The 243,336-nt window shown below is 42.4% G+C and overlaps 2 protein-coding genes across 6 annotated transcripts; both read left to right on the top strand.

Annotated features, from left to right (window-relative positions):
* Positions 1-942: 942 nt before the first annotated feature.
* Gpd1l (glycerol-3-phosphate dehydrogenase 1 like) lies at positions 943-86,493 on the top strand. Of its 4 annotated transcripts, none has more exons than XM_077796250.1 (8): positions 943-1,161; positions 19,099-19,276; positions 29,046-29,186; positions 30,973-31,111; positions 37,608-37,720; positions 47,470-47,703; positions 47,945-48,051; positions 85,933-86,101. In XM_077796250.1, exons 1-8 carry the CDS (start codon positions 1,115-1,117, stop codon positions 86,024-86,026), a joined length of 1,053 nt encoding a protein of 350 aa, XP_077652376.1. In that variant the 5' UTR covers positions 943-1,114; the 3' UTR covers positions 86,027-86,101. The 4 variants fall into 4 exon arrangements, with proteins under 4 accessions (XP_077652376.1, XP_077652375.1, XP_077652378.1 ...); XM_077796249.1 differs by lacking the exon at positions 85,933-86,101 and adding an exon at positions 50,047-52,608; XM_077796251.1 differs by lacking the exons at positions 943-1,161; positions 85,933-86,101 and adding exons at positions 17,256-17,341; positions 50,047-52,608.
* Positions 86,494-125,020: 38,527 nt separating this feature from the next.
* Cmtm8 (CKLF like MARVEL transmembrane domain containing 8) lies at positions 125,021-225,346 on the top strand. 2 transcript variants are annotated; one of them, XM_026406334.2, is made up of 4 exons: positions 125,021-125,263; positions 212,326-212,499; positions 222,892-223,008; positions 224,614-225,346. In XM_026406334.2, the coding sequence occupies exons 1-4, from the start codon at positions 125,117-125,119 to the stop codon at positions 224,695-224,697; spliced, it is 522 nt and encodes a 173-aa protein (XP_026262119.1). In that variant the 5' UTR covers positions 125,021-125,116; the 3' UTR covers positions 224,698-225,346. The 2 variants fall into 2 exon arrangements, with proteins under 2 accessions (XP_026262119.1, XP_077651780.1); XM_077795654.1 differs by having other exon boundaries at positions 212,326-212,481.
* The last annotated feature ends 17,990 nt before the right edge of the window (positions 225,347-243,336 follow it).

The raw sequence follows: 243,336 nt of genomic DNA on the forward strand, positions 1-243,336 counted from the left end.
CCAGCAACTCAGAGGCTGAGGATGATCCCAAGTGCACAGCCAGCCTCAGCAATTTAGGCCCTGTCTCAAACTAAAACATAAAAGGGTGTGTGTGTGTGTGTGTGTGTGTGTGTATGTATGTGTGTGTGTTTGTGGTTTCGTGGTTAAGCATCCCTGGGTTTAATCCAGACTACCTACCCCCTGCCCCAATTTTTTTTTTGAAAGCCCACATCCCATCTCATCAGTCTGGGGTGGTGCCTAGGTGTGGGGATTTGTTGAAGCTCTTGGATTTATTGCAGCAAAGTTCAAGAACCTCTGGTTTAAACTACTTGGTCCTCCTCTGACAGTGTTTAGCATTCTCCATATTGGTGTAATTGTAATCTTTGGTCAGATTGAATAACATTCTATTTGTCAGGGAGGAGAGAAGTGTGGTTTCACCTACAAACAAGGACCAGTCAGGTCCTGGTAAAGCAACGAGGGGGTCAAGTCCTGCGTCTAAAGTGGGTGAGGGCACTCCCCCACCCCCACCCGGCCAGCCAAGGGCCTAGCCCCCCCCCCCATAATCCAAGTTCGCTGAGAAGTTCAGGGGGGTCTAACTGTGCATTGTGTATACAAGTGAGGCAAAGGTGAGCACTTGGAGCTCTGGTCCACGTGGGTTAACCTTAGAGTCAACCTAACAGTCTCTCTGGAGTCCAAATCGCAGAGTGGCAGCTGTTCCCGAGTACGCAGAAAGGAGCGTGCAGGGGATGCGGGGCAGCCTCCAGAGTTGGGCATGCAAGTCTCTGCGCCCAGACCCAGGTCTGCACGTGGCGCGGTGGGGGCGGCGGTTCTGGGGCACGCAGTGGTCGGTGGTGTGGACTACAAGTCCCGACATGCCTCGGGCAGGGGTGCGATTGCACAGGAGCGGGGCTGGGAGGCCAGGGCCAGGCGTGCGCAGTGGTTGTTGGGAGTGGCGGGGCGGGTCTTCCCCGGCTGTCATCTGTGGCCCCCGGCGCTCGGGCAGGGGTGGCCGTGTCTATTGGCGGAGAGGCAGGCAGGGCGGGTCGCCACGAGCTGCTGCGGGCGAGGCTGAGCGGGTGGAGGCCGGCAGCCGGCCGGGGAGGCACTGTCTGGGCTGCTGCATACCGGTCTGGCCATGGCAGCGGCACCTCTGAAAGTGTGCATCGTGGGCTCGGGGAACTGGTGAGCGGAGGCGGGCTGGCGGCGCGGGCTCCGCCTCCAGGAAGCCCCTTTCCCTGGCGGTCTAGAGCTGCGCTCCCCGCAGCAGCGTGGGCACCGGGCACCTCGCGCAGGGAGGCGGGGTGGGCGACCTCGGGGCCAGGCTGGGCACTGAGCGCCAGGGGAGGCCGCACCGAGGTCCTAGCCTGGGAATCTCTGGGCCCTCGTGCCCGCGGGGGCAACGCAGACCGAGGGCACCGCGCGCCCATGGGCACCTGTCCGCTCCTAGGTGTCCGCGCGGCGAGCGCACAGAAACCACCTGCTCACCACGCCCTGATGTTTTGCGCAATATTCTGAGGTCGTTCTCAATTCTCCCTACCGATCGCCTGGGTCGAGGAATTGAAGGAGGCCCAAGAATTAGTGTAGTTTTGATGTTGGGCAAACCGCAGCACAGAGGGTTTGCCATTCGGGTTTCAGGCAGGGCAAGCTCTGCCCATTAAGGTATGGTTCTTATCTCCGCTTCTGATAACGTCCAGTATCTTAGTAACGTGGCATCAGGAAGAAGATCCAAGTTCCAACGGGCCTTGTTTCCCGGGGACCTTGAGAGTTCTTCTATGGGGAGATGTTTGCAAAGCTTTGCATTTCCAGGGCTTGATTTGACTTTAACCTTTATAAAGCACTATGTGCAAGGCGCTCTTGCACTTACTTTACACGTGTCAGTCCTTGGTAGCAGCCTTTATCGAACTCACACGGTGTGATTCTTTGGTGTGTTTGGGTGAATGCAGAGGAGCATGGGGAGGAAAGGAGGCAGAATATAGCCTTGGCATTTTCAAGCTCTTTATCTTTGCTTCACTTCTCTTCCCACTTCTGAGGGAGTGGTAACAGAATCATTTGGAGTCACTGTGCCCTTTCCCTTTCAGTGCGTTTGTTTACCTGTGTTTCTGTGGCCTGACTCACATCCCGGTTCAGCCTTCTAGAAGTGCTGCAGGCATGGGCACATGGTATTTGGTCTCTGACTTACTTTTTTAAGACAGACAAAAATACTTCTCTGAAGAAACCTGAACCTGGTTTTCCACTTTTCCATCCCATCAAAGGATGAACTTTCTCTGAACCCCTATTGCTGATCTCTGTCCATGCACTGAAATGATTTAATTATTGGTCTCTACTCCTTCCTCCCCCACTTGAGATTGAACTCAGGGGTGTTCTCCCACAGAGCTACATCCCCGTTCCTATTTAATTATTTAGAGGCAGAATCTTGCTAAGTTGGGAGGCTGGCCTCAAACTTGAACGTGTGATCTTCCTACCTCAGCTTCCTGAGTAGCTAGGATTATAGGCCAGTGCCACCCAGCTTCCCTGCCCAGCTCAAGGCTGACATCTACCTTAGTGCCCTCCAAAATGCTAAGTAAATGCTAAATCAATGTCTGAAAACTATTTATTTATTTATTTAATTTTTGGTGCTGGGGATCAAGCCCAGGTCCTTGTGCATGCAAGGCAAGCACTCTACCAACTAAACTATATATCCCCAGCCCTGAAAACTACTTTTTAATTTTTATTTTTGGTGCTGGAGATAAGCCCAGGGCCTATCCTATGCTAAGCACATATTGTACCTTTGAGTTATACCCCATCCCCCAAAGTAATTTTAAACCTCCTATTGTATTTGATTAGGAGCTCATTTACTTTTTTTTGTGTATGTGTGTGTATAGTGCTGGGGATCAAACCCACAGCTTCACACATAGTAGGCAAGCACTCTGATACCCCAGATCTTTATTTTTTATATTTGTTTTTTAGTTGTAGTTGGACACAACACCTTTAATTCACTTGTTTATTTTTGTATGTGGTGCTAAGGATTGAACCCAGGGTCTCAATCCTGAACCCAAGTGCGAGGTGAGTGCTCTACCCGCTGAGCCACAACCCCAGCCCCCCACCCCAGACCCTTTTTTTTTTTTTTTTTTGAGCCAGGTCGTTGTTAAGTGGCTGAGGCTGGCCTTGAACTTGTGATCTTCCTGCCTCAGCCTCTTTACAGGAATTACAGGTTTTTTATAAACTAAAACGTACAGTGAAACATCTCCCATCCACTTTTGTCCCCCCAGGAAGCTTCTGAAGGAAAATCAGTGTTGATCTCTTCTGACCTTTCGGGAGGAATTCTGTCAGGCATAAGTGAATGTTTATATGTGTTCTTTTTCTCCCTTTATTCTACAAATCAAGAGTACTGGGCACTTTTTTTTTTCAACCAACAACAGAAAGTCGTGCACGTTTCATAAAGTCAGTACCTATCCAGTGCAGAGCTTCATTCGGAGGTTTCAGCTTGACTTTGCCAATTTGGGTCTCAAGGTCACTTCAATAAGATGTCAGCTGCCGTGTTGGACATGCCACTGGAAAAGCACCCATTTAGCACATGTTCTTTTAAAATTAGTTTCCTCTCCTATAAAATTCCACGGATGACAGCCCTCTTTCCTAATTTAGAAGGTGCAGGTAAAAGTGGCACAGCTTTGCCATGCTGCATTTGAGCCTGAGTGATAGTAGTGAAGCAAACCTCCTTACCCTCCACTGAGATTTGGCTGCAAGCCCCTGGCTTCCTCATTCTGATGTACTTGACTGTTTTCTTGGCCCACTCCAGCCTGGGGAAATGGACTAGAACTTGGCCAGTGACTCTGAAGCAGAGCCATTGAGGAAGAAGCCCATAGTTTGGGCTGGGTGCCTGGCTTCATTAATCACAGGATCAGACGGGAACAGATGTTGGCATCTCTGCCATTGCCTTGGTTGGGTACAGAGCCACTCTAGTCCTAGAGAGAGGATCACAGCCTCCCCAGAGAAATTCAGGGACTTAGGAGCTGAGCTCAAGCCATAGAGCCCCCAAAGGGTACATGGAGTGTTCAGTTCTGGTTCAGTAGATATTGGAGTGTTTTTCCCAAGTAGTTACTGTATTCTTTACAGCAATACACTAGACAGAGTCCCTGCCAGTAGGAAACTTACCTTCAGGGCTTGGAAGATAAGATCAAGAGAAATAAAATGTGGAATGGAGATTTGTCACAAGGTTAAAAGTTACATTTTAAATAGTATTTCTTAAAGAGTGCATTTTCTGAAGACCACTTGCTCCTGAATTACCACTGAAATTAGATTTGCTGAATCATATTCCCTGAGGGTAGGAAGGATTTTTTTCCCTAAGGGACTTTAGCCTTTCATTAATAAAATATATCTCCAGATCTGGTCCCTGTCTCAGGAACCTAAATGTTCCTTGAGCTATATTTACCCTGGGGACTTTGAAGTAGATCCCTCTGCTTATATAAATAAAGGTGTTGTTACTTATAAGCTCATAGTTGAAAGGCAGCTGTAACTCACATGGAGACTCCCTCAGGTCACCCGTCATCTGTGGCAGGGAATCCAGCTGGCTTGCCAAGGCCCTTCAAGGAGGAAGGAACTGGGTGGGAAGGTGGGAAGGTAAAGCCAGTTGTGTAAGATGGCCTAGTCCTGTCCTTTGGTCAGCCTTTTCCTCCAGATAATTCAGGGACAGAAGGCTGGTGTATCTGGCTGAGCCCTTTGGTCCCACTCATTGTGAGGGACAGGGAAGGGTCACTTAACCTGCCTGACTTTCCATGGCCCTGTCACTTGTAACTTGGCAAAAACAAAAGCTTGGCAGATTCTTCCAAAGATGTTACAGTTTCTTTCTCAGCCCCTGTGAAGATCACCCAGATACAGTGCAAACCATGGTTCTAGAATTGAAACCTGAGTTATATTTACTGCCAAACCTCTGTAATGGGAGCATATGTCCAAAGACATATCCCCAGCCTCTTTTGTAAGGCAGGGTCGTGCAGTAGGGTGAGGGGCCCAGATTTCCACCCTAATCCCCTGTTTGGCAGCTTCAAGGCCTTGGCAATTGGCTTCTATGAATGATTGCTTATACTATTGGTACCTGCTGTCTAGGATTATGTTTAGAATTGTTGCTAAAAGCAAAGAAGATCAGGGAGGAGATTAGGAAGAAGGAGGTTAGGGAAAAGAAGCTCAGGGAGGAGAAGGTTGGGAAAAGGAAAAAGAAACATGAAGTTTCAAAGCCACAAGAGATAGAGCCAAGGCGTCAAGTGAAACCTTGTTACAGGATTACATGAGATGATCCAGGGAGAGTAAATGGTGGCTAGAGCTCATTCAGTATCCGCTGCTATTACCGTTATTAGTTTCATCATTCTTGACCGGAGCCATCCCAACATTAAGTCACAAGATGGACCAGATTGGAATCTGGCCAAGTAGTATAGGCCGAGGCTGGGAGAGGGGACAAGAAGAGTGACTGCTATACAGATGGAGGAGTTTCCCCAGGAGTGACCTTGTTTTCACATTAGCCCACAGCCTGACATCTTCCTCAGGCTGAAGGGTCAGGGTGAGTGCTGGCCCTCTTTGCACTGATGCCAGAAGCAGGACTTAACTCTGCTAGAACCTACAAAGTGCACCACCTGAGCTTATCATTCACCTCTGCCACCCCTTTGCCTGTGCTACTCCATTTCTGCCATGATGCATGCTACCCAGAGATCTAAGAAACAGTCTGAGCAACTAATTTAGCTCCTCTGTGGTCAGAAGTAATTGCTTCCTTCCCTGTCAACAGGCCACACTGACACTCTTCTGCTTTGGGAGCTGAAGGGAGTTTGATGACAGGGTAGGTTAGAGCTGTGAGGATATTTAGGGTCCCCTCCTGGTCTGGGGCAAGAACATTCATACACATATAGCATAATTTAAAAAAGCAATTGATGAAGCCAGGCTGTGGTGGCAACTGTATAGCTGTAATCTCAGCAATTCAGGAGGCCAAACCTGGAGGATCACAAGTTTGAGGCTAGACTCAGCAACTTGGCAAGACCCTGTCTCAAAATGAAAAACAGGGGATATATATAGCTCAGTGGTAAAGCAGCCCTGGGTTCAAACTCTAATACAAAAACAAACAAAAGAAGTGGCACTTAATGAAGGAGTTTCTATCACCTCCCCAACCTACTCTAACATAAAAATCACAAGGACTACTCTAGAAGTAGGAGTGCTGTGTTTTCTTAACCCCCACATGTTTCTTCATTCTTCTCTTCCATTTCCTCCTCTCCCTTAACAGGAATCCTAATAATTTTTCTGTTTATCAGGAATGTAGATTACTTCATTTTAAACCTGGTAGATTAAAAACAGGTTAGAAAAAACTTGCTCAAGGTCAACACTTAATAAGGTCAAGTTCAAATGCAAGGTCCTTCTTGCTCCAGAAACTCTGTTTCTATAAATTCCCGACATTTTCAGTGAGAGACATACTTAAACCTGAGGACAGATCTCCTTGTCATAAAAATGTTGAGCATCTACCTTTCTAATGTAAGTCTAATCTAACGAATATTCCATTTATGAGAAGTAAAACTGAATGAAGCCTTAAAATGGGTCAGATTCCCTCCAGAGCAGGTACCCATTCTTCTGTAGATCCCAAAAGATGATCATAGTTTACTTTTTTTTTTTTGGGTGTGTGTGTGTGTGTGTGTGTGTGTGAGTGAGTGATTGTGGTACTGGCCATTGAACCCAGGGGTACTCTACTGAGCTACATCCCAGCCCTATTTATTTTTATTTTGAGACAGGGTCTCACTAGTTTGTCCAAACTGTCCTTGAATTTACAATCAATCCTTCTTCCCCAGCCTCTTGAGTCACTGGGATTATAGGTGTGCCCCACCACCTGGGTTACTATTTATTTTAAAGGCAGTTGACTACCTCTTCCTCCTCCTCCTTCTCCTACTTCTTCCCCTCCTCTACCCCCTTCTCCTTCTTCTTTTCCTTCCTCCTCTTTCTTCCTCCTTCTTTCTTTCTTTCTCTCTGTACTGGGGATTGACCCCCACAGAGCACTTAATCACTGCACCGAATCTCCAGTCCTTTTTAATTTTTTTTTATTTTGAGACGGTCCAGGTTGCTAATGCTGGCTTTGAGATTGGGAACTCCTGCTCTCGCCTCTTGAGATTCTGGGATTACAGGCACGCAACACTACACGTGGCTGGTTTTTTGTTGTTGTTGTTGTTTGTTTGTTTGTTTAAATTTTGAATGCGGTTTATTGAGTGCTATTGTTTATTAACAATAAGATAATCATGAGTGAAACAGACATCAAAATGATATTTAGAAAGGTGAATGAACCACACACAGAATAAAAAGTCTTTTCCAAGTTATTCCAGAGGACGTGATATTTTTTCCAATAGGACATTTTATCCCGAGTCTATGAATAGAGAGGGGCATAACTGTTGGAAAAAAAAAATTTTATTTTTTTTGGTACCTGAGATCGAACCCAGGAGTGCTTTACCACTGAGCCACATCCTCAGCCCTTTTTATTTTTTATTTTGAGACAGGGTGTCACTAAGTTGCTTTGGGGTCTCACTAAATTGCTGAGGCTAGTCTCGAACTTGCAATTCTCCTCCTCTAGCCTCTGAAACTGCTGGGATTACAGGCATGTGCCACCGTTCTTGGTTTAGAACAATCTTAACCTTTGAGTTAACCTCCAACTTTTACCTGTTTATCTCAGCAGCACCTGAGTGAGCCTCTTTTCTAAGACATATGCCTTTGGGTAGAAAAGTCATGTGTCCAATAAATAAATCATCTCTATGGGGGGTCCAGTGCTGTCCCCAAGTCTCTTGAAGTTGCAAGGGGGCAGAGGTTTCTGTGGTTAGTGCTGTCCAGGCCACCCTTTGCTCCCACAGAGTTGTACTGGTAGCATTTTGCTGTCATTCAACTTTGGCTTGATTCTTTTCACAACTGGGAGCAGGGAACTGAATGAATTCTCGATTGCTGTCTACCATTCCAAAAGCTAGTGGCTTCCCACAGCAACCACTAATTAGCTCGTAATTTGGGTGGTCAACAATTCTGACTCACTAACCAGGGAAGGATCTAATCTAGGTTGGGCTCACTCATAATGGTCAGGGTCACAAACGGGTTAGCTGGAACCATTAGTCCTAGATGACCTCCATCATGTGTCTGGCAGTGGACAGGTTTCAGCCAGAATGACAGGAGCCACCGAGCCACCTGCCTCATCCTTCAGCAGGTTAATTCTGATTTCTCCAGGTGATCACTGGCTTTCACCAAGAGCAAGAATACTTTTTAAGCTTTTGCCACAATTAGGCCAGGTGCTTTCCCGGTCTTCATTTAGGAGATTCATGGTACCACGAACTGACATACAATTTACACCATGACCCAGAACACTTCACATATTACAGGAAACATGTTTCATAATAACAGAGGTTCCTGGGGTGATGGACTATGATATTTTCATTTTTTTCCCTGTGTTTCTTTCATTTTTAGAACCTGCATAACCCAGTTTGAGAAATACTGTGTTAGGTAGAAAAATAGTTTCTTTCCCATCATCACAGCCAGAGTACCTCCACAGATGCATGGGTATGTCCCCCAGAAAACCATGTTCTCCACATTTGATTGTTTCTGCCTGGTTTTCCCAGTGCTGAGAAGAGGAAGTGGTTTGCATGGGTTACAAGCAAAAAAGAACCAAAGGCCCCTAGAATTTGTTTCTCCATCCCTGGAAAGCTCTGACCTAACGGCTTGATCAGTGGCTATCTGTACAGAAATATCCCCAGACGAAATGAGTCATTCACTTAGCCACCCCCAGCGTGATGGGAAAATATCCTCAAGCATCTAGAGCCTTTTGTCTAAGATTATTTGAACCTTTGTACTTGGGTTTCTTTAGTAGATTTGCCCATTGGTAGGAAGTATCTTGCATAGACCAGTCTCCTTGGTTCTTACCCTTGTAGGTTGTTGACAAATACTAATATAAATTTTAGAAATTATTATGGATAAGTTTGCATTATCATGTAGGCAGGTAACCATGCATTTATATTCTACCTGGAACAATGATTCACATTTGTACTTGTCTAATTTTTTTTTTTTTTTTTTGATATCAGGGATTGAGCCCAGGGGTGCTTTACCACTGAGCTACATCTCAGCCCTTTTTACTTTTTATTTTGAGACAGCTAAGTTGCTCAGGCTGCCCTTGAAGTTGCTATCTTCCTGCCTCAGCCTCCTGATTGTTGGGGACTTCAGGTGTGCATCACCACACCTGGCTTACTACTTATTTTTTTTAAGGCATCTGATCTTATTTTTTTTTTTTTTAGACAAATTCTCATTAAGTTGTTGAGGGTCTTGCTACGTTGCTGAGACTGATGGAGAGCTTAGGATCCTCCTTTATTATGGGGAATAAAGACTGGGGACTTTATTCCCCAGTCGATAGATCTACAGGCATGCTCTTACATCCAACTTAAATAATAAATCTTATAGTAACCTGCTCATAATGAACTGCTGTGAGTTGGGGTAACTTGATGGTGTTCTTCAGAGCCAAGACTAGCAATGGTAGCGCTTGAGATTTCAGGACTTCCAATCTCTGTATTTCATCTCAAGTGCTGGCTGTAGTTGGTGGGTGGTGGCCCCATACACTTCAGCATGGAGAAGAATTCTCAGAGAGCAAGCTTAGAGGTGGGCTTGGGGTGGGGATGGGCTGCATCTATGCTAAATTAGCTTGGACAAATTTACTACTACCAAAATTTTTACTACTAACATTTAATAACACTTGGATTAAATTACTTTTACCAAAGTAGAACCCATCTGGAGACTCTAACACAACTAGTTCAAACTTAGCTTTGGCCCACAGTGGTGCAAGTGTCAGACTCAGTGATCAGGACTGTTGAGCCCTTTCCATTGGCCAGGAGTTCCAACCTCATTGTGTATTATCTAAGTTAATGCTCACAATAGTGAGTATTGTTACCATCCTTGTTTAGATGAGGATTCTGATGTATGCAGAGGTCATGTCCAGGACTTACAGCTACAAAGTTGTGGAGTAGTTGAAACTTCTCTGCCCTTCTGCGCCTACTTGAAATGTGACTATGGGGACTAAATTTAAATGTTTAATTATGAAAATTAATATTCAAATTAAAGTTTCAATAATCCATGTAGCTAATACATTGGACCACAGAGCTCCACACACTGCTTTTCTCTTTGATTTTACATTTAACTATCCTGAAGATCTTTTCATATCTGTACACAGAGAACATCTCATTCTTTTTTTTTTTTAATCTGTGCTGGGGATTGAACCCAGAGCTTCCTGTATGCTAGGAAAGTGTTCTATCCTATGTCTACAGCCCTTTTAAAAAATTTTTAATTTTGAGAGAGGGTTTTGCCAAGTTGCCCAGTTTGACCTTGAACTTTAGATCTTCCTGCTTCAGCATCCTGAGGAGCTGGGATTACAGGTGTGTACCACTGTGCCTGGCTCTCATTCTTTTTTTATAGTTGCATTATATTCCCAGGTATGGCTACTCCTTTGTTTAACCATTCTCCTGATTTGGACATTTGGGTATTGTTTTTAACAGTTGTGCAGTGAATCACCTTATACTCTTATATCTGTAAAGATAGCGGGAAGAACCAGAACTATTAGAAACACATGAAAAATGATTTAATGTGGTAATATCTTATTTAATTTTTTGCTTTATAATAAGCAAGTATTAGGAAGATAGAGGGAGGCATCCTAGCTGCAGAGGGATTAGAAATATATGCAGAAAAGAGGTTGATTTGCTCTGGATTACCCAGCACATGTAGAATAGGGCTCAGGTTTAAAATTAATTTAATCCTTAAATTAAATTCCTTGCTCTTCTGTTTTGCATCACTGAAACTCCAGTGTGTGCCTTGGAAACAGTTTCTAGTGATTCTCTGAGGGCAGGGGCATGCAGTCTGTCATCTGGTTATTGTGTCAACAGGGAGCAGGTGCCAGGTGGCTGTTAGAATTTACACTGTGTGGTTCTTTTCCATGATCAATAGATGGGCCTGCAGACTGTGCTTACCCACAAACCTTGGGCAAAGCTGTAGAATCTACTTGTCTAGAGCCCTGGAGACAAGGTGATTCTCTGCCATCCATGCTTAAGAGTGGGACCCTAGAGCCAGTTCATGAGACCATGACTTAGAGTTTCCCCACGGTGCTGTGGGTTGTTCTTGGTGGTGGTGGTGGTGGGAGGAGTCTCAGGCTACTTGTGCCTGTGGTTCTAATATGAATTCACCTGACAATTGCAATGTCTCGGGTGACCATTTTCTCCATGGTATGTGGAGTTGATAGCACGGCTGAACAGGTCATGGTAGGTGTTTTAGAACAAGCTGATCGAGGTATGGCCCATCCCAAAGTGTTCTGAAGGAAACATGGAAATAAATATTTGCTAAAGTGAGATTTAGAAGGTATCTGGATTTCAATGCCTCCTCTAGCTTGCATTTTTTGTTTGTTTGTTTGTTTTTTTGGATTGGCTAACAGACCTTGGGACCTGCTGAAACTCATCTGCTTTGGATTGGGGCGGGGTGGGGGTGGGGTTCTGTTAAAACATCCAAAAGACAAGAATGACTTATAATTACCAGGTTAGCAAACTTCAATGATAGCCGTCTATATTGGAAAAGTAAATAAAAGTGAGAAGATAACATTGGCTTGTATTAGGTACAAGCAGAAAGGTGATATCACGAACAGGAAGGTGATATGCTCCCTCCGCACTTTTCCAACTTTAATATGCATGTGGGTCTCTTGAAGATGGGTCTGTGGTACAGATTCTGAAGTGGCAGATCTTATTTTTTTTTCTTATTTAATTTTTTGCTTTGTAATAAGCAAGTATTAGGAAGGTATTATGGATAAATTATTATGGATAATATGGATAATATGGAGTGATGGACTCTGTCTGATATTTTAAATTGGACCCAGGGAGATTGAACCCAGAAGTACTTAACCACTGAGCCACATCCCTAGCTGGTTTTATTTTTTTTTATTTTGAGACAGGGTCTCACTAAGTGGTTAAGGCTGGCCTCAAACTTTCGATCCTCCTGTCTCAGCCTCTGGATTTAAAGCCATGTAACACCATGTCCAACCAAAGAGGCAGATCTTGAGTGACATTTCTAACAATCTCCTAGGGGTGCTTTTGCTGCTGGTCCATGAACTACACTTTGAGTAGAGCCTCACTACAGACCAGGTTCTATGCTAGTTCTTGTGTGTTTTCTTGAAGTCCCTTTAATGTGAGTTTTTAAATTGTGGTATACACAATATAAAGTTTCCCATCTTAACTGTGCTTTGAGTGTAGTTCAGTGTGTTCACACTGTTACACAACCCACCTGTAGAACTCTCCTCATCTTGCAGAACTAAAACTGGATATTCATTAAACAACAGTTCCTCCTGCCACTCTCCCTCCAGCACTGGGCAACTGCCCTGAAACTTTGTCCTTGTGATTTGACCATTCTAGTACTCAAACAAGCAGTCCTGTAAGTAGAATCCTTAAATTAAATTCCTTGCTCTTCTGTGCCTGGCTTATCTCACTTAGCATAATGTATTCACGGCTCATATATATTTAGCATGTGTCACAATTTCCTTTTTAAGATTGAATAATGTGCCATTTATACACCCTATATGCCACATTTTGTCTGTCCATTTATCAGTTGATGGACACTTACTTGGATTGCTTCTACCTTTTGGCTGTTGTGAATAATTCTGCCATGAACATGGTATCAAATATCTGAGTATCTGCTTTCAGTTCTCTTGAGTCTATTCCCAGAAGTAGGAGGACTGGGTAATGTGGTGATTCTATTTTTAATTCTTTTTTTTTAATGTACTGGGGATTGAACCCAGGGGTGCTTAAGAATTGAGCCACATCCCCAACCCTCCCCCCCCGCTTTTTTTTTTGTATTTTATTTAGAGACAGGGTCTCTCTGAATTGCTTAGGACCTTGTTAAGTTGCTGAGGCTGACTTTGAGCTTGGTATCCTCCTGCCTCAGCCTCCTGATCAGCTGGGATTACAGGAATGTGCCACTGCGTCCAGCCCTATTTTTAATCTTTTGAGGATTTATCATGCGGTTGCCTACGGCAGCACTGCACAGTTTTATCAGCAGTGAAGTGCATGAGGATTCTGATTTTTCCACATCCTCATCCAAACTTGTTTTTTTTTTTTCTATTTTTGATAGTAGCCAGTCTAATGAGTAGGAGGTGATGTATTTATTAATTGCAAATGATCACATGGCTTGTCCAATTTTGCCTCTTACTTTTTTTGCTAAATGTATCTTTCTATGGGAAGCACTTTCCTCTGCAGTTTATGAATTTTGGTAGATAGAAGGCCTTCTTTTTTGTCTCCCTGCTTTTCTGTCAGTGAAGTTGTTCATTGATCTTTTTTTCTCTGTGGTTTCTTCTTTTGATTCCAAGCTTAGAAAGCTTCCCTATCTGGAGATCAAATAAACATTCCCCAAGCGAACCTATTTTAAATATTTCATTTTTTTTTACATTTGCATCAGAGACTCTGGCATTTGATTGTACTTTAAAAGCCCTTTAACTTTAAAGAATTACACAAAATGTTAACAGTGGTTCTGCCTTGGTGGTAAGGTTATTCATATTTATTTTTTCTTCTTTCATGCATTGCTCATAGGAGTGAAAGAGTAGATGTTACTTAAACCAAAATTGACCACCCTCTTGCCCAGGGAACCATCCCTCAGATCAACTCTGGGAGAGACAAAGGCAGGGAATGTGTGAGCCCTTACTGATTCAGCTCTCTGGTCCTTTATTTCCTGTTAAGTAAAAGGAGAGTCCTTTCTGGCCTCAAAAGATTCTGCACCCCCGAAAGTGCATGGGCCACCAAATTCTTTCTTGTGTTTTGTACTGGGGATTGAATTAGGGGTGCTCTATCACTGAGTTACATCCACAGCCCTTTTTATTATTATTATTATTTTTAGTTGAGAGTCTCCCTAAGCTGCCTAGTGCTTTGCTAAGTTGCCGAGGTTGGTCTCAACTTGCAATCTTCCTGTCTCAGCCTCCAGAGTCCCGGGGATCTCCATGCCCCGCCAGGCCACTGAAATTCTATTTTGTCTGGATTAAGTGGCCATTCTTTGGCTAATGAGTGGATTCTCAGCCTGATTGAAATATACCCCCCCCTTTTCTTTAACATTTTTTAAGTTGTTGATGGACACTATACCTTTATTTAGTATTTTTTTATATGATGCTGGGGATGCAACCCAGTGCTTCATGCATGCTAGGCAAGCACTCTACTACTGAGCCACAACCCCAGCCCCTGAAATATACCTTTTTAGGAGTGGGAGGGAAGAATAAGGACAGAGTGAATGGCCAAGGGGTCAGCTAGGGCTTTGTCAAGCTGGAGATTAGGGCCTGGTGTCCTTGTAGTTGGGACCCAGGGTGGAAGAGGGAAGCAATGGAGACCCACTTTGGGGTGTGAATCTCTTCTTCCGTGAACCACCTGTGTGGTCTCCTTGCTTCCTTTTCTTCAGGGCAGGGGGGGTAATAACAGTACCTGCCTCAGCAGGGGTGAGGTGTGAAACAGAGAATGTGGATAGATGGGTAAAGTGGAGGGGTACTCATCACTATGCTAACAGAACAGCTGGGTGAAGTGTTTGGAATAGTGCATGATCCCTAGTGGATGCCTGGTCAGTGCTGGGTCTGCCCACCCTGTCCCTTTCTCACTCTTACCAGCTCCTTGCCCTTTCCTTCACCTCCCTCTCCCTCCTCTTGCAATCCCACCTGCTCTTCCCCTCTCTGTTTCCTTCCTCCTGCCTGTCCTTCCCTGTCCCCCTCTGCTTCTGACTCCTCCTCCCTCTCCTAGGGTCCTTAACCTTCCTTCTGATGGTTCCTCCTTCTATTCGTTCCTTTCTGTCCCTCCTCCCTTCCCCTCCACCCTGGAGGAGTTGGCTCTAGGTGAAAGTAACTGCTGTTGTTTGTCGCAGCAGAAGATAAGCCCTAGCCTTCTCCTGCTGCGACCTTTGCTCTGGCCTCCCCAAGTGAGGCCCACCTTCAGAGTTCAGCCCTAGCTGCGCTCTCTCCCAGCTTCCTCTGAATGGCCTGACAAGTGTCACCATGTCACCCGCTTATTGGCCACATTGGTCACTGTGCTGGAATATCATCAATCTCCATTTATCAGTCTCCAAGCTCCCTGAGGGCGGAGACTTGTCTGCTTTTCTTCCCTTGAATTCCTGCCCCTTCAGGGTATCCAGACTGCATCAATAAATGACTCTACATCAGGGCAAATATGAATTAGGAAGTGTGGACTTTGGAAACAGAGTCCAGAGTCTGTAGGGAGACAGCATGACTTTGGGTAACTTATTATTGCTCTCTGAGCCTCAGTTTCTTCATCTGTAAAATAGGCAAGATGTTCATTTCCCTTGTGGATTGTGATAAAGAAGAACTATTTTTTTTTTTAAATTTGCAACACTAGGGATTGAACCCAGGGATCCTCTGCCACTGAGCTATATCTACAGCCATTTTTTTTTTTTTTTTAATTATGGAGACAGGGTCTCACTAAATTTTTCCAAGCTGGCCTTGATCTTGTGATCCTTCTGCCTCAGACTTCTGAATTGCTGGGATGACAGGCATGCACTATCATGCCCAGCTGACATAAGATCTTATATCAAATACACACTTTTGCAAGATGCTTTTAAGCTTCATTTGCATAGCATTATAGAAGTTATGAATTAGGGTATACGTTGGGGTTTGAGGTAACTCATGCTGTCATACGTAATGTGGTTTCATGGCTCTGTGTAAAGACCCAGGACTGGCCATCAGCAGACTTGATTCTCTTTTTTTAAATATTTTTATTAGTTATTAATGGACCTTTGTCTGTATACGGTGTTGAGAATTGAACCCTGTGCCTCACACATACTAGGCAAGTGTTCTACCACTGAGCCACAACCCCAGCCCCAGACTTGAGTCTCTTGTAGTTCTGCTACTCCCTGGCTACCAATCTTTGCTCCAGAGGCCTTCCTACAAGGCTTTTCCACCCTTTCCCCAGGTAAGGCCCATCTGGGGGCAACACCTGCTTATGTGATATGAGGCAAGATCAGGGTAAGTGGGTTCAGTTGGAATAAACTTCCATAACGTTATTTGCTTAATATATACTTTCTTGCAAGTTTACTTTAAAAGAATACTTTAGGGCACTGTAGTAAATACTGCAAGTAGAAGGTAACAGCAAGCAAAAAACCCTGGTAGCATGAAAACAAACGTGTTACTAGTATCGTGCCAGATAGTACCACCTGCCAAGGCTCAGTTCCAGACCTCTTCAGGCTTTGTGAAGAAAGGAGGTTGGGAAGAGGTGGGTTCATGCCAGAGAGGTGGTAGCACATCTCTAGCACTCAGATTGAGACAGGCTGTGCACTCCCAGGAGGACCGTGAGCCTTGATACAGGCAAGTGAGTGAGTGTCATCTGGGTAGCATTCAGCCTGTGGGGCTATGATTCCCATTTCTCACTTTGGAAAACACTGGATTCAATCAAAGACCTGGAGGGGGACCGTCCCCGCTCTCCCTGTCATTTGGTGCTTTGAATGAGCTGGGCCAGGTGTATAATTGGCTGCTCACACCCATGACCCAGGGATGGATCCATCATGCCTGACTGCAGAACCCCAGCCATGGCTATTTGCAGAGAGAGAGAGAGAGAGAGAGAGAGAGAGAGAGAGAGAGAGAGAGAGAGAGAGAAAGAGAAGAAGAAGGAGGAGGAGGAGGGGGGGGAAGGAGGGGGGGAGGGGGAACGCCTGAAACTCTATTTATTGGGGGGAAAATACTCAAGAAAGTTCCACCCAAATGAGGCCAGAGATTGGGCTTCAGGGGGTGTAGTCCAGTCCCATTGGGTGACACCCACTCCCAGAGCTCTAATTCCTTGCTGAGCTTGCTTTTGCACCATGGAAGCCAGTTCCACATCTCCATCAGTCAAGGCTCAGGGTACGTGCTCAGCTCCTGCTCATGGCGGGCCCCCCCACACAATTCACTCACAAGCCACCTTTGTGGACTGAGCTTTGATTTTTTTTTTTTTTTTTAAATGTGGTCCTGGCCGTTGAACCCAGAGCCTTACATACTGTAGGCAAGTTCTGTACCACTGAGCTCCAGCCCCAGTAAAATACTTTTAGAAGAGTGTATATTACATAGAAATAGACTCAGTTTCCTCCCAAACACTCCCATGGCTCTATCTGACCCATAAGGAAAGTGACACCTTTCCTTCCCATCGGTCAGAAGAGGTAACCCGCGCAGCGCACCAGGTTCCCACAGTCCCACGTGTTCTCTTTGACCTTATGGAAGTTCCTTGACGCCAGGGAACACTATGCACTGAGCTGTTGTCTCCCTGAATAGTAAGCAGCAGTTTCCAAGATTAGCATGGAGGCTACAGGGCTGGTGGAGAGATTCCTGGCTCCTTTCTGCAAAGTGTCAGGAGGAGAATTGAATTAACAGGTATTTATCTAATGAGCCATCCTGCCGGCATAGAATAAGGTACCGCTGCCTAGCCTTGACATTTACAGCCATCCTTTTGAGAAGGAGGAGGGCATCGGAGTTCTAAATCATTGTGCAGGACAGCACCTCTCAGCCCTGGCTGTACGTTGAGTCACCAGGGAGCTTGAGAAACCACATCCTGGAGGTGCCAGTTTCACTGCTCTGGGGTGTGGCCTGGGACCCAGGATTTTTAAGTCTCCTGGGTAATTCTAGTGGGTAGCCAAAGTCGAGGCCCTGTGGTTTAGTTCATGTATGCTGTCTCAGGAAAGGGAAAATAATTATAATCTGTGTTAGAATTACTAGAATTTTTGTGTTTCTTAAAGCACAGAGATCAAAATGCTGGGATGCCAGGGGGTGGTGGCACATACCTGGAATTTCCATGGCTTGGAAGGCTGAGGCAGGCGGGTCTCAAGTTCAAGGACAGCCTGGGCAACTTACTAGACTCTGTGTCAAACAAAAAATACAAAGAGCTGAAGATGTGGCCCAGTTGCACAGTGCCCCCTGGATCCAACAATCCCCAGACCCCCATGTCCAACCCCCCACATTCTCTCTCTCTCTCTCTCTCTCTCTCTCTCTCTCTCTCTCTCCTAAGATGAATGAGGGCTGAGTTAGAATAATAGACTTATGGGGGGTAGTAAGGATAAACGTCTCCAGTATATTCTTCCACATCAGCTAAGCTTGCCAACCCCCCCATTATTATCACTCCTAATTCCAGAATAATTGTTAGAAAAAATAATAAATGCCCTAACACTTAAATTTGCCAGTTGCTCTTTACAACCTTCTTCCATTTACTCTTCACACTGGGAAGGCTGCCCAAGAAACAATCCCTTTCTTAAGCTACAGGTGGAAGTTGATCGGTTCAGGTGGAAGTTGATCGGTTCAGGTGGAAGTTGATCGGTTCAGCTGGAAGTTGATCGGTTCAGCTGGAATCAGGCGCCCATCCACCCGGTCATAGGATTCTACCAGCTGTGGGGCACAGGTGCCTGCCTGCCTGGCCCCCTCTGCCTGCAGCCACAGCTGTCTTAAGAACTGGTGTTGACTAGATAGGTTCCTTCACTTCCCTATGTCCTGTGCAGAGGCTGTCCATCATTAGAGCTGAAGAGAGATGCAGAAAGAAAGGAGCTTGGGTGCTGAAGGCTGCCTGGATGCCTGGGGAGGGGTGGGGGGGTGAGAGGCGAGGTGGAGGGGTCATACTACTTGGGAATCAGGGCCCTGCATTCTTACTTTGATCCTTTTCTGGAATCCACTCAGGTTCTTGTCATGCCATTATGGTTCTACCTTGGGCCTGTTGCAGTTCGTGAGAACACAGTTTATTTCACAGTGGCCACATTTTAATCTCTTTGATGAGTTTGAAATATAGCCTTGTTTTCCTTGGAGGCTCCTCCACAAACCCTGCAGTGTCAAGTTCATACTTATAGGTGTATTTCTCTTCCGCTTGTGACACTGATCCAAGATAGTTTGGTTCTTACTGGTTTCAAGGGGTGGTACTTTTTGACCTTGTACCAGATTCTGGGGCTCTCCTGATGATCCCCATGGTGATCTTTCCAGGTGAGAATAGCTAAGTTCCAAGTGGCTTGTGGCCAATACACATCCGGTCTTGCACAAACAAGCTCAGGGCTTGAGTCAGAATCAAAACACAGGTCTTCTGAATTTTGATTGAGTGCTTTGTGTCTTCTGTCCAATGAATTTATTTTATTTCTCCACCGTTTCTTTTGTAGGGGTTCAGCTGTTGCAAAAATAATTGGTAATAATGTCAAGAAACTACAGAAGTTTGCCTCCACAGTCAAGATGTGGGTCTTTGAAGAAACGGTGAATGGGAGAAAACTGACAGACATCATAAATAATGACCATGAAAATGTCAAATATCTCCCTGGACACAAGCTGCCAGAAAATGTGGTAAGACCTTGGGGTGAAAAGTACATTTGGTTGATTCTGCAGGTTCTGTCTGACTGAGTAGCACTCCGGACCTAGACGTGGGAAAGCTACTTTCCATTTTCCCGTTGTGTTCTACTACCAGTGACTTGGTTAATATTGGTTTTCTTGACTCTGAAAATGGGTTTTGTATTAGTTTTCTCTGGCTGCCATAACAAAGTGCCACAGACTAAAATTAATGAATTAACTAATTAATTTTAAATTTTGGGGTACACTCAGCTACTGAGAGACATCCCCAGCCCTATTTTGTATTTTGTTTAGAGACAGGGTCTCACTGAGTTGCTTAGTGATTCACTGTTGCTGAGGCTGGATTCAAACTCGGGATCCTCTGGTCTTAACCTCCTGAGCCTCTGGGATTACAGGTGTGCACCACCACAACCTGCTAATTTCTATTTTTTTTTATTTTGGTACTAGGGATTGAACCCAGGTGCATTTAACTATTGAGCCACATCCCCAGCCCTTTTAAAATATTTTATTTAGAGACAGGTTCTCACTAAATTGCTTAGGGCCTCATAATTTGCTGAGACTGGCTTTAAACTTGTAATCCTCTTGCCTCAGCCTCCTGAGCCACTGGGATTACAGGCAGGCACCACCACACCTGGCTGAAATTTATTTTCTTACAATACCTGCATTTTGAAAATTGAGATCACAGTGTGGGCAGGGTTGGTTTTTTCCTAGGTGTCTCCTTGTAGATGGCTGTCTTCTGACTCTCCATGTCATGACTGCCTCTTCCTATGAGGACAGCAGTCCTATTAGACTATGGCTTAGTCCATTACCTCCTTAAGGACACTGTTTCCAGGCACATTCTGAGGTACCAGGTGGGGGTTGGGACGTCAACATATGAGTTTGCAGGGTTCCATAGTATAGTCCATAATAAACTTCTTCCTTGGTGTTCAAAGTACGGTCACATCAGAGCTGGAGTCACAGCCTTGCCTGTGGCTGTTGGTGTCTCCTATAGCTCTTGATGACCCTCCCTAAGTGCATGTGATTTTGCTCAGCTTGCCGGGGCATCTAATTAAAACCAGGGTCGAGGCCCAAATTACAGATGAAGATAGAAGCAAATGAGAAAGTGTAAGGTTGGTAGTTTAAAATTCAAGCTTATTAGGTCTGGAAGAGAAAAGTACAGGTTATTTCCTGTCCTCGTTCCGTTGGTTTGCAGAGGAAGCAAAAAATGAACATGGGGAGTGGAAAGGAGGGTGCCCACCCTGCTGCCTGCTGGAGGGAGTTTATGAACTTCTGTGGTCAGATTCACCCCTCAGCAGCTTCCTGAAAACCGGACAGCTGTGGCTGCCTGATTCCTATGACTTACCTGAGAGGCCATCTCCTAGGTTAACGAAGTCCGCTTTGCTGTGTCTTCACAGTCCTTCATGAACATGTCCAGTGCATGCAGAGCAGGGTTGGTTGTGGGCCCAGAAAGGGGAAAAGGATGACATTGCTCTCCTCAAGGAATTGAGCAGGGAGACCAATTTGTAAACTAATAAATGTCGGGGAGTTGGAGGTGCCCAGGCCTAGCTTACTGAAGATTTTTATTTGGCTTTTAACTATATAGTGTTGGTTGGTGTCAAGCGCTGTGCTGAGCATAGACTGTCTTGTTCATCTTCTTAAGGGCCCTCTTTGGTGGGTGCTGTTACTTTATTCCTGTTGTGCTGATGATTACGGTTGTGGAGGCGAAGAAACCAAGACTTGGGCAGATGAACTTGCCCAAGGTTGTGAGCCAGGGCCACTTTGGATCTGCTTCCCAGAGGACTCACTGCTGAGCCTGCTGATCTTCTAGGCAATGACAACTCTCTCCTCTGTCACTGAACTAGGGTGAACCAGCATTTCCTTGCAAGTACAGGGAGGAAGGATCCCCCCAGGACTGTGAACATGCCTAGTTGCAGAATCCCAGGGTCACAGGGAATGCACAGTCCTTTACTCCCCAAAAGGCTTGTTTTTAACCTTTTTGTTCTTGCAAATTGAAGGATGAATGAGACGTGCGTTTCCATCAACACAGGGTTGCTATTTATGATGTCTGCCAGTTAATGAGCTGGCTTGAGATTGTGAGTCTTTTTAGTTTGGAGCCCCAGGATGCTGCCCACCTCACCCTTCCCCAGGCCCACTTTCATAATGTGACCCTGTCCCCCATAGGAATCTTCTCTAACAGTGACTTCACCATGGCATTGCCTGCTCCCTGGAAGCTGGGCCGGTCTGAGTGTGTGATTTCCCTTTAGACCTGAATGGAGAGCATACTTCCTGTAGTGACAGCAAGACACAAATTGTTGATCTATTTTATAGCTCTCCATCCACAGCCTGTGTTTAGAGCTCATCCAAGTATGGGGCTCTTCTGCCATCATGCTCCAGCTTCAGCGGCTTCAGTGTGACACCAGGATTTATGATTACAGTGTCCTTTATGAAATATAGTAGTCATTGCCTCTCATCTTTGTCTTCTAAGCTTTGCCAGCTTTTTTTTTTTTTAACTGCTCTGCTGAGATGCAATCCACAGGCCATACAATTCAGTGGTTTCTAGTATATTCACATTGTTGAGCAACCATTGACATAGTCAATTTTTTAAACATTTTCATCACACTGAAAAGAGACCTGTACCTTTTAGTAGTCACCGCCAATGGACTCCTATGGCTCCCCAGCCCTGAGTAACTGCTAAACTACTTTCTATCACTAGAGATTTTTTTTTCGGGGGGCAATGCTGGGAATTGAACCCAGGCCTCACATATGCTAAGCCAGCGCTCTACCACTGAGCTACATCCCCAGCCTCATTTGCTTAGTTCTTCACATTTCCTATCAATGACATCATGCAATAGGTGGCCTTCTGTGACTGGCTTCTTTCACTTAGCCTGTTTTCAAGGTTCACCTGTTCTGTGGCATGTTGTCAGTCAGTACTTGATTCCTTTTTTTTAGGTGTGAATACTATCCTTTGGTATGTGTCTTAGTTCCATTTTGGATTGTTATAACAGAATACTACAGACAAGATAATTTGTAAAGGAAAGAAGTTTTTTAGCTCTTGGTTCTGGGAAGTCCAAGAGCAGCATCTGGTGAGGGTCTTCATGTTATGCCTTCATAACATGTCAGAAGGCAAAAGGACCAGTGAGTATGTGCAAGAGTCAAAACACGCGGGCAGACTCACTGTACAGCCACCCTCTTTTGCAGGAACTAACCCACTCCCATGGTAACAATATTAATCTGTTTATGAGGGCTCTGTCCCCGCGGCCCCGGTACCTCTCACTAGGCCCCACTCCCAACACCAGTACATTGGGAGTCTAGCTTCCAACACATGCATTCTGGAGTACAAGCACTCAAACCATGACAGTACCATATTTTGTTTATCTATTCATTAGTTGACAGACCTTTGGGTAGTTTCCAGTTATTGGCTATTATGAATAATGCTGTTGTGAACCTTTATGTATAATATTTTGTGGAAACATATGTTTTCAGTTATTTTGAGCATATACCTAGGAGTTTTGAGGTCATATAGCTGTTTTACATTTAGCTTTTTTTTTTTTTTTTTTTAGTCTAAGATATTAAACTCAGGGCCTCTCAACCGGTGAGCCACATCCCAGCCCTATTTTTGTATTTTATTTAGATAGGGTCTCGCTGAATTGCTAAAAGTGCCTTGCCATTGCTAAGGCTGGCTTTGAACTTGCGATCCTCCTGCCTCAGTCTCCTGAGCAATTAGGATTACAGGTGTGAGCTACTGTGCCTGGCTGCCTTTAATTTTCTAAGAAACTGCCAGACGGTTTTACCAAGTAGCACCACCATATTTTATATGACCTCAGTGATATACAAGAGTTCTTGTTTCTGTACATCCTCGCCAGCATGTGTTATTATCTGGCCTTTTAATCCTAGCTATCCTGGTGGGTGTAACATGGTTTCTCATTAATAGTTTTGGTTTTCACTTACCTGACGGCTGACAGTATTGAGCATCTTTCCATGTGCTATTGACTGTTGGTGTACCTTTAGAGTAGTGTAGATTCAGATCCTTTGCCTCTGTATAAAATTGGATTGTCTTTTTTTGTTGTTTTTTTTTTTAAACCAGGAATGGAACCCAGGGGTGCCTAACCGCTTAGATATATCTCCATCCCTTTTTAGTTTTTATTTTGTGATAAGGTCTTGCTAAGTTGCTGAGGCTGGCTTTGAACTTGCAATCCTCCCGCCTCAGCCTCCTAAACTGCTAGGATTACAGGCATACACCAGCATGCCTGGCTTAAAATGCATTGGCTTCTTATTATTGAGTTGTATGTCATCTTCATATATTCTAGGTACAAAGTCCCTTTTTAGATATGATTCACAGTACTTTTTCTCTTCTGTGAGCTGTCTTGTCACTTGCTTGATGGTATCCTTTGAAGCATGAAAGTTTTTAATTTTGAAGACCAACTGACACTTTTTTTCTGTCCTGTTCACACTTTCTTGCAAAGGTTCACATTCACTGATGTTTCCTTAGCACCTAGAATAGTCCTGGCATTATTTGTCATCTGACTAAATGCCAGGCATAGTGGAAATGGTGAAGAAGTACAAACCAGCATGAAGAGTTTTGTTTTGATGTTTTAGGTGGTATCTCATGGGAAATTATTATTCTAAGACCTTTTTTTATTTTTATTTTTTAAAAATTTTTTAGTCATATGTGGACACAATATCTTTATTTTGTTTGTAGGTGGTGCTGAGGATGGAACTCAGTGCCTCACATGTGCGAGGCGTGCTCTGCCACTGAGCCACAAACCTAGCCCAAGACCCCCCTTTTTTTTTAAATGACCATTTATTTATGGGTCATGGGGTTGGCATAATATCTGTTAATTTTAACTGGAAAGCTTCTGAGAATTGGAGTATTAGTTCAGTGGAAAGGCATGGTGTTAACTGTTTTCCTCCCTGGGTTTTAACTTTTTTATTTTATTTTCACTAGAGTCGAAGTCCTTAGTAGTGTTATTCAAATTTTAGTGTTCGTCAGAATCACCTGGATAGCTTAACAGGGTTTCCTGAGCCCATTCCTAGAGTTTCTGGTCCACTGGGTGTCAGACCCATGAATTTGCAAATCCGAGTTCCAGATGGTCTAGGGGTCGTATGTTGAGAACCAGAGGTATACTTAACAAGTTGGCACTCTTGGTGTGGTACTACGGAATCCAGGTGGCTTATATCTGTTTTTCCAGAACCAGCCTCACTTACCAACAGTGGCATGTTTTTATAAAAACCATCAGATGAAGTTGCCTGTGCCCAAGGATCAATTTTCTGCATGTAGAGCTGAGGACATGAATTTTACCTGAGGTCTAGCTGAAAGTGAGGTTAGGAGAACAGAAGGAAATGACAGTATTTTGAACCTCCGCCATGCCCCAGGCACTACTCTGCTATGTTTGACTCACAATACTGTGTTTAATCTGAATACCTGTTTCCCAGAGGATGTGGGTGAGTTTGTTCTTGTGTCCAGTCAGCAAACTGGTGACAGATCCGGGCCACCTAATCCACAGCAGTCAGACTATCTTAACTGTGTCCCACTTTTGTTAGTTTTCAAAACTGTGCCTGCAGGTAGATTCATACAGACTTGAGCTCGAAATAATTTTAATGGTTCTAAGAGATCAGATAACAATGATGACAGTGTTGGTATCTCTTCTTTGGATTATCATTATTATCATTATGATCATACTGATATGAGAAGGTTCATGGATTTGGGGGGAAAATGTTCATTTGAATGATAGCAGAAATCTCATAATACTATATTTAAAAATATGTAAGGCTGTCACTTCACTTCTACATTTTCAGATATTTCTTTCTTTCTTTGGTTCGGGAGGACGACTGGGGATTGCGCTCAGGGGCACTTAACCACTGAGCCACATCTCAGCCCTTTTTTGTATTTTATTTAGAGACAGCCTCAATAAATTACTTAGCACCTCACCATTACGGAGGCTGGGGCTTTGAACTTGCGATCCTCCTGTCTCAGCCTCTGGAGCCGCTGGGATTATAGGCGTGTGCCATGGCACCCAACCATTGTCAGATATTTCCATAGGTTCAGAAAGCCCTGGACAGAAATGTACCAAAATATTGATGGTGATTATTTCTAGTTTCTGGGATTGCAAATAGTTCTTATTTTTCTATATATACTCCCCTGCGCCCCCCAAATTTGATCCAGTGTATCTGTTTATAGTTATAAATGAATGGAGAGGCTTTTAATCTCAGCTTTTTTTAAAGTCCACAAAATAGCATCAAGGGAGGGTCAGAAGGTTCATCTGCTAGGATAAGAAGCGGGTATGGCTCTGGTAGCTGCACATAACATGTTGACAATGCGTAGGAGCTTATTGAGCACACAATGCACAGTGTAACTCCTCCAGAGGATATAAAAGAAATGTCAGATTTGTCCGCAAAGACTTTGTTTTCCATTATTATTATTTTTTTAAACTAGAGATTGAACCAAGGGGCATTTTATTACACCCAGCCCTTTCTTTTTTTTTTTTTTTTTTCTTTTTTAATACCCAGGATTGAACTCAGGGTTGCTTTACCACTGAGCTACATTCCCCCAGCCCTTTTTATTTTTTATTTTGAGACAGGGTCTTACAAAGTTGCTTAGGACCTGGCTTAGTTGCTGAGGCTGCCCTTGAACTCATGATCCTCCTGCATCAGCCTCCCAAGTAGCTGGGATTATAGGTGTGTACCACTGTGCCCAGTTTGTTTTCAGTGATTTTTGTTCATACTTTTTTTGTTGTTTTTTTTTTTTAAATATCTTTCTAGTTGTAGATGAGCACACAATATCTTTCTTTATTTTTATGTGGTGCTGAGGATCAAACCCAGTGCCTCATACATGCAAGGCAAGCGCTCTACCACTGAGCCCCAGCCTCAGCCCCATAGTTGTGTTTTTATTAACTTGTATGGAGAGCACTGGACTCCTGAAAATCCGGGCGTTAAACAACCAGCTCTGATGCCTTTGTTCTGATGTATTTGTCCTGCTTGCCACTGACAGGCAAGCTCTGTGGTTCTGGGTTGTCTCTCCTAATATATTTCAGGGTTTTTAACAATGGACCTCCTTAGAAAAATTTTTGGCAGGAGGCTCACAAACTCAGTCAGCTTTTCTGAAGCAGCAGCTTGAGGATGTTCAGAGCAGGAGGCAGGAGGCAGGCCTAGTAAAAGATTTTATTCTGAAAGATGAGATTCAAACTACTTTGTTAGCTGAAGAGCGCTGGTTGTGAGGCTGTGAGGAGAACAATAGTGTTGTGTGAGTGCGCGGGCAGCCCACCCAAACGCAGCTTGTGTTGCGTTGCTTATGGCTTCTGTAGGTTCAACCCCAAGTGTCCCACCAAGGGGAACAGAAGGACATCTTCACATGCTGCTGAGCCCCAGTTGTATTGTCCTGAAGGTTCTTCCTCCTGCAGATTCATATTTGATTTATTTAAGAGGGAAATAAAAGAGGAGGAAATCCTGATCGATGGCAGCTTCCTTGAGAAAAATTTTGAATAAGGGGTATGGGAACAGGCTGACTTCTTAAAAGTTGCAGATTTATAGGAGGCAAGCACGTTTTTCTGATCAATGATATCTCTCTCTCTCTCTCTCTCTCTCTCTCTCTCTCTTTTTCTTTCTTTCTTTTTTTTTTTTTTTTGTAGTATGAGGGATTGAACCCAGAGGCACTCTACTACTGAGCCACCTCTCCAGCTCTTTTAAAATTTTTTTTATTTTGAGACAGGGTCTCACTAAGATGCTGAGGCTGACCTCGAACTTGCAATCCCCACTGCCTTAGCCTCCCAAGCTGCTGGGGTTGCAGGTGTGCACCACCATGCCCAGCCTAACAGATCCCTTTTGTTTGTTCAGGTCTTTGTAGTTTTAAAACACTGTCATTTATATAACCTATTTTGAAGTAGCTGGCAGTAGGTGGCAAAGGGAATTCCTATTCCTATTTTACATAGGTCAGTGGAGCTAAGTCATTGCCAGAGGTTACACAGCTGGTCGATTGTAGGCATGTGACTCAGAACTTCCAACCCACCTCCTTTCTCTTTGATGGGGGCTTTCCCATTTTGTCATGTTGAAAATATCCCTAATAGGAGGAAAGGGAGGATTGTGTGTGTGTTAGAGGAGGATAGGAAGTTAAAGAGACAGTAGGTCCAGAGAAGTAGGAATGTTTAATTAAAATTCAGACCATCAGGTGGTTCCATATGAGAAGCAAGAGTAGGGAGCATAAACCTCCACCTAACCAAGGGGACATGAGGAATCAGACTCATGGCAGAGGCTGTGGAGGGGTACAGACAAGGGCATGAGCTTTGCCTTTGAGGGCTTTGTGGTAGGAGCAGAAACTCCAGGTACAAGGGAACTGATAAAAGCAGATGGATTGCTGCTGTAGGGACAGGAAGAGAGGTGACCCTTTTCCTGCTCACCGTGGAGAGTCATGGCTGACACCTTTTTAACATTAGACAGGCTAACAAGAGAAAAGTGTAACAAATTTATTCTGTATCATTTATATGACACAGACCTTTCAGATTGAAGACCAGAAGTGCCATGGTAAACTATGCATTTTCAATCTTAAGTTCAGTAAAGCATGGACAGTCACGTCCATATGATAGGAGCTGGGTACCAGGGTGCACACGTGTAATCCTAGCTACTCAGGAGGCTGAGGCAGGAGGATCACAAATTTAAGGCCAGCTTGGTCAACTTAGCAAAACCCTGCCTCAAAATAAAAGTGGTTGAGTGCCCCTGGGTTTGTTCTCCAGTCCTGGGTGGTGGGGAAGATTGGGCCAAAAAAGGGGGGTGCAGTCTAATAATGGGAGAGCATGAGATCCAGCCAGACCTACTGTCATAAGGTAAGTCAAAGAATTTCTTCCTGTCCAGCAAGGAGCGGGGAGCTAGAGTAGTATTTTTAAGGTCTTATGAATGACTTTGGGGAAAAGTCATGGTTTCTTTGACTGGCTTTGGGGAAGAGGTGGTTGTTGTTCTGTTTTGTTTTTAAGAGAGAGGGTCTCACCATATTGCCCAGGCTGACTCTGAACTCCTGGGCTCCAGAGATCCTCCTCTAGCCTCAGTCTCCTGGGGTACCTGTCCACTCTAGGTAATCTGGGTGAAAAGAAATTCTAGTTTTCTTGGCTTTCCTGGGGATGGGTGGTGAGATGAAGGGTGAGATACAAGAGGAAAGGAAAAGATCAGGGAAAAACTTTGCTTTTGAGGCTGCTTCTAAGACCTTCACTTGGTGGGGATCATTTTCTGAACCCCAGCATTGGTAATCAATCCTGGTCACTTGTGGCTGCCCAGCCTAAATTACCAGTCTGGACAACGTCTTTGAAGAAGAAAGGCCTTCCCTGCCTTGAGCAAGCCAGGAAAGCTTAAAGTGCTAAGCCTTGGGCTGTGGGCAGTTGATCCTTTATGTTGCTGTTCAAACCAGCTTAAGCTAAGACAGAATGTTTCACATTTAATGTTTCATATTAAAATGTAAGCAGCAGCTAGGCAAGTCCCTGTAATCCCAGTGACTCGGGAGGCTGAGGCACGAGGATCACAAGTTCAAAGCCAGCCTGGGAAACTTTGCAAGACCTTGTCTCAAAAAATAAAAAGAGGGCTGCGGGTGTATCTTGGTGGTACAGCATCCATAAGTACAATCCCTAATACCAAAAAAAAAATAAAATAAAATAAAATAAAATATGACGAGCAGCTTTTAAAAGGAAATTTAGGGGCACTTTTCCTAGAAAGAAAGGCAATGTCTCAGTCCTCCATATCTGCTAAAGGAATGGGGAAGGAAATCTTCCTGGGTAGGCAGAGGAGTAACTGTTCCTCCTCATGGCTGCAGGTCGCCGTCTCCAATCTCAGCGAGGCCGTGCAGGATGCAGACCTGCTGGTGTTTGTCATCCCCCACCAGTTCATTCACAAGATCTGCGATGAGATCACTGGCAGAGTACCCAAGAAAGCACTGGGGATCACCCTCATCAAGGTAACTGGTGAGCACACCGGGCAGGAAACTCGCAGCTGGACATTGGTTCCCGGGAGGTCCCTTTCCCTCTTTGATGTGCTTGAGATGTGGAGCTGGAGGAAGGGTGGTGGCAGTTTTTAGTGTTTTTGTTTGCATTTTAAAAGATGCCTAGGGCTGGGGATGTGGTTCAACCGGTAGTGCGCTCGCCTGGCATGCATGCGGCCCGGGTTCGATCCTCAGCACCACATACAAACAAAGGTGTTGTGTCTGCCGAGAACTAAAAAAATAAATATTAAAAATACATGTTAAAAGATGCCTAAAAAGGTGATTTTAAAAAATAAAGCAAACGTCCGAAGCCTAGTTTAGGCCAACTTCAAGTGCAAGGCTGCTTTTCTATGGTAGCAGGTGAGCAGCGGAGTGACATGAGGATGGCTGCCCTGATAAGCCCTGCTGTCAACCTGTAGCCCACTCTGGGGCTCAGCCTGCATCTTGGAGTCACCACTTTGCATTAGCTGAGAAATTGAATTGAATGGGAAATACCATTCCTGGGTATATGTCCTAAAGAAGGTGGTTTTTTTTTTTTTTTTTTTTTTAACCAGAAGTTCTCAAACCACCCTCAGAGCTTCATTATTTAATGGTGGAAAGAAAACCTTGTATTTTTATTCACTTTAACCTCTAACTGAAATGGACATTTAGAAACACAGCCAGTGTTTCAATAACAATATGTTCGCAGGACCTATGATCCTGTTGTCCGTTGAAGGGACTTTCATATCACATCACTTTACAATAGTTTCAAATCTCTCTAGATGCCATTTATGCTTGTTGCTTCTTGAAAATTATAATAATAATTATGAGACCTGTCATGACATCTTTTTCTAGGTACGTTTATAAAACAGTGCATATATTACTTGATCTCAAATTTGGAGTTTCACAAAAAATTTTGATAACTATCTTAATATGATTGGCTTCCTAGGTAATCTTATATATTTTGTTTTTATGCATGGGAAATTTTAAAGATGAGCTTGTAAATTTCACCACACCACTAGAGGTGGAGTCCAGGACATTAAAAAAGTCATGAACTCCCTAAAGCGACTGTACCAGAATGTTCATAGGTGAATGTTTATGAAAGTAAACTGGAATAGCCCACATGTCAATCAGCAATAGAGTGGATAAATGAATTGTGAACTATTCATTTTGGAATACTATGTAGCAGTGAACAGAAGTGAACCAGAACCTTCATGTAGCCACCTGGGTAAATCTCTAAAATAAGAATGTAGCACAAAACAGCATATCCCAGGTGAACCGTGCAATTCCATTTATATAGACTTTTGAAAGGAGGCATAAGGGCTTAAAATTGCTTAGGGCAGTTATGTGTGACAAAGTGATGAGGAAAAGCAAGGGCAATGCCTACTACATTCAGGGTAGTGGTTCAGTCTAGGGGAGGGGAGGGTGAAGGCAGAGACACAGGGGACTTCTGGGATTTTTGGTCACGTTCTATTCTATTCTTTGTTTTTTTTTTTTTTTTTTTTTTTTTTTTTTTTTTTTTTTTTTTTTTTTTTTTGTGGTGCTTGGAGTTGATCATGTTCTATTTCTTAACCTGAGTGGTGGAGACAGGTTTGTGTTACTTCCTTCAGCTTACTATTCTTTAAGCAGTACGTATGCAGTCGGTACATTTTCCCTTGTAATTAAGAGAGATTTTTCAAGTCGTGCATACCATTGGTAATCTAAATCTAGATGACTTATAAAGCAGTGACTCAAGCCTCTTTGATTTGGTGGTTCCCCTACTAACTTCTTGACATCCTCGTAGGGCATAGACGAGGGCCCCGAGGGACTGAAACTCATTTCTGACATCATCCGGGAGAAGATGGGCATTGACATCAGTGTGCTGATGGGCGCCAACATTGCCAGCGAGGTGGCTGCGGAGAAGTTCTGTGAGACCACCATTGGTAAGGGCTGCCCGAGGTAGGGCCCCGGGAGCCAGGCATTTGGTGCTTGAGCATGTCCATTTCCACTTCTGGTGTTTTCTATAGTGGACTCTTCTCTGCCCCTCTTATCCCTATGCTGGACATTCAGTGGAGGGGGTTTTATGGCAGGAAGACATTCTGTAGAACTGAAGTCTTTCAACAACTTCCAGAATGTATGTCAGGCCATGTGACCCCAAAGTTTAGATGCAGAAATGCAAGATTATTGGTACCAAGAAGCAGATGGCTACCATCATGGTGGAGATCTCTTGGGCCTTTGAAACCCAGTTGTTTCTTTGCCCCACAAATGCTAGTATCTGGGTCCTCGCTGATTCCAATAAGAATAACAACAGTAATAAACTGGGAATGGTCCTCATTTCCAGGTGAATAAGCCAAGTCTCAGAGAATAAGTTAACCTGCCCCAAGGTCACACGCTAGTATAGAACCCAGGCACAAATTTGGGTCTCCTATATCCTGAAATAGTGAGCTTTTTCTATTCTGACACATTAGGAAGTGGAGACATTATTATTCACACTCTGGTGTGAAAGTTCTCATTTCCTTTAGAGAGGGCTTTTGGGGATCTCACGTGCCTGTGGGCCATATTAAAGGATTCATTGTTGGAACAGTAATATTATTGTATTTTTAGAAGCTTTGCTTATAAAGGTTCAAGTTTTACCTGCCACCGCAGAACTTGCGTCTACCCTTGTCAGATGCACTAGTAATGGGATTCATGAGAAGAGGAAGCCTGTGAGAGAGAGGCTGGGCTCTCTTGAATGAGATGGGGCATTGGGAAAGTGTAGCTTTAGATTCTCACATGTGTTCATAGGTAAGGCAATTAGAGTTTCGTGGCATTTCCCCTTTTATTTTTTGGTGGGGATGGTGGGAGTACTAGGGATTGAACTCAGGGGCACTCGGCCACTGAGCCACATCCCCAGCCCTATTTTGTATTTTATTTAGAGACAGGGTCTCACTGAGTTGCTTAGCACCTTGATTTTGCTGAGGCTGGCTTTGAACTCGCGATCCTCCTGCTTCAGCCTCCCGAGCTGCTTGTATTATAGGCGTGCACCACCGCCCCTGACGCCTTTATTTTTTAAAATATAGGTACTTCGCTGTATCATTAGGGAAAATAGAGGTAACCGAAAGAAAACCATTCTTTATTTTGTTTAACTTTCATTTGGTATATGAAAATTATACCTCTATTTTTTTCGACTCATGCAAACTATTAGTTTATCGTTAAGTCATAGACTGTTTTATAATTGCTTTATTCACTTAATATACAGTTTTTAAAGCCTGTTAATATACATCTTCATAGCCACATCATATTTCATCAACAATTTCATATTTGGATATTTAAAAGTTTTTTGAGCAACATTTTTTGAAGAGCAGAGGTAACTGAACAGATGAAGAAGTTCAGGGAAATTGAAACTTTCCCTCCGAAGGTTTGCTAATCTAGTCTGCTGAAACATACTGGCAATAAATTAACATAAGAAAAAAGGATGTGGATGCATTGAACAGCACATACAAAATATAAAACTCAAAAGAAGGGCCAGATGGTTGAGGCTTAAATACCCTCTTTGTAGGGGAGGAGGGTGGTGTTCCAATTTTAGAGGGGGAGTAGGTGATTTTTAGGGGAGAGACTGAGCCCAGAGAACCAAGAGAGGCCTGGGATAAAGTTCCCCTGGGCTATGGGTGTAGAGTTTGATTTTCTGTCTCCTCCTCTGTGATATAAGCTTAATCTTCCGTGGTTAATGGCATTTCAGTAAGGAGCTTTGAAAGCAACTGTGTTCCTCTTTGGCAGATCCTGTCTTTGGATTGATGAGGGAATTTAGGGAAGCCCTTCCCTGTGTCATGGATCCCCAGGTCTCTTAACTTTTAAGTCCAAAATGGCGTAGTTTGGGGGTATCATTTTCTAAACCCCAACAGAAGAAGCCAAGAATGGCCTATTTACCTGTGTAGGTATATAGACACAGGTTTTTTAAAAAAAGAAAAATTCAAACAGTATGAGAAAATGGAACATAAGAACTAAGATTTTAATTTCCCATCAAACACCCTCTTCCCAAAGGGAATTACTTAGCAGTTTCTAAATATCCTTCCAGAAAATAATTTATTTATACATGTACACTAGTCCCTACTAGTATAATTCACTGTCCATATACTTAACTAGTATATGTAGGTGTGGTTTATTCTTTCGTAGTTAATTCTATTATCCATCTGCAAATTTAATGTAGCCTGTGAAATGATGTAATTACTTTTTTCCCCCCAAAAAAGAAAACTGGCTGTTCCAACTCAATCCTATTTGCCAATAAACCTTTCCTAGTTGGTTGGAAATGACTGATTATTCGATTTTCCTATAAGCCTGGGAATTCATTTACAGTCCCTGATTTAAACCTTGTATCCACCTGCATATTTTGGCAGGATGTTCACCTTCCCCAGCTCCCCCTGTCAGCTGGAGGAAAGTTTCTGGCTGGGTGGATGAGGCCTTTTGGTTTGTCAAGACAGACAAATGCTCAGAAGTCACATCTCTTTGCCTTTGTTTTTTATTTGCCTAAGGCTTCTGTCTTCTCTGCGGGTTAGACTGTGCCTGACACTAGTTACCAACCAGTCTGAGCTCAGCTAAGCAAAACGTTGGAAGTGAGGTAGAACAGGAAGGTGATATTTTAAAAATTGCTTTATATCACCTAGATTTTAAAATGAGGAAATATCAGACAAGCCCAAAGTAATCGATAAGTTACAAAACAACCAGCCCACACTGTTCAAAATGTCAGTGTGGAGACTGTGGCTGTAGCTCAGTAGCTAGAGCGCTCGCCTAGCACATGTGAGGCACTGGGTTCTATCCTCAGCACCACAGAAAAAAAATAAATAAAGGTATAAAAATAATGTCAATATTGCAGGTAAATGGATGGAGAATATCATGCTAAGCAAAGTAAGCCAATCCCCAAAACCAAAGGCTGAATGCTGTTTCTGATAAGTGGATGCTGATCTATAATGGGGGGTGGGGTGGGGGTGGGAAAAATGGAGGAATTTTGGGCAAAAGGGAGGGATGGTGGGACATGGGAGCAGAAAAGATGGTGATGAGATGGACATCGTTACTTGAGGTCCATGTATGGCTGTACATGTGGTGCGATGCTACACCATGTACAACCAGAGAAATGAAAAGTTTAGTACAGTTTTGTACAATGAATTAAAATGCATTCTGCTGTCATATATACCTAATTAAAATTAATTAATTAATTTTAAAAATGTCAATGTCATCAAAGACAATGAAGAGCTAATGGAGTGTCCCAGATTAAGACACTAGAGAGCCATGACAACCACCTGCTGCAGTGCAGGATCCTGAGTGGGACCCTGGGCTGGGAGGGATGGTTGCTGTAAAAAATAGCACTGGTGGGGCTGGGGTTGTGGCTCAGCGGTAGAGCGTTCACCTAGTATGTGTGAGGTCCTGGGTTTGATCCTCAGCACCACATAAAAATAAATAAGATAAAGGTATTGTGTCCAACTACAACTAAAAAATAAACATTTAAATTAAAGAAATAAAAGACAGCACTGCGTGCGGTGGCACACACCTGTAATCCCAGCAGCCCAGGAGGCTAAGGCAGGAGGATCATCCATTCAAAGCCAGCCCCAGCAATTAAGTGAGGCCCTAAGCTACTCAGCGAGACCCTGCCTCAAAATAAAATATAAAAACGGGGGGATGTGGCTCAGTGGTTAAGTACCTCTAGGTTCAACTCCTGGTACCAAAAGAAAAAAAGAAAAAGCACTGAGTGGTTGGTGAGACTTGAATATGGATTAGCTAGTATCATATCAACAGTGACTTCCACGTATCTGATAATTGCACTGTGATTCTCCAGATGTCCTTTCTTGATGACCTTTGGGACCAGCTAATTTTTAAATATGGTAGATTCAGAAATCTTGACCCACTGTGTCTTCGGTTAGGAAGAAGACAAATGGCACAATTTTGAGTGTCTTTTAGATGTTCTGTCATGGTGAGTGATGGTGCCCCCTTGTGGTAAGAGTTCCCTTTGCTCTTGGGGGTTTACCTTTAAAATTTAAGACTTGTCATTCCACAAAGGTTTTTCAAAGCCTATTATGTATCAGGCCCAGGAATATATCCAGGAAATATCCAGGAAACAGGAACTTCCCAGCAAACAAACCTGAAATTGTAGGCAGAAATGAGGGTTTGGAGGGAGTTTTATTAAATCAGTGGATGATCTCTACAACTTGGTGTGACCGAGGATTTTCCTGTCTTTTGGTTTATGTTCAATTTTGGGGCAGCCCCTCACATGGCTCTTGGGTACTGCCTGTACTGTGTAGGTGGCCTGGGTCCCTGCTTGCCACATGTGACTGGTAATAATAATAAAGTTAGTGCTCCTTTATTCATAATTAAAATAATAAATTTTAAAGTGTACAATTGAGAAAATGTGAGGGTGCCGTAAGTCAAGCCCATCTCTGATAGATACCTTTACCCATAGCCACAGAGGAGCCCACAGCCCCTGCCCATGTGCATGGCAAACAGAGAGAGCTCACTTCTTTCTGCCCATTCCTCAGGTTGCTCTCAGCCGCAACTCAGGCTTCCAGCTGCAGAGAGCAGGATGAAAGTGACTTGAGAAGGGCTCATTTGTGGTGCTCATGAGCATCCCTCCCATTGAGCAGAGGTGTATGGTGAGGTGGTGGAGAGGCATGGTACGGAGGTAATATGCTATGGTGCCAGGGTTGGTTTACCAACCACATAATGAAATAGTGTTGCACAGAATCATCTAGAAGGCCTGGTGGACTGTCCAAAAAGAGGAAGAGGACAGCTTGCTCAAACTGGCACAGTGACAATAAATATATGAAAAAGGCAAAATTGGCTGAATGATCGATAACTGTAATGCCTGTAGAATAGGAAATGGATTTCCATCTATTAGATGTCGGCATTTTAAATGTTTTATTATGGAACATTAAAAAAAAAGATAGGAAGAACAATACCTTGTCTCCTACTAGCTGGGTGACCATGGCAAGTTGGTAAACCCCTTTGGGCCTTTGTTTCCCTGTCTGTCAATGTAGAAGAGCATAATCATAACCATGCAAAGTCAGCTGACTCCATAATCATCTTATGTGATCTTTGAGTGTTGTTACAACCACGGCAGTTTTCATTTGTGATTCTTCGCCACCATCCTGAGAGTGCCGTAGCATTTTTACTCACGAGGAAACTGAAGCTAGAAGAGGCTAGATCAAAGGTTTGCAAACTTGTTTTCCTGTTGGAATGATTTAGGGAGCCTCAAAAATTATGGATGCCTGCTCCACTCCAGAGATTGTGATTTAATTGGTCTAAGATGTGGCCTGGGTGCTGGAGTTATTAAAGATCCCCAGGTGACTATAATGTGCAAGCAAGCTTGGGAACTGCTGGGCTCCTGGCTCGAGGCAGGCAGAGCCCAAGTCCTCAGCATGCTTTCTGCCAACTGTGTGGAGTCTTTGACTTGGGAACTGGAACTTGATTGGCAAGTCTTTTGATCCTGATTTCAGAGCCCAGGGGAGGGTGGATTTAGTGAGTCCCACCTGCACCCCACCAGCCAGAACAGGTTTCACATGAAGCTTTAGGTGTAAGATTTTAGTTTTGTTTTGCTTTTTTACTCATAGGTCTCCAAAACAAGTAAATAAAGATAAGTATTTGAAAACCACTGAACTTTCTGCACAGTCCAGGAACTATCCCAAAAGAAGAGAGTATAGCAGGAACAAAAACAAGTACTCTTTGACTGCATTCCCATCTTCCAAAATTTAGGGGAAGCATTTGTGTGTGTGTGTGTGCGAACATACGCATGCGCCCTCATTTGATACTAAGAATTGAACCCAGGGGTGCTTTACCACTGAGCTACATCCCCAGCCCTTTTTGTTGTGAGATAAGATTTCTCTAAATTGCTGAGATTGTCCTCCAAATTTCGATCCTCCTGCCTCAGTCTCCCAAATCTCTGGCATGCGCCATCATACCCAGCAGGGAAAGCAGTTTTTAAAACCCATAAATGTTTCAAACCCAATTTTTTTCGGGGGGGGGGAGGACTGGGGGACAGTACTGGGGACTGAGCTCAGGGGCACTCAACCACTGAGCCACATTCCCAGCCCTATTTTGAATTTTATTTGGAGATGAGGTTTTACTGAGTTGCTTAGCACCTCACTTTTTCGCTGAGGCTGGCTTTGAACTCATGATCCTCCTGCCTCAGCTTCCCGATCCACTGGGATTACAGACATGCGCCACTGTGCCCAGATACATACCCAATTTTGAGAAAAACTCTATTCACATTCAATAAATTAAAGTTGTATGTCAAATTGTAAATGATGCTGGGGAATTACGGAATGTCTATTTTCTATTTCTGCTCCTATGCATTTTCTAAATTGTTTTGTGATCAACATGTTGCTTTTATATTAACAGGGTTTTAACCACTATCAGGTGTGAAGATGAAGATTAGAGATTGTTCCTAATTTATTTTTTTCCCCAACTTTTCAATAGGCAGCAAAATCATGGAGAATGGCCTTCTCTTCAAAGAACTTCTGCAAACCCCCAATTTCCGAATAACTGTGGTTGATGATGCAGACACAGTTGAACTTTGTGGTGCTCTTAAGGTAAAGTCAACCTTGTCATTCACCTCAAGGAGAGGAGTTATTTGCCCAGGTTTGCATTATGGAATCTCACCCTGAAGAATGGGCTCTGTGTTTGTGCATTCTTCGGTGAAGAATGGTGAATTGAGAGCCTTGTTTATTACTTCCTGTTTTGCTGTTCCTGTTCCTCACTTATTCAGGGTTTGCTTTTACTTGTGTATATGGGGAATTGGGATGCTTTGTTGTTTGGGGTTGGTCGCATTCCCCTTTGGCTTTCCTGGGGTCTCACCCAGGAGCAGGTGATTCCATTCATTCCTCTGTTTTGCCTGTTACCTTAAGCACGAAACGGAACTTGCTCCCCCTGAATTCTGGGCTCTATTGGTTTGGTGGTTTGGCTGGTTGTTCTTTTCCAAGGGGAAAAAAAAAATAGTCTGCTATTGAGGAGAAGTTTTTTTTTTCTGAGAATAGTTTTATCATTGCCCTAGAGAGAGAAAAGATCCCGGTTAAAGAAACAACCTCAATTGGCCAGTGTCTAGGGAGTGTCAGAGACAAAAATTACAACAAATTCCGTGATAGACCCATGGGGTTATGTTTGAGTCATGCATTGGGGCAGCCAACAATATTCTACAAAATAGCAAGTGCCCACTGTTCCACTGTGGGCTTTTGTAAGGTGGATACAGAACAATAGGAAAAAAGCTAGGTTGAGCAACATCAGGTTACTTTAGGTTTCTTTTTGTTAAGTTTTAAAACAGAGATGGCTTCCTCGTATTTTCAGGGGGAGAAAAATGGGTCTGTTTTGGGATCTCTCTCCTTCAAGTTTCAGTTTGATGTGGCATTTAACACATCCCCAGCCCTTTCTGTTGTGAAACAGGATTTCCATTTTAGTTTGGCCTGGTCTGTGGGGCCTAGTGCAGGAGTTCAGTCCACAACAATTTTTAAGTAAAAAGAGGTAAAGGAAAAAATGTCCATACCTGGGCTCCAGACTAGCCCACTACTGCCTTTGAAACCTAGGTCATGATCTCTCTCTGTCCTGACCTTAGGAAACAGCCAGGAGGCAGCTAACACTTCAGGTTATACCAAAAGAAAAAGGAAAAAAAAAAAAAAGAGAGAGTTCTCAGTATGAACCCTATTTGGTTCACTTTTTTTTTTCTTTTTCTTGCAGTACTGGTAATTGAACCCAGAGGTCACTCTTCCACCGAGCTACATCACCAATCCTTCCAGGATTTTTTTCTTTCTTTTTTATTTTTTGGACACATGGGTCTCCCCAGGTTGCTGAGGCTGGCCTCAAACTTGCCATTCTCCTGCCTCAGCCTCCCTGGTTGCTGGGATTAGAGGTGTGCACTACCATGCCCAGCTTGCTTCCAAGTCGTCTCTTTCTTTCTAGAATGAATATTGTGTGTGTCTGCATCGTCATGATATCCAATGAGCATTTAAAAAATTAAAACCAATTACAGACTTGGGCTCCCAGGCAGCACACTTACACATTTCTAAATGCGTCCATATTTCTAAACAAATGTGTGGGTATTCTTCCCATTATGTGCAGGCCCTGTTAGGCATTTAAGATGCTGGCTTCAGATGCTTTGTTTATTTTTGTTGCTTGGGATTTTTATGTGTTTTTAATAGTCCCCCATTAAGCTAATGGCCACTTGACAGCAGCAGGGGGCATCATGAATGCCTAATTACTCAGCACTGGCCAGAGTTCCAGAGCTATTTTTGAGTGACTGGATGTTTTTGGTGGTCAATGGAGAAGCTGTGAAATCCTAATCAGTACAAAGAGTGCTGGATGAAAAGATTCTAGATTGAGGGTTCTGGAAAAGCTTCTGCTAATGGGAGGCCTTGCTGGCCTTGTGTGTGAACTTAGAATGACTTTTCATTTTTCCTGGCAGGAAGCCTGTAAGTGGATTTGTTCTTGTTACCATGACAGAAGGTGATTGATGGGGTGGAGGCAGGCAGAGCTTGAGGGCCACTTACTGGTGTTCCCCCTCCGCTACTCTTTGAAAGGAGACTAGCTACCCTCATTCCTATGGTCCTGCATTAAAGTTGGCATTTTTTTTTAAATGAAAAATAGATCCTCTGGCAGTTATTGCCTCTAACCATTGTGTCATACAGATAAGGAGATCAAGATCCAAGGAGTGAATGACTGGAGGGTGGCAAATATTGGCACAGTTGGAGTCAACATAGGTTTCGAGAACCGTAGTCCTGTGTTCTCTGGTTACTATGTACAACTTGACTTTTCTGATTCGTATCTAAGGACTGTAAATAAAATGAAGCCCTCCTCCATCAGAACATGCCAAAGCAAAATGATGACCATGTGTTGCTCTTATTGTGCAAATAGGAGTTCTCTTGGGTTTTCCTGATGATGAAAGTAGTCATATTCATTATGTCTCGTACAACAGATAGGTAGAGAGAAGAAAGTTGAAATCCCCCTGCTTCAGTCTTCTGAGTAGCTGGAATTACATATGTGTACCATTGGACCCGGCAGTACCTAATCATTTTTGTACACAAAACCATGAGGTCATTTAACTTACTGAAAAATAAAAATAGAAACATTAAAAGCACTCCCTATGTGGATAAAATGAAAAGAAAGTTCAAAGGGGTTGTGCATAATCATTTTATACCAGTGCATCTTACTACCTTCAGAACATTTTTCACCTCTGAGCTATGTTAATCTTTTTAATCAGAAAAGAACATATTCTTTTTTTAAAATTTTTTTAGTTATACAATATCTTTATTTTGTTTATTTATTTTTATGTGGTGCTGAGGATCGAACCCAGAGTCTCACACATGAGAGGCAAGTGCTCTACCGCTGAGCCACAACCCCAGCCCCAGAACATATTCTTTTTTTGTTTTAATTAACTTTATATAAATGACATTTGTTTTGACAGTAAATATTATCAAAAGACAAAATGACAACAAATTTAGTAATAGGTCTAATTGGCTTTCTTTTGTGATTCATGAATATGGGCAGCCTCCATTCGACAAAATACCATGAGAGATTCCAGAGGCAGGACAGTGCGTTTTATAGGTCAAAAAAAAAACCAGATCAACAGAGAGAAACCTGATTGGTTAACATCAGGTGACTTCAGGTTTCTTGTTTTTAAGAGTCAAAGCAGAGGCCAGGTATGATGGCACATGCCTGTAATCCCAACGGCTTGGGAGGCTGAGGCAGGAGGATCACAGGTTCAAAGCCAGCCTTAGCAACTTAATGAGACCCTGTCTTAACTTAAGCAACTTAGTGAGACCCTGTCTCAAAATTTAAAAAAATTAAAAAATGTAAAAAGGGCTGGGGATGTGGTTCAATGGTTAAATGCCTCTGGGTTCAATCCCTGGTTACCACCCCCCCCCCAAAAAAAAAAAGTTAAAGCCGAGAAGTCTCCTGTTTTCAGGGGGGATACTTTTTTGTTTCAGTTTGATGAAGTGGCATTTAGCATGAGTGACTCTGTTTTGGTTTGCTCTGGTCTTTGGGGACCTAGTGCAGGAGATCAGTCCAAAACCATGGCCTCTCCTGACTATTTTTTATGGTAGATTTGTACACAACAGAGCATTTCCATTCACCCCAGACAATACCATGTGTAGTCCCCACTGCCACACTTCCTGCCAGGCACCACTAATCTGCTTTTATACACTATAGTTTTACATTTTCTAGAATTTTTATAAATGGAGTCATACAGCATTTATTCTTCTATGTCTTACTTCTTTTCGTGGGGTGTAAATTATAAGAAGTACTAATACAGAGAAGTACAAAACTCAAAGTGTGTAGCCGCTTTATCAGGACGCAGATGAAACTTATAAAAGAGACGCAAAATAATAGTGGCTGAGCAAGGTAGAAGGTTTTCTTTCTTTCTTAATATAAACATCTAGAATTCACATGACCAGCTCTCGCCATAGAATCGTAAGGGACCCAGGCTCTTTCAGCCTCCCTGGCGTATGGCCTTTGTCTTCATATTCTAAAAGGGTGACTCTGTTACTCTGGAAGAAGAGAATAGATTGGGATAAACCAGCCAACTGTGCCACGGATTCGTGGGTTCCTCCTTGTGGCTCTTCTGTGGTTCTGACTGTGGGGCATGGAGGTTGCTCCAGGGCACTGGCCATGACGCACCGTCCTCGACCTTGTGCCTGGTCTCCAGTCAGGGCCCGTCTAGACCCAGCCAGGCCTTTGTGTGAATGAGCAAAATCTGCACAGTTCAACAGCGTGGCTGCTAGCCCTATGTGGAGATTTAGGTTTATATTCAAATTAAGTAATAATTCTTTCCACAGAAAGCAATTTATTTGTTGCTTTTAGAACAAATAAAGATGCTGTCGTAGCTTTTCTTTTTTATTTTTTTGGTGAAGAAAGTGCTTTTGGCAAGGCATATGGATGCATACCTATATTCCCAGCTACTGAGGAAACTGAGGCTGGAGACCAACCTGGGGAACTTAGCAAGACCCTGTTGCAAAATAAAATTTTAACAGGTGATTAAGATGCACTTGCCTAGTGGTAAATAGTGGTGGAGTGTTTACCAAGCAAGGCCCTGGGTTTGATCCCTAGCCCTGCGAAAAAAAAAAAAAAAGAGTTTTAGAACTTTTCTAACATTATTTTGTCAGCTGAGGAAGTAAGCATTCGGTATAGAAAACTACCCAGAGGCGAGTTCCTGGGCTGGATGGCAGGGGTCACAGCTGTGTGGTCAGTGGTCCCTCTGGCCCGGGTACTGCCTTGCAGCAGGGCTTTTGCTGGTGGCTGACATGCTGTCAGGTGTGCCTTCCTTGCCTTGGAGTTCCCTGTCTAGCACCTACTCTGGACTCCTTTTCACCACCCGCTGCCTGGCAATCCTGTACGGGACCTTCTCATTAGTGACCCTGAACTCCTGGCCTCCATCTCCATTCAGCTCCTCGGGCAGAAAGGGTGAAGGCCCAGAAACAGGCAGCGGTAGAACCTTCTGCTTTGGCGCTGTGTGTGTGTGGGGGGGGTCCAGCACCATGTTACAGGTGAAGCCATTCTGCTTGACCTGGGTTGTCATCAGCTACAACTCCTCTGAATTCTCAGGGTACAGTGGCAAGACAGCTTGAACGAGCTCCAGGTGCAGGTGCTTGGCAGGGATTTGAACTTCCTGTCCACATTACAGAGCTGTTCACGGCAGAGTGTGCATACGAGCACCACAGGACCTGTTCTGAGGCGATGCCATGGCCCATGTCTCCCAAACATAGGTCTCGTCCACATCAGTCCGTGCCCCACCGAGCATGGAAGGCCTGATGTTGATAGCCAACCCCATAACATTCCTTCTCTGGGAGATGATCTCTACTCAGCCCAGGAGCTGCAGCTAATGACGTGCCCTGGAACTTCTCCAACCGCCTTAGCCTGGGCACAAGTCCTCTGTGAGTTGCGACTGTATCTCTGGCCTTCCTTCTGTGGGGGTGCACTGCACTCAGAACTCCAACAGCGGCTCACCATCCTCATTCCTCCACTTAAAAGTTTTCAAACTTAAAAATTCAGTTTGTGTCACAGTAGCCACATGGCAAAGGCTCAGTGGCCCCGAGTGGCTAGTGGTGACTGTATTGGGTAGAGCAGATATAAAACGTGATGTCATTGCTGAAACTTCTCTTGGACACTGCTTCTCTAGGTAAGGCAGCTTCATCTCAGGATGCTTGCCTTGGACCTGGCTAAGCATGGGGCTGACCTTGGCCTTCCTTGACACCTTGGCCTGGCTGCCTTACACAGGGCCCAACCTGCAAGCAGCTTGCGTTTAGTAAGCACACACTCTGCTGGTGGGGTCCTCTGAGGTCAAGTGCTTCAGGAGCTAGCCTCAGGAAGAATCAGATGGATTGTTGGACTTACAGAAAATAGTGGATACTGATCCGGCTTTCTGTGGGGTGATTCTTCCTAGGTGGGAGAGTGTCTGCAAAGCTGCAGGCATCTGACTAGCTCTCTGGTTTTCCATTCTTTTTGTGGGATGATGGCCATTGGAAGAGGGCCCAGGGCCTGTCCAACCTACCCCAATTCAGAATTGCAAAAACTGCACTTCAAGGTGAATGATTGCCCGAGTTCTGCCATAACCCAGGAAATGGGAGATGGGCTTAAGCACGTCTGTCTTCTGAAAGTCCTGGTATTTTTAGCTGCAGATAGTTTAAAGCAGATTTAAATGCACAGTGGGTAATGATAACTTTCACAGCTGAGCGATCTCAGAGGACATCTGCTCTCATGCTATTCAAACACACGCTCTCACTGGTTCAGTGTGTTTATTTTTCTTGTGATAAGTGGTGGAGGGAGAGGGCAAAGATTTCAAGAGGCCCCATAAAGCAATTAAAGTGGGTGGGAGCCCAGGTCCCCTGCTTCCCTTGATGGGAAGGTTAGTTATCTAGTAGAATCTTCTAGATGGTCCAGACCCATGTGCCCTGTGGTGAAGGGGTCACAGAGGGGCTGCAGGCCCCCAGGTCCCCTCATCTGCTTGTTCTCCTAGTGTGGTTAGACTGGTTGGGCTCAGCGTCTGCTCATACAGTGCTGCTTGGAAAGAGCTCTCCCAGTGATGGAGACTCCTGCCAAGTCTTTTCGGTTGAGTGGGCCAGCTCTTCCTGTTAGAAAGTTCTTACCTGAACTCCTAGGTGGCCTCTCTGTTCCTTTCACTCACTGGCCCCTGGGCAAGGCATCTCCTGTGTCTCCTCCTGATAGCTGCTTGCCATGGGCCTCAGTTGCTTCAGCTCTCAGTGAGCATGATAATAGGACCTGTCTTGCAGGACTGTTAGATTTAGAGGGGTTAATAATGTGGGAAGCTCTAACAAGTCAGTAAGGTTAGCAATTGCCATTCTTTCTGTTTTTCCTGGTAAGTCTTTTCTCCTGAGCTGTCCTGAGCAGGGTGCGGGGGCAACTCCCCCTAGACACGGAAGTGCAGAGGGGGAGGAAGGTCTCTCTGACCCTGGAAGGAGGGAGTGTCCCACGCTGTGGAAGCAATGAGGCAGAGGGGACAGAGTGGACCAGGTCCCTGGAGCGTGCTCTGACTCCTTCTCTTGCCAGGGAGGTATTCTTGGCAAGCTAGGGAGCCTCTCTGAGCCTGGGTTGTGCCAGACAGGAAATGGGAGGGTAGGTACACACTTCACAGTCATCAGGGAAGTTAAGATGAGACTGCAGGCAAAGGGCTCAGTGCAGCTCGCTGTAGGCACTCCATAAATAATTCCCCTGCCCTCCTGTCTGCAGGAGCCCTGGGTTAGATGAAGTCTCTCCTACCTTCCATTCAGCCCATCAATGTTTCCTAGGGTGGGTTTGTCAGGTATCCGGGACAGAATGGGTTCCAGTGATTGGGATGTGGTGCAGGAAGCATCTAAGAATAGTTTCTGTGGTCTAACCACTAGGCTAACTACCCCTATCCTAAGCCTCAGCCCATTGCCTTGATAACTTTAATAAAGCCATTGGGCCTGTCTATCCACACTGGCCTTGGAGCTTCTGCTGTGAGTGCCCCTGCCTGTCCTGGTGTCACCTCATTGCTCCAGTGTTCTCCCACTGCCTGCAGCCCCGGGGTAGGCTACAAGTGCTTCAGTTCTCCCCATTTTTCACCTCATCACTCAGAATCGATGGGTCACGTGTTTTAAGAAAATGTTATTTTTACCAGGCCCAGTTGCACACACCTGTAATCCCAGTACTTTCAGAGGCTGAGGCAAAAGCATTGCAAGTTCAAGGCCAGCCTCAGCAACTTAGCGAGGTCCAAAGGAACTTTTAGCAAGACCCTATCCCAAAATAAAAAGGGCCAGAGATGTAGTTCAAGGATAAAGCACTCCCCTGGCTTCAATCCCCAAATTTTAAAAAAAGAAGTATTATCTTTTAATAAAATATAAGTTCTTTGAAGGAAAAAAAAGCACACTTTTTTATTTATTTCCCTTTAGTTAGCAACTTGCTTCGTAGTTTTTGTTTCCGGTTGATTTGTTTTGTCTGCAGTACTGGGTGATCCTACTGAGCCACATCCCCAACCCTTTTCATTTTGAGATAGGGTCTCTCGATAATTTGCTGCGGCTGACCTCAAACTTACAGTTCTCTTGCTTTAGCCTTCTGAGTAGCAGTGATTGCAGACCGCACCACTGAACACCCAGCTTGCCTTATATTTTAAGATCTCTAAATAATCATGAGGAATTACTGAGAAACACGAGTGCAGTTAGATAGAGTCAAAAATGCTTGTCTTTTCCTGGCAAGGAAAAAGGAAGTAGGAAAGTGGACGGGGCCGGGAGCCAGGGAGCGAGACTTTGCACATGCGGTATTTTTCCTGTGTTGTCAAGGGTTGGCAAACATTTTCCATAAGGGCCAGATAGAAGATGTCTAAGCGTTGTGGACCTTGGACTCTGGGGCTCTGTCGTGACTTCGCCTGTGCTCTGGCAGCACAAACAGTGTGTGGATGAGGGGGGTGACTGTGTTGCCTGGGGATCAGTGTTTGCAAACACTAGCAGTTAGGGCTGGGGTTGTAGCTCTATGGCAGAGTGTTTGCCTTGCATATGTGAGGCATTGGGTTGGATCCTGAGCACCACATAAAAATAAAATAAAGGTATTATGTCCATCTACAACTAAAAAAAAAAAAAATTGAAAAACTTAAAACAAAAACAAAACACTAGCAGTTAGCTCTTAGGTTGCCAACCCCCAAACCAGATTATCAACTTTGGAAGAGAAGGGCTCGTGTCTGATTTGTCCTGTGTCTGTCAGGCATGCAGAGAGCGAATGTTACATGAGTCTTTGTTTAGAGATTATTAAATGAAACAAAACACCGAAACTCCAGCTGCACTTATGTGGACCTAGTCGATTTCCATGCCATACCAAGAGAATTCCTGTGTGTAGCTACCAAAGGGTGCGTACCACAGTGTGTGTCCCTAGTGGCAACACTTGTAATGGCCCCAAGCTGCAACTTACTCCAGTGCCCACTGACAGAAGAAAGAATAAATTACAGTACTCTCAAATAATGGAATGTGATGCAACAATTAAAATAAGTATGCTATGTGTAAAAATATGAATGAATTTCACAACCGTGGTGTGGAATTGAGACAATGAATCCAGATGTACAAGACTGGATTCTATATGATTCCATTCATAAAATAGTTTTAAACTTATTTATTTTTTTATTGGTACCAAGGGGGGCTTAACCACTGAGCCACATCCCAGCCCTTTTTTAAACATTTTGAGACCGAGTCTGGATAAGTTGCTTAGGGCCTTGCTAAGTTGCTAAGGCTGGCTCTGAACTTGGGCTCCTCCTGCCTCAGCCTCCCCAGCCACTGGGGTTACAGGTGTTCACTACTATACCCAGCTCATAGAATAGTTAAAGACAGGTAATAGGAGTCAATGCTTGCTGTGAGAAGTAAGAGTGGAGGAGAGCTGGAAGAGGGCTCTCTCTATGGCTCAGGTTGCACTAATTCTGGATCAGGGTCTGGCTAGATGGTATGTTTAGTTTGTGAAAATCCATCAAATTATACACGTAGGATTTGTACACTTTTCTGTGTGTGATAATTGGACAAAGCATTCAGTTTTAATAAAAAGAACTCAAAAGGCCAAGTAGTTTGTCAAACAGACTTTAAGCACAGACTGCTCTCAACCATTCTGATTTCTGCCTGATGGATACTACTGCACTGCGCTTCGTCCCCACCTGTGGGCTCCTTGTCCTGTAAGTGGGATATAGAAGCTGCTGTTTCCTCCTTCACCCTCCCTCACCCTTTGTGCAGGAGAAGCAGGGCTGAGCATTTTGAGGTGGATCCAGTGTCTCCACTGTCCCCCTCTGCAGCCTCATCTGCAGGGATGCTCTAACAGCAGCCTGGCTTTGTTGTGTCCTTTGCAGAACATTGTGGCCGTGGGAGCTGGGTTCTGCGATGGCCTCCTCTGTGGAGACAACACCAAAGCCGCCGTCATCCGCCTCGGCCTCATGGAAATGATCGCTTTTGCCAGGATCTTCTGCAAGGGCCAAGTGTCCACAGCCACCTTCCTGGAGAGCTGCGGGGTGGCCGACCTGATAACCACCTGCTACGGAGGGCGGAACCGCAGGGTGGCAGAGGCATTCGCCAGAACCGGGAAGGTAGCCCCTCGATGCCCTCCCACTCCCACTGGTTCTCCGAACCACCCTGCAGAAAGCAGTGTCAGTACCTGCTGCATTCTGTGTGCCCTGGCTGCTGTCACTTGACACCTGTGGCCAAGAGAGTCTCTCTGGGCTTACAGCAGGGGATGATAACTCTCCTCCCCACTCTCCTCTTGAAATCAATTCTCTCTAGTCTTTGCCATAGTTTTTTTTTTTTTTTTTTTAATCCTTTGCTTTTAAGACCATTGAAGAATTGGAGAAGGAGATGCTGAATGGGCAGAAGCTCCAAGGACCTCAGACTTCTGCTGAAGTATACCGCATCCTCAAACAGAAGGGACTCATGGATAAGTAAGTCTCCCATGGTCTGTGACACTAGCTCTCATGACAGCCAGCCCCTGGCAGATGAGCCCATTTGACAAGTGAACCCAGGACTGTACTGGATTAGTTCCGTCCTTTGTGTGGGGGCAGGAAACACCCACCTGCCCCCAAAATGAGTGTTCGCACAAAACCAACTCAACTTCCACGAGACCTCAATTCTATAAGGCATAGGACAGAAGAGGAAGGTTTAGATTCTGGTTTGTCCTGCAGGGTGATCAGAAAGAACTGCCTGCCGTAAGTTTTAAATTTTTCAACAATGATTACTTGTTTTAAAAAATAAAAAGATAGTTGGTTGTAGTGGTGCATGCCTGTAATCCCAGCAGCTCAGGAATTGAACTCACAATCCTCCTGAGGCCGGAGGATTGTGAGTTCAAAGCCAGCCTCAGCAACTTAGGGAGGCCCTAAGCAACTCAGTAAGACCCTGTCTCTAACTAAAATATAAAAAAGGGCTGGAGATGGCTCAGTGGTTAAGCCATTTGTACTGGCTTCAATCCCCAGTACAAAAGAAAAAAAAAACTATATATATAGATACAGATCAATATAATTATGGGATATAGATAGACAAAGATAGATACAGTCATATGAATAAAATATCAAAGAATTCAGAAAAAAGGGAAGGACAAGTTGTCCCAGCATTGTGCCATCAGAAAGGACCCATGTGAAAGTGCATGCACAGCCTTGCAGTGTCCTTGTCTTGTGACTGGTTGCCTGCTTCCCTCCTCCCCTCCCCTTCCAGCCAGACCTGTGTTAAGGTTGGGCTAGGGTCAGCTGATTGACCACCTGACTGAGGGAGGAAGTCCTGTAGCACATAAGCTGCCCAGCCTCCCCAGGACCACTGCCTGGCCCCACTGGCCATACAGCCCTTTATCTCGCTGAGTTACTGTGCTTCCCTGTAATTATGACACCAACTACACCACTTTATTCATCAGGTAACTCACCTGATTCTTACAATAGGCCTATGTCTCCAGCTCCATTTTACAGATGAGCAAACTGAGTCAGGGTTAGTGAAACTTTCCCAGAGTCCATAGGCTATAGAGTCAGATTTGACAAAGTTTACCTGACTCCAAAAAATAGCGTAGGCTTACATACCTTCCAAAACCTACAGTCATGACTCTCATAAGGACCTGTGATGCCCCAGTACCGTTTGCTCTTCTTAAATTAAATATTGCCATTATAGGATTCTAGCCAGGTAATTTTCAGGATGGCCTTTAAAACTCTATTGATTCTGTTAAGCTCACTTGAAGCTGAGAGTGTGTGTGTGCGCGGGCGCGCACGCATGCGCATGCACACCCTGAGATGATGTTAACTTTTCTTAAGTAAATAGAACCAGTTTTTCCACAGGATTATTAGGTTGCTCCTTTATGCCCTCATCCATTTCACACTTTCACTTATATGTGTTCACATCTTGGAGGAAACAGCAAAATAAATCAAGCTTCCAGCATGAGATCGGGGCTTGGCTAATTGTGGGTCCTCACTTGGCTTCTTGCAGGAGTGTTCCAGGCCTGATTTATTTATGGTGATGTGTGGGCAGCCTCATTGTCATCTTGGGATGATCCATTGGGGAGAAGGGAGAACAATATCTCCTTGCAAAGTTTATTCTCCAATCTTTTCAAACAGTGACAGGAACTTGGACTCACTCCAGATGTGGGCCAAGATCCTGAGCTACAACTCTTTTCTGTAAATGACCACCAGTTACCCCAGGAGGATAACCACGTGAGTTGCTTATCAACATACAACCCAGCTTGTTAGGCAGAGAAAAGTCTCATGGTCCTGAGATCTTGTAGCTGCAGTGCAGGGGCTCTGCATTCTTGAGACCAAAGAATAAAGCAATGTGGAAAGTGAGGACTGTGTTTTCCAGAATGGCATATCCATCTGCAGGCTAGTAAGCAGGACAGAAGAACCAATTTGTTCTAGGAGGTAAACCAGACAGCCTAAGCTTGCCTTTCCACATTTCCTCTTACTCAGGTTTCCATTGTTTACTGCCGTGTATCAGATCTGCTACGAAGGCCGACCTGTCTCAGAGATGCTGTCCTGTCTCCAGAGCCATCCAGAGCACATCTAACAGGAATCACATAAGGGGCTGGGGAAAGTCCTGCCTCTCCCATCAGTCTTTTGGATTCTTGTGGAAACCAACACTTGGCAACAAGAGATTTGCCCGATCATGCTCCCAACACAGACATGTATGAATTGTTACAGGTTCGTTTTTGAATGACGAGGGGCAGTTCGTTGGCTCAACTGTACAGGGCAACAACTAAACACACATGTGGGCATGTGTGTTCATTTCTCATTGTGTGGGTGTTTCTACTAATCAATATTATACATCCTTTTTAAAGATCACATTTGAAATTTCCCCACTGTGGTACTCTATAAGATTGGGACTATCTCAGCTAAATTTTTTAGATGTACTTCCTATGTATTTGAGTGGATGAATTATTTTTTTTTCTCCTTCTTTTGATGATAAATTTAACCAGCATTAAAATGGTTGGTAGGATGAGGAAGGGAATGTGTTCAAAGATCACCGTATTTAACATTTAAACACTATCTCAAACCAGCATAATTAACTTACTTTGATTGTGGGTTGGTGGTTTTTTTTTTTTTTTTCACAATTAGATAATCCACTTATATACTTCCCCTCTTGCTGCAGTTTTCTGAATTTTTAGCCTTCTTTCTCTTTTGTTGGCTGCCAGAATGTGCTTTTGTAAAGATTTCAGCAGTGGGAGAAGACAGAAAATTCACCGGGATTTTCCTGCCGTGACTGACGTTCTTCTGATTAACAGACACTACCTACTCTGTGCTAGGTGGTGCTTTTATGCAAACATTTCTTAAGTCCCCCAGATCCTCTGAGAGGGTGCTGCTATTATTCCTCTTGTAAGATGCAGTTGCTATACCTGGTCATCTGGGTGTGTGGGAACAGATCCAGGAATGGAGTGCGGCACTCTCTACCTGCCATCATGTGGGACCTTTTAAGATACTACTAGGCTTTTCTGGCCTCCAGCTACTTGGTGGTGGCAAGTGTCCCATGCAACCTTTCCTGGGGTCACAGGAGGACATCCTGACACTGAGATGTGTAGGGGTCAGGGTCTTGATGATTGCCACACCAGGTGTGGTCCACGGTCGGGTAGTATCTGCTTCGCTCTTTGGAATCCAGTTTCCCAGGCCCTGCCCTGGACCCCTGCGTGCTGTCTCTGCTTCAGTACACCTCTGTGTGTTTCTGATGCTCACTCTAATTTGAGAACCACTACTTTCAAAAACTTACTTCATCCTGGCCTGTCACACATTGTGTTCCACAGGAAGCAAGCATCCTGGACTCCAGGGGTTGTTCCAGGAGTACAGGAGACCTGGGGGGAGCTGCATAGGTCCATCCCTCTTGAAGGTGTAGCATGTATGTTAGTGTCAGGGGAAGCTGTTTGCTTATCCCGGTGAGTCCCAAACACGTTAGGCTTAGGGAGATGCTTTAGCAAAGGAAACTAGGCAAAGTTTCCAGGGAACACTGTTATAGGCTGAGGTGACTTTAGGACAGCTCGAGTGGATCCTTTGCTCTCTGCAAGCCATGAGCATGAACAGCTAGCTACCTGTGGAATTGTGAGTTCTGAACTTTTGCAGTTCAGGTCAGCCATGAATCTTTTATGGAGCTTTAAGGTGACGCTGTCGAGTACAACCAAGTCTACTTGTCAGCCTCGCTGAAACGCACATCATGTGGGATAAGTGCTTTTAATTTTAGAATTAGAATGGAATGACTGTACCCCTCAAAATGAGATTGGTTTCAGAATACCATTCCACAGTTACCTTATATAGCATTCCATAAGTATTAAAAGAACCTATGAATGTCATTTATATATTCATGAATTTTTAGTTACTTTGTGAGATTTTTTTTTTGCCCCACCCAACCCTAGTTTGAGGGGTTATTTTTCCCTTCTTTCTTTTGTTCTTCTATAACTGAAATGATTGTAGAATTGATTTCTGTGGGAATTCTAAAAAGCTATCTAAAACACTTCTGGGGCCTTTTTCAGCCTCATACACAGAAGTACATGGAAGCGCACACAATGCTACAGGTTTCAGCAGTTTTAATGCCGCTGTTAAATCAATTTTGGGGTCTCCTGATAAATCTTTTTTAAAGTTTGTACATAGGTAACAAAGAGTTACTTTTTAAGATATAAAAAGGGCTGTAAGCTAATTGTGGTGTCTACTAAGTAGGATCATGTGCTGGGAAGATTTGGGATTTTGTGTTTTCCCATCTGCATTCGGCCTCCTCTGGGTTTTGAACCTGAATATTTTTTTTCTTTCCAAATCCCCTCTTACTGGAGCTGGGCATTGTGGCACATGCCTGTCATCCCTGCGGCTTGGGAGGCTGAGGCAAGAGAGTCATGAGTTCAAAGCCAGCCTCAGCACTTAGCAAGGCCCTGAGCAACTTAGCAAGACCCTGTCTCTAAATAAAATGTATAAAAAGGGCTGGGGATGTGGCTCAGTGGTTAATGCCTCTGGATATACTCCCTGGTACCAAAAAAAAAAAAAATCCCTTCTTACCGCTCTGAATTCTGCTGACCATACCTCGAACATACTTATGATAATCTACACATTATGGGAAAAGGTAAATTTTATATAAGTTTATGCTCTGCTACTTATAGATATTTATTACTCTACGAGTCATCTATTTTTATAACCACCTGTGGTCCGTCCTTTATTTTAATTCACACTTCTTACCAATGATGGTGATAGGGAGGGAGGCACCGAGATGAGGAAAGTTCATTTGTACTATTTCAGCCAGTCTGTGAATGTAAAAACTACCCTGTGGCCTTGCTGTGGTCCACCCTGCCTGGTGTGGAACAGATGCCTGTCTTGATGCCCACCCTCGGGATGGAGTGGAGCTCCCTCTCTGCTCCTTTCCTCTCGCCCTTACCTGTGGGGTTGGCCTGCGGAGGGTGTTCTGGGGAGGTGCTGGTGTGCAAAGGGAACTTGAGTATTCCCACTGGTTCTGATCTGCTGCCCATTTACTTACACGTGGACTGTATTTGTTTACAGACGGTAGGTGGATGTATGATTTAAAGCTTGGTTTAATAAACATTTAACCCCTCCAAACTTGTGTTATGGGTTCTGTTATTCTTTTTTGTCATCAGAGTTCATAGATTTATGTAGGTCAGCTTTTTGCTAAAATCAGAATTTTGCTGCATTATCATTATTCAGAGGCTTCATCTCTGATCTCAGTTTTCATTGCTTGCTGATTTTTGTTTGTTTGTTTGTTTGTTTGAGGCAGGTTGAGGCAGGTTGCCTACACTTGCCTCAAACTTGTGGGCTCGAGTGATTCTCTTGCCTCAATCTCCCAGGTAGCTGGGTTTACAGGTGTAAACTTGCTGATGGTTTTACATACTTACAATTCTGGGCAAGAGACCTTTTAGTTCTGGTTACACAGTGAATGGATGAACTTGAAATTCCATCCTCTCCACCCCAAATACCTAGAAAAACTTGCAAGATGTAACAAGTATCTTCTTTTTGGGGGGGTGGGGGGGGGCGGGGAGGTACTGAAGATTGAACTCATGGGCACTCAACCACTGAGCCACATCCCCAGCCCTATTTTTGTATTTTATTTAGAGACAGGATCTCACTGAGTAGCTTGGTGTCTCACTGTTGCTAAGGCTGCCTTTGAACGCACCATCCTCCTGCCTCGGCCTCCTGAGCAACTGAGATTGCAAGCATGCCCCACCGCACCTGGCCAATCTCACAAAAATGTGAGGGAAGTTCAGGAGCCTGAAGCAAACAAGGGCTAATAGAGTCCTGAGGCTTGAGTTGCAGATCTTCTGCTGGCAATGGAATCCTCCAAAGGCCATGCTGCCAGTGAATGGACTAAGAAACACAAACTCTAGACACAAACAAGCTGAGCTTCAGGAGGAGAAAAATGTTTCTGCTGAAAAATTTTAATCAGGAATACAGCACAACAGTCATGATTGGGGTTTGAATTTTTAAAACTAGGAAACCATAAGCAAAAAATTGCATAGAAATTAGAACTTGAGTCGTAATCCCAGTAGGTACCTGGCAAAAGCAAGCGCAGACCACTGCAGGAATCCACTCCCCATCCAGGCTGCCTGGGTTTCCCATAAATAAAGTCCCCAATAAATTATAAAATAATGACACAGTAATTCTTTGTGAGTGAAAGTCAGTCTATGTTCTAAAACAAAAGACTTAGACTCCTAGGGTTTCAGATAATTTAATAACATGATAGATGCTTTGGAAGGTATTTTTTAAACTAAAGACATAAAGATTTAAAAATATTAATGAAGAAATCAATATTATTAAAATGTCCCTGCTACTGAAAATGATCTGCAGATTCAATGTAATCCCTATTAAAATACCAATGACATTATTGACAAAACTAGAAAAACAGTCCTAAGATTCATATAGAGCCAGATACCATGGTGTGCATCTGTAGTCTCAATGACAGAATGAAGAGACAACCTATAGAAAAGTATTTTCAAACTATACAAAGGATTGCTATCCAGAAGATGTGAGAAACTCAGAAAACTTGATAGCAAAGAAACATAGCCCAATTGAAAAATGGGCAGTACATATAAATAGACCTTTCTTCAATGGAAACATACAGGTTTTTCCATACAGGTATGAAAAACGGTACAACATCACTAATCACAGGAAACATGCAAATCAAACCATGAGATATCACCTCACTCCAGTAAGAATGGCTGTTATCAAAAAGATAACAAGTGCTGGGGAGGAGGTAGAGAAAATGGAAGCCTTCCATGGTGTTGGGAATGTGAATTAGCTCAGCTATTATGGAAAACAATATGGAGGTTTCTAAAAAATGTAAAATGAATCTACTATAGAGCAATCATCATATAGTTAACTTTTGTGTTTTGTGATCAACCCACCCAACAAGCACAACTTAAAGGTGGAAAAGTTTATCATGGTTTCAGAAGTCTTAGCCTGTAGATGGCCAACTCCATTGTTTTGGGCTCAAAGTGAGGCAGGACATCAGTGAGGAAGGGTTGAGTGTCAGAAAGCCACTTAGCTCTTGATGGAGTTAAGAAGCCAGTGTGGCCACAGTTGCCACCCCGTCAGTCCATTCAGACTAGGATGCACTGATTAGGTGACAGTTTCTCACAATCCAATTCCTTTCCCTCTGCATACTCCTGCATTAATGAGTGTTTTGGGGACACTTCACATCCAAACTATGATACCATTCCCAAACCCAGTATATGGAAGAGATACCTTCTGCATTCTCGTGGTTTTTTGTTTGTTTGTGGTGCTGGGGATTTAACCCAGGGCCTTGTGCATGCTAGGCAAGCACACTGAGCTATATCCCCAGCTCTGCACTCTCGTGTTGATTGCAGCCAAGAAATGGAAACAACCTAAGTGTCCATCATCTGGTAGATGGATAAAGAAAATGCACCACACAGTGAAGTACTACTTGGCTGCAAAACAGAATGAAATCCTGTAATTTTTAATAACACAGGTACAACTGGAGGTCATTATGTTAAAGTGAAATAAATACCATATGACCTCATTTGTATGTAGAATCTAAAAAATTGGATCTTATAAAAAACAGACTAGAATGGTAACTAGTAGATGATGGGGACAGTGGGGGCAGTTGGAGAGAGGTGAATTTGCAGGTACTAAATTATAGGGGAAAGAAGTTCCTGTGTCATATCACACAGCAGGCTGGCTGAAGATTATAATGTACTGTATGTTTTTTGAAAGCCTGAAGAAAGGGTTTTGAATGTTTTCACCATAAATGATCAATGTTTGAGGAGATAGCTATTTCTACTCTTAATTGAACATTACACGGTGTATACATCACATGATACCTCATTAATATGTATAGTTTTTTCTTGTTGGTTAAAATGAGATTTTAAAATAAGAGTTTTAATATAAATGCATACATACATACAGCAAAATACTGTGGAGGGGGAAACCTAATCAGACAGATTTGGAAAAGAACCAACTAGAACATGTAGGAATTAAATAATCAGTTGGATTTAAAAAAAATCGCTGGGAAAATAAATTAAAAACATGGGTCTGATGGAGGTAGAGATGGAATTAGCAAACTGACATATGGATGTGAAGGTGTTAATAAAGTAGCAAAGAAAATATTTGAATTTAAGAGGTAAGTAGAGGATTGGATAATAAGGATCAGCAAACATCTTATAGTAGTTACAGAAAAGAGAAAAGGGAGAGGCAGTTAAAAAAAAAAGGGGGAACAACAACAACAACCAAACAGGCCTGGCATACAGTGGTGTGCACCTGTAAACCCAGCAGCACAGGAGGCTAAGGCAGGAGAATCATAAGTTCAAAGCCAGTCTCAGCAACTTAGTGAGGCCCTCAGTAACTCAGTGAGACTCTGTCTCAAAATTAAAAATAAAAAGAGCTGAGGATGTGGCTCAGTGATTAAAGATTGGTTCAATCTCTAGTATCAACATAAATAAATTTTTAAAAACCAGGCTAAAATTGTCCAGAATTAACTGTATACATTTAGTTTTAAATTATTTTCCCTGATATATTTCTGCTAATTTTACCACCCAATCTTTTTTTTTTTTTTTAGTTGTAGATGGACACAATACCTTTATTTTATTTATTTATTTTTATGGGGTACTGAGGATCGAACCCAGTGCCTCATACATGCTAGGTAAGTGCTCTACCACTGAGCTACAACCCCAGCCTGAGCTACCACCCAATCTTTATAGCTTTGTGATTGCATATCAACCAAATTGATGGTGGACTTTTCATTTGGGGGAAATAAATCCTATGAGGAATCTATAAGTATTACATCCTATTAATCCGAAGTTGTGATTGATTGGACCATGATGGAACAGAGTCAGAGGTGAATGTGTTACCTGTGGTGGGGTTAGGGGGCAGCAGGTGTGGTGCTCAAGCTCTTGGTTAACCTTCAATACCCATGCCATTAAACCTAGTTAGCTAACTCTTCTTTGGAGCTCACTTTGCTTTTAAGTGGGAGTCTCTGTGCACCCTGGCTGGTGGCATCACTGTGAAGGTCGGTGAAGAGCAGGAGATCTTAAAATATCTAAGGAGAAAAATCATCATCTGTTAGAGTCTGTAAACAAGTCAGGATGGCGCCTGGCAAATGTTAGAGTCTGTAAACAAGTCTGGATGGCACCTGGCATATTGCCAGAGGGAGTGGTTTGTGAAGTAATGCCAGCAAGCCATTAAGTGTGGAGATTCCTTATTGGTTGACTGCTGTATCTAATTTATGTTAATTAAGATAAGCTGTGTGGAATGTATAAATACCTCTGTTGTCCTACAATAAATGGTTCCCACTCCTGCTGTATCAACGTACACAAGTAGTTCGTCACCCCCCCTGTTATTTTGCCGCAGCCGGACTGTGGCAATCATCAAGGTGGTGTGTTCACTAAATTATTTTACTTTTTGTTGTGACCTATTAAACTGCATTTCCCAGCTTCCCCAGCAGCACTCAGTGATACCATGGTGGCACCGTGTGATTGAGTTCTAGCCACAGGCATAGGAAGGAAAAAACTCCCACTTCCAGATGTGATGTTCTGCTTCATTCCTTATGTTCTCTTTTCCTGGATACTTGTTGGATGGATATCAACTTCCAGGATGATCTAGAAACCATACGTTGAAAATGCTATAATCTCTTTCAGCCAAGTTTTCTAGAAGATAGTGTAGAGAAAAACCCCTCATTTTTGGTCCATAATGGACCATGATAGATACAAAAAAGGAATCTTCATTCTATTATATCGCTGAGACTTAGGGGTTGTTTGTTATAGCAGCTAATATAACTTACCCTAATGTATTGCTAAAAAGATGTTTCAAGAATCAAGAAAAGAAATGGACTTTGCAGAAATAGCAAGAGATTTGGGAGAATTTTATCCCTTGGTTACCATAACGTGTCTGCTTTGCAACCTTTGTTTGGACATGGGACTGTGTCGGAAAATGAGTGAGCCTGTGGGTGTGTCTCTCCTCTCTAGGATCAGCTAAATCCAACTGGCTCAATTTGTGTGGTTGTATCCTTCCTCTGTCATGTACACAGGTCCAGGATTTATAAGACTTGCTTACTTAACACTAGAGAAGCACCCCCACCCACCCTGCCACACATGATGATGCTTAGAAACATCACTAGATCTTAGAGAAGACCACCCACTGGCTGCCATACTGGAAAATCATGACTGGCTAAAAATAAAAAAGGAGTGGCTCTTCAGCTCGCCCTCAAAAATTAAGGAATTTACCTTCTCTGAATTTTACACATTGTGAGTGAAACAGAGACACTGGAAAAGTACTTTGTCATTGAACTTAATGTACCCTGTAATTTGTCAAATTGGTGTTATTTGACTTGTTGCAAATGGAAATGCTTTTATGCTATGATAGGAATGTTATTTGCAGTTCTTTTCTGTTATTGTACATATTTATTTTTTAAATAACTTTTGAATAGGAAACACAGTCACTTAATTAAAAAATAAAGACCCTTTTCCAAATAGCCATTATTCGTTTCTAACTTGCTCTTCTACAATCCTGTTTTACAGATACAAGCAAATCCACTTTTTATCCCCTCTCCATTTCTTGATACAAAATAGAGCTTATCACATGCCTTATTTCACATCTTGCTTTTTCTCACTCGACAATCTTTCATATTAATTGCTTGTTTTTAACAACTGTGTATTTATTTTAGCTTTTTATTATGAAATAGTTCTGAATTCATAGTTTCAAAGGCAGTACAGAGAGGTTCCCTGTACCCTTCACCTAAAATCCTATGAGGTTTTTCCTAAGACATCAACATCTGGTTTTCTAAAGTGTTAGCTAACTCTTCTTTGGAGCTCACTTTCAAAATAACAGTGGCAAAAAACTTCTCACACAATTCTAAATACTTTGCATATGTGGACTTATTGATCCTCAAAATATACTATCTATATGCAGATAGGGAAACTAAGGCACAAAGATGTTAAATAACTTGTTCAAATGACAGAGATAGATAGTAACTAATAAAGCCAGGATTTGAACCCAGGCAGTTTGGCTTAATAGTCTATAGTCTTGCCAGGTGCGGTGGTGCACACCTGTAATCCCAGCAGCATGGGAGGCTGAGGCAGGAGGATCTTGAGTTCAAAGCCAGCTTCAGCAATAGTGAGGTGCTAAACAACTCTGTGAGACTCTTAATAAAATACAAAATAGGGCTAGGGATATGGCTTAGTGGTCTAGTGTCCCTGAATTCAATTCCTGGTACCAGCCCCCCCCCAAAAAAAAAGAGTCTATAGTCTTAACTCTGAAGTGACATTGACTCCTTTTGAATAGTGGGTGGTTACTATTGGAAGGGTGGGAGATATAGTCACTCTAAAGAATTCTTTTAGCAAATTTTCATGAATGTGCATGAAAATTCATGCATACATTAAGACACTGCTGTTCTAAAACTTTTTATTTCATCGCATTAATATTAAAGAACTTTCTAAGCAACATTTATGGATCTCTCACATTTTAAGTACATGCACATTTTATGACTTTTCCTTAATTTATTGCAGATATTTGGTTTTTTTTATAAGAATTGCTGCAGCAAACATTTTTGCACACATATCTCTGCTCACTTACATGAGTAAACATACAGTATAAGATCCTAGAAGTGAGATTGCTGGCTCACAGGTATGTATGGTTTATATTTTATTAGGCACTCCCAAATTTCTCTTCAAAAATTTGGCTGTAATTTATGCTTCTGACCTCATTATTTTGAGTTACCTCTACAACCTTATTAAGGATTCCTTGTTAATAATAATCAGAGACCTAAATTGAACCAATACAGAGATGTGCAGTTTTGTATTTATCAAGAATTATAAGTCTACACTGTCAATATCATTGTAAAAGAATAAAATTTTGTTATACAAAACTAGATTTTGTTACAACAGTTTTTTTCCTAATAGTAGGTAGTGCAGAAAATTTGTGTAGTCATGGAATGGATTGCATAAGGGAGCTATTTGCAAAGAATGTTGAAACAAGGAAGATTTTTTAAGAACCCACAAATTCAGTGTTTCAGCAAAACCCCAGGAGACCCCTGTGAAATCCAACTAATTGGAGTAAGATGCTTTTCCAGGGGTGTTCTATGTTCCAATGAACTATGACCCTCATGCCCACTAGAGGGCACTCTCCGTGAATGACATTTCCCTTGATAGCTTGGCTGCTTGTGAAAAAATAGCATCATTATTCCTGCAAAAACTTTTTAGAACTTTGTTCCTTGGTCAAGTTTTTAGGGTCACACATTTCCAAAGCTGAGTTTGTGCTGGGAAGTCAACCAGTGTCAGGGCTTCATTTTGACCTTTTTTTTTGGGGGGGGGGCACTAGGGATTGAATTCAGGGGCACTTGAACACTGAGCCACATCCCCAGCACTATTTTGTATTTTATTTAGAGACAGGGTCTCACTGAGGTGCTTGGTGACTCACTGTTGCTGAGACTGGCTTTGAATCGGTGATCCTCCTGCCTCAGCCTCCCAAGCTGCTAGAATTACAGGCATGTGCCACGATGCCCGGCCACTTTGACTTTTTTTTAAAATATATTTTAGTTGTCAATGGATCTTTTATTTATTTGTTTGTTTGTTTGTTTATATGCCATCCTGACGATCGAACTCAAGAGTCTCAACATGCCAGGTAAGCATGCTACCACTGAACCTCAACCCCAGCCCTCCACTTTGACATTTTAACTCAAAGATTTCGATATTCAGCAGTGTTCCTTCCATTTCTGGCCTCAATCCTCTGAGATGTTAGGCTGAACTTTGTGGCTTCTGGATCTCTTTTCTTTCCTTTAATGTTGGAGACCCACTTATGAACAAGTTTGTTCAGTTTATCTTTGCATCTCTGTCATTCTGATGCTGATATTCTGAAGAAAGCCCAAACACATGTTTCTTGCTTTTGGCTCTTGGGGAAATATTTCTAAAGGATGGTAGAGCTTCCGTGCTTGAAAGAAGAGTGATAGGCATGGAGAGAAAGCACCTCGAAGATTACATCTGTAATCCCAGCAGCTCAGGAAGCTGAGGCAGGAAGATCACAAGTTCAAGACCGATCTCAGCAATTTAGGGAGACCCTGTTTCAAAATAAAGAATAAACAGGGCTGGGGATGTAGCTCAGTGGTAAAGTGCCCCCTGGCTTCCATCCCCAGTGCCATCCCTGGTTTCAGGACTTTGGAATCAGGCGGGAGATTCAAATTCTGGACCTGCATGACCTTGGGCAAGTGACTTAATCTCTCTAGGCCCCCCCCCCCAGTTTTCTTCTCTATAAATAGTATCATCAGGTTTCTTGAGAAGTCAGAAAATATGTAATTTTTTTTTTCACAATTCCCTAATTTCGTGATGGAAAGTGATACCGACGGGTTCTGCTCCCTCACACGTGGAAGTTTGAACATTGGAGAAGCATGCCGAGGCAAGCATATAAAGCAGGGTTTATTTAAAAGGGTAACATAGACTTCTCCTGGGAGGGAGAAGGGGGCCATAGTTGGTATCCTAGTATTCTAAGAAGCCAGGTGTTCTGCCCTTTTTATATGTTTTAGGCTTCTTTTGTTCTCCTGCCTTTCCCCCCTTATCCTTCTCCTTCCTGCATATCAGGACTAGGACTAGGCCCAGGACTAGGCCCAGGAACACTGGGTGGGATGGCCCAAAGGTGGAAACCAGTGGGCTGAAGGAGGAGGGGCAAGATGGTGCAGCCCAGAACACCTTAATTAACAACTTTCTAGCTCCCTGTAAGGAGGGGCAATTCCTGGGACAGGTTACCTTTGCAACAGTTTGGAGCAGGGACAGATTCTTGAAAAGGGTGGAGGAAGGACTCTGAAGGAATTAACATTTCAATCCCTCAAGGAACAGTCTCGTCTTTCCAGGAATTTACTCAGAATTGGCCTAACTCGACCGACCTGACTCGATTTACCTGTCTATACTGACTGCCTGTCTAATTCTGGCTTCAAAAGGACCGGAGGAAAAAAAGGACAAGTCTTTATTTGGTTTGAATGGTCTGGGGCCTTCTGTAGGGAGATGTCCAGGAAGCCAGGGAACATTCTGGACTATAGATCAAAAGGGGAGGCAATCTCAGTAGCTCACAGCTGTCATCCCAGCTACTCAGGAGGCTGAGGCAGGACAGGCCTTAAGCCCAGAAGTTGGAGGCCAGCCTGGGCAACGTAGCAAGACTCTATCGAAAAAAGCCCAGGGAGAAAGTGGGTGTCCAGGCCCGGAGACAGATACACAGGATGAAGTGTCCAGGTGAGGCCCACTCAGACATTCACAGTTTATTTCTTTGGGAGAATTTATAAATCTTGCACCCCATTCCCCAGGTTTTATTCATTGAGAGTCCTGCTTTTATTTGACCCCATCACCACAAATGTGAAAGCCCCTGGGAGTCTATTAGTTGTTGCAATACCCAGAGTGACCTCTTGAGGGAAGCACTGTGCAAGGGTTATTCAATCAACACCATTGGTTCAACAGAGCTCACTGAGCGGATGTTACATGCTAAGTGAATATGTGACTTGGGCATTTACCTCTGGTCAGTGAGGGGGAGGTGGAAAGAGGTGAGGGTTAGAGCTATATTTCTAGATTTATTAACTTTCCTGTGCCAGGCATTTTCCCCATATCTTATGTTACTCCAAGTCAGGTGGCAGTTGTCCCATTTTATAAAGGTAGAGAGGCATGACCACCACCAGTCTTTCTTCAAGCCACCTCTGCTTCTCAGAATGTCCTTTTCTCTACTGGCCACTGTGTCCTACTTCTCCTCCAGCATATGGGTCAATTCCCTCAAGTTGCAAATCTTACTAATCTTACTTGTAAATGTCCTGACCTTCCAACTGGACTGGATCTCCAGGAGCCAGGAGTCCTGCTGATGCCTCCTTGTGTCCCCAGGATCCAGTCCAGAGATGACACTAGGGGTGCTCCATTCCAGTTGGTTACTGTCTGGAAAGAGGCACAGGGACAGGCCTTAAATCCAGGCCTTTGGCCATTCAACTTCACAGAGTCTATTTCCAGCCCCACAAATCTAGACTCGCCCTGCGCCTTGCTCTGATAATGCAGCTGAGTGGTATGCAGCCAGACATGATGGTATGCCAGGTCCAATCGATACAAACCATGTATTTATCAACTGGACTCCTTCCTGTTCCCTTACTCTCTTTAGTCTCTTCTTTTTCTAGGAAACAATTTTTTTGAATCATTTTAAAAAGTTAATTGCATGTAGCTCAAATTCATTTATTTTGATCTGCAGCCTAACTTTCCATTATATGAACATATCCCAACACAGTTATCCATTTCCATGTTGATGGCACTTAGGTTACTAATACAGGGGGGGGAAGGAAAAATAATTGTTATGGTTTAGATGTGGTGTCCCCCAAAAGCTCACATATGAGACAATGCAAGAAGGTCTGGAGGAGAATGACTGGGGTATAGCCTTAACATAATCAGTGAATTGACCCCTGATGGGATTAACTGAGTGGTGACTGGTGTGGCTGGAGGAAGTGGTTCATTGGGGGCGTGGCTATGGCGTATACATTTGTACCTGGTGAGTGAGTCTCTCTCTGTGCTTTCTGATCACCATGTGAGCGGCTTCCCTCTGCCACACATTCCTCCATGATATTCAGCCTCAACTTGAGTCCTGAGGAATGGAGCCAGCTATCCATGGATTGAGACCTGTGAAACCATGAGCCCCCAAATAAACTTTTACTCCCCTAAAATTGTCCTGGTCAGATCTTTTAGTCACAGCAGTGAAAAAGTTGACTAAAACAATAATCGTGTGCATGAGTGAGACTTTCTCAAAGTCTGTAATAGCCAATCCTGGGGAGCAAGCACACAACTTCAAATTTACGAAGATACTGCTCTACTGCTTTCCAAAGATATTGGACCAACCTGCTCTCCACCAGAAGCCTATGAGCATTCTCATTTCTCCACGTTGGACGTCACCTAGCTTTGGCATACTCATTTTTTTTGCAACCTTTTGCCAATCTGGTGGTTTAGAAACAATGTTTGTTGATACCTCAGTGTTTATTTCCCTGACTGCCAAGGAGTCTCTCTCCTTTTTATGGGCTCTTCTGGTCACCTCTTGGGAATCAACTGTGCATATCTGCTATTTTTCTGCTGGATTAATTTTTTTTTGTCAGTTTGCTCCTAAAAGGTTTCATATCATCTTTATATTATATATTACATACATGTATGGAAATATAGTATATATAATACATGAAAATATTATGCATTTTAATATATTTGCTTGCATATAGGACCTTCCAGTAATTATTTAAACTGGTTTATGAAGATATTGTTCACATAACATATAATTCAGTGATTTTTTTTTGAAAAAAATACAATTTTAGAACATTTTCACAACCTCATAAATCCCTATCCCCTATCCCTAAGCAGCCAGCCACTGATTCACCTTCTGCTCTGCAAATGGGCCTATTGTTGACACTTTATATGAATGGGATCATACAGTATGTGGTCTTTTGTGACTGGTACCTTTCATTTAGCATAATTTTGAGGTTTATAAATCATGTTCTAGTACATATCAGGACTTCATTCTTTTATGACTGAATAATATTCCACGACACTCCATTTTTCTTACTCATTCATCAGCTAAAGTAGTGTTCAAAGAAAAATGTAGTTGAAATTGGAATTATTTTTTGGTACTAGGGATTGGACCCAGGGGTGCTTAACCACTGAGCCACATCCCCGACACCCCCTTCTTCTTCTTTTTTTTTTTTTTTTTTTGAGACAAAGTCTCACTAAGTTGCTCAGGGCCTCCCTAAATTGTTGAGGCTGGCGTCAAACTTACAATCCTTCTACCATGATTCCTGAGCTGTGGGGATTACAGCCTATGCCATGGCACCCAGTGGAAATTGTTATATTTGTTTATTTATTTAGGATGATTTTAAATTTGTTTTAATTAGTTATACATGACAATAGATGCAGTTTGATACATCATATATAATGGAGTATAACTTCTCATTCTTCTGGCTGTACATGGTGTAGAATTACACCCTGTGTAGTTATATATGCACATAGGGTAATAATGTCTGATTCTGATTCATTCTCCTATCCTCCCTACCTCCATACCTCGTTCCTTCCCTTCACTCCCCTCTACCTAATCTAAAGTAACTTTGTTCTTCCCTAGCCACACCCCTATTGTGAATTAGCATCTACATATCAGAGAAAACATTTGACTTTTGTTTTTGGGAGATTGGCTTATTTCACTTAGCATAATATTCTCCAGCTCCATTAATTTACCAGCAAATGCCATAATTTCATTCTTCTTTAAGGCTGAGTAATATTTCACTATATATATTTTACAGTTTCTTTATCCATCCATCTATTGAAGGACACTTAGGTTGGTTCCATAGTTTAGCCATTGTGGATTGAGCTTCTATAAACATTGATGTGGCTGTGTCACTGTAATCTGCTGATTTAAGTCTTTGGGGTACAAACTGAGAAGTGGGAAGGCAGGGTCAAATGTGGTTCCACTTCAAGTTTTCTGAGGAAGGAAATTGTTATTAATAGCATTGAATGTCTGCTCATCTGTCTGACTGTCCTACTCCCACACATCATCAGGAAAAGTCTTTCTACCCAAATATGAAAGGCTTTGAACTGTAGGCTGCTGGTGAGGCTTCTCCATTCTAGTTCCCAAATTCAAGAGACAGAGACCCTCAATATCTTGATGGAGCCCGTGGGTCAAGAGCATCAGTATCACCAGCAAGTGGTTAGACGTTCTGCAGTCCCTGCCCAAACCCATTGGGATCAGGCCTTCCAGGAGAACAGTTTGGAAGGCCCTGCTCTGTCATGCCGTTTCTCACTCTGACCCACCCATATTGAGGTGGCCTGGAAGTCTTTATAAACAATGCCAATGATCTGTTTGCAGAGATTCTGGTTTCCCTGGTCTATAGGAACAGCTCTCAGGCCCAGTGTGTTTTCGGGGCTCCCAGGTAACGCCATTGAACAACCAGACCTGAGAACCCGAATCGCAAATATCTTTTTGGACCCATCTCAACTTATTTTTGTAAACCACTTTTAATTTAGGAACATTTAGTCTACATGTGTTGAGCTACCAGATTTGCAATGTGTTTAGCTAAACTGACTTAATGACATTCTGGTAAAGGTCCCTTTTCTTAGGAATTGGGGTATGACAGTGGCCAGTTTCACCTTCTTTCCCTGAGCTCCCTCTGAGTGGGTGCTCAGAGCTCTGTTGACAAAGATCCTGTGGTTCCAAGAAAACACAGCTGAAGCCCTGGGAAGGGTGGCTTGCCACGGATGTGCCAGGGTTTTGTTTGGTTTTTGTTTTTTTGGGTTCATTTTTAGTTTCCTGTTTACAAATTTGCTCCACAAGGAAAGACTACTACCTTAAGCAGTGTTTACCCCAAACAACTTCTTCCTTGCTCCCGTCAGCCGATTAAATACAATAAGAACAAACATCTTGGGTACACACCAGCGCCTGTCTCTTTTTAAATAAACCCAATCCTGATCTTATCTTTGCTAAGGAAGCTGTGGCTGCAACAAGCAAGTCTATTTCTGCTCCCTTCTCATCTCTCAGAGGATTTCCTTCCCTGTATTGGCTTCCTAATGCATGATCCTGTCCCCTGTCAGGTTTTGTCATGGTGATAACTGCAGGACCATCTCATGGAAGGGACTGAGCAGATTGACATCTGCTTCTCATATCCAAAAGAGGTTCTGCCATTTTCCGTGTGTGTGTGGGGGGGGGGGGTTCGAGGAGGGTCTATGTCCCCTTGTCATTTATAGTCCTGCCCTCCATCTAACCTAGATGGCATAGTGGCAATGCCCTACCATCATGGTTGAGGCCACTTTTTCGAGTTCAAGGAAACAGGCAAAGAGGACGTGCGTGTTCCAGGTGTCCTGCGTTATCTGACTCAGACACCAGAAGGTGCGAGACCTTCTGCATTTTCTGACTCCCACGTTTTCAGCCACCTCAGAGCTTATGTCGCCCTGACTTGTGGAAGGGAGTGGCCACATAAGAATCAAAGGCCCCCAGGTTCCTGAAATCCACACCAGGCAGGGCGCTTACAGGTGTCGAATAGCCTCTTGGGTTCTCTCCAGGTGCAGCTGAATTACTGAACTGCTGAATGGATCTATTTCTATCAGACTGGGCCAGGGAACCCTGCTACTTCTCCCAGGTGTGCAGCACTTGCCTGATTCCAAATCTGGGACATTTCCTTCTCACTTAAAGCAGATTCCTTGGAGGGTTTTAACCCCATAGAGTTCTCAAGCCTGGGAAATTCAAGATAGGAGACTCAGGTTGGGAGGGTTGAGACCTCCTTTGACCCAGCAGTCCAAAGCTCTTTCTAGGGTGGCAGGTCTGGGACCAACAGAAGCCAGCAGGGCTTGCTCAGTATCTTGGGCCTGCCATAGTCAATTACTTTTGTTTTTGATCTTTGCTGAAGCCCTTGGCTTAATTGGCTGGTCGGCTGCCTCTCTGATCACATTACAGATCTGCACCTGTGCAGTCCTGGTGTCCTTTGTAAATAACAGCCTGTTCTTTCAGCTAGTACTTGCCTGCTTCCTTACCCTGCCTTTTAATTTTTTTTTTAAACTGGTTCCCTTCTTTTAAATTAGAACTCCAATAAATAATTCAGTGACCTGGCCGTTGCCGCTCAGGGAGCGCTCTGATGGTGTTGATTGGCGATCTCCACCCAAGGCATTTGGGCTGTTTGCAACAAGATTTGTGTTGCAAATCTCTAGAATAACCGATCCCAACTTCTAAGACGTCTCTGATGTCCCCTGCAAACGGCAGCCCGCCTGTTCCCGCAGATGCTCCGTCGACAGGGATTTGATGTGAACAGCGTTTCTTTCAACTTAAGTACTTGTATCTGCAGAAGAGTGCGTGTTCTTGTCGATTCAGAGAGCTTCTCCAACAGCAGGCATGTGTGTGTGTGTGTGTGTGTGTGTGTGTGTGTGTGAGAGAGAGAGAGAGAGAGAGAGAGAGAGAGAGAGAGAGAGAGAGAGTAAAAGGGAGAGAGAGAGAGGGCAGGGTGGAGACAGGGCCCTGTGGATGGTTTATATTTGATCATCCTAGGTTTGTAGGTCTGTGCCCTGCCTCCTCCCTACTGGGCCATCTCTCTTGGACACGCTCTTCTTACTGGTTCCCTTTGATTTTCTTCATTCTTAAGCACGACATCCAGTCTCACTGGCCTTAACACAATATTATATATAATTCCAAATTAATTGAACTTAATCAGTTTTAATGTTCTCTGGTATTAAATGTCAGCAGAATAGAATGATCTTTTTTTTTTTTCTCTCCTAAAAAAAAAAAAAAGAGGGGATTGGGGTCGTGGCTCAGTGGTAGAGCAATTGCCTATCACGTGTGAGGCACTGGGTTTGATCCTCAGGACATAAAAATAAAATAAAAGGTACTCTGTCCATCTATAACTAAAAAAAAAAAAAATTCAAAAAGGGTGATAATTAAAATGCTTTCTTTTTCCTATTTTTTTAAGCACCACATATATGTTTTTGATTTTTGCAGTACGAGGAATTGAATCTCATGCATGCTAGGCATGTGCTTTACCACTGAGTCATAGCCCCAGCACTTTAAAAAAATTGTTTTTATTCTGAGACAAGTTCTCACTAAGCTGCCCAGGTTGGCCTCGAAATTGCAATCCTCTAGCCTTAGCCTCCCGAGTAGCTGGGATTATATATGTGCACCACAGTACCTGGCCACATATATGGATTTGATGTCAAAATTTCCATTACCCCATATGATCCCACTTTGTTTAGTTTCCATTAAAACAAAGGCATTTTCCCATAGTGTTAAATACCCTTAGAAAATATATTTAACTATATGTAAGTTGATGGCATTTTTAGTGTTTTGATTTTGAGAAATATGACCTAATTATATCTATTAGTGGAATTACTAATACTAGCATTATAGAATTTAAAGGGTTTATTTATTTATTTGTTTATTTATTTATTTAGTGGCTCTAGGGATTGAACCCAGGGGCACTTGATTACTGAGCTATATTCCCTGTCCTTTTTATTTACTTTTTTTTTTTTTTGAGGCAAGGGCTCACTAAGTTGCTAAGGCTGGTCTTGAACTTGTATCCTCCTACCTCAGTCTCCTGAGTAACTAGGTGTATACCATCTAGCAGGTGTGCACAGGTGAGTACCGCCATGCCTGGCTAAAGGGCATATTTAAAAAGCTCTCAACAAATATGAGAAAATTGTCTATGAGTCATATAAAAGCACCCAGTTTACTGCTCATCTGTCTGACACTTTAACAGTGTCTTGGAAAAATAAAAACTTTGCCCATTTAATAGGTGAAAATGATATCTTGGTATTTTAATTTGTGTTTAATTATCAGTTAATAGAGGGTTCAGAGATAAGAGGGTTTAGAAAAGGAAGATGTTTACTTGCAAGACATAAGAGGCTCTCAGAAGGAATTGCTCACCCAATAAAAAAACACAACAGGCGGGGCACACCTGTAATCCCAGCTACTCAGAAAGCTGATGAAGGAGGATCACAAGTTCAAGGCTACCTGGGCAATTTAGTGAGACCCTGTCTCAAAATGAAATTTGAGAAAGAACCTGAGGGTCTAGCTCAATGGCAGAGCATGAGTGAGTTCTATTCCCAGTACCGTGAAAATAAACACAGCAGGTCATTAAAGTCAAATATGGCAAAATTACTGAGGTACTGAATTTAAAGTTGATGTGTTCATGACAGAAAACCATTAATTTTCTTACAGGGTTATCATTTCTACAACGGTCGTGGCTTCAGAGAGCAGCCTTGCAAAAGTCTGGGATAAAGTTGCTAGCATTAAGCACTCAGCAACTTACAGGAAATGCTCAGAAGTTCATCAATTTAGGGGTAGAATTTGTGTTCAAAGCATCTGCTTTCCTCTACCCCTAGGACCTAAAGGAGGCAAGGCTCAGTTTTGCTTGCACACGATATTCCATGAGTAGAAAGAATGGTATATTTCTTCTTATATGACTCTATGTCATATAAGACCTGATTGATTTTATTGGAGTTTATGATTGAACTCAGGGGCACTCGACCATTGAGCCATATCTCCAGCTCTATTTTGTATTTTATTTAGAGATGGGGTCTCACTGAGTTGCTTGGCATCTCGCTTTTGCTGAGGCTGGCTTTGAACTCTCGATCCTCCTGACTCAGCCTCCCGAGCAGCTGGGATTACAGGCATGCACCACCGCGCCCGGCTCCTTTGCCTTTTGATTTGGTTTATGGTATTCTTATCACAGCTACTTCTTTTACTTTTTTAGCCAAATCTACTGAATATTCTACCCATGATTTCTGATTCAGTATCATGCTTAGAAGTCTTTTTAATGTTTTTTTTATAGGCAGCTCACAGAATGGGAGAAAATATTTGCAAATCATATAACTGATAAAGGATTAATATCTGGAATATATGATCATTGATTCTTAGATGATCACTCTCTACAACTCCGTGGCAACAACCTTTAAACAACTTGGTTTTTAAAATGGGCAGTGGATTTGAATAGATATTTCTTGAAAGATATACAAAGGGCTAACACACAAGAGAACATGCTTAATTAATATTACTAATCATTAATAATGCAAATCAAATCTACTATGAGATCCCACATCACACCCATAAAGTAAAAAGTTTCTCTCTCTCTCTTTTTCTCTCTCAAAACCCAGATAACAACAAGTATTGATGAGGATAGGAAGAAATTAGAACTATTGGACATTGCTGGTGAGATGTGCAAGGTACAGCCCCTATAGAACACAGTACCACGTTCCTCAAAAAATTAAAAATGGAATTACCATGTGATCTAATAATTCCACTTCTAGGCATATACACAAAGGAATAAAAAGCAAGCTCTTGCACAGATATTTGTACATCTATATTCGTTGGGCATTATTTGTAATATCCAAAGACAGAAGCAGCCCCAGGTTTCACCAAGAGATGAATAAACAAAATGTGGTATGAATAGACAATGGAATATTATTTAACTTTCAAAAGGAAGGAAAATCTTTGAAAAAGAAATTAAACTTGAAGAGACATAAAACTCAAAGACATTCTGTTAAATAAAATGAGCCAGACTAAAAAAGGATAAATGCTGTATGATTTGGCTTACAATAAGGTACCTAGAGTAGCCAAATTCATTGAGACAGAAAGCTGGAGGGTGGCTGCCAAGGCTGAGAGGAAGGGGAAGAATGGGAAGTTTCAGGAAATTTGCAAGATAAAAAGCTCTGGAGGTAGTTGGTGGTGCTGTTTGCATGACTATGTGAATGAACCTCAATGCCACTGAGCCGTGCATCTCAAAGTGGGTTATGATGGTAAATTTTACATCATGTTTATCTTCCCACATTAAAAAAAAATCACTTGTATTTTCTAATAATACTTTATAATTGTAATATGTGACTTTCAGAACTATAGTGACTGAACATCATCATCCATTTCTAGTCACAGTGAATTCACCCACTTGTGGTGGGAGGTTAGTGGTTGGGGGCCTGGTGACAACCAAACCAAGGGTGAGTTAGAAATGGGGACAGGTTGCCTTAGGCTACCTGTCCTGGTTACTACAGTTGTGGAACAAATTGCCCTAAAACTTAGTCACTTCAACAATAGCCATTTTACTGCATCTGGCAGATTCTGTGGACTGGGAATTCACAGGCTTGGGTTGGGCAGCTCCTCAGTCTCTTATGATGTTGACCTGGGTGGCTCAGTGAAGTGTGGCTAGTCTGGACATCCAAGATGTTTTCACTCACCTCTGCTGACGTGTTTGGATGGTTGGACTTGGCTGGACCTGTTGACTGGAGAACATCACGTGACCTAATCAGAGCGTGGTCTTAGGTGGACAGATTTCCTTCATGGTACTCAGGTCTCCCTGAGTGAGCATCCCAAGGGTACCACATAGAAGCTACCTGGCTTTTCTGACCTAGGCTTGGAAGTCACATTGTGTTGCCTCCTCTGCCTGTTGTTGATGACAACATGGGCTCAGCCGAGATTCAATGGGAGAGGAGAGGAATATTGTATGCCACCTCAAGTCTCATTGTGGAGAGTATGTGGGATAGGATATTGCTGTAGCCATCTTTGGAAAACACATTCTACTCTACCGTTGCAAAGAGGGAGGGACAGAGAGAGAAAGAGAGGATTTATTATTCAAGTGCAAAAGACTAGCCTGGCAGGATGGCACATGTCTGTAATCCCAGTGGCTCAGGAGACTGAGGCAGGAGGGTCTCGAGTTCAAAGCCAGCCTCAGCAAAAGCAAGGCGCTAAGCAACTCAGTGAGACCCTGTCTCTAAATGAAATACAAAATAGGGCTGGGATGTGGCTCAGTGGTCGAGTGCCCCCGAGTTCAATCCCTGATATCCAAAAAGACAAAAAAAAGCAAAAGTCTAGAATTAGGAAAGCCCTGGAAGGGAAGCATGGACCAGGGACTCTGCCTCTGACCTCCCTACACGTCTGCCTTCCTGCAGGCTCAGTTTCCCTGGGTCTTCCTATCTTTCCCCTGTCCTCCATTCCTTCCCACCACCTGGTCTACTAGGGCCTCTCCAGCCTGTCTGCAGCTTTCCAGAGAGTGTGAGTTCAAACTCCTGGGAGACTGGCTCAGCTCAGATTTCTCAGCAACCTTTGGTCCAATCAGCGGAAGGAGTAGACGGGTTCTCACACCTGGCTACACAGTTGGATCCCCTGGGCAGCTTTCTAGAAAGTATTCAAGGCCTGGGTCCACCTCCTGTGCTCTTTGGTTCGAGGTTTGAGACAGAGCAGGGGGGGTTGCTTTAGATGAGTGGTGTCCACATTTCTCCCATGTCCAGGGTCCTTTGCTGTCACTATGAGGCCCTGGAAGTGGCCAGGAGGTATGGGCAGCAAGCTTGCCAAGGGACTATCAGTCACCAGATAGGGAAGGAAAAACAGGCTTTTCTTGTTTTGGAGCTTGTGTGTGGCTGTGGTTGTCTTTTCCACAAATCTCAAAGAATGTGTAAGCAGCGAGAAGAGACCTCCAAGACAATCGAACTTACCTTATTCACTGATAGATGTGGACTAGGGTGATCAATTTGTTTGGTTTGCCTGGAACTGTCCCAGCTATAGCATTGAAAGTCCCCCACCCAACCGCTTCCCGGGGACGTCCCCCAGTCCCAGGTAATCCCAGGAGGTTTGGAAACTCCATACCCATCCACACTTATTCCCCATTCTTCCTGCCCCCATCTGCCGGCAGTGTTCATCTACTTCCTGTCTCTGTGAATTTGCATATTCTGGACATATAAATGGAATCCCGCAATATGTGTCCCTTTGTATCTGGCTTATTTCAGGCAGAATCATATTGGTTTTTATTGTTGTTTGTTTGTTTGGCTTTTATTTTTATTTTTTTTTTCCTAGCGTCATGTTTAAGGTTCTTTATGTCCTAGCATGTATAAGTCCTTTATTTCCTTTTATTTCCTGAATGGTATTTCATTGTCTGTCTATCCCATATTTCATCAGTGGATGGACGTTTGAGTTGTTTCCATTTTTTGGCAATTATGCAAAATGCTGCTAGGAACATCTGTGTAGGTTTTGTGTGAACATATGTTTTCAATTCTCTTGGCTATAAGGAGAAAAATAATAAGAGTGGAATTGCCGGGTCCTATGGTGACTCTATGTTTAACATTCGAGGGACAGCCAGGCTTTTCCAAAGCGGCCACATCATTTTACATTTCTGCCAGTATCAGTGAAGGTTCCTATCCTCCACATCCTTGCCCAAACCATCTGTCTTTCCTCTTTGATCCATCCTGTTGGGTGTGAGGTAGTACCTCCTTGTGGTTTCAGTTTTCATTTTCCCTGATGACTGATTATATTGAGCATCTTTTCATGTGCTTATTGGCCTTTTGAATATTTTTTGAGGAATTGTGTATTCGGTTACTTTGCTCTTTTTTTTTTTTAATTGAGCCATCTTTTTACCCTGAGTTTTTGTTTGTTTTTTTGTTTTATTTTTTTGTCATACCAGGGATTGAACCCAGGGGTGCTTAACCACTGAGCCACATCCCTAACCCTTTTTATTTTCCATTTTGAGATAGAGTCTCCCTAAATTGTCTAGGGCCTTGATAAATTGCTGAGGCTGGCTTTGAACTTGTGATCCTCCTGCCTCAGCCTCCTGAGCTGCTGGGATTACAGATGTGTAATGCCTGGCTACCATAGTATTTTCAATACTATAGCTTTATAATAATTTTTGAAAAAAAAGTAAGTCCTCCCACTTAGCTCTTCCTTTTCAAGATTGTGTGGTTATTCTGGGTCTCCTGGATTTTCATATGACTTTCTTTTATTATTTCTTATTACTGTTGGGCTTTATTTTACATTTTTAAATTAATCTTTTTAAATATATATTTTTTAGTTGTAGATGAACACAATACCTTTATTCTATTCATTTATTTTTATGTGGTGCTGAGGATGGAATCCAGTGACTTACTTATGCTAGACAAGCACTCCACCACTGAGCCACAACCCCAGCTCCTTAAATTAAATTTTAAAAATTAACATATTAATAATTATGAATTTTAATTGACCAATTAAATAATATATATTTATAATCAAAATATGGAATGAACAAGGCTAATTAACCTATCCATTTGATTTGGGGGGAGGGGTACTGGGGATTGAACTCAGGGGCACTCAACCACTGAGCCCCATCCCCAGCCCTATTTGTGTATTTTATTTAGAGACAGGGTCTCACTAAGTTGCTTAGTGCCTTGCTTTCGCTGAGACTGGCTTTGAACTTTCTATCCTCCTGCTCCAGCCTCCCAAGCCGATGGGATTACAGGTGTGTGCCACCATGCCTTGCTGTCCATTTGATTTTTAAGATCAGCTCATGCATTTCTATGGAAAAAAAAAATGTTCCTTCTTCTATTTTTTTGAAGTTTGTGAAGAATTGGTATTCATTCTTTTTCAAATACATAATACTAGGATTTTTATAAGGACTTCATTGAATCTGTAGACCAATTTGGGAAATATTGCCATCTTAACAACATTAAGTCTTCCAATTCATGAACATGGGATGTCTTTTCATCTTCTCAGATCATCATCAATTTTTTTTAATCGTGTTTTATAATTTGAGTATACCATTCTTATACTTATTAAATGTATTTCTTATTATTTTATTCTTTTTGATACTTGTATTTCTTATTATTTTATTCTTTTTGAAATGTATTTCTTATTATTTTATTCTTTTTGATACTTGTATTTTAAAAATTGATTTCATTTTCAGATTTTTCATTGCAAATCTGTAAAAATACAATTGATTTTTTGTGTATTGATTTTATATCCTGAAACTTTGCTGAACTTGTTTATTTGTCTTAATAATGTTTAGTGGATACTTTATGATTTTACATACAAACTTACATTACCTGCAAATAGATGACACATAATGTACTTCTTTTGTTCCAATTTGAATGTCTTTTCTTTTATTTTCTTGCCTCATTAGCTTGTTAGCTAGTTAAATATTGAATAGAAATAGTGAGAGCTGACATTCTTATCATTGCTCCTGATTTAGGAAACACATTCAACACATTCTGTCTTTCATGGTAAAATACAATGCTAGTCATGGGATATTTTTGTAGATGCTCTTTATCAGGTTTAGGAGTTCCCTTCTAGTGTTAATTAGTTAAGTGTATATATATATATATATTTATATTTATATTGTGGGATGAGCCTTTATTTTTATTTACTCTCAAAACACCTGCTTGGTATGTGCATAGTTTCAAAGTATTTCCCCCGAAGAATGTTATAATTACAAAGTCATGTTATAGAGGAGGAATCCGACAGACTCTTAAACCCAGTGACCAAGGTTAGGATTATCAGTAATAATACACAAATGGACAACATTGTACCAAACAGCACTTTTTTGTGAAAAATACATAAACTGAAGCTGATCAAAAAGACCAAGGAACTATTCTAGATTAAAGAAGATTAAAGAAAAACAACAGTTAAATGCAACAGGTGCATAGTTTGTTTTCTGCTGCTATAACATAACACTACAGACCACATAAAGAGCAGAGACTATGTCTTACAGTTCTGGAGGCTGGGAAGTCCCATACCAAGTTTCCTGCTTCCGGTGAGGTCCTTCCTGATGCATTATAACAGGGTGAAGGACATCACACAGCAAGACAGAATAAGTGTGCCAGCTTGGATCTCTCTTCCTCTTCTTATAAAGCCATCAGGAACTATGTGCCCCCTCCATTACCTCCCAAAGACCCCCACCTCCAAATACTATCCACATATGAACTGGGGATAAAGTTTTCATTACAGGAACTTGGGGGGACACATTCAAACCATCGCAGAATGCTAAGGGATTTGATCCTGGATGGAAAAGAAAGTACATTAGCTGGTCATGTGGTAAACTCTGATTAAAGTCTTTGGCTTAGAAACTGTACGGTTATCAATGTGGAATGTTTGGGGGTTTAGGAAATACATAAAGAAGTATTTGGAGGTTTTAAAAGACGCCACAGCCAGGCACGGTGGCGCACACCTGTAATCCCAGCAACTCTGGAGGCTGAGGCGGGAAGACCATGAGTTCAAAGCCAGCCTCAGAATTTAGGGAGGCCTTAAGCAGCTTAGCAAGACCCTGTCTCAAAATAAAACAAAAACAGGGCCGGATGTGGCTCAGTGGTTAAGTCCCCCTGGGTTCAATCTCCAGGACCAAAAAATAAATAAAAAGTGCCACAGTCTGAATGATAATGATGTGGTCTCCTGTTCTAGAACCCAGAGAGAACCCAGCTCTCCCCACTCCCAGCCTGTGGACTTTCACCATCAACTAGCCCAGGCAGCCACTCAGTGACTCCACCATGGGGGGAGTGTTCAGATAAACGAGGGGCTGCTTGCCTTGGGACGCACAGGCCTTCTTGGGCACAGTGCCACCCTGTCTGCCGTGACACCTAGGAGCTGCCTCTGTTCCCTTGGCACCTTCATTACCTCCTGCTTGAGGCTCAGCTTTTCCCAACAGTCAGAAGTAAGATTCTCTAACAGAAGACAAAACCAAACAGGAAAGAGGTCAGTCTTCTTGTGGTCATTTCAGTTCCCCTGCTGTGGAGGCTGAGGCACCTCAGAGCCAATTCTCTGGTCATGTCCTATATTTGTCTCTACCTGCAGCTTCTCACCTGCATTGTGGCTCTCTAAAAAATAAGTTAATCCTCTAGGGCCAGAGCAAGGTATGCGGACATCTCTGGCAGGCAAATAATTTGGTATCCTCAAAATGATATTCTTTAAATATTTGCTTAGGGAGCAGGAGGAAATGATTTTCTTCTCATAAGCGAGCAGAATTTGCCTCACCAAATGTCCTCTGCTGGCGATTTCAGAGTGGGTGGACTAAAATTCCTCAGAATCTGAAGTTCTCATTCTCTCTTCAGTTTTCTTCTGAGAGTTTTTGGAACCCAGCAGATATTTTTAATATTGTAAAGGTAAAATTTCTAAGCTGATTCTAAGCTGCAAAAGTCTGAGTTAAAGTGTAAAAGACCGGGCATTGTAAAGTTTCTAAATGGCAAGGCCTGGGCTAAAAAGTAAAGACTAGGTATTGTTAAAATTCTTCTGCTACCCCCGGAACCTGTAATCCCTGTAGCTGTTAGGACAATACCTGAACTGCCCAGTAAATATTTCTCCTGGTTCCCTGGTTGTTTAATAGCTAAGGGCTCCAAGTAGCTCGGCACGTAAGCATCCAGGTCCCAAAACCAATCAGTTTAAATGTGTACCCCGCTTAGGAGTGACCAATCACCCCTGCCCAGACTGTTCCCGCCAATGAATGTACTAATCCTGTCTCAGAGTTGTTGTTCAATTTTCCCGCGCCTCATGATGATTTGTTCTGATATATGCAAAGCCCCCCCGCCCTCTCCAAAAAGTGTACTTAAGCTCTGCTTGACCTCTGCTCTGGGCTCTGGGCTGCTCTCCCTTCTTGAGTGAGCACGGAGCCCCAGCACGCTGGAATGGATCCCCAATAAATCCCCCTCTGCAATTGCATGAAGCCAGTCTCTTGTGTGGTCTCTCCCTCCGATGCTCCGCCGGACCCTTTACAATATTAGTTACAGAATTAAGGCCCTGCTATTATATATTCAGCTTGTGACTCGATATCCTCTGCCTGAACCATACCTTCTTCTTTATTTTATTGGATTCTCCCGCCTCCATCTCTTTTCTGCATTCCCATTCTACATGTCTCCCCACAGTCATGGCCATAAGGTGTAGTATTTCCTTGCTATTGTAACAGTGGTCCCTTCACCTTCTGAATGTAGCCCTCATTGCTCTAAGGTTTGTTTATTTATTTATTTTGGTACCAGGGGTTGAACTCAGGGGCACTCGACCACTGAGCCACATCCCCAGCCCTATTTTGTATTTGATTTAGAGACAGGGTCTCACTGAGTTGCTTAGCGCCTGGCTGTTGCTGAGGCTGGCTTTGAACTCGTGATCCTCTTGCCTCAGCCTCCTGATACCCTGGAATTACAGGCATGTGCCACTAAGGTTTCTTTCTTTCTTTTTTTTTTTTTAATGTTTTTTCTCTCTTCTTCCCTTTTCCCTCCCTAACAAGATTAGGGAGACAGAGTTATCTTTTCTTTCCCTAGTTAACTGCCCTTGAACATACCCACTGTAGGAAGGAAATGTCTGCTGAGGATCTGGGAAGTGAATGTCTCCCAAATCAACAAGTGAATCCTGACAGCCATCTGGGTGCCCTGGAACCCCTTTCTGGAATGTAACCCTTGAAAAATTTCTTTAACCTGCACCTGTTCCTCCTGATTGGGAGAGTCAAAGCCTTTGGGACAGGAGTCCCCTGTGTTTCTCCTTTGCTAGCACAACAATAAACCTTTTTCCTTTTTCTTAAAACCCTGTCTTTGTTATTAAATTGGCATCGATTGGCATTGGGGACAGGGACGGAGCTTTGGGTTCCACTATGAACCTATCTTTGAAAACTGTGGAGACTTGTTCAATGTATGGATACATTTAAAATGCATATAAATGGGGTCCAGCATGGCAGCACATGTCCACTCAGGAGGCTGAGGCTGGAGAGTCAGATTTGAAGCCAGCTTGAGCCACTTAGTCAAACCCATTCAAAATTAAAAAAAAAAAAAATTTAAAAAGGCTAGGGATGTAGCACTGTGGTAGAATGCTTGCCTAGCATGTTTTAATCCCTGAGTTCAATCCCTGGCAACACACACACACACACACACACACACACACACACACACACAGCATATAAATGGTAATTCACTTTAGCTCCATCAGAATCACCTGGAGAAAACAGATTCTTGGAGCCCACCAGAAGGGAGAGATCCAACAAGTCTTTATGGGGCCTGAGCTCCTACATTTGTAGCAGGTCCTCTAGGATGCTGGGGACCGGAGGAAGCTGCTGGTCACTGAAGCATACTGAGTAGCACTATTCTAGATCTCCCTCTATTTTTTTAAAATCTTTTTATTAAAAAATCTATTTATTTATTCTTCTGTGGTGCTGAGGATTGAACCCAGGGCCTCACACGTGCGAGGCAGATGCTCTCACTGAGCTGCAGCCCCAGCCCCTCCCTCTATTTTTAAAGTTTCATCATTTGACATCACGTTTTCAAGATCTGTCCATATGTTATGTGTGCCCTCAGTTCATTGCTTTTGGCTGGCCCAAGAATTCCATGGTTTGCTTCTCTTTAACAGTTTGCTTTCTGCTCTCTGAGGGATGGACACCTAGGTTGCTTCCAAGCCCTCCATCACAGGATGCTGCAATGAACGTTCTTCTCCTTATTCTTGGGATCCATACCCAGGAGTAGTAAATGCTGAGCTATCAAGAACATACTTGCACATCTAATTTTTAAAAAGTATTTCCAGAACTATTTTCTTTCCAAGTTGAAAAGGGGTCCATTAACTTGTTATGAGAATTAAGGGCTTTAAAATCAGACAATAGAATAAATAAATCTGTCAGACCCTATAAACAAGATGACAAGTAATATTTGGTTTAAGAATTTTACCTGACCAATACTGCAAAATACTGGGCAGTGGGACTGTGAGGAGTAACACACTCATGCCACACACACACACACACACACACACACACAGAGGTGCACACACCACAGGCCCGGGGCACAGCCTGGATCAGCATAAGCAGGAACCATTTTATTTCCCTGTCTTACTTCATGGAATGCTACCCCCACTCATAAATCAGAGGCCCCTTTGTTCTGGCTGGGAGTTCTGCTCTGTGAACTACCTGGAACCGGAAGCTCCACTGTTGGGAGGAGACTCCCAACTCCCCTCAGGCTCAACCAGAAGCTTTGTGCCTGTGACCCGACAGCCCATTGTCTGCGATTATCTGATCTCACTCACTAGGATTTGCTTTCCTGTTGTTACCTGATTCTCTCAACAATGAACATAAAAATAGAATATTCTCCACTAGCCCAGGCTGTAAAATTACCAACAAAGTATTTAGCAGCTGTCTTTGTGGACCTTGGACAATTTTTCAAGGTCATCTTTTTGACATAACTGAAGGTAAACTGGACATTGCATTTAGATGGCTGAACTTCCCTTTCTAAAAGGGTGAGGCAAGGATTAGCGGGGTACAGATGACCCTAAAGTAAGAGAAATGGCAAATTTAAGAAAAAGTTGGTATAATCACAGCCTTCAATTATAATCAATATTAAATGATTTCAACAGATTAGAATGCCAAGATGTAACCAACAGAACAAAAGGAAATGACCACTGCTTTTGAGTACAAAATAAATAAACCTGCATGGGTACAGAATGACAGGTGCCTGGCCTTGTCCCAGTTTGTGTGAAAGACGGCTTATTGTGGAAACCAAAGAAGATAACAGCTTTAGGCTACACAAGTGGGATAAAAGAGTGGAGGTCATGAGAAATAAAACAACCCCCACCCCCACCCTGCCACTCTGCACACACCTAGCTCATTTGGGGTATGTAAGTTCAGTGAGCAGGAATTGGGCCAGCTCGCCCTCTCCTAGGTTCTGGATGAGTGCCTGGTCCAAGGCAGGTGCTCAGTGCATAGTTGTTAAAGGGATGAAGAAATACAACATTCAACACAGGCACTCCACTTTCAGAGGGAACATTGAAAATGAAGATCCATCTTTTTAAAACATTGATATATAAAAATTATTCATGTTTATGGGGTACCCCATAATGTTTTTGTTTATTTTTTAATATTGTTTTAGTTATCAATGGACCTTTATTTATTTATATACAGTGCTGAGAATCGAACCCAGTGCCTCACACATGCTAGGCAAGCACTCTACCACTGAGCTATGACCCCCGCCCCCCCATAATGTTTTTATACACCTATATACATTGTATGATGTCCAAATCAGGTTAATCATATTTATCTCTTCAAATATACATTTATCTTTTTTTGTGAAATATTCAAAATCCTTACTTCCAGCTTTTTTTTATTCTTTTTTTTTTTTTTTTGGTGACAGAGTTTTGTTAAGTTGCTTAGGGCCTCACTCATTCAAGGCCAACTGAGGTTGGCCTTGAATTTGTGATCCTCCTGCCTCAGTCTCCTGAGCTGCTGGAATGAGAGGTTTATAGCACCATACCCAGCTATTCTAGCCTTTGTGTGTGTGTGTGTGTGTGTGTGTGTGTGTGTGTGGTGCTGGGGATTGAACCTAGGACCTTGTACCTATGAGGCAAGCACTCTACCAACTGAGCTATGGCCCCAGCCCAGCTTTTTGGAAATATACAGTACATTATTTTTTTTAATATTTATTTTTTTAGTTGTAAATGGACATAATATCTTTATTTCAGTTTTATGTGGTGCTGAGGATTGAACCCAGGGCCTCCCATGTGGTAGGCAAGCTCTCTACCACTGAGCTAGAACCCCAGCCCGACATTATTGTTTTTTATAGACACTCTATTGGGAGCCAGAACACCAGACATTATGTCTTCCATGGAACTCTAGCTATACCTATGGACCAAACTTTCCAGCCCCTTCCCACTCGGGAAACCACCATTCCACTCTCTACTTAAAATGCAAATCCATCTTGAGGAGGACCCTCAGCATGGTATGGGATCTGAGTCTGGAGATGCAACAGGGAGCCTGGGCTGAATGGGTGGGATGGACTTGATAGTAATCTTAAAATATCCAGAGGGCTGTGGGGGCAAAGGAGTAGAATTGTAGATCTTAGTCTGGAGCCCAGAAATAAACTCATGAGTGAGAGACAGGCAGGTTCAGGTCTAATGTAATCCCCTTCTCACCGGGATACCTGTCCAGCCAACAAGATGAACAGTCTTGCACAACCATATATTCTCTTTCACTGAAGGGTTCCAGCAGCACTTGATGGGTCACTGATTCTACTTAGTGAAGAATTTTATGTTCCCTAAAATTGTGTGTCTTGGGTTTCCTTAAATACAGGAAAACATTAAGAAGAAAACAAAACAAAAATGGCCCACCATCCATCACCTAGGAAAACACCCAAGATTAAAAATGTCAAAGCATTAACAGTTCTGAAAACTTATTTTAAATTCTGCTTTGTTGAAGCTGGAATTGGGAAATTGAAGGCTGTGATTTTTTCAGCTGGATTCAGTTCATGGAAAGGCTTGAATATCTGGCCCTCCCACCCCCCCAGCTAGATTTTATTCAGGTGGTCTCAAGTGGCTTCTTACTTTTTCGAGCCGAGGCTGGCATTCAAAATGGGATGCGTTCAACCAAAGAGTTGTTCTGAGAAACACATGTGAGTTGCTTATGGTCATCAGCAACCGGAAAGCTTGCAACTTCCCACCTTCCCACAGCAGAAACTCCAAAGAGAAATGGATCCCATTTATTGTTAAAGCGGCTGGCTTTGCCTCTTGCAACATAAATCTCCACCACTTCCACCTAAACCTCTAGCTCTATTGCCAGAATTGGGTCTGTAAAGCAATACAAGTTCTCCCTTGGGATGGCAGCAGGGAGCTCAATTTATCAGGGCCCTGGGCACGTTCCTTGTCATCCCACGGAGGAGGGGAAGCACCGTTGCTAGGCGTGATTCCTCCAGGACAGCAGGCCTCAAGGTCAGGGCTTCTTGCCCGTGGTGGACAGCTCTTGGTCTGTCAGTTCGGGACAGCCTCCTTCTGGCTGTACCTCTGGCTCCCATCCTGCCTCTCATTTCTGTGCAGCGCCGCCTTCTTTCACATCTCACCCCCTGGGCACCCACAGCCAAGCTGCCTTGTCTCTGAGGTTCAGGAGCACTTTCTTGCAATAATGAGAGCCTTGGAAAATTCCCTTTGGCCTCATACCAGTGGGACTGTGTCACTTGTCATCAGTTAACACTGGTGGTCCTGATAAAGGAAGATAACAAGGTTGCTTGACACTTTCAGGTCCTGGTACACTACCTGGGATGCTAACTTAAGAGCTACTGAATTTCCAGATGAATAAAATTGTTCTGGTCTTACCTTCATAAAAATCTGTAATAAGGGTTGGGGTTGTGTCTCAGTGGTAAAGCCTTTGCCTCACAGGCACTGGGTTCAATTCTCAGCACCCCATACAAATAAATGAATAAAATAAAGATCCATCAACAATTAAAAAAATATTTAAAGATATCTGTAATAAGAGTACCAGTGTTGATTTTGTCATATAATGTCATTCTAAAAATTCAGCTATCATCTAATTTTATTATCATCTCATATTTTTTAAAAATGATGTTTAAGGCTGGGGCTGCAGCTCAGCAGTAGAGCACTTGCCTAGCACGCATGAGGCCCAGGGTCCCATCCCCAGCACCATGGGTGCCCCCCCGGGTGCCCCCCCGCCCCCTACTACCACATACATGTACACACAAAATATTTTTTAAAAATATGTTTTAGATGTTGATGAACCTTTATTTTATTCATTTATTTATATGTGGTACTGAGAATCGAACCCAGTGCCTCACACATGCTAGGCAAGCACTCTACCACTGAGCCACAACCCCAGCCCCACACAAAATATTTAAACATTCAAAATGTAGGAAAGAAACAAAGTGAAGGAGAATACTTTGAACTGAATACATTTTTCCTGATGCAGTGGTGCAGGCCTATAATCCTAGCAACTTGAGAGGTTGAGGCAGGAGGACCTCAAGTCCAAGTTTGAGGTCAGCCTTGGCAACTTAGTGAGTCTCTGTCTCAAAATGAAAAAAAAAAAAAAAAAAAAGGGACTGGGGATGGATGTGGCTCAGTGGTAGAGCACCTCTAGGTTCAATCCCCAGTGTCACAAAAAAACAGTAGATTTTGTGTCATACATAATTTGTAATATTGACTTTTCCCCCTTTTCACTTTGGAAAAGTGAAAACTTTATCATGGATGAGTATTGGCCCCTGATACCTTGATATTGAGAAGTTTTTTCGGAGAAAGAGTAGGGGTGCAAAGTCTACCTTCAAAGAACTGTTTAAAGACTCCTGGGACAGTGGATACAGAGGGGGCTGGCTTGGCCTGGCTGGCCCTTCCCAGCAGCCCAGAACTGTCCTCCTATGGAGACACCTAGATGTTCATTGATGGCCTCATCTCAGGAAGCAGTATCAAAAAACGGGAGCTCTGGGGACTAGAGAGCAGAAGGGACCCGGGTTTAAATCTCCGTGTCAATCACATTCTTTACTGAGCTTGTGCCATTTACTTGTCAGTTTCTTGGACTATTAGAAATGCCTTCAGTTGAATTTCCCAGAGGCAGACCCTGAGACTGGGATTCACGTGAAAGTTGACCCATCAGGAAATATTCACAGGAGAAAGTCGGGGGAGGGGGGGAGTGGGCACTAGATAGGGGACAGAGAAGGGGGAAAAGGCCAAGCTAAAGTGCAAATCAAACACACCTCACAGAGGGTCATTTCGACTCCGTTCCATGGGCAGCTGAGGGGGCAGGAGGGGAGTTGGCTAAGGACTACTGGGGGAGGGTGGTGTGGACACTGCCAGGTGTTTACAACTAGGCTCCTGGCAGCTCAAGAGCCATTCTAAGGACAAAGAAACCAAAGTGACGCAGGCTGGCTAGGGAGCCTGTGCAGGGAAGAGATCAAGGAACCTGTGGGGCTACAGAATTCTACAGCACCAACTGGGGGCCCATAACAGTCCCACTGCTCATGTTGTGCTTGGCTCTGGGTAATTTAAAGGGAAGGCAGGGGAAGAAGTCAAGGGGGAGAGGAGGAAGAAGGAGACCTCCTATGGAGGGCTAATGCCCCAGTGGGCAGTCACTCTGGAAGGGAAGAAAACTTCGCTTTTTTCTTTGCTTTTCTTTTTAAATAAATATTTTTAGTTGTAGATGGACACTTTACTTTTATTTTATTTATTTATTTTTATGTGGTGCTGGGGATCGAACCCAGTGCCTCATGCATGCTAGGCAAGCGCTCCACCACTGAGCCCCAACCCCAGTCCTCAGATTTACTTCTATACAGTTTGTGACCAAAACATAAATCTGAGGGTAAGCAACCTGGGCTGAGTCAAGCATTCTCTCCAGGGTTGAACAGAATACTTTTTTTCCCTGCACTCTGGAGAAAGGATATTCCAAATATGCCCATCTCTTGGCTTCTTTTGGTGGGTCTGCATCACACAGAGAAGAAAGTGCTCACAGAGAACCAGGACACTGGCATCACTTGAGCAGAGCCACGCATGCCTGGCCAGGTACCGCGGCCATTAATTCAGAACCCACCGAGGAGTGATGGGGGATTAAGAAAAACACAAACATTTAGAGAGAAAAGCAGAATCAGGTGGGAAACGGAACTCTGATCGAGAACAGTGGCCCAGAGCTGGCTCCATGTGTTTATTATATAGATTTTATCATCAAAAGGTTGTTGGTGAGAAAGTTTCTGCAAAGCAGGCAGGCTTGAAGGTCACAGTGCTGACGGGACACTATGGTTTTCTTGCTATGCTCAGAATCCTCTATCCCTAGGAGTCAGTGTCTGCATTTCAAGGTCAGAACTGATAACTCTGAGCGTTTGCCCTGAGCAACCAAGCTGCCCAAATCGCCATAGCAACTGGGAAATGCTAACCCTGTACTTTTTTTTTTTTTTTTTTTTTTTTTTTGCACAGGGGAATCCCAGCACAAGCGTACCACAACTACGAGGCCATCAGACACCTCGTTCCACAGCACTGCTTCCCACAGCCAGACCAGTGGACAATCTGACATTTGTGAAACGAAGTATAGGAGGAGACCTTGAAACAGCTGGGAGTCACAAGGAGGGGTTTCCCATGGGGTGTTTTACCAGGACTGTTACCAGAACAAACCCTGCCAAACTTTGTCACTTCAGACCACAATTTTATTATGCTCTTGGATTGTACGCATCTGGAATTTGGAAAGGATGTAGTGTGGATGGTTGGCCTCTGCCAACCACAATGTGAGGGAATTCAACTTGATGGCTGGGACTCCATGGCTGGGACCTGGAATCAACTGAAAACTCTCCTACTCACATGGATGGTGATTGATTCTGGCAATTGACTGTATCTACAGCTGGGCTTTTCACCAAAAACCCTCCCTGTATGTGACTACTTGGGCTTCCTGACAACATGGTGGCTAAGTTCCAAGAACAAGAGTCCTAAGAGACCCAGGCAGAAACTGCATTGTCTTTTATTATAATATTTGTATTCATGCATTATAATGGTACATCACAGTGGGATCCACTGTGACTGTTCATACATTCACATAACATAATTTTCCCTTTTCTTTTCCTCTTCCCTCCCCCTTGTCTCCTTCCTCTACTCTCTTGATCTCTCTTCTATTTATTTATTTTTAAATTGGTGCAATATAATTACACATAAAAACGGAATTCATTGTGATATATTCAGACACTCACATAGCACAGTTTGGTCAATTTCATTCCCCAGTGTACTTTCCTGTTTCTTCCCCTGCTCCCTCCCTTTAATCCTTTACCTCTACTCTGTAGTTCTCCCTTCTATTTTCATAAAATTCCTTTCTTTAATTCCTCTATCCCCCCCCCCTAGTTTCTGCATATGAGAGAAAACATCCAGCCCTTGACTTTCTGAGCGTGGCTTATTTCACATAGCATGATGTTCTTCAGTTCCATCCATTTACCAACAAATGACCTATTGCATTCTTCTCTATGTGGTATATAAACCACATTTTTATCCATTTGTCTGTTGGCAGACACCTAGGCTGGTTCCATAACCTGGCTATTATGAATTGTGCTTCTACCAACAATGACGTTCCTGTTCACTACATTATGAGGAACTTAGATCTTTTGGATAGATACCAAGGGGTAGGACAGCTGGGTCATATGGTGGTTCCATTCCTAATCTTTTGAGAAGTCTCCATATTGCTTTCCTGAGTGGTTGAACCAATTTGCAACATCCTCTGAGTGCTCCTTTCTCCCTCATCCTCACCAGCATTTATTACACTGTCTTTTGTAAGCTGACCTTGGAAGTCTTGCAGTGTCATTTCCATACAGAGACAAGTTCACCCAAATTCAAGAGAAGGGAAAATGGATTCAAACTCTCAATGGGAGGAGTTTTAAAATCGCATTGTAAGAGGATATTCTTGTGGGGGATATTTGGGGCATTTTGAGGAAAAAAAAAAGAAAGAAAAAAAGATCTGCTATAGGTGTCCTGTAGCTAACCAGACTCTACAGGAAAAGTGGCTCAAGTTCAAATAATTTGAGGGAAATTCACCATACATCAGCATGTTAACGGCTTTTTAGGGTCCAACAGCAGATAAATCATATGCTTAGCACATTCCCAGCTTCTTTTCTGCTTCACACGAGTATGCAGAACTCACTAGCAGAGATCTGCCTGGACCAAGTCAGCCCTTTCATGAAGCCCTTGACCTGAGTTTGGGCAAGAGAGAGACCAAATTCTGTCCTTCTCCTTCTGACCCCAATAATACCTAATGAACTGGAAAGAGAAGTGTTCTTTAAAAAACACACTGTTCTGATGATCAATTTATTGCTTCTTTAAAGCACCTCTCTTTGAAGTTGAGCATGATGTTAGTTAAGCTTTCCCTGTAGAGGACACTGGAGGGACAGACACTGCATAAAGAAGAGACTGTCATTTCCAGAGTGAACTGGGGGTCAATTCCCTGGGACTCAGGGCCTCCATCAGGGCCTACCCCAGCCGTGGGCCCAAGCACAGGCCCTCTGCAACACTGCAGCTGAGACTGGCTCTAACCTTTCCATGCCCTCACGGCACAGAAACCAAAGCCTGCGGCATCCCACTTGCTGGCTCCCAGGCTGTGCTCCAAGGGTAGATTACACTTTCCTACAGCTGCAGGACAGCAGGCTTTGGTCTGGCAGGACCCGCAACTTCTCTGCTACTTAGAGGGCTGAACTACACCAAGCCCAAGATTGGAAGCACTTCCAAGTGTGTCCTCCTTTGGGTACTCTCCCTCAGTCCTAGGGTACAGTATTAGTCAGTTACTTCACCCCTGTGACTAAAAGACCTGACCGGCACAATCACAGAGGAAGAAAAGTTTATTTGAGGGTAGAAGTTTCAGAGGTCTTAGTCTGTAAAAGGCCGGCTCCATTCCTCAGAGCTCCAGGTGAGGCAGAATATCATGGTGGAAGAGTCTGGCAGAGAAAAGCAGCTCACATGATGATCAGAAAGGGGGTGAGAGAGAGAGAGAGAGAGAGAGAGAGAGAGAGAGAGAGAGAGAGAGAGAGAGAGAGAGACTGATTCCATTGCCATATACAAGTATATACCCCAAAGTCATGCCCCCAATGCCCCACCTTCTCCAGCCACACCTCACCTGCCTTCAGTTACCACACAATCCTATCAGGTGATTAATTAACTGCCTGGGTTAAGGCTCTTGTAATCATTCTCATAATCATTTCTGCACCTTCTTGCATTGTCTCACCTGTGACCTTTTGGAGAACACCTCACATCTAAACCACAACAGGGGACTGGGGTTGTGGCTCAACAGGAGAGTACTCACCTAGCATGTGCAAGGCCCTGGGTTCGATCCTCAGCACCACGTAAAAATAAATAAAAATAAAGGTATTTTGTCCAAATACAACTAAAAAATAAACCACAACAGATATCATATTGAGTTTCCTTATTTCTTACTGTTACTTTTGTATCATGGTTCATACTTCTTTGAACCTATCGGGTGATTCTTTCTCCTAGTTGGACCTAAACTGCAACAAACATGATATTGCAGTTCACTGGTACAAAATGGAAAGATCAAGAAAGAATAGTCTGGATGCTCAGTTCTGATTATTATTAATGATAATAAAAGCAATAAGTTTTAAATAATATGAGGCTCTCCTGCCAGCAATATGGGTTAAGAGTGTTTAATAGCAAATTTTTATGTTTAAAGCAATCTGTTGTAACCTGGTTCATACTTTAATTCATGGGTCTGAAAATGGTTGAATCAGATCTCATTAGAAACAGAATGTATCAGCACTGGAATGTGGTTCAGTGGTAAAGCACGGGCTTACCATGCACAAAGCCCTGGGTTCAATCCCCAATAACCTCCCCACCCTAAGTTAAGAATCTGTGTATTTTTATTAAACTTTCTATGTGTGAAAAATAAATAAATGAATATGTTAATTAGATCACTGAAATATCAAGGAAACCACTGGCCTTGGTAGAGAGTGTATCAGGGCCCAGATGATGTCACCATAGAAGACTTTTTTTTTTCTTTAAAAAAATTTTTTTTTAATATTTTATTTTTTATTTCTCGGCGGACACAACATCTTTGTTTGTATGTGGTGCCAGGCGAGCGCGCTACCGCTTGAGCCACATCCCCAGCCCTGGAAGACTTTCTTTCTATGCTGAGACATTCTCAACTGCACTAATTGTCCTCTATGCAGCAGCAGCAAGCTCTCTCCATGTATGGCAGCGAAATATGCTTCCTGTCCTACTAGTTCTGATTGGGTTAAGTTCCTTTTGCTGAACCAATCAGGTGGCCCAGCTGGTAACTGAAACCCATCGAGGTCCAGCCCTGAAAACTGGATGTGACATCAGTCCCATCTAAACCACAGCTGAGAATGATGGATGGTTTCCCAAAGAAAATTCAGAGCAATGCTCTGAAGAGGGAAGAGATGCTCAGCAGCATTTTTTTTTTTTTTTTAATGGTAAGTGTCATCTATTGCCGCAGTCTGGCTGGACACAAAATCACGAGCCACTCAAGCAGGAACAAACTTTATTTTTGAAACTGCCGCAATGCCCCATACGCTTCCTGGCAGATTGCCGACCGACCCATGCGGTGTTCTCCCGGACCCCCACAGGAAGTCCCTCCTCCGGAATTCCCTCCTACCGCACTTCCCCAACCAATGGGAACTCTTCAGGAGTCCCGTAGCAGGCCCAGGTGGACAGCAGGAGTCCAATATCCATATGAATGCAGATCTTAACATAATCATATCATCTCAATGGCTTGCTGGCATCACCTTTCAACCAAAAATGCCATGCATCCTATTACTTGGCTGTGGCTCTTAGCAATCTATTAAAAAGAAAAAAAAGCCAGGCACAGTGGTGCACAGGAGGCTGAGGCAGGAGGATTACAAGTTAAAAGCCAGCCTCAGCAACTTAGTGAGACCCTGTCTCAACATGAAAAAAAAAAATAATAATAACAATAAAGGACTAGGGATGTGGCTCAGTAAGAACCCTGGGTTTAATCCTCAGTACAATAAAATAAAATAAAATGAAATAAAATAAGATTCTAAGTGTGAGAAGAACACAAAACAGAAGGATCATGCCCATTAAAAGGAAGAATTTCTAGTTTCAGCTTAACTTCTAGTAATTTGAAGAATTTCTGGCTTCAGCTTAACTTTCTAGTAGTTTAATTCCACCTTAAGGAAGAAAAAAAACTGGTACAGTAATATGAAATGTGGGGAAAAGATTTCAGAATGCCAGTTCTGACAATCCTAGGAATCCAACATATTAGCATTCTTAAATATTTTTGAGGGCTGGGATGTAGCTCAGTGGTAGAGTGCTTGCCTAGCATGCATGAAGTCCTGGGTTCAATTTCTAGCACTGCAAAAAATAAATGCATTTGAAAACTTAAATTATTCATAAGGTCACCCCTACCCTGTTTGATACTTTTGTGTAAAAAAGGCAATCTTGATCCAACTCACTTTACTGCCAACAAATGATTATATTTATCTAGATCTGAAATGCTAACAATATCATAAAAAAGAGCTTGATGGTAACTCCTTTGTGCAGTGCACAACTGGTACCACTGCATGTAAAATGCCAGTGCATTCAAATGGTTCAAAATGCAAAGGAGCATGAATAGTATCTCTTCTTCCTGTCCCTGGTTGCCCTGAGCAGAGGCAATGTACACAGGGAATTTGAGCCTCCTAAGATGTTTTCTTGTTCAGTTTTACCTTTTGAGTTTGGAGAATATAGAAAGAAGGAAAGGGATTTGGAGATAGTTTCACATTAGATAAACTTTTTGTTGTTGTTATTCCAGGGATTGAACTCAGGGGCGTTTATCCACTGAGCCACATCCCCAGCCCTTTTTATATTTTATTTAGAGACAGGGTCTTGCTGAGTTGCTTAGGGCCTTGCTAAGTTGTTGAGGCTGGCTTTGAACTCCCAATCCTCCTGCCTCAGCTTCCAAGCCCCTGGGATTACAGGTGTGCACCACTGCACCTGGCCCCAGAGAAACTTTCTTTCCAGCTGGGGGCAAGCCACAACTCATTCTTCTAATTGCATATTGGAGGGCACACTGATAATGTGCTTCTGACAGTCACTCTTGGGTCCAACTTCTTTTGTCTACTTAAATAACTTCTAATCAGGGCTGGGGTTGTGTCTCAGAGGAAAAGCGCTCACCTAGCATTGGGTTCGATCCTCAGCACCACATAAAAACTAAATAAAGGTATTGTGTCCACCTACAACTAAAGAATAAATGTTTAAAAAAAAAGAAATTTATAATCATGGATTACCACAGTGATTGCTAATACATACTGATGAAAGATGGGACATCTTTCCAGACTGCAGTGTGAACACCATCCTCCTTGGTTCTGCACATTTCCCTGCAGAAATTACCACCTGCCTTTAGAATATTCAGACATTCTAATGACTACTTTGACCACCGCAGGTTTGCTGGTTTCCAGGCTTAAATTTCACTTGAGCGCCAATCTCGCTCCTTTCCGCACTGTTAAACAATCAGCTTCCTAAAGAGCCCATGTAACCATGTCTTTTTCATGCAAAATGTGCTTCAAAAGTTTTCCTACCCTTTTAAGGATAAAATCCATACTTAACATAGTATGTAAGTGCCCTCATCAAAGTATGATTTTCAAAATCTAAAAATAAGACTTTCATAGAAGTAGAGAACAAAATGTTAAAACTTATTGAATTCATTAATTAGTGAGGGAATCAATAAGAAAATAAAGCTGATTCAAGGAATGCTTTAGGAATGGAGGTCTGAGGTTTCTATAGTACTTTTTTGTTTTTTCTTTTTTTGAGATGGGTTCTTCCTGTGTTGCCCAGGCTGGTCTTGAACTGCTGGGTTCAAGTGATCCTCCAGCCTCAGTATCCAGAGTGCTTGCCTAGCATGCATGATGCAGATGTCTTCCACTGCACTTGGCTTTCTATGGTACTTTAAAACAATTTTTTTTTATTTGTTCTTTTTAGTTACACATGACAGTAGAGTGTATTTTGACATATTATGCATACACAGAGTATAACCTTCCATTCTTGTGGTGGAACAGGATGTGGAGCTACACTGGTCATGTATTCACACAGGAATTTAGGAAAGTAATCTCCAATTCATTCTACTTTCTTTCTATGAGACTTTTTTGAGAAACAAAATTAAGTTTACTAGATGGGATACAAAGCTGGTTACCTAGCAATGAAACTATAACCTTCAGAATTATCTTTTCCACCAGGCAGAAATTATCTTCACCGTTATCTTCACCGTTGCTAGACATGATCTACTAATTTACATGGAATTTCAAGAAGTCTGGGTCCTTCACAGGAAATAGTGGACTCCTAGAGAATCAACCTGGGGTGTGCCTGTTACCTGGTGCTTCACTGTGACTTGGATAGCCTATGCAGCCATCCTCTTGGTCCTATTTCTAATTTCTCTATGATTCCCACCTCCCCCCCCCAACTTTCTGCATCATCTGACTCTCACATACTTTGCAGGCTCATTTTCTGACACTCGGACTCTAGGAAAACAAATGGGGGGGAGGTGCATACCTAGTACATGAGGCTCTCATCAGGACCTCTTCCTGCTGTGCTCCTTCTTGCTGAGCATCCTCCTCTCTCTGCCCCATTCCAGCCCCTTCTCCCCTCACTTAACTTCATTAATATTTGCTTGATTCCTAAAGGGAGTCAGACTCAGCCCAATGATCACCTGATCTGAGACTTCACCTAATCTGATTATCCTACTCCCTCCACCTGATCCCTGATTCCCATCTGGTTGGGGTTGGAGCCTCTCCCTCTGCACCTCACATGCCTCTATGTACCTTTGCTTTAACAATGGGGACAGTTACAGAGCTGGCATTGTGTCTTGGATACTGTGCTAAATGGTGTATTTAGATGATTTCATGGAATCCTGCCAACAACCCCATGACCTGGGTGCTACTAATAATCCAATTGCTGGTGGGGAGATTGAGGCACAGAGAGACTGAGGAGCTGAGTCAAGGTCACACAGCTCATGAATGGTTACATGATTCTAAACTCAGGCAGTCCAAAGCCAGAGTCGTGGACTCACTTATCACCCTGCACTGAGAACAGTGGTCACTTGTTTCTATCCTGGCCAGACTGTGGGATCCTGAGGGAAAAGTTCACATCCCTCCCTAGGTTCCCAGGGCTCTGTATTGCTTGGGGGTTGTTAACTCTTTGTCAACTAAAAGCAAAGGCTATTATTGGTCTAGGTCAACTTGCAATCTTCCTAGGTAGAGAGCAGCTATGCTCCTGAGGTACCATCACCAAGGGGGAGACTATTAGGATGAAGGCTGTCTGCATGGACCACGATGTTCTTTCTCATGCACAATGTCTGTTGTCCAAGTTCTTTTCTGAAAAACTCAATGGAATTAAATGGTGCCCTGGTCACCTGAAAATTCAATTATTTTACAATTGGGTCACAATGCTCTGTGAAGTGTATGGTAAGACAGTACAGTATATAATTTCATTACAATCTAGGGTCAAACATTTGCTTTTGCAAATACTTCTTGGCCGGGTGTGGTGGCGCACACCTGTAATCCCAGTGGCTGGGGAGACTGAGGCAGGAGAATTCTGAGTTCAAAGCCAGCCTCAGCAACGGCAAGGTGCTAAGCAACTCAGTGAGACCCTGTCTCTAAATAAATACAAAATAGGGATGGGGATGTGGCTCAGTGGTTGAGTGCCCCGGAGTTCAATCCTCAGTACCAAAGGAAAAAAAAAAAAAAGAAAAGAAAAGAAAAGAAAGAGAAAATACTTCTTAAATTATACTACATGGGCAATTCCGTTTTTATAAACTACAAAAACAGTTAAAACTAACCTATGTTGACCAAGATCGGGATAGTGGTGACCAGGACAGGAGTGACTACAAGGGACATGAAGGTGCTTCCAGGAGCTGAAAAAGTTTTAGTTCCTGACTTGGGTGCTGCCACACAGATGTGACCATTCTTCACAGTGTAGACTGTGAATTGTGCACATTTTCTGTACGTACATTGTACTTCTATTTTTAAGTTAATTATACAAGATATGGATGGAGGGTCAGTATATGTGTTCTTTTCGTACAATTTTCTAAAAAATACTGCTAAGTGTTGCAAGAAAGTGGTACCTGGAGTTACCAACTTAAATGCTTTCAGGGCTGAGTGGCAGACAGAAGGCAAGTGAGGGGTAGACCCAGCAAGGTGGGCAAACACCTGTCTGCCCTGGGTGGCCACAAGTCAGCTGGCTCTACATGGAGATTCAAACTGTCATCCTGTGGAACACGGGCACACTTGGCCAGCCCTTTGGAAGAAGAGCGCCACACCTTTATATGGAATCTCCAAATTGTTATATATCAGCAATCCATTTTTTACAATATATATATATATATATATATATATATATATATATATTGTAGATGAACACAATACCTTTGCTTTGTTTATTTTTGTGGTTCTTGGAATTGAACACAGTGCCTCTCGAATTATAGGCAAGCTGTCTACCACTGAGCATAACCCCAGCCCAGCAATCCATTTTTAAAAAGCATTCAAACACTGTCGCAACCAAATGAAGAACATCTGTGAACCAAATCCTGCCTGTTGACTGTGAATTTATGACCATGACAGTAAACTGAGATCAAGTAGTACATGGAGTTTGACTTTTGCTCTGTTTTGCAGTAAACATTGTCTAACTTCTGGAACAGGACTAATGGCTAAATGCCATTACACAATCTCTCACAGTGAAGCCATTAGCCAGGGACAGTGACCCTCCCCTTATGTATGTGAGGCCCTGTCTCCCTGATAATGTTCTCACTATGAACAGCAGTGGGGTAGTAGGCGCTGTTTCTACTACTCCCAGGTCACTTTGAGAGCTGGCCCTTACTTAGCTGCTGTTGACTTGACTTAAAAAGTCACAGCTTCCTACCTGCTCCAGAGAACTGCCCCTGAGCCACTTTGTGCACAGATACCTTTGGGCTGTGTGAGCCAAATTAAATGATAGAGGAGTATACCAGCCCAGCCCCTCACCTCCAGGTGGGAAAGTCCCTCTCCAGGGTGCCCCCTCCTCCTGGAGATCAGACTGAGGCTGGATTTAGGCAGAACTTCCATCTTCATCTAACTCCAGTGCTTGGTCCTAGCCTCTGTCCTTTAGCCCCCTAACAGGTGTTCCCTGAGATCATAGCACTCAGGAAATAAATCACCTGCTCAACAAATCGCTTTGCACAGTCATCCCCATCTCAGACCCTGCTTTTGGGGAACACAACTGAGACAAGAGGTCTAGGAGGAGGAGTTGTTTGGAAGAACCAGGTCTCAGGCTGAGCCCTCAGGGGCTGGATGACCTGAAAGCAGATACCTAATCTGTTTGAGACCCAGTTTCTTTCTTTTTCAATATTTTTTTTAGTTGTAGATGCAAGGAAGTGGTACCTTTATTTTATTTTATTTTTAATGGTGCTGGGGATTGAACCCAGTGCCTCAAGCATGCTAGGCAAGGGCTCTACTCCTGAGCCACAAGCCCAGCCGCCCCCGGCCCATTTTCTTTATGGGTTTAGCCATTGGTTCAACCCACATATACTGAGCTCTTCACGTGACCTACCCACAGGATGGTTAAGAAGATGCACTGAATTCAAATGTGGAAGCCCAGTGCAGACTGTGGGGCTCTAGAATGTAACGGATAGTTTAAAGTCACACTCCCACGTCCCCATGGTGGCACCCGATGCCACAACTCCGAGGTTCATGCTCTCTTCTCTTCCACTGTAGCTCCTGGAGGTGAGAAAAGGACTGTTCATTCTTCCACCATAAGAACCATTGTATTTCTCCAAATCTAAAAATCTCATCAACCTTAACATACATTATTATTTGGTGTAGAATTAAGAAGAAAAAACATCCTGTCAACTAAACTGAGACAATGATTCCTTACTACTTGGAAATTTTATACTAATCAAAAAGGCTCTTTTAGACTCATTTTTTTCCCATTTAATTTTGAAAACTTTCAAAATACACACACACACACACACACACACACACAAAAGGAAACAATTTTACACCCATATCCACAACCTTGTTTTCAAAGTATTTTTGTATATGGTGAGAGGTAAGGCAGAAGATTTATTCTTTTTCCTTAAGGGTACCTATTGTTCTAGTTCCATTTGTTGAAAGATTTTCATTTATATATTGAATTACTCTGGGTTATTTTGTAAACTTGTTTAGATGTATTTTATCATGTATTCCTCTTGCATACAAAATAAAATATATTGGTTAATACATATGTAATGTATATATTTTATACATATCATATTGTTCTCTAATACCTTAAGGGTATCTCATTTTCAGGATCTCAAAAGAGAGTGCTCCATTATTGTCTCAAGATTTTTTTTCCAATGCTTTCAAATTCATTTTGTGAGTTTTAACATTAGTGATTTCTAGATCTTACCATAAGGGTCAATGGAAGGTTTTCAGACAATAACAAAAAAACTCACCTTCCTTCTCCAAATGCTTCTTAAATGATCTGTTGATAGCTATGGTTTGAATATGTCTTTCCAAAAGCATGTACTAGAAACATAATCCCCAATGTACTAGGGATGGGAGGTGGGGCCTAATTCGAGGTATTTAAGTTATGAGTACTGAACCCTCAAGGAAGGATTAATGCTAATTATAAAAGGGCTTGAGGTTGAGAGTTCAATTTGCTGTACTCACTTGCTCATGCATGCCCCCCCTTTGCCCTTCTTTGATGGGGTGACAGTCAGAAGGCCCTTACTAGATGCCAGTCCCTCAATCTTAGACTTCCCAGTCTCCAGATTGTGAACCAATATATTTTTATTCATTATAAATGACCCTGTCTCAGGTATTCTGTTATAGCAGCACAGAGTAGACTGTTATTGACCCAAACATTAAGTGGTAGCAGATAACCAGTTTTACAACCAGGAATTATAATTAAATTCACTAATGTGTACAGGGTAATAACTGTGATCTAGACAATAGTGGTTTTGAGACACCATTAGCTATCTCTCTATTTCTTGATGTCAAAAACATGAGGGGAAAAGAATCCTGCATTGTACACCCAGAGCCCACGACAGTACATACTACCAGGTGGTCTAGAGTAAATATTTCTTAAATAAATAGAACTATTGTCTATCTTAAAGATTTTTTAGACTTGCTACTTTCCCCTGGTAATTCTGGCTTATAAAAATACTATTGTATGTTTGTGGTCCCTGAACCACATGCTTAATTATTATAAAACCGCATTTTGGTAAAACCTACATTACCATATTTTTCATTTTCTTTGTTTTGCTAAATGCAACCTCAAGAGGAAAGAAAATGATGTGCCAAATGAAGACATTTCCTACATAAATTAAAACACAGAGCTTTTGAGGAACTCATGTTAAATATGGCCTCAAAGGCAGGCTTACATGTTACGTTAAAATATTGGCAACGTAAGTTTTTATGATTGTTATAGATGCTGCTGATTGCGGTTGGAAGTTTTTAAATAGTACTTTAAAGAAAAGTTTATTTTCAATCTCATTTCCACTAAGTATAAACACGTTTTGTCTACCAATGCAATTTGCTAAATTCAGCATATTTACAGAGATGACACAGAATGTAAACTGACATATAGTTCATCAAAGCATATTAAATGCTGGGGTTGGGGTAGTAGCTCAGAGGTGGAGGCTCTGCTGGCATGCACAAGGCACTGGGTTAGATCCTCAGCACCACATAAAGTAAAATAAAGACTCTGTGTTCACCTATAACTAAAAAATAAATATTAAAAAAATTTAAAGATTTTTTTGACTTGCTACTTTGAATTCTCAGCCTCAAGCCCTTAAAATAAAAAGCATATTAAATGTTATGCATTGGGCTGGGGATGTGGCTCAAGCGGTAGCGTGCTTGCCTGGCATGCGTGCAGCCCAGGTTTGATCCTCAACACCACATACAAAAACAAAAGATGTTGTGTCCGCCGAAAACTAAAAAATAAATATTAAAAAAAAATTTCTCTCTCTTTCTCTCCTCTGTCTCTCTCTCTCTCTCTTTAAAAAAAAAAAGTTATGCATTGACATCTATTCAGGCCTGTGACTGGATGTCAGGTTACTTACAACAATAAAAGCCGTTCTTAGGTCTTTTTAGATAGTTTGTAGGATAATTTTATTTGGATATAAAAGAATTCATATTCCGGTCATATTCATAGCAGGATTTTCACCAAATGACATGGTTTTTCAAAAAGAAACAATTTCATCAGTGTTTGGACAGTTTACTGCAGTTATGTCTGATGTAACTACTGGGGGAAGCTGGGTTTGGGGTCTCTGGGGTCCTTCTGTACTATTTTGATAACTTCCTTTGAGGACTATAATTGTTTCAATTTTTTTTTCTTTTTTGGTACTGGGGATTAAACCCAGGGGCTCTTAGCCACTGAAGCACATCTGTAGCCCTTTAAAAAAAATTATTTTATTTAGAGACAGGGTCTTACTGAGTTGCTTAGGTTCTTGCTAAATTGCTGAGGCTGGCTTTGAACTAGCAATCCTCCTGCCTCAGCCTCCCGAGCTGCTGGGATTACATGCATGTGCCACCACACCCAACAATAAATTTTTTTTTAAATGATCTTTTGGATCATTGGATTTTAGAATTATGACTAGAAAGTGATTTATATACCATGGATGAGCCAAGGGGAAGTAGACCTGTGGGAAAAAATACCTTTGCCTTGTGTTGTGAGAGCCTGTATGAGTGTGCACAAAACACATTGATTTAAAAGTTTACAGATTTCTTTTTGAAAATCCTCTTAAATATAAAAAGAAAATGATAGTAACTTCTAGAAAGTAGAATAGGAGAAAAAATTTTTACTTACTTTTTGGGGAGTGGGTGCTGGGGATTGAACCCAGGATTGCTTAACTACTGAGCCACATTCCCAACCCTTTTTATTTTTTATTTGGTGACAGGGTTTTGTTAAGTGTCTTAGGGCCTTACTAAATTGCTGAGGCTGGCCTCAAAGTTGAGATCTTCCTGTCTCAGCCTCCCAAGTCTCTGGGATGACAGGCGTGCAACCCCACACCCAACACTTTCTTCCTTTTTTATTTATTTTTTATTTTTGGACACAATACCTTTAGTTTATTTATTGATTTTTATGTGGTGCTGAGGATCAAACCCAGGGCCTCGTACCTGCTGGGTGAGTGCTCTACTGCTGAGCCACAACCCCAGCTCCCCAACACTTACATTTAAAAAAAAAAAATTGATAGAATGTTAAATTTTGAGAGGGAAAACTGTTCACAGTAACATTTCCTTAAAAAGTTACAGACTCATATTACCTAGTGAAATGTTCCTGAATGTCAGTTGTTATCAGAGGGAAATCTTATTCCATTTTCAGTGGGTTCGAGATTTATATTTTGGGAATCATTTTAGCTTGGGAAAAGTTCATAAATCAAAACTATTATTTCTACTCCTCTGCTAAATATAAGTGAACTGCATGGTATCGACACTGAGTCTTACCGTGCATTTCCCCAAGGGGGCTAGACTTTTTCCATACAAGATTAGATAGTGATTATAATTCCATGAAGAATCACTTTTACATTTCCAAGATCAAATACATCATTCTACAGCCACAGGCAAGTCACACACTATAAATCATTTTATCTTACTAGCACATGAAAGTACTATAAATATTGAAAGATTTTAATACTTTTTTTTTTCATTTTGAGAGAGATTGCATTTTCCAAACTTTGGTTATGCAGTAGAGAATCCCATTCAGTAAAAAGATTCTGGCATGATTTCTGATGTTGGGTCATACTCATCTCCTTCTCCATTTTTCTCTGCTTGGATTCTTCTTATAACTATATCACTCAACCAGAGTTGAGTGTCAGCAAGAAGGGTTTCAAGTTAAGGCACTCCTTATTCCCCATACTAATAGTGGTCAATTGCTGATGAGCTAATAGGCTCCAGAACAATTCAGTAACTAGAATGAGATCATTAAGATAAGGCTTAATCAATATATCTCAATGGGAAGTATCAGTCCTCTTGTGATTGGCTGGTAATCCTTTTTTTTTTTTTAAGAGAGAGAGAGAGAATTTTTTAATATTTATTTATTTATTTATTTTTAGTTCTTGGCAGACACAACATCTTTGTTTGTATGTGGTACTGAGGATCGAACCCCGGCCACACGCATGCCAGGTGAGCGCACTACCACTTGAGCCACATCCCCAGTCCCTGGCTGGTAATCCTTTTGGAAACTTTTCCTGAGTGTCTACTATGTTTCATATTTTGGTCTAAGCATTGAGAAAAAAAAGAAAAAAAGATAAGATAAAAACAAAAAAAGATAGAAAGATAAGATAAAAAGAAAAAAGATAAAAAGAAAAAAATACAGGGCTCCGCCTCTCAAGGAAGCCACAATCCCCATAGGGAGACACCTAGCCCCCAGCTGACCTGCACTAAAATAAGGGCAACCAGGTAATTTATTCCCAAGGTAGAAGAGTCTTGAGAGTCACAATGGACATTATTAATATGATGCCTAGACCAGACATGTCATCTCAGACTGCCTAGCTCTAATGAAAGTTTAGATGATGTGCTATGGGAACAAAAAAGGGAGAAGCTGTCTGGGAAAAGTAAAACAACTAAAATGAAAATTAGCAATCATTTCAGATCCCTGTACTTTGAAAAAAAAATGATGTGCAAGCCTGGTGTGGTGGTACCCAGTGGCTCAGGAGGCTGAGGCAGGAGGATTGGAAATTCAAAGCCAACCTCAGCAAAAGTGAGGTGCTAAACAACTCAGGGATACCCTGTCTCTATATAGAATACAAAATAGCGCTGGGGATGGGTCTCAGTGATCAAGTGCCCGTGAGTTCAATCTCCGGCCAACCCCCCCCCCCAAAAAAAAAAAATCATGTGCAATTAAGTTATTTTACTTGTGAAGATTCTTTATTCAAGTGACCCTTGTATAAAAGTCACTTTTAAAAGTATGGTTGTCCATTGTACTTTTTGAAAGTCACATGGGTGCTTAGGTACACGGAGAAGGTTAAAGATAATTTTGTTCCTGGAACAAGTATGTCACAGATATATTCATTTAATATCAAAAGTTAATAAGTCAGTTCTAATGGTGTACTTATTTGAAGGCTCCCATCCAAAGCTCTTTTTTTTTTCACCCATTGTTATTCCCAGGACTGCTAAATACTTTAATCTTAGCCACAGAAGATAATTATATATGCTTGTCCGGCTTAAGGAGTAAATTAATTTTGCATGTAATTCTCCCCAAAGATCTATATGACAAACAATTCTATTCTACATTTTTTTTCCATAATAGCAATAAATAGCACAAGATATATATGAAACCATGCCTTGCTGTGGTTTAAATGTCAAGCGACTTTAAACTTACTTGCTTAGATATTTCTAGTACAAAAAGCCACAGTTTTTCTGAAGGCGCTTACTTAGAAGCCTATAAACCTAAATTTTCCACATGCATCTTTAATGGCTGTGCCCGTCAACAAATTTGTTTGTTTTCCCAAGTCAGCTGCTCAGGGTCAGGTGGGCACACACCTTCTGTGTACAGAGTCATTCAGAGGGAGCAAAGTCTTGTTTGCTATCCAAACAGGCTACTCTATCGGGGCAGGTTAGAAATGACAATGTGTAGCAGATTCCCAAACAGTAGGTGCATTGTGAAAAAACACAAAGACCACACAATATGTGATATTTTGACAAATACGAGCTGGCATCAGCCTGGGTGCAGGATCCAGAATGCCAGAAAGGGGATTCAGGTTCTAACTTTGAATACCCACCCATCCAGGTCATTCCTGTCCCTGTGAATTGATTCATTCCATGGTCTCTAAGAATCCTGTCCCTCGGTATGACCTCATTGAGATCAGCTGATACAAGCAATTTTCAAAGGAGATTCCAGGCTTGACGAGATAGCACAAGGACATCACATGACAAAGGGGACAGAGGGAGGTGACAAAAGAGGAAATTCTATAATCCCTATGTGGACACACAGGGCTTTGCCCTGGACTGTGAGTCCTCAGAGTTGGTCTTCTCTGGGACACTTTAAAGTATAAAGACTCAAGGTAATAAGACCTCAGAGGTCACCTACAACATCACTTCCCAACAAATAATGATTAGTACACCCAAATAATACTTATAATGCAACTAACTAATTTAAGAAGGTCGACCCAGGTTTTGTGAAGTCAGGCACTTTTGCAGTTTTCAGGGCCCTCTTTAAGAAAGAGAATTCCCGAGCTGGGGTTGTAGCTCAGTGGTGGAGCACTTGCCTAGTATGTGTGAGGCACTGGGTTCAATCCTCAGCACCACATATAAATAAGTAAAATAAAGGTATTGTGTCTATCTACAGCTAAAAAAAAGAAAAAGAAAAAAGAAAGAGAATTCATGATTATGAATAAGTTAAAAGAAAAGAAAAGTGAAGATATAGAAAAGGTCCCTGATGGGGCCTTTGAAAGGACCTTGTAATTGAGGAGCTTCTGGCTTCGGCACATTGGCTTCATAGTGAGTTCCCCTCTGACCACACATTTAATAAATACTTGCTGCACAGATGAATGCAGAGTGAAAACAAAAACCCAGCATTCCTAGGTCCCAGGAACCATGCTGAGTACTTTACAGGTATAAACTCACTTGGTGCTCCCCAGGACACTGTGAAATCCAAAGTGCTAACAAGTTGGTGACAACTGGTGCCTGTTTCCAAAGCTTTCTGATAGGGCTTAATATAATTCTGACAATAGCACAAGCAGGCAGGTAGGTATACTTATGAAAGTCCTTGGTTTCCAGGTGAGGAATTCAGAGCACAGAGAAGTTAAGTGTTTCAGTTGCTGATGGTCACACAGCTCCGATTCAAAGCCAGGCAGGCAGGCTGGCTTCAAAACCTGTGCTCTGGTCATACTGTTTGTGGCCTCCCTGAGAAGTCTCGGAGAGATCCAGTGGCCAGCAGGATTTAGAAGAGGTCAACTTTTGTTCTTGCCTGAAGTCAGCCCAAACTTCTCTGGCATGAGCTTATGGTATACAGTTCTTGAGTACCCCAGATATTGACCACTTAGCCAGCCGGAGGGACAAGGGCTTCTCAGCCCACTCTTTTGAGAACCCAGATATAGTTGAAACGTCAGAAAAAGGAAGAACTGAGTTGAATTACTCTGAAAACCTCTTAGAAAAAAGGGGGAAGGGTGGGGCATCAGGTGTTTTTCCATTTAGAAGATGGTGGTTTTCAGGGTGTGAAGGGAGTTATCCTCATGGCTGCCTCTCCTCATTGTCCCCTCTCACCCCTGATGAGCCTATTCAAAGTCCAGCCTAATGAGAGAAGATTTCTCCCAATGAAGCTGCTTAACATAAACATAATTTAAAGGAAATTCAAGTAGATTTTGGTCGACCCCATTACCACCACCACCACCAAAAACAAAACAAAGCAAAATAAATCTTGCTCTTGTGATCACTGGGCTTAGCTAGCAAAGTCTATCAAAGTGTCTACACATGGCCTCTGCCATCATTTGGAATATTAACTGTCCCCCAGAGGCCCATGTATTAAAGTCTTGGTCCTTGGCTTGGGACTTATTGGAAAGTGGTGGAAACATTTAGGAAGTGGGGTCTAGTAGAAGGTTTGAAGCCATGTCCCCAAAGCGGATTGTGGGATATCAGTCTCTTTCTCTCTTTGCTTCCCAGCTACTATGAGGTAAGCAGCTGTGCTCCATCAGATGCCATCCACCCAGATGTTCTGTCTTGCCACAGGCCCCAACGCGATAGAGCCAAGCAAATACAGACTGAAACTGCTGAAATTACAAGGCAATATAGACTTTTCCTCCTTATAATTTAATTATCTCAGGCATTTTGTTATAGTAACAGAAAGCTGACGAGCAGAACCTCTTCATGTGGCTTGGGCTTCCTCAAACATGAGGGTCTCACAGTGAGACTTCTTACATGACAGTCCAGGGCTTCAAGAGCAAGCAAGCATTACAATCAATAAGGTAAAAGCTGCTTCCCCTTTTAGGATCTAGCTTCAGAAGTTTCATTTCCACCCACATTCAAGGGTGCAATATACACAAGAAAACATTGACTTTGCATCTGGATGATAGGAGTATCAAAGAATTTGCAGCCCTGTTAAAAACCACTGCTAGAGTGGAAAACAAATTTTTCCCTAATGAATGCCTCAGTTTAGCCACTAGTTCATTGGGATGACCTAAAAAATATAATCTAGACCCTGAGATTTGTATCACCCTTTAAATTTTACGAATTGATTGTGTCATATGTGAAGATTAGATGGGTATTTCTGTCCTTATTTTATAACAAAGGAAACTAAAGCATGTTAGGGACTTAAGCAACTTGCCCAAAGCTACATAGACATCTTATTCTCATCTCCTGAGCCCAAGTCAAGGGCTCTCTTCAGTAAATACTGGCTTTGCCTACAGCAAATAGCCTCGGCGGGGTTGCAGAGGTGCCAAATTACTTTTCAAAACCATCTTTCCTAACAATCAACGTTTAATTCCTTTGGGTTGGAAGGCATTTGGTCCTGTGCTTGAGTGATGGTAGATTGTTGCAGGATCCTTATGCAAATGCAGATGGCATAGAAGTCCTCCCTCCAGAAGGCCTGATTTTAAGGCACAGCCCTCCTGAGCAGCAGAAGGGGGTTCAAAGGCCATGGAAGAAAAGTTCAAAAGAGAGGAAAGACCACCACTGAAAGACTTACTATGAAGCTGTGGCTATGCCGGCTATTTTATACCCTTTATTTCACTTAATGCTTATAGAGATACCACACATTATCTCTCACATGCTCTTCTGCAATTTGACATTGTCACTCCTCCCTCAGGAGTTGGGAGTCTAATTCTTTTACTCTTGAATCTGACCCAGTTTTGTGACTCACTTACAACCAAAAGAATGTGAAAAAAAAAATGAAGCCATGTGATTTCTCAGACCAGGACAGGAAAGACTATTCTGCTTCTACTTGGTTCTCTTGGCACGTTGGCTCTGGGATAAGCCAGTGATCGTGTAAGAAGTCCAGTTTCCCCTAAGACTGCCATGCTGGATGGGCCACACACAGGTCCCCCACTCAGGAGTTCCAGCTGAGCTAGGTTTCCAGCTGTCTCTACCAAGTGGCCAGACCTGAGTGGCGCCATCTTGGACCCTCCAGACTAGTCCATCTGCCAGCTGAGCAAACTCACCCGACACTGGGAGGATCAGTCAACCACCCAACCAAGTTCTGCTCAAATTCCTGACCCACAGAATCTGTGAGATAAAATAAAATGGTGACTGTTTAAGCCATTACCTGCCGAGTAGTCTGTTAAGCAGCAGTAGTATTGGAACACACATGTCTTTATTTTCTATAATCCTTATGAGAACCATAGTTATTTTTGGATTAGGAAACCAGGAAACAAGAAGTTAAATAGCTTGGCTGGCACCACCCAGCTGGTAACTGATGTGATAACCCAGGTCCTTCTGGGCAATCTGCTCTTTTTACTGCTGCATACTGCTTCTGGAGGGTGAGAGGAAACCTGGATAAAGTGCACAGAGTGCCCAGAAGCACGGCCTCCCTCATGCTTTTTGTCTGAGCCAGGCTGATTCCAAGATATTTAATTGTAAAACCAAATACCTCTTGCAGGGTTCTAGGGCTCGACTCCAGGTGCCTTCAGCCTCAGGAAGGCCTTGGAGAAAGCTGTTTGTTTGTTTGTTCATTCACTCTACCTCCCTGGGTTTCATAAAGGACAGGAAGCAGCTGGGGAGAGAGCCTGGGGGTTGCAATGTCACTTTAAGACAGTGGTTCAAGTCCCCTTTACTACCCTCCCACAGGCTGACTTCCCATGTCAGTTAATGGCAATTCCATCCTTCCTGATGTTCAGAACAAAAGCCTGAAGTCTTTGTCAGCTTTCTTTCAAACCCCGCCTCTAATCCATCAGCAAGTCCTGTTGGCTCTATCTTGAAAATCTGCCCAGAATCTAAGCACTTCTCACCTTCTCCACTGCAACCGCCAGATTCCAGCCGCCATCTTTGTTCATCCGGATTATTGCACCTCATTGTGCTCTGGGCTTCCTGCCCCACACTCCAATCTATTCTGTGACTCAAATACAATCCATGTCTGAATGGTTCCCTCCCCTGCTTAAAATGTTCCAGTATGGGCTGTAGTTGTGGCTCAGTGGCAGAGCACTTGCCTAGCATGTGTGAGGCATTGGGTTTGATTCTCAGCACCATATAAAAATAAATGAGTAAAATAAAGGTCCATTAATATCTAAAAAAAAAATTAAAAAACAAAATGTTCCAATAGCTTCCTCTCCTCATTCAGAAGCAATTCCAAGGCCCTCACTGTGGTCTAGAAGACCCTACGGGCTCTGGTCTCAAGACTTGTCTGAGGGCACCCCTCAGAGCTCTCCCACTTGTTCACTCCCCTCCAGCCATAAAAATGCCTTTTCTGACCCTGGGATGCTTCTCCTCAGGGCCTTTGCTCTTGCTTTCCTCTGCTTTGAAGACTTTCCCAGGTCTCCCCACAGGTGCAAACTCTATCACGCCTTTCAGGTCTTGGTGTAGAAGCTGCCATTTCTGAGTCCTTCCCTAGTCATCCTAGATAACAGCACACGTCTCCTCTACCCCTTCATCCTTGTTCAGATCTATCTTTCTTCAAACACTTATCCACATTTGTGATCTATTCTCTACCTCTCCTTCAGTCTAGCGGGATTTGGTCTTTTTTTCCCCTGCTCTATCCCCATATCTACCCCAGTAGTTAGTGTGTAGTAGATACGATATAATAGTTATCAAATGTTGTGGAATAAATTAAGTCACATGCTAAGAGCCACAGCCAAGTAATATGACGCATGGCACTTTTGGTTGTAAGGTGACGCCAGCTAGCCATTGAGATGATATGATTATGTTAAGATTTGCATTCATATGGATATTGGATTCCTGCTGTTCACCCCAGCCTGCTATGGGACTCCTGGAGAGTTCCCATTGGTTGGGGAAGTACAGTAGGAGGGAATTCCAGGGGAGGAACTTCCTCTGGTGGGCCGGGAGAACGCCACATGGGTTGATCGGGATTATTCCCGGGGGTGTATGGGGCATTGGCGGCATTTTAATATAATAAAGTTTGTTCCTGCTTGAGTGGCTAGTGATTTTGTGTCTAGCAGACTGCGGCAATTGGTGGCCTGTGCAGGGGACGCCTGAAGCTTGGAGGTGAGTAAGATTGCCCGCCCCTGAGGGAAGGCGACAGAATGGGTGACCATTTAAAAAAACAATGTGTTCTTGTTTTGATTTATTTTGTTTTTGTTTCAAGCTGCCTATCCCTAGAATTTTCTCAGGCAAACTGGGAAAAATGGTTAACTCAAGGTTTGAAGTTGTTCGGCCCTGAGAAAGAGAAAATTGATACAACTATTCTTTGTTCCGTTTTTGTTTCATTCTGTTTTGGTTTTGTTTTATGCTATCTTATTGGGTTGCATTACCTTTATAGTAGATTAGAAACTAGTAAAAAACAAACCAAAAGACTGTTAAGTAAATTGTTAGAGGTCCAGACTATGGTAGAAAACATGTTAGGTCAAGCAAAAGAGAAGGTCTCTCAAGCTAGTCAGACAGAAGAAAATTTGAAGAAAGAAAGCTTAGAGGAAAAACAACCATCAGGCGGGGAATTACAACAGGAGGCTGCTACTAACTCCGTTCTATCACCAGAGGGCGTAATTCAACCAACAGTTCCATCTACAGCTGAGCGGCCCTCAACTCCCGTAGTTGATGGACGGAATCCTGAGGCAGGACCCCAAAGATTAGCATGCCCTGTACTTGAGCAGGCAGGAGGGCAACGAATTCACCGTGCTTTAGATTTCAAAACAGTGAAGCAATTAAAGGAGGCTGTAACAACCTATGGTCCTCAAGCCCCCTTCACGGTAAGCATGGTCGAATCCATTACCAACTTAGACATGACGCCAGCAGATTGGGCTAACATGTGTCTATCTGTGCTAAATGGAGGACAATATTTGTTATGGAAGGTTGCCAATGAGGAATTTTGCATGGAGACAGCTAGGTGAAATGCAGCAGCCGGTTACCCTCAAAGAAATTTAGATATGTTATTAGGAAAAGGACCTTATGAGGGTCAACGGCAACAAATTGAATATGATCCTGGCGTATACACACAAATTGCTGTAGATGCGGTTAGGGCATAGAAAACTTTACAGGGGCATGGAGATTTACAAGGACAATTATCTAAGATAATACAAGGAACTAATGAACCTTACACTGAATTTGTAGATAGGCCTATTCAAACAGCTTCTAGAATATTTGGAGATACAGAACAGGCAATGCCATTTATAAAACAACTGGCTTATGACCAAGCAAATCGTTGCTGCAAAGAGGTCATTAGACCATGGAGACATGAAGATTTAAACACATAAATTATGTAGAGACATTAATGAATAAGGGCAAGTCTTAGCAGCAGTACAACAGGCTTTAGATGCCAGGCCAAAAACATGCTATAATTGTGATCAAACAGGACATCTTAAAAGGAGTTGCCCCATAGGAGGAGGGTTTAACAAAGCTAGGTATCAAAGGTTTAGAATACCCGGTATTTGCCCACGATGCCATAGAGGGAGACATTGGGCTAATGAATGCCATTCTCAAACCACCATAGAGGGTATTCCGTTATCAAAAAATGGACAAGGACCAAGTGTTTACCCACGATATCGTGGAGAAAGGCATCAGACTCCATTGCCAAAAAACGGACTGGGGCCCAATGCTCTGGGGCCCAAAACCACAAATATATGGGGCAATGGAGGAACCCAGCAGCACCATCAAGGTAGTGCCCATGACACATTATCCATTAAATCCCTCATCAAACTAGAGGGACTGCAGGGTTGGACATTTGCGCCTCTGCCAGAGCAGTACTAACTCCAAGATGGGAGTTCAAATCATTCCCACAGGAGTAAAAGGACCTCTTCCCCAAGGAATAGTAGGCTTATTATTGGGACACAGTTCTTCTACACTAAAAGGACTTATGATAAGTCCTGGGGTAATTGATCCCGATTATGAGGGTGAAATAAAAATTATAACTAGTTCTCCAAGAGGTATATCAGTAATTTCGCCAGGAGATAGAATAGCACAGTTATTAATAATACCCAGCCTGTATGATAAATTTTCCGGTTATACTGTAGAAAGAGGTTCCAGGGGATTAGGCTCCACAGGTGTAGATTGGGCTATGCTGTCTTTAAATTTAGATTCTCGCCCCGTGCTAAAACTAAATATTCATGGACATGACTTTAATGGGCTACTGGATACAGGTGCAGACCTTAGCATCATATCTCGTCCAGAATGGCCAAAACATTGGCCATTACAACAAGCCACTCAAATGATTCGTGGCCTAGGAGTGGCAACTAATCCCGATAGAAGTGCAATGGTATTAGATTGGAAGGATCCTGAAGGATGTGAAGGAACTATACAGCCCTATGTATTGGATCATCTTCCTATATTTTATGGGGACGAGATGTCCTAGATCAATTAGGTTTGACATTAACAAATAACATCAATCCTAACGTGCCCACTACTAGGGCTAGACAAGGCTTTAGGAAAGAAAAAGGATTAAGAGAACAAGAACAAGGTATGACAGCACCAATTCAAATAGATCAAGGAATAAATAGACATGGATTGGGTTTTCAGAAAGGGCCACTGAGACAATCAAAATTACTTGGAAATCAGAAAGACCAGTGTGGGTTCCTCAGTGGCCCCTGACTAAAGAAAAGATACAAGTAGTCCATGACCTGGTCAAACAACAATTAGCGGAGGGACATATACAACCTTCTGTATCTCCCCATAATACTCCCATTTTTGTCATTAAAAAGAAATCTGGTAAATGGAGATTATCGCATGATTTAAGAGCCATTAATAATGAGATGGTTATTATGGGACCTGCTCAATCAGGGATTCTCCAATTGTCTGTTTTACCAAAAACTTGGTATGTTTTAGCTATAGATATTAAAGATTGTTTTTTTTTTCAATTCCAATTCATCCTGAGGATAGTCCACGTTTTGCATTTACTATCCCTGCACTAAATCATGAAGGTCCTGATCAGAGATATGAATGGAAAGTACTCCCTCAAGGGATGGCTAATAGTCCAACTATGTGTCAAATTTATGTTAACAAAGCAATCCAGCCACTTAGAAATCAAAATCCTGAACTACAAATATTTCACTATATGGATGATGTGTTATTGGCACATAAAGATAAAAACACATTGCTAGAATGTTATGCCACACTTACAAATTTATTAAAAAATTATAATCTAGAGATAGGAATAGATAAAGTACAATTAAATCTTCCAATTAATTATTTAGGAGTTCTATTATCCTCAACCATGGTCCATCCACCAAAAATTCAAATACTAAATTAAGTCACAGACCCCCTTGAAAAATCTAATGACAGCAAAGACCTTCTGCTTAGATAAATGTCTGGACATGCACAGTTTCGCAGTTAATTTCTGGGGGTTCCCAGGTCTCCGTATCCATGCAGACTAAAGTTATCCCAGTTATCCTATAATCCCAGCAACTCAGGAGGCCAAAACAGGAGAATTGCAAGTTTGAGGTCAACTTGGGTAACTTAATGAGACTCAATCTCAAAATTTTAAAATAAAAAGGACTGAGGATAGAGTTTAGTGTAGAGCATCCTGGGTTCATTGTCCAGCACCCCTCTCACCACACACACACACACACACACACATACACACACAAACACACACATACACACACACAATGAAACGGTGCTTTCAATCAATAATTTAAAAACCATAAAATCTTAGACTTGGATGTCTATTTAGACTTCATTTAGACTAGAGTCACTAGTTAGATCATTCACACATCTATTCAACCAACATTTATGAAGTGCCAGTTGTGTGTCAGACTCTGAGTTAATCTCTAGAGGAGAAGAGGTCTCAGGTACTCCTCAGTTCAGATAAAAGACCACAAAGCAAGTGCCTAACACTAATAAGATACATTCAAAACCAGAGGGTCAGACGTGGTCCAATTAAGGCCTAACTAAGGGACGCCATGACTGACTGTGCTAGGTGGTTCAAGGAAGAACTCACAGAGAAGAACAGGTTTGAATTAGGCTTTGAAGCATGAGTTCAAATTTGTTCAGGGAGAAAAGGTGGTCAGGCAAAAGACCAACAAACACCACAGCATCCACAAAGAGAAAGCTATGCATTTAGTTTTAAAATTCTTCTTTAGCTGGGCATAGTGGCACCTGCCTGTAATCCCAACAACTGGAGGCTGAGGCAGGAGGATGGCAACTCTGAGGTCAGCCTCAGTACTTTAATGAGGCCCTATCTCAAAATAAAAGATAGAAAGGGCTGGGATCGTAGCTCAGTGGTCAAGTTACTGGGTTAAATCCTCAGTACAAAACAAACTTCAACATTGAGACAGATTTCCTTTTGTACCCATCAGGATGGCAAAAGGAGGTGAGAATAACCCTGACCAACTTGAACCAATGTGACTCCAGCTGTGGAGCTAGGGGTGGGCTCAGACTCATTCTCCCAGCACAGCCCTCCATGGTCTGATAGATGCTGGAGGAGCATCCTCCAAGTTCATCCATCGTGACCTCATCCTCGACTTCAGGACATGGTTCAGGAAGATCAGCGGAACCGTGGTACAGTGTCCTCTTTCCAGGAGGCTGCTCATTTGAGTCAGCTCTGGGAAGACGACCAAGATCCTGGTTCTCGTCTTCTATCTCTGACTGTCATAGTTCTCAGTCACTGATTGCTGGAGGTCCCCCTCCCTCCTACAGTTGTAAGTACTTCCGTCTTGAGTTTCAGCATCTGCTATAAACTCATTTTAGGAAACGTGCTTCTTTCCAAAGAAAAAATGAGTGAATAGGGGAGGTTGAGAGGTGACATGGAAAAGCCAGGACTGGGCTGATGGTGAACATTCAGGGGAGAGCGCGGACCCTCTCCTACCAAGCTAATTTTGAAGGTAATAAAGCCAAGGAGCCTCATCCCCCAGCAAAGTCTCCCTGGCCATAAAAGGATGATTGTTCCTCAGTAGCTTTCAATTATTTCCCTCTGATGCTATCTGGTGAAAGAAAACAGGAGCCTACCGGATGGGATGGGCTCTTGCAGGGCCTTTCAGCTTCGAAGGTCACCGCAGGGGCCAAGCATAAATTGAGTTGCCCAAAAGGCTAAGACCTTAAGCAAAATCGAAAACTTCCCCCGGTGGAGACATCTGATCAATAACAAATGGACATGAAGGTGAGCATCGGAAAACCTAATATTTATTTTTCCTTCCCCTGCCTTCAGAAAGTAGTTTGGAAGAGAGAGAGAGAGAGAAGCGCAGGCTGACACCTAGGGGTGTGACTCCGAAGAGAGAGGTCAGGGGGAGAAATAACCATGGCGTCTCCGGATCAATTCTTGTGGGGATGCGAGTGGAATCTTTAGAGCTGTATTTTAGCCTGGAGCTATTTACATTCCTTAAGCCTAAATTAAATTGCCTCGTAGTAGGATTGCCTCCATGGAATTCACTATCCTAATAGAAATGGGATTTTTCAATACTGACTCTCCTAGGTGCCCGCCTCACTCCCTGTCAACGTAGATGGTTAGGAGAGGAAGGCACAGAATGGGGCACGTGGGAAGGGAAGACCCTTAAGGCCACAGTTCTCAAATATTGCTGCCTAGTACAGTCAGCGAGGGAGCGCTTAAAAGATCCCATACACAGACTCTACTTAAGACCAATTAAATCAGTCCCTGGAGGTGGGACCTGGCTTCACTATTTTAAAAGACTTCCCAGGTGACTCCAAAGTGAAACCAAGGGACTGGGGATATAGCTCAGTTGGTAGAGTGCTTGCTTTGTGTACATGAGGCCCTGGGTTCAATCCCCAGGACCCCGCCCCCCCCCCATACACACACGCGCACACATAAAAAGTGCAACCCCAAAAGTGCAACAAACACAAAAAGTGCAACAAAGATTGAGACAAGGGTCTTATAAAAGCAGCGCTTCTCAAATTCTGATCTGCAAAGGAAATACCTGGGAATCTTGTTATAATGCAGAGTCTAGTTCCCCTGATCTGGGGTGGAGCCAGAGGGGCTGTATCTCTAACAAGCTCCCAGGTGAGGCTGATGGCACTGGTCTGTGGATCCCTCTTCATTCAGGGTTTTCTTTAAAATCAGAAAGGAGAGGAGACACTGACCAATCACAGAGCAGAGCAAATAGCTTTTCAGGACATGCAGTCCCTGTTTAGACTCTTCAGAAAGGGTCTCCTTTGCTGTTAAAATATACTGTAAACATCTTACCATGGCCTACAAATCGTCACCTGAGCAACTTTGTATAACACACCAAAAAGTCATGGTTGTGGGACGGTGCTAGGACCTGAGTAGTTCTTGATATTCTCCAGGTAATACTCATACCCAGTCAGGGTTGAGGACCCCAGACCTAAGTCACCTGGCTCCTGCCATTTCTGTGGGAAGGGGCTCTCCCAAGTCCACGGGTTACTGTGAACCGCCCACTGATGATTGGGTGAGGGACAAGGTGGGCTTCAGCTATAACACTCCACCCCATCTCTGAGATGTGAGGTTTGAAGTGCAGATTCCAGCTCCATCTGGCTGTCCTTGTCAACTCAGGAAATCTGTAGTGGGGAACTGAGGATTATTATTTTCTCCTCAACAGACCAAATGCAGAGAAAGTTGGTCTCTTGAAAGAAACCAGCAAAACCAAGCAGTACTTAGCAGTCAGGGGTCTCCGGGTCTCCCACCCACCTGGGGGCTGTGTATGACAGTGAGTGAGAACCCAGGTTACCACAGCCTGTGTTTCTAGAAGACAGCTTCCAGGCTGGGGTCTTCATGCAACTGTCCCTGCAACCTGGAAGGGCTAACGTGACCAACGACCTTAAATCTCAAGTCATTGAGGAAAAACCTCTCAAAATTCAGTTAAGCCTAGCTCTTCTGTGTCATCAGCCACAGACACCTTCTCCTTGAAAATTCGTGAAAAATGAGAAGATACTGTGCAAGTATCAAGAAGAAAAGTGTCCAAACTGGTTCTATTTGTAGAGGAATGATCCGCCTTGGATTTCTGCAGCTGTGACTTCTAAATCTGGGCCCTCTGTCGACTTTGGGTGTATAATTGCTTGTCTTGCCTGTTCTCTCCCATATAAAATGGAACAAAGTACCAATCTGATCAGATCGCTCTGAAGAGTAACTAATAAAAGGGTTATATGAATCATGATACAGATGTTGTAGAAATGCCTTTTGTGAATGAGTCACTTTCTGTAAGAGGTGTTGCCATAAGATAGTAAAAAAGAGGCCTTTGAAACAGATGTGTTGAAATCCTAGCCTATCCACCTAGCTAGATCTTAGACAAATTAACTTAACCATTCTGAGCCTCAGATTCTTTATTGCCAGTTCTGGCTAATGATACATACTTGCAGAATTTTTGTAAGAGCTGAATGAGGTCATGTGTGAAGACTCTGGGTATATAGTAGGTACTCCAAGGTGTATTTCCCTTCCCTTCATAACCTCAGTCTTAGTATGTGGTAGATTAGTTGCGATATATTCTTTTTCACAGTATAAACAAAGATTACCCCTCCTCCCCAAACAACAATAACAAAAGTCACATAAGTGTGTGTGTGTTTTTTTTTTTTTTTAAATGTCTTTCTCATACAACAATCTGAGCATAAGGAATCCGGGCTGATGAGATATTTCTGGCAATAGGCATCCAGAATCTTTCTGTCTCATTGTCCTGCCATTTAGAATACGTGGCTTCCATCTCATATTTTGACATGGTAATTTTCAGGTTGTAGAAAGGAGAGAAGGGACGATGGGAACAATCTCCCTAACTGTGAGGATGTGGCCTGTGAGTTCTCGAATCACTGAGCTGAGTGTGATGTAAGCTCAGAAGCCACACTTTGGGGGCTGAAGTCCCAGCTCTGCCACTTACTACTTGGCCAAGTACTTAATGTACTTACCACTTGGCCAAGTCACTTAATGTCTTTGTGCCTCTGGTTCCTAGTACCTATAAAGTTATTGTGAAAATTAAACAGGCTAAGACATTTAAAGCACTTAAGATAGTTACCTGGCACATATATGAGAGAGTAAGCTATTATTATTTTTTATTTGTTTAACCACATGGCTACACCTAAATGTGAGGGGGTGGGGTCAAGAGAAATGTCTTTAACCAGGTGGCATTGTGTTCAGCTAGAACTTTAGGATTTATATGTGTGTGGGGCGGAGAGGGGACCGGTGATTGAACCCAGGAGGGCTTTACCATTGAGCTACATCCCCAGTCCTTTCTATTTGTTTTGAGGCAGGGTCTTGCCAAGTTGCCCAGGCTAGCCTCGAACTTGTGATCTTCTTGCCTCGGCCTCCCCAGTCGCTGGGATTACAGATGTGTACCACCACACCCAGTTTAGAATTCTATTCTTGTAGGAGGGGAGGGGGGACATTAAGAGGCAACTGGAGTCTCTGCTGGGTCTTAAAAACCTACGTGCATTCCTCCTTGTGTGATGGGGTGAATGTGAACCATTCCTAAAGATGGGAAAGAAGGAAAAATACTCCTAGGTGAAGCTCTGTCTCAATTGTCCTTAGGGACTGTTCAGAGGCCCCACAATTCTCTGCTTTTGTGAAAAGTAGCATTTCTTTTCACCCTATTCCCTCCCCAGGTCTCGTTGATTGTTTGCCATCTGCCTGGTGCTATGGACACAGGCGAGGTGTCCACGATGAGCTCTTCTCTCTGGCCGGGTTGTCATTCTATTTGTGATATGTTCAAGGCCCTCATAGGCAAGATGCCAGGATTCCCCACTTGAAAAGCATAGAACCCATTAAGGGGGTTCCCTTGCTCCTTTCCCATCAGCCCCCACACTCGGAGTGTGCCAGGAGCTCTAACTGGCTTTTCTGGTTGCAGATGCACCAGGTCAAGGAAGGGGAGGATCTCAAGTGCAGTTTGTCATCCAGTAATTAGCCTGTTGCTAATATTACTGCAGCTTGTGTAACTGAGTTCTTGCTAGACTGGCCCAGGGCTTCAACCCAGCTCCCAAAGCAAGCACAGGCTGGGGCCCAAGGAAAAACTGCTTTCCAGTGAATTGCATTTGTACCGGAGGTAAAAATAAATAAATAAACAAATAAAGGAGAGGGTAGTGATTCTTGGCCTTATAAACAAATAGGCGAGAGAATTTCTAAAACAACCTTATCATACACTTTACCTTTAATTTGCCAGCAACTCTTCAAGAATGTATAACTAGGGGCTGGGGTTGTAGCTCAGTGGTAGAGCCTTGCCTAGCATGAGTGAGGCACTGGGTTCGATCCTCAGCACCGCATAAATATAAGTAAATAAAATAAAGGTATTGTGCCATCTTAAAAAAAAAAAAAAGAATGTATTACTACATCTTTTTGTACCGAGTTGGTGTTTTATTGGTGTTTCTTGGTGATGACTCCTTTGGATAAAGACACTAACAACCTTTAAATTCCTCTACTCCATCTTCCCCCAAATTATTAATTGACCATAAACAAACATTTAAATATTTGTTGGCTCCTGGGGCTCAAAAAACCCTCCAATTATTTCTTTCTAAAGCAAAGTACTTAGTAAGCAGATATAACCACTCTGTGAATTGCTTGCTTAATTGTTCCTTTTGGAGAATACCTTCAGGTGAGTATGTTATGGGTATAATTATTCTGCTTTTTCATCTCTGCTGCCCAATTTTTTCAGTAAGTTTCTGATTGTATTTTGGAATTATCTCCGCACTTCTTTGGGTGTAGTCAGCTTTGGAAGGACAGGTATTTGCTCATCCAGCACCTTGGGCAGAAGAATTCACACGTGGGCGCCTAATGAATGCTAATTAACAAAGATGTTTTTTAAAAAAAAGAAACAAAGATGTTAGCATCAGAAATTTCAAATTCACCCCTGTGTTAAGTTCTTATAAAAGAACCCAGAGGGGCTGGGGTTGTGGCTCAGCGGTAGAGTGCTGGCCTAACATGGGTGAGGCCCTGGGTTCGATCCTCAGCACCACATAAAAATAAATTAATAAAAAAAATAGATATTGTGTCCAAATACAACAAAAAATGAAAAAATATTTAGAAAAAAAGAACCCAGAATTCTTGTCATTGCTACAAATAAAGCCTGTAGGTTTGGGCCCCTGGAAGCTCAATGAAATATCATTGACAAGCACCAGGTATTTTTATCAGCCATGTCTTCTGACTGGATAGATTGATTTCTCCATGTCTTGTAGAACTTCTAGGGTGCCTCCTCTAAACTCAGCTGATATTGTCTCTGAAATCTGTGTCCATCTCCCTAGGGACTCATCTTCAGATGTGGTTCATTCATGAGTCTCAGACTGCTTGTGATTCATGCCATCGGTTTCCTCATTTGAATGTGATAAATGAACCCCTGGAAGATGTGGTTCAGGAAAATTTGTCCTTCCTTCAACCCAACTCCGTATTTTTCTACTTTTCAATCTGGCTTGTGGGTCAAGTTGGCTACCCTATAGGAGAAAATTAACTGGTTATCCTCCCTTTTCTTATTGGTCTTTGTTTTTGTGGATGCCAATTTCTTTTTCTACCTATTTGTCAAAGTAATTGCTGAAAAAAAAATGTAGGGAGTCTGCAGAACAAATGAGATTCAAGTGTGTCACCCCTCTAAGAAGACTGTAATATAATTGCACCCCTTTCCCTATCTCAACCAGAGTGAGAGAGCATGGTAAGACCTCAAGCTGCCTGAAGTCTCCTCAATGGGATTGCTCCATGTCTTCTCCTTGGCCAAGCACAGTGTAGTGAATGTGTGTGGGAAAACAGAGAAGGGGCAGTGAAGGCCCATTATATTCTAAACCAGAAGGCAAGAAGCATTGAAACTCCCTTCAGCAGCATTTCTTAGAAAACACTCTGGCCTGCAGCTTCTGGTTAGAGGGGTTGTGTCCTCCTCCAGGGATTTCCTCCTCTATCCCCTTGTTCTTTGCTTAGCTAACTTTGAATGACCCTTGAGAACAGTGTAAATGTCTGTTCCCCGAAGACACTGTTCACGAGGCCCTATCTTGCCACCCTCCTCCTGTGCTTGAGCCCCAGTCCACCTCTGTCTCCCACCTCTTGATGAAATACTCACCAGGGAAGAGACAGTGTCTTCCTGAGCCGTGTATTCCAGTAGTGAATGGAACAGCTTGGTAAATAAATGCCAAGCCCCTGAATGCAGCTAAGAACTCTGAGGAGTCTCTCTTCCTTACTGAGATCAAGAACTCTTAAGATTGTTTTTTCCTGTGCTGGAAATTGAACCAGGGCCTCATGCATGCACTCTCACTGAGCCACACTCCCAGCCCTAAAAGGTTTTTTAAAATTTGTTTTTAATTGACATATAACAATTGCACATATCAATGGGTTATAGCGTGACATTTCAATACATGAATACAATGTGTAATAACTAGATGGGGTGATTGGCTTAGCTATCACTCTAGACTTTATTTCTTTGTACTGAGAACATTCAAAATCCTCTCTACTAGCTATTTTGAAATATTCAATTACTTGCTTTCAGCTGTTCTATTGAACATTAGATGTTTGTTCTCCTATCCAACTGCACCCCTATACCATTTAACCATCTTCTCTCCACCTGCCCCCAAACCCTTTGTAGGTTCTGCTAACCACTCTTCTGTTCCTCACTTCTATGGGATCAACGTTTTAGCTTCCACATACATGTAAGTCTTTCTGTGCCTGACTTATTTCACTTAACATAATATCCTCTAGTTCTAAACATGTTGCTACAAGTAACAGAATTTTATTCTTTTTTGTGGTGATTAATTTGTGTGTGTGTGTGTGTGTGTGTGTGTGTGTGTGATATGTTTTTTATCCATTCATCAGTTGAGGGACACTTAGGTTGTTTCCATTTCTTGGCTGTTATGAACATGAGAGTGAAGTTGTTTCTTTGACATACTGACTTCATTTCCTTTGGAAATAAACCAGGTAGTAGGATTATTAGATCATAGGACAGATCTAATTCTAGTATTTTGAGGAACATCCATATTGTTTTCCATAATAACTGTACAAATTTACATAATAACTGTACTAATTACAGTCAGTGGGAGTCCCCTTTATCTGAACCCTCACCAGCTTTATAAATTATTATTATTATTTTATTTGTTTGTTTATTTGGTATTGGGGATTGAACTCAGAGCCACACCCCCAGCTCTATTTTGTATTTTATTTAGAGACAGGTTTTCACTGAGTTGCTTAGCGCCTCACTTTTGCTGAGGTTGGTTTTGAACTCATGATCCTCCTATCTCAGCCTCCTGAGCCACTGGGATTACAGGTGTGCACCACTGTGCCCTGCTATTTTTTTTTTTTTTGATAACAACCATGGGGTGAGATGGTATTTCATTGTGGGTTTGATTTGCATTATCCTGATGATCATGAATCGTGAACATTTTTCCTTATACTTGTTAGTCCTGTGTATATTTTCTTTTGAGAAATGAAATGTTTGTTTAGGTCATGTGCCCATTTTTAAATCAGATTAGGTGGAGTCTCTTTTTGATGCCATGTTTGAATTCCTTATATGTTCAGGATGTTAATTCCTCATTGAATGAACAGTTTGCAAATATTTTCTACTATTCTTCAATCTGTGTTCTTTTCTATGTGGAATCGTTTTAGTCTGATGTAATCCCATTTGTCAGTTTTTGCTTTTGTGACCTATGTTTTTGGGGTCAAATTCAAAACTTTTGCCCAGACCAATGTCCTCAAGCATTTCCCCTGTTTTTTTGTTTTGTTTTGTTTTTCCCCAGTAGTTTCAGGTCTTGCATTTAAGTCTTTGATCTATTCTGAATTGAATTTTATATATGGCAAGACATAGATGTCTAAATTGATTTTTTTCAAATCAGTGATTAATAAAATTATTCAAAGAGTTAAGACACAAGACAGGCACAAAACAGGTCAACAATAAATTAGGTTATTATTATTATTACATCTTCTGAGAATCCCTACTTCTAATCTAATTCTTAGCATCCCTCCATATTTTCCCAATCTTAACCCTCTTCTGCATTTAGCACATCCCATTTTACTACCACTCTCTTCCGTATTTCTTCCCCCGATTCTGCTCTTCGGTTGTCCTGTGTATGTAAACTCTGTGTCCTCTGAGGTCTCTGGAGACCCTCACAGGGGAAGCCAGGGGTCTGAGGGAGCCAGGCAGGAAAAAGAGGGACTTTACTCTGTATCTTAATCAGGGGGTGCCACATTTTATTTGACCCACTTATAGTTTTTAAAATAACAAATTAGTTGCCAGGATTTAAAAATCAGGATTTCTGGCAATACCAGATCCCAACTCCTATATGGTAATAAACAAGATGAGGGGCTAGGGTTGTAGTTCAGTGGTAGAGCACTTGACTAGCACTTGTGAGGAACTGGGTTTGATCCTCAGTACCACATAAAAATAAATAAATAAAATAAAGATATTGTGTCCATCTACAATTAAAAATATTTTTTTAAAAAAAGATGAAATCAAGCAGAAACCAAGATAGTCCTTGTAGAGTATCTGTGCTCCAGTCTACCACAGAACCCACCACTCTCTATTACTTCCCCAACTGAGTTTATTGAGAGTTAATTGCATAATATTCCCAGACTCTCCAGATGTTACTCTCCTATGGAAAGAGAAAAGAGAAATATTTCCTCTCCCTGTCTCAAACCAACGTGGAAAAATGACAGAGAAACCCAGGAGGTCATACATTTCATGAAAAAAAAGGGAGTGAATGTTTTCTTTTCTGTAGAAAGTTAGGAAATCACCACGAAGTTAACATGTAAGCATGGAAGTGTCTGGTTCAGAAGAATACAGTACAAAAGGTCCCTCAGAAACCAATCTGAGTCTGGTCCTTCATTATCTTATTTGTCGAACTTTGTGATCTTTAAGATTTAAGATCTCTGGTCAAAGTGATAGAACCTCTTGAAACCTAAACGAACCCCAAACCCAAAAGTTCATTGCCCAGTGGGTTTGGGTCCCATCTCTGCCTGATTTCAAACTGAGGCACCCTGGACTAACTGGTGGCTTTTGTGATTGGAGAAGGAAGAACACTCTTACTTCTTAGACAATGTCCTTGTTTCCCACGGGACAAACACGAATAGTTGTGGGGTGGACAATTCAATGTGCTTGGAGATGTGAACTATAATTGTGATTGGAAGTATACTTTTTTAAAAAAAATAAAGGCACGATTTTATTGAGGTCGACTACATAGAATGTAATTGCTCACATGCAGTTTAAGGCAGTTTTGAACAAGAACAGCAAGAAAAACAAAATCAGGCAAAAACATTAAACATGACTTAGATTGGAGAGCTGGACGTGGTGGCACATGCAGTAATCCCAGTGACTTGGGAGGCTGAGACAGGAGATACTCAAGTTCAAAGCCACCCTCAGCAATGGCAAGGCACTAAGCAACTCAGTGAGACCCTGTCTCTAAATAAAATACAAAATAGGGCTGGGGATGTGGCTCAGTGGTCAAGTGCCCCTGAGCTCAATCCCTGGTACCAAAAGAAAAGAAATGGTGAGTAGACATACATAAAACTAATGACTTCTAAACAAAGAAGAAAAGAAAAAAAACTAGTGGACATTTAGAGTAAATCACAGAAAAGGTGGCATTTGAAATGGGCAGGGAAGGATGCTGATTTTGAACTGTGTGTGAAAGTAGGAGGCTCTCTCGGCAGAAAAAAACTGATTATGGACATAAAGTGTCAATATGTACTTGGGTTTAGAATGGGAAGCTTTCTTCAGTAATTGAGAAAAAGGATTGGGAGAGATAGATTGAATTACCTCATAGGAGCCCTTACACTATATACTTAGCCTGGGGTTTCAGGACAGCAGTAATACTTCATTTTGTTTATTTATTTAATATGGTGCTGGGGATCAAACCCAGTGCCTCACTCATGCTAGACAAGCTCTCTATCACTGAGCCCCAGCCCCAGCCCTCAGGACAGTAATCCTTGTAGGAAGGTAAAGAGTGGACTGAAAGTTATTGGGGTTCCCCAATCAGGTGGGTTCTAGGTGGAAGATGAGCACCTAAATTTAAGCAGCACTTGAAAAGTAGCAGGCCACTTCTAAGCAACCATGCAAGATCACTTGTCTGCCATTCTGTAACCTCAAAAGCTGAAAACCAAAAAGTGTTTGTTTGTTAAGTTTTCAGAAGATAGAGTTGGTAGAAAAACCTGAACTGATGTGAAGCTATTTATCATTTTTGTTCTCTCTCTTGGTGCATTAAAAGATGAGCACACTCCCAGAGGTAGTATCTATTGTCCCTCTCTTTGAAACTGGGCTAGCCTTGTCTTTGGTTTTGGCCAATAGAATATGGCAGAAATGATTCTGTGTAGTTTGAAGATCTGGACCTTAAGAAATCTGCAGCTTCTGCTTTTGCATTTATAGAAAGTTCCCTTTAATAGCCAGCTCTGCAGAAGTCCCATATTCACAGAGAGAAAGGTTAGTCAGAAGGACTCTGAAGTACCTGAATGGGAGTGAAGCCTTTTTGGACTTTCTAGTCCTGCCTAGCCATGAGCTGAAAGCAGCTGAGTAAATGCCTCCAGTCAATACCAGATAGAGCTAAAGAACCTGCCAGCCAAGCTCAGCCCAAATTCCTGGCCACAGATTCCTGAGCAAATAAAGCACTTATTTTACACTACTCATGTTTGGGAACACTTGTTACATTGCAATAAACAACCCAAATAGACTATCATTGATACATTTTCATTGCAGAAAATTAGTGTATTTGATTAGAGTGCTGCTCCAGACCTCACTGTGGGTGCATGTATGCATTTTATCCTTCTAAGTTAAAGAAAAATCTGAATTCTGAAATCCATCTGGCCCCCAGGGTTTTTGGAAGGGATTATCCTTTGCATTATGGAAACAATTGTCTATACTTCCTTTTGTGTTACACATTCACTAAGTGTCAAGCCATGTTGCCGGTCATTTCATGTATCTCTGATTTTCCCCCAAATGCATTAGCAGTTTCTCTAAGCTAGTAGCTCTCAAGCTTCACTTTGCATTAGTGTCTTTTGAAGGACTTATTCCCACACAGCTTCCTGGATCTATACTCAAAGGCTCTGATTCAGTGGGTCTGAGGTGAAGCCTGAGAACCTGTGTTTCTGGCAAGTTTCCAGGGTCGCTGAAGCTGTAGGTCCAGGGACCAGACGTTGAGACCTACTGCTCTAGGAAGAGCCCTATATTTAATAGTTTTATTGTGTTTACCCCCTAGCCCAAGGTGCTTATCCAGTGTACATGGATGGGATGGCTCCAAATGTTCATCTGTACCATGCTTCTGAAGCCCTTTACTCTCTGAGATCCATCTGGCTAGGCCCCAGACTTAAAAGAAACTAATTTCTTGTTTTACTAGTTTGTCTTTTGTGCTTCCTTCACTGTTGATTAAACATTGTGGATAAAATGTCTTTCTGATCTCTTTTTAACTTGTCTTGGACCAGATCAACGGGTTGAATTCACTGAATTCAAAGCTCTTATTTGTGACCAAAGATTATTTCCTTTCCCTTTGGTTGGTTTCAGAAGTTTTGCAATCCGTTCACAAAACAAGAGGGGCCACAGACAAGACATCTTTTAGGCCGGAGTCCGTCCATCTAAGCCTGTCGATTTTACCCATGGCACAACTGAGGCCCAGAAAAGTGAAGCTATTTGCTTTTTGACCTACCGCCAACAAATACAAGTACCGTGCCTGAGTCAGGTCTAATCTGACCTGCACAAGCCGCCACACCGAGGCGTCCTCATCCCCTCCCCCATCCCCCAGGACAGTGCAGCCGATTTGTCACAGTAAACTTCATTTTGCACAAACCACACCTTTCAGACTTTTTTGGAAACATTTTCCCCCAAGGGTGATGGGTCGGTCACATTGATGCATCTTGAACCAGGAACCCCAAACATCTCCCCCCTCCCATCTCCGGCCCAGGAGACCGATCCCTGCCGGAGAGCGCCTGGAAGCGTCTTGCTCTCAAAGGCCAGCGATTAAGTTGGTTCCTCAAATTGTTCCCGACAGGAGGGGCAGGAAATAACACCGCGCTCCAGTGGCGGCCGCAGCGGGAGGGGGGAAAGGGACTCCCGGGCAGTCCTGGCGGCCTCGCATTGATCTCAGGTCTAAGGTCCGACCCGGGTCATAACTCCAGCCACTCTTCCCCCAGTTCCAGTCACCACCCACCCCCTGCCTCGGTCATTCTTCAAAGGGTTGAGTCCCTGAAGGCCTGGGTTTCCCTGAGGGGCCCCGGATGCCCCCGGGTCCTGGCCAGGTGGAAGGAAACAGGTCGGCGGCCGCGGCCACCCGAGGAAGGCGGAGCCTGGCAGGCAGGAGCCTAGAGGGCAGGCGACAGGGACCCCGGCCCTCGCCTCCGCGCGGCTCCCGGGAATGCCGGCCCAGATGCACTGAAAGCGACTCTCTCGGTCGCTAGGTGTCCCGCAACAGGTGAAGAGGGCGCGCGCCCGCGACGCCTCGGCGGGGCGGTCCCTCTCCAGCCCGCCTCCCGCCCGCCCCTCTCCACGCCCCCTCCCCTCCTCCGGGCCTCCGCCGCCTTCCTCGGCCGCCGGGCGGCCTCCCCTCGCTCGATCTCCTCCTCTTGGACCCCCGCACCGCCCCGGAGCCCGCGCGCGGAGCTGCGGAGGGTGCCGCGCACTCGCGGGACACGCGCGGCTCCTGGACTGGCCCCGGAGGGCGCCTCCGGAGCGCCCAGCTCCCAACTCCAGCCGCGCTCCCCTCCCGCTCGCCGGTGTCCCCGGGGCACTGGGCCGCGCGTCAACCCCCGGACGCGCTGGGGGTCCCCGGGGACCGGCCAGCCCGATCCGGGCGCGACGATGGAGGAGCCGCAGCGTACTCGCTCGCATACGGTCACCACCACCACCAGCTCCTTCGCCGAGAACTTCTCCACCACCAGCAGCAGCTTCGCCTACGATCGAGAGTTCCTCCGCACTGTGCCCGGGCTTCTCATCGTGGCCGAGATCGTGAGTGCCAGCGGGCCGGGGGCGGGGGAGGCGGACGGACCCGGCGCGTTGGCACCCGCTGTGCTTCTCCAGTGGAACCTGCTCAGATCCTCGGGCAGGCTTTGGGGAACTCTTTTTTTTTTTAACTCAGCCTCGATTCTTCTCAAAGTGCAAAACTCAGAAGGAGATCCTTTCAGTCTTTTGGGGAGAGAGGGTGGTGACTCTCACGATGTCTGGAGGGGGGAAGAAATCTAGTTTGCTGGGCACTCTCAGTGGACATGATCTGTGCTGGGAGCAGGATGCCTGGTGGGTATTCAAGTTTGTGTTGCATGTCAGGGACGCTTGGTGCCTCCTTCACCTGATTTCCACGTGGATAGCCTCCTTCCTTAAAGTAAACCTTTCCTAAGATTGGGAGGGGGGGTAGTAAGGAGGGGGGCTTTTCCTTTTTCTAAAGATCTCCCTGGTAGTGAAAATTAAGTGAATGGAGTTGGGGGGTGGATAATCACTGAGTAAAATCTGAGCGTATCAACCTCTTTGAGAATTAAAGGGCCTCCTGTCTGGTGCTGTGCACATCCTGGTGCGGGCTCAGAAGGTCCTGCCAACAGGTGACAGGGCATGGATTTGCTCCCCTCCATTGTTAGACATGGAGACTGAGGACAGAAGTCCCAGCCAATCCTTCATGGCTGAGAAAGGACTGGAGCCCTGTTAACTGTTAGCCGTGGTCACCATTTACTGAGTCTTCCCCCTGTGCCAGGGTTATCAAATCCCTTAGATGCCTTAGAGATCTCACGACGTCCACACAACAACCCTCAAGGTAAAGGTGGCTTTAATTAAACCCATTTTACATGTGAAGAAACTAAGCCCTAAAAGAGGAAGTCAACTATGCCTGTCGAGGGTGGAGCTGGAATGCAGACTCCGGGAGCCTTTTTCCTGGTCTCTGTTCTTAACCGCTAAGGGGCATTCCTTCCATTTGTCTGGCCTGTACTCCTTCTGCTATCTCAGAGACTTGTTTAAACACTGTGGAATTCAGAACTGAACCTGTGTGAAAGCTAGAAAGTAGACATATACAGTCCTGGACAGTCCCTTTGAGAAACCTTCCCTGAAACCTGTGTACATCAAAGAGCTTGCTTGCTCCTCCAGCAGCTCAAACCCCATCCTAGAGTTAGGGAATCCATCTCCCAAGTGTTCCAGTGCACAGAAAGTTTGAGTGATGTTGGCTTAGCCCTCCCAACTAATTTCCTCGCTGGTACTAAAGACTCGGGAGACCTAATAAAAAGCTGAAAATATTGGAATCACCTTACAGGGCCTGACTTTACAAAGTTCAACAAATATTTGCAGTGAGAGTGAAGGAGCTGGCAGTCTCCCTGCTTGAGCAGGGCAAACAGAAATCAACACCATGGAGTTGGGGCTTCTACTCTAGGTGGGTTTCCACCAGGCATGAAATAAAATGCCTCTCATTTTCTGACAACATGCGCGATATGCTCTCTGTGCCACACTTTTTCAGACAATATGAAAGTGAAGGAAGAAATGTAAATGCTCACAATCCCATCACTAGAAGTAATCATTGTTGACATGTTGGCATGTATCCTTTTAGATTTCAGTGAGCTTTTTTTTTTTTTTTTTTTTTGGTGCTGGGGATTGAACTCAGGGGCACTCAACCACTGAGCCACATCCCAGCCCTATTTTGTATTTTATTTAGAGACAGGGTCTCACTGAGTTGCTTAGCACCTTGCCGTTGCTGAGGCTGGCTTTGAACTCGAGATCCTCCTGTCTCAGACTCCTGAGCCACTGGGATTACAGGTGTGTGCCACCATGCCTGGCATTTCAGGGAGCTTTTTGAAAAAGGTGGAAAAACCATGTCACCCTTATTACTGCTATAGGCAAGTTATTTATTTGTTTATCTATATATCTATTTATTTATTGGTACCGGGGATCAAACCCAGGGGCACTTAACCAGTGAGTCACATCCCCAGCCCTTTTTTTATATTTTATTTAGAGACAGGGTCTAATTGAGTTGCTTAGAGCCTCACTAAGTTGCTGAGGCTGGCTTTGAATTCAAGATCCTCCTGCCTCAGCCTCCCAAACCGTGCCCGTGCTCCACTGCACCTGGTTGAGTTTTTATTTTTGACAGAGATAATTATGGACATGTTTCAGAATCAAACAGTAGTACTACAGGCAGAAATCTTTTCCTAGCTCTCCATTCCTAGAGACACCCATATTCAAGACTCTCAGTGCTCTGAGTAATGTGTCTCTAAGCTTAATATTTTTTTCCCCAGCTTGCCTGCATTGTCCCACCACCTTTCTGCTCTGAAAGTTGAAGCCTCCACTGTCTCAGACCACCTCCAATTACATAATACCCTTCCTGTCTCCCAGGACGGTCATCAGGTGATTTGGTTTGGACCAACAGCCACTACTGACTCATGATACCATGAACACTTCAGAGCTGAGCCACAGAGTAACCTTGAGCACTTTTCCTCCCCAATTTCTTGCTTTCTTTGGTGTTAGTAATGCCCTTTTCACATTTCTTATTTCCCCACATATTTAGTCACCGGTTTAATTGGAGTCGTCCAAATCTCTGGCTAGAAAGAGCCCACTGTATTCTATCAGGGTTATCCTCCTGACCTGCCTGACTCCCGGGCCTCTGACCTGCTCTCACTGGTCTGGTGACTGCACCCTCACCCTGAAGTTCTGTGCTGTCTGTCTCGGGTTGGAGGCTGTACCTCTTCTGGTCAGTGTCCTCCTCTGACTTGCTTTACCCTCAGCGGGGGTGAGCAGCTTATAGTTACCTAAGAAATGATGCAAGTGGAAATTGAGATTTTCATCTTTCAGAATTCTACTGTTACACATAATTTGACTAGGCAAAGACTGTTTAGACTGGAAATAGGTGATTTTCAGAATTTTAAAAGTATTTTGTAGTCCTTTAGCTGTTCTGATTTAAAAAAAAAAAAAAACAAAAAAACATTTATTCCAATTCACCTCTGCTCACCACATTGGAAACCTATAGAATATTCCTTCTCCTCAGAGATCTGAGTATCAGTGATGTGTTTTCTTCCCTTATACTGGGGACTTAGTGTGTTCTCCCAAATAAGGAAAACTCATGTAAGTTTAAGGAGATTTAAAAAAATTTTTTTTTCTTTCCGCTTTTCAGTTCTTTTCAAAACTCTTTTTATACTTTTTTTTCTATCATGTGGTTTTTACAGTTTTTCTTACTGATTGTAACCTGCTATTTGTACCTATGATGCCATGAACATTTTTCAGATCTCTGATTTCTTGCATTCTTAGTTTTCTCTTTCTTTTCTTTTCTTTTTAATATTTATTCTTAAGTTTTAGGTGGACACAATATCTTTATTTTACATTTATGTAAATCTGGGTGCTGAGGATCGAACCCAGTGCCTCGTTCGTGCATGCTGGGCGAGCACTCTACCGCTGAGCCCCAGCCCCAGCCTGCATCCTTAGTTTTCTATCATAAGGAAGTACCATATTTGATTCCCTTGGTCCTCTTAAGACAAATACATTTCTAAATTTGACTAATGTAAGCAATGCTGCAGCTGCTGTCCTTCTTTGTCTATCTTTCTGGGCTTGCACAATGGTTTTCTTGAGGAAAAGTTCCTTAAAACAGAATCGTTGGGTCAAAAGGTATGCAAATTTAAGGATTCTGTGACATATTTTGCAATTCTACTGGTCAAAATTGTCATCAGCAGTGTGCACTTTTTTAAAAAAAATTACTTTTTTTTTATTAAACTAACTCTTAACATGCAGAATGCTGAAGAGCCCCTGAAATGATATACTATATTTTGATTCTAAGATTTTTAAAATTCATGATTTGACATCTGGATCAGGATGTAGCTTAAAATTGATGATTTCTTGGATATTACGAAATATGGTACCACTGATTCTTTATCTGGAGGGGTATATGTGTTTTTTTAACTATCACTGTCCCCTTTCTGAGATTATGCTAAACCCGACCCCAGAAAAATGCTACTTTTCCAGTCCTGTAAAAATATTGAGATAAAGAATTACTGAGACCCTGACTTCTGCTTGGACCTGAGGAAATGAAATAATAGAACAAAACACAATGTTTCCCCAAATCACTTATCAAAATTGCTTGCGGGGCTGGGGTTGTAGCTTTAGTGGTCAAGGACTTGCATAGCATGTGTGAGGCACTGGGTTCAATCCTCAGCTCCACATAAAAACATATACATAAAATAAAGGTATTGTATCCATCTATAACTAAAAAAAAAAAAATATTTAAAAAAATTGCTTGCCCTGGCCTTCTTGCGGGGGTGAGTGGCAGTAGCTATGCCTACCAAGACACTTAAGGCTATGCCAGTGTAACACCGTGTTGAAACCAAATCATGGCAGTTTCCTTCCTTTTAAAGTTTTATAACAAGCTAGAAGCAATCCAGTACTTGACCTGTGAATTGTAGGATGCTGTGATCTCATACCTATTACAAGTACTTGAAGAATAAAAGTGATTTGTAAGAAGCTGAGTTAATTGCACCCTTCCTGTATTGGTGACTTTAAAATGAATTATAGCATCCACATAATAATGTTAGGTCACCTTTTATTTACTTACTGTCATGAGCAAACTTGGCTGGGGAAGGACAAATAGGGTTAACCGAGAACTGTAATTGAAATTGCTATCTTGTTGTTCCTTTTTTAAAAAAGTAGTGAATGTGGCTTCCGTTTCACAAAAGCAATACCCAGGCTTTGTAGGAAAATTGGGAAAATGCAGGTAAGAAAAAAAAAATCAAAAAATGAATTCTTGCCCCCACAGTGGTTTCTCAAGGGCACAGTCTAGAAGTGGGTAGGGTCCTGAAGTTGTTTTGGTTATTGTAACACCTGGGGTTTATACTGGTGTTAGTGTCCTGGGGAATAGAACTATTAATGTCCTGAAATGTATGCAACAGTCTCCAACAACACAGAATCCCTTCATCAAATGCCAGTAGCCTTTGGTTCGCTGTTCACCGTTGAGGAACCGAGTGAACCATTGTTTACCCTTTGGAGTAAAGTGTTCCAAAATTTCTTAAGTAAGTTTGTATTATTAACCAATACGTTTTGGGAGAAAAAAATTATTCTTATTGTTTCTTGTCATGACCATCTGTGCTGCTATCTTTCATTTGTCCCCCAGATCCATTCTCCACCTGTTCTCTACCTGGGAGGCTGACCTGCTGGACTCTCAAGGACTCCCCACCCTCTGACATGCCTCTTGCTTCATTCACTGGTGTCCCCAGCAGGAGGTTCTGGGGGGAAAAGAAAGCAAATTCTGGGTACCCATTCCCTAGGAGTCCTCCTTGCTGGGTCTCAGCAGGTTGGCTGTGTCCCTCCCTGGAAGGTGGGCTATCTGGCTGCTGTTTTCTCTGGCACTGATCACTGTCCACTCCCCCTCTGCTTACTGTTTCCAGAGACTGTGCTATCACTTGTGGTTTTCCTGCATCCTGCTTTACAGATAGCACCTTTATTAAACTCTGCTCGGATTACCTAATGTGAGTGTGCCTGGTTTCCTGCTGAGACCTGACCTATTGCATTTCTTATCAATGATTAATTTCGACATTCTTAATGGCCACGTAGTATTCCAGAAATATCTAGGCTCCAACTATTCAATGTGTGTTTATTTCCTTTTCCTAATAGCCGTGTAATAAATATCCATTAAGCCAAATCTTCCTGGATGTCTGATATTTTCTCAGGATCAATTCTTAGAATTGATAAAATGCGTCAATGAATCTTTTTTTTTTTTTAAGTTTTTTAGCTGTAGTTGGACACAGTACCTTTATTTTACTTATTTTATGTGATGCTGAGGATCGAACCCAGTGCCTTGCATGTGCTAGGCAAGCACTCTGCTGCTGAGCCACAACCCCAACCATCAATGAATCTTCTTTAAAGCCAAGTTTATTGGATATGCAGTAAAATTTACCCTTTTTGGTGTAAAGTTTTATGAGTTTGGGTGTGTGTGTTTTTTAAAAAAACAGCTTCATTGAGATATGATTCATATATAAAGCTGACTTTTTTTAAGGTCTACAGTTTAAGGAATTTTAGGTTATTCATAAGAGTGTACAGCTATCACCACTATTCAGTTTTAGAACTTTGCCTGAAAAAAAAAATCCTCTCTTAGCAGTCCCCCCCATTCCTCCCTTTCCTCAGCCTTTACTAATCATTAACCTGCTTTCTCTGGACATTTCATGTAAATGGAATTCTACACTAGGTGGCCCTTTCTGTCTGGCTTCTGTCACTTCATGTTTTTAAGAACCATCCATCCATATATAGAATCCATAAGCACATTATTCCTTATGTTGTCAAATAGTATTCCATTGTATTTATATATTTATTTATTTTTTCATTCATCAGTTGATGGACATTCGGGATTCCATATTTTGACCAGCGCGAATAATGCTGGTATGAATTTTCACGTATAAGTTTTTGTGTGGACATTCATTCTTGGTTCTCTTGGGCATTTAGCTGGAAATGGAATTACTGGGTTACATGGTGACTCTGTTGAACATTTTGAGGTACTGCTAGACTGTTTCCAAAGTGGAAATCAGCAACAGAATGTTCTGGATTCTCTGTATCCTCACCAAGACTTACATTCTGTATTTGATTCATGTCATCCTAGGGGCTATGCAGGGGTGTCTCATTGTGGTTTTGGTTTACATTTCCACGAGACTAATGATGCTGAGCAATCTTCACGTGTCTATGGAATATTACTGTGTATACTTTAGAGAAATGTCTATTCACATCCTTTGCCAGGTTTGGGGCTCGGATTGTGGCTCAATGGTATAGCACTTGCCTGTCACATGTGAGGCACTGGGTTCGATTCTCAGCACCACATAAAAATAAGTAAATAAAATAAAGGTACTGTGTCCATCTATAAGTAAAAAAATAAATATATATATAATATATGCATATACATATTTATAATATATTAATATATAAATATATATGTATATATTTTTTAACAAACCCTTTGCTGGTTTAAAAATATGATTAATTTGGCTTTTAGGTTAGAGTTGTATGAGTTCTATACATATTCTGGTACAAATTCCTTTTCAGCTATATGATTAGAAAATATTTTTCTCCCATTCTGTGGGTTGTCTTTTCAATGAAGTTCTTGATAGTGTCCTTTAAAGTGCAAAAGTCCTTAATTTTGATAAAGTTCAATTTATGTGTTTCTTATTTTGTTTGGGTTTTTGATATCATATCTAAGGAGACTTTGCTTAATCCACAGTCATGAAGATTTACTCCTGCATTTTCTTCTAAAAGTTTTATAGTTTTAGGTCTTACATTTATGTTCATTTTGAACTTGTTTTATGATCTATGGTTCATTTTGGACTCTCTTTTGTGTATGGTGTGAGGTAGAGTTTAACTTCAGTCTTTTACATGCAGATATCTAATTTTCCCAGCACCATTTATTTTTTTACCATTGAATTTTCTTGGCATCCTTATTGAAAATAAAATGACCATAAATATAAGGATTTATTTTTGAATTTTCAGTATATTTTAGTGGTCTATATGTATATCCTTATTCCAGTACCACACTGTATTGATGACTGTGGCTTTGTACTAAGTTTGAAATCAGAAATCGAAATCCTTCAACTTTGTTCTTCTTGTTAAGATCGTTTTAACTATTGTGGGTCCCATGCATTTCTACATGAATTAGGACCAACTTTTAAAAACTGTAAAAACATAAAAAGGCAACTTACAATTTCATTGTGGCTTAAGTTGAATCTATAGACCAATGTGGCAAAAATTGCCATTTTCACAAAATGATCTCCCAATTCATGAACATGGGATGTCTTTCCTATTATTTAGGTCTTCTCTAATATCTTTCAATAGTATTTTGTGTTTTTAGCACACGTGTCTTGCACTTCTCTTATTAAATTTATTCCTGAGTATTTTATTATTTTTGATGCTATTGCAAATGGAATTATTCTCTTAATTTCTTTTCCAGATTGTTTAGTACTAGATTATTGAAATCCAGTTGAGTTCTACATCCTTGATATTGTATTCTACAAATTTTCTGACATTTGTTAGTTGTAATATATTTTTTTGTATGTGTGGTTTGTCATATGTTTTTATTGCTTCTGATATTTCAACCAAATTGTACAAAAATGTTGTGTCAGTTTGCATTTCCTCTAGTGGTATTTCATGAGTAACAGGATTTGTTTCTGCAGACCCACACTTTCTTTTGATATTTGCCAATTAGAGATGAGAGAGATTCAAAATAATAAAAACTCATTTGGCATGGGAACCTGCCAATCAGAGAGAACACCAGCCATAAACAATATTCAGGGGAGCGTGGACATGTGAAAAAGAACACATTGTTTTTGTTTGCATTTCTGTGATTATTGAAGTTGTAGATATTAAATATGCTTATTAGCTATTTCTTTCTATTTTGGGTAACTGCTTGATTTTTCTTCTACCTGCTTAATAAGGGGAGGGGGGATATTTCTTTCTTTAAAAAACATTTTTAAAGATATAAAAGAGAAAGAATCCCTTAATGAAAATTACTACCTGGGAGGGAAATAATATTGAATTAGATGTATGTTTGAGTGGGAATTTTTGCTTGCTTGCTTGCTTTTTCTTTTCTTTTGTACCTGGGATTCAACCAGAGGTGCTTAACCACTGAGCAACGTCCCCAGCCCTTTTTATATTTTATTTTGAGATAGAGTCTCACTAAGTTGCTTAGGGCCTTGCTGGGTTGCTGAGGCTGGCTTTGAACTTGAGATCCTCTTGCCTCCACCTCCCAAGCAACTGCTGTTACAGGCATGAGCCATCATGCCTGGCTGGGATGCTTGCTTTCTAACTCTTTATTTTTATTTATGATTTAATTTAATTTTTTTTGGGGTGTCTCTGAGGAATGAATCCAGGATCCTATGCATGCAAGGCAAGCACTCTACCAGCTGAGCTATATCCCCAGCCCCTATGATTTAATTTTTTAAGAATGAAGATAAATTTTTTTTTTAAAGTGGAAGATAAATTTTTGCATACATGTAATTGAAGAAACTTAAAAGTACGTTATGAAAATAAGTTTCAGGTCACTTAAATAGTCTCTTTCACTCCCTCCCTCATTTATCTGAAGTATCTTAATATTTTTCCACATTATTTTCTTGTATATATTTCCTGTATGTTATGGTTATTAATTTTCTCATCTGTCACCTGCTAGTAATGTCATCATGCCATGTTTCATCAAAGAAAGTTTTTAATTTGTTTGAAGTCTTAACTTTCTTTAGCCTTCTGAGCTTTAACTTGCTTAAACAGGGCTCCCCCATGATTATACAAATATTTGAAGAAATTATAGGAGACAAAAATTTTATGTTAAGAATACTTACATACTTAAATTGTCAGACATTCTCTTTGTGTAATATAACAATTTTACATTTCTTCCCAACTGGATATCCAGGGGTCTCGCTATGAATCAATTATATTCCCCTATGTGCATAAATATTTCTTGACTCTCTTGTTTTATTTTTGAGTCAATTCCAGACCTCTTTAATTATAGTTGTATTGTGCATTTTAATACCCACTAGGGTAAGTCATACAAGTTTATTTCTTTTTCTGATCTTGTACATTACACTAACACATGTGGCTTTTAGAGTCAGCATTCCTTAAGTTTCATTACAACTTGGATTGTAGACCCATTACATTTATAATTTAATTTTAAAAGTTATCTTCCTGGTATTTTACCATCTAAGAGTAGTGTCTCCATTTATACAGGTCATCTTATTTTCTTAAAATTCTTTATTGTTTATATTTTTCCAGTAAGTAAAAGTTTTTATTTTCCAGGTAAGTCTTGTGCATGCCTTCCTTGATTTAATTATTTTTCATTGTTGATGAATAATATTTATAAAAAATGAATTTGGTTTATAAAATTTTGATTACTTGTGATATATAAAAGCTATAGACTATTATTTTTTGTAGTGCTGGGGGTGGAACTCAGGGCCTCATGCATACGAGGCAAGTGCTCTGCCACCAAGCTATATCCCCAGCCCTTTTATTTTGAGACAGGGTCTTGCTAAGTTGCCCAGGCCACCCTTGAATTTTTGATCCTTTTGCCTCCACCTCCTGAGTAGCTGGGATTGCAGGTGTGCAACCATAGAAACTGGATGAAAGCTATTTGTTTTTTAATTTTGATCTTGTGTGTAGCCATCTTATTTGAATTATTCTCATCATTTTTATTATTTTTTATTTCATAAATAAAAGTAATATCTGTAAATACGGTTGTTTTTCACTTTCTTTTTATACTTTTACTTTTTCATTATTGTGTGAGTTAAGACTTTTAGGATAATGTTGGATAATTGGGATAATAAGGGTATCCTTGGTTGGCTCATAATTTTAATTGGATGTTTCCACTGTGTTATGGTTTAGATCTCAGTATATCCCAAAGGCTCGTGTGTTAAAGGTTGGTCCCCAAAGCAGCAATGTTCAGAGGTAAGGATTTTTAGAAATGATTGGATTAGGAGAACTCTTATTTCATCAATGGATTAATCCATTGAGGGATTCATAGCTTAGTGGAGATGGTAGATACGGTAGGATTTGGAATCAAGTTGAAGCGAGTCTTCCCCTAGGGATTCTCTCTTGTCCCCAGGCCCTCTCTCTCTGCCTTCTAGCCACCAGGCAATGAGCAGTTTTGCCCCACCACATGCTGCTGCCATAATGTTCTGTCTCATCTTGAGTACAGAACCATGAAGCCAGCCAACCATGGACTAAACCTCTGAAAACATGAGTCAAAATAAGTCTTTCTCCCTCTACATTGTTTTCTCAAGAATTTTGTGTCAGCAACAAAAAACTGATTAACACACCCTGTTTTAAAAATGATAGTACAGTTATAGCTTCAGGGTCTGATAGGTCTTCTTCCTTGATTTAAGGAAGGGAAGTTCAATTGTGTACTCATTTTAATCAGGAATGTGATCTGGGACTGTGAATGGAAATGGAAAGAGGAGTTTGGATTTGGATGGGGGTAGCTTTTTATTGAGGTGATTGTATGGGGTATTGTTTTCTTTGGTTTGCCAATGTAGTGAGTTATATTAGGAAACCTAATGTTGAAACATTTTTGCTCTCTTGGGATAATCAATATTTAGTTATTCATTATACACCACATACCATTTCAGTCAATGACAAACTGCATATACAATGGTGATCCCATAGTTTATATTGTCTAGTGACATTTTGGTCATCTTGATTTGTGTAAGTGTACATCATAATGTTTGCACAATAACAAAATCACATAATGAAGTATTTCTCATAATGTATCCCCACTGTTAAAATAGCACATGACTGTAATGTATTCTTTTAATAGACTATTGGATTTAAAATGTCTTTTTTTTTTTTACTCTTGGATTTGAATTTTTAATATAATATCTGGGGATATTGTATCTTTTAGTTTCCTTTGCTGTGTTCTGCTTTATGTGATTTTAAAACACTTTATCAGCTCTATTCATAGTAGAGTTGGGAGGGGGAACATGGGAAGATTAGATGAACTCTAGATAGGGCAAAAGGGTGGGAGGGGAAGGGAGGAGTCATAGGGGTAAAAAAAATGGTGGAATGCAATGGATATCATTACCCTGAGTACGTGTATGAAGACACAGTTGGTGTGAATATACTTTATATACAACCAGAGATATGAAAAATTGTGTTTAATATATATATATATGTAATGTAAATTGTAATGCATTCTGCTGTCATATATATAACAAACTAGAATAAAAATAAATTTAAAAAATCACCTTATCAGCTCTTTTGGAGCACTTATCTATGTTTTCTTCCTGTTGTTTTTTTTTCAATTGAGATGAGATTTACATAACAAGTCAATCAGTTTAAAATGAACAATCAAATGATATTTAGTCTATTTCCAGTGTTGTGAAGTTGCCACTTCTAATTCCAAAATATTTTACCTCCTCCAAAAGGAGATACTTTATTTTGTTGTTGTTGCTTTTTAAACCTTCTTTGTCATCTTGTTATTTGTACATCTTCTATGTCATACGTTCATATAGCTAGATTTTACTTCTATACCCAGTCTGGGAACTTGTCTTTCAGTTTGAAAACTTGACACATTTATAATTATTGTATTTTGGGGTTTTTTTTGGGGGGAGGGGTACCAGGGATTGAACTCAGGGATGCTCGACCACTGAGCCACATCCCCAGCCCTGTTTTGTATTTTATTAGAGACAGGGTCTCACAGAGTTGCTTAGTGCCTTGCTGAATTGCTGAGGCTGGCTTTGAACTTGCGATCCTCCTGCCTCTGCCTCCAGAGCCGCTGGGATTACAGGTGTGCACCACCACGCCCAGCTTATTTATTGTAATGGGTTATTTGGAATTCTGAGTTTTCCTTATTTTCTCCTCTAACAATTGAAAGTTATTTGTTTGTTTGGAGTTACTCTGTAATTTTTGTCTACATTTAAATTTATATTTTTTAACTACTTAGAGAATTAGTCAAGATGTATTGCTATATTACTACATTCAAAAGAACACTGTCACTCCCTTGTCCATTTCTAGTCATGTATCTTGTGTTATCCAATTTTTTTCCCCTGGACTATTTTTTTTTTTAAGTTGGAAAACCCTTGCTTGTCATTAGTTTGACACCAAATGCCCCCCAGGAATCCCTTATTGCTCCAGACTATGGTTGCTCTTTCTAGCTTTCAACACTACTAGGTATTTTAAATTTCTTCAAAATCATTTTAGTGAGATTTGGGGAGAATAAAGAAGTCAACATACAGATGTAGTTAGCTATAGAGAAGTTCTATTGTTTGGTTACATACAGGTAGTTTTAATGTGTATAAAGAATATTGACCTTTCATTTGTATGAATATGTTTCCATCTTGTCACCCTTAATTTTGTTTTTAGTAATTGTATCCATAAACCAAAGTTTATCTTCAGATCTATCAGCCTCATTTTCCCCTAACATTTGGTATGTCATGCTTACTAGCAAAGCTAAGTATAGTAGATGAAATGAATCATACATTCATATTTATGTCTATTTTTCTTGTGGTACTTAGAAATATTTGCTGTGGCTTAAATGTGTCCTCTGAAGTTCACTTGTTGAAAACTTTATCCCCAGTGCAATAGTGTTAAGAAGTGGGACCTTTAAGAGATGAGTAGGTCATGGAGACTCTTGTCTTCAAAAAGGTTATTGAGGGGCTGGGGTTGTGGCTCAAGTGGTGGCGCGCTCACCTGGCATGTGTGAGGCACTGGGTTCGATTCTCAGCACCACATTTAAAAAAAAAAAATAAAATAAAGATATTGTGTCCATCCAAAAAACTAATATAATTAAATAAATAAATAAATGTATGTTATTGAGGGAGTAGATTCATGATAAAAAAAAATGAGTTTGGCCCCCTTGCCTTCTTTTACTCAGGAGAGTGAACTCTTGCCTTTAACCTTCATCCATGAGATGACTCCAAAAGAAGGCCCTTGCCAGCCAGGCATGGTGGCGGCATACACTATAATCCCGGTAGCTCAGAAGGCTGAGGCAGGAGGATCAAAGTTCAAGATCAGCCTCAACAACTAAGTGAGGCCCTTAAGCAACTTCTCGAGATTGTCTCAAAATAAAAAATAAAATAAGGCTGGAAATATGGCTTAGTGATTGAGCAACCCTGGGTTCAACCCCTGGTACCCAAACAAACAAACCAAAAAAGAAGGCCCTTGCCAGAGATGGGTCCCTCAGCCTTGGACTTCCCAGCCTCCAGAACTGCAAAAACCAAATCTCTGTTCTTTGTAAATTGTCCAGTCTCAAGTATTATGGTGTAGTTGGCATAAAATGGACTAAGGTAATATTTAACCTTAGTACTGAGATTTATTTTAGCAGAAGTTGTAAAGTTGGGTTCTAACTTTGTTTTCAAATATCTACTCAGTTATCAAAACATTTTATGTGGGTAAATCCATTCTTCATTTACTGATCTAGATTGCTTCCTCCTTTTCCCCCCATTTACTTACTTTTTATATCTGCTTGGGTTAAATCCTATACTGTGTTTTGGTGTCTTACTATATCTGCAGCTTTAGAAATCATCTGAACATCTCATAGGGTAATCTACCCCCCACCCAGCTGCGATTTTTTTCAAAGTTTCTTCCTAATTTTCACATGTTTATTCTTCAAGTTGACTGTTAGGATTTTTTAAAGCCATTCACAGCTGTGTCCCCTGTCCGTTGTCAAATTATATTGGATTTTTATAAAATACTTGCGCTACTCTAGTTGCTAGGAGGTAAACTCCTCATCTGTTTCCTGCCCCTTATTACTTTATTTCGGGTTGTTTTTCAAGGTCTTTCCCAGTCTAAAATGCTATGAGTTTTAAAGTGAAAATTCACAATAATATCTTGTTTATTCAGTCATCAAAAATGTGGAATTTTTATCAGATGCCAGAGTCTATGTCTTTTGACACTTAGACCATAGAGATAAATTTCATCTATTTTTACTTAAACAAATGATCAATGATAAGATGTAGGACATGAAAATATATATATATGTTTAGGGAGATGTTGAATCATAGTAAGGAAAAAAAAAAAAACAAAACTCAGGTTTTAAAATTTGAGCTGAAATTCAAGAGGCACTTATTCCTTCCAGGCCTTGGATCCTTTATTCACCTTACAGAGTTAAGTCTAAAATGCAGTTTGCTTCTAATTTTCACTAAGATTTATGACTATTTCCAGGAATGTGGCAATACTTTTTCTTAGATGAACATTTACCACTTAAAGGATTTTTTTTAAAGGATGGGGCCAAAGGAAGAACAAAACCCAGCCAAGGAAACAGACCCTGTAACTCCACTAATATAACTCCTTGTATTGCATCTAGGAAAATTGACTCCCATATGTTATTTCTAAAGGGCTGGAGCTGCCCCACTCCATTGGTTTTGCTGGTTACAGTGCACACGAACTCTCTTTTTTTTTTTTTTTTTAAAGAGAGAGTGAGAGAGGAGAGAGAGAGAGAGAGAATTTTTTAATATTTATTTTTTAGTTCTCGGCGGACACAACATCTTTGTTGGTATGTGGTGCTGAGGATCGAACCCGGGCCGCACGCATGCCAGGCGAGCGCGCTACCGCTTGAGCCACATCCCCAGCCCCACTTAAAGGATTTTCACATTCATCACCTTGCTTGATAAGAAACCAGCCCCTGTGTTCTAGGGAATTCCTCCTTTATTTCATTTTGTTTCTAGTTGAGCCATGATTTGAGGAAACAAATCATACATGAATGAGTTCATCATGCCCTTGAGGACTGCCAGACGGGAAAATCCCATCTGATTGCTTGTCCCAGCCAGGAGATCCTTAGTAACCAGCCCAGTAGCATCTTTCTTCCATGGGAAAGTAGGATATCCATTGTCTTGGTTCAGGGTTCAGTTGCAGATGACAGAATCCATTCTAGCCAGCCATAGTAGCAAGGGATTTGCTGAGTATCATTGGATAGCTTCCAGATTTTCAGTAGGGTTGAAGGAGCAGGCTCTAGGCTGAATTTCCAGGAATAACATCTAGAATCATCCATGGACCCAGCCTGACACAAACAGGAAGGCAAGGAAGCAGTATTGACTCTCACAGACTGCCAGGTCCTGGTCCTCCACCATCTCCATTGTCACTCATGGTACCATAGGGTACAAGCTCTTTGAATCACCCTCAACACCATGAAGCCAGCAATGGGATACCACCACAGAAAAACAAAAACTCCTCCCTAGGTTGTGTCTGCCAGTGGAAACAGAGGTGCAGCCAAAGCGTGTCCTCTGGCTGTGATGTTGTTTGACCTTCTTACTCTTGGATGGGTGTATCTGTGAAGCTACATAATCATGTGTGGGACCTGAGCGACAGTCTGGCTTTCCAGCCTTGGGTGGGCAGTGAGGGAGTCAGGAACAATTCAAGGGAATAGAGGAGACGGGATCCACAGGTAGCTTCTATTATATCTGCTTTCACAGTAGTCTGCCTGGTCACTGTGTTGAAAACCACTTGTGATTTGCTACATTACTAAAACATTGTAAGGATTGTAAGGACTTAACTGTTTTTTCATTGGAGACATGCATTTGATTTCTAGCTGTGTGCTCTTCTATAACTGACCTAATATTTCCTGAACTCCCATCTATGATAATGAGAAAGGTTTTACACGTTAGCAGCAAATCAAGTGAGCTAAAGCACATGAGAACCCTGTCCTAGAGGTAAATATTAGCTTATTCCTTGGATAAAGGTATATTGATTCTGTTACTTCTTCCCTCGGTGCATAGGTCAATCCTACTTGGACAGGCATTTGGGGTGACCAGACATATCTCAGCTTCTAGAGCATTCTCACCTAGCAGTGAGCATGAGCATAGAATTGAGCCTCTCTGATATATACCCAGCTTAAGATCATACCTTTAAAAAGGCTTGAAGCTTAAGAACCACAAAGATCTGCTTATTTTAATTAAAAATTTTTTTTGTTGTCAATGGATGTTTATTTTATTTGTTTGTTTATATATGGTAGCCCAGTTCCTCACATGTGCAAGGCAAGTGCTGTACCACTGAGCCACAACCCCAGCCCCAATTTTAACTTTTAACATGATGAGTTCATTCAGACTTTGTAAAAGACAAGTCGAATGATCTAGCCATAATAATGAACAATACAGCTTCACAGGTACAATAGAAAGATCTCATCAACTAACACACCTTTTTAAGCCATGGGGTGGTCCATTTCCTGGAGGTCTGAGTGTAATGACCTGTGTTGGAAAACATGCAAAACTCTGAGCTGCTTCTTCCTTATCTCACCTTGCCCTTTCCTTCGAGTATCCAAAAATCTAATTATAAGAGGTGCCACTTTCTGGGGGCAGAAAGAACTCAGAGGAGAAAGACATCTTTATTGTTTATTTATAATCTGCCTTGTTTCTAGGAAGGGCTTGAAGCAGGACAACAATCTTTAAATTGAGGCTTTAAAGGTTGCAACAAGAAATCCATAACAATCAAGCATCAAAGATTTTTTTTTTTTTTTTTAGAGAAAAAAAAACCTGGTCAGAAACACTAAGCCCCAAGCAGGCTCAATGAAGGGGCATCTTTGACAAGATACATGAGAGATGGCTAACAGTTTTGCTGTCTGCTGTGCATAGCAGTCAAGATCAGGAATGTATTGAGGACTCATCATCTAATCTCCCTTGAACTGTAGGTTTACTTTAGGGAGAAAAAAGTCTGTGTGCTTTGGAGCACTGACCTTCTGATTCATAGGACCAGAATTTCCTTAGAGATAGAGATGTTTGAGGAAGTCTGTAATTACTGAATTGAATATTCTACTAGCTTATACAGTGGAAATTATATCTAAATTTCCTTTAGCTGTGATGTGAATCCTGAGTGGTTTTCCTTTTCATTCACATTTGAAATCATGAGCTAGTGTTTGTACTGTCGTGGGAAGCTAATGTTGGATTTTTTTTTTTTTTTTTTTACTTGCATGTGATTAAGTTGATTTTGTGAAAGGTAGAAGACCAGCGCTCAGTTAACTAGGATCCAGGTTAATGCTGCCTTAGCTGCCATCCTAGGAACCAGAGCTTGGATGGGAGTTGACACTTAAAGTTTCCTGTCTCCCGAGGTACTGGAAAAATCAGGCCACTGTGGTTCAGTTGCTGATGTGTGTAAGTGGGAAATGGGACTGTGTCTTCTGCAGACTTCCATGCTCCCAGAACAAAGGTTCCTTCTTTTTTAACTGCAACTTTTTGTGTGTAACATATTCATGAAGTACTGAAATCCACATGGAATTTAAAGAAAAATAAAACAACCATATGCCAATTTGGTCCATGCTACTATAACAGAATACCTGAGACTTGACAGGTAATTGAAGTTTGTGTCTCACTGTTCTAAACACTGGGCAGTTCAAGACCAAGATGGCAGCAGGTTTGTTGTCTGCTAAGAGTCCAGTCATTGGTTCCAGTGGAGCCCTGAGTGCTGCATCCTCTAGAGACCTGTATCCTCACATAGCAGAAGGTGGAAGGTCCAAAAGGAACAAAGTCCTTTTGTCCAGCCTTGTTATAAAAGCCTTAATCACCCTAAACATCACCCAGAAGGCCCCACCTCCCAATGTGGTTGCACTAGAGATTGAGTTCCCTACACATGCATTTTGGGGATTTATTCAGACCAGAGCATCAACCACTGAGCTTAAGAAATAGAGTGCTGGGGCTGGGGCCATAGCTCAGCAGTAGAGCGCTTGCCTAGCACATGTGAGGCCCTGGGTTCGATCCCCAGCACCACATATAAATGAATAAATAGAATAAAGGTATTAAAAAATCCTTCCTTAAAAAAAAAGAATAGAGTATGATCATATCTTGGAGGCTCTTTGGAGGCCCTGTCCTTCTTCCCCAGGGTAACCACTGCCCTATTTTTTTTTGTTTGTTTGTTTGTTTGTTTTGTACTGGGGATTGAATTCAGGGGCACTCAACCACTGAGCCACACCCCCAGCCCTATTTTGTATTCTATTTAGAGACAGGGTCTCACTGAGTTGCTTAGCGCCTCCTGTTGCTGAGGCTGGCTTTGAACTTGTGATCTTCCTGCTTCAGCCTCCTGAGCTGCTGGAATTATAGGCATGCGCCACTATGCCCAGCGTGGGTTTGGTTTTATTGAAGCATGTATATTCTATTTTCTATAAAGTTCCAAATGTTCTGGGTATTATGAAGCCTTGGCTCATTTTGAACTTCACAGAACAGAAAACTTCATGAATATTTTCCCCTATGAGCTGCTGCTTTTTTTTTTTTTTTAATCACTGAAAGCATTTTCCTACATTAATACATGTAGATGTTGTTCACTCTTTTAAAAGTTATATCATATTCCATCTTATGAATGTACCATATTTTGTCCCTTCTATGTTGATGACCTCCTGGATTTGCCATCTTTTGGACTGATTAGTTTGTCCATTTGTATGTCTATGTCTCTTTTTTTTCTATTTATTTGAAATTTACTGTTTTTTTTTTAAGTTGTAGATGGACACAATATCTTGATTTTATTTTTTATTTTCATGTGGTGCTGAGAGTCCAACCCAGTGCCTCACACATGCTAGGTAAGCAGTTCTACCACTGAGCCACAACTCCAGCCCCTAAAGTTACTCTGTTCTTTCAGTGGCTTCTCTAGCTGTCTTAACATAGATTCTTAGTCAATTTAGGTTGAATTAATCTTTTTACCCTGCTCCCAAATAAAAGAAAGACCTCAGAGCTCTAACTCAGATGTCATCCCTCATAATTTGTAGTACTTTCTAGTTATTTAGTTGTATCCACTTTCCACCTACAAGTTAGGCATCCTAATTATTTTGTACAGTCAACACTTTAGCTAAGACCCACAACCCACATCGTTGCTTGTTATCTTGGCTTATTGTTCCTTCTTACATCTCTCAGCCCTCCCATCTGTTTTTGTTTTTGTTTTTTTTTCTGGAAATCTTTTTCTTATTTTCTCAAGAGATAATTATAAGGGTTGTAGAATTCTAAGTCGAAAGCTATTTTTGTGTCAGTGCATTGAAGGTATCATTCTTCTGTCTGATTGGTTTCTATGGTTGCTGTCAAAGTTGGCAAATTGTAAATTGCCATTTCTTTCTAATTTAGCTGCTTTTTGCTTTTAAATTTTTCTTTGTCTTTGTATACAGCAACCCCATTATGATATGTCTAGCCGAGGATTTCTTTTTATTTACCTTTGGGTTTGATTGGGATGATGCATCCTTCTATTGGAAAAATCGCAGCCATTATCTCTTGACATGTTATATTGTCTTTCCTTTTTTACTTCAACTTATTTTTTCTAACTTCAACTCCTTTTGAAACTCTTAATTTTTTTTTTTTAAAGAACAAAATGAGTATATGTCTATTGGACTACCTGATACAGAAGATAGTGTAGTATGGTTGGATAGTATAAATGACAAATAATACAAATATACTTTATCTGAAGTAAACAAAGAAAGCTTACATTGCTTTCCCTTGGAGACAAACTCTTGCTTGACTGTATTACTGAGCAAAGATCAAGCTGAAGCTGAAACACCCTTCTTGTTTGACATGTATTTGGAGACAGGTAGGAAGACACTAGTTGGTTTTTTTTTTTAAAAAAAAACTAGCCTTCCCTTAAGGCCTTGTCACAGAAGTGTAAACAATGCAAATGAATCCACCATTACCAGTTTTGGTGTCATATCTATGTCACCTGTGTATTTCTTAGATCACACACATACCTGCCAATGTATCTCGGAAGGGTTGCTATATATCACAGTTACACTTGATTTCTTGGCAGGTAGGAGGACTGGGGAAGAGTAATTTGGAACAATTTTACCTCCTATTTAGAAGACAACACTAGTAATTTCCTTAAATAACAGGTTGTAATAGAAACATACTGCCTGGAAGTTATCTTTTCACTTTGGTTCATCTTAAGTTTTTGCTATTTACAAGGGAAGTTGTTTGATTCATTTGCTTGCAGTACAACCCTGCCACAAAGTATTAAAGCACAAGATACCTATTATTCCTTCAGCATCTGCGTCTTTCAAGTTTTATACTCTACTACATCCACAGTATGTCAGCAGTTCTTAGATAGTTGAGAAAAATAATAAATGGATGAAACTCCTACTAAAAATGCCGATGTCTATAACTACAATGGTACTAAAGGGGAAGGAGAAAATGAGGAATGAAAAAAAGCAAACATGTACCAGGTGCAGGGAATGTGGTTCAAGTCTTTGGGTTTAAAAATGTGAAACTCTTAATTTTGTATCAGATGCCTCAGACTTCATCTTCCTTGTCTTTTCAACTGATAATTTCAACTCTGGGTTCCTGGGCTACATTAATATTATTGCTGTGTGTTCTATTTTAGCAAGTGTTTTCTTAGCTGTTTAATTCATCTGTTGAATTTTTAGTTACGTTTCTAGAAATTTCTTAACCTTTTCAGATCTACTGTGTTTTTCATAGCCCACATAGACTCAGACCCAACTCAAATGAGAGACTGAGTGTGGTTATAAATTGAAAGGGACCCATCCCCATCCCCGCCACCCACCCACATACATACCCTTTATTCATCGCCAAGACTGAGATAGCGAGCTTTCCTGCTGATTCCTCTGGACAGTGAGTTAATTTCCCTCATATGGAAGATACCATCTTTAAGATACCATCTTTACGTAAGTGGTTCTCCTTGAACCCTTGGCTTTGTCTTCCCCCATTTAGCACCTAGATGGAAGCTTGGCAAGGGATTTGAGTAGCTGTTTCCCTGAAGAAGAAATAAATGGACAATAAGCACATGAAAAGATGCTCAATATTTATAGATTTTAGGGAAATGCAAATTAAAACCACTGTGAGGGGCTGGGGATGTGGCTCAAGCGGTAGCGCGCTCGCCTGGCATGCGTGCGACCCAGGTTCGATCCTCAGCACCACATACCAACAAAGATGTTGTGTCTGCCGAGAACTAAAGAAAAATAAATATTAAAAATTCTCTCTCTCTCTCTCACTCTCTCTCCTCTCTCACTCTCTCTTTAAAAAAAAAAAAAACCACTGTGAGATGCCACTTCGTACCCACTAGGATGGCTATAATTAAAAAGTCAGACAATAACAAGCCTTGTGGAGGAATTGGAGCCCTTTATCTTGCTGTGGGATTGTAAAATGGTGCAGCCACTTTGGAAAAGCAATGTTCCTCAAAAGGAAAAACAGCTACCATATGACCCAGCAATTCTATTCTGGGTATGTGTCCAAGAGAATTTAATAAAACATGTGTTGGCACACACATACACACACTATATGTGGATGTTTACAGCAGCAGTATTCACGATAATCAACAGGAAGAAACAAGTCAAACATCCATTAATTGATAAATGGATAAGCAAAGTGTTTGGTAGCCATTCCATGGAATATTGCTTGGCCATAAAAAGAAATAGAGTACTGATACATGCTGTAGTACAGATGATCCCTGAAAACATTATGCTAAGTGAAAAAAGTCTAATACAGAAGGCCACATATTATAGAATTCCATTGTGTGAAATGTACAAGTAGACAAACCATAGAAAATAGAATTGTGATTGCTAGAATCTGGGAAGAGGAAGGAATGGAGAATGACTGCTAGTGGGAATATGGTTTCTTATGGAGGTGATAAAAATGTTCTGAAATTAGATAGCTATGATGGTTACACAATTCTATTAATATAAAATCATTAAGTTATACCCTTTGAAAAGGTTAATTTTATGGTATAGGAAGCATATCTCATAAAAGCTATTTAAGACAAAAAGATGCTCAAGGGTCTCCCAGGTTCATCAAAGTCTCCTGTGCAAACTTGCTTTGGCATTTCAACATGCTTCTTCCAAGGACAAGAACCATCTCTTTTGCAACCACAGCCTAACTACCAAGTTCATCAAATTTATCCTTGATCCTAAGAGAGTCCACACCTGTATCTTATCAATTATCCCAATAATGTCCATTTATTTTTTACTTTGAGACATGGTCTCACTAAGTGGCTGAGGCTGGCCTTGAACCCACAACTTCCTGCTTCCTGAGTCATTGGGATTACAGGCATGTACCACTGCACCTGCCTCCATTATATTCTTTTCCTCGGTTCAAGGTGAACTCCAGAATCATATGTTGTATGTAGGCAGTTGTCTTGCCTCTTTAATCTGGAATAGTTCCTGGAGTAGACAACGGTCTTTGTCTATTTCATGACCTTGTCTGTTTTGAAGAACCTTGTGGAATGCTCTGCAAATTGGGCTTGTGTGGTGTTTCTTCAGGGTCAGATCCAGGCTGTTCGTCCTTGGCAGGAACCCCACGGCAGCATGTTGTCACCAGTGCACCCCAGCAGAAGGCACGGGTTGCCAGTGTGTCTCGCGATTACTGAACCTAACTAGAATCCCTTTTTCAGAACCTAAATATGGCACTTTTTTGGAGCAAAAGTGAAGTAATTTGACTGAAACAGATCTAGCTTCAAATTTTGGCCTCGCTGTTGTTAGCTCTATGCTCAACATTTAACGTTTTAAACCCATTCTGTAAAATATGTCTCAATATCTACTTCTTGTGATTGTAGAAAGAATTAAGTATGAATTCTTTTTTTTTTTAAGTGTGAATTCTTGTGAACTGTTTATCACGGTGCCTGGCACATGGTAAGAACTCATAACTCTTGTTTTGGGAGAGGTGATATTACCCAAGTGGCTTGGGGACCTCCTGTCCCTCAGGAGTATTGGTAAAATGACTCAGAATCTCAGTATCTATGTAGACAGAGCCTGAAGGCCTCCCACATACTTCAGTCTTTGCTTGGCCTTCTTTGCCCTCTCCATTATCTCCTTACCCTTTGATATTGCCCATCTCTAGTGCCAAATGAAGCCCACTCACCCCGGGTGGTGGATTGGTTTTGCGAATTGACCAGTAATGGAGGGAGGGACCCTGGCAGAATGCATACTGGCCTCCTACTTCTTTCTCCCCTCTTATTTTATCACCTTTCCTTCCTGTATTATTCATCCTCCTCACCTCCAAATCCCTCTCCCTGTACAATGCAAGGAAACTCTCCAGCTCCTACCAGCTGACTTGTGTATCTTAGCCAAGTGATGGCGTCACTGAGCAAAGTTCATCACCAATTCAGGCCCCAGCTCCCTAGAGGGTAGAAGGTGTTATATTTTAGGAACTTCTTTTTCAATAACTTGGCTGTTTTTGCTCTGTTCTTTGTGCTACTTGTGCGACAGCAGTGCCGTGATATTTCTCCTATCTGTATTGGCTTGAGAAGACACCTGTGGTTTGAACCTGTGTGGGCCATGCCTCAATGGAGGCACTGCCCAACTGGCCATTAGATTGGCTTCCCATGGCTGCCCACAGACCTCAGCAGAGGTGAACCCTGAAGAAGAAAAATGGGCTCAGCTGAAGCTGTCACATAGATCTTTGTTTTTTAGGGGCGAGCATTACCTTGCATTCTGCTGATGTCACTTAGGTTGTCTTAACCCATCTATCTGGTCAAGGTTTCGTGCATAATGAGCCTTGGATGTTGCATCTCACGCATCTTCCTTTACACCACCTCCCACTGCTTCTCCAAGGAGCCGTTTGTCTGGGTGGACTTGTTTGGTGAGGCTCCCAGAACTTCCACATGAAACTGAGCACTATCTTTTTCACTTGCTGTTTCTTGCACAAACGGGTGGTATTTCCATGGTGCAGTTTTCCAGCCCTGACTCTGGAGAAATTCTTTAATCTTGAAAAGATGTGGGGAAGGGAGAAGAATAATCACTGTTCACCCTGGCCGAGGCCACTCATGCCAGGGAGGCCCCAAGCAGGGGTGGGGACAGGGACTATGGGTAGATCGGCTGCATGGTCATTGCTCTGTTGACTTGAGGGACTTGCTCATTCCATTCTCCCAGGAGAATGTGACCGCCCTGAGAACTGCATTTGAGGGTGACAAGAGTTGATGAGAACCATCTTGTGTTGCCCAAACTCTGGGTCAGTGTTATCATCCTAAACTATGTTATTCTAATAAAAAGACTGAGAGAAGTCTGTGAAACAGAAGTGACACTGTCCCCCCAAACCAGTGCAGGCCTGTAAAGTGTTGCAAAATCAAAATTAGTTGGCAATATGTAAAAGTCAGAAGAAAATCCAGATTTCTACATTCTCTTGGAAAATTGGACAAAATGTTCAGTACTGAGCCCACAATCCCTCATGACAATAATTCTTTGGAACCAAAAAGTGGCTGCCCTCCCTGCATGTAAGAGTTGGGCAAGACGTGTGTTTGAGTGTTGTAACAAAGACCAGATAAGTGTACCTCAAACAAGGGAGAAACCCGTTTTGCTCTCATTTGGCAGTCAAAGCGCCTGTTGCTCAAGGGTGGATGTGATGGCTCATGTGTCAGAGGCAGGTAGGTCGGTCTTGTCTGTTCCACTGGGTCCCTTCTTCTAGTCCTGGATGCTTTCTTTCCCATTGTCCCGTGCGGTCCAGCCCACAGTAGGAAAGGGAAGTGGAGTGATCCCTTCAGGACCCAGCCTGCAAGAGGCAGGGACCCTCTCCTGTCACATCCTACTGGTCAGAACTCACTGGCCTGGCCCCATTTGGCTGCAGATGATGCCGGGGAAATGTGGTCTTCATCTGTGTGGCTTGCTGAGTAGCGAAAACCCACTCCTCACTGAAGTGAGAAGACAAGTGTGGATGGGATGGAGACCCACGTTCTGTGCAGGGATGGGCCATGTGCTCACCTATTTGCAGCAGTCCTCAACTCTCGCTCTCTGGTCTTCCTGTACTGATGCCAAAAGCCACTGCCTCATTTCTCACGCAATTTACTTATTTATGGTCCCTGCAAGGTCCCTAGGTATTTGAAGTTGCCTTCTCCTCATTGTCCATACAATCACAGGGCACCTCTGTGCTTTTATACTTGCTGCTGATTATGTTTAGAATCACCTGCCCTCCCTTCCAGACCTAGCAGACTCCCTCTCAGGCTAACTCGGTCTTCTGCTTCCTTTTCCTAATTAGGTTCTCTCTCCTTTGTCCTATCCTAATGCGGAAACTACTAGTTTGATTTTAGTTTACTTCCCTTTACATACTCCATGCCTTGCACAGTGCTTGGTACATAATAGACTAGTGATCGATCGGTGCTCCTTACTGAGCACTTATCCAAAGAGAGACACTTACTAGAACCCTTATAAACTTTTTTTTTTTTTTTTTGGTACCAGGGATTGAACTCGGGGGCACTCGACCACTGAGCCACATCCCCAGCTCTATTTTATATTTTATTGAGAGATAGGATCTCACTGAGTTGCTTAGCGCCTCGCTTTTGCTGAGGCTGACTCTGAACTCACAATCCTCCTACCTCAGCCTCCTGAGCTGCTGGGATTACAGGCTTGTGCCACTGTGCCCGGCATAGACATTATTCTTAATACACCACAGTGAAATAGGGTATTGGTCATGGTCTTTACAGTTGTAGATGATGAAACTTTGGCCAAATTAGCTTAAACAGCAATAAAAAGGAAGCTGAAGTATCTAACAAGTTGAGGCTGAGTCTGGATTCCGTATGACTGGAACCAGGAGCTCAAATCACAGCAGCCTCAGGCTCTCTCCATCTCTTGATGATACTTTCTTCCATGTAGACTTCATTTTCAGGGATGCTTTTGCTATGTAATGACAAAAATCAAGCATAGTCTGTATTATTTGTATAGTTACTAATTCCAGATGAAAAAGCATGTTTCTCCAGAGTGGTAACCAAGCACTGGAGATCTCTGATTGTCCTGGTTTAGATCACATGGCCATTCTTATTTATTTTTTTAGTTGTAGTTGGACAATTGTGTCCAAATAAATAAAATACCTTTGTTTTATTTATTTATATGTGGTGCTGAGGATGGAACCCAGTGCCTCGAATATGCTAGGTGAGCGCTCTACCACTGAGCCACAACCCCAGCCCCTCTCTTATTTTACCATTGTCTCCCCATTTCTACCCAGTCTGTTGTCAACACAGCAGCCAGAGAGATCCTGGAAAATGTGACATATTATGCAACTTCTCTTCTCACTGGAGGAAGAGCCAAAGTCTGTTCAATCTACAAGCCCCTGGGGATCCTCTGGTACCTCTCCGACCTCATGTCCTCCTTCCCTCCTGGGTCACCACTCTGGCCTCCTTGCTTCTTCTGTAACATGAGGGTGATTAGCAAAGCACTGTTTAGAAAGCTATTTTCAGGGATCAGGGGGCGATAATGTCTTACAGCAATAGTTTGGAGTTGGCTGTAACTGGGGGAATGGCTATTTGCATTTCTTCTTTTTGGGCAGAGCCACGGTCTCTTCAGCTCTGGCTCTGTGGCTTCTCCTGGTCTCTGGTTCCCCAGGGAACATCATCAGATGCTGGAATGCTGTGCCCTCTGACCAAGGCGGCATCTTGTAGACAAGGCTGCTCCCACAGTGGGCAAGTGTGAAATGACCAGCACTTCCTGGGCCAGTAGCTTTCTTCCCCATGAGGGAGCTGCAGTCTGCAGGACAGGACAGGGGACATGGGATGCTTGGCATTTCAGGCTGGCAGTTGAGCTTTGGGACTGTCCCCCCACAGTAGGATTTACACCTTCTCTGGCTCCCGGGAAGGGAGGCTCAACCTGCTTCACTTATGCACGCACGCAGGCACGTGCATACACACACACACACACACACACACACACACACACACACACACCCCAGTTTGGGTTATGGTCAGAAAATAATCCTTAGGTTGAAGGACCTTTGGTATTTTTTTAAAAAACTCCATTTGTAAATATTTATAGATCACTTTTTCCAAAAAGAATTTGAAGTAGTTTTATAAATATACACAACCCCCCCCCACACACACACACCTATAGACTTAGTCAAATAAAAATGAGAGAAAAGGGAAAGAAAAGAAACCTGGCCTGAGAGAACAGGAAGAAGCAGGCGAGGCCTAAGGGTTAGATCAGGGCCTGTGAAGGAGAACCATGTGCAGGAGGAGGCCAGGTAGGTGCTTGCTGCCTCACCTGGGCCCCACTACTTAGGGGTTGTTTTTATTATCATTCATAATTTTTCCCTTTAGTCATCATGTTGTGTTTTTTATTGAAAATGCCAAGTAACTGATTATATGGTCTCCTTTTTTCTTTTTTTTAAGTGGACATAGGGCTTTTTGTAGGCATCTTAGAAGATTTTTATCTATCTGTACTACTCGCCTGGGATCACGGCTCACCGAAGGCGTGAGCTGTGTCTATTCATCTTTATATTCCAGCATCTGGAAGTAAAAATAAATTAGTGGTATCACAGTTCTTCATACCGGAATGGAAGAAGCCTGCCAATTGTTTGAGAGAAAGGTTTTTATTTTTGTTTTTTCCTGGCTCTATTTTGGGAGTTCTCACATGTGGGCTGTTAGATCAGGAATGTTGAGTGGTGTCCTGCGCCTTGTTCTCGAGAAAACTGGAGAGAATTACAGGCATAGGATTGACAGGGCCTCTACTTAGGAAGGGAGAGTGAAGGCATCTCAGAGGCCCCAGCTGATGTGATCTAGGTAGATCTAGGTACGTGCCTGTTGGTCATCTGATGTGGTCCAGGAGCAAATGCAGATTCTGGAAGGAGAATAGAGGACAGTACCTGAATATATTGTTTTCAGGGCAGCAATGAGCATATACTGGAGATGGTTTGGTTTAAGGTTCTATAACATGGTAGCATGATACAAAGACCTTGCTTAGAATGGTACGTAAAGATACACCACACACAAAAGTAATAAGTACCTGCAAAGTAATAAGTACCTGCAAATATGAGTAAAATTCATTGCAAGCTCTGTGGACTACTTAAGTACATTGTGCCCATATCAGTTTCCTTGTTTTGATAAGTGCTATAGTTACATAAGATGCTTCTTTTGGAGGAGCTGGGTGATGGGTATAAAAATCTGTGCACTATTTTTGCAACTTCTGTAAGTAATTAATTCAAAATAAGGAGGTTTTTCTTTTATTATTTTTTATTTTCTTCCCTTCCTTCCTTTCTTCCTTCCTTCCTTCCTTCCTTCAAGCAGAGCATTGACAACAGAGCTGGATTCAACTCTGTGCTACCCGGCTGAGTGGTGACTTTTTCTTTTAGCGCTTATGATTGGTAACCACATGGTTTCATGCATTGCTCAATAACAGGAGTAGGATCTAAGAAATGTGTCATTAGGCAATTTTGTCATTGCATGATCCTCTTGGAGTGTACTCACACAAACCTAGGTGGTACAACCTCCATACCTGGGCTGTATGGTGTGTATGTAGGATACAGCCTAATACAGCTAGTGCCATGAGGAAAGGCATGAGACTAAGCCAAGCATGAGAGAAAAATGGTGCAACCAAGAGATGTGGTGACCTCAAGATGTGTGAGGCTGCTGCCAGCATAACAGCTTACTGTCTTCCCAGAGTCTTTTTTTTTTTTATTAACAGAAGGAGTACACTGTGAAATAAACATGCAAAGCATAGCACACTAAATGCATATGTCAGTAACATAGTCATTTGTTGTCATCGTCAAGTATTAGGTACTGTGCATCATTTTGTGTGCTATCCTTTTACATAACTGGCAGCAGACTGGGTTTGCTTATAAACCAGCTCCACTTCAAACACCTGAGTAATGCCTGCACTGAGCCGGCCTGAAAGCTACTATGATGTCACTAGCTGAAAGGAATCTCTTGGCTGCATTAGGATATTATCAAACCATCCTTGAATATGCAATTCTTTGGCTGAAATGTAACATGGCTTGTGACTCTTTGCTCTTTGCCTTTCTCACCCATGGATGCTAAATCTCCAGCTCCTACCATAGTACCTGACATTCCCTCCCTGCCCCTTTTTTTCTGGTACTGGGGATTGACCCCAGGGGTCCTGTACCACTGAGCCACAACTCCTGCCCTCCAAATTTTAAATATTTAAAGTTAAAAACAAACACTTTAAAAAAAAATTGGAATTTCATACAATATTCTTTTTTCCCCAAATATTTAAGTACATAAAAACCAATTTTAGCTGGTGATCTGTACGAAAGAAGGAGGTAGGCTGGTGGTAGCCGAGGCCCACATTGGTTCTCTGCAGTAGGCAGTAGTGTTTTTGGCAAGCTCATTCTCTGTTCCACTGGCCATTGCACACACAGCAGCTATGGAAATTAGGGGACAACAGTGGCCCCTTATCCACAGTTTCACTTTGTGCAGTTTCTGTTACCCAGTACAGTATAATAAGATATTTTGAGAAAGACCACATTCACGTAACTTCTATTCCAGTATATTTTCTTAATTGTTCAATTTTATCATTAGTTATTGGGCCTAATTTATAACTTGAACTCTATAGGTACATATAGAAAAAACAGATACTCAGGATTTGGTGCTGTTCATGCTTTCAGGTATCTGCTGGGGATCTTGGAACACATCCCTTGTGGATTAAAGAGGACCACTGGTGACAATGTCAGTGCTCCCCACAAAGCAGATCTGGGACCTGGGTTTCTCTTTGGGCTGAGAAGAAGGATGTTCCTGAGGCATAAGTAAACCCAGCCTGGACTTTCCTCAGGAAGTTTTGCAGGGTTGGCCCATTTCCCATATGAAATGTGAAAAAAATACTCTCGGTTCCAGGCATCTTGCTATGGTTTCTACTGAACTTGTCTGGTGGGGAGGACAAATCTGTGCTTACACCCAGCCTTACAGCCCCTCCCACCCTGAGCTTGGGCAGGTCTTGCAGGCCTGGGGAAGCTTGGATTCCTCCACTTTAAAGTTGGGATGGTGATGCACAGTGAATCACATTTGAGGCTATTTACTGCTTTTGTCTGGGGCTAGCTAATATGTATTCAATTCCCTTTTCTGCCTAAAGTCATTATACTGATCGAACCCCATGGAACATGGCTTTGAGGACTGAAATGGAACAGTATTTTAATGCACCTGGCACTTAACTGCCATGTTTATTGGGCTCCTTCTAAAGGGTTTAAATTTAGATGAGCTGAGATTGAAAGATTGTCTCCATCCTTTTAGATACAGATAACAGCCTCTCAGTTCTCTGAAATTGAAGTTTTCCTTTTTTTAAAAAATCTTTGTCAGAATTAGCATGACACAAAGTCATTAATTTTTTAAAAATGTTTTATTTGTTTTGTTTCTAGACAGATTGGGACCAGTGTGATAATTGTCCTAACTCTTAAAATATTGAAACATTTTAGCTGTTAGTGCTATTAAACTTTTTTTTTTTTTGCTATTAAACTATTTCTAGGTGAGTTATTTTTTTTAGTGCTCAAATACATTTTAGTATGGATTGATTTAGTAAAGTCTACCAACAAAGTTTTATGTTATATATGAAAAAATGATGGAGAGGTGTCAATTCAAAGTAAGGTTAAGTTGAAACATTAGAGTTAGAGAAATAAAGTTTTAGTAGAAAATACAAATGTCTTTTGAGATTTATTAGGTTAACAGATTTGAAATAAACATTTTAAAAAGTTATATTTTGAACAAAAATGCACATTATTTTATATATTTTCCCAACCCTATAGAGATGGCCAAATCAGAAAAGACAGTAAAAGTGACTTTGGTTTTGAGTGTCCAAGGCATAAGATTTTCTAGATGCTGTTGGTAAGATTATGGTGGAAACCACCAACGAATCTGCAGAAACATCCATATGACAACCAACAGTCACAAAGCCGTTCTCTGCACTTAAAGTTTAGCAAGACTTCAAGCATTTGTGGCTTAAGAAAATTACTTATGAAATTTTAATTCATTTTATATTTATATTTACTATGTAATTTATTTTATATTTACTATTTACTTAATATTTTATTATCAATCATAAAACTGAAGTTCTGGAAATTAAGTTACTGGCCAGATATTATAGAGCCAAACCTGGAATCAAAAACCAGGGAACTAACCGCATAACCCAGGGTCTTTTGACAGCACCACTTTGTTTCTCTATACCCAGAACTCTGCAAACACAGGGTTTTACATGACAGGTCCTTGTCCCTGAGCTTACAACATAGTTGAGGAACTGGCTTTCATACCTAACTAGGTGAAAATATAGCTAACATTTCTAAGGCTAGTTAGTTACTGTCTCACTTGCATTTGTTACAGCTGTAAACCAGCTCAGGCACAAGCCATTAGTTGATTTTCCAGGAGAAGAAACCAAGACTCAAAGAAATACTGACTTTCCTAAGATTATACCAGTACATGATAAAGCCCAACGTCCTAATCTTTTTATTTTTATTTCATATTTTGAGTACCAGGGATTGAACTCAGGGGCACTCAACCACTGAGCCACATTCCCAGACCCCTTTTTTTTTTTTTTTTTTGTATTTTACTTAGAGTCAGTGTCTCACTGAATTGCTTAGTGCCTCTCTTTTTCTGAGACTGGGTTTGAACTCACAATCCTCCTGCCTCAGCACCCCCAGCCATTGGGGTTACAGGCGTGTGCCACCATGCCCGGCTCAGGTTCCTGATTTTTGACCTTTAAGGTTGCTTTTACACCAGTGGTCACAAAATCAACTACATGTAGTGGCCAGGCAGGCAGCTTAATGAGCAAAGTAGCTGGTTAAAAAAAAACAGAGAGCAGAAGGTTTTTAGTGAACCCCAGATTTCAAATTCCAACTGATTGTGGCCATGGAGAAAGGAAGGGCCCAATGGTATCAAATGAATAGGAACTCGGAAACTTCAAAGAGCCATGGTATCAGAGAAAGATTCCTAGAGGAGGTAAAGTCTGAAAAGGGCTTTTAAGAGAGATAATTTTTTTTAATATTTATTTTTCAGTTTTTGGTGGACACAACATCTTTATTTTTTATTTTTATGTGGTGCTGAGGATCGAACCCAGTGCCCCACGCATGCCAGGCGAGTTCGTTACCACTTGAGCCACAACCCCAGCCCTGAAAAGGGCTTTTAAGGATAAATAGTACAAAGGAAGGAGCCTGGTTGGGAGTTGTGTTATGACACAGAATGTGTAGTAAACACCAAGCACAACACTCAAAATATTATCTGAAATTATAATACCAACAGTGATATCAATGTGCCGTTAATGATATATAAAGAAAACAGGAAAGCCAGTCTGACTGAAATGAATTCATAGAAAACATAGGCCCAGCTACCAAAACCTCCAGGAAACATTATACTTAGTGATGGAACTTCAGAGGCATTTCCTTCTAAATATAGAAGAACATAAGAAATTAGGATCATAAGGATATTTACTGTCACCATTTATATTTATCATAGTACCGGAGGCCCTCACCAGTGTAGTAAGGAATGTAGGAATTAGAAAGAAAAAAATCAAACTGTCATTATGTGTAGTCAATATCATCTGCAAAGAACATCAAATGATTAAAATTATAGTGTACAGCAAGATTGCTCAATATAAGATTGTAATATGAAAGACAGTTTCATTTCTATACACAAGCAATAAAACCACTTGAAAATATAATTTTTAAAGCTTAAAATACATATGACCTTTAGGGAGCAAGACTATGACACTTCATTGAAATGTAAAGATCTAAATGGATAGAAGGCTATATATACCATGTTCATGAATGGAAAACATCAATATGGTGAAGATTTCAATCCTCTCCTCAAACAACACATTCAATATAATTATAGTCCAAATAACAACAGTTTTGTAATGGTATATATGATGTGTGTGGACTAGGCTGCCTCTAAAATGCATTATTATGTGTAACAGATAATCTGAAGCCAAATTTGGAGGACTTTGGTACCAGAATATGGCATTTTGACCTCCAGTGTGCTGATGTTCTTCACACTGAAGTCAGTGTTTGTGTTTTGAGGGATTTAGAAAAAAAATTTTATATTATTTTAATGATATAAGCAAATTCTGGAATTCTAAATTTGCCTAAAACCTGCTAGGTAATTTTAGGATGGACACTTGGTGTCTATATTTGCAGTCACCTTGGCGCTGAAATGTAGTAATTGGTCCCGGACCTTTGGCAAAGAAACAAAGCAGGTTGATTATGTAAGTATTTGTTTAGACCAAGTGTAGGCCAAATAATGTCACAGCTCAAAAAGGGATCATAGCAGCTGGAGTAGAATAGGTGGGGAATTATATAGGTTATGGTATTGTCACATAGGGTATGTTAGATGACACAAACTTGGTAAACCCAAAAGAAATTGCCCTGCTGTGGTTTTATGTTATTGTGCTATATTTGAGTGGCAAATAGTGGTCTGATTTGATAAAAATAATTAAGGCTGTTGGTTTGAATTCCATTGGACTTGTGATTTTGGGTTCTATTTAATTTGCAGATTTAATCTGACTTTCTCAAAGCAGAACTAAAAGGTGCACATTTGGTTTTATGTTCATACTGACATTACATGAGTTGGTCATCACTGAAGATTGCTTTAGGAATTATTCTCACTTCACAGAGGATCATACACTCTTCAAGTTTGAGAAATTCTACAATGGCCGTCAGAATTTGAGTGGGGATGGGAAATGATATAGATTTTATTTATAAAGTTTTCACGACTGGCAATTTGCAGGACAAATGAGGTGAGCGGCAAAGGTGAGTTTGTATGGAGAAGAATATGTATTGAAGGTCGACTGTTGCTGAGTCTTTAGACACTTAATCCGTTTGAAACAGCCTCAGGAGTAACTGTGGCTCAGAAAAGTAAAGTGACCTAACGAAATTTACATAGCTGGAAAGAGTAGCAGATAGGATGTCAGTTCAGACTGCGTGCTACCAGGGTATGCTGATGCAGGGACAAGTGGCAGCCAGACTGGGATGGCTGCAGTTGCCTCCAGAGAAAGGAGCTAATTCAGCTGGGTGTGGTGGCACACACCTGTAATCCCAGCGGCTCAGGAGGCTGAGGCAAGAGGATCATGAGTTCAAAGCCAGCCTCAGCAAAAGTGAGGCACTAAGCAACTCAGTGAAATAAATAAAACACAGAATAGGGCTGGGGATGTGGCTCAGTGGTTAAGTGCCCCTGGGTTCAATCCCCAGTACCAAAAGGAAAAAAAAAGAAAAGAAACGAAACTCTAGGAACTAAGTATAAGGAAGCCTGGTTTGGGCCCAGGCCTTAGAGTACCCAGGGCACTGGTTTAATTCTCCATGCCCCCAACAGAGACTGGGTATCTCAGGTTTTCTGGTGGAAAAGGACAATTCAAGATACAAGAGTTCCAGATTAGTTCCTTTCTTTTTTGGGGGGAGAGGTGGTGCAAGGGGCACCGAGGATTGAACTTAGAGACAGGGTGTCACTGAGTTGCTTAGTGCCTTACTGTTGCTGGGGCTGGCCTCGAACTAGAGATTCTCCTGCCTCCGTCTTCTAAGCCATTGCACCTGGCTCCTAGAGTTTATTATTAGAGGGGGAGGTCTTTGCTTCCGCTTCCACCTAGAGCTAGTAGGGACTAGTCTCATGGCCAGTCTTACGGTAATTTCTTATTACTTACTGTAATAGGATCTTCGGCTGTAAACATTTTCTTGGAACTTGAGAAATAAGTTAGGTGAGACGATATTTACTTAAACTCCTCCAACAGACTTACAGTTGTCATCGCCTTCTATGCAGACCTACCCTGTGGTTTGAGTTTAGTAAGCTGATCAGGAAACACCGGATGTTTCCCGCTAATCAAGGTACTCGTTGAAGGAAGTGTTAGAAGAGTCTGAGCATCCGTGAGCTAGACTTTGAGTGGCGGAAATGCCTGCGTCCCACACTGAACCCACATCCCCTTGCATGTGACCCCCTCCTCGGGCAGGGCAGCTTGAAATGGGGGATTTCAGAGACCTCGAGCCCCTCTTGTATAGATATGTCACAGATGAGGAGACGGAGCCGAAACAGAATCCTAAGTTTCTGACAGAGTTGAATCCAAGACCCAGGCTCCCAAGTTCTTATTGAGATGCTGTCCTGTTTCCCGTATGTTGCAATCGTGTGTTTTTCTTTTCCTAATTAAACCCAATTTTCAAATAGGCATAGTCAAGGTATATGTCCACATGACCCAGATGTCAAAAGTATGACAGAAATCTTGCTATTCCCCCCACCATTGCCATTTACCCTGCCTCTTCCACATGACAACCAAAGGTTTCATGTTGATCCTTCCTTTATTTCTTTAGGTTCAGGGTTCCTCAACCTCAGCACTATTGACATTTTTGGCCTGGATGATCTCTGTTGTGGGGAGCTGTCCTGTGCAATCTATATACACAGCTCTTTTTCCTGACGAGTCATCTGTCTATTAATCATTGTTCTATGTTCTGATAGATACATAATCTAGGTTGTATATTATATATGTACATAATATATATAATATATATCTAGGTTGTATATTAATAATATATGGGTCTATCATATATATTTCACACATATGTCCCGATGCATAACATAGGTCCTATAGATGTATGTTACTTTTACGTGTGTAGAGATCCTAGATCTCCTAGATCTCTGGGTCAGTGCGTGGAGTTTGTCCTTGCTTTGGTAGCTTTGTGGCATTCCGTGGTTGGGAGGCACCGTAGCAGACTGAGCAGTTTGCTGCGGGTGGCGGGCCCCGGGTTCCAGCCCACTGTTATCAGACTGTGCTGAGTAAGTGAGCCTATGTACATGTCATTCTTCCTTTTGCCCATGAACCTGTGGGGTAGCTCCTGAGAACTTGGGTTGCTGGATCATTTGGTGGCTGCTCTCAGATTCCTCCTCCATGAGCGCCATGCCCTTTGGCACATCCCTTTCAGCAATGATCTGAGAGGCCTGTTTCCCCATGGCCTCAACAATGGGGTCATGACACCTTTGGGTCCTTGCCATTCCTGTAGGTGAGAAATGCTTCCGTGTTTTCTACCAGATCAGCGTGGGGCTTATTCGGAATGGCCTTACCCATCCTGAGAAGGAGCTGAGTGACCTCAGCCTGCCTTCCCCTGAGGACCCGTGTCCCCGCTGGGTCGGTCTCCAGACCTTTGTTTTACTCCTGCTGCCCTCCACCAGGAGTGCTCTGCCACCTGCCTCTCAGATGTTACGCTTCTCTCTGAGGCTTCCTAATGCCATCTCCTGGGTTCATCCTCTGAGGAACTTCCCGGTTGGTGCTTTACACCCAACCCTGCCATCATGGCTTTTTTTAAAAAATATATTTTTAGGTTATACATGGACACAATATCTTTATTTTGTTTATTTATTTTTATGGGGTGCTGAGGATCGAACCCAGCACCTCACAGGTGCGAGGCAAGCGCTCTGCCACTGAGTCACAGCCCCAGCCCTGCCATCAGGTCTTGCTCCTCCTCATTCCCTTTAGCCAACTAAAACTGCTCTGTGCTGTTGCCAGTCATATCTTGTCTTGTTGCCCAGTCAGGTGGGCATCTGGGGCTGGACAGGTATGGTTTTGCATCCCAGCTCTTCTACTTGCCATCTGCAGATCCTTGGTCAAATTTCTTAACCTGTTGGAGGCTTGCTTTTCTCACCTATAAATGAAATGGGAATAGTATACTTCTCTCCTAAGAACCTAGAAAAGCAAAAAACAAGAGAACCCATATAGGGTATGTAGCAGCAGATAGGCATTTAATAAATAACCCCAGGAGGACAGAGGCATCCATCCACTATGTTTTGCACCTGCCTTCCATATATGTCTTTGCAAAGTAAATAAACTCATTGGGTCTGATCTTTAAGAAACCAAATTGTCCCTATAAATGGGCGGTGATTTATTCCATAAGTATTTCAGCACCTGTTTTGTTCTAGGCTTTGGAACAAAACACGTGGGAGCAATGAGGATTTAGCAGTGAAGAGAGACAGATCCCTGCCTTTGGGGAACTTGCATTCCATTGGGGTGAGACACAATGAGCAGAAGTCAATGATACAGTAGTAGGTATAGATCTGCCTATTTTATATAATCTCTGAAATCCTCTAGCACCATTGGATTTTCCATCTTTCCCCCCTATGACAAAGTACCTAAGATGTAAGTTCAAAAGAGGAAACTTTTATTTTGCCTCATGGTTTCACAGGTTTCAGTCCACAGTTGCTGGACCCCATCGCTTTGGGTCTCTGGGGAGGTAGAACATCATGGCAGTGGGACCATTGAAGAGACCGCCATGTCATGGTGGCCATGAAGTAAAGAGAGAGGAAGGGACCAGGGTTTCAATATCCCCTTCAAGGACTTGCCCCCAATAACCTAATTTCCTTTCACTAGGTCCCACCTCCTAAAAGATCCACTACCTCCAACCTCCCATCATTGTGGGAAGAAGCCTTTCACACATGAACATCTGGGGACACTTAAGATCCAAACTGTAGCAAACATATTTTGTTAATTGTTTCAAGAATTATTATTTTTTATTTATTGCATTCATGCCTTAGGGGATGGTACACAATGACTGTTCTTCCTCAAACTTCCTTGGAGCCTCATACAATGGAGGAGACCCAAACCCAAATCTATTAGTATCTCACCTCTGCTTAAACCTCTGAGCCACTCCTCATGGCTCCTCAGGGTATGGCCCAGACTCTTGCCGGATCTGTGAGGCCCTGTGTGGCCTGGGGTCTGTTTTCCTCTCCAGCCTCCCTTGTTGTCTGGCTGCCTACCCACACTCAGGCTCCATTGGACTCCGGGTTCTGGAACACTCTTTGTTCTTTGATCTCTGCTTTTTTTGCAACGCTCTTCCATTTGCCTGGAATAGTTTCTGAGCCTTTCTCGTCTGGTCATTATCTCTTCATCCTTTTGGTCTCTCTTGGATGTCACTTCCTTCAGAAAGCCATCCTTGATCTCCTAATCCTCTAGTCTGGGCCATGCACCCTTCTTCTGTGCTTCAGTAACAAACAGACTTCTTCATTGTCAGACTTCTACATTATATTGTGATTGTCAGTTTTTTTTAAATCATTTTTTAGTTGTAGATGGACACAATATTTTTTTAATAATTTTTATGTGGTGCTGAGGATTGAACTCAGTACCTCACACATGCGAGGCAAGCGCTTTACCGCTGAACTATAGCCCCAGCCTGTAATTGCCAGCTTTTACTTGTCTGAGTTTCTCTGTTAAAACCCCCTGGAAGCAGGCACATCTCTCTCATCTGGTGGCCTATCTGCAATGAGTGCCTGACACAATGAGTGAAGGATTGAGCATGGATGGTCAAGATTGTAGAACGGGCCATGAATACATATTCTGAGGCTGTGGTTTGAAAAGTGTTCCCCATAGATCCATGAGGTTACTCCTCAGCTTGGCGCTATTAGGGAGTGGTCAAGCCGTTAGGAGGTGGGACCCACCGGGAGGTCATTGGAGGTGTGCCTTTAAGGGGATTGTGAGGCCCCATTTCCTTCCTCTTCCTCTCCCTCTTTTTGCTCCTGGCCACTTGAGCCACTTTGTTCTGCCACATGCTTCTGTCATGATCTGTATCATCACAGATCCAAATAAGGGGGCCAATCAATCATGGAATGAAACTTCCAAAATTGTGAGCCAAAATTAAATTTCTGTCTTTGCAAGTTGATTACCTCGAGTTTTTGTTACAGTCATGGAAAGCCAATATGTCTGACTTGACTCTATTCCTGTCCATCCCTGAACGGTTCCTAAAACATTTGAACCTGTTTTCCTTTGTAGGAATCTGATGTCCCTTTTCCACTCCCTTGATCTGTCTCTGCTTCTGGTCCATCCCCCTGAAAAGATCACTTATCATTCTGGGCACTGAGGCTGTGGGATCATTGATGATGTATTTATACAGGAATGGCACCCCTTGGGTTGGTGTAATATGCCCATGTTGCTTTAGATATTCCAGATGTGAAGTTCCATGGGTGGGGCCCGCCAGCCTTTCTCACCCAGGTTTTTCTTGATCAGAGCAGTGCTGAATTCAACTACAAAAGGAAAAGGGAGGGTGTATATTGAGGATGGTGGTGGTGGTGGTGGTGGTGGTGGAGGTGGTGGTGGTGGTGGTGCTTGGCCTAGCCAGTAGAGGGCAGTAGAGCCATCTTCCTTAATGTTCACATTGCAATCATTTTAATAAGCCACCATGAGAATACCTTTTGCACTCACCACCCCTCCACTGCGTGTTTGCCCTCAAAATAATGGAAAGCTTTTCTGGATGGTTTGTGGTCTCACCACTCAACAGGGATAATAAACCCCCCCCTCCTCGTCTGTGTTCCTATAGAAAGATGATTTTAGAAAAGTTGCCCTCTGAATTTGAAGGAAAAAATAAATCACTCCATTTCCTCACCTTGGAAGTAGACAGTGTGTACCTACATTTTTCAAGAAGCCATTCTTCTCTTCTGTGGACCCACATTTGTGACCTCATGGAGAAAATGGTTGACTGGCCCAGAGAATGAGTGGCTGGTGTCAGCACTGATTGCTGCTGGGGTGGACACTCCCGGCCACTCTGTGCGTCTGAGATCCCAGTGGTGTCCTAGGATCTTGCACAAACAGGGCTGGTGGAAGATAACATTTTCTCCCATTGTTCATTCACCACCCTTATCTGGAGGAACATTTAATTACAGCTTGCGGCAGTTAAGGGAAAATAAAGTTCTTAAACTCAGGGGGATTTGGCAGGTTAAAATAAAGGCTTGCGTGTGGGAAAATTAAGGCCTCTGTGTGGGAAGGACTTGGAGAAATGGTTCGGGTACTAATTTAAGGACTCACAAAGTGTTTGTGAGGGAAACTAGGGTAAGAATAACATTTAAAAAATCAAAGATGATGAGAAACTCAAGGGCCAAGGTAAAGGGGTTGGTTTGTGTTATCCACTTAGGGTTTCATGGTCCTTAGCAGCATTCACTACTCACAGAATTCCAACTAAAATGCCACAGTCTCCTAAGACTTCATGTAAATATTTGAGGATCGAAAACACATAGGACTCGGCTTTTTTTTTTTTTTTCTTTCCAAAATTGTTCACTCTTAAAAAAAAAATATCAGAATGTGACTCTTGGTCCCTGTTAAGGGAGAGACTCTACCTAGATATTTTCCTTCCATTCTGCTTCTGTTTATTAAACAGTCCCAACTTCATGTTTCATTTTTTTGTCCTGTGATACAGCCCCTTATTGCTACTTTTAATCCTTCTTGGGGTCCTGAGCCCATCTGATGTTCCAGGGAAGAAGCTGGTAATGTTTTCTTTTCTTTTCTTTCTTTCTTTATTTTTTTTGCTTTTTTTCTGTAGAGTGTCAGAAAGTACTTTAGGCTTTGCAGGGCAAAATATTTATCATCTGTAGCTACTTAACTACCATTGTAGCACGAAAGCAGCCAGAGGTAATACATAAAAATTAATGCCTGCAGCTGTGTTCCAGTAAAACTTTCTTTAGGGACACTGAAATTTGGATTTCCTATCATTTTCATGTTGTATTTCATATTATAAAATATGAGTTTTATTTTTTAACCAAATAAAAATAGAAAGGTCATTTTTTTTTTCTTGGGTAGGCCCCGGGAAACAGATGGTTGAGATTAATAAGTTGCAAATGATTTTTATCTAATTAAGATGCAAATGTTTTCTCAAGTAGACCTTAGGGCCACTGTCCTGTTATGCCCTGAAGGACATTAACCGGTTTTGCCTCATTTCCAGCCCTATTCCAACATCCACTTTTCCAAAGCCCAGTTCCCCCACCTTAGGTTTTTGTACCCCATGTTTGGCCCAGCTTTCTCTCCTGCTGATCCCTCATTTAGGGACTCAGGAAATATTTGGCATATGCACCCTCTATGAGTCAAACGCATAATTTTCAAAAAATTAGACTTTGACCACCATCTATATTAAGAAAGATGGGACATTTTAAATAATAGTATATAAATTTACATCTGTTTATTTTAAAAACTAAGAATGAGGCAATTAAATAATTATTCAAAGAAGGCAAACAGTTTATACTTTATCTTTCTGTACTACCCATTGGATATAGGAGATAACCATGGGAGAGTGAAAGAGGATGGTGGGGGAGATACATCCTTGGATGTACATTCTTGAATCTCATCAGTTCCTCACAAATCATTTTGGTTTTCATCCAGTAGTTCTTATCATTGATAGTATTAAGAAAAAGAAGGAGGAGGAGGAGGGGGGGGGGAGGGAGAGAGAAGGAGGAGAAGGAGAACAAGAAGAAAAAGAGAAAAAAAATTTTTTTTGCAGGAAAATTGATGGGAGAGGGGCTGGGGCTGGGGCTGGGGCTCAGTGGTAGCGTGCTTGCCTAACATGTGTGAGGCACTGGGTTCGATTCTCAGCATCACATATAAGTAAATAAATAAAATAAAGGTCTATACATCTAAAAAATATATTTTAAGAAAGAAAGAAAATTGATGGGAGGAAGCTGGGTGATGTCCCAGAGAACATGGAACTGAATATCAACTCGTTCCTAGTTTTGAATCTGTGATGTTGGGTAAAGGACAGTATGTTTTTGCATATGTCAAATGAAAAGTTAGGATGCTATAGACAACGTTAATATTTGTTCTAGTGCTGAGAATTTTATAGTAAAAAAAAAAAAGTTGACTCCAATTCCTTTGGTGGAATTAAGAGTGGTCACTGATTCTTTGCTAAATAATAGCATAGTCTATATTCAGAATCTAATCATTCTCCCGGGATCCCCAGGTTTGACTTCTTATATAAAAGACAAAGTCATCACACAGAATAAAATAATTTATAAAAGATAATCATTTTTTAAAAATTAATTCTCTATTTGGAAGAAATAGCAGTGGTAGAAAAGTACAAAAAGGAATTATCTGTTTTTATTTGCTATTTGGGTTATAGTACGAACTGACTTAATAGGATTTTTCTGTTCCCAAGTCAAAGTTAGCCTTCAGTCTGAGGGTAAAGATTTCCTTGGCTAAGGGAGAAAGAGAAGAAGCCAAGCCGCAGACAGGCAGGTGGGCACTGACCTGCTGGAGCAGTGGTGAGGCAGACCGAAATAGCAGATGAGAAATCAGAGCTCCTTTTGAATTTAGAAGTACACTTGTGGGTGTTTGAAATTCCCTGGGGATTTCAAGCCCAGGAAAGAGATTACAACATATCTTTTTAAAATTTTGTTCTTTTCAAGTGTACAGGAGAGTAGAAGGTATTTTGACATGTTATGCATACATGGAGTATAACTTCCCATTTTTGTGGGGAGTTACACTGGTCCTGTATTCATATATGAACATAGGAAAGTTACTACTACTGTCTTTCCTTCTACTGTCTTTCCTATTGCCACGCCCCATACCTTCCCCTCATTGCCCTTTGTCTAATCCAGCAAATTTCTATTCTCACATCCCTCCCCCCCCCAGCTTATTGTGGGTTAGCATCTGCACATCAGAGAGAACATTAGGGTCTTTGGGTTTTTGGAATTGGCTTATTTCACTTAGTATGATAGTCTCCGGTTCCATCCGTTTATTGGCAAATGCCATAATTTCATTCTTCTTTGTGGCTGAGTAATATTTCATTATGTATAGGTATCCCATTTTCTTTATCCATTCATCTGTTGAAGGACACCTAGGTTGGTTCCAGAGCTTAGCTATTGTGAATTGAGTTGCTATAAATATTGATGTGGCTGTATCATATCAGCACTGTATATGCTGATTTTAAGACCATCAGGTATGTGCTGAGGAGTAGAATAACTGGGTCAAATGGTGGTTCCATGCCAAGTTTTCTGAGGAATCTCTATACTGCTTTTCAGAGTGGTTGTACCAATTTGCAGTTGAGACTACAGCATATCTTACAAGGCATTGGTCTTTTGCGCGGGAGGTCTGACATTTATTGCTACAGAGGAAAGTAAAGGTCCTCAAGTTTTGCCTGTAACTTTTTGATCTTTTGAGACGCCTGACATAAAGACTTTGTAAGTTGAACAAGGGAACCCCAGGGCATTTGGCAGAGAACTTTGTTGTCTTTAAAAGAGAACCAGTTCTCCTATTTAAATATCCAAGTGGCCCTGTTTAGCTTTATTAAACTAATTTTGTCTCTCTAGCCTCCAACACCTACAATTACATGCCCAAGAAAAATTTTTTGATTACCATTACATAATCCCTAAATTGAACATTCCAATGGCACAAGTCTAGGATCTAAAATGATTTAAGTAAGATTTTTAAAGAAACATTTTTATATTTTTATTCTAAATGACAGTCTAGTTTTTTGGGAGGCTGAGGCACAAGGCCAGTCTGGGCAACTTGGTAAGACCCTGTCCGAAAATAAAATAAAATTTTAAAAGGGCTGGGCTGGGGATGTAGTTTAGTGGTAAAGCAGTTCTGGATTCAACCCCCGGTACTGCAAAAAAAAAAAAAAAAAAAAAATGTATATAAATAAATTTTAAAAATAAGTTGCTGAGAATCACTGCCTTCTGGAGAGTGGAGACCTTTCCTGACATGATTTCTCTATGTCCTCTTGAAAGCAGCTGTGTTCACAAGTTGCAAAAAGTGCTTTAATGCTGTGCTTGGAATATACTTAGTATATGCATAAATCTTCAAGCCCATTATCATATCAGTGAGGAATTTCTAGGGTTTTGAGAGCTCCAGTGCATTCAAACTTCTGAGTTCAGCTTTCTTAGTGTGACAAGAGAGTCAAGACATATTGGATTCAATTCAGGTGTTTTGTTTTGATTTTATTTTTTATCTTATGCTTCCAAACCCTTAAACTAACTCAGGCTACTTATCATCAGATGTGAGGCAGAAAATAATATTTAGTTCTTAGATTTCTTTCCCTGTGTGATACATTTGAAAACATTCTGGCTTGATGATATACTCATAGCAACCGACTTATACCTAGTTTTCTTTTTTCCCCCAACTTTAATTTTGAATAATTGCAAATATGTAGGAAAACTAAGAATAATACAGACTTCTTCACTTAAATTTGCCAGTGAGCATGTTACCACATATGCTTTATCCCTCTCTGTGAATATGCCTGTTATTTTTATATTTTGTGCAACCACTGGGAAATTGCAGGCATGACACTTATTCCCTAAATATTTCAGTATGCATCTCCCAAGAACAAAGATACTCACTTAAATCATTCCAATACCTTCATCACACTCAAGGAGTTAACATCAATTTAGTAATCTAGAAGGCTGACCAAATGGTCCTGTTAACAGCTTTTACCTTGGCCTTTTGTCTGAGAATCCATTCAAGGATCAACAAATTCCATGTGGCTGCCAATGTCTCTTAAGTCCCTCTAATCTGCAAGAGTCCCCTGCCTTTTTTTTTTTTTTGGTTTTATGACATTGACATTTTAGAAGAGTCCAGGCCAGTTGTCTTCTAGAAGGCTCCATAGGCTGGTTTATCTGTGCCCTCATGATAAGGTTTCAGTTGAACAATCTGGGCAAGAACATGGGGCATAAGGGGCTATACACTGTGTCTGACTGTGATCACATGAGGTGGCTTATGACCATTGGTTGTTCCAAAATAGGTCCAGTGAAGTTTGGTTGCTGAGTTGCAGGGATACCTGCAGATCTATTCATGGGGTTCTGTTGGAGGCCATGTGAATGAAGTTGACCCCAACAGCCTTTCACCCACTGATTGTAGCATCCACTGATGTTCTTCTTGGCTTTCTTTTGATTCGACATTGAAGGTGGCCTGGAGAAAGAGGAAAAAGATAAAAGAAACGTATCCAGTCTAGTATTTATGGAACCATCTCCATTGCTCCTTTATGTGGATGGTTGCAAGAAATGAATGATGTTGAGTGCTGTGTGTTTTCAGGTTGTTATACTCCATCTCCGTGAGCAAAAGAGAAGCGTGGTTTACTTCAGTCTCTTGGTAGACAAACCTCCAAGGCAAATATTTGTCTGGAGTCAGTAGCCTGCAATGATGACTGAAGGTCTGGATGAGGTTATTAAAATGCCTGATGTTTGCCCTGGTGGCACACACAAGATAAATGAGGCAGCATTCTTCTAACTTAGCTCTGTGTTGGCTTTTCATGTTTTAGTTAATAGCACAGTACAAGAATGTCTACTTCGGCATCTCGGCTGGATAAACAGCCTCTGCAGAGTAATAGAGAAAAATCAGCAGCATATACCATTGACTTAAGAAGACAGATTTAAACTTGGTAAATAAAAGGTTTCACTAAGGCTTAGGAGAAGAAATATTTCTAAGTGGATATGAAAACTCAAGTGAATTTCGTATTTAATTTTCCCCCATAGGGTAGTGAACTAAAACATTAGTTTTGGGCGAGTGGGTGAAAACCATCTCTCTAAGAGGGAAAAAATGTTGGTGCTCTTAAATCCTTCTCAAGCGGTGTTAGGTATTAGATGATGTCATTTAATAACTTCAAACATTGCTTATTTCAGACATATTAAATGTGTCTACAAAACCGTCGTAGGATCGTAGCTTTGTGGAGCCCAATCTTTCATAGCAGTGGTTTCACCCAGAGTGCATTTTGTTCCTCCAGGGAACGTTTGGTGATGTCTGGGGATGTTTTATATGATCACAGCTAAGAGGGGTGGTGGGTAAAGACCAGGGATGCTTCTAGAATATCCTACAATGCCCAGGAAATCCTTCCTCCCTCTTTTCTTCCCAGCAAAGAAATATCAGGTACAAAATGCCACTAATTCCAAGGTTAGGAAAACTGTTTTATGGAATGGGAGTTTGTTTTGTTTTGAGATGCTGAGGATCGAACCCAGGGTCTCCTGCCTGCTAGGCAAGCACTCTGCCACCACCTGTATCCTGAGCCATAGGGTTACAGGATTGCGTGTTCCCATTCTTTTACAACCCTGCTAAACAGAGAAGAGGGTGCAGCAGGCTATGAACAGAAGCTTTGTTGGGCGTGGCTTACAAGATGAGCAGGCATTGTTAAGTACAGAGGGTGGAGAAGCCACACTCCTCAGTCTGATGGCCCGGAGAGGCCTCTTATTGTTTTTCCACTTGTCCCTTCTTTCCTCTATACCATTGGCCACCATGTTCGTGGGTCAAATACAAATCTTTGATTGTGCATGTTCTTTTATTTTTTAAATAACTTTATTTTTTTTATGGGGTGCTGAGGACCGAACCCAGTGCCTCATACATATTAAGCAAGCATACTACCCTTGAGCCACAACCCAGCCTTCATTTTGCATGTTCTTAAAAACTAAAATATGTGCTATTGATGATATTAGATATCTTATCATCATTCCACTTGCATATATTGTCTCATTCAGTTTCTTGTCCAGTTAGCCCTACATTGCTAAAATGAATCTCACTATGGAATCATCTATTTTGTTGCTTCTCGTTGTTCCTGGTACTCCTTGGGTTGGGTATAACTTAGTCTACTTTGTGATAAACCATCCCAAACGTTAGTGACTTAGAACAATAGTCGGTCATTTTTCACTAGTCCGTTGGGGTTTGTTCCGTGGTTTGGCTGATTCGTGTCTGGTCTGCTGATGTCAGCTGGTGTCGTCATTCATCTGTGATCTGCCGGAGAGTGGATGACATAAGAGGGCCTGGTCCATTGTTGTCATCCTCTGTAGGGCTAGCCTGAGCTGAGAGGAGAAATGTGTAAGGCCCAGACTTGGAAGTTGAACACAGTCATTTCTGCCACATTCTGTTGGCTAGAACAAAGCACAAGTCCAACCTGGAGTCAGACCACGGGGAAGCAGACTCTGCCTCTTGATGGGAGGTATTGAAAGGTCTCATTGCAAAGGATGTGGTTACAAGGAGGTTTATTGGGGCCATTGATTGTTGCACCAAAGTGAAGGCCACTGAAGTAGTCTCAAAAGCAAAGTGTCTCTCTGACTTCTGTCTTTCTGTCACCTGTGGCTCTTTCCCTACTTGCAAGGCAAGCCGCAGAAACTAGAATTTCTCTTTCCAAAGGCAAGTCATAGAAACTGGAGCCCTAAGGCAAGCCATAAAAGCCTAAAAATATAACTCTAATTTCCCCCTGCCTTTCTGTCATGGAGCTGACCATAAAGAAATTCCCTAGCCTACCTTATGTGATAGCATATCAGAAAACTGTCATTTCACAAGGGATCCTGCCCGGTATGGTAGGGGGCGGGAGAGAATCTGAACAGACAGGCCTTACTGGGCCTCCCTACCCAGTCTGTCAGCATTAGATCAGGCCCTTTTGGTCCAATCATGTTTCTGCACAGCTGTTCTTGCTTCATCGAACTTAGGCATGAAAATAGATAGTTCACATTGATCTTTAATCTAAGGGCTCCCCATGTTGTTCAAAACTGATCAAATAAATTTGTTATGCTTTCCTCTTATTAACCTGACTTTTGGTATAAGGGTGTTTCCCATGACCCTTTCTGATGGGTAGGGAGGGGATCACTCCCTTTTGGGGCCCTACAAACGCATATGCCACCTTTTACCTGTCCATTCTCCCAGTGATGGATGCGCGAGTTACTTCCATCTGTTGGTGCTATAATGAACATCCTGTGGAGCTATGGGAGTTCTCAAGAGTAAGACTCCTGTGACATGAGTTACACCAGTGCATTCCTGTGTTCCCCACTTCAGCCAACTCTGCGGAGTCCAAGCTTTCTCCTGTTGGCTGGTTTAATATGTACATCTCATCGTCATGATTTGTTTTGCATTTCCCTCTACTTAGTGGGGCCATCTCTTCATGAGCTTGTTCCTGGGCAAAAACATTGAAGAGGAAACAGAAGGGGGCAAATGGTTACATCTGGAATGGCTGCAGAAACAGCAGGGGATGGGGGTGGGGACAGAAGCAAGACTTCCTTGTTGAGAACTTGGGACTTGGTGCTGAGGACAGTGGGCAACCTGGGGTTTTAGGTTGGGTTAATGCATTTACCGGGACTCTCTTCGCAACCATTTGGAGGACTGGAAGGAACTCGTGCTATATTAGGTCTTGATGTGCCTCAGTGGAAACTAATTTAGGCCAACAAGGATATAGGAACTTGAATGAATGTCATAGAAATGGGGAGAACAGGTAGAATTGGCCTGACTTGGTGGCTGATTGAATGAGGGAAATGAGAACAAGTTGGGTCTAAGATGACTTAGGGTTTCTGTCTTGGGTGGGTGGAGAGGTGATATTGGCTCAAGTTGTTGGTGAGCATCGAGGGAAGAGCAGATCCTGGGGAAGAAGAGCTTTTGGGGATGGTGATGAGTTAAGGCGTCTGTGGTGTGAACAGGTAGAGATGCCCAGAGAAGCCGGATGCAGTGGCGCACGCTGTAATCCCAGCAGCTCCGGAGGCTGAGGCAGGAGGATGGTGAGTTCAAAGCCAGCCTCAGCAAAAGCAAGAAGCTAAGCAACTCAGTGAGACCCTGTCTCTAAAAAAAATGCAAAATAGGGCTGGGGATGTGGCTCAGTGGTCGAGTGCCCCTGAGTTCAATCCCTGATACCGAGAGAGAGAGAGAGAGAGAGAGAGAGAGAGAGAGAGAGAGAGAGAGAGAGAGACCGACCCAGAGAGCACACCTGCATGTGTGGCTGTGCAGCTTGAGAAAAAACTGAGGTTATAGATGAGGATGTGGGAATGGCCCAAGGCAGGAGGTGACCATTAAGGATGGGTTTGTCTAGAGCGCTAGATACATCAGAGTCACTTGGAAGGTGGTTAAATCCTGAATGGCCAGGACCCACTTGGAGTTTCTGATTCAGGAGATCTGGAGTAGAGTTAGGGAATTTGCATCTCTAACAATATCCCAGTGAGATTGGTGTTGCTGGTTGAGTTGGTAGAGTGTTGCTAGTTTGGGACCACAGGTTGAGAAGCAGTCTAGGGCAAGAGTACAAAACCCGAAGGCCCAGGAGGACCATGTTCAAGGAATGGGCAAAGGAAAACCAATCAGCAAAGGCATTTCAAAAGAATTTAGGTTCTTTAATGTTTTTTTGTTTTCACTTTTTGTGATACTGGGGATTGAACCCAGGACCTCACACATACTAGGCAAGTGCTCTACCACTGAGCTACATTCCCAGCCCCAGTTTGGGTTCTTAAAAGACAAGAGAATAGTGTTTTAAGGAAGAATTGAGATGCTAAGGTAGGAGCTTTCTTTTAGAAGCTCAACTTAACAAGAAAAGAGGAGTAGGGGTGTATGTAGCTCAGGGGGACAGTGCATAAAGTCCTAGGTTCCATCCCCAGCATGGCCAAAAAAGAAAGAAAAAGAAAAGAAAAGAAAGAGACAGAGAAAGCAGAACACAGAAGAGGTCACAGGGTGACAATGATGTTTTCCTTGCCATTTAAATGCTAAGAGTCACACATCCTTCAGACCCTACCCCATTGCTTGTCTCTAACTTAGCATGGGTAGGAGGAGACTTACAGACTAAATGGCCTTGCTTTCTGCAGCATGTGGAAACACAGAGGCAGATGCATGTCTGTGATGTTAGAGACACTAGTGATTTATTGTGAAGAACAAAAAAAATCCAGCTCCAGAGCAATATATTGAGTTGTCAATACAGGGAAAAACAAGTGTAGAAATTCCCCCTCCCTAACCCTGTGCATATGCTTAAAAGAAAACAGATTTTTGCAAGAGAACTCTTCTGCACACAGCTAGGCAGTTCCACACCTCAGGTTCTTTTCCAGGATCCTAGGTGTTCAGTGGGGCTATAGAATGGGTACTGGAAGGGAAAGGGCAAAGGCATCAGGAGTTCTGGGTGCATCTTTGTTCATGACCTTACATCAGGAGCCTGCCACGGCAGTGTGGAGGCAAGAGACTTGCTAGCAATGTCAGGCTGAGCTTGAATTTGCAGTCCACCCATGTCTGTGCTCCCAAGAAAAACTATACCTGAGCTGCAGACGTGACTGTCCGGAGGTGCTTTAGAAATCTCCCATGCAAGAAATAACATCTTCATAGGAGGGCTTGTCCTCGCTGAGGGGCAGGAAAAGAAGAAATGAGTTCCATGAGAACAGACTGGACTTCAAAGCAGCCTTTCATGACTCTCTTTTAGGATTCCTTTCCTGAAGTCACGCTGCTAGGTGCAACACTGCAAGTGTGCATTCAGTGTCCTGGGAACCTGAGGGTCGCCCTGCCAGAGTCGTCCTTACTGTCAGCTGTGGGCACAGACCCCCATGAATGGAGCCAAGCATGCCTCTGAGCACCCAAAACAAAGTATTGCTGGGCACAGTGGTGCATGCCTGTAATCCCAGCAATGTGGGAGGCCGAGGCAGGAGGATTGCAAATTCAAGGCTAGCTTCTGCAACTGATTAAGACCCCTGTCTCAAAAAAAAAAAAAAAAAAAAAAAAAAAAAAAAAAAAGGTTTGGGGATATAGTACCTCTGAGTTCAGTTCCCAGCACCATGAAAAAAAAAAAAATCAATATAATACAGGGGGCAGCATGCTTCCTCTGCCAGGCAGAGAGTGAATATTTTAGGTTTTGCAGGCCACACCGTATCTGTCACAAGTCTTCCACTCTGCCCAAGAAGCACAAAGGCAGCCAGACAGTTAACAAATGAATGGCTGTGTTCCAATACAACTCTATTTGGTGACACTGTATTCTGAATTCCATGTAATTTTTTTTTCATATTACAAAATAGTTGTTTTTTGTCTTTTGTTCTTTTGGGGGCTAAGCATTGAACCCAGGGGTGCTTTACCTAACTGAACTACATCCCCAACCTTTTTTATTTTTTTGAGACAGGGTCTCTCACTAAGTGCTGAGGATCTTGTTGAATTGCTGAGGCTGGCCTCCAACTTTCCGTGCTCCTACCTCAGAGCCTCTTGAGTCGCTGGGATTACAGTCATGCGCCCCCATGCCCGGTTGCAAGACGGTATTTTTATTTCACTTTTCTTCAACCACCGAAAAATGCTCAAGTCACTCTTAGCTTGCAGGTCATTCAAAAACACAGCAGACCCTGGACACAGTATATACTTTGATGTCTGGCTTTTCTTATTCAATATTGCATCATCCCTAAAAGAAAAAAAAAACATGGAACATAAAAAAACCATTTCCCTGAATACCCCCTTTTTGTTCCCCCAAAAACCTAACTAAGTTAAGGGAACCATGAGAACAAGCCTGGGCAGGAAAATCCAGATACATACTATCTTGGAGGACACTGGCTTTCTTCTCTGCACACTGAGAACCAGTGCAAGTTAGTATCGTCTGTAGAAAGTGAGTAGGTGTCCTCAATATTGTGTGGCCCACAAAGCCCGAAATATTTACTCTCTGGCCCTTTGTCATGCTGCCCCCTGTACTGTATGAGTCTATTCGTATGAAAATACTAACTAATCCATAGTGATGGAGCTGGGGGTATAGCTCAGTTGGTAGAGTGCTTGCCTCCCGTGTCCATAGTGATACAAAACACAGACGGTTGCCTGGAGGTGGTGGTGGTGGGGTGAGATGGAGGGTTTAATTGTGAAAGGGCACAAAGGATCCTTGGGGCCATTTTGAGGTGTGCTGAACTGTTTTATATTTTGATTGAGGTTCTGGGGATGTTTATACATCTGTCTAAACTTCAGAAACTTCACTTTAAATTGAATGCAATTTATTGTATTCAACTATTGCATGTAACACCTATTTTATTGAAGTTGTAGGTAGAAAAATCAATCTGAATTCCACCACCACCACCCCCCCCTGGCAATTGAGGTATCCTAAATTTTGAGTTCCTGTCTCTTTATCCAAATATGTGAATGTTTTCCACATGCGTGACGTTAAAGCATAAAATTCTGAAACTATTTTTAATCGAGTCCTCGTGTCGTGTCCATTCCTGGGTGAGTTTCTGGTCAAAGAAAGTTTGTTACCTTGCTTAAGGTGATGCCATCAAAATCTGCTTCCAGATCTGCAGTTGTCCCTCATGTGCTGGAGGGCTGTGCCTCAGTCTTGCTTTAAGATTGAAGAAGAGCCCGTGAGCGTAGGTTCTTGGCCCCTTGGCCTCTCAGAGCCATCTCAGAACTTCCTGCTCAGTGTCCAGTCGCCTTGGCCATGCTGACCCCTCTCTGGTCTAGCTCTCTCCTGGACATCCTCAAGGCCATATTATGGAACATTGCCTCTTGCCATTGGCAGCCTGGCCAACCTAGACCTCACCATCCCCAGATGGCTCTTTGTCCTGCTTCAGCTAGGGTTCCCACCCTCACTTCAAGGCCACCCGAGAGCCGCCATTCCACTCCCGTTCCTGGCCCGCTCACTCATGGCTGCATGCTCCCCCACTGCCGTGTGGCCTCCCCGTGCACACAGTGCTGACCCATGTTGCAGGACGGTTAGGCTACGGTGATTTTACAAAGGACAGCCTAGGATAGTACCTGGCACAATGAGGTCCCAGTGCGCCTTGTTATCACCAATTCCACCCTGAGCACCCTCCACAAGCCCTTCCTGCCTCCCACTTCATCTGCCGTTAGGGCCCAAAGTGCTTTCGTTCTTTGGGTGGCTGTCACTTTTCACATAAAGTGCCTACCTCTTAGGAGGGATGTAGATTTAACACCCTTCCTGCAGGGCTCTTTTCTCAGGTTTTCCGTGGTTTGAGTGTGCTAGTGGCTTAGATCAATACAAATTTATTCTCTTCTAGTCCTGGAGGTCAGAAGTCCAAGTTCAGTCTTACCTGATCTGAAATCAAGGTGTTAGTGGGATTTTGCTTCTAGAGGCTGTCGGGTAGAAATGGTTCCCTGGCCTTTTCTAGTGCTTTCCTTGGCTTGAGGCATCTTCTCCATCTTTAAATCTTCAGATCTCTCTGACTCTCCTGCCTTCATGTTTTACCTATATAAACGATTGGGCTCATCCAATAATCCATGATAATTTCTTCATCTGTATATTTATTTTATCTTTTTGTTTAGTAGTAGTAGTAGTAGTAGTAGTAGTAGTTCTGGGGCTTGAACCCAGGGCGCTCAACCATGGAGCCACATCCCCAGCCCTTTTTATTTTATGTGTTGAGTCAGGGTCTCCCTAAGTTGCTGAGGCTGCCTATGAACTTGCCATCCTGTTGCTTCAGCCTCCCAAGCAGCAGGGATTACAGGTGTGCATCACTGTGCCCACATGGTGATCTTTAACTTAATCATACATTTGGCTATGTAAGGTGACTTTGCACAGCTCTGGAAATTGGGATGTGGACATCTTTGAGGGGCCATTATTGTACCTACTATAAAGAATTATATTTTCTCTCACTTTTCCCTCCTCACTTGATCTTTGAAGACATGGTTCCAAACTACTGTGCATCATCAGTCACCCATAAGTTGTTAAACGTACATTCCTGAGCAGTCCCTGCCCCAACCCGTCTGGACCCAGTAGCTCTTGGATGGGGCCCAGCCATCTGTACTTTCAACAAATGCACCAAGAGATTTGGATGCTGTTAGCATAAGCATCACCCTTAAAAGGAAAGATGGCTCAGTCTCAGAGGCACTGCCCAGGCTGGTTCCTAGGGAAGAGTCTGCAGGGTTCACTTAGGGGCTGGTACACAGCTGAGCAGAAGCCACACCCCACACAGGTCTCATTAATTCCTTGTTCTGCATCAGTCCGTGGCAATGCAGAACAAGTGTGCTGTCCTGTGGTCATGCTGGGAGGGGATCAAGCGCTGAGTATCAGGGCTGCTGGTGCCCTGTGGGGGGATGAGCTGAGTGAGTGTTGGGGAGCTCCTGCCCAGGGCCACCCTGAGGAAGTTGAGGGAGCATGTTATGGAGGAGCCAGCCCTTCAGAATGGGGGTGTGTGAAGACGTCCTGCCAAGGAGAGGGTGGGTAGGTAGGTAAGCCAGAAATGTTCCAATACGCCTGCTTTCTTACTTTCCATCATCAATGAGGCGGAAGAATTTTCTAGAGGGGGGCTTGGGGAGAGGGTCCAATTGAGGCACCAGCCTTTTACGCAGATCTTGAGTTGGGCTTTAGGGAACGTATGTGAAAACTTAAGTACTGAAAATTCCCATCACAGCTGTCCTTTCCCTGTTGGAACTTTCTGGTGCCACCGTGAACCTTGGGTCCTTCATTCGGTTGGTGGGGGAAACTAAGGTCACAAAGCCACAGTCCCAGAGTCCCTTTACAATTCAAGGAAGACGACACAAGGATTCTGAACCATAAAGCAGGGCTGGTGTGAAACAAATGCTAGAAGAGTGACTCTGCCGGCCAGAGAGGCTCCCTTGGGTGGGGTGCCCTGGGTGCTCTGAAAGGGGTTCCACGGCACAGTGAGTTTGGGGAAAGCTGTGTGAGACGAGGTTAATTTCATTACTATGTGGCTCTTCAGAGGCTGTAACTTGCCCAATTTCCAAGACATGGCTAAGGTCTGGGCTTTCCCAAACTAATTGGACCCCGTTCATCTTTATTTCTAGGGTTCCTGAGAACAGGCTTTGAAAAAGGTGACTTATAAAGCAGGTGGCATATTTTTCTGGTGGCTTGTGGTATTCAATACTAATTCCTAAACTATCTAAAGTTGACCATTTTATTTCTTCTAAGAAAACTAAATGCCAATTCTTCTAATTGGCTTTTTTTTTTCTTTTTCTTCTTCTTTTTTTTTTTTTTTTTTTTTTAGTGAATGAGATCTATTTTGAGAAACTCTTAACTTTCCATGAAATAACTGAACATCCTCAGGGAAGTTACAGAAAGAAAATGACAAATCTAAAATTACACTCAGTCCTTTCTCTGAGTCCACATTTTACCTGCGTGGGTCCATCTACTGGCTGAGCAGATTTGATGAAGGTTTTTTTTTTTTTTTTTTTTTTTTTTAATTCCTCTGAGATCACCTCAGACTCTTCCAGATGCCCCGTGTTTACACATTGTGTCCTGCATCATGACAGATGGGCAACTTTTTCAGAGCAGCTTAGAAGAAGGTTGACAGAAGGCATGACAAGAATGTGACCTTTATTGTTGAGAGGTTTGTGGCTAAATGTGTCGGGCCTTATGGAGATGTTGACTCAATTGTCAGCTCTACACCACCTGAATATGAAGTGGAAGCTGAATCTCAAGGCGCCTGCTGGCTTGGTTGTTTTTTTTTTTTTTTTTTTTTTTCTGGATAGTTCTCTTCTAAGATAGCAGCAGCAGTTTCAATTGAGGCTCAAGATTTATTCAAGGGGGATGAATATGACTTGAGTTGAAAGCTACATTTTTTTCAGTGAAATTTTTTAGAAATCAGTTGTTACATGGCAGAACCCCTCTTGACCTAAGTTTTAATTCTTTTTTTTTTCCAAGTCATAGACTTTCAGATAACTGTGGAAGTGTGTGTGTGTGTGTGTGTGTGTGTGTGTGTGTGAAACATTTTCCATTTATGAATATCTCAGGTTTTAACATTTGGATCAAACTCCTGACCATGAGTCCAGATTTGAAAGTCTTTTTACCAAGGTGGTAGGTATTTTTTCTATGATAGGAAGATGCTTTGTATACAATTTATTCCTAAAAATGTAGGGCAAGGCGGGTGCAGTGGTGTACACCTGTAATCCCAGAGGCTTGGGAAGATGAGGCAGGAGGATTGATTGCTAGTTCAGAACTAGCCTCAGCAACGGCAAAGCGCTGAACAACCCTTGAGACCCTGTCTCTAAATAAAATACGAAATAGGGCTGGGGATGTAGATTAGTGATTGAGTGCCCCTGAGTTCAATCCCCAGTACCAAAAAAAAAAAAAAAAAATAGGGCAAGCCAATGTTTAAAAATTGAGCACCAGATTTGCATATTACTATAAAAGAACTGAGTATTGGGAAATGGCCTAGGATCCTAATTTGTAAGTTTTCCAGCTCTCCTGTGGGTTACGCACAGGTAAGCAGTGGAGGAAGAGGGTGAAGTACATCTGACATCAGCTTGTCACTCAAGCTGCAGGACCTGGGCCAGTGGCTCATCTCTGTGCTTCTCTCCTCATCTGAAATCGAGGTTGGTAATGGGATTGACCTCAAGGCTGCACAAGAATTAAGCTTGTCGATATGTGGAAAGGGCTCAGAGAATAAGCTGGACCGGAGGGACTTCTCAGTAAATGTTAGTTTATTTGTTTTTATATAAGTGCTTAAGACATAGATTAAACAGGAATATGGACAATTGTGATGACTTTTCTAAAGTAAATTCTTCACATTGGCCTTAGTCCATCTTACTTGAAATGACATTTAGTAGAAAAATAAATGTTAGGCTCAGGAGAAAGACTAACTGTTTAAGGGAGGGAGAGAGGGAGGGAGGAGATGGTCACAACTTTGGGGTTTATTTTTAAATTCATGCACTGTTGATGGGCGAGTAGACCAGTCTAACGTTTATGGCGGGCAGTGAACAGTAGCCAAGATGATGATGAAAGCAGGTGTTCTTTGGCCCTGCTGTTACCTTAAGGGGAACTTGACCTATAGAGGATGGCGTGTGGACAAGGTGATACTGCACAGTACTGTTGGTGGCATCTGGAGCCTGGAAACAACCCACCATGCTCACCAGTAGGAAGTAGGAGAGACAGACACTGGCTTATCAGGAATGCCGTGGAAGGAAATAAGGATGCTTCCCAAAGTCCCTAGAAAAGATCTCCAAAATGCATTGTCTGGAAGCAATGGGTGGGGAATTGGAGGGGTTGAGTATAATTTTGGAAGGATGCACAGGAAGCTGGGAACAGCTTCCACCTCTAAGAGAGTAGGCAGGGTAAGCCATGGCAAGAAACATCCCCAAGGTCATCCCAAGGTCATAGAGGCTTCTCCCTGCCTAACTTACATTTTCTTCACTTTTGAACCATGTGTTTGAACAATTAAAATAACCAGAAGGGCCAGGCACGGTGGCACATACCTGTAATCCCAGAGGCTCTGGAGGCTGAGGCAGGAGGATTGAGAGATCAAATCCAGCCTCAGCAAAAAAGCAAAAGTCCTAAGCAACTCAGTGAGACCCTGTCTCTAAATAAAATACAAAATAGAGCTGGAGATGTGGCTCAGTGATCTAGCGCTCCTGAGTTCAATCCCCAGTACTAAAATAAATGAATAAGTAAATATATAAATAAAATAACCAGGAAGAATTTCAACCCACACCACACCCTGTCATAGAGATATCTGAAGCAAGATATGGTTCAGACCTGAGAATTTCGCTCTTCATTTAGATCTCAGGAATGGGAGAGGGAGTGTTGCTTTATTTTTTTTCCTTATGAGAAATTTGAAACTGAACATAAGAAAATCCCATCTACCCACCACGTAGCTCTAGTAATTATTAATTTATGGTCACTGTTGTTTTATCTATCTTTCTCCAGCAGAATTTGGAAAGAAGTCCTAGGTGACATATCATTTAATATATAAATATTTTAGTCTATACCCCCGAAAGATAGGAATCTTCTTAATATTTTTTAAAAATATTGTATTTTAAAATATATATTTTTAATTAAATTTAACTCCCCCCACTCCCTTTCCCCCAGTTTCCTTCCATCCCTCCTCCCCAGGCCCCTGGCTATTGAAAGCTTCTCACACTTGAAGCCTGACCAAGGTTTCCCCCTTCCTCCACCACTTCACCTAGCTTGTTAGATGACTCTGAGAGCTCCTTCCAGCCTTGCCTACAGGAAATCTGTCCTCAATTGAACAGTCTAGCGACTTTTATCCTGTGAATATGTAGCTAATGATTTTATCACCAGCTTCTCCAGCTCCACTTTTCTACTTTCCACATTTTAAAAGGCTACTTAGAGTAAAAATGCTACAAAATAGTCAAATATGTGTGCACACTGGTGCTGCTGGGAGGCAGGCTTGGCCGACTGTCAACGAGGTCCTGGGAAAACAACCCTCGGTGAGCTTGTCGGCTGATGTCGGGATGCTTAACATAAAAGGCATTTGGGAGTTGCACTCAGGAAGTGCTGAAATTCATCTTGGAAGTTGAGGTGCATGTGTGCTGTGCCGTGTAGGCACCTCTGCTCTAAGCAGCTCTTGGCAGAAGCAGCACCAGAAAAATCTTCTGCCCCTTCAGGCTGGAGATCCAGTGATTCTGTTACCTGAAAAACTAAACTGAGGGCTGGGGATGTGGCTCAAGCGGTAGCACGCTCGCCTGGCATGCGTGCGACCCGGGTTCGAGCCTCAGCACCACATACCAACAAAGATGTTGTGTCCGCCGAGAACTAAAAAAAAAAAAATAAACATTAAAAAAAATTCTCTCTCTCTCTCTCTCTCTCTCTCTCTCTCTCTCTCTCTCTCTCTCTCTCCCCTCTCTCACTCTCTCTTTAAAAAAACTAAACTGACCCCAAATAGGCCACTCCTCCAGTTCCTTAGCAATAAATTTAGGAGAAATGAAAGCATACCCACACAAAAACTTGTACATACATGTTCATAATAGCCTAAAAGTGGAAACAACCCAATCAGCTGATGGATTGATAAATAAAGTGTGATGGACAGCTGGGTACTGTGGTGTGTGCCTATAATTCCAGCAGCTCAGGGAAACTGAGGCAGGAGGATGTGAGTTCAAAGCCAGCCTCAGCAACTTAGCAAGGCCTTAAGCAACTCCGTGAGACCCTGTCTCTAAATAAAATACAAAAAAAAAAAAAGGCTGGGAATGTGTCTCAGTGGTTAAGTGTCCCAGCGTTCAATCCCCAGTACCAAAATAATAATAATAATAATAATAATAATAATAATAATAATAATGGTAGATAAATTTCTGGTACATAAAATTGTATGAAATGGTATAGTATTCCGTCATTAAAAACATGGCTGAGCCTTTGATGACACAGTACTAAATGACAAACCAGCCACAAAAGGCCACATGTTGCATGATTCCACTTCTACAAAATGTCTCGAATGGAATAGACAGTAGATGAGAGGTTACCGAGGGCTGCAGGTGGTTGTGGCAGGAGAAGATGGGAACAACGGCTAATGGGTGAGGGGCTTCTACAGACTGGTGGCAATGTTCTAAAACTGATTGTGGTGACGATTCCACCAAGATCCCTGAATTCTACACTTTCCATGGTGGCATGTGTGCTGTGGAGCTTCCATCTTAATAGAGCTGTGATCTTGTGATCCTACGCTACTTGCCGGTCTTCATGGAGTTAAGGCAGCTGTTCCTTAACTGATAACAGCTTCCTTCCTTCTCTGCCCACTCCCCGTCTCATGCATTGTTAAGCATTTTTGTGCTTCTTGGGCAACAGTCATTGACTTTCCTTTTCAGGAGTTTTCCTCGGTCTCTAATTGCTTTGGTCTTCAAAAGCCAGTGTGGGCATCCGCTAGTGACAGGCCCTTTTATTTATCTGACTCAACCAGCAGACAGGGTTTAAAAATGACACCCAGGTCACTGGTGTGTTTTCCTACTGGTGAAGCAGCTGGACCAGCACGGTTCCCAGGGAAACTGTTTAAACAACCCCTGGGACCTGGAAGAGGCTCAGGTCACACGCCAGCTCGTTCACTTGCAAAGCTGCTGAATAGAGAAAATCGTGGTGGGAAGAGCTCGCAGAGCTTGTGGAGAATTCTGTTGCGAGTGGAGTCCACAGGGTGCCTCCGTGGAGCCTTGTGCCTGAAGGGAGAGGCAGACCCTGAGCTTTGGGGTGATGTGTTCTGCTGAGAAGGAACGTGCCCTCCCTGGTGGGGAGCCCCCACGTAACCCCCAAAGCCATTGGACACGAGGGGGCTAGCTCTGGCTTGGGCTAGCTCTGGCTTGCCTCCTGTTTGGGGAAATTTTTGTTCAAACACATTCATGCCCACTGGCTTACATGCTGGCCTGCTTTCAGGCCTCAGCAGCAGAGGGGAGTTAGTGCCACTCCCTGTCCTACAAGGCCTAAACTATTTACTGTCTGGGCTCTGTCAGTGACTTTGGTGCTATTGTAGGTTGGATCTTAAATGTCCCCTAAAGGCCTGTGTTGAAGGCTTGGTCCCCAGGGTGGTGCTATTGGGGGGCTGTGGAACTTTGGTAGGTGGAGCCTAATGGGAGGTCCTTAGGTCATTGTGGGTGTGCCCTTGAAGGAGATTGTGAGGCCTCAGTCTCTTTCTTTCTTTGTTCCCTGGCTCCTGATGTAAGTGGTTTTGCTCTGCCCTGTGTGCCCACCACAGTGTGCCACCTCACCACAGGCACAGAACAATGGGACCAACCCATCATGGACCGATACTTCCAAAACTGTGAACCAGAATAAACTTTTCTCTTATTAATTGTCTCAGGTACTTTGTTGTAGTGAAAGTAACGTAAGTGCTGAAATGATGGGATTCTTTTCTCCTGGGAGGAGCCTTTAGAGAACTTGACCTCCAATGTGTTTGAGAGGAAAACCACAGAGTTGTGCAGCTAGGGGTTCAAGAACCCAGGTTAGCATGCAATCCGTTTCAGATTATTTTCACATGGCACATGGGCTATGGGCTCATCAGACGATTTGTTTTTTCTCCATAGAATAGTCAGGAGGGCAATTATTTGGTCATCTTTTAAGCATTCTTTGTTTTTTTTCTTCCTTCCTTTCCTCCACCCCTCCCTCTCTCTTTCTTTCCAGTGCTAAGTATTGAACCAGGATCTCTTGCATGCTGGCAAGCACTCTACCCCTGGCTTACATCCACAGGTCTCTCAACTATTCTTTAGTGATGTGCTCATCACTTTCAGGAGCATTTGGAATCAGTGAGGAACGACATGAGATTAGTTTACATTTTGCTTCCAAAGGAAGATGTTATATGACACCCTTGTTTCCCCATGAGGTTGACCTCCTCATAGATGCCCTAAGTCACTTCCTGGCTGGGCCATCTTCAGTGCTGCCCTGGTTATGGAAACCTGTTGAGTTCATTGCTCACAATGTTTCTAGGAACAACCATCCATCCTCCTTACATGTGGTAGTGGTAGAAATGGCCATATTCACTTGATATGATATCCTCCCACTCCCATCCCACCTCGGCCATGGCTAGAGTTGGTTGGTCCAGGAGCTGACCCAAGCTGGGCCGATCGATCATAGTGTTTCCTGGGAAATTAGATCTGAGCCCAGGTTGCTGTAGACACTAAGCGACGGGCACCCTTTTTTCTTCCACGTGACTGGAACAGAGAACTCCAGAGGCAGAAACAACAGATGGGAACTTCCTGAATGTTCCACATCATCTTGGTAGATCTTAGATCCTGCTTTTCCAAAGTGGCTGCTTTTGGAGCTGGGTGGGGTTAGGGCTCATGGAAAGCTTCATGGGTTCTTGCTATGGATGCCAGTCTGAGGCTTTGCCTTTCCTAGCCAGCAGAGGTAGGGAGGTGGAAGGTAGCTGCTATGGAAGGACCCACAGGTGCTGCAGCCAAAGGGCGAGGATGTCTGGGTGCTTCAGTGCAAGCCTGGAGAGGGGGAGGGGTGGGTGGGGTCCTCCCCACTCCACATCTCCCAACTGCTGAGCTCCTAAGGCCAGTCTGGTTGGGGGACTGAGACGGGAAGAGCTGGGCTGCTGTTCTGGTAGCTTTCCACTTCCCACCCGTCTGGCTTCCTGTCCCCAGTTCATTTCCTTGTCATGCATTTATGGGTTTTCAGGATCCTGACTCCCCTTCTCCATTCCCAGGTAGTTTACGAAAACAAATTAATGTGTGTATACATGAAATATGTCTTGTAGTTAATGCCAGCATGGTGGGACTTCCCACTCTCACCCTTTGTAACTTTTAGCCTCCATGTAACCCTGTAACTTTTACCCTCCCTTCATTTCTACATATTTCAAAGTTGTCAGATTTTCAATTCCACATATTGCTCCCATTTACCGAAGAATAGCAAAGCAGGGTGCCAGGAATCTGGTGGTAGAGCTGTTTGCTTATAATATGGTAACAATGTTTTTCCAGTGTGGACACTGAATCTGGTAAATTCTAAAACTCACCTCCATCTAAAAATGCTCTCAATTTACTCCCTGGGGAAAATGTTCTCTGGAATTTTCTTTCCAGAAGGGAATATGGGCTTATTATAAATATTACTAATACTGTTTGGTAAAACGTGAGCAGGAAGTTTTTGTGGATGGTGGGCAAGCTGCAGATTGAGGATTAGGACTTGTTGTGGGTGTGTCTTTGCCTTCCATAAAACTACGCAAGGCCTAACAGGGTGGGAAAGGTAGTAGACAATCTCATTTTCCTCATTCAGGCAATGACTACTTTTCACCCTATCTAAGGAAAAGGAGTTCGGGGTCTCAATCTCACCTCACCCAAGAAGGACTTTGGTGATGTCAGGAAGGCAAAATTTGACAAGTCTCTAAAGGGGCCTGAGAATTAAATTGACATAAAACAGATTAGCAGGAAGAACAAAAATAAAACGCATATTCAGGTTTTCACATACACATGGGGAACCCCATAGAGCAACCCCACAAAGACTGTAAGAAGTGATAAACCCAGGTGCTTACCTACGGAGCTCAACAAAGAGGCCATTGTGGAAAATTGATGGGGAGACCAAAGGGAAATAGAGTTATTTTAAGACCTACTGTGCAGACTCCAGGCCTCAACTCCCTGTTCTGGAACTGAGAATGTTTTCTCCTCCTGATGCAGGGAAACTCCCCATAGAGGGGCTGTACTTCCTGTTGTCATAGTGGACTTGGGGGCCTGGAGGTATAGCATCTTCTCTTAGGAATGCAAGCCTGCTCCCAGGAGGAGGCAGAAGCAGCCAGGAAGGTGGAAGCCATCCTGGCAGGGCCCTCCCTGCATCTGTTGCTTCTCAGGCGTGTGGAGCTCAAAATAATCTTTATGCCAAAGTAGCAAATTTGGAGGTAGCATATTCTGCCATCTTTCAGTGAACTGTTTAAAATTTTGGCTCATTTTACAGCAGTATCTTATATCAGTTTTGGGGGAGGCACTGATATATGACTATCCCTAGTGGGTCATTAACGGCCGATTTAAATTGTGAAATAGACCAGTGGGTGCTTGGGAGTCATGGAGTTACAGGGAGAAAAAAAAAAAAGTTCCAATAAGAGAGAGGGATTGTCATTGGCAGGCTTTAAAAAGCTTTCACAATCATCTGTTCAGATAAAAGAACATCTTAACTTCTAGCTCCTTTAGGAGTCAGGGAAGAGGACTTTTCTTTGTTTAAGACTTAATGGGGCGGGGACTGGGATTGTAGCTCTGTGGTAGAGTGCTTGCCTGGCATGTGTGAGGCCCTGGGTTCAAGTCTCAGCACCGCATATAAATAAATAAAATAAATGTCCATTGACAACTAAAAAATATTTTTAAAAAAAGACTTAATGGAAGAGGAATGTCACTGTAGATGTCTAAATTAACATGTTGTCTCTACACACTGGACTTATCAAGTTTTTCAACAAAATGTGGCCAACCTCTGAGAGTGAATTCATTCTGTCAGCAATCTGAGGGAAAGGCCTGAAGCTGCCCAATTTTTTTTTTTTGATTTTGAAAGTTTTGTCTCATCGTTTTAAATTCCTGTGAGCTGTCTTCTCCCCTACAATATTTCTGATTTTGATTTTCAGTTTGCCAAACTAATACCGTTTGGTAAAACTTGAGCAGGAAGTTTTTGTGGATGGTGGGCAAGCTGCAGATTGAGGATTAGGGCTTGTGGTGGGTGTGTCCTTACCTTCCATAAAACTATGTGAGGCCTAACAGGGTGGGAAAGGTCGAAGACAGGGACTTCATTATTTATCTGTGACAGTACTTAGTATCTTCCCTAGCCCACCCCCAAACCTTTGAACCAAATTGATGCTCCAAGAAAACATACCTTCCCACACTCCAGCACACAGCCTGGTCCCCAAAATTTGTCTTGTGCTTTATAATGTCCCTTCTTATGACTCCATGGTCACAAAGCATGTTCCAAGGAGCCAGAGGCAGGCTGTAAAGTGTCAGGCTGAGCATCTGAGCTCCTGAGTGGATGGGCAGCGCTCTCCCCGGGGCAGTGGTAGCTCTTGGCATCAACCAGAACAGTGGTGCTTAACAGGACCTGTGAAAGAGCCAGCTCAGGACCCTTCTCTTAGGAGTACAGATCTGCTCCCAGGATGAGGCAGAAGCAGCCAGAAAATGTGTGAAAGCTGTCCTGGCAGGGTGCCTTCACTGGCCTCTAACGAATGTTCCCAATGACCAGCCATGCTCCATGATTGACTGGCTCTCCCGGTATAGCCATTGCCAAAGAAGACTTTTGAAGGCATGCCAGGGTGAAACACTGGTGCCAAAACAGATTTCCAAAAATCCCTCTGGCCCCATCTCTGCCTGCTCAGTCGATAGAATCTGAACCCCTTCACCTGCCATTCCAACCGTCCATGACGCAGCCCCAACCACCCTCCTCTGCATCTTGCACTGCCAAGCGGACTGTGGCCAACCTTATGGCCTCTTAGCCCCAATCTCAGTAGGTAGGTGCCAAACGCCAGCTTCATCCCTGCCTGCAGCACAGCTACTCACACGGAGGTGCTGGCTTTCCTAAGGATCAGAAAGGGAATCCTCTCTGGGTACCCAGAGTCATTTATTGGCCCCAGTGAATGAATCCCTCTCGGCATGTCTTAACACGATTCCACTTCCTTGGCCCCTGTTTAGCTGCCCCACGGTGTGAGTTTTCTGTTTGTTTTCTCTCCCTGGCCACACTGAGCATTCTTTAAGGGAAGGGACTCCATTGTCCTTCTTGAATGCACTGGCCTGATGCAAGGCCTCTATGGTTGTCCTGGTATCTAGTAACTTAGTGACCCTCCTTCAGGGCCTGGAAGACTGAACAAATAGTTTTTCACAGACGTGCTATGTATAGATGCAATCCAGGAAAACTATAGTTTTAGAAAGCCATTATACTCCCAAATAAGGTTTTATGCATCCTCCTTGTGAATCTCTCTTCCCTACAGCTTTTAAAATAAATTTTGATTAATAGCAACTTAATATGTTACAGGAAAAAAAAAACAGCTCTTAAAATGTTGGGGCTCAGATTTAAAAATGTAGTTGTGGATGTATTTATTAATGGCTGTTACATGTAAAAAATAAAACACATTCTTATGATTCAACAATTCATTATCTGCCAAGGAGAATTTTATGTTTAAGAAATTTCTCTACTTTAATTGCCTGGAGTTTTTTTGGGATTCTTTTCTCTTAGCCTGAGGTTTGTGTAGGGGACTCGCAAGAGAAATTGTCAAAATTATCCCTTTGCATTTTTCTTCCTTGCTAAGACATGGTTTGTATTCCCAGCCATTGCTAAATTTTATTTTATTTTATTTTTTTTTTAAAGAGAGAGTGAGAGAGGAGAGAGAGAGAGAGAGAGAGAGAGAGAGAGAGAGAGAGAGAGAATTTTTTTTTAATATTTATTTTTTAGTTCTCGGCGGACACAACATCTTTGTTGGTATGTGGTGCTGAGGATCGAACCCGGGCCGCACGCATGCCAGGCGAGCGCGCTACCGCTTGAGCCACATCCCCAGCCCCATTGCTAAATTTTAGATACAGCCCATAAGGGGTTTTCAGAGAGCAACTAGAGGGTTCTATTTCCATCTGCCAGATTATATAAGCTGTGTTGTGGTTTGTCTGAGTACTTAATGTAGTAGAAATTTCATTTTTTAAAAAAATATGACAGGTCAAAAAGATTGAAGTGTGGAATATATTGATAGGGGATACTGCCTGGACAATCATCAGTAGAATGGAAAATGTTCTTTCAATCCATGCAGAGTCTTTTCCTGTGGTCCTAGGTGTGAACCTATCATCAGTGAATATTAGAACCCATAACTATCTGCGTATCTCTGTATGTGGTCCTCACAGTCAAGAAAGCAATGCTTAATTGATTTTTTTGAAAAGATTGACAAAATTGAAAAACCCTTAGCTAGATTAAAAGACTCAAATGACAAAAAAGCAGAAGTGACAGAGGATACCTTATGAACAAAAATAACTGTGAGAACTATGAGACTACCATGAACAATGATTCACCAATAAATTGGGTAACCTAAAAGAAGTGGATATATTTCTAGAAACATAGCAACCTACCGATACTGAATCATGAAGAAAGAAAAAATCTGAACAGACCTTAACTAGTTAGGAGATTGAATCAATAATCCAAAATGTATTGATAGAGAAGAGCCCAGAATCACTGGAAACTTCTACCAAATGTTTAAGGAAGCATTAACACCAGTCCTTCTCAAATTCTTAAAAAAAAAAAAAAAAAAAAAAAAAGCAAAGAGGGACTGGGATTGTGGCTCAGTGGTAGAACACTTGCCTAGCATGTGAGAGGCCCTGGGTTCGATCCTCAGCACCACATAAAAACAACTAAACAAAGATATTGTGTCCAACTACAACTAAAAAATAAGTATTTTAAAAATTTTTAAAAGAAAAATAAAAAAGCAACAAAACACTTCCAAACTCATTCTATAAGGCCAACATGACCCTGATGCCAAATTAGACAGTATCTACTACAAGAGAATAACAGATTTTATTCCTAATTAATATTGATACAAAAATCCTCATCAAAATACTAGCAAATCAAACTCAACATGGTAAAGAGATGATACATCATAACCAGGTGGAATTTACTACTGGAATGCAAGGATAGTTCAGTGTGTGAGAATCAGTTTATATACTATATCACATTAACAGATGATAAAGAAAAACTACATGATCATCTCAATTGATGCAGAAAAGATTTGACAAGATTCAACACCCTCTTATGATTTAAAAAACAACTAGGAATAGAAGAAAATTACCTTAACATAATAAAGCCCATGTATGACATGCCCGTAGTTAACATACTTAATGGTGAGGCATGGGAAGCTTTTTGGCTAGGATTAGGAACAAGACAAGGATACCTACTCTCACCACCTCCGTTCAACACAGGACTAGAATTCCTAGCCAGAGCATTCAGGCAAGAGAAGAAATAGAAGGCATATAAATGGGAAAGGAAAAAATAATTATCTCATTTTATAGGTGACATGATCTAATGTAGAAAATCCTAGAACCCCAAGTGTGGGGGGGTATTAGAATAATAAATGGAATCAACAATTTTGCATAATATAATACAAATTTAACACACAAAAGTCGGTTGGCATTTCTATACACTAACAATGAGGAAATTAAGAAAATAATTTGATTTACAATATAATCAAAAAGAATAAAACACTTTGGGATAAATATAACCAAGGAGACAAAAACTTGTACATAGAAAGCTATGAACAATGCTGAAAGAAATTAAAGGAGTTGTAAATAAGTGAAAAGACCTTTTATATTCATGCAATGGAGGGTTCAATGTTGTTAAAATGTCTCTACCACTAAAAGCAACCTACAGATTAAACACAATCCTATAAAAATTGCAAGCGCATGTTTTGCAGAGATAGAAAAGAGTTCTGAAATTCATATGGAACCAAAAAAATAGAATACCCTGGAAAACTGAAACAATGATGAGAAAGAGCACAATGCCATAGACCTCATACTTCCTGATTTCAAAACATGTTGCAAAGCTACAGTAATCAAAATAGTGTGGCACTTGTATGAAGACAGACATATAAACCAGTGGTACCAAGTAGAAAGCCCAGAAATAAATCCTCATTTATTTAGTCAAATAATTGCTGGAAATTGGCCATTTATGATCAATGTGTCATTTATGGATGATAGAGCATTTGGAAAATAATCCATATGGGAGAATGGACAGAGGTGCCAAGGGAAAGGACAGTCTTTTCAACAAATGATGTTGGGAAAACTGGATATCCATCTGCAAAAGAATGAAGTTGAGCCCTTGTCTCACATCATATGTAAAAATTTACTCAACATGGATTATAGACCTAAATATAAGACTTGAAACTCCTAGAAGAAAAAACATAAGAAAAAAAAACTGTAGCATAATTCACAATAGCCAAGATGTAGAAACAACTTAAATGTACATCAACAGATTAATGGATAAAGAAAATGTTGTGGGTACACACACACACACACACACAAAGGGGGGGGGGATTATGAGAGAGAGAATATTATTGAGTCCTAAAAAAGGAAGGAAATTCTATCACAGGCTACAACGTGGATGAACCTGGAAGGCATCATGCTTAGTAAAATAAGCCAGTCATGGAAAATCAAATGCTGCTCGATTCCATTCAAATGAAAAAATTTAAAGTAATCAAACTTTTAGGAACAGAAAGCAGACTGGTAGTTTCCAGGGACTGGGGGAAAGGGGAGCTGATATTCAGTGGGTTTACAGTTTCAGCTTTGCAAGTTGAAAAAGTTTTAGAGATTTGTGGCACAACCGTGTGCACACAGTTATTATGCTATGCTGTATATTCTCAAATGATTCAAATAATACGTTTTATGTTGTGTGTTTTGACTGCACACACACGGAGGTAATTCATGAATGGAAAGGGGGAAAAGAGAAGCACTTAAATCACGAAGCAAGTATAAAATGATCTGGAGGATTCGAGTAAAGTCTGGATTATGAAGTTCAAACCCTACAGAGGTACAGCAAGGAGTTGTCCCTGTGGGACTGGATTTGATGCAGCCTATTGCAGTAGACACAAGGCTAAGGCTGGGCCCTGGGTTCTAGTTCTGCCTTCCATGGACCTGCCGTGGGGATAGCTATCTCTGTGGGCATCAGCATCCTCACGTGTACATGAGGAAGTAAACGGTGCCCTGGGAGACCCAAGGGAGAGAGGTGAGGCTTCTTACTTAGCTGGAGAAGAATCTCAAGCAACATCAGAGTAGAATAGTAGATAGAGGGCCGAAGGGAACAGGGGCTTGGGAAAAGGGCACAGAATGGGAAGTAGAAACCTGGCCAACAGAGTGAAAGACTTGGGGAAATTGCATGAGCCCGAGCCGCTTGGGGCAGCACCTCTATTGCTGCTCTGAGCACATACAGAGGCCTCGGTCCATCTCGAGTCTGCACCCAGCAGCCAGCCTCTGAAAATAGAACCCTTTCAATGGGGCTTCTGAGTACCTAGAGGGCAGGGATGCTTCATGAGACCACTTTGGTTGGCGATTCTCAACCTCTGTTGCACCTGGGAGGAGAGTGAATTTCCCCATCCAGTTCATGGCACCAGACCCACACTGATCCTTGAAAGGCTTCTTATTTGATTTGTTGCCTCTTAACCTTATCCCATTCAGCCAGCCCCGTTCCCCATGGACTACCATTAATATGTGTTTGATGTATGTGCAGTTGGTATGTAAAACGAGGTGGTTTAGAATGTGTGTGATTTAAATTTACCTAGGGAATAGCAGCCTACATCAGGAGTAGATAAGCTTTTTGAATAAAGGACCAAAGAGCCGGCCATGGTGGCACACTCCTGTAATCCCAGTGACTCAGGAGGCTGAGGCAGGAGGATCTCGAGTTCAAAGCAACTCAGCAACTTCGCAAGGTCCTAAGCAACTCAGTGAGACCCTATCTCTAATAAAATATTAAAAAGGTTTGGGGATGTGGCTCGGTGGTTCGGGGTCCCTGGGTTCAATCCCTGGTACCAGAATAAATAAATTAATTAAATAAAGAGCTAAAGAGTAAATATTTTAGGCTTCATGGGTTGTGTTGTCTCAATTGCAATTGCCTAACTGGGCTACTGTAGCACAGAAGCAGCCAAAGATATTTGTAAAAGAATGAGCCTGACAGTGTTGTAATAGAATTTTAATTGTGGACACCAAAATTCAAATATTGTTTAAGTTTTGATATGTCACAAAGAACTCTTCATTGGATTTTTCTTTCAACTATTGAAAAATATAAAACCATTTTTAGGTTGCAGACCATGAAAACAGGTCGTGGCGTGATTTGGCCCATCAAGTGTGATGGATCATTCCTCATGAGCTCCTTGCTTCTCAGTAGATGGACCAGCAGCAGGGGACATCACCAGGGAGCTTGTTAGAAATGCAGATGCTCAGGGGGCTGAGGTTGTGGCTCAGTGGTAGAGCGCTTACCCAGCTCTGGGCTCATTCTTCAGCATCATATAAAAATAAATAAATAAAATAAAGGGATTCTGTTCAATTACAACTAAAATAACTATTTAAAAAAAAAAAAAGAAATGCAGATGCTCAGGCCGCAGACCTACTGGGTCAGCTTTGCATTTTAATAAGAACCCCTGGTGATTTGCCTGCACACTCCTCTTTGGGAAGGGCTACCTCTCATATTTTTCCCTTTCTCATTTAGTTGCTGCTTCAAAGATCTAACTATGTTGCTGGTTGCATTTCTAATGCATTGCTTCTAACTGTAGCATAAGATTTCTCCTTTACACCTTGAGGAAAAAGCAAAACTTTGGAGACATTAAAAAATGAATGGTTGCCAGGGGCCCGGGGGTCTTGCAGGTTCTTGCTCCCCCAGCCCCTGGCCATTTTAGGAAGAGAAGGGGAAGTCGCTGGGGCCTTTGAGAGCCGTATCTCTGAAGTGCCTGCCTGCTCTCCTAGCAAGAGCACAGTTCTGCTGTGCTCTGCCCAGCAGGGCAGCGGGGAAGCTTCACCAGGGTCAAGGATTCCGTCCTGCCAGGGCTTCTGTGTCTGAGATGGAGGGAAGAACAGGCCTGATTTGGTCTCCCGAGACTCTCTCGAGTCTTCCCACTTGGTGCCAAGCTGTGCCCTCCACACCTGTTCCCAGATGTTTCCCAGAGTGCCCATTATGATATATGACTCTCAAATTTCTTTTTGATTGGAACCAAAAGGGCACCATAGCCCAGGAATGACAGAGCCGAGAACGGCCATGGAAAGGAGCGTAAATTCCTAGGAGGCAGATGTGTCTGCCAGCGCCCTGGCAGCTCCAAGGACGCAGCATGATGGGAAGTCAGAACTCCACTCAAAGATGCGGCTGTCTTCCTTCCTGCACTTGGAGGCAGTTAAACATCCAGATGGCGAATAGACCAAGGGAAGGACTTTAGAAAACAGTAACTCTACAGGGCTGGAGAGCCTCTTCAAGGGCAGGGGTGGGGCAGATGCTCCCATCTTTGATGGAGGGAAGTACTCCATGATCCTCCTTGTTTGATTTTTTTTTTTACTTTAGTTCTTTTGAGATGGACTCTAAAGGGTGGCTGAGATTGACTTTTGCCACCTGCACTGTTTATAGTGTCTAAACCTTTTATATGATCACCGTCTCTCCCTGGTGCCCAAGAGTAGGACAGAGGTGGAACTATCCCCAGTAGAAGCGAGCTCTCGTTTCCAGGGGGACCAGTGATAAACTGGAGTCTACAGAAATCAAGACTTGTATGTTTAAGATGTTACCTTGTCCTCAAAGGGACTATGGAGCCGGGCCCGGTGGTGCATGCCTGTAATCCCAGCAGCTTGAGAGGCTGAGGCAGGAGGATCGCTAGTTCAAAGCCAGCCTCAGCAAAATCGAGGCGCCAAGCAACTCAGTGAGACCCTGTCTCTAAATAAAGCACAAGATAGGGATAGGGATGTGGTGTGGTCGAGTGCCCCTGAGTTCAATTCCTGGTACCAAAAAAAAAAAAAAAAAAAGAGGAGGGACTGTGGGCCTATGGGTCATCCCTGGAGACTCTGTGTTATAAAGTAGCCTTTGGATCTGGCTTTAGGTGAGGCTCTACCAGCTTCATAGAATGTGGTTCTAAATGGGGCCTTTCACTGCCAGGAGCCTCAGTTCCCCTCTCTAAAATGGGAATTCTCATATTTATCTCTACGACGGTTCTCTGGCTAAATGAGATGGGAGGGATGCAGTTGGTAATTCCATGTGCAAATGCTTAATGTTATTGTTGGCAGCAAGATGACAAATGTGGTTATGGCATTAAGGGTCTCTGTTCCTCATAGAAGTTGTTTCGTGGTGCCTTGTCTCCCCCTCACTGCTTTCTACAAGCCTTTCCCATAAGCCTTTGTCTCTCTTCTGTTCCTTAAAACATACCTGTCTCCCATATCCTCACTTCACCAAAACCATTCAAAGAGGGAAAGTGTTGAAAGAATCTGGTAGAGCCGGGAGGCAGGTTGGCATCTGACCACGGATGACTCCGTCCAACCCTGCCCACACAGGGACATCCTTGGGATATCACCAGATCCAGACCCCTCCCTCTAGGAGTGTTGTGACCACACATTTCTATTTTCCTCCAGACTCTGTTTGGCTTGGGCTGCCTGCTGTATTGACATCAGTGGCCAGGACTGTAAACCAAGTGTTTGTGGAAGATTCATAGGGAAAACTGAGATGACCTGTGCTCTTTAGGAGGCCTGAGAAGATCTTTAATCTGGGTTATTGGCTCTCAAGATCCCTCTTAGGTCCCTGGTGCAGGGAGCACCCTGTGGAAAGGAGTGAAGAAAGGTTGGGCCAGTCCAACTGGAGCTGCCTGGACACCTGGGAGAACCTTGCCAGGCCTTTGCCCCAGAGGCGCTGATTTGGGAGGTCTGGGGGGAGCCTGCAAGTCTGCGTTTCCGACAGGCTGTGGGTGACTCTGATCCGCTGGTCCAGGACCACACACTTGGAGAAGCAAGGCTAATTGCAGCTTGCCAGCCAAATCCAGCCTGCCACCTGTGTTTGTAAATAAAGTTTTGAGTGGAGCACGGTCACTCCCATGCATTCCCACATGGTCGGTGACTGCTTCCCTGCTACAGTGGCAAAATGAGTAGCTGTGACAGAGACCATATGGCCCACAAAGCCAGAAATATTTACTATTTGGCCCTTTACCAAGAAAGCTTGCCAACCTCCACTGTAGAGGTTCCTCAACTCCCTGAGCCCCGAGGTTCTGATTATAGGCACAGCATCCCCCACTCCCTGCTTTCGTTCACTGGCTGAGTACTCTAAGACCCTCACCACCAAGACACCAGCTCTGCTAAGCATTGGATCATGTTTCCTGGAAGAAATAAACACAAGGACTAGTAATTACTGTTGCTTAACCTAGATTTTTGTAGATCACAAAACACCTTCAGACCCTGCGGCAACCTGGACAGTGCTGTATCCATCTCTTGGCGGTATAAACTGAGGCTTAGAGGAGAAAGATTACCCATGGTCACAGGACGTATTTGTGACAATCCCAGGTCTCCTATCCTTTCCACTGCCTACCACGCTGCCTCTTATATACAACGAAAAATTGGATGGTATTTGGTTTATTCATGGCCTATCACAATGTAGCATGTTACCTCAAACTCCATGGCTTAAAACAACAGTGGATATTTATTATCACTCCTGGTTTCTTTGGGTTAGGGATTCAGAAGCAGGCTGGCTAGGCATTTCTGCCTCAGGTGGTTTCCTGAGGCTCAGTCAGACAGCAGCCAGGGCTGTACTTATTGAAGACCCTTACTGGTGCTTCACCCATGCGGCTGGCAGGCTGGTGCAGGCTGTTGGTGAGAGGCCTCGGATCCTTCCCCGTGGGCCTCTGCTCAGGCTGCTTGTGTGTCCTCACAACATGGCAGCTAACTTCCCCAAACCCAGTGATCCAAGAGCCAGACAGCCAGGCGGACACCGAGTCTTCATTCAGACCTAACCTCCCAAGTCACATAGCATCGTCTCTGTCACCTTCTCTTCATCAGAGGCAAATCGTTTAGTCCAGCCCACATTCAAGAAGAGTGTCAGAGAATTTATAGACATTTAAAAACCCACCCAGTGTGCAGATTTCCATTTCACTGTCTGTCAGGGTCCCGTGGTAGCCCCAGAGCTGGCCTTCAGTTGATCATAGAACGTCAGACTGAAGACCTAATCCAGAGCCAGCTAAGTCACAAATGACTGGTAGGCTTCAAGCTTCTTCTGCCTGGAGCACCCAAAGGACTCCACGGTGGGACTTGAGAAAGGGTCAGAGAGGGCCAAAGGGACACACCCACCCTTGTGGCATGCTTGAAAGTGGGAAGAAGTCCGTAGGCTTGAAATCACCCAGGTGACTTGGATGTGCTCCTCCTAGGTGCTGGGCACCCCCTCCCATTGGTTTCTTAATCCTCCCTGTTTCCCAGACTGGCAAAGCAGAGGCCCAAAGAGCCATGTGCCTGGCTGGAGAAGGCGCCCAGGCCTGAAGCCCCCAGGCTGCCCTGGTCAATGCTCCCCACGGTTCTCCCATAGAGCATTAAACACGTTTTTGGTAAAAACTCTGCAGGGCTCAAGGAGGAGGCTGTGAACGTGTGGATGGAATTTGCCCTTCCAAGTCTTTGTGTTAATTCATCCTTATCTCAGCCAGCTGACTGCGTCTTGTGTCAGATGTGTTTCCAGGCAACGTCTGGGACTAATGGGGGGAGAGTCAAGTTTATTCTTCCACATCCTGCCAACTCTGTGCGATGCACCTTCCACGTAGGAACGCATCCAGACCAGCGCTGATCTCTCCGGGGAGCAGCGGCCAGCCAGAGCGCCTTTATAAACAGTGTTTGGACACCCTCTAGTGGATAAGCGGGGATGCTCACCACGTTTGCTGAATAGAACTAGCAGCCGGGACCAGGAGGAGACTACTGGCTTAAAGATCCTCTTGACTCTATGAAGCAATGTAGGCGGAGGGCGGCTTGAGGATCACGTGGTTCCTTGATGATCCTGGAAAGGGATATGCTCTTGTCCTGCATCTTCTCCAGCATGATGACCTAATTAACCTGGTTTGTTTGAAAAAAAAATGCAAGAAATAAAAGCAAATGATTACACACATTTGTATGTGTGTATATTTCTGGATGCAGAGAGTATGTGTGATGGTAAGGAAGAATTGGCAGACTTTTCGTATAAAGGAATATTTTTAGGCTTTGTGGCCCAGAAGCTTTGTACTCTGCCTTTTTAGCCCCCAAACAAGCATAGAATACTATATAAATGAATGAGCATAGCTATGTTCATTGTCTACTTAAAATCGGCAGTGAGCTTCATGTGTCATGGGCCAGAGTTTGTCAACTCCTGGTGAAGAAGAAAGAACTGAATCATGTTTGTCTCTCACAGTGGATGGTAAATCTCTCAAGTGCACGGACCCTGTGTCTCACTCACCTTTGTCCCCGTGCACCCAGCCCTGTTCCCAGAGGCAGCAAGTAGTCAAAAGTTGCTGGTCCAAAATTGCCTTTATGTCAACCTCTGTTATACATGAACTTTCTTTGAGGACTTCCTGGCATTTTTTGGAGAAAGAGCCGCATGCTTTCTGAACTGGATGTTAAATGATCAGAGAAATAGGACTAAGTGCCCTCCCCCTTTTCTTTCTATCTGTCTCTATTTAAAGTGAACCAACATGCTACCTGAGAGATCACTAGATAAAAAGGCCTTGTGATAATCAGCTTGATCCCATCTGAAGAGGCCATTCCTTGGGTTTAGTAGCAGTGGACAGCTTTGGGGAATCTTGTTTTGCAGCACCAGGGGTAGTTTGCCCTGAAGCATCTGCTATTTTCACTAGAACCTACTTATGCCCAAAGACTTGCACTGGGGTGGGGGCTGGCTGGAGCATTCTAGGTAATGCTACATTCCTAACACAACAAGAAAACAGCAGGAGGGTTGGGGATGTGGCTCGATGGTAGAGTGCTTGCCAAGCATGCAGGAGGCCCTAGCTTCACTCCCCAGTAAACTGAAAGAGAGAAACAAGCAAGCAAATAAAAGAGCAGGAGTCAGCTTCTCGGCCTCACACACCAGCCTCTTCAGCACTGTACCTGGCTATTCCTAGAAGGTAGTTTTATGGTCTGCCAAATTGTGCAGTTTCTTTAGTTATTAACAATAGCTGTCATCAGTAGAGCATATTGTCTCATCAAGTGGATTTTAGAAAGTGCTTATTATCCCAGAACTATATAGATGAGCACAGAAAAGTTCAACAGAGCATGACATTGCTATTCTGTTGCATAAGAGCTAAAAAGCTTGGACTCTGTTGTTGGGTGTGCTTCCATTTCCCCATCTAAAACAATCATGATTGAAGTTCTTTCAGGGGACAAGCTATGAGGTTCAAATGAAGCACCTACTTACACTTTAGAAGAGATTGTGCTGTTGCCTGGGGTTTAATCCCATAAAAAGTGCTTGGCAAATATTGGTTGAATAAATAAGTTATTTGCTAGTCGCACCCTGAGAATTCAAAGCCTGAAGCTTTCCACTAGCCAGACGCCCTTGACATTATACCATTAAACCAAATAGCAACAGAGAACATGGTAACCATAGCACTGAGGCAGACCTGTGGCATTTAGCATGTCTCCACTGGGCAGGGACAGGAGCTGAGGGTCAAACATCCCCAGCTCACTTACATTGAATCTTGTTGCTAGTAATGCTTACCAAAGAACCCTCAAGATCATTCTGTACATCCAGCATGGTGGAAATAGGTAAGATTTGCAGGTTCCATACAGGTGTGAAAAGCTTGAGTTAGAGAAATATAAGCGTTTAACCTGAGAAAGGAAGAGGGAAGGCACACCTAACAGTCATAATAAACCTTGGTAATAACTTTAGAAAATAATTGGGCATGGTGCCGCACATCTGTAATCCCAGCTGCTTGGGAGGCTGAGGCAGGAGGATCACAAGTTCAAAGCCAGCCTCAGCAACTTATTGAGGCCCTAAGCAATTTAGCAAGATCTTGTCTCTAAATAAAATATAAAAAAGGACTGGGGATGTGGCTCAGTGATTAAGCGCCCCATGGGTTCAATTCCCATAACCAATAAATAAATAGATAGATATTAATTCCCAGTACCAATAAATAGATAGATAGATAGATATCCTTAGAAAATGGCAATAACTGGCATAGCACCTCACTCATACCAAGCACTGTTGTGGACACATTGCTCAACTCAATTTCCCCCTCCCATGACCCTGTGAGGGAAACTTCTGTAGTACATTCTCTAGATGAGGAAACTAAAGCTCAGGGTAGCAACTTGCCTGAGGGCAGGGAATGTGAACTCTGCTTGTTGGTCTGCAGTTACCATGCGTGGTAGCACCTCCCCCTTCCCCCAGAGCCAGAGAGGAAGGAAAATGAAAGAAAGCATCAATAAAGAAATCAAGATGTCCTTATGAGTCAAGATAGCATTGGACCAATAGATGCCACTGGGCTCATGTTCTGCTCTGACCATTGACCAGCTCTGTCACCCTAGGCTGATTGCTGCTGAAAATGGCCTCCACTTCCCAGCAACTATAAAACGAGGAGCTAATCAAATTCCAGGGGAAACACTATTGGGCCCTTGAGCCACGTATGGAATAAGTCTTGACTTGAGGAAATAGTGCCATCCTTGGAGACTGGTGTCAGAAGGCTAGCGTGGGTCAGCCTCCTCCAAAATTGGACTTCCACCCGGCCTTTGTCTCTGAGGTCGGGACTTACAGGATACACACATCATCAGCTAGGGGTCTCTCAGAGATTTGCTCCTTCTACCCTCAAAATTTTGCTTGATTAACTCCTTTTCACCTATTTAAATCTCAAACTTCCTTCAACCATCCAAATGATGGGGTCCTTGTACTTTGCAATTCCCATATCAACCTTGTTTCTTCTTATAGACTCATCACAGTTTGTAATTAGATATTGATTGATGTAACTCCTCTGGGGGCAGCAACCATGTCAGTTCCCCGCCAGCTTTGCACTGCCAGTGAGAACTTGGTAAGAATTTTGAATGAATGTATGTGGCCATATATTGACCATCTTAAACACAGGTCAGGAGAAGAGCAGCCAGGCAGAGGAATGTTGGTTGGTTCTCATGGTGGGGTACGTCAAAGTAAGGCTACAATAGCTGATTTCCAATGCCACTTCATTGAAATGAATTAGTAATGATAATATGACTTAAGGTCCAAAGAGTTACTTCAAAAGTATACTGTTCTCAAGCTCACACCTGGAACCATGCAGTGCCTCTGAGCAAAATCTACTGGGAACACTGGTACTTGGCTCCTAGGGAGCATGGTCAAAAATCACCTGTTTTCAAAGCTGAGGGGTAGGTATACTAAAGGTGCTCCTGTCAATCAAAACTAATCTCAGAAGTAAATTAGCTTCATGTGGCATTTCCTGCCCCACCAGCAGTGCCAAGAAAACCCGTGTTAGTGGTATTTGAATAGGAATAAATCCCACCATGAGTGTACATCCTCATGTCTGTCATTTTAACACTACCATCAGATAAATCTGAGCAGCAGAACTGCTGTCACAAGCTTATAGACTTGACTCCTCAGGAAAGTCCTCAGGAACAAACTTGGTATCTCTTTTGCTATGGTGGTGCATGCCTATAATCCCAGCAGCTCAGGAGGCTAAGGCAGGAGGACCATGGGTTCAAATCCAGCCTCTGCAAAAGTGAGGTACTGAGCAACTCAGTGAGATCCTATCTCTAAATAAAACACAAAATAGGCCTGGGGATGTGGCTCAGTGGTTGAGTGCCCCTGAGTTCAATCCCCAGTACTCCCTCAAAAAAAAAAAAAAAAAATTCTTCATAGAAAACCTATACCATCAGAATAGGAGCAAGGAATCTCATCCTATAGGACAAGATGGTAATTGAAATATTTGATGTTTGCATTGACCCTGCATCATCAAAAGGAATTAGAAAAACTACATTTAATTTTAAAAGGGAGATAAAGAAAGGCATTTGACTGAGCTAATTGTCCTATTCAGGAGAGACATTGGAGAAGAAAGAAACTGATTAGTTCACTAAAAAATAGAAATCTCTAGCTGATAAAGGGTATCTACCATCTGTCAAAAAACAATAACATCATCAAACTATTAAAAAATTAAAATAATAAAGATGGTTACTATCACTTTGTGTTCTGAAAGAAAGTTCTGGAGAGTCTAGCTAATGTAATAATGCAAAAAAAATTAAAAAGAAGGAGGAGGAGGAGAGAAAGAACCCGTATAAATATTGGAAAGCATCAAAGCAGATGTCTTAGCCAGAAAAGTCCAGGGAATCAACTGATATCAGTAGATTGATAAAATACCTTTAGAACTAAAAGGCTTATCACAAGCAGCTATTCTCACCCCATATCTTCTTATTCCAGCATCCTCCCTTCCCAGAGGTAACCACGTGAGTCACCTCTTGCTTTATCCACATTCATACTTGTAAATAATATGTGAGCTGCTGTCTTTGGTTTTACATGATAACTGGTAACTTCCTATCACCTTTTGTCTTAGCTCAAACTGCCATAATAAAATGCCATAGACTGAGTAAGTAACAGGAATTTATTTCTCACGGTTCTGTAAACTGAAAGTCCAAGATCAATGTATCAGCAGGGCAAGTTTCTTTGAGTCACAGAGAGCTGCCTTCTTGTTGGGTCCTCACAGGGCTTTTCCTTGGTGCACGTGGTGGCAGCGGGATGGGGACGACAAGAAGAGAAGCCAACTCTCTGTTGTCTTTCTTCCAAGGCCAGTAAATCCCACCATGAGTACACCACCCTCATGACCTAAGCCTAATTACCTCCTAAAGACCCACCTCCTAATACCATCACACTGGGAATTGAGGCTTCCACAAATGAATGTTTCCAGAGACAAGCTTCAGGCTGAGGCATTATTTTCCCTCTCCATGTTATCATTAAAGTCGATATTCAGTGTTTATTATCTTTATGCAAATATTAGATCTGAGTTTTTTAGTGAACAATAACTTTTTTGTGTGTATGTGATTCTGGGGATTGAACCTAGGAATGTTCTACCACAGATATACATCCCCAGCCCTTTTTGTATTTTTATTTTAACACGGGGTCTTGCAAAGTTGCCCAGGCTGGTCTTGAACTTGAAACCCATCTGCCTCAGCCTCCCAAGTAGCTGGGACTGCAGGCATGCACCACTGCCCCCTGCCTTTCTTTTGTTTCATACTGAGGTATATATAATAGCATAGTGTCTCTTTTGTGTGTGTGTGTGTGTGTGTGTGTGTGTAGTACTGGGAATTGAACCCAGGGCCTTGTGCATGCAAGGCAAGCACTCTACCAACTGAGCTATATTTCCAGCCTAGTATCATTTTTTAAATTTGTTCAATTATCTTTGTAGTTAATGGTCTCATTTTTTCCCAGTAGCCTCTCAATAACGTTTTCTGTAAGGTAAATCACACCAGATAACCAGAGTTCCAGTTTTTATCTTATGATGAATTTCTCCTAGGGATCTCCCCTGGCTGCCATCTTAAACCTTTGCCTTTCTGGGAGGTTGAGTTTCCTGTTGCCTTCTCTTTCTCTTTCTTGGTTTCCTGCCTCATTTTGGTGGAGCAAGTTCTCTGGTAGCTTCAGCAGGCGAAGAAAGGGACATGCCATAGTCATGATGATGACAACCTAGAATATTGTCTTCTGTCTGACCTGGTCATCCTCCAAGTCTGGGCACCTCTCCTGTGTGGATTTCACTTCTTCTTGGGGATGACCTTCACCTCTCTCCTGGGTGGTTCTCCTGTTGACTTGTTTGGCATTTTCTTTTTAAACCTTATGCCCTGTTTTGGTGTCGATTCCCAAGAAAGATTGCAAGAGAGGAGGAAAATTTTTTAGACATTGCAAATCAGGAAAAAAAAAAAAGCATTCTCATCTTGCTCTTCATTGATAATCTTCCAGATATTTTCTGGTTAGAAATCGTTTTTCCTCAGGAATTTGAAAGCATTGGCCATTATCTTCTGACTGTTCACTTTTAGAAAGATTAAAAGCCATTCTTGCTTCTGATCCCATGTAGGGTAATCTGTTTGTTCTTTGGTTGTTTAAAGAATTTTTTCTTTCTGATTAATGCTCTGAAATTTCATGATGTACCTGGGTTTTGGTCTTTTTTTATCCATTGTGCTAGGTATTCAGGAGGTATAAGCCATTTTATGTAGAAATTTGTTCCTTTAATTCTGAGTTTTCTTGACTTTTCTGGTTGGTTTCTTTCCCTCCATCTTCTCCAGTCTCTGTCCTGAAACAGTAATTAGATGTTTGGCCTCCTGATCCTGTCTTCTAACTTTCTGTATTTCACACTGGTATTTGGGGTTTTTTGTTTTGTTTTGTTTTGTTTTTGTCTTTTTGATGTGTTTCTAGAAGGTTTTCTCCGTTTTACCATCTGACATTTCTATTGAGTTGTTCATTTCTGCTATTCTCAATTTTAATTTCAAAAACCATTTTTATTTTTGAAGGACCATCTGTCCTTCTTATAACCTCCTATTTCTCCTATACAGTCTCTTCTCTCTGGGATGCAGAAGACTCTTTTCCTGGGATGTTTTCTTCTCCCTCTTGCAAGTCACTTTCTCCCAGTTTGTATATTGGTCTCAGATCCCACCCTTGCCAACAGGCTCCGCTGTCTCCATAGGTCTGGGAAGGCTGGATTGTCTGCCCATGTTTTGAGACTGCAAAGCTGTTTAGCTGTTCTGAGCATGTGGCTGGGGCTTCTCAGCCTTGAACTTCATGGTGGATTGACCTAGCTGGGCTGTGTGCTGAAGAATCCTGGAAGTCAGTATCTTTAGCTTTTTTCTTCTACATTAGTCAAGACCCGGCTGCTAACCATCAACCCAAGTAGAGGGAAAAGTCTAGGGATTGGAAGTGTGGGTAACTCTTCACATTGAATTTAAACCTTTGCTTATAGTCTGATGCTGAAACTTTCAACCAAGCCCCTCGATTCAGAGGCTTGACTTCGTTTCACCTTCTGAAGAGTGGTTCTCGATCAGAAGTGATTTTCACCTCCCATGTTGGCAATTCTGGAAATATATTTTGATTGTCATCAAGAGGGAAGAAGTGAAGGTTTGCTGCTTCCATCTAGTTAGTAAGAGGATGGGAATACTGCTCCAAACATCTTCTAGTGCACAGGACAGTCCTCTCCTCCATCAAGGAATTATTGACCCACCTTGTCAATAGGGCTGAGAGTGAGGAATCCTGACCTAGAAAATAAACCTTCAAACTAATGAAGAGGTGAAGAGTCATGCAGCAGCTTGGAGCAGGGCAGAGGGTAAAGACTAAACTGCTTTCAAACAGCCTTCCATTCCCCCTCCACATTGCAGTCACTGCTCCCCACCAGAACCCAGCCTAGGCATCCAGTCCCAGAGACACCAGATCTTCTCAGACTTTGCAGCAAGGTTGGTTTTGTTCTTGACTTCCCTGCTAGCCATCTTAGCATTTAGCCCTCTCGGAGTGGCTGAGTCCATTATCCCTTGTCAATCTGTGTTCTTAGTTCCCCCAAATGTGTTCTCTTTGCCTTCTCTCCTATTCATCCATCCTCCTGATAATTTTAGGAGGGTTTGGGGAAGGAAACAAAATTAGATTCTTCTATTCAGTCTGATATCTTTATCCAGAAGCCTAAAATACATTAAATACATTTGTAAGCTACATTGGTTGACACAGGCACAGCAATGACCATGGGTGAGTGGGATGGAATAGAAGTCCAGAAGCTGAGCCCCAATATATGGAAAGTCACCAATAAATGACATTTAGGTTGATTTGCTAGGAAAAAAAAAATGTTAAAAGCCCTTCTCTACTTAAATATAGAAATCAATTCAAGTTTCATTAAAGGTGTAAACATACATGCAAAATTACAAAAGAAGATACAAGAGAATATTTTTATAATCTTGTGTTGAGGAAGAGTTTCCTAAGTGGGTAGATACAGAAGAAGAGTTCAGGTAACCAATGAACAATGTAAAACTTTAAAACTCCTATTGACAAGACTTCATGACACTAAAAAAAGCGAAACTACGTGGGGAAAATATGTACCACATGTATTGTTGGTTGCTATCCCTCTTATGTAAAGATCCCTACCAATCAGAAAGCAATTTTTTTTAACCTATCAATTAAGGAAAGCTCTGTAAGTTACCTATAAACACTTGAAAAAAATACTTATCACAGGTCAGGAAAATGTAATTTAAAGCAGAAACAAGAACAGTATGTATCAGTGGTTCATAACTTGCTGGCTCCCGACAGCAGTATCACCAGGAACTTGCTAGAAGTGCAGATTCTTAGATCCCACCCTAGATCTGAATCATAGACTCTAGAGCAAAGTCTGGGCAATCTGGGTGAACAAGCCCTCCACGTTTGAGAACCGTTGCTGGTAGTCAGGAGGACGAAAGAACTACATTCTGTGTTGTGTCTGACTCTCGGCGCTGAGTAAAGGAAGCCGGGTGTGTTGAGTACTGACTGTACGATTCTATCTGTATGAAGATGGAAATTGAGCAAAACTAATCTGGGAGGCTAGAAATCGGGATCATTGTTGCCCTTGGAGGGGAGACACAGTAACTAGAAGCGGGTGCTGGCTGTGGTGTGTTTCTTGATGGGGATGCTAGGTACACAGGTTGGGTCAATTAGTGGAAATCCACCACACTGTTCCCTTAGGATTTGTCACACTTCTCTTGACTGTATTTCAGTAAAGTAGTGAAAGGCAAAATATGAGCTCTGAAGTAAGTCTTTAATCATTAAAAGCATAGGAATTAGCCAGTTGTGGCTACACAACTGTATCTCTACTAGAGACACTGAGGCAGGAGGATCACTGGAGCTTACAAGTTCAAGACCAGCCTGGGCAACATAGTGAGACTCTGTCTCAAAAACAACAAAAATTGGGGAATATAGTCCAGTGAGAGTAGAAGGGGGAAAGCATGTATAAATGAAGATATAGAATATAGATATAGAGGGCTGGGGTTGTGGCTCAGTGGTAGAGCACTTGCCTTGCAAGCATGTGGCCCTGGGTTTGATCCTCAGCACCACATAAAAATAAATTAATTAATTAAATAAAAATGTTGTCTCCGTCTACAATTTTAAAAAAAGAATATAGATATAGAATATAGATTATAGATATATAGATATAGAATATCTACATGTATACATGCTTTTGATAGAAAGGTAAATGAGTGTAAGGTTTTTGGAGAGTGATTTGACAGCATCTCTACAGCTTAAAACAGACTCGAAATTCTGCTTCTAGAACTGTGTCCTGGAATTCAGGTATGCAGAGATTATATTGTAAGAATATGCTCTGGGCATTTTTGTACAAACATAAAAAGAGATAACCTAAATTTACCTCCATAGGGAACTGGTTACATGAATTATGGAGAACTAGCAACTATTAAAATTGACCTAGCTCTGTACATAGTACATAGGATGTCCTCCATGGGATTGCTGACTGAAAGAAGCAAGTTATAGGCACCATGTAAGAATGATCCATATTTATAAAGAGAGAAAGAAAAGAACACTCAGGTAGTGGGTTAGGAATGCAAGAGAGAAGGTTGGTAAAATTGTTGGTATTGATTTTTTTTTCTTAAATTTCCAAATTGTGGATATATTTCCATGTTAATTTTTTAACCTATATTTATCACTCTTGAATTTTTTTTTTTGTTGTTGTTTTTTTTTAGGCCTGGCCTTACAAAATGCAAACCAGGGGAGAATAAATGGTATTTGTGCAGTCTAAGCAAATAAAGATATAGGACTTTTCTTAAATGTATGCACATACACATGCACATAGGAGATGAGTGACATTTTTGTAGAGTGATCTCCATCAGTACTGCTTATAGAGGGAGATAAAAGGTTTGCCTGAAGATAGATTTCACTTACCTAGGAAATTCACTGGAGTAGAACAATTCTTCTCTTGACAGGTACACTCTTTTTACTATGTTTGCTGGTGAGGTCAGGGGTCAAGTATTCCTGCTCTTTGAGAAACAGCTCAGTTAAACATATTGTCCTGCATCTGCAAGTGACCATTGCTAGCAAATTGGACAACTGCAGCTCTGGACAACAGGCTCCATTTGCTTATTAATGAAAAACATTTTTGCATTCAGAGCCCAAGAGCTGTCAGGTGAACCTTAAACCTTTGCAATCCTGGAAGAGCACCATAAACACATTTGCAATCATTCATTCACTGTTGTTTCTTGTGTGAATCATCAACAAAAGACCCATCTGACCCTTTCAGTTTGAATCAAGAGGCCCTAAAATGTTGTTTCAGTGCTGTTGTGCGGGATTATACCCATTACCAATCTTACTGATCCAAGGGAATGTCAAACATAGGGGTATAGATTACCTGTCAGTTGGGATGAATCCGGGCTCAAAATCCCCATTAGTGTGAGGCTTAGTGCTTTCTAGAGTCACATCCATTTTGTACATCCTCACTTCTTTTATTGCCACCAATGTAAGCACAAACACACATCTCCATTAAGCACCTTTTCTTTGGCATCCATATACAACATCAAGGAGACAAAAGAATGTCCATGTTCAACTCTTAAAGAGGAGAAACAGCAACACTCAGAATCTATCACCTGCTTCCCAGCACAGGCATGCAGACTTTCACAGAGAGTTGTCCTTCTCTCAGGAAATCAACTGTAGGGTGTCCCTGGGAATCCTACCGGAGTCTTCATGTCACTCACTGAGGTCTTGCTTCTTAAAGAAGGGCCCAAATCTCCTCCCTGTAGCATCTACTTTTTAAAATCACTGTTGTTATGGTTTAGATGTGGTGTCCTCCAAAAACTCACATGTGAGACAATACAAGAAGGTTTGGAGGAGAAATGATTGGGTTATAGCCTTAATCTGATCAGTGAATTGATCTCTGATGGGATTAACTGAGTAGCGGCTGGAGGCCGGTGGGGTATGGCTGGAGGAAGTGGTTCATTGGGGATGTGGCTATGGGGTATATGTTTTGTATCTGGCAAGTGGAGTCTCTCTCTCTGCTTTCTGATGGCCATGTGAGCTGCTTCCTTCTGCCATTCTCTTCCGCCATGATGTTCAGCCTTACCTGGAACCCTGGGGAATAGAGCCTGCTGTCTATGGATGGAGACCTCTGAAATCATGAGTCCTTAAATAAACTGTTCCTCCTCTACAATTATTTTGGTCAGGTCCTTCAGTCACAGCAGCCACGTCAAACTTGACAGATTAAGAACTGAGCTCATCAACAGCATCCCCTCCCACCCCCCCCACCCCCACAACCTTTCCTCCTTTGTCATTCCAGCTGAACAAATGAAACCCTAAACCACTTCTTAAACCTTTCCAGAGACCTGGGACCAGTCATTCCACTGTATCCTCTCACACGACCATATGTAATCTATGAAGTCCTGCCTGCTCCTGAAATTTGTCATGAATTTACCAACTGTTCAATATTCACTCCCACCTCACTGGTCTTGAAGACATCCCCATCTTCCACTTGGGTACCTGAACCATCTCTGAACTCATCCCTCAGACCACTGCTTAACCCTCCACATGTCCATTCTCCACATGTCCATTCTCCACATGTCCATTCTCCGCATGCAGCCAGTGTGATCTGATAAAAAAAATAAATAAATAAATAACCAGATGTCATCACTCTCTGCTTAAAACCTTCACCCTTAGGATAAAGTATAAAATCCTTAGATTTCCTGGGCCTGTGTCATGTGACCCTTTTTAACCTACTACATACATGTTCCTTCTGGTTTTGGAAGGTAGCCCAGCCCTCCCCACCCCCCACCTTTGCTCATGCCACACTCTGCAAGAACATTACTTTCCCGCCTGTCTTAGGAGCTTACTTCTCTGACACTTCTTGTAGCTGCCAATAATGTGATGTCCCCCTATATGGAACCTGACCATATTCCTGCATAGTGATTTTCAGTTCTAATTAGTCTGATGTTCCCACCCCTAGACGTTAAGCTGTTTATCAGCAGGATCTGTTCAGTTCATATCCCACTTTCCGATGACAAGAAGCCTGACCATTGTAGATGCGCGCATGGTATACGAATGATCAACATTTATCTTCCCAGCTTTGTATGCTTAGTGTTACTTTAGTATTTGTTCTGCAGACTGCAAAGAAAGCTAAAGTGGAAATGAAATATTTTGTCCTGAGTCACCCAGCAAGCCAGCATTTATGGCCAGAGTTCACCCTGAATTTTTGATGGTGTCCCCTAGAGATGTGGTACAGACTCTAACTTTCCCTTGACTTAGGAATAAAGTCCTTCTGTCCAGCACTCTGGAAAGTGTTGGAATGCAGGTGCCTACCTTTCTCTGGCCTTCCTTTGCTCAGGACTCTAGACACCTCCGGTTTAGGTCAGTTTCTTGTGCCTGGATACAGGCCTCCAGGACTCAGCAAGTGACGTTGATGTGGCTTTGGCTCTGGCCTTGCTCTGCAGTGGCGAAGAGTTGAATAGCTGTTGCTGGGACAGTGTGCCACTTGTGATAAGATGCCGAGTATCGTGTCTGCACGGGGACCTTGGCTTGCTCTTCCTCTGACACCTCTCTCAGGCCACCACTCTCCACCATCTGTGAGCAGGGCAGCGATGGCAGGCAGGGAATGCCCAGAGGCTCAGAGTTTGGGAGCACATCAGCCCCAGGACCGCCTCTGAGTGGACCTGCAGTCTTGTTTCCTTGACAAGTACCATTCTGAGAGCAAATTCCAGCCACAGTTGCTGTTTTGCCCTGAGTGGTTTTTTAAGACTCTTAATTAGTGCTAATATGTTTAAAAACAAGATTATCATGGGCAAACTTGAGTTTCTGTGTTCTTCTAAGGAAAAGAGGGGGCAGATTTGTTGAAACCAGTCCACTAAAATCAGCCAGAGCTGCATAGAGAGTGCCTCCTTAACACAAAACATGGATTTTCTTATTTGCCATGGCTCCAACCCTGCCTGCCATGGTCATTGATCTTACCCTCCTAGTATTTGTGGGCATAAGAGTTTGCAATCCCTATTTTCAAATCATGGGTTTGTATGTGTGAATATTCAAGAGAGTTGTAATTGACACTCTGTATAATTATCTTTTTCTCTGTCCCCTGTTCCTCCCCCATCCCCTTTCTTTTCCACTGCCTCTACCATTTTACAGGTCTTGGGTCTACTGGTATGGACACTTATAGCCGGGACCGAGTACTTCCGGGTTCCTGCATTTGGCTGGGTCATGTTCGTAGCTGTATTTTACTGGGTCCTCACCGTCTTCTTCCTCATCATCTACATAACGATGACCTACACCAGGATTCCTCAGGTGCCCTGGACAACCGTGGTAAGGCAGCCATGGGTGGTGCTCCTGTTCAGTGCCCACAAGGTGGGATGGCCCAGAGTCCTCCACTTAGTTCAAGATGGTTCTGTGCCCTTGCAGAGTGGACCAAGCCATAGACAACCCAATGTAGCATTTAGGATCAGCAGCATCTGATGGCTTCTCAAGTGTTTTACTGAGATGTATGAAACTGGGCACGTTGGAAGATCCAGGAATTCATTTCACTAGCAGACCAATTCTCAGGAGACTGGATCAAGAAAAGCCGGGTTCTCTTATGTAGATGCTTGCTTCTTAGTTCTCTGTAGACAGTGTCACCTAGAAGCAGGAGTGTCAGGGCACCAGCCTCTGCAGATCTTCCTTCCTTCAACCCTCTCCTGAATATTTTGCACATCACATCTCTTTGTGTGTGAAGAGTTTGGATGAAAAATGAAAATTACTGTAGAAAACAAGAAGCCACCCTCGCACTCCAATCAAGGGTGACTGGAGTTTTGTCCTGCTCCAGGAACTCTGCTACCTGAAGGTTAAAGAAAGCTAAACACACAGGGTAAGGAGAAATAGATAAGAAAATGTGCAGATAACAGTCCCTCTGCCACATGCCATATGGGATTGTGCACAGTGTGACAGAGTTGCCACCTTAGTTTGGAACTCTTTAGAAAGGAAGTGACATTTAGCTTTATCCTGAAAATTCAATACATGTCCTCAGTGGACTCACAGAGATAGAAGGTGGAGGTCCCTTTGCCTTGGAGCATGGGCAGTCTTGTTGGGGAATTTGAAGTGGCCATATGATTTTTTTTTTAAATCCAGTGGTGCAGCATGTATGTATGTCGGTATACATAAAACAAAGCTCTGAGGTACCTTCTGATGTGCCTAGTCTCACATTCAGGTATACTATTCTTTTGTTTGCTTTCAACCAATATGTCAGAAAAAAAAAATATTCATTTCTGAATAACTGACTTCTGAGCTAAATTTGAAACATTTCCCACTTGGAGGCTCTGGACCCAGGTTAAGTTGGCAGGCTTTCAAACCACACTGTCGCTGCTCAGATGCACCTGGCTTTGTTTTGAGTTGTCTTTAGAACTAAGTTAAGCCCCACAAGAAACTAGTCTCCTTTTATTTTACAAAATAGATTGACTGACTCTTGGCTGTTTTCCCACATCCAAAAGTGAAGATTCTCCATTAGAGTTTTTAAGAGTATGTTGCAGGTTCTGAAAGGAATTCCAAGCAAGGCGCTAGAATCAATGTCCCACTTTCCCCCCGGTGGGTACAGGAAGGACAGATTTGTTTGTATGTTGTATTCAAAGACAGCACCCTGAAGTAATAGTAGCTATAGGAACTCAGGGTGAGGGAATGCTCAAAGTATGTGGGGTCATTTAAGGAATGCTGTTTATGTTTTATTTGGAGATAGGTTCTCACTGAGTTGCCCAGAACCTCACTAAGTTACTGAGGCTGGCCTTGAACTCGCATCCTCCTCCCTCTGCCTCCCAAGCTGCTGGAATTATAGGCATGTACCCATCTGAAAGATGAGTCTTTTTTTTTTTTTTTGTAGTTGTAAATGGACAGCATGGCTTTATTTTATTTTATTTTAATGTGGTGCTAAGGATCAAACCCAGTGTCTCACACATGCTAGGCAAGTGCTCTGCCACTGAGCTCCTGCCTCAGCCCTAAAAGATGAGTCCTTAATGTCAGTCTCAAAGAAAGTGACATGAACCTGGAAGAAGAGGAGCTCAGACAGTGTAGCAGGGAACCAAAATGTTGGGCTACTTACTTACCCTTTTGTACAAGTCTCAATTTCTAGTTATGTTGTCTAGATCAGAGGACGGCAAGCTTTCTCTTTAAAGGACCATACAATTGGGGCTGGAGTTGTGGCTCAGCGGCAGAGTGCTCGTCTAGCATGTGCGAGGCACTGGGTTCAATCCTCAGCACCACATAAAAATAAATAAAATAAAATAAAGGTATTGTGTTCAAGTACACCTAAAAATAAATATTAAATAATAATAATAATAAAGGACCATACAATTAGTATTGTCATCTTGAGCTATCCTGTCTCCGTCACAACTAGTCACCTCTTCCTGCTGGGCAAAAGCAGCCATCTGCAACTTGTGATTGAGTGAGCATGCCCGTATTCTAGTAAAACGTTACTTCCAAAAATTCTTGTTGGACACATAAGGGAGACTAAACATTTTTATGGAATAAACCAAGAAGGGAACTCAAAACTCTCATATTGATTTATTCCATTAAAATTTTTAAATTTTGCCTTAAATGGCAGGTTTTCAAAAATTAACTTTGACCCTGCAGACAATCCCTGATTCTAAGAGATTGATTTGCATAGTTCATAATGTCCCCATTTTGTAAATAAGGAAACTGAGGTTTGGAATCTCATGACTGCATAGATTCATATACACTGGGGGTCCGTGTGTCTTAATTTTTACCCAGATTTTTTTTTCCTGACCTCCTGCTCCAGGTGCTTCTCTACCTTAGCGGCAGGTAAGAACCCCAATAAGAAGTCAAGGGTCTGGGACCTTTAGTCCCTTTGAAATCATTTCATTATTTATCTCATTAAGCAAAGCAGTCAGGAATTGGGCACTTATATGTGTGAGGACCAGACAGGTCAAACAAGTGAGAAAACTCAGCTTAGTGCTGAATTCTTGCCACCCCAGGCACAGTTTCTTAGCATCTTAACTTGAGAACATTCGTCATTTCACAAAGAAATAATCTGAAACTCTGCCCCCAGGATTGCTGACTTGTTTGTTTGTTTTCCTAAGAGAATCCAGAAGTGTGAACTCTACCAATTATAACATATTTACAGCCAATTTTTTTAAAACTTCATTTTCTGCTGATGGAAGCTACAGCTCAAACATGTCTGGCTTTTGGTTGGGGTTTTTGTTTGCTGTGCCAACTAAGAAATGCCTTTGCGACCTCCCAGAGCATCTGTGATTGGATAAATGGTGCTAACTGAAGATCCAGAGGGGGGCCTAGAAAAAGTTTCCATCTGCTAACAACTAAAGACTCAGACTAAAACTTCTGTGTTACCTTCTGCCCAGCAGAATCTCTTACAGAGTAGTCTGGGGGCCAGGAGCTCTGGCTTTCCCTGTTGGGTCCTGGTACTAATGGGGAACACAGCAAGGGTTAGGCTAGGACTGTGGACTGAAGCAGCCAATTGGTGCTGGATGAGCCTTCCTAGGATCATGATGCTAAAACATGTGCCCTGAACCAGCTACATCCCTGGATGCTTGTCAGAAATGCCAAATGTCCTACTCTACTGACTGGCTCAGAAACTCTAAAGGGCATGGAAATCTCTATTATGAAAATTATTCCAAATAATTTTTAGGAGACTAAAAGTATGAGAGAAACACTGGTCTGGAGATAATTATAGGCCCCAAATCCCTGAATTGAAACTTTTAGGCCAGATGTAAGTTATTTTTTTTCAAATTCTAGAATGGTAATAAAGTAATTTGGTGCCTCTACTACAATATGCGCCCAAGTCTGGGATGGCACTCTAATAAGGCATGTTAATGTTTCTGCAAGAACGTCTGACTTTTCTTGCTACGAGGGATAGTAAAGACCATATTGCTCCATATCAGTTCTTGCTACCAGATGACTTTTGGATTTGCTCTTGATTTTCAGAGTATTTAGGGAATCTACAATTGCAGAGCAGGGATTGGTAGTCCCCAGGAACTTGGCTGGAAGAGCACTCCTGGAACACTGGAAAAAATAGTTTCATAATCCAGCTCCCCAGCTGGTAAGGCATGAGCTTTGTACTGGAATCTATCTTAATAATAATCCATCCCCTTAATGGGTCTACAGAGGTATACAATCACCTTGTATCCTCTTTTGATATAGACCAGCAAGAGCAGCAGCTGGTCTCCAGTAGTACCTCTGTGGTCTTGGACTACAGCTGTTCTAACATCATTTTCTCAGAGAGGCTTGGATGTGTTTTATGATAAATCTGATTGGAGCTGAAAGTTCAAAGCAATGAAATTGTCCCCCCTCTTAGCACCAAGCACTAAGGCCTCCATAAGGGTACTTCCCAAGGACTCATCCTCTGTTGCTCATTCCTTTGGCCTCCCTGCAATCCCTGTGAGCTCCAAAGGGCAGAGGATGCTTGCATTATTTCACCAGGAAGAGCACCTGCCATTTCTTAAGTGCCTACTGTGTGCAGATGATGTTCTGAATCCTTTATTTTTTACATCATTTAATCCTCATAATAACTCTGCAAAGGTGGAATGGATTGTTTCCATTTTTCAAATGAAGAAATTGAAGCCTTCAGAGGATGTTTGGTAGCCAGGAGTGGGAGACAGGTCTCCTAATGCTGACAACAGTTTTCAACCCTGGAGTCTGCTTGGTTCCCATTGCACATGGATATTCAAATTTCTCTTGACCTTGGAAGTGACCATTTCCACTGTGCCATCTTGAGGAGGAAGTGGCCGCCTAGATGTGCCTGGTTGATCTTTTCAGTATAGCAGCTCCAAATAGTCTTATTTGTTATTGCAAAGCTTCCAAAAGACCCTTCAACTAAGCACATGATTCATGATCGAGGGCTGAGAGACATGAAATGGACACCTTCCTGTTGGCTGTTTCAAGCCAGTCTACCTAAGCCTACAGAGCTAGGGCCCTGCTATCACCTGGTAGGTCCACATTGTGACTTGGACTCCTTGAGTCTTCCTGTCTCCCATTAACCAGTAGTGATTTAGTATGAAGGGCACAGTCAGGTTCTAAGTGACTTGGCTTAGGCCTCTATTTGGCCTCTAGTTGACACAGTCATTAAACACAAATAAGAAGAGTAGGTTATACAAGTAGATCACTTTACAGTTCACAAAGGTCTGTAACAGCACTGTCTCCTTTGAGATGTGTGAGACTTGTATGTTTCCCCATTTTGTAAATTAAGAGTAGAATCAGTTCAGTTGTCATTTTGATCCCTACACTAGAGAGATCCAAGATAAAGCTGGCTCATGTAAGTCACATGGTCTATGAGATCAACTCACATTTCACATTCTTCCTATCTTTGGCTCTTCCATCTTTAACCCTTGGCTTCTGCCTGGGGTCCAAGGTGGCACCTTCAACACCTGCCATCACATCTATTTTCTAGTCAGGAGAGAAGATTAAAAGGAGGCAAGGGGAGGGCACATCTCTTCCCCTAAAGCCATGATGCGGAAGTCACATTCATTACATCTGCTTGCATCCTATTGGTCTAAACAGGGTCATGTGACTACAACTCCTTCCAAGAAAAATGAAAAGTAGGATCTTGACTCTGAGTGGTCACTAGCCATGCTGTTATCATAGGAGAAGAGAGAACAGACAGCAGAAGGCACAGAGGAAAGAGCTTACAGAGGTGACTTGTAGCCAGTAAGGGGCAGGATGAAGGACAAAAGTTGACATCCAAGTCTGTTCCTCCATCCTAAATCCTGTGGCCTTTCTTGTTCACCACATTCTGTCTTCATCATTTCTCCCTTTGTTGTGGATTCAAAATACAGTTCTTCTTCATATTGCTGAGAATATGTCCCACTTGGAAATTCCCCACAGACCTGATTCAGTAGGTCTGGTCAGGGTCTGAGAATGAGCTTTCCTAAGAGATATATGGGTTGTGCTGCTGCCCCTGGTCTGTGGGCCACACCCTGAGTAGCATGGAGCTCCTCCAGCAGCTGCTTGTGGACAGGATAGGGAGCAGTCTGGTGTCACTCTGTACCCTCTCAGCCTTTGCCTGGACCACAACTCTTCCATTAGACCTGAACATCTCTTCCACTAATACTTGGTGATGGAGGCCAGAGATTTAGAAAGGCAAGTGGTGGATGAGTAGGACATCCTACTGCCCTCAAAAGATGAACTCTGATGGAAAAGACAGAGGAGATGCACAAGGCTAATTATAATATTAAGCAAAATGACATTTTGTGAATACTAAGAAGAGTGGCAAAGTTCCAGGGGAGCAAGAGGAAGGACCCATTCTTCCCAGCGGCTCGCTTGGACCTGAGCCTTGGGGAATGCCAGATGGTGATCCAGGTGGCTCTGTCTTCCTTGGAACTCTTGAGGACCCAGTGCCAGAGGCTGACCTGAAAGTCTGGTACTCTCTGCTCTCTGAATAGATTCAGCACCAGGGGCTGCTCATTTTCCCTCCGTATCCATTTTCTTCTCTAGTCATAGAATTTTCAGCTAGGCCCATGGACATAGAATTTTCAGCTAGGTGTCCCAGCCACACTGGCACTAGTTGGGCCTTAGGATTAAGCTTGGCTATTCGATGAAAGAGGCAGGGCCACACCTCTGGGCCATAACCTTAAGACAGGGCACATTCTCCCATGTCCCTATTAGCTGGGATGCAGCGGGGCCAGTGTTAACCTCCTTATGTGCAAAACAGTAAGACCTTAGAGATGGCTGACTGACACAAAGGAAAGAGGCTGTATTCCTGTCACCCTGAGGCCTCCCCGCCAGCTCTGGCTGCTCAAGCCTGTGATGTGAGAGAGGAATAAACTTTTTCTTAAATTACTCATTTGGGGTCGTGTTCCCAACAGCCAAATCCACATGCTCACTACACATGGTCAGGGCTTCTTCCCACTGCCTTCAGACCTAAAATTTCTCTTAGTATTTAGGGAAGTTGTAAGTAGGCTTCCTCTCAGTACCCCTGTGACCAAAGGAGTTGAAGGGATGTTGGAAGTAGTCGAGCTAACTAGACAGTACTGTGCACAGCAGTGTAAAAATAAACCAGTTTAAATAAAGCTCAGTTCTGACCCTTTGAATCCAGAAGTGTTTATTTGGTATGTGTCATGTGTATAACACTGCCCTCAATTATGTGGAACTTCTAAAAACTGGGCCACGGCAGAGGGCTGTGAGTCACCTGTTGTTGGAGCTGGTCACTTGGAGTCTGGGTCTCACCCAGGGCAGGGAGGTTGTGCAGGGCTGACCTGTGTGGCTCAGAGTCATGTGTAATGAAATTCAGTAATTGGTTCCAGCCTTGAAGAAACCTCCATGAACCTAAACCTACCTTCTCTCTACCGTGAAGGGAGTAAGCATCCTCAGCAGTTGGGTCTTTTAAACTGTAGACACCAATAACACAGGGTGGAGGATCAACAAAGCTTTGCCAGCTATTGGATGGCTTTTGTCTGTGTGTGCCTTTATTTGAGAAAAAAAAAAAAAAAAGAGTGCCTTTATGTGGAACAGGGATCAAGTAAAGTACAGTGTTGTCCTTGTCACTCTGCTGTTACCATGGCCCAGGGATGTGTCCAGAACTGGGATTTGCAACAGGGAAGCTTTAACTTCTTTCAGCTTGAACAGCCCCTGATTCGGGGACTTGCTTCTTTTACAGCAGTAAGACCTCATATTTCTGTGAGGCTCAGTGATGTTCTGCAGCCCTCTGAGTTTCTGTAATCACCTGTTCTCTTTGTTGAACCTTTGAAACAACCTCAGGTACTGGTTCTTTGCTCTTCTTTTTTCTTTCATATCTCCACATGTTTTCACTCCAGTTCCCCAACTCAGACATCCCCTGGGACATATTTACTTTGGGGAGTATTAAGCAAGACTGGGAAGCCAAAAAGTTAAGCTCTGTGAGATGGTATTAATGGAGTCTTGTGAATACCAGCGGGACCCCTGGCAGGTGGTGTATGGAAAAGAATGGCCTGTCTTCTACTCATCCCTCTCCCTGTTTGCAAAGAAAGTAGAAGAGTTTCTCCTTTCTGTAGAGTTCAGAATAAAGGACTGGGCCACGCTTACTGGGAGACAGGGCCATTGCATGTTTTCATTATTCACATATTTGCTCAAGGACTCTTTTTTCTTTTTCCCCTTGTACCAGGGATTGAACTCAGGGGCACTCAACCACTGAGCCACATCCCCAGCCATTTTTTGGTATTTTATTTTGAGACAGGGTCTCGCTGAGTTGCTTAGCGCCTTGCTAAGTTTTTGAGGCTGGCTTTGAACTTGCAATCTTCCTGCCTCTCCCAAGCTGCTGGGATTACAGGTGTGTGCCATCACACCTGGTCCCTTCATCCCTGTTGGAGAACTGGCCATGCATGGGTACCCCCAAAATACACATTCAATGGTTATTACAGTAGTGTTTGTAATCCTGGAAAACAAGTAATAGCAACATGCCCATCAATAGGGGAAGAGTTCAATTTTGAGGCACTAATACCATGACAAGAATCACAGTCTGTTTGAACTACCTGTGAAAATGTCTTTGGTACCTTTTAAATGTAGGTGGAGGAATCAAGTTAATAATTCCATGGCTCCATTTGTATTAAAGTGTTTGCACCCAAAAGGAGGGGTTGGAGTAGAAAGGGAGACGCTGCCTTTTTTACTCAAGGTTTTTCTGTCCAGGTTGGACTGTCTGGCAACCATGAGCATGTATTACCTTAAAATAAATAAATAGATAGGTAAGTCTCTTACTGTTTTAAAAGTAATATGTGGCTAGTTCAATGAAAAATAATTCAAATTCCCAAAAATTAAAAGTCATACAAAATGAAAATTAAAATCTCTTTATTACTCAAAGATAGCTACATTTAACTACTTCTGCTATTTTGGGGGGAGGGTGTACCAGGGATTGAATTTAGGGGCACTCAATAAGGCATGCACCACCCTGTCCAGCTATTTCTGCATTTCTAAAATGGTGGGAAGACCTTTACTTGAGAAATAGTTAATGTGCAAAGCTCTAAATTCTAAAAAGTGATGAGAAAAAAGAGCAACGTTTTCTTTTTTAAAAATGCTGGGTTGGGGCTCAGCGGTAGAGTGCTTGCCTAAACACGTGCGAGGCCCTGGGTTTGATCCTCAGCACCACATAAAAATAAATAAATAAAATAAAGGCATGTCCAACTACAACCAAAAACATAAATATATTTTAAAATGTACAGATGCTGTGGGCAGTGTCACATGCCTGTAATCCCAGCAACTTGGGAGGCTAAAGCAGGATGATCACAAATTTGAAGCCAGCCTCAGCAACTAGGCAAGGCCCTAAGCAACTTCATTAGCCCTGTCTCAAAATAAAAAAAGGGCTGGGGATGTTACTCAGTGGTAAAGCACTCCTGAGTTCAATCCCCAATATCAGAGGAAAAAAATCTTCAGATGGCTGGTCCTGGTGGCACATACCCATGTGATCCCACTGATTTGTGAGGCTGAGGCAGGAAGATTGCAAATTCAAAGCCAGCCTCATCAACTAGTTAAGACCCTGTCTCAAAATAAAGGAATAAAAGGGCAGAGGGTGTAGCTTAGTGGTAGATCACCCCTGGATTCAATTCCTGGTACTAGAAGAAAAAGAAAGAAAAAAAAAAAAACAGTCATTTAGGGAAACCAGAGCTTCTTGGAGACACATTATCAATGATAGATGAACATCAGGGGCAACCCAAACCATGCATCTGATCCTGACACAGCCCTTGTTTCAGAGTCTCATCACCTAATCCAGGGGCCGTATGAACAAGGGGCAGAGATGGTCACAAGGATGTTCAACTCAAAATTCTGGGACCCACATCTGGAAAATTATATGTACCTTTTCTCCTCTGAGAAGGAAAAGATTGCCTCCTCCTCTTTCCTCTGCCCATCCCTCTCCCCTCTGAACTGTGGAGGGGGAGGTGCTAGACCACAGGGGGCTGACTCCTTGAGATGCCTCCCTCTTCCTACCTGTATGGCTGTTAGGTTCTTCCCGACCCCACCACACCCACACTGGTGTTCAGACATGACCAAGCTTTGCACATTTCAGATTATGAATTCCTGGAGTTTAAATATAACTCAAAACCAATTACCTCCTTGGATTTACATATCTCTGTTCTCTAAGAATAGAAAAAAAAAAAAAATAATAAGGTGAAACCAAGGGCAAGATTAGTTCCTAAAGGGCTGTGATGATATCTACAATCTTCTTTTTTACTTTGAAAAACTGGCCGTGTGGCCAGAGGAGCTCACTGAAATGCCCGTGCCTGCTTAGAGCCACGGGTGAGAACATCAGCCTGGCCAGTTTGGAAAAAGGTCTCTCCCAACTCTAGCAGGGCAGTTCTCACCACGTGGCCCCTGCCTCTGCCTGCCTTGCTCCACCAATGTGTCACCATGCTGAAGTTTGCATTAGAAAAGAACCAAGAACCAGTTGAGGAAGAGTAAGGGCTAATTTACCAGCAACATGGAGGTGCCTTGCTGGGGGGAGTGACTTCTGGTGCATGAGCTGGTATGAAACCCTCTCCTCTTTTCTTTTTTTAATTTATTTTTATGTGATGCTGAGGATTGAACCCAGTGCCTCGCATTTGCTAGGTGAGCGCTCTACTGCTGAGCCACAACCCCAGCCCCAAACCCTCTTCTCCTGCAGCTGTTTCTCACAGCTTCCTCCCCCACCTGTCCTCCCCTTGGGCCCCTTACCAATTCTGCACTTCTGAGATTTTGCAATTCTGGCCGGTTCTGAGGTCCCCCTCACCCTGAACACTCTGCCCCTCTGCCTCTCCCCAGGGCCTGTGCTTTAATGGCAGTGCCTTCGTCTTATACCTCTCTGCCGCCATTGTGGATGCATCTTCTGTCTCCCCAGAGAGGGGCAATCACAACTTCAACAGCTGGGCGGCCTCATCGGTGAGTGAGCCCTCCCATCTCCTCACAGCCCTCCTTCTCTTCCTTCCCCCAAGGATTGCTTAGGGAAGAGGACAAAGTTATCTACAGGAAAAAGTGCCACTTGTAATAGTAACAAGTGGGCAATTGATTTGCTGGTTCAAAAACTGGTGAGATGACCTGCAGGCTGCAGGGCCATCGGGTTGAAGCCCTCTGCTTAAGTGAAAGTGGAATGGAGGAAGGTAAGTACATGAGAGAGAAGAACTTTCTGGAACGATTCCACTGCCTACAGCTTATTAAGTGGAGGAGGTTGCAGAGAATGAGCATAATAGTGGAAATGTTTGTGCATTCAGAATGCTCAGAAAAACAGATGGAGCTTCCATCCAGGGATTGGGACTGGGAAATGAAGGGAATAAGATGAGAAAGCTCCATTTTTTGGTTTATGTATTTGCATACCGTTTTAAAACCATAATTGTATATTATTTTTCTAATTAAAAAAAATGTCGGGCATGGTGGATCATGCCTCTAATCCCAGCAGATTGGGAGGCTGAGGCAGGAGGATTGCAAGTTCAAAGCCAGCCTCAGCAAAAGTGAGACACTAAGCAACTCAGTGAGACCCTGTCTCTAAATAAAATACAACACAGGACTGGGGATGAGGCTCAGTGGTTAAGTGCCTCTGGGTTCAATCCCCAGTACAAAAGAAAAAGAAAAGGAAAAAAAAAAAAAAAAAACTAGTTTGAAGAATCTCTCTGAAATTGGCCTTAAAATATCCCATGCCCAAAAGAAGCCCATCTGGAGTAGAGATTGGTGATCCGACAGGAATGACAGAATGATAACACTAAAAATGATGGTATGGCCAGGTGCAGAAGCTGAGGCAGGAGGATTGAGAATTCAAAGCCAACCTTAGCAACTTAGTGAGGCCCTAAGCAACTTATCAAGACTCTATTTCTAAATAAAATATTAAAAAGGGCTGGAGATATGGCTCAGTGGTTAAGTGCCTGTGGGTTCAATCCCTTGTACCAAAAAAAAAAAAAAGGAAAGCTAATGGCATGTAGGGGTTCATTATATTCTTGACTTTTGTTTAGATTTGAAAATCACCTTTAAAAGGTAGAGAATATAAATGCACATGATATTAAAACATCCCCAGCTTTGGTAAGACTGGACTCCAGTTAACATACAGCAAGGATGGGCTAGCAGTGAGTGTATTTGCCCCCTTAAGAAGGGCCTGAATTTTCCTCCTCCCCCATCTAGGTTCGTTGCTTATTCTGGCCCCCTCGATTTGTTTCTGCGAGCTGACCCTGTGGTAATCCAAGGTCGAAAATTCCCTGTGCTGAATTAGAAGTGATCGGCTTTTCATAGATGCACCACCATACTCACTCCTAAGGGAACTCCCCGAGGTGGTTTGAGCAGAACTATAGACTTTCCAGACATGTTCCAAAAGCTAAAATCAGCCTGGCCAGAAATTGCTTGAGAAGAAAGTAATTGAACCAATAAAGTAATTTTAGATGAGAAGCCTGGAGTCAGGGGAATGTCGTGAGTACATGATTCACTCAGTGGAGGTGAAATGATAACTTTTGCTAATTAGAATGTGCCCTAAACCCCTTTTCTATTATGCTTTGTTTTCTTCAGTTCTTCGCCTTCCTGGTCACCATCTGCTACGCTGGAAACACATATTTCAGTTTTACAGCATGGAGATCCAGGACCATGCAGTGATTTACCATTTTGATAATTAAAAGGGGAGAAAAAACTCAAAACAGGAAGAATCTCACTGTAAAAACAACTGTAGGTATAATGTATATTTCCAGAGAATTGTATTTAACTAATGTTTTTATATACTTAGTTAAATTCGCTGGTAGTGGTTTGTTACAATTAAACTGGATACTCATTTGCAAAGTGCTACAGCTTTTAATGAACTCTTAAGTATCTTGTTGATGTCTCCCAGACCTTATTTTCTTAGACAATGTATAAATAGATAAATTGCTAATATTAAGAATGTGTCAAGTTTGTAAACTAACTTTTAAAATGCCAGATTCTTTTGTGATTAAATGTTGCAAAACTCCAGCTAATGTGTCCGCTGAAAAATGAAAGACTCTGGAAAGTGTTCTTCCTCGCACAACCCAACTGGCAGGAGACACTTGTCCACAGTCACTGGCCAGGGTGGTAGGAGAGACTCATCTTCTCAAATCTGAGTATCACAGAGCCCATGATTCTCACACCCTAACAGGTTGGGCCCCCAAATCATCTATTGAGACCTGGCCTTGAGTTTGATAATGAATTCATGCTAGGTGATGCTGCTTAATGTAGGGATTGATAGATTTTTTCCCCTCCCTCTCTCTTTCCCTCTCCCTCTTCTTCTTGCTCTCTCTCTCTCTCTCCCTTCTTCTCTCATTCTTTCCTAATGCATATTAAAAATGAATATATAACCACTAAAAGGATAAGTAGGATGAATGTTTTGCATATACCTTAAAACTATCTTGCTGACCAGAGTGACATGTATAGATACTCGTGGACCCCAAAAGTCTCAATATCTCAAATCTTTGGCACAGATATACTGTAACATTATTAGTAGGTGTTAACAGATGGTGGGTGGAACTCTGATCAGGGTTGTACTTAGAAGTGTTTTGGCAGGATGGTTCTTGCTGGTACAGCAGGTATCTTGGGTGATTTTTTGCCGCAGTCTGGCTGGGCACAAATCAAGCCACCGAAGCAAGAACAGACTTTATTTTTTTACTGCAAGAAACAAACCTCACACACGCTCCCGGGGAATCCTCCCGAAAAGCCACGAGGCTCCTCCAGCAAGCCCCAGCCGGAAATAACTATCCGGGAAAACCCTCCTCCTGCACTTCGACAACCAATGGGAACTCCCGGGGAATCCCCGTGAGAACTAAAAATAGCGCGAGAACTCAAAATTAGCGCTAGAACTCAAAAGTAGCGGCAGAGGCGGATATTAACGCCTTGCCTGTCAATCAATACTGTTGGCAAAATGCCAGGGGCCATACAGACTCGGCTGTGGCTCTCAGCATCTCCCCCCTTCTGTTTAAATAAACAACAAGTAATGTGGCTTAGGGACCGTGCCTGTTAGGTAGTCCAATTCAACATATGGTCCTTACCCGTCATCGGATGAACTGACCTCTAGGCGTCAGCCTCCTGTCTTAGGTTGGTACCACTGCAATCGGATCATACCCGTCACTGACTACCGGTCCAGCATACAGCCATACTTGTGGATAGGCCTTTGCACCAGTGGGGGGGTGAGGTTCTTTGCCTCACCTCTGTTGGCCCCCAAACTTGTCCTTGGTGCCAATGGGGGGGTGAGGTTCTTTGCCTCACCTCTGTTGGCCCCCAAATTTTAGACCATCACTAGTAGAAGGGAGGAGGATGAAAAATGCCATGACACCAAGCCAATTGAGGGCTCCTTTGAAAAATTGTACCACCGGTGACACCATCAGCAAAGATGTCAGCATTACCACAATTCGCTGCACCAACAGATAGTTCACAATGCATACAAGTGATACATAGTCCAGGCAAGTTCTGCAAGCAGTTCAAAGTAGAGGAATCTGTCAATATGTCCATTTCTTCCCAAAGTAAATCTACTCCTTGATTGAGCATTACTTGTTGAGTTATTATTCACTGATGCATCAGTTTATACAGTTTGTTGATAGCTACCGAAGAAGCTGTAGTTTGGTTTTATCTTTGTCTTCACCGGCACTGGGATGAAGATAGGAATTCTGGCAATGATGCTAGGAAAAAAATTATGTAACATTCCAACAGGCATTAAGAAAATAATTTTTTGAACAATTTACATTATCCTGAACAGAATTATTAAATATAATGAGAAGGAAAGGTGAAAGCAAACAAACAGATCTGTTAACCTCCTTATTTGTTCACATATTAAAACAATTTTCAACAGCTGTTTACCCAATCTAAATTAAACCATTAAAATCACGTGAATAAAAAAAAATTCGGATCCATTTATTCATGAGCGCTCCTCATATAAGATATATGGACATACACACATACAGACATACAACACAAAACAGAAGTGTGCGCACATAACATACAACATATAAGACAATAATAAAGGCCTTGTAGCTTTACCTAGGTGAAATCTCCATTGCAATGTTTAAAAACTCCACAGTCAAAAAATAAAACACAGTCAAAAAACAAAACTGATCAGAAAAACATTAACCTAGGTTTGTATGAGCTCAAAAAATAAAATAGAACTTTATGATGTGGGAAAAATGCAATAATAAAATAGATATTGAAAAAAGGCACCGTGGTTAATCACTGTCGCAGATGTAAGAATAGCCAAGCTGGAGCTCTGGATATCAGCTGTTATGGATTTCAGTCAAATCATCTTCTTTTTCTGTAGAAATTGTTTTGGTTAACCTCTCTGGAATCCAAATCGGCTGCTGTTCTCCCTGTGGGAACACACAAACGGAACCCCGACTCCAGACAATAACTGGGTCGGGACCTTTCCATTGTCCTGTTAGAATATCTTTCCAAAGTACCTTAGGCTTATGTACATTTTTCGGATACATATGTCTTTCCGCAGCACTAAGTCCTGATGAATCCAAATTTAGAAAGTTTAGAGTAAAAAGGGTTATTTTAAGTTTATCTTTGGGGGATATATACCCCTTTCCAATTCCCTCTTTTTGCTTTAATAAGTACGTTTTAATAGTTTGATGAGCTCTTTCAACTATGCCTTGTCCCTGTGGATTGTATGGGATTCCTGTTATATGAGTAATACCAAAAGATGAGCAAAATTGTTTAAAAGAGTTAGAAGTGTAACCAGGACCATTATCAGTTTTTAACTGTTTAGGAACACCCAGAGTGGCAAAATTTTGTAAGCAATGAGCTATAACATCTTTAGTTTTTTCTCCGGCATGAAGGGAGCCCATCAAAAATCCGGAAGAAGTATCAACTGTAACATGTAAATATTTTAATTTTCCAAATTCTGGCAAGTGTGTGACGTCCATCTGCCAAATATGGTTAGGTATCAGTCCTCTAGGATTGACTCCAAGATTAACTTGTGGTAAAAAGGTCACACAATTTTGACATTGTTTTATTATATGCCTGGCTTGTTCCTTAGTTAATTTAAAACGCTTTTGTAAAGTATTAGCATTAACATGAAACCTTTTATGAAAATTTGTAGCTTCTTCTACAGTAGAAAAAATATGTATATCATGTGTAGTTTTATCTGCTAAATCATTGCCCAAACTAAGGGCTCCAGGCAATCCTGTATGTGCCCTGATATGTCCTATAAAGAATGGATCTTTTCTATCCCAGATTAGACTTTGTATAGTGGAAAACAAAGAGAAAACAGTAGAGGAAGGGGAAATCCTACCAGCATCTTCAAGGGATATTATAGCATTAACTATATACTGACTATCAGAAAATAAATTAAATACAGAATCTTTGAACATTACAAAAGCTTGTAAAACTGCATTGAGCTCTACCTTTTGAGCTGATTGTTTGGGAACTAAAAATGTAAAAGTTTGATCAGGGGTAACTACTGCTGCTGTACCATTATTAGACCCATCAGTGAATATATTTGGAGCATTCACGATAGGTGTTTTTCTTGTCATTTTAGGAAAAACTACAGGATGCTTAGACCAAAAAGACAACAAAGGATTAGATGGTAAATGATTATCAAATGAAACATTTGATTTACACATGATTATTGCCCATGTATTTAACTCATTAGCTAACTCATCAATTTGCTCCATAGTATATGGAGTAATAATTTTATTGGGAGAAATTCCAAACACTCCCTTTGCTGCTTTTATTCCTTTCAGTATTAATTGTCCTACAGCCTCAGGATACCTAGTAAGAATAGTGTTAGGAGAGTAAGATAAATGTATCTACAATAATGGACCTTCTTGCCAAAATACTCCTGTAGGAATATTTTTTGTTGGTATTACAATAAATAATAAAGGCAAACTTATATCAATTCTGTCCAAATGCATATTTTCCATATATGTTTCAATAATTTTTAATGCCTTTCTTGCTTCAGGAGTTAATATGCGGGGTGAATTTGGATCTGATGGACCTTTTAGGATATCAAATAAAGGTCCCAACTCTCCTGTTGGTATGCCTAGATAAGGCCTTATCCAATTTATATCTCCCAACAACTTTTGAAAGTCATTAAGTGATTTGAGTTGATCTACTCGTATTTGAATTTTAGGTGGACGGACCATGGTTGAGGATAATAGAACTCCTAAATAATTAATTGGAAAATTTAATTGTACTTTATCTATTGCTATCTCTAGATTATAATTTTTTAACAAATTTGTAAGTGTGGCATAACATTCCAACAATGTGTTTTTATCTTTGTGTGCTAACAATACATCATCCATATAGTGAAATATTTGTAGTTCAGGATTTTGATTTCTAAGTGGCTGGATTGCTTTATTAACATAAATTTGACACATAGTTGGGCTGTTAGCCATCCCTTGAGGGAGCACTTTCCATTCATATCTCTGATCAGGACCTTCATGATTCAGTGCAGGGATAGTAAATGCAAAATGTGGACTATCCTCAGGATGAATTGGAATTGAAAAGAAACAATCTTTAATATCTATAGCTAAAACATACCAGGTTTTTGGTAAAGCAGACAATTGAGGAATCCCTGATTGAGCAGGTCCCATAATAACCATCTCATTATTAATGGCTCTTAAATCTTGTAATAATCTCCATTTACCAGATTTCTTTTTAATGACAAAAATGGGAGTATTATAGGGAGATACAGAAGGTTGTATATGTCCCTCCGCTAATTGTTGTTTGACCAGGTCATGGGCTGCTTGTATCTTTTCTTTAGTCAGGGGCCACTGAGAAACCCATACTGGTCTATCTGATTTCCAAGTGATTTTTATTGCCTCAGTGACCCCTTCTGAAAACCCAGTCCATGTCTATTTATTCTTTGATCTATTTGTATTGGTGCTGCTATACCTTGTTCTTGTTTTTCTAATCTTTTTCCTTTCCTAAAACCTTGTCTAGCCATAATAGTGGGTGCATTTTGATTGATATTATTTGTTAATGTCAAACCTAATTGATCTAAGACATCTCGTCCCCATAAATTTACGGGAAGATGATCCAATACATATGGCTGTATAGTTCCTTCACATCCTTCAGGATCCTTCCAATCTAAGACCATTGCACTTCTATGGGGATTAGTTGCCACTCCTAGGCCTCGAAGCGTTTGAGTGGCTTGTTGTAATGGCCAATGTTTTGGCCATTCTTGACGAGATATGATGCTAAGGTCTGCACCTGTATCCAGTAGCCCATTAAATTCATGTCCTTGAATATTTAGTTTTAGCATTGGGCGAGAATCTAAATTCAAAGACAGCATAGCCCAATCTACACCTGTGGAGCCTAAACCCCTGGAACCTCTTTCCATAGTAGTACTGGAAAATTTATCATGTAGGCTGGATATTATTAATAACTGTGCTATTCTATCTCCTGGTGAAATTACTGATATACCCTTTGGAGAACTAGCTATAATTTTTATTTCACCTTCATAATCGGGATCAATTACCCCGGGACTTATCATAAGTCCTTTTAGCGTAGAAGAACTACGTCCTAACAATAAGCCTACTGTTCCTTTGGGAAGAGGTCCTTTTACTCCTGTGGGAATGATTTGAACTCCCATCTCTGGAGTTAGTACTGCTCTGGCGGAGGCGCAGATGTCCAACCCTGCGCTCCCTCTGGTTCGTCTGATGAGAGATCGGATGGATAATGTGTCCTGGGTACTACCCTGATGGGGTTGCTGGGTTCCTCCATGGTTTTTCTGGGTTCCTCCAGTGCCCCGTACATTTGTGGTCGTGGGCCCCGGAGCATTGGGCCCCCCTGTCCGTTTTTTGGCAATGGAGCCTGATGCCTTTCTCCACGATATCGTGGGTAACCACCTGGTCCTTGTCCATTTTTTGATAATGGAGTACCCTCTATGGTGGTTTGAGAACGGCATTCATTAGCCCAGTGTCTCCCTCTACGGCATCGTGGGCAAATATCTGGTGTTCTATTCCTTTGATACCTAACTTTGTTATACCTTCCTCCTATGGGGCAACTCCTTTTAAAATGTCCTGTTTGTTCACAATTGTAGCATGTTTTTGGCCTGGCATCTAAAGCCTGTTGTACTGCTGCCAAGACTTGTCCTTGTTCATTAATGTCTCTACATAATTTAATATATGTGTTTAAATCTTCATGTTTCCATGGTCTAATGACCTCTCTGCAGCAACGATTTGCTTGGTCATAAGCCAGTTGTTTTATAAATGGCATTGCTTGTTCTGTGTCACCAAAAATTTTGGAGGCTGTTTGAATAAGCCTATCTACAAAGTCAGCGTAAGGTTCATTAGGTCTCTGTATTACCTTAGATAGCTGACCTTGTAAATCTCCCTGTCCTTGTAAAGTCTTCCATGCCCTAACTGCGTCTGCAGCAATCTGTGCATATACAGCAGGATCATATTGAATTTGTTGCCGCTGACCCTCATAAGGTCCTTTTCCTAGCAACATCTCTAGACTTCTTTGAGGGTAACCGGCTGCTGCATTTCGTCTAGCTGTCTCCCTGCAAAATTCCTCATTGGCAACCTTCCATAACAAATATTGTCCTCCATTTAGCACAGATCTACACATGCTAGCCCAATCTGCTGGAGTCATGTCCAAGTTAGTAATGGATTCGACCATGCTTACAGTGAAGGGTGCATGAGGACCATAGGTTGTTACAGCCTCCTTTAATTGCTTCACTGTTTTGAACTCTAACTCACGGTGAATTCGCTGCCCTCCTGCCTGCTCAAGTACAGGGCATGCTAATCTTTGAGGTCCTGTCTCAGGATCCCATCTATCAACTACGGGGGTTGAGGGGGTTGAGGGCCACTCAGCTATCTCCATAGGTGGAGCTGTTGGCTGAATTACGCCCTCTGGTGATAGATCGGTGTTAGTAGCAGCCTCCTGTTGTTGCTTCCCCCCTGATAGCTGTTTCTCCTCTAAGCTTTCTTCCTTTAAATTTTCTTCCTCTGTCTGACTAGCTTGAGAGACCTTCTCTTTTGCTTGATCTAAATTGTCTTTCTCCATGGTTTGAACCTCTAACAATTTATTTAACACTCTTTCAGTTTGTTTTTTACTAATTTCTAATCTGTTACAAAGATAACGCAACCCAAAAAGATAACACAAAACAAGACCGAAACAGAATGAAACAAAAATGGAACAAAAAATCGTTGTATCAATTTTCCTATTTTCTGGACATGTGCATTTGTGGTCTATTTCTATCTCTTCCTCAGGGGCAAACAACTTCAAACCTTGAGCCAACCATTTTTCCCAGTCTGCCTGAGGAAATTCTAGGGATAGGCAGCTTGAAACAAAACCAAAACAAATCAAAGCAAGAACATATTGTTTTTTAAAATGGTCACCCATTCTCTTGCCTTCCCTTAGGGGTAAGCAATTTCACTTACCCCGAAGCTTCAGACGTTCCCGTCCGGGCCGCCAAATGCCGCAGTCTGGCTGGGCACAAATCAAGCCACCGAAGCAAGAACAGACTTTATTTTTTTACTGCAAGAAACAAACCTCACACACGCTCCCGGGGAATCCTCCCGAAAAGCCACGAGGCTCCTCCAGCAAGCCCCAGCCGGAAATAACTATCCGGGAAAACCCTCCTCCTGCACTTCGACAACCAATGGGAACTCCCGGGGAATCCCCGTGAGAACTAAAAATAGCGCGAGAACTCAAAATTAGCGCTAGAACTCAAAAGTAGCGGCAGAGGCGGATATTAACGCCTTGCCTGTCAATCAATACTGTTGGCAAAATGCCAGGGGCCATACAGACTCGGCTGTGGCTCTCAGCAATTTTTCAATATGAGCTTTTGAAAAACCATAAAAACCACAGAAACACTAGTAGATGAGTCGATGACACGAACAGAGCTGACACCATGCACTCTTGTCAACATGACTGCCCATGGTCTCTTATCGGTATCTTACTTGCTTAGCAGTGCTGTTTCTTTCTGTTGGGTCTTGTTTGTGTGGGTCTTCCTGTTCAGCTGCTTCTAATTCCTTCTCCGAACTCTGTCTACACCTAATCAAGAGAGTTAAGACTTCTTCTTCAGTATCTAATAATAGCCACCCCAGTCCTTTAAAAATCCAAGTGAAGAAGGTTCTTAGGTTGTAGATCAGGCCCAAAGAGATAACGGGGAGGAAATTCCAAAAATGAGATGTAGAGGTAGGGTAGGGATAGGGCAGGGGGTGGGGCTGGGGTGGCCAGGGGGCACATAGGACCACTGTGCCAGCAGGGAGCAACCTGTTGGAAGGTCAAGCTTTCTCAACACAGACCTGCAAAGAGATTGGTGCCCTGAACCTCTCAAAGCTGATTTTATGTCATCACCAGGAGAACCTGCCACTGAATAGATTTTGAAGAAAGAAAGAAAAAGAAAAAAGCTGAAATAACTTTTCTGTCCATTTGTTCTTCTCAGGCTCGTATGCACCTTCACATACCTGGTGGGGACTCTTTTAGGCACATGGTATTGCAATCAAAGCTCCAGACAAGGCAAGAAAACAGTCATCTACACAGAGGTTTGTTCCTGGAAATGGTTAAAAAAAAAAAAAGAAAAGAAAAGAAAGAAAGAAAAAGACTGCTTTTAAATGCTATGGGAGAGTACCTTATTCCTATAACCATGGCCATGTTTACAGGAAGTAACTTCCAGGATGCCATAAACCACACTTTGAAATGGTCTCCAAAGAGATTACAATTTGGGGTCTCTCTTGAACTGGTATTCCCCAAAAGGTCTATTTTAAAAAGCAGTGATCAGTTGGTGTCTGGGCAGGCCACTTGCTGTCTAGTCTTTTGTTGTGGTTTTCCAGGAGCAGGACTCCATGTTACCTTGAGAGTTCACCAAAGCAACAACAACAAGAAGTGTTTATTTTTTTTTTTTTAACTGAAAGGAAGATCTTATTTCCTCTTGTGCATGCTGAGAGATCTTGTTCATGAATAATTTTTAGAAAACAAAATGATGCTCTGTCACTAGATGAAACTATAAGGTTTGAACTGGGTTAGTTTTCTTTATATTTTTTTTCTTTTAAGCAGTAGAAAAAGCCAGGCACGGTGGTGCACATCTGTGATTCCAGACACTGGGGATGGAGGGTAAGGTAGGAAGATCGGAAGTTCAAGGCCTGCCTAGGTATCTTAGTCAGACCCTGTCTCAAGGGAAGAAGGAGAAGCAGAAGAGGAAGGAGGAGGAGGAAGAAACAAATGAACAAGTAAACAAACAACAAACAAAAAAGCCTTGTACCTACAGCTAACATTAAGAAGAGGTTTCTGGCCAGGCTCAGTGGCACACACCTGTAACCCCAGCAGTTTGGGAGGCTGAGGCAGGAGGATCAGAAGTTCAAAGCCAGCCTCAGCAAATTAGCCAGGCCCTAAGGCACTCAGTGCAACCCTGTCTCTAAACAAAATATTTTTGAAAGGGCTAGGAATGTGGCTCAGTGGTTAAGCACCCCTGAGTTCAATCCCTGGTACCAAAAAAAGAGAGAGAGAGAGAGAGAGAAAAGAAGAGGTTTAAAAAAATCTTATTACAGAGAGAGCATACAATAAACTCATCTCTACCATCATCTGTGCTCAACACCTGCCTTTGCCTCTCAACCCTTCATGTGCTTTTTGATGGAGCTGGGTGAGTTTTTAATTTGATGTATTTACCCACTCATGGCAGATCAATAAAATGCTTTAGGCAATTAATCTCTCCCCGTAGGTATTTCCAACCCATACCCCCAAAAGATAAATATTTAGCCAATATTTGAAAACTACAAGAAAATCTAGAGACAAGAATGTTCAATACCAATAATTTATTTTCAGATTTTTAAATTGCTCCCTTCACAGGAAAACCCCCTTAGGGTCTTAGCACACAAAAGGTTTTAAATACGTAACAAATCTCTGTGTAGAGCACCGACATTTAGAAATGCTAAATGAAGATGAACCTCGGGTGGAAAACCAATTTGAAGTCCATAGTTTTGTTCCCCCGACAATTATTGCTTTAATTGAAAAGATGTGTTTTAAAAGGAAAAAATGGGTTTTATTGAAATGTAATTGAAAAGATGGATCTTCAAAGAAAATAATCTGGGCGTATAATGCTAAGCTGTATACACACACACACACACACACATACTAAGAATGATGGCACCTACTTGGCCTTATATAAATGTCCTTCTGGTGACATTCTGTTACCAAATGTGAATTGTAAGCAGGCAGTTGTAAAAGAAGGTAAGATAACTGTACCAGTGCTGATGACTTAGGATAATAGGGAAGATTATAATGCATATTGTTATAAATTGGAGATTATATAAAGTTAGGTATAGATAAAAGAAGACAGAGTTTAAGAGAAAGTGCTTGACCTCATATGGGATGTGACTTCAGGAACTTGAGGAAGATTATTTTTGGAAGATATATTTTGAGAAAACTTTCCTATCAGTGGTAAATATCTTTTTGGGTTTTTTTGCTAAAATATTCAGAATAACTAAAATAATCCAGGACATAAAAGACCTTGTAGCTCCCTCCTCTCCCCAATATCTTTTCTCCTTCTTACTGTTTACTGCCCCTAGTCTTCATTTGATGTCTGTTGTACCTACAACCCAGATACTTAAGGGAGGCTGACTCCACTTTGACTCTAGGAATGGAGCAGGTGGCTCCTAACCCACCCCTTGGCTACTATGATTTGTTCACAGATGACCATGTAACCCAGGGCTTGCTTAGGAGTTCTGAAAGCATGCTTACTCTGTACGTGAGATACCTAATGTATATTGAAGCTTCTCTGTATATGCCAGGCACCGTGCCAAGGGTTTCTATCTTTTGTTTCATTTACTCTCAGAACAACTCTATGAAGTAGGCACTAGATTATCCTCATTTTACAGACAAGGTACAAGGAGATTAAGAAATTTGATAAGTCATCCACCTAGCAAATGTGAAAAGTGAGTATGTTCATTGCAGGTGTCAATGGGAGGATTATATTAAATATTGTATTTAAAGCACTTGGCATATATAGTAGGTGCTCATTGAATGTTTTATTATCCTTTTTATTTTAATTGTTATTTTTATTGACAAATAACTATATATATTTGGGGAGTACAGTATGATGCCTTGGTATATGTATAGATGATGGAATGATTACATAACTGACTTTTCTAATGCAACTCCTTGAAGTGATAGTCCTCCCCTTGGAAGGCAACTAAGGAAATACATATCTTGGAAGTCGTTTGCAAATATTTTGAACCAGGAGGGGGAGCCATTCATAGAGAAGAAGAGCAAAGAGGTGGAAAGAAACCATCAGTGATGACATTGTTGAGCCACTGAATCAGTTCAGCCCTGAAAGCTTCCAAACTCTGACTTAGCAAATATGTAAACCATTCTACTCAAACTAATTCCATTTCTTGCAACAGCATGCATCCTAAGCAGTACATAGGACATCTTGGAGACATAGTAAGCCACCATAGAGTCCTGACAGTAATGATGGGATAGATAAATCAACTTTAGATAAAGGAAATTTTGAAGCCGGGCGTGGTGGTGCGTGCCTGTAATCCCAGCAACTCTGAAGGCTGCGGCTACAGGATCTCAAGTTCAAGGCATGCCCTAGCAATTTAGTGAGGCCCTAAGCAATGTAGTAAGACCTTGTCTCAAAATGAAAACTCAAGAAGACTGGGGATATGACTCAGTGGTAAAGCACCCCTCCGTTCAATCCCCAATACCAAAAAATAAGAATGAGAAGAGGAAGGGACAGAAGAAGGAGGAATAGGAGGAAGAAATTTTGAGAAGCTATTTGAGAGAATTCCTCAAGCCTTCCTGAGGGAGTTCAGAGGGTAATCGCATGGACAGATTCTAGAAAGAAACAGCAGGGAGGACAGGTGCTCAAAAGAGAACCTCAGGACCTGTCTTTGATCATTTCAATAGAAAAGCTGAGTGTGAAGGAGTGACATTTACAATCGGAACTCCAAACATTTTAACTGTTAGTGAGAACTCCACCTGTTATGTCTCAAAGGCCTACCGTCTCTTGAGAAGTGGTTTCATCTCTATAGGTAAGTTGGCCAGTAAATGCCAAAGAACAGTTGACTCTACAAGAGTAAGGACTGGGCTAGGTGCAGTGGCGCATGCTTGGGAGGCTAAGGCAGGAGGATCTCAAGTTCAAAACCAGCCTCAGCAAAAGGGAGGCTCTAAGCAATTCAGTAAGACCCTGTCTCTAAATAAATTATAAAGTAGGGCTAGTGATGTGGTTCAGTGGTCGAGTGCCCCTGAGTTCAATTCCCAATGCCAAAAAATAAAATAAAAAAGACTTGTGCAGGAATATACATAGTAGCTATATTCATAATTGACCCAATTTGGAAACAACTCAAATGTCTATCAAATAGTGAATGACTAAACAAATCGTGGTATGTATGCTGCAGTCGTGTGATGGGATAAACTACTGATACATGTGACAATGTGAACATGAATCATTGAAATGTTACACTAAATGAAAAAAGTCAGATCATAAACCGAATGTTAGATTTTATCTGTATGAAATTCAAGCAAAAAACAGAACAAATCTATAATGACAGGAAGCAGATCAGTAGTTGTCTGGGGCTGAAAATGAATTGGACAGAAAGGGGCACAGGAAATATTTTTTTTTAATATTTTTTTAGTTGTAGATGGACACAACATCTTTATTTATTTATTTTTGTGTAGTGCTAAGGATTGAACCCACTGCCTCGTGTGTGAGGCAAGTGCCGTACTAGTGAGCCACAACCCCAGCCCCAACAGGAAATATTCTGATATGAGAGGTGTTCTGTCTTGATTGTGGTAGCTATTGCTAAGTGTACATGTTTGACACATTTCACAAACTTTTCACTTAAAATGGCACATTTTTTAAGTAAGTTATGTCTTGATAAAGCTGGGTTTTTTATTTGTGTTTTGTGTTTTGGTACTAGGAATTGAATCCAGGGGTGATTTACCGCTGAGCTACATCCCTTGCCCTTTTTATTTTTTATTTTGAGACAGGGTCTTGCTAAGTTCCTGGGGTTGACCTTGAACTTGTGATTCTCCTGCCTTAGCCTCTTTGGTCACAGGGACAATGCCAGATGATAAGATCAATTTTAAAAGAAAGTGTGGGATATTTTTCAATGTCCATTATCACCTTGATCTCTTCTGCTGTCAAATCATTTTCTACCATCTAACTCTCATCTGACTTGTGATCTTTTGGAGAGCTGGAATGATGAGATTTTATCTCCATCTTCCCTTTGGAGTTCAGTATGATGCCAAGAATACTTTGTACTCAATAAACATCTACTGAAGACTGGTTGGTCAGGAGGAGTTCTGGAACACCTTGAAAGATTAGCAAGATAGAAGATGAGGCAAGCTTGCCGGGGTGATTAGATCTGGGGCTACAGGGTCTCTGTGCATCACAGGGAACCCAGCACTGAGCAGGTCAGCAGAGACCTGCAAGTGAAGAGCTGAACCTGTGGATCTATTTAGGGGTGCTCCAAATTAGATGGTTTAGAAAAGTGATTAAGTGATTAATAAGTCAGGCACAGTGGTACACACCTGTAATCCCAGCGACTCAGAGGCCGAGGCAGGAGAATCATGAGTTCAAAGCCAGCCTCAGCAACTTAGTGAGGCCCTAAGCAACTCAGCAAGACCCTGTTTCTAATAAAATATAAAAAACGTGCTGGGAAGTTAAGCGCACCTTGGTTCAATCCTTAGTACCAAAAAAAAAAAAAAAATTGATTAATAAATTAGAGCTAACAAATGGTTCATGAGCTGAGTACCCTAACAAACACACAACTTAGCTGATGTGTTTATAGAACATGTAAATGATTACTCACTTATGAGTCATGGTGTGTAATAGCTTCCGGCCATTTAATGATACAATGTTAGACTGGACCACATGAAAGTATCACTGTTAGCTTCTTTGACAGACAAAATTGGCAAGTTCATATGATTCATCCTACAGCCTTTCACTTGACAAGTTACTTTCATATATAGTGTGGATTGACCTTCAAGAAGTCTTCCTTTTGGACTGGGCATAGCTTAGTGGTAGAGGGCTTGCCTAGCATCCACCAAGACCTGGATTTGATCCCTAGCCCTGCAGGAGTGAAAGTCTTCTCCTTAGGCAGTTCCCACAGCTCTGTTTATCTATAAGGACCATCAAGGCTCCACTGAGTGGTCAGTGACTTGCTTAAGGTTTCAAGAAGAAAAAATAGAACCATGTGGGCTGACTGAGATTTTCTCACTAAGGATCTTCTCTTCTCCAGCCTCGTCTACTGCAAACATCTGGACTATGTAGGGTGTGGGGACACCATGGTACAACGTTTCCAGAAATCTACTTGGCAATATATACAAAGAATCTTTAAAATGTTCCCTTGGACTTGGGGATGCCTAACTTAGGAGTATAAGATTCATGCACAAAGATGTTAATCCTGGTCTTATGTGTAATAGGGAAGAAAAAAGCTAAAGTCAGCCTAAAAACTCCACTGTAGGAGAAGGCTTAAATAGTTACGCCTGGTCAATGAGACTGAATCAATGGACTCCAACTGATTCCCTCCCAAGTTTATTCAGAACCCCAGTTGTTCTTCACACTGCACTTCACTGATGAATTCCCTTTACATTTCTTGCAGAGAAGTTTCTCAAACTGTGCTGAATAGGGGCTGCTGGATTGCTTATTTAAATCAAAGATCAGTGTTAAAGTGCTATCTTTCTCAAAATACATGATGGAGGAAAAAAAAAAGTATGCAAAAAAATCAATGCCACTCAAACTGTTTATGAGGAGTTTCTATAGGAAATGTTTATGGCATAATGGAGTTTACAAAAAGGCAGAGCAAGTCAAGTAGTAAAGAGTGGAAGGACTATCAGACAATTTTGATTTTCTTTGTTTTTTTCTTTGAATTTCTCCCCAGTTTTCTCCAGTGAGCATAAAATACTTTCACAATCAGAAAATAATTTTTTTAAGTAGAAGACAAAAGAAAGCAGTAGTTTCATCAGGCAGAAAAGATAGGATCCTCTTAGTGGAAAAATGAACATCTTCAGGCTCCCTTATAAAGGTGGACAAGTGGCCGGAGCCACTGCCTTCAAACCATGTGGAGGACTGTACCCACTCATTGCCTCGGTCTCTTCAGAAGGGAAGATAGTCTTTGGCCATTAACATTTTTTTACTTCTCAATGGACCTTTATTTTATTTATCTATATGTGGTGCTGAGAGTGGAACCCAGTGCCCCACACATGCTAGGCAAGCGCTCTACCACTGAGCCACAATCCCAGCCCCACCATTTGTCTTATTTATGCAAGGTTTCATGGGTAAGGTAGGAGCTAAGAATGAAGGGAGTGTGGGCTTCTCATCTTTGAGTTTGTATTCTGTTCCATACATCTGCAAAGCTCTCATTTACAAATTTTGATAAAAATGGATTAATGGGAGAATTTGCACCTGTCTACCTTATACCTAATACAGAGAACTGTGAGAATTTACATCTGTACACCTCACCTACACAGAGAGAAGTTCTTGCATTTACACTATTCTACTGCCTTACATAATTCTAGAACATTCTTCCACTATATTTAGCTGATATTTTGGCTAAAAATCTTTATAAAAAAAAATGTAATAGTCTTCCCAGGTTTGTTAGCATTGGACTTGATTTCACTTTTTGAAAATAAGGGATGATAGTCATTATGAACAGTGCTATAATCCAGCAAAGTCCCACCCAAATGGCCTTGTTATTAATTTTGCACCTGCTTTTTATATACTTGCAAGCATTTTCCTCACTGTGCATATTAAAAGCATAGGCTCTTATATGATAGTTCATCTCCCTTCTACAACAGCCTAACCCCTTTGAATTAATTGCTTTTAATTTTCACTACACTTGTGGGAACTGTGTGTAAAATGAGAATAGAGTTTGAAAGACAACCTCTCCTATAAGCTAAGTGCATGATACTTAATGCTTGAGCACTTAGACTTGGTCTTAGTTAAAAGATTAAGTTTAGAGAGACAATATTTGCAAAGTTACACATCCAAAAATGGGTTAGTAAGCAAAATATATAAGGAATTCAACTCAATAGCACAAAAACAAATAACCCAATTTAAAAATGGGCAAAAGAATTAAATAGACATTTCTCAAAAGAAGATACACAAATGACCAACAGGTAAATTTAAAAACTAACAACTAATTAATTCACTAATTATCAGGGAAATACAAATTAAAACCACAATAATTACACCTGTTAGACTATTATCAAGATGAAAGACAAGGATTGGTGAGAATGTGGATAAAAGGGTGCACTATTAATGGAAATGTAGATGGAAAACAGTATGGCGATTTCATCAAAAATTAAAAATAGAACTTCCCTATAATCCAGCAATCTCACTTCTGGTTATATATCAAAAGGAAATGAAGTCAGTGTATTAAAGAAACCTCGGTACCCCCCAGGTTTATTGCTGCATTGTTCACAGTAGCTAAGTAGTGGAAACGACAGAAACATCCATCAACTGATAAGTGGATTGAAAAAAGAAATGTGGATATATACAATGGAATACTGTTCAGCCTTTAAAAAGAAGGAAATCCTGTCTTTCTACAGTATGCATGAACCTGGAGAATATTATGCTAAGTGAAGACAGACACAGACAAATTCTGCATGATTTCACTTATTTGGAGTGTGAAGTCTAACACTCACAATGGTGGCGAGTTACTGGTGGGAATGAGGGTGGCAGAGAGAAGTGTTGGTCAAAGGAGAGAAATTTCAGTTAGATGTGGGGGACTTTAGGCCTTGGTTAAAAATCTCTTTTTTTGTTTGTTTCACTTTCAATGATTGTTTCAATGATTCCATTTTATAATAAGCACATATTATCTTTGTAAGGCAAGGAAATATTATTCCCAAGTTTTAAGGATTAAATAAAAACACAAGTTTTTCATTTAAAAGATTAAGTATGCTATCGATGTTTTGGGCAATGATTAAGAGATTTGTTTTTTTTAAAAAAATCCCCGATACAGAATTAAAACATAAATGGCGTATTAGTTTGCCAAGGCTGACATAGCAAAGTGCCACAATGGGGTCACTTAAACAACCAAAATTTAGTTCCTCAGTCTTCTGGAGGCCAGAAGTTCAAGGCCAAGGTGTTGACAAGTGTGGTTTCTTAGGAGAGACTGCTCTCCTTGGCTTGTAGGTGGCTCCCTGTGTCTCCACGTGGTCTCCTCCCTGTGTGTGTTGTCTGAGTTCTAGAGGACGTCAGTGATGTTGGATCGGGCCCACCTTCACAACTCCATTTTAACTTAATTACCTACTAAGACCCTGTCTCCAAATACATTCACAATGTGAATTCAGACCAAAACAAATAGCAAGAGTTTCTTGACCCCAGAATCATGTCTTGCCTTCCCCACCCCCATCCCTATACACACGCACACTTCTTCTTTCTCTGCTGGTAACTCTGCATAAGAACCAGCAGTCCTGGTGGAAAGTGTTGGCACACACAGCTGTGGATCCTCACATTCATGCGATGCTTCCTTGGCATTTTCACACATCTCTCTGCTTCAACATTTCACAAATGGAAACTGAGGTCCAGACAGCCTCACTTGCAGGCAGACCAGCTGGCAGAGTCCCACCTGCTTTTTCCAAAGGGCCACTAAGCAGAAGCAGGCCCTGTAAGCAGACCTTTCACTGCTTAAGGAATTAGGGAGTCCTCTCCTTGACCCCTTTTCTACCTAGCCCAAAGCATGGGCTAGGAACCCATCTTCCAAGTTACACTCACGAGCATTCATAAAGCGGATCCTCCACGGGAGCCTGCAGACTACTTGGGGAGATAACAGCAAACACAGGAAATAATTAGAAAATGAAAGAAAAGTATCAAATAGCTTCACTGTCTGAATCGAAAGTCAACTTGCCCTCACTGGCCAGGGTCAAACTTCCCTTCTGGCTAGCTGTTTTGAAGCAAACAGCTGATGCCAATCTGCCAGATAGCATTGTACCTTATGGTGGCCTTTTCAGAGACCCATGCAGGGGTGGGGGAAGAGATGCAGGGACCTCTGGTGTGTGCAAGGCCAGAAACCTCTCACAGGCAGGAACTAAGCAGAGGATAGGAGCAGGAAGCAAGTGTTAGCCATTTCCCCTGTCCCTTCAGTTGAGCAAGATCAGGCTCTTCATCTGATGCTCTTTGCATTATACTCTTTTCTTAAATCTCCAAATGTATTTCCCCATTTTCCAGCAAAGGATTATTCTGTATGCATGCACACACGCATACACCACACACACGCACACACCACAAACATGCACACACAAGACATAATGCAAACTGAGCTTTCATGTTTAGAGTTAGTTTAATAAAACAGTGAAGTCAATCTTACTGTTTATTAATATGCATAATTATTCTTGGGT

Source organism: Urocitellus parryii, chromosome 3 (assembly GCF_045843805.1).
Source record: "Urocitellus parryii isolate mUroPar1 chromosome 3, mUroPar1.hap1, whole genome shotgun sequence".
NCBI classification, from domain to species: domain Eukaryota; kingdom Metazoa; phylum Chordata; class Mammalia; order Rodentia; family Sciuridae; genus Urocitellus; species Urocitellus parryii.

Excerpts from the sequence above, each read along its gene's own strand:
- Gpd1l (XM_077796249.1), top strand. The coding sequence starts at position 1,115 with ATGGCAGCGGCACCTCTGAAAGTGTGCATCGTGGGCTCGGGGAACTG. Across the intron at positions 31,112-37,607 it reads GTTCTGTGAGACCACCATTG|GCAGCAAAATCATGGAGAAT; the intron begins GTAAGGGCTGCC and ends ACTTTTCAATAG. Across the intron at positions 37,721-47,469 it reads AACTTTGTGGTGCTCTTAAG|AACATTGTGGCCGTGGGAGC; the intron begins GTAAAGTCAACC and ends TGTCCTTTGCAG.
- Cmtm8 (XM_026406334.2), top strand. The coding sequence starts at position 125,117 with ATGGAGGAGCCGCAGCGTACTCGCTCGCATACGGTCACCACCACCACC. Across the intron at positions 125,264-212,325 it reads TTCTCATCGTGGCCGAGATC|GTCTTGGGTCTACTGGTATG; the intron begins GTGAGTGCCAGC and ends ACCATTTTACAG. Across the intron at positions 212,500-222,891 it reads AGGTGCCCTGGACAACCGTG|GGCCTGTGCTTTAATGGCAG; the intron begins GTAAGGCAGCCA and ends GCCTCTCCCCAG.